We start from the raw sequence: 288358 nt of genomic DNA, 5'->3' as shown, positions 1-288358 counted from the left end.
CCATTACATGAGATTAATCAGGGCTCACACCGAAAAATTTAAGTGCTAGTTTTTCCTGCACGCCGTTCAAAAGTGGAACGGTAGAGAGACAGCTTGAAGATGGTTCATTGAACCCTTTTGTCCTTTTTGTCGTCAAGGCTGTAAACAAAATAGATACCTGGTGTCGTGACCGTTGTGCACTCAGTTTGTACTGTTTACAAGTAATCTTGGGACTTACCCATAAATGTAGTGTTTTCATACAAACCCAGAAAGTGCATAGCAGTGCTTACACTGGGCTAAGCCGATTGTGACCTGAATCAAGTAAGTGTTGGTTCAAAGTCAACACAGTCCTGTGACTCTTGTTGAGTCTGCTACTCCCATCCGTTACAGTGCTGGGTGTCTTCTTGGAGTGCATGAGTCGACCTAGTGTAAAGTGTTGTCTCCTTTTGCCTGGGTCATATGGTTTCAGTCACAGTGATCAAGAGGCAAGTTAGACTGGAGATATTAAGAATGGAGGTATCAAGAATGATTATCAAGGTATGGAAATCTTAGTTGTGTGACTGAGTTTGAGCTGCAGTCTTTTTGAAAACTGGAGAAGACGATACTGGCAAGATACAGATCACATAAAATTCTGGGACATTTATTGGGATCTATACAGATGTAGATCTTATACCTCACATGTAAAAGTATTGTTGTCTCCTACAGTTTACAAGTGGTTGGCTAGCACAGTAGAACTTTCACTGCGGTTTCAACCTCATTCTGTTAATAAAAAATGTAATTTCACATTGTGTACATCACGTATTAATTGTATCTATTACTTGAAACTCTCTGTTCAGTGCCTCACTTAAAAGTTTGTATACCCATTTTTACTGCACACATTCCAGGATACAATTAAATTTGATGTGCTGCCCTTTTTCAGAAGACAACCTGACCTCATCCCTTTGTGGATCTGGGAGGAGGAGCAGTTCTCCAGATATGTTTGCTGATTCAATGGAATATTTAAGTACTTCATTGTCTGAAGGTAAATATGAGGATTAAAGTTACTTTTGTTGGCTGATACTCTATGTTTAGATTATTTGTTCAGTCTTTCTTGTTTTCTGCTGTCTGTTCAGTCTTTTCTTTGCTGTCTCATACTTAATTTAAAATTTAAGAACAACTCTTACTTTTAAAAAAAGTGCCATTAGTTCTAAAGATGTGTGGACAGAATGTCACTAGTTACACTTACCATGAGGTGGAGTATTCTTAGTACCAAACAGAGAGATTAGACTCAGCAAGATCCAGAATGAATCTGATAGTGAACTCGTTTGGACAAGGATAACTTTTGTTAATGGTGTTTTAGATGCTTTTTTTTACCTTTTTAATACATATAAACTGTGCCTCTAGGGTCTGAATGGAAGTATAGTATACACTAAATAAATACTATAATTTTACATTAGCATCAGTCTTTCCTTCTACCCTGTCTGGTAAGCCTCCCCTGCCCCAAGGTTCTGAACAACTTTTCCAAACTCTAGCCCTTTTCTGAAACTTCGCCAGTCCTTTTCCTTCACCCCTCTTCCTTCCCCTTCAATCCTCCTGGGGAGAAGGAGCCACTGGCTCCAAAAGCATGCAAACTGTTATATCTTTTATATGTGTGTTCTTCTGCCACCACATGTTGAGTAGATTTTTTATCTATCCAGCTACAATTATTTTGCTATGTTAGGTACATACTACCACTTAGCATGCCTTGCAAGTGGACTACCCATCGCTGGCACTGGGGAGGTGGAGGGGTCTGCTTTGCAGGAAACCAATTTAATATTTCTATAACCAATGTCTTAAGTACAGTACTCGAAAACTCAAACTTAATCATTTACAGCACTCTCTATATTACATCAAAGACCCATTGTAGGGAGCAGTGGTTGCCAGACCTAGATTAATAACTGAATGTTTCCACCTGTCTTCATGATCAGGCAGGTCAGTCTCGCGATGAAACCTTAAGGCCTTCTTTGATTTTCTTCATACTTTAGAACTCTGAGATACTGGAAAAAAATGAAGCTTTCAAAGATTATTTAAGTCAAAGCAATTGCAGTGTTTAATAATACCACTGGTAGCTTACTGCATGATATTGTAGTTTAGATAAAACAAGGTCTCTGGCAAAATTCTCATTCAGGGTGGATTTTTTTAAACTTTGACTTCAATTAAATATTTGTTATCAAATTGAAATGTTAACTAACAAATATCTTATGTAGTTTTTGATGATAAACTATTCATTTTGAATTACTAATTGTATGAAAAAGCAGGTTTCCAAAATAAATTAAACTTCAGTGCAAAAGTTGGAAATGTCTTATTGTGAAGTGAAATATGTTGTCTGTATATAAATGATACTGTTAAATTATTTTATCGCTTATACTTTTAGCTCTTTAGTTTGAATTCCTAAGTTTGTGTTTGTTAAGTGCTGATTGTGGTTCTCTTTCATATAGTAATTATGAACAGAACACAGGATAAGGAACAGTGGCGGTAATGTGAATTCTGAGAGAACAGATTCTTTTCGAAATTCTCATTTTATCACTAGCTTTCAGGATGGTGTAATGTTTAAACAGTGAAAGTATTATAATTTATTAAGGATGTATAATTTATTAAGGATGTAGAGGCCTATCTCACTAGGGGTAAAATAGATACCGCCTACAGGAAAATTAAAGAGACCTTTGGAGATAAGAGAACGACTTGTATGAATATCAAGAGCTCAGATGGAAACCCAGTTCTAAGCAAAGAAGGGAAAGCAGAAAGGTGGAAGGAGTATATAGAGGGTCTATACAAGGGCAATGTACTTGAGGACAATATTATGGAAATGGAAGAGGATGTAGATGAAGATGAAATGGGAGATATGATACTGCGTGAAGAGTTTGACAGAGCACTGAAAGACCTGAGTCGAAACAAGGCCCCCGGAGTAGACAATATTCCATTGGAACTACTGACGGCTGTGGGAGAGCCAGTCCTGACAAAACTCTACCATCTGGTGAGCAAGATGTATGAAACAGGCGAAATACCCTCAGACTTCAAGAAGAATATAATAATTCCAATCCCAAAGAAAGCAGGTGTTGACAGATGTGAAAATTACCGAACTATCAGCTTAATAAGTCACAGCTGCAAAATACTAACACGAATTCTTTACAGACGAATGGGAAAAACTAGTAGAAGCCAACCTTGGGGAAGATCAGTTTGGATTCCGTAGAAACACTGGAACACGTGAGGCAATACTGACCTTACGACTAATCTTAGAAGAAAGATTAAGGAAAGGCAAACCTACGTTTCTAGCATTTGTAGACTTAGAGAAAGCTTTTGACAATGTTGACTGGAATACTCTCTTTCAAATTCTAAAGGTGGCAGGGGTAAAATACAGGGAGCGAAAGGCTATTTACAATTTGTACAGAAACCAGATGGCAGTTATAAGAGTCGAGGGACATGAAAGGGAAGCAGTGGTTGGGAAGGGAGTAAGACAGGCTTGTAGCCTCTCCCCGATGTTGTTCAATCTGTATATTGAGCAAGCAGTAAAGGAAACAAAAGAAAAATTCGGAGTAGGTATTAAAATTCATGGAGAAGAAATAAAAACTTTGAGGTTCGCCGATGACATTGTAATTCTGTCAGAGACAACAAAGGACTTGGAAGAGCAGTTGAATGGAATGGACAGTGTCTTGAAAGGAGGATATAAGATGAACACCAACAAAAGCAAAACAAGGACAATGGAATGTAGTCTAATTAAGTCGGGTGATGCTGAGGGAATTAGATTAGGAAATGAGGCACTTAAAGTAGTAAAGGAGTTTTGCTATTTGGGGAGCAAAATAACTGATGATGGTCGAAGTAGAGAGGATATAAAATGTAGGCTGGCAATGGCAAGGAAAGCGTTTCTGAAGAAGAGAAATTTGTTAACATCCAGTATTGATTTAAGTGTCAGGAAGTCATTTCTGAAAGTATTCGTATGGAGTGTAGCCATGTATGGAAGTGAAACATGGACGATAAATAGTTTGGACAAGAAGAGAATAGAAGCTTTCGAAATGTGGTGCTACAGAAGAATGCTGAAGATTAGATGGGTAGATCACATAACTAATGAGGAAGTATTGAATAGTATTGGGGAGAAGAGAAGTTTGTGGCACAACTTGACCAGAAGAAGGGATCGGTTGGTAGGACATGTTCTGAGGCATCAAGGGATCACCAATTTAGTATTGGAGGGCAGCGTGGAGGGTAAAAATCGTAGAGGGAGACCAAGAGATGAATACACTAAGCAAATTCAGAAGGATGTAGGTTGCAGTAGGTACTGGGAGATGAAAAAGCTTGCACAGGATAGAGTAGCATGGAGAGCTGCATCAAACCAGTCTCAGGACTGAAGACCACAACAACAACAACATAATGCAGTAAATAAGAATAATGATCATGTCTGACATGAAATCCTTTGACCAGCCAGGTCTCTTGGTTGTAGGGGAAGTTGAAGAAAGTCTTAACAAAATTAGTCAAAACTAGTGTCTAAAAATGCCATTGCTTATTACAAGGAGCTTCTTGCACAAGAATCTTTTTCCACAATTACTGAGGAATTGGTAAGACTGGTGGAAAATCTTTATCAATGTATGTTACAAAATATGGGTAAAAAAAATTGTAACAGATGAAGACTTGTTTATCATTGATGAAATCAATGTCACCTTTGAAGAGGATTCTGATTACGAGCCAGAGGGAAAATATTGTTAAAAACCTGGATAGGATTTCAAGTGATTCTGAAATAAAAGTTGTTAATATTTCAGAGTCTCATCCAAAATGGAGTGAAAACTTTACATAAACAAAGGTGTTTCCACTTAAAACCTATGAAGGATTTGACGAAAAGAGTAAAAAGGTAATGAAAGTGCTGGAGCTGCTCTTGGGAAATACACAGTTATTGGCTTGTGGATGTACAGCTGCTTTATAGAAGGTCGACAAGTGATGACAAGAAACTTGCAAATATGGACCTTAGTTTTTCTAAGTCAGGTTGAAAATTTTGATTTTAAATCTTTGGATTCATGGTTTGAGAACTTCAAACATAACTATTGAATGTGCCAGTGAAAAGTAACAAAATATATATCTGAAAAAGGAAACAACACTGGAAATTTTGGGTTCTGTAGTAAATTTTGGTAGGCATGTGATCTGATATCAATTTTTAATCCCACTTTTGTTATTAATTCACATCTAACTGGTATTGTGTTTAAGTATTGTTTTCCATATTCATTATAGAATATTAAGCAGTGTGAAACTTTCTTTTCCTTTTTTCAGTATATCAATACCATCTACATTCAGTATACGAGGGTGGTTTGAAAAGTTCTCAGAACAGAATAGAAAAAAAGTACTTACATCACTGAAACTTTTTTAAATTTTTTGATGTAGTCTACTTGTAGATTAATGCACTTGGTCCAATAATGTTCCAGCACCTTGATCCCATCTCAGAAATCAGTTTCTTCTAGACCTGCAAAATAGTTGTCAACTCCAGCTATCAATTCTTCGTTTGAAGTGGATCTTCATCCACCAAGAAAAATTTTCAGTTTTGGGAAGAGATGGAAGTCTGACAGACCTATATCGCACTTGATATAGCTCTGTTAGACTTTCATCTCTTCCCAAAACTGAAAATTAACAACTTAGTTCATTTAATTTTGCTTTGGCAATGGCACGTGTGTAGGTGCGCATTGTGTTCAGCCGGCTGGAGTGGCTGAGCAGTTCTAGGCGCTACAGTCTGTGTAGGTGCACATTGTGTTCAGCTGGCCAGAGTGGCCGAGCTGTTCTAGGCACTACAGTCTGGAACCGTGCGAATGCTACGGTCGCAGGTTCGAATCCTGCCTCGGGCATGGATGTGTGTGATGTCCTTCGGTTAGTTAGGTTTAAGTAGTTCTAAGTTCTAGGGGACTGATGACCTCCGCAGTTAAGTCCCATAGTGCTCAGAGCCATTTGAACCATTGTGTTGATGGAAGATGACCTTGCTAAATGTGTTCTTTTTTCATTTATCTTTTGTTACAGTTTGTCCAGGAGGTTAGCATAGTATTCTCCAGTAATTGTTTGCCCAGTAGGGAGATAATCTACAAACAGAATCCCCTTCGCATCCCAGAACACTGATGCCATGACCTTTCCCGCTGAAGGAACTGTCTTTGCTTTCGTTGGTGGCGGAGAATCAGCATGTTTCCACTGGTTTGACTGTTGTTTTGTCTCTGGGGTATAGTAGTGTACCCAAGTTTCATCTGTGGTCGCAGATCGGTGGAAAAATCTTGTTTGTTTCTCCTAAAACCGGCCAAACATTGCTCCAAACAACAAGCCGGAAGTCGAAAACATTTTGAATAATCATTTTTTAAATGTTGTAGAGAAAATAAGATCTAAATGTTCATTAGAAGAAGCAGGGAAGTTAATGGAAGAGGCCTTACCCACACTATTTGATACAATTGAAATTCCACCCACCTCTCCTTCTGAAATTAGCAAGATAATAAACTCCCTTAAGAATAAAAGCACACATGGAATTGATGACATTTCCAGCAGGATAATAAAAGCTTGTTCCCAAGAGATAATTGGGATTCTTAGCCACATATGTAATAGCTCCCTCAAGCAGTGTATTTTCCCAGAGAGACTGAAGTATGACATTGTTAAACCACTGCATAAAAAAGAGGATACGTCTGATGTTAACAACTGCCGCCCAATCTCTCTTCTGACTGCCTTATCCCAAATTCTTGAAAAAGTAATGTATTAAGTTGCTTCACACCTTTGTAAAAATAAAGTTTTAACAAAATGTCAGTTTGGTTTCCAGAAAGGTTTTTCAACAGAAAATGCTAAATATACTTTCACTAATGAAATATTAAATGCTCTGAGTAACCAGAAGTCACCCGTTGGGATTTTTTGTGATCTCTCAAAGGCTTTTGATTGTGTAAATCATGGAATACTTCTAGATAAGCTCAAGTACTATGGTATTAATGGGACAGGGCTCAAATGGTTAAAATCATACCTAACTGGAAGAGTGCAGAAAGATGAAATAAGCAGAGCACATAATATGCAAAAAAACTGGTGATTTCTCAAATTGGGGAACAATCAATAATGGGGTGCCGCAAGGTTCGGTCTTGGGTCCTTTTCTGTTCTTAATATATATTAATGACTTGCCATTCTATATTCACGAAGATGCAAAGCTGGTACTTTTTGCTGATGATACAAGTATAAATATCACACCCAACAGACAAGAATTAACTGGTGAAATTGTAAATGATGTTTTTCAGAAAATCATTAAGTGGTTCTCTGCAAATGGTCTCCCATTAAACTTTGACAAAACGCAGTACATATAGTTCCACACAGTAAATGGAATGACACCATTAATAAATATAGACTTCGATCAGAAATCGGTAGCTAAGGTAGAATATTCAAAATTTGTAGGTGTATGCAATGATGAGGGGTTGAACTGGAAAAACACACTGAAGATCTGCTGAAAAGTTTGAGTTCAGCCACTTATGCTATTAGGGTCATTGCAAATTTTGGTGATATACATCTCAGTAAATTAGCTTACCACACCTATTTGCATTCTCTGCTTTCATGTGGCACCATATTCTGGGGTAACTCATCATTGAGTAAAAGAGTGTTCAGTGCACAAAAGCATGTAATCAGAATAATTGCTGGAGCTCATCCAAGATCAGCCTGCAGGCACTTAATAGCCAGAGATTTTCACTGTAGCCTCATAATATATATATTCACTTATGAAATTTGTTATTAACAATCCGAATGAATTCAAAAGTAATAGCAGTGTATATGGCTACAACACGAGGAGAAAGGATGATCTTCACTACTCAAGATTAAATCTAACTTTGGCTCAGGAGGGGTTAAATTATGCTGCCACAGAAGTCTTTGGTCATTTACCTAATAGCATCAAAAGTCTGACAGATTGCCATATAGCATTTAAAAGGAAATTAGAAGAATTTCTTAATGGCAACTCCTTCTACTCATTAGATGAATTTTTGGATATAGTAAGTGGGTAATTTCCCCAACCAAAACAAAAAAAAATTAAGTGTCATGTAATATTTTGTGTAATGTAATATCTTGTATAGACACCTTTTGTTAACCTGACATGTTCCACATCATTATGAAGTGTCGTATTCATGATCTGTGGAACAAGTACTAATCTAATCTAATCCGATATGTCCATTCTCATGTGTTTCTGATCCAGTGTCAAGAATCGTGGCACCCATCTTGAAGATAATTTTTTCATTTCTAATTATTCAGTTAAATTGTGACATATCCTTTCAGATGACATCTGACAAGAGTGAGAAATTTCACAAACTTTCAATCGGCGATCCTCCATGACCATTTTGTGCACTTTTGCAGTGATTTCTGGAATAGTGACACATCTTGGCAGACCACTATGCGGATCAACTTCTAAGCTCTCCCAACCAAATTTAAAATCATTTGTCCACTTGGCAACAGTTGAATATGAAGAAGCCCTTTCTTTATGAAGTACTTAATCACTGCTCGAATCTAGATTTTTTCCATCTTTGCGAGTCACTACACAGGAACAACAACAGAGCCATGTCACCGCCACAGTTCTGTTCCAAGAGCACTGATGTGGCACTTGTTTGCAGGTAACACATCGAAAAATACAAGAATGATATTCATTCTTAGTCAGAGAAGTTGACAGCTAATTTATATAAAAATTGTTTGATTAAATCCATAAGACCATAAGTGCGAAAAAAAAAATTTCTCTTGCTTGTTGAATCTTGGCAAAGACAAACCAAGCCAGAAACATATCATGAAATTTTGAAATGATAATTATTTGTCAACAAGTACAGTTAATTTTTTTCCTCCTAAATGTAAAGCTTTAGTTCAGTCTTGTGATTTATATTTTTATAAGCAAGTCAAAAATTTTATAACATGGCTTCAAATATGCACATATTTAATCAAATAAATATGTGAAATTAATTCTTGAGAAGATTGTTTTAAAATTTAATCTGTCATGTCACTATCTGCCATATTTTTCTAAATGATTCAACATACATGGTATTTCCAAATGAAATTTTCACTCTGCAGCGGAGTGCGTGCTGGTGTGAAACTTCCTGGCAGATTAAAACTGTGTGCTGGACTGAGACTCGAACTCGGGCCCTTTGTTTTTCACGGGCATGTGCTCTACCGACAGCTGCCCAAGCACAACTCACAACCTATCCCCACAGCTTTACTTCTGCCAGTATCTCATCTTCTACCTTCCAAACTTCACAGAAGCACTCCTGCGAACCTTGCAGAACTAGCACTTCAGGAAGAAAGAATATTGCGGAGACATGGCTTAGCCACAGACTAGGGCATGTATCCAGAATGAAATTTTCACTCTGCAGCAGTGTGTGCGCTGATGTGAAACTTCCTGGCAGATTAAAACTGTGTGCCAGACCAAGGCTCGAACTATTAGTGAGTATCTCCATGATCTCTTCTTTAGTACAACCACGAAATCTTGTCATTTTCTTTGGAGAAGATAATAAGAAAAACACTGTTATGCCAATCTTTATTAACAGTAAGAAGTTAAGCAAAGTCAGATGTGGCAAAATGAGATTACAACAGACGAAGTACCTAAACAAAATTTTGTGGCCAGTATTGTGAAAAGCTATTGACACATGTGGGAGAAATTCTATTGTATACCTAAACTCATCAACTGCACTCACATGCCTTAGAGGAGGCATGTCTATAATTGTGCGTAGCAATCATGCGTCATTTAGGACACCTAAGGTAACTTGTCACTAACACTGAAGGAGGCTGTGCTTAAATTCATCAATTGTACCTAGGAACAACGGAGCACAATGAATTGTCTTGTCAGCAACAGTCAAAGGATTAATAGCTCATGTATAACAGCCCATTTTATCTTCAACTTGAAATTAAGATGGTTTGGCCATGTATAGAGGAAAGGCATTAAACAAGGAGCCAATGAATATACGGAAAAAGAAATAGCTATAAAGAGACTCAAATATAGCTGGACGGAAAAATGTATTGACCATTTAGAAATACTAAGAAACATATGTGTAAACAAGTTTAGAAAAGGCTCAGTCCAGGATAAGAGCCAAGGAAAGTTCTTGCATGATTATAATGACATTAAGAGGCTCTCGTGCATAAAAACTTGTGTTATGTGTGGCCAACTTTAAAAGTGCCAGTATTTGATTAAGTGTGTGCTGTTGTAGATTAAACATGTTTCCATATAACACTCCCTTTCCTGCTGTGTATCAAACTGGAACATATACTATCAAACCTCAGTTATGGGTCAGTCCATACCAAGTGGTCCAAGAAAAAAATAATTGGTTGCTTGACCCTCTCAGAAAAATTTTATATTTACTGGGTGAATTCCTCAATGTTTAGCAGCCACAAAAATATTTAAAAAATTATTGTTTATTATTTTGAAATGGTGGCCATATTTGTTCCATGTCACATGCGTTTTTTTTTGTATTTGCAGGCATCTACATTTTTTACAATTATTCAGTAGTGGATTGTCCAAAGCCTTTCAGATAAAATGCATTTAGTTCAACACGCTCTGGGCTACAAATTAACATTATCACTTAGCTGAATGTATTTTTTAATGTATTTTAATAGTTCAAAGTTATCAGCCACAAATGAAAAAAACTCAGTTTTTGAACAGTAGTTTTCCACAGAAAGATTGATTTCTCAGCTTGAATATTTTTTCTGCTATTACACTGTATAGTAAAGTTACTTTTTATAGAGTATCAATGGAGAGCAGCTTACACTAAAAAAACACTATTTAAAAAATGGATTTTTTTAAATTTTTCCATTTTGTGGCCTGCAATATCTTTGTTGGGGGACCAGATAAAAATCCGAAAATTTCACAGTATAAATTTCAACTTTGAGATTCAATTGGAAGCTATGGAAAAAAAAAAATTACAAACACGGGTCAAAAATTTTTTAACACATGATATCTAGGCTTATGGAATAAAATGTATCTTACAATGTATCATTTAATCATATCTATGATTACTTAATTTTTTTGAAAATAAGCCTACTAATTACATTATATTGTTCTCTTGTTATTTGTTTTTAGTGCATCGCTCATTGAACATTTGAGAAATTTGTTCACTCAGTTTGGGTGTTAGGTTATAAGTTCGCCCAGTCACTGTTGTAAATTCCATGGCAGACAGCTTCCTTAGTACATTTTTAAGTGGCATCCAAGCTTTATCCTACTCAGTCTTTTTAAAAGATGCCCATGGTCCTGGAGTGTGATAAAATACGACATGTACATCTTAGTTTTGACAGTCAATGTTATCGCCTTGCCAATCCACCACTGTTCATCGTAAACACAAGCCACTATGTCTTTATTTTGAAGAACCAGTTGTACAAGTTTCCCACGCTGATGAAAGTTCACTATCAGGTGAAGTTGATGTGATCTTACACTTAAGTAAGTTGTGTACAAAACAATGAAAAGATCGAGTGCCTTTAATCTTCTGACAAGTGTTGTATCTTTCCTTCAAGACACTGTCATAGACTTCTTGAATTTCCTCACATTGTACAAAAACATAGATAATTCCTTTGATATGTTTTTTACAGAATTCAAACATTTGTTGAGGTGTTATGATATGATTGTCATCGGTCCGTTGCAGACTTGCTTTTGTGACAGCTCGCTTTGTTGTATCCCTGACACCATTACAAGCATTCCTCCCATGGCATGAAGCAAAAAAATGTCATTCTACATCAAACCCAAAATCTTCTTTATGAAAGGAGATGATAATATTTTTTTTTTTTTATATCGACTTACTGCCACATTCTAAAAGTACAAGTTTTTTTTTTATGGAAGGATTGTGCTGTTTAATGTAGTTTTTTAATTTTAGTTGAAAAATGTGCACTGCTGTAGTGTTGTGTTCAAGATAGTCACTTATGAAACAAAAGCTGTGGCACATTAGTTTATCTTCATCTTTATAATAGAATACAAATTGATGAATTGTGGCGTGTTTGTGTCCAGTGGTGTCCTTGTACTTCATCTTGAACAACAAAGGAATAATTTTCTGAAAAGTCAGCAAGAACTAACCATTCATCAGCTGCCAAGGTTTGCTTTTTGTCTTTCAAAAATTTCCTTTGAACTTTTGCAATAAAATGACGCATTTTGTGATTTTCAAGGGTAGCCACCAACACTTCAAAAAACTCTTCTTGTGATTTTATGACTGTCACCATTTCCATTCTGTCTTGTGTCATCCATTGTTTGTATTTTATATTGTCAGGCATCAAATCGTCTTCTTCGGATTCTTCAAACATGTAAAGTAAGGCTTGTTTGCCTGGACAATCTGCACATTTTACCATGATCACACAATTGTAACTGTCAATATTGCATACCATAACTTCCAAAAAGTATTTATAGTCAACTCTTGATCTATCATCAAGCAATTTGTTAACATCGAGTATAGATTTAAGTGGCAGGAAGTTGTTTCTGAAAGTATTTGTATGGAGTATAGCCATGTATGGAAGTGAAACATGGACAATAAGTAGTTTGGACAAGAAGAGAATAGAAGCTTTCAAAATGTGGTGCTACAGAAAAATGCTGAAGATTAGATGGGTAGATCACATAACTAATGAGGAGGTATTGAAAAAAATTGGGGAGAAGAGGAGTTTGTGGCACAACTTGACTAGAAGAAGGGATCGGTTGGTAGGACATGTTCTGAGGCATCAAGAGATCACCAATTTAGTATTGGAGGGCAGCGTGGAGGGAGACCAAGAGATGAATACACTAGGGATGTAGGCTGCAGTACGCACTGGGAGGTGAAGCAGCTTGCACAGGATAGAGTAGCATGTAGAGCTGCAGCAAACCAGTCTCGGGACTGAAGACAACAACAACAACATCATCATCATCATCATCATCATCATCATCAACTTTACATTCTGACAATACAAACAAACACAAACATAATGGGTGCCAGATATCCCTGCAACAATACACCATCTTGGTCTCAACTCGCAAAACTTTGATCTTCCAATTTTAATGTCAGGATTGTCTTTTTTAAATTCGGTGAATAGTTCATTTAAATTACACAATATTAACCTTTTTTGTCTTTGAATCTTAGAACCATTTTCTTTCACAGAAAAACAGTCTTTTTTGCCAGACATCAAATGGCTGTTCATTGTCGTAATACTGAATAACTTAATTGATTGCGTTTTCATCTACCAAATTAGATGCACTTTTCTTTTGTAATGCTGGTAAAATTCCCTGTTCTTTTAGTAATTGCCTTCTTAACTTAACAAGACATTCTGACGCATTAAGGTCATCGCTAACTTTTGCTTGACTCCAAGAATTCGGCAGTAAACTGATAACCTTAATTTTATCCTCTTTGTTTGTAGTACTGCATTTAGTTTTTAGTTTTTCTATCAACTCATCATATTCGGTTGGTGAAGTTTTAGGACTTCCATCTGTTTTAGTACAAATTGTATTTTGAAATGAAACTTCCAAATTCTTTTTGACTGTAGCTGCCACTTTCTCAATTTTTGTATTCAAGGCATTTGGTCTTTTATCTTGACTTAGTTTTCTAATTTTACCAGCAGGCGATATACCCAGGATTTCACAAGCTGTTTCTACTTTTTTAATGGTTGCTGGTAAGTCACAAAATTCTGTATCGGAGGTTTCACTGTCCTTTCTCTTGTGAATTACAAATATCTTAGAACATGTTGGACACAATGTTTTTCCTGGTTGGAGATTGACAAAAGGGCTTTTATTTTTTGAATAATGATCAAATGTTATTTCTCGCAGACCTTTTGTTATGGGTTTTTTATGTTTCTCAAAAGGGTCCATGTGAGACTGACCAAAAAGGCGATGAATTTTTTTTTTTTTAAGTATTTCATTTCATGGTACTTGCATGTTGATTTGACTTATGGGTCGACTTGTAAGTGAAACAACACTTTTTCTTCTTCACTGTAATCTTCGATTAAAGTAATGTCTTTAGGATACACTCCATACACACTTTTATGACATGCTTCATTAATAATAACACCAATAGAACACTGAGACACCATTTTCCAACTGCACACTTCAAAAAATTATAGCTAAATAAGTGTGAGTAGACAGTTGTTGGTGTAAGGGGGAAGACAACAGTCAGACTTGTATAGGCTTGTAGATGCAATTGTTAGTATGCTGAAACAATTATCACAGCATTGTTTCAACAAATAATCATTAGCTAATGTAATGTGGTGTGTTACATTATGCAGTTGGTATACTTTATTTGGTTAGCCTACCAGATATCACAGATGTTAAAAAACATATTTTTGACTCGTGTTTATAATCTTTTTTCCATAACTTCCAATTGAATCTCGAAGTTGAAATTTATACTGAAGTTTGGTATCATAAAGGTCTATTAACTGTGAAATTTTCAGGTTTTTATCTGGTCCTCCAACAAAGATATTGCATGTCACAAAATGGAAATATTTAAAAAAAAAATTAAAAAAAAATAGTGTATTTTTTAAAGTGTAAGCTGCTCACCATTGATACTCTATAAAAAGTAACTCTACTATGCAGTGTAATAGCAGAAAAAATATTAAATCTGAGAAATTAATCTTTCTTTGGAAAACTAGTGTTCAAAAACTGTTTTTTTTTTTTTAATTTGTGGCTGATAACTTTGACCTATTAAAATATGTTAAATAATACATTCATCTAAGTGATAATGACATTAATTTGTAGCCCAGAGAGTGTTAAACTAAATGCATTTTATGTGAAAGGCTTAGGACAATCCCCTACTGAATAATTGTAAAAAATGCAGATGCATGCAAATACGAAAAAAAGCATGCGGCCTGGAACAAATATTGCCGCCATTTCAAAATAATAAACAGTAAATTAAAAAAAAAATAATTGTGGCTACTAAACACAAAAAGAAGGTTGTATACATGGAAGATGCCTGGAGATACTGGAAGGTCTCGGATAGATTATATAATGGTAAGACAGAGATTCAGGAACCAGGTTTTAAATTGTAAGACATTTTCAGGGGCAGATGTGGACTCTGACCACAGTCTATTGGTTATGAAATGTAGATTAAAACTGAAGAAACTGCAAAAAGGTGGGAATTTGAGGAGATGGGACCTGGATAAACTGAAAGAACCAGAGGTTGCAGAGAGCTTCAGGGAGAGCATTAGGGAACGATTGACAAGAATGTGGGAAAGAAATACAGTAGAAGAAGATTGGGTAGCTTTGAGAGATGAAATAGTGAAGGTAGCAGAGCAGCAAGTAGGTAAAAAGACGAGGACTAATAGAAATCCTTGTGTAACAGAAGAGATATTGAATTTATTTGATTAAAGGAGAAAATATAAAAATGCAGTAAGTAAAGCAGGCAAAAAGGAATACAAACGTCTCAAGAATGAGGTCGACAGGAAGTGCAAAATGGCTAAGCAGGGATGGCTAGAGGACAAATGTAAGGATGTGGTGGCGCATATTACTAGGGGTAAGATAGATACTGCCTACAGGAAAATTAAAGAGACCTTTGCAGAAAAGAGAACCACTTGCATGAATATCAAGAGCTCAGATGGAAACCCAGTTCTAAGCAAAGGAAATCAGAAAGGTGGAAGGAGTATATAGAGGGTCTATACAAGGGCGATGTTCTTGTGGACAATATTACATAAATGGAAGAGAATGTAGATGAAGATGAAATAGGAAATATGATATTGTGTGAAGAGTTTGACAGAGCACTGAAATACCTGAGTCGAAACAAGGCCCCGGGAGTAGACAACATTCCATTAGAACTACTGACAGCCTTGGGAGAGCCAGGCCTAACAAAACTCTACCATCTAGTGAGCAAGATGTATGAGACAGGCAAAATACCCTCAGACTTCAAGAAGAATATAATAATTCCAATCCCAAAGGAAGCAGGTGTTGACAGATGTGAAAATTACTGAACTATCAGTTTAATAAGCCACGGCTGCAAAATACTAACACGAATTCTTTACAGACGAATGGAAAAACTGGTAGAAGCCAGCCTCGGGGAAGATCAGTTTGGATTCCGTAGAAATGTTGGAACACGTGAGGCAATACTGACCCTACAACTTATCTTAGAAAATAGATTAAGGAAAGGCAAACCCCCGTTTGTAGCATTTGTAGACTTAAAGAAAGCTTTTGAACGTTGACTGGAGTTACTCTCTTTCAAATTCTGAAGGTGGCAGGGCTAAAATACAGGGAGCGAAAGGCTATTTACAATTTGTACAGAAACCAGATGGCAATTATAAGAGTCAAGGGCAGGGTGTATACGACCCGGGACAACCGGGAGATCCGGGAAAAACCCGGAATTTTTTCATCTGGGAGAAAATCGCGATAAACCCGGGAATTTTTCATTGTTTTAGTTTTCAGTTAAATTTTTGTGATTTTGACGGGTAAGAACCAATACTCTAACAAAGGATATTACTGTATCCCGCTTCTGCAGTATAGTACTGCAGCAACAAAACATGAACAGGAGAAAAAAATGAAAATAAAACTTAAGTCGCAAAAGAAATACGCCATATACAACAATAAAACACAGTGCTCATACAAGCATTTGCCAACTGCAAAGTGAGTCAAAGGCTTTGGGAAAACTATGCAATGCTTCTAACAACAAATTGTCTCCGATGAGTGTGACGTCACAACTGTTTACTTTAGATTTGTTTGAGCAGTTGCCGGCCGGCCCTTATGCATGTGCAGTCGAGTCATGTATGAGAAGTACCTTTCCCCGCTTCTCGCTACAGACGTATGGTTGGGCGTTACTATCTAATATTGCCCCGGTTTAGAGATATCGGAGATCCGGGGCTGATTCACAGAGCAGTCTGAGTTCTAGTGGGGAGTCTCCACGTGACCCGTGTTTATGTTTAGTGATTTTGCTGCTTCCTCTTCATTTATTGCTCTCACATTAAACGAAAACAAAACGGATATCTATGGCCGTGAGCTATCAAATGAATTAAAATACGTTCTCATAATTACGGAAGGCTAAAATATGTTATTAGTTTCAGGTTTTATCTCTACCTTTCTGACGATCAGGCATTAATCGCCTTGCAGAACAGTGAAGTTATTTTTGTCGGTTTGCTAAAGAAATTTGGCTTTTATTAATCTTTTCCGCTGGGGCAGTCAATTTATTTGAAACAAAGTGTTTAAATCCATACTGTTGTGTCGGTAGCTGGGCCGACACCGTGAAGTTGATATGGCTGAAAATGAACTCTAGACTAACGCTGTAGCCGATAGGGCACGCACGGCTAAAGCAGACGGGCGTGAAGTCTGGAACATGAGAACTTATAAATGAATAAGAAGAAAAGTATGTAGATGCTTATTACTTATCTTTTTATTAGTCCTTGGAATACATCTCTCTTGAATACTCGTAAGCTATAGGCACTGATACAAATGGCGCCTTGCTAGTTCGTAGCCATTAACTTAGCTGATGGCTATTCTGTCTCTCGGCTAATGAGAGAGAAAGGCTTCGTACATCTGGTCGGTAGCTAGGTTCTCGTACAACTGGGCGGTAGCTAGGTTCTCGTACAACTGGGCGGCAGCTAGGTTCTCGTACAACTGGGCGGTAGCTAGGTTCTCGTACAACTGGGCGGTAGCTAGGTTCTCGTACAACTGGGGCGAGTGCTCTCTCGTATCACGAGACCTGCCTTGGTGGTGGCGCTAGGTCTGCGATTACACAGTGGCGACACGCGGGTCCGACATGTACTAATTGGACCGCGGCCGATTTAAGCTACCACCTAGCAAGTGTGGTGTCTGGCGGTAACACCACACATACTATGGGCTAGTTTCAACTGTTCACTGCATTTCAAAAGTGCATGTTTTCATCTTCTAGCACGTACGGCATTATGCCATAATAAAGAACCAAACATGAGATAATACAGTACCGGTACTCAAGAAAATTTACGTCCGAATCTGGACATACGAATGTGCACTTTAAGCCAAATTACATATTGTGGTATGGTTTACGGAATTCCGATGTTCTTGGAGTATCCTCTGATATCTTGTTTCTTTTATGACACAGTGTAAGATCTTTTAATGTTTTAGACTTATGAACATATGGGCTTCGTGCATCATCGTAGATGTGCAAGCGCGGTGACGCCTGTTTCTGGCACTCTCTGGCAACTACTGAAACGAACCTATTTCTAACAGGTCACGGCAAAATATTTCGAATGGTTGTTTGAAAAGCGTTACTTTCAAAGTAAATTTCCTTTTATGCAAGATGAATTATGTGCGAGAATGTACAATGAAATTCTTAAATCGCAGAGCGTTTGACTCTCATTTAAAAATCGAGTCTTTGAGGATGTACATTTAGAAAAATTTTGAGCTCAGAAGATCATACATTTATGTCTTTATTAAAAATTTTACTGCCGCGTTTGTGTGTTGCACCTTAAAGTGTAACACGCGCAAAAAAATCAACATTGTATGTGAAAGCTTAGCTTCTCTTGCAGCTTAATAATCTCAGAGACCAATATTGTATGTGAAAGCTTTTCTTTTCTTGTAGTAACGCTGTGTATGTTAATTTAAACCATTAACTTTTCTTATTTGTGTGTACGCGTTACTTATCACTGGTATTGCTATTGGCTGACTACATCACGTATCCTACGCTAGAAGATCCGCTGTCATCGGCTGGCGAGATCACGTGATGAGCCAGGACTGGCTACAAAAGCGCATTGCAATCTTGATTTCAATGCTTCGGAAAGTAACATGCGGTGTTTGGTGGAATTTAAATTTACACTTTCATAATATGCAGCGTACATGTTGCTGCACATCAAAGATCTTTCCAAAACGCGTTTTTTACTATAACCAGTCAAAGGATTGATAAATTTTACACTTCCAAGGAAACGTATACTGTCACTTGACAGGGAAAAAGTGTATTTTCACCTGGGAGAAAGTGTAATTTTAACCGGGAAACCCGGGAATTTTTTTTTCTTGTCTGCGTATACACCCTGAAGGGGCATGAAAGGGAAGCAGTGGTTGGGAAGGGAGTGAGACAGGGTTGTAGCCTATCCCCGATGTTATTCAGTCTGTATATTGAGCAAGCAGTAAAGGAAACAAAAGAAAAATTCAGAGTAGGAATTAAAATCCATGGAGAAGAAATAAAAACTTCATGGTTCTCCGATGACATTGTAATTCTGTCAGAGACAGCACAGGACCTGGAAGAGCAGCTGAACGGAATGGACAGAGTCTTGAAAGGAGGATATAAGATGAACATCAACAAAAGCAAAACAAGGATAATGGAATGTAGTCGAATTAAATCTGGTGATGCTGTGGGAATTAGATTAGGAAATGAGACACTTAAAGTAGTAAAGGAGTTTTGCTATTTGGGGAGCAAAATAACTGACGATGGTCGAAGTAGAGAGGATATAAAATGTAGGCTGGCAATGGCAAGGAAAGCGTTTCTGAAGAAGAGAAATTTGTTAACATAGAGTATAGATTTAAGTGTCAGGAAGTCGTTTCTGAAAGTATTTCTATGGAGTGTAGCCATGTATGGAAGTGAAACATGGATGATAAATGGTTTGGACAAGAAGAGAATAGAAGCTTTCGAAATGTGGTGCTACAGAAGAATGCTTAAGATTAGATGGGTAGATCACATAACTAATGAGGGAGGTATTGAATAGAATCGGGGAGAAGAGAAATTTGTGGCACAACTTGATTAGAAGAATGGATCAGTTGGTAGGGCATATTCTGAGGCATCAAGGGATCACCAATTTAGTACTGGAAGGCAGCGTGGAGGGTAAAAATTGTAGAGTGAGACCAAGAGATGAATACACTAAACATATTCAGAAGGATGTAGGTTGCAGTAGGTACTGGGAGATGAAGCTGCTTGCACAGGATAGAGTAGCATGGAGAGCTGCATCAAACCAGTCTCTGGACTCAAGTCCACTACAACTAAACATTGGGGAATTCACCCAGTAAATATAAAATTTTTCTGAGATGGTCAAGCAACCAGTGCTCTACCACCTGGTATGGATTGAACCTTATATTTCATTCTTGTTGTACCACATGACTGATGATGTGTTACACAATATAAATTCACAACGAAAATAATCAATTGTTGATAATATAATATAAACGAATAGGTAGGAAATCTACTCACCAAGGGCAGCAGGGGAAAACACACACACACACACACACACACACACACACACACACACACACACACTCTAAAGGATTTAACTTCTACAAGCTTTCGGAGCCAGTGGCTCCTTCTTCTGGTAGAAGACTTGAAGAGGAAGGAAGAGGGGCGAAAGGAAAAGAACTGGAGGGGTTTAAGGAAAGTGGTAAAGTTCAGAAAAGTCACCCAGAGCCCCGCGTCAGGGGAGACTTATTGGACAGGATGAGAAGGAAAGACTGATTGTTGGGGACTGCACCGGACGAGATTTGAAAACCCGAGAGCTTAAAGGTGGAAGACAGAGATTACTACTAAAACATCGTGCATGAGTTAATAACAGTCATTTTCCTTCACCCCTCTTCCTTCCCCTTCAACTCTTCTGTCAGAAGAAGGAGCCATTGGCTTCGAAAGCTTGTAAACGTTAAATCCTCTTGTGTGTGTGTTCCCCTGCCACCACTTAGTGAGTAGATTTTGTATCTATCCATTTATATTATATTATCAACAATGCAAATTAAGTGAACATTGTCATATTTCCTCAGAATCATAGGGAAATATGCATATGTAAGAGTGACTGATTTCATTTTCTAGATGATGCAAGAACAGGGAAGCAATACAAACCATCAGCTGATAAAAAGGACAAGAAACTTGATGAAAGTTTAAAACAAGACACAAAAGGAGAGTCATGTCCGTGGCGAGGTGTTAGCCTTGAGGATATTAAAAATGGTTATGGTCTGTGGGGATACCCACAGTTGCCTCCAGTTCGGTCATCAAACAGTCATGCTGTGCTATATCAGGTAATACACGTTGACTGTTTTCATGGTGGATGTTGTTTATATGGCTGCCTTAAATTTGGATATCACTTAAAAATTAAATTCATACCCTATAAAAGGAAGGGGCATGAGTGAAAGTACTTACCCATGTTATATAGCAGTTATGCTACAAATACTGTGCAATATTGTACGTGGGCAGGACAAGTGACCAACTTTCTATTCACATGTATGGCCATCGCCAAAGTGTGGCAAACCACAGACTTCACCATCTAATTCACTATCTAATTCCAAACATGTTGCACACCACAATACAAATGACTTCAACAGCTGCTTCTCTACTGGGGCCATTTGGATACTCCCTTCCATCACAAATTAAATACCACTATTTACATAAACATAACACACAAATAGCATTGTAAGTGGCTACATTTGTACAAGCAAGTATGTAATTTGAAATGATTCTTAAATTTAACATCCTTCATGTAAAAGAAATTAAGTATGTCTGTTTTCCTTTTAATTACTTTCCTTTTACAGCATAATTTTTTGTCAAATAACTCCCAATGGGATGTAGTGGTTCCCTTCAGTTTCTCTGAAATAAAAAAAAAGATAAATAACATTATTTAGTGTTTTGTCCATCTTTAGCAACTGTGTTTCAATTTGTTGAAATTATCAGCAACCAGTTGAACAAAAGAAAGACTGTTTGTTTATTGTTATTTTCGGTCTATGTTGTCAGACTAAATGCCCATCTACAGTGGTCCTGCAGAAGGTACACAGTAATACAATACATAATACTACAGTGTATACTGTGGGACTTGGGACATAATCATAGTTTTGCAGTAGATTGCCTAGTACTCATGTGTAATTTATTATTTTGCCTTTATAGAATTTCTGTAGATCTTTTTGGAGACTTGGTTTTAATTTTTAGCTGATTGTCAGCATGTTCTCATAGTGTTGTACAAGAGGCAATGTGCTTTACAGTATCAACGGTGTATTTTGTCGTCAGAGATATTGGTTCATGAGTATTGTTTTATGTGATTTAATAATGTTTCATTAAATTACTTTGTTTTGTTTATTACTAATGAATACATAAAATATAATTAATATAAATTCTGTTGTGTTGAGAGAGTTATATCATCTCTGGATGGGGATAGTTATAAAATTTTTGATAAAATTCTTCTTTCTTAGGTTTGTTTGCTCATTTAGAATTTTGCTTGATCATTTTTTTGTGTGCGTAAAACTATCTATTTCTTTGAGAATGTTGAGGTATCTGCCTTTGTCAGCTGTGTGTACAATTAACAGGCACTGTGATGCATCTGCATTTCATGATTTTATTCTCTGAGATGTGTATGGAATGCTGGTGGATTATTTTTGCAATTATTCTTATGTTCATGGAATCTTGATTTATAATTTCTCCCTGTTTGACCAATAAGTATTTTTTCACAGTCTTCACATTTTAGTTTATAAACTCCCCACCATGAAAGTTTGTGGATTTTCTAGTGAACACAAAAATAAAATAAAATGAAATAAGGCCAGTTCCTGATACCTTACTGACTGTATACAAGTCGCTTTCACACGAGTTGTACCATAGTTAAATTATATAATTTTTTGGTTTTTCTAACTGTTGTTGTTGTTGTTGTTGTTGTGGTGGTCTTCAGTCCTGAGACTGGTTTGATGCAGCTCTCCACGCTACTCTATCCTGTGCAAGCTTCTTCATCTCCCAGTACCTACTGCAACCTACATCCTTCTGAATCTGCTTAGTGTATTGATCTCTTGGTCTCCCTCTACGATTTTTACCCTCCACGCTGCCCTCCAATGCTAAACTTGTGATCCCTTGATGCCTCAAAACATGTCCTACCAACCGATCCCTTCTTCTAGTCAAGTTGTGCCACAAACTTCTCTTCTCCCCAATCCTATTCAATACCTCCTCATTAGTTACGTGATCTACCCACCTTATCTTCAGCATTCTTCTGTAGCACCACATTTCGAAAGCTTCTATTTTCTTGTTGTCCAAACTGGTTATCGTCCATGTTTCACTTCCATACATGGCTACACTCCATAGAAATACTTTCAGAAACGACTTCCTGACACTTAAATCTATACTCTATGTTAACAAATTTCTCTTCTTTAGAAATGATTTCCTTACCATTGCCAGTCTACATTTTATATCCTCTCTACTTCGACCATCATCAGTTATTTTACCCCCTAAATAGCAAAACTCCTTTACTACTTTAAGTGTCTCATTTCCTAATCTAATCCCCTCAGCATCACCAGATTTAATTTGACTACATTCCATTATCCCCGTTTTGCTTTTGTTGATGTTCATCTTATATCCTCCTTTCAAGACACTGTCCATTCCGTTCAACTATTTTATAACTATGTGTTACAATTGCAACTTCATAAAATTGCAGTTTCACGGCTCTGCATTTATTGTGACAGAGGGGCATATGTATGGCTCTGATTAAGGATTGGTTGTAAAAGTCCTAGGGATGAGCCATACACCACCTGTTTAATGCTCTGTTGCTGTATTAGCAAATAATTTATGAAAGGTGGTCCTGCAGTCATCGAGTAATTGAGGGTAGACAAGTTAGGTGACTTATAAATTAATGAACATAAACAATCACGGAAAATTTGTAATAAACATAGGCAACATTGCAGATGTAACTCTTAAGAACAGGTGATTTATTTATTAAGGTCCAAACTCCTACTGAGTTTAGGTTCTACAAGAGTTTTATTTCTAAATAAAGTTAATTATTGAAATATATCAACAGCCCGTGAATTATCTAGTGTGAAGTGGAAGATGACAAAATTTCCTCTTAAGACCAAGCTGCAATTTGTGTACTCAATACATAATTTCCTTCTTCCGCATTGTTAGATGCTTATAACCAAGATCCAATACGTGATCCATAGTATCTATACATAATTAAAATCACATCACTCTGCCATACTCTCCAAGGCCAGAAAACCAGTTTCTCTCTCTCTGTCAGTTTGCTGAACTGTTCTGTTTTCTCCATCCCTCGTGCTCAAAAGAGCATCCATTCCACCACCACCATCATCATGACACTTCAGCCAGCCAGCCCCAATTAAGTTTCACATTACGTATAACACTTTTGCGTATATGCAAATGGACCACAACTCTTACATTAATTATTCCATAACTAAAATATGTATTCCCAATTGATGTATTATATCATGATGCATCTGCTGACACCAACTCTTATCATTTTTATTTACATATCTCATTGACATTGACATATCTGCGCTTTTAGCACACCTTCATTCATATTATAATCAGCATTGATAATACACTCCTGGAAATTGAAATAAGAACACCGTGAATTCATTGTCCCAGGAAGGGGAAACTTTATTGACACATTCCTGGGGTCAGATACATCACATGATCACACTGACAGAACCACAGGCACATAGACACAGGCAACAGAGCATGCACAATGTCGGCACTAGTACAGTGTATATCCACCTTTCGCAGCAATGTAGGCTGCTATTCTCCCATGGAGACGATCGTAGAGATGCTGGATGTAGTCCCGTGGAACGGCTTGCCATGCCATTTCCACCTGGCGCCTCAGTTGGACCAGCGTTCGTGCTGGACGTGCAGACCGCGTGAGACGACGCTTCATCCAGTCCCAAACATGCTCAATGGGGGACAGATCCGGAGATCTTGCTGGCCAGGGTAGTTGACGTACACCTTCTAGAGCACGTTGGGTGGCACGGGATACATGCGGATGTGCATTGTCCTGTTGGAACAGCAAGTTCCCTTGCCGGTCTAGGAATGGTAGAACGATGGGTTCGATGACGGTTTGGATGTACCGTGCTCTATTCAGTGTCCCCTCGACGATCGCCAGTGGTGTACGGCCAGTGTAGGAGATCGCTCCCCACACCATGATGCCGGGTGTTGGCCCTGTGTGCCTCGGTCGTATGCAGTCCTGATTGTGGCGCTCACCTGCACGGCGCCAAACACGCATACGACCATCATTGGCACCAAGGCAGAAGCGACTCTCATCACTGAAGACGTCCCTCCATTCACGCCTGTCGCGACACCACTGGAGGCGGGCTGCACGATGTTGGGGCGTGAGCGGAAGACGGCCTAACGGTGTGCGGGACCGTAGCCCAGCTTCATGGAGACGGTTGCGAATGGTCCTCGCCGATACCCCAGGAGCAACAGTGTCCCTAATTTGCTGGGAAGTGGCGGTGCGGTCCCCTACGGCACTGCGTAGGATCCTACGGTCTTGGCGTGCATCCGTGCGTCGCTGCGGTCCGGTCCCAGGTCGACGGGCACGTGCACCTTCCGCCGACCACTTGCGATAACATCGATGTACTGTGGAGGCCTCACGCCCCACGTGTTGAGCAATTCGGCGGTACGTCCACCTGGCCTCCCGCATGCCCACTATACGCCCTCGCTCAAAGTCCATCAACTGCACATACGGTTCACGTCCACGCTGTCGCGGCATGCTACCAGTGTTAAAGACTGCGATGGAGCTCTGTATGCCACGGGAAACTGGCTGACACTGACGGCGGCGGTGCACAAATGTTGCGCAGCTAGCGCCATTCGACGGCCAACACCGCGGTTCCTGGTGTGTCCGCTGTGCCGTGCGTGTGATCATTGCTTGTACAGCCCTCTCGCAGTGTCCGGAGCAAGTATGGTGGGTCTGACACACCGATGTCAATGTGTTCTTTTTTCCATTTCCAGGAGTGTAGATTAATAAACTGATGCACTGATAACTACATACTGCCTCATTTTATCAGTGTAAGTGTGGAGAATGGTCTGGTTACACACCTGTAGACATATAAACTTAAATTATGGAATACTTACCAACAATGTAATATTCATTGTTACGATGGTGGCTGTTGTGCAATGTCGTTACTGGACATGTGGTGTCCTGTGTATGACAGAACTATTTATCATTCAGAAAGTGTAGACATTTGTGATGGAATTAATGATTTGATTATAAAAATGTTTATGATTGCTGGTTGGTAATATTTTATATGATATATTGCATTCTGTTGATTTTTGACTTTGCTTTTGAATTTACTGTGCTTTTGGATTTTACTGTCATTAGCGAGCCATATTCACTACTTTGGAGATCAATTCCCTGCAGTCCAGCATATCTGACCTGTGGCCACCTGTAAATGCCTTGCTAGTAAAACCCATTCTCTTGCTTGTGCTAATGTTCTCAGTGTCCGTAGGCTCTCTCCGTACCTGCTCAGCTGAAACTATTTCTAACCCCTTAGATTTCTGTTCATATTTACTCGGAATCAAAACCCACTGTAACTGTGGTTGTTCCACTGCAGCCTCATGACTCTCCCAACATTTGTTAAGTTACAGGCTTCTGTTGTAAGCGTGTCATGGTCGTACATACTGAGTGGAAACTATACCTTGATCACTTGGCAAACGTGTTCAGTTCCAGCCAAAGGTTCCTCACGGCTCATTACATTGTACAGTCCTGCACTTCATCTGAGTGGCTGAGCGGTTCTAGGCGCTACAGTCTGGAACCACGCGGCCGCTACGGTCGCAGGTTCAAATCCTGCCTCGAGCATGGATGTGTGTGATGTCCTTAGGTTAGTTAGGTTTTAGTAGTTCTAAGTTCTAGGGGACTGATGACCTCAGATGTTGAGTCCCATAGTGCTCAGAGCCATTTGAACCATTTGAACTTCATCTGAAAGTGTTGATATGAATAAGTCTTCAGTGTCTCTATAGATCAACAAAATTAACATTGTGATAGACATTCCAATAAGTTGAGTGATATGGCTAGCTGCCAGCCAATGGTAATTCTTCCTCTAGTGCCAAGTGCTTGCTGTTTCATCTGTTTCTAAATACAAGCAGCATCTTATCTAATATGGCTGTCTGCAAGTTGTGTCCTGTGCAACTACTATCTTTCAATCACAAAGTTATTTTATCCAAGCCATATCTTACTTATCTTAACACTGTTTGCTTGAGAGAGAGAGAGAGAGAGAGAGAGAGAGAGAGAGAGAGAGAGAGAGAGTTGAGGAGGGGGGGGGGGGGGGGGGGGGGGGAGGGAGAGAAAAGAAATATTCTCCCATCAGCTGTTGTTTTCCTTAGAAATTCTCTGTGGTGTTCCTGTTGAGCTATGTTCGTAATCTATGGATTATATTCATAATGTTTTGCTATGGTGTAGGTCTTACAGGGTGTCTCTCTCTGGTTTTCTTCATACTTACAGGATTTGGCGGTAGAGCTTGGGCGTCAGTTTCCCAAAGTAGTAAGGCACAGTCCTTAAAAGAAAAAAATTCCTTGAAGGTTTCAGAGCACTGTTAAGTATACTGGTAGCTGACATAACTGGATTGTATTCATGAAGTCGGTAGTTGAATCGCGCTAGTATTTTCCTTTTTTTACTTGTTTTTTAAATTGCATGTTTATTAACAAATGGAAACATTAGTAAATATATATTCTATCATATTTTTAAAATAAAATAGTCTTTTTATTTTTAATTATCATTTGCATTAAATATGAGCATTCACAGTAAATTAAAATTTGGTATAAAAATGTGAAACATAAAATATTTAGGTCTGTGTGTGTGTGTGTGTGTGTGTGTGTAAAATTCTGATTTATTTTCTTATGACCAAAATAAAAAATAAATAGATGTTATTTTTATTAAAAATATGATTTGGTATTTGTTGGAATTGTAGTCTTCCGAATGGAAAATAGAACTCAGTAACTGCAGAACTGCTGGCATTACAGGAACTGAGTGAGTGTTTGTGGCATGTCATTTTTATGCTTGTTGGAACAAGGATCTCCATCTGCACCAATACTAGGTGGAAGCAAAATAGTCCATGGTTGACAGCACTTCCTCTGGTGGCAGGTAACACTATTGGCAGAAGTGTTTGATTCACCATTGATGTGTGATGGAAGCAGAAGGTAGTCCCAATTAGCAAGTACCATCTATAGGCAGCTGCTTGGAACTGAGAAGGTGCTTGGCGAGTGATTGCACCTGTGTGGTGGTGGACTCTTTTGGTATTGCTGTGTGCCTTTTGAGTCATGGATACAGCAACTCTCCCCCGTCAGGAAAGCTGATGAAGCCGGGTGGCTTCATTGACTTCCTGCTTTCTTGCTTAGTAGTGTGCGCATTTGGTTGATGCATACATGTTGCTCCTCCTGCAATTTGTCCATGGTATTGTGAGAAACCGATGAAGAACCACACTGAGGTGGTAGTGTGGTCAAGCATTTGCCATTATGTTGTGTATAGGCGAATGTGATGTGCAGTGCTCGCTACTGCTGGTGCATCACTGGTTGGCTACAGTAGGACCCTGCTGCTGGAGGTGCTGGCGGGGGCAGTTGCCAACTGTGTCAGAAGGTTCCCCAGATGGCTGGCTGCATACAAGTCTTCAGATTCTATAAAAGAAAACAGCCTAGGAGTTCTGCCTACATGCATGTGAGTAGGGTGCAGCCTGATTTGATTTTTAAGGTGTTTTGTGACTCCATGTGAACACTGAACTTTGAACATTACATTACCAAGCTGCTCTCCGAGTGTGCTAGGTACCTGTGACTTATTCCCATACTTGTACATTATAATGAGTATGGTATAAGTCAATTTAAAAAAAAAAAATTGTGTTTTGACTGTTGCTGAAGCTCAGGTTGTGGATGCATGAGTCACTTTAAAATTGACATTAATGTGCAATGAAGTCTTCCATGTAGTTTATGAGCTGGATATTGTGCATGATGTGGAGTAGCTCTGTACTGAAAGAGGAACATCAATAAAGCAGTTTCTTTATTGTACTACTAGTCAAGCTGCATCATGAGCGATGTGAAAGTGTGATCGAATCTTTCAGCGAGCCCATTGGCCTCAGTATGAAACGGTAGTCTTGAAGTGTGAAATGCTGTTGCTTTTACAAAATAATTTAAATTCTTAGGAAAAAAAGTGCTGTTGTCAGTCACAATAGATTTTGGCAATTCTTCAATAGGAAGGACCTTTAATAAAGCCTGAATAGTCTTTGTGGAAGATATTGACGATGTCTGTATTACAAATTGATGAGGATGAGCCAGTAACTTCTGAGAAATAGTCCTGTAAAATCAATACACAGACGTGACCAAGGTTTCTGATGCCTGTGGCTACAGAAAATATTGTTGAGACGAAGCTGGCTGGTATGATTGACATAAGTGCCATTTTGCCAGCATCGTTTCAAGGTATTTGTCAATATTGTTGCAGTAGCAAAGCGTTTGGTAGAAACTATGCTCCAGCAGCATTGCTGTGTCATCTGTAGTACCTTAGAATTTAAGCACCACAGGGATAATCACTTGTGTCTTGTCTGATTCTTTAAGCACCACAGGGATAATCACCTGTGTCTTGTCTGATTCTGAATGTAACAGAATGACACCTTTGCACACTGTAAATGCCTGCCTTATATTCCAATAAGATTTAATCTTTGGCTGATTAAGGAACTTCTTATCAGTAGGTCACTGCATTTGAATGTTGTTGTTGTTGAGGTCTTCAGTCTGAAGACTGGTTTGATGCAACTCTCCGTGCTACTCTATCCTGTGCAACCCTCTTCATCTCGAAATAACTACTGCACCCTACATCCTTTTGAATCTGTTTATTGTATTAATCTCTTGGTCTCCCTCTATGATTTTTGCCCCCACAATTCCCTCCTATACTAAACTGGTGATCCCTTGATGTCTCAGAATGTGTTCTACCAACCAGTCCCTCCTTTTAGTCTGGTTGCGCCACAGATTTCTTTTCCCCCTTAGTTCTATTCAGTACCTCCTCATTAGTTGCACGATCTAAACATCAAATCTCAGCATTATTATGTAGCACTATATTTCAAAGGCTTCTATTCTCTTCTTGTCTGACCTGTTTATCTTCCATGCTTCACTTCCGTACATGACTACACTTCATTCAAATGCTTTCTGAAGACACTTCCTAAATTTAAATCTGTATTCAATGTTAACAAATTTCTCTTCTTCAGAAATGCTTTCCTTGTCATTGCCAGTCTAGATTTTATATCCTCTCTTCTTTGGCCATCATAAGTTATTTTGCTGCCCAAATAACAAAACTCGTCTACTTCTTTAAGTGTCTCGTTTGCTAATCTGATTCCCTCAGAGTCATCTGCTTTAATTCAGATACATTCCATCATCCTTGTTTTGCCTTTGTTGATGTTAATCTTATATCCTTTCCATTTTAATATACTGTGTAATCTTAGAAACATCTGTATCTTTTGCACAAGTTTGGTAATTAAATTACAGTTTACTGGGAAATTTATCACAGTGTCTTGACTACTGATATCTGTTGAAAAACAAATATCAGCTTATGAGACAAACTTTTTGTTTTGCTCTGTTGGAATACATGAAATCATAACTGCATGCACATTTGTGCTGTGGACCTGAATATAATTACATTGTCATATTTCGACAGAAGTAGTGCCCAGCACCACAAATGCTGAGCTGTCAAAGTGTGACGACTGCAAATTGCAAAAACTTTCTTCCTGATCTGACTGTAATTTCTTTGTGCCACTGTCAGAGTCCCTGAAGCATACACAGTTGCTCATTCAAAACCATGATATCGATGTGACAGAATGGCAGCTTGCCACAGTCTAAAGCATCAGCAGCAGCTGTGAGCATTTTGTTCTTATCATATGTTGTAAACATTTGGCATCAAGCAAACACTGTTTTAATTTGTTAAATGCGTATTGGCGTTCACTGTTAACAATTCCATCTGATTCCTTTATGTAACAACTTGTGCAGTGGTTCACTGATAGAAGCTGCCTGAGGAAGAAAATTCCTTTAATAATTTATTTGTCTTAATATTGCATGTAATTGCTTTACATCCTTGGGAGCTAGAAGGTCTTTAAGGGTGTCAGTGTTACAGTGTCAGTTTGATGCTGTTTGCTAGCAGCACGTGCCCTAAATATTGCACTTCATGTTGAAAGAGGCACTTATCTTTGTAGCATTTCAAATTTGCCGCTTGTAGAATTTTGAAAATAGATTCCAAATTCTGTAAGAATTCTGCCGGAAGTGTTCCTGAGATACATGTCATTAAAGTAGTACACAGCACCATGGAGCTTTCCAAATTAATTGTTCTAAATACCGCTGGAACAAGTGCAGTGCGCCGGCAATCCCGAAGAGTGACCATTTGTAAAAGTAGAGATTGGATGAACTATTTATCACCATAAATCTCTGTCTCTCTTCGTCCAAAGGGATCAGCAAATTTGCTTCTTCAAGATCCAGTTCGGTAAAGTAAACACTACCAGCTAATTTCTGCATCGGTTCTTCTGGCTTGGGATTGGGTATGAGTCAGTAATATATTGAATATTAACCGTTGCTTTGAAATCTCTGCAGAAGCTTAGTGAGCTGTTCAGTTTCTGTACAATTGTGATTGGCATAGTCCATTGGCTAGGTGGGTGGTTATGGCATTTTTAACCTCATTCTGTGCAAGACATTGACTTTCGCTTTTAATGCAAAAGGTTTGCATAATTTTGGCACCATATTTGACTTCACTACGACATGTGCTCATAACCTTTAATACTGGTTGTTGCTTCAAAAACAATATCATCCTATTTTTCTGATGGTTGATTAACTTTACATTCAGAACACCAGTTTGAACATGATTTACTGCTTCGTGAATGGTGAAGCCATGAGTATTGTAGAGATCGAATCGTAGTAAATTCCTTGGTTTATTTGAATTTACAACTACAAATTTAGTGTGTTTCATTAATTGTTCATACCTAACATTGTTAAAATTTTCCTTTTACTGGAGTACAGTTACAGTAAGTAACTGATCAATGAATTTTTGAAAGTCTGTTAGCTTTGGGAACCCTAATTTTCGCTTTGCCTGTAGGTTAACGACTGAAATTGATGACCCTGCTTCAGTTTGAAAATTGATTGCCACTTTGTTTGTAGAAGTTGTTTATTGCCTCCTTTGCTTTCTTCAAATCTGTCCGAGCACACTACAGTGACACTGGGTTTGCTGACAATAATTGTAGCAATTGGAGCATGGACTTTAGGAGAGTCAATAGTGGTCAGTCCATGTTTGAAAATTATGCTTAGAATGGTTTACAAAATTCACAAAAGTCTTCCTGGAAAGAAAACAGGCTAGTGGTCCCAGAATCCAGTATGCATAGAATAATGCTAAGCCACAGTGTTGGTGCAGAAACCAAAGAAATAAAACACGTACTCAAAAGGATGTATGGAAAATAAGAATGCAACTTCTATTGATTTGCACTGCCTCATTATTTCAGGGTTGGGAACTTGTGAAAATGTCATTAATCTTGATGTTGTCCAATAGCCAACATTAGGTACGGGTCGAAATTTTTCAGCAAATCTATAACCTTTGCCTCGTCACCAGTGTTGATAACTGGCAAAAAATTGTTAACAATTATCACTTTATCTGACCACCAGATTTGGAATACTGATCTTAAATCATTTGCCTCATCACCAGTCATGGTGTTACAGATGTATTTTTTTCTTTTCACCAGCATTAAGCTGTTGTAACTGAATGTTGCTATCAGTTGAGCCCAAACACCCACGGTAGCAGAAAGCTTATTTCCACTATAGTTCTAATTAAGACGATACTATGCACACTAGTAATATCTAATTATACACTTGCTTGACTGGGTAGATTAAAACAGAAAGATGATAACACAATAAGAAATAATCATTAACATTTATTAATGGTGTGGATACACAGTTTTACTTAACTTTGGTAGTAGTTTAATGTGTGGCACTTCAGGTCCCATACCTAATACAGTGAAATTCTAAATAACTTTGTGTCTTTTGCAGCCTTTGTTTTAGTTGTCACTATCACTGAAAGTGTTGTGCAGACACTCATAGTTAACTGTTCCTGTTTCTTTGTAAATAGCGACTGCTCTATTGGAACTGTAGTCTTCTAAATGAACTGTGTAACTGCAGGAACTGCTGGTGTTGCAGAACAGAGTGTGTGTCACTGGCTTGTTGTCTTTTTGCGTGTTGGCAGAAAGATCACCATCTGCACCAGCACTAGCTGGAAGCAGAATAGTCCAAGGTTGACAGGGCTCTCTCTGGCGGCTGGCAACACTATTGGTGGGTCAATTTGATGTGCCAGTGGATGTAGTGTGGAAGCAGAAGGTAGTCCCAATTATTGTCATCTGGAGGTGGCTGCTCAGAACTGGTGGTATTGCTGTGTACCTCTCGAGCCACGTATATACCTAAAACATTACTGGCTGCACATGCAAAGTTACACTGTCTAGCTAAACCTACATATTCTGTTGTCACTGCTGCATGTGAGTGCCCCTGGTTGTTTTATGCATTAGTTAAACTTGAGTGTGGATATAATGTGAGTTTCTTGTCCCAGTGTTTAGACAAAAAGTCACAAACTACAGAAAAAGATAATTTCCTAGGATCATTCCCATGCTCCAGTTTATGACAACCTTATACAATTTGCTATTGAAATTGAGCAAAGCACTTTGCTAATATGAATTGGAAATGTTACTCGTATTGCATTATAACACAAAATAAGATGGGCAAATGTCCCAAGTTTCTTCAGACGCCTTGAAAGCAGTGAAAGGTGGTGGCTATGGAGATGTCACTGTTGCTTGGTGTAGTAGCTGCACCTGTTTCTCGTCTTGCTGTTTGTGCTGCTACAGCTGTGTATCCTTCATCTCCATTTGTTGCTTCCATAACTTCAGAAATAGGGGTCGACATTGTCACTGTTCATACATTGTTAAGTAAGTCTTTTTTTCCCCACAAATATAGTATCTAGTACCACACGCAAGTGGTCAGAAACAGCAGAGTAGTGGCTGCGAGCAGACGAGCAACTGGAGGTGGGAGCAGAACTGGGTTTAATTTGAAACCAGTGCTAAGAACTAGTCATTGTCAGCCAAACATATGTTCAGAGAGCAAGTCCAAACCAAGACAGTGATACATGGTCTGTCCAGAAAGTAATGCATCACTGTTTTTTTTAATTGCTCTTGTAGGTTCAACAACTAAAAATTCTTCAAAGTATGACCCTTCTGCATCAATATATTTTTGCCAGTGCAGTTTCCAAGCACCATAAACTTTCTGGAACTTCTCAGTTCGGATGGGGAAGCCATCAAAGTAGCTTACACATTGTCCATGACTTGAGATGCTTCCCTTTGAAGTCCCTTTTCAACTGAGAAAACAAAAAGAATCCAATGTGACCAGGTCAGGACCGTATGGCAGCTGTGGCAACCCTGTCACATTGATACAGGTCAGGTAGGCTATGACAACAAAGGTGGTGTGAGCCAGTGCATTGTTGTGGTACAGTTCCCACAATGCCCGGGACTTCTTTCGGATGCAGGTGATCCTGTGATTCAGTCTTTGGAGCACTGCTGTGTAAAAGTGGGCACGGTGACCATGTGTGTCATTCTGCACTCTGTCAGATTTGCTTGAGATCTTCACACACTTCCAGACAATGTTGCTTTTGCACGTTGGACAAAAGTCAGGCACAATTTTTGTACAAATCTGCCACATGCCGAACTCTGCAGATACAATTTCATGAACAACCGTTTTCTGTAAGTCCAATATTCCTGATGTCAAGCAAACACTCATTCAACCATTGAATTCAGTAACTGGCGCACATGAGTTGCACGGGTTAGGTTAGGTTAGTGTTGTTTTAACGTCCCGTCGACAACGAGGTCATTAGAGACGGAACGCAAGCTCCGGTTAGGGAAGGATGGGGAAGGAAATCGGCTGTGCCCTTTCAAAGGAACCATCCCGGCATTTGCCTGAAACGATTTAGGGAAATCACAGAAAACCTAAATCAGGATGGCTGGAGACGGGATTGAACCGTCGTCCTCCCGAATGCGAGTCCAGTGAGCTAACCACTGCGCCACCTCGCTCGGTTGTTGCACGGTCGTCTGTTCATGCGGGCCCCATCAGCGACCTACTCCTGACCTCTAAACATTTTGTGCCATCTGTTTGGCTGCGATCCGAAAGGCAATCAACCCCAGAGGCTTCCTTTAGCATTCCAAAAGTTCCAGCGGCACCTTGAGCTTCGTGCAAAACTTTATTACGTAGCAGTCCTCTAAAGGTTTCTCAATCATTAAGTTCGATGCAACCACTACTTAGAGGTTAACAGAAGAAGTTGTACTAATCCTCCAAGAGCATGGAAGCAATTGAGTGACCTACCAATGGAAAGTTGAGGTTTCCTTCCACCCTCCCCAACCAACCCGACTCCTCCGCAGCATATAGTTGTGTCATAAAAAATTGCAATGCATTACATTCTCAACACACCCAGTCTGTAGCTCGATTGGTTTCGACATAGTGAGTGGCATGTGATGTATGGCTTCATAAAATAGTGGAATTTGTCCAAAAGGCAACTGCAATTAGGTACTGAATGGCACTACCATGATACACTACATGATCACATGACCCAGTGTGAATGCTGTTCATGGGAAGGACAGTACATTGTTGACTCAGACATCTTGGATACTCTTTGCATGGCTGTTGAGGACACTTGAATTCATTTACATCATTCATAGACTCTTCTGTGTTGTTCAAAACCAAAAGATTGTGTAAGATATTCTATCATTCATTGACATACCAGAAGAAGCTGGAAAAAATAAAGTTCGCTGTTGGCACTTCTGACGATGTTGCCATTAGTTTCACTTGGATTTGTTAAGTACAAAGATTCACATATTCCAGTAAATTCTTTCATATGCATTTTTATTACATTACTATAAAACTATAGTTGTTGTATTTCTTTTTGAGCAAAAAATAAAATTGTGAATAAAAATAGAGTAAAATAATTTTGCTTTTAGATTTTAATATTTTTCTATTACTTTTTCATAAATGACTAAAATATTTATCCATTCATTTTTCAAGATTTTTCATGAAGTTTTGAAGTTTTTATGTTTAACCTTCATTGGCAATCATAATTTCTGTGATCTAATTAGAAAGCTATCTAAGTATTTTGTGTTGTCTTCTTTGTAAAGCTTCCTGTGGGTAGAGGAGAAAAACCAGCACCTTTGAAGCAGCATTACATTGATAAATGGGATAGTGAATATGTTAGAATGCCTTTTTCACCACAGAATCTTTGTGCTGTTAATAAGGTAAGTAATAGTGCTTTTCGATGTTGCGAATGTAATTTAAATTTCATAGTTTTTGTTGGTTAGAAAATAAAAGAAATGGAGATTTCCTTTCAGTAAGGAAATTATGTTGCACTAGAAACAGTGATATAATATTCAGTACTAAGACTAGTGGTAATATCTCATGAACAGTTAAACCTAATGTATTTGTTTTATATGTGTAGCAAATGAATTGTGACACAATGGGAGAGGACTCATAATATACTGGAGAAGCACAGCATCACAGAACTTTTATAGCTGTTTAGACATTCAGTGTGTGTATGGCAGAAGCAAATTGTGTATTTACACCTTTTACAAAGAATAGAGAGGCAAAGAAACAATCTTGTGATCGCCAAGCCATGATTTGCCTGGTATCTCTGTTGAGCTCTGTTGACGGATGGCAGCAATTCATGTTATTGGCCACAGGTTCATTCCTGTTGTGATAGTATGTAGATAACTATATTAGTTATATACCTGAGTTTTGAAAGATAACACTCACTGTAGTCCATTTTCACTGGTTATTTATCTTCTTTCTCTCTGCTAATTGTTAGTATCTCTCAGTATATCTTCTCACACTCTGTTCACAGTTTCCTTCTTTATTACCTTCACTTGATCTATGTAATAGCTTTTTTTAGAATTTAATGTCTTTGAGAATCATTGCGTCCAGTTTTTTCATGCTATGTGTCTTATTAGTCCATTAAATTTCGGGCATGCAGCCGTGGAAATAAAATTTCCTCCACTAATATTTCGGCTGTGTATTGTCGGGCCATCCTCAGCGTGAGTCACAAGACTGACGACAAGATGCCAGGTGCAGTCTTGAGCTCACATATCTCAAGAGCATTTTTAAATTGAATGGATTTTCTCCACATCAGATTCGAAGAGCATTCAACGAAAAACTTAGAATGCAGGTATGTGATGGGGAAGAAGATAGTAATTCCTTCAGATCTAGTGTGTTTTTGCCCTATGTGGGTGCTCTTTCCTTGAGGATAGGCTGTATTCTTGAGAAACACTGTGTTAAGGTGATCTTCTGGCCCCCCCATGGAGATTGCAGCTTTACTCGGCTGTGTGAAGGACGATTTACAGCTTAGTAAAGCGGGTGTGTATCAGATTCCTTGCGGAAATTGTAAGAAGTTGTACATAGGTCAAACAACACGCACCGTTCATGAGAGCTGTGTGGAGCATCGAAGATACACATGCTTATTACAGCCAGACAAGTCAGCTGTGGCTGAGCATTGTATTTATACAGGGCATTCCATGAATTACAGTGATGTGAAAATTTTAACATCTACCTCTTCCTTTTGGGACTCTGTCTTCAAGGGAACTATAGAGATTAGATTAGCTAATAATTTAAGAAATAGAGATAATGGTTTTAATTTGGACAAAACATGGAATCCGGCTCTTGGGATAATTAAACTGCAGAGAAGTCATCATGGTGTCACCGCCACCAATCATACATCAATAAGCGAATCGAATGTCTGTTCACTTCCGTCACAGGTGGCACATGTGTAAGCGTATTTCTTTGCTGCCGATCAGCATCTGTGACCTGCATGCACTGTACCGCCATGGTGGAGCATATAAGGCCGCACTTGGCATCTTGTCGTCAGTCTTGTGACTCACTCTGAGGATTGCTGGAAGATACGTGGCCGAAATATCAGTGGAGGAAATTTTATTTGCACGGCTGCATGCCTGAAATTTGATGGACTGTTCATTACGCCACAAGAAGTTGAAAATGCACATTATGTATCTTATTTTCTGTGAATGACCTTAATGCTATCTCATGAGTGATGTCATGAACAGTACCATCTTCTTAATGTCTTATGGTATCTTAATTTATGATTCATGGTGAAGTCCAACACTCACAACAGTTAAATCTATGCCATTGTTATTTAAATAGGCTTTTGCTGTCTGGTTTTACTTCTGTGTTGCCCCAGACATTTTCTCTGCCCTCTTTCATCTATCACGTATCTTGGATTTTGATGTGATTCTCCCACTATTTCTTATCACTAATTTATTGATTTATCAGTTTGTGCATCTATAGACTAGGTGCTTCAAAAAGAAAGAACAGATTTCAGTTGTTTATTGCAGACAAACTATAAAAGATGGAAACACATTGTGCATGTCAGTGGCTAGAGGAAGGTTCAGAGTTCTGACAGAGCTGCATTGTTGTTTATTTGTAGCAACATGCAACTGTATCACAAGAGAAATCATTTTGTGCATTGGAATTTGTGCGAAGTCAACTCATTGTTGAAGTGCAGTGTGCATTCCACTATCGATTCAGCAAAAATCCACCCCTGCATAAGCAGATTTATGAATGGCATACAAACTTCTTGGAAGTTGGTTGCAAATGCAATGGCAAGAGCAGTTGTCGGCCATGCATTTCTGATGATGAAAATGTGAAGTTTATCTGAGATAGGATCACATGGAGCCCTCTGAAGTCCACAAAACTGGCAGGCCAGAAACTTCAACTTTCTCTTCCACAAACAACAATATGGCTTGTTCTAAAAAGATGCCTGCATATGAAGCCTTACAAGTTGAAGTTAATGCAGCAATTACATCCCGGTGGTCTTAACCAGAGGTTTTGCATTTATATTCTCCAGGACAAAGTCAAACTGACATTTCATCTCTCGATAAAATGACACTGCCATGACGTAAGAATTTGGGGTTCACAAAATCCTGGTGTCATCATCAAACATGAAAGAGAATCACTGAAACTGAATGTGTTCTGTGCCGTTTCTGTTCACAAAGTTGATGGACCATTCTTTTTTGTGGAGGAAACTATGACAGGAATGTTACACCTGGACACTCTGAAAAATTGGTTGTTTCCTCAACTTCACTAAGATTCCAGTGATTTCATTGCTACGCATAACTGCACCTCGCTTCACTTTCACTTTGAGATGTGGCATTGTCTGTACAGCACAATCCTACACCATTGGATTTTAAGAGATGGACCACAGTATCTTGTTCATTGTGTTTGGCCTCCTGCGGCACCAAACCTCACACCTTGTGATTTTTTTCTGTGTAGGGTACTTGAAAGACAGTCTTGTGCCACATATGGCAACTGCTCTTTGACAGCTGAGAAATCGAATTGGTGAACCTGTTGATTCAAGAAAGAGGGGCCTATTGATTTGTGTGTGGAATGAAATTAACTACCATTTAGATGTTTCTCGAGCAACACATGCTGCTCATGTTGAGTATATGGTGTAGTGTCTGTACGAACAAAAAACTTTTAAATCTTCATCTCTCTGGTGATATACAATTTGTGTCTATCTTTCATGGTTTGTCTATAATAAACATTTGAAAATTGTTCTTTCTTTTTGAATCACCATGTATTTTTCATAGAATTTGACTTCCTTTACCCAACGGTTAAAGATAATAACATTTTCCCAAAGGACTCTTTGAGCAAAGTAACACAGTGGTTAAATCTGAAGGAGTTGAGTTAAAATCTATACCTTATCATACTCATTTTAGTCCTCTATAATTTCCCCAAAGTGAATTTAGGTAATAAAGCCTGGACAGTTCTTAATGATCGACAGTTGGTTCTTCCTCTTCACCTTACTGCAACTGACATTGTGCTTTTTCTCTAAATATTTTCACCAGATGTTAAGTTCTGTCAAATCCTTTATTCCAGAGAAGTTTACAAACAGGTGAATGTCTCTTATTCACTAACCGAAACATTGAATTACGTAATATGCGATTTCCTTGACAGCCTAATAAATCATGAAGTCTGGAGGAAAAGATTGTGTATAAATTCTTTTATCGAGTAGATTAATTACTGTATAAGAATTCATTTTTTACCAGTGTAACTGATCAGTTGCCTGATAGAAAGTGTAGTGGATACCATTACACAAAATTGATTTCTCGTTTACATTTTTATGAATTAAGTTAATCTTGTAACCTACTGCATAAAGGATAATGTAAACCAAAAAGTGTAGGCGGTATTTGACAGTGCTGAAGTTATTTTGTGAAATTGTAAATTTTGTGTAATTAAAGCAGTTCCATATCCCACTGCAATATGTGAAATCCCAAGTGGATCCAGTGGTTCTATGTTCACCTTCATTGCAATTTTCTTTATATCGGGAATGAAATCCACTTACGTGGCCCAGGATTGATTGTGTTGTGCATGGGCACTTATGTTGCTTAAGTTTGCCACAGTATTACTTGTAGAATTTGGGCATGGACCTAGTATTTTTGATTGTCATTTTCTTTGGAATGTTAAGCTCTGCATTTGTGCCCAACTTTTGTAATTATGTCCATTCTTTGTCTTCACGCTTTATGATGTCTTAAGAAAACCAGAATATTTTCCAGCTTTTTAAAATTTCACAGCTTTGTGATCTCTCTATTCCAGATACACACTTGGAACTCAGAATAAATTGTACTACACACAATCCTCTTCAAAACGATGCTTGATTCACTGATATTGCATAATTAGTTCCTGAAATACGATCCTATTTATTGACACTTGTAGACTCTGTAAAATTCAAATTTGTGGGTGATTACTATGTGCATATAGCTTGACATCAGCCTACTGTCAATCTCAAAGCAGTACTGGTACAGCCTTTTGTACTTCTCCTTTAAAATGAAACTGTTTGTAACTTTTAACATGGCTATTCTCATATCCTGAATGAATTGCTGCCTAAATCTCAAATGCACTGACTGTTTGTATTCAGTTCATCTTCACAAATGCCTGTCATCACTTGTAAAATGACACTTCAAATTATTCATAATCCATGTCAACACAGTCACCTTCACAGGAAAATATGGAATGGTAGTTTAATCTTGGTTTTGGACATGATTCACACCCAGAACTTATTTTATGAATTAATTATGTATTTTATTGCAATATTTTGTCTTATACACAGTGCTTTTGTTTGTTTTTCAGAATGATGGAAGTTCAAAAAATTCACCACGCCCTGTCTGGGAGCTTGTAGAAGAATCTTTGCTTAGGAATATAGTATCTTCCCAACAGCTGGAAGCAGCCATACTGTCATATTGTAGTGGATATGGTCGAATCTGGGACTTTACGACTCTGCACTATTTTCTGTCTGATGTAATAATGTTATCTTTCACTATTATCTATTGCAGTTGCATGATACATTAATGTTTGTAACGTGCTTTACACTCTCGATTAAAACTTCTTGCTTTTGACACTTGTCACCTGGTGCTTTAATGTTATCACATTGGTTGCCAGTTATGCGTCAGTTTAGACTTGCACAACAGGTAGGAGGCTGCCAACGAGCTCCAGAGACCGTTAAATTGGGCTACTGGGCAGCCCCGATAACGGTTTATGCTGGTACAACACACTACTCGAGAATTAAAAGTGCAACAATGATTTGTTGTGGTTTTGGCAACAGCACATGGTTTGCAGAGGGAGTGAGTATTCGGTGGGTACAGCACTGCTCTGTTGAAGCACTGAGAAGGCCTTGTTGATATAGAGGGCAAGTGATGCAGTATGAAAGTATGAAAGTTCTAAAAAAAGAAATATAGTGATGTCATCATGGGGAAATCTGCCAAGTTAAGCAACTTTGATAACAGTGATGTTATGATTGCCCAGAATTGAAGTACAAATATCATATTTTTGTCCTACAATCGCTTACGTAGATGTTAATGGATGAAATTGAAACTCGTAATAGAATACAAGAAGAGATGAAGATTAAAGTTTAATGTGCAATTGGTGATGAGGTCATCAGAGAAGGAGCAAACACGTAGAGTAGAAAAGGACAGGGAAGGAACACAGTCAAGCTCTTTTCAAAGCAGCCATCCCAAAAACTGCAAGTTTGTATCCCACGTGTGTCACCAATAGTAGTCATTATATATAAAAACAAAGATGAGGTGACTTACCGAACAAAAGCGCTGGCAGGTCGATAGACACACAAACAAACACAAACATACACACAAAATTCAAGCTTTCGCAACAAACTGTTGCCTCATCAGGAAAGAGGGAAGGAGAGGGTAAGACGAAAGGAAGTGGGTTTTAAGGGAGAGGGTAAGGAGTCATTCCAATCCCGGGAGCGGAAAGACTTACCTTAGGAGGAAAAAAGGACAGGTATACACTCGTACACACGCACATATCCATCCACACATACAGACACAAGCAGACATATTTAAAGACAAAGAGTTTGGGCAGAGATGTCAGTCGAGGCAGAAGTGTAGAGGCAAAGAAGTTGTTGAAAGACAGGTGAGGTATGAGTGGCGGCAACTTGAAATTAGCGGAGATTGAGGCCTGGCGGATGACGAGAAGAGAGGATATACTGAAGGGCAAGTTCCCATCTCCGGAGTTCGGATAGGTTGGTGTTGGTGGGAAGTATCCAGATAACCCGGACGGTGTAACACTGTGCCAAGATGTGCTGGCTGTGCACCAAGGCATGTTTAGCCACAGGGTGATCCTCATTACCAACAAACACTGTCTGCCTGTGTCCATTCATGCGAATGGACAGTTTGTTGCTGGTCATTCCCACATAGAATGCATCACAGTGTAGGCAGGTCAGTTGGTAAATCACGTGGGTGCTTTCACACGTGGCTCTGCCTCTGATCGTGTACACCTTCCGGGTTACAGGACTGGAGTAGGTGGTGGTGGGAGGGTGCATGGGACAGGTTTTGCATCGGGGGCGGTTACAAGGATAGGAGCCAGAGGGTAGGGAAGGTGGTTTGGGGATTTCATAGGGATGAACTAACAGGTTACGAAGGTTAGGTGGACGGCGGAAAGACACTCTTGGCGGAGTGGGGAGGATTTCATGAAGGATGGATCTCATTTCAGGGCAGGATTTGAGGAAGTCGTATCCCTGCTGGAGAGCCACATTCAGAGTCTGGTCCAGTCCCGGAAAGTATCCTGTCACAAGTGGGGCACTTTTGTGGTTCTTCTGTGGGGGATTCTGGGTTTGAGGGGACGAGGAAGTGGCTCTGGTTATTTGCTTCTGTACCAGGTCGGGAGGGTAGTTGCGGGATGCGAAAGCTGTTTTCAGGTTGTTGGTGTAATGATTCAGGGATTCCGCACTGGAGCAGATTCGTTTGCCACGAAGACCTAGGCTGTAGGGAAGGGACCGTTTGATGTGGAATGGGTGGCAGCTGTCATAATGGAGGTACTGTTGCTTGTTGGTGGGTTTGATGTGGACGGACGTGTGAAGTTGGCCATTGGACAGGTGGAGGTCAACGTCAAGGAAAGTGGCATGGGATTTGGAGTAGGACCAGGTGAAACTGATGGAACCAAAGGAGTTGAGGTTGGAGAGGAAATTCAAGAGTTCTTCTTCACTGTGAGTCCAGATCATGAAGATGTCATCAATAAATCTGTACCAAACTTTGGGTTGGCAGACTTGGGTAACCAAGAAGGCTTCCTCTAAGCGACCCATGAATAGGTTGGCGTACGAGGGGGCCATCCTGGTGCCCATGGCTGTTCCCTTTAATTGTTGGTATGTCTGGCCCTCAAAAGTGAAGAAGTTGTGGGTCAGGATGAAGCTGGCTAAGGTGATGAGGAAAGAGGTTTTAGGTAGGGTGGCAGGTGATCGGCGTGAAAGGAAATGCTCCATCGCAGCGAGGCCCTGGACGTGCGGAATATTTGTGTATAAGGACGTGGCATCAATGGTTACAAGGATGGTTTCCGGGGGTAACAGATTGGGTAAGGATTCCAGGCGTTCAAGGAAGTGGTTGGTGTCCTTGATGAAGGATGGGAGACTGCATGTAATGGGTTGAAGGTGTTGATCTACGTAGGCAGAGATACGTTCTGTGGGGGCTTGGTAACCAGCTACAATGGGGCGGCCGGGATGATTGGGTTTGTGGATTTTAGGAAGAAGGTAGAAGGTAGGGGTGCGGGGTGTCGGTGGGGTCAGGAGGTTGATGGAGTCAGGTGAAAGGTTTTGCAGGGGGCCTAAGGTTCTGAGGATTCCTTGAAGCTCCGCCTGGACATCGGGAATGGGGTTACCTTGGCAAACTTCGTATGTGGTGTTGTCTGAAAGCTGACGCAGTCCCTCAGCCACATACTCCCGACGATCAAGTACCACGGTCGTGGAACCCTTGTCCGCCGGAAGAATGACGATGGATCGGTCAGCCTTCAGATCACGGATAGCCTGGGCTTCAGCAGTGGTGATGTTGGGTGTAGGATTAAGGTTTTTTAAGAAGGATTGAGATGCAAGGCTGGAAGTCAGAAATTCCTGGAAGGTTTGGAGAGGGTGATTTTGAGGAAGAGGAGGTGGGTCCCGCTGTGACGGAGGTCGGAAATGTTCCAGGCAGGGTTCAATTTGGATGGTGTCTTGAGGAGTCGGATCATTAGGAGTAGGATTAGGATCATTTTTCTTCGTGGCAAAGTGATACTTCCAGCAGAGAGTACGAGTGTAGGACAGTAAATCTTTGACGAGGGCTGTTTGGTTGAATCTGGGAGTGGGGCTGAAGGTGAGGCCTTTGGATAGGGCAGAGGTTTCGGATTGGGAGAGAGGTTTGGAGGAAAGGTTAACTACTGAATTAGGGTGTTGTGGTTCCAGATTGTGTTGATCGGAATTTTGAGGTTTTGGAGGGAGTGGAGCTGGAAGTGGGAGATTGAGTAGATGGGAGAGACTGGGTTTGTGTGCAATGAGAGGAGGTTGAGGTTTGCTGGAAAGGTTGTGAAGGGTGAGTGAGTTGCCTTTGCGGAGGTGGGAAACCAGGAGATTGGATAGTTTTTTGAGGTGGAGGGTGGCATGCTGTTCTAATTTACGGTTGGCCTGTAGGAGGATGCTCTGAACAGCCGGTGTGGATGTGGGAGAGGAAAGATTAAGGACTTTTATTAAGGATAGGAGTTGACGGGTGTGTTCATTGGCTGAGTTGATGTGTAGGTGAAGGATTAGGTGGGTGAGGGCAATGGATTGTTCAGTTTGGAACTGGTATAGGGACTGATGGAAGGAAGGGTTGCAGCCAGAGATGGGAACTTTGAGTGTGAGGCCTTTGGGGGTAATGCCAAATGTCAGACAAGCCTGAGAAAATAAAATATGCGAGCGTAATCTGGCTAGGGCGAAGGCATGTTTGCGGAGGGAATGTAAATAAAACTTAATGGGGTCATTGTGGGGGTGTTGTGAGGGTGACATGGTATTAGAAGGTGGAAAGTAACATGAGGTGAAATGAAAATGAAAATAAAAATATATGGGGAGAGATAAAGGTGAACTGGAAAGAAACTGGAGATCTGGAATGAAAAAAGGCGAAAAGGTGTTGGTTACAGCTGGGCTATGTAGGACTTGGGTTGGTAGACAACGATGTGCATAAAGGTTAGGTGGTTGTGTTGCCGCCAAAACACGTTAAAGGATGGAGAAATTCGGGAAAATTTCGAAAAAACTGCGTGTAGTATATTAAAAGGAGTGGTATTGTGGTGGCAGATTATGAAAATGAGGCTAACAATTGTCTGACGAAGAAATAATGGCGTTAAAACCTGTGGGAAGCGGCTAAAAATGATCAGTGATGTGGGAAAAACGGAAATGGAAATAAAGCGAAAGTTGTTAGAACTGGCCAAAATGGTTGTTTAAAAGGTGAAAGGAGCTGTTTGTGAACTAGAAACGGTGGATATTATAGCGGCGGTAGTGCTGAAAGCGTCAAAAAAAATATTTTTTTGGTTATGGTTTGGAAGTGGGTTACGTATTATTGAGTATATATATAGGCGGGATAAAATAGTATAGCAGATTACGGTAAAAAGGAGAAGGTGAATACAAAGTGAAACTACTGGCAAAAACAGAAGGAGGAAAATAAGACGACAGAAAAGATTTCGAAATGTAACAGTGACAATAACAAACGTAATTGTTGGATTCAAATTAATGATATCAATATAATGGAAGGAAACATTCCACGTGTGAAAAATTATATATAAAAACAAAGATGAGGTGACTTACCGAACAAAAGCGCTGGCAGGTCGATAGACACACAAACAAACACAAACATACACACAAAATTCAAGCTTTCGCAACAAACTGTTGCCTCATCAGGAAAGAGGGAAGGAGAGGGTAAGACGAAAGGAAGTGGGTTTTAAGGGAGAGGGTAAGGAGTCATTCCAATCCCGGGAGCGGAAAGACTTACCTTAGGGGGAAAAAAGGACAGGTATACACTCGTACACACGCACATATCCATCCACACATACAGACACAAGCAGACATATTTAAAGACAAAGAGTTTGGGCAGAGATGTCAGTCGAGGCAGAAGTGTAGAGGCAAAGAAGTTGTTGAAAGACAGGTGAGGTATGAGTGGCGGCAACTTGAAATTAGCGGAGATTGAGGCCTGGCGGATGACGAGAAGAGAGGATATACTGAAGGGCAAGTTCCCATCTCCAGAGTTCGGATAGGTTGGTGTTGGTGGGAAGTATCCAGATAACCCGGACGGTGTAACACTGTGCCAAGATGTGCTGGCTGTGCACCAAGGCATGTTTCCGCACGTCCAGGGCCTCGCTGCGATGGAGCATTTCCTTTCACGCCGATCACCTGCCACCCTACCTAAAACCTCTTTCCTCATCACCTTAGCCAGCTTCATCCTGACCCACAACTTCTTCACTTTTGAGGGCCAGACATACCAACAATTAAAGGGAACAGCCATGGGCACCAGGATGGCCCCCTCGTACGCCAACCTATTCATGGGTCGCTTAGAGGAAGCCTTCTTGGTTACCCAAGTCTGCCAACCCAAAGTTTGGTACAGATTTATTGATGACATCTTCATGATCTGGACTCACAGTGAAGAAGAACTCTTGAATTTCCTCTCCAACCTCAACTCCTTTGGTTCCATCAGTTTCACCTGGTCCTACTCCAAATCCCATGCCACTTTCCTTGACGTTGACCTCCACCTGTCCAATGGCGAACTTCACACGTCCGTCCACATCAAACCCACCAACAAGCAACAGTACCTCCATTATGACAGCTGCCACCCATTCCACATCAAACGGTCCCTTCCCTACAGCCTAGGTCTTCGTGGCAAACGAATCTGCTCCAGTGCGGAATCCCTGAATCATTACACCAACAACCTGAAAACAGCTTTCGCATCCCGCAACTACCCTCCCGACCTGGTACAGAAGCAAATAACCAGAGCCACTTCCTCGTCCCCTCAAACCCAGAATCCCCCACAGAAGAACCACAAAAGTGCCCCACTTGTGACAGGATACTTTCCGGGACTGGACCAGACTCTGAATGTGGCTCTCCAGCAGGGATACGACTTCCTCAAATCCTGCCCTGAAATGAGATCCATCCTTCATGAAATCCTCCCCACTCCGCCAAGAGTGTCTTTCCGCCGTCCACCTAACCTTCGTAACCTGTTAGTTCATCCCTATGAAATCCCCAAACCACCTTCCCTACCCTCTGGCTCCTATCCTTGTAACCGCCCCCGATGCAAAACCTGTCCCATGCACCCTCCCACCACCACCTACTCCAGTCCTGTAACCCGGAAGGTGTACACGATCAGAGGCAGAGCCACGTGTGAAAGCACCCACGTGATTTACCAACTGACCTGCCTACACTGTGATGCATTCTATGTGGGAATGACCAGCAACAAACTGTCCATTCGCATGAATGGACACAGGCAGACAGTGTTTGTTGGTAATGAGGATCACCCTGTGGCTAAACATGCCTTGGTGCACAGCCAGCACATCTTGGCACAGTGTTACACCGTCCGGGTTATCTGGATACTTCCCACCAACACCAACCTATCCGAACTCCGGAGATGGGAACTTGCCCTTCAGTATATCCTCTCTTCTCGTCATCCGCCAGGCCTCAATCTCCGCTAATTTCAAGTTGCCGCCACTCATACCTCACCTGTCTTTCAACAACTTCTTTGCCTCTACACTTCTGCCTCGACTGACATCTCTGCCCAAACTCTTTGTCTTTAAATATGTCTGCTTGTGTCTGTATGTGTGGATGGATATGTGCGTGTGTACGAGTGTATACCTGTCCTTTTTTCCCCCTAAGGTAAGTCTTTCCGCTCCCGGGATTGGAATGACTCCTTACCCTCTCCCTTAAAACCCACTTCCTTTCGTCTTCCCCTCTCCTTCCCTCTTTCCTGATGAGGCAACAGTTTGTTGCGAAAGCTTGAATTTTGTGTGTATGTTTGTGTTTGTTTGTGTGTCTATCGACCTGCCAGCGCTTTTGTTCGGTAAGTCACCTCATCTTTGTTTTTATATATAATTTTTCCCACGTGGAATGTTTCCTTCCATTATACCAATAGTAGTCAGGTGTTTCAGCACAAGTTTAGACCTTTTGGGAATGGGGGCTGAAGTTTTGTGTAATAACTGGTCGTAACCACATAGAACACATCCTGTAGTGTTGGTAGACAGTTGATGTCAGGAGAATAGAGGAAAAGGGGGTATCATTCTAGAAAGAGCTGCTAATGATTTTTTCATGGACATTTACAAATGGTTTCTATCCAGTTTGCTGACATTAAACTCTGAAAAACTTGATAATTGCAGTTCAGAACTTGCAAGAAGTCTCCACCCAACCAACATATAAAATTCGAGGACATGCAGATAGAAGAGATTCTTGGGGTTAAAACTTTGTTGTAAATTCAATTTGCAAGAAGATACAACACAACTACTGTAATGCGTAAATAAGTATTTGTTTGCGGTGTGAAGGTTATTAAATATGGGTGATATAAAAAATAAAAGCTAGCATACTTTGCTTATGTTCGTACTGTAACGTCAAATGGTATAATAAGTTTGAGTAACTCTTCAAGTCAAGCTTAAGTTTTGTGGGACTAAAAGTGTGTAACATGAATTATTTGTGGTGTAAATTCAGGGAAGTCTTTCAGAAGCCTGCTCACAGAACCAGCTATATTAACTGTTGCTTGTCAGCATATTTATTCCTTAATGAAATTAGTCATAAGTAATGTATCTGTCTTTCAAATCAACTTGTCACAGTTTCAGTGCAGTTATGTGATCGGTGTGTGTATGACTTGAAAACTATTTTTGTTGATGATGAAATGTGGCCACTGTAGTATTGGGTATTGTCTTATGCTCTGAGTAAATTGTAAAAATGTTTTGACATTTCTCATATCCTAGAGTACTACGTCACTTAGAATTTGCAGAAGGAACATCAGCATATCAGTTCTGTTGTAAATATGTATTGTGTGTTTTTGTTTTTCTAACATGTTCCATGTCTTCAAGGACCTCTTCAATATGAGTCTATGGAACATACAGTGTATCTAATCTCTAATGTCATCAAAAGGAGTTTGCTACAAATCTGTTGTATTGTGATAATATGGTTGGTATGTAAGCCCTTCATGATTGTGTTCCATCCAGTAGGTGTAAATCTGTTGCAATTCTTCCTAAACATTGTGTGGTCTGAACACCACATACATCATTCCAGAAAATCACCATCCTGTAACTTATTGCATTTCTTATGTTTGAGAAAATATTACAACAGTAAAACAGTGACAAATCAATCAAATTATTGTCCATTGCAGCAATTGATGTGTGGACAGTGGACATACATAACAGATCAGAAAATTCCAGTAGCTTTAGGGTGAGTTATGGGTCCTTTCTAACTTATAAAGTAATCCCTCTCCCCCCTTTTTTTCTGGAATTTCCAATATCACAAAATATATTTACCTTTTTGTCAGGGAGTTACAGATTTTTTTAAAGCTTTTGACTTGATTTCAATGAGATCTGTACTGACGTGACTTTAGCAACTAGTTATTGTTTCAATGTATCACAACATACTCAAGATTATATATAATTTAATTGGATAGATAAAAATTCTACTCACCAAGCGGCAGCAGAACACACACAAAAAAGACTGTTGTAATTTGCAAGCTTTCGGAGCCAGGTCTCCTCCTTCAGGTAGAAGGGTTGAAGGGGAAGGAAGAAGGGTGAAGGAAAAGGACTAGAGAGGTCTGGAAAAGGGGTAGATTTCAGGAAAGTCACCCATATGACTGCTGTGCTTCCATTATGCTTTTTCAAGATAATCATTAAGTCAGAACTGAAAGATAAGAGAGACAAGGAGATTTCATATCAGTAAAACTGTTCTCAGCTCCCCTAGATGAAGTATAGTTGTCCTAGATGCCAGAAGAAGGAGCCAGTGGCTCTGAAAGCTTGCATAAGTTAAATCATTTCTGTATGTGTTTCCCTGCTGCTGCTTGCTGAGTAGATTTTTTTTTTTTTTTGTCAATCCATTTACATTATATTATCAGTAATTGATTCTTCTCTTTGTTAAAAAAAAACTGAGAATCACTCAATGTCGAGTTGAGAGTGCATGTTGAGAATTCCCAAGATCAGTCTAAAAGAAGATGAGTGGATGACATAAGGAAACAGACAGGAGCAGCACAACTGAAAATGATTATGCATGGAAAAGTGTAGAGAAAGGCTTTACCCAGCAGTCGGTGTCAAATATACAGGGTGTATCATAATTAATAGCGTAGATGCATACAGTTGAAAGTACATGATACTAGAAGCAAAAAAGTCTCAGTAAACATAGGGTCGAAAATGCATACCTTAAGAGCTATGAGCAGTTTTTCATCTTCGATACTGTGAAGCAAATCCCTTCTACTGCTAGCTCTTTGCTTTCCACATTTTGGGAAGTAGTGGTATGGACCAAAACACGAAAAAATGTCCTGTAAACATTTGTTCTGAAATGCATACCTTAAAAGTTATGAGCAAATGTTCTCTAGAAGAGTTGTGTTTCCAAGTACCAAAGATGAGCATGTACTCAAAGCTCTTAAGGTATGCATTTGAGAGCATGTGTTTACTGGACTTTTTTGCTTGTTTTGCTCCGCATTACCATTTCCCAAAATATGGAAAGCAAAGAGCTTTCAGTAGAAGAGATTTGCTTCACAGTATTGAAGAAAAAAAATTTCTCGTAGCTCGTAAGGTATGCATTTTTGCCCTTGTTTACTGAGACTTTTTTGCTTTTAGTATTGTGTACTTTCAACTGTATGCATTTACGCCATTAATTATGATACACCCTCTATAACTAAACTATTTTGCTTCATTTAATATGTTTTCAGACTGAATTGGAAACATTACTCAGACAGACCAGTTGAAAGGAATATTTGTTGTGTTGCATGTTAGTTTGTATCTGACTGTGTTGCTTTAGGCTTTATGATACTGGTACAGATATTTTTAATACAGATAAAATAGTTCACTATTGTGAAGCTCACTTTTAATATGGTTAAGTTAGTCGACTACCATGATACTCATGATTCTTTATGGACTGTAAGTAATATATTTTATGTTATAATGTAGGAAATAAATAAGAATGTGATGAAACAATGTGTAACAATAGGACTAATTATTTTATTCTTTTTAATTCCTAGTGACAGTATGACCATATATACTGCAGCGTGGAGGAATACAGTTTCACTAACAGTAACATCTGAAAGAAAACACTTAGGGGAGTCTCATACACCTGAAAAGTTGAAGGTTCAGTGCGATTGAGCTGTTATTGCTTTTAATTATATCACAGTTTTTCTAATGTTTTGGTGTGTACGAGTATAGACAGTTCACCCATGTAGCACAGTTATGTATTTTACCTCAGACATCCAATTTTGTTAATGTTGTTTTATTGTCCTTTTTTTAGGTACTAGATGAGACAGAAGTGGACTGTTTCTTCTCTCAGCTGTTGCCTAACATGGTTCAGCTAGCTTTGCAGCTACCTTCTCTAATCAGAAGTCCAGTTCCCTTGTTGAAGCAGTTCAGGAACAGCTCTGTTAGTCTGAGTCAGCTCCAGATTGCAAGTCTTTTAAGTAATGCTTTCTTCTGTACATTTCCAAGACGAAATATGCTACAGCGTAATTCAGAATATGCTACATTTCCAGATATTAACTTTAACAGGTAACTTTCCTTAAAGATTGGTAAAATGGCTTTGCTTACAATAATAATCTTCAGGCAGAAACCTGAAGAAGCTTAACAAGATATCATCCTGTTCTGAGGACAGAAGGCCATGCCATAAATAAAACCTTAATACAGTAAAACTTGCTCAAATTGGTACATGTATAATTTGGAAATCTGCCCAAACTGTACAAGTATTTCAGTCCCGACACAGTCAGTGCACTTTTATATGCTGATTTTTTGTATAAAGCGGAATGTGCCTGATGTGAAAATGGAAAGCAAAACTTAGAACATGCTTAATGATTTGTTGTATAATGCGGAAAAGAGCCTATAGAATATTAATGTATTACACTTCATTACTTATTCATGACTCTACAAAGATGTTACTTTTAACACTTCAATTAAGCGGTGCAAAACTGAGGAAAAAAAGGCGAAGAAGACCGGAAATGAAGAAATTAGCGAAATAATGTGGGAATGGTTCGTAAGTGCGTGGGAAAAAAACTTACCTTTATCTGGACCCATGTTGCAGAGTGAGCCTCAGAAAGTCACAAAAAGGCTTGGAATTACAGAGTTTAAGGCATCCACAGGCTAGCTGGACAGTTTCAAAGCTAGGCACAACATTGTGTGGAATGAAGTGTGTAGGGAAGTTAAGGATGTGCAGGAAAGTGTAGCAACAGAATGGAAGACAATACTGTTCAACTTAATTGTGAATTATGACCCAAAAGACTTGTTCACTGCCAATGAAACGGGACAGCTTTATTGTGCGCTGCCTTCAAACCTGCTAGCAATTCAAGGTGGAAAGCGGACCGGTGAAAAATGTCCAAGGAAAGACTCGCTGCACTGCTGCGTGGAAACATGTTAGGTGAAATGGAGAAGCCATTGGTGATCAGAAAGGTGGCAAAACCCCATTGTTTCGAAAACATAGATGTCAGTAAGCTTCCAGTCACAAGCCGAAGCAATAAAAAGGCGTGGATGGTGAGTGGTCTTATGGAAGAATGGCTGGGCTCTTTAAATACCAAAATGAAAAAAGGAAATCGCCAAGTTCTCCTTTTCCTAGACAAAGCAACCTGCCACCCAAAAATAACGTTATCAAATGTAAAATTGACTTGGTTCCCTCCAGTTTCAACCAGCCTCACACAACCCCTGGACCAGGAGGGGTTATTTACACATTCAAGTGTCATTTTAAGCGATTATTGATATAATCTCTTATTCTTAGTGTTGAAGAAGCCGAAAGTGCATTTGCTCTTACACAGTCAGTTTCTGTCCTATATGCAGTAAATTGGATTGGCTTGGCAGTAAAGGAAATGAAGCCGGAAACTGTCACCAAGTACTTCAACAAAGTGGGGTTTGGGGGTCAAGAACAAGACGCTTCTGTGGCCATCGAAGTTCAAGAAAATGCAGCAGCAATTGTTGAATTAATGAAAATGCGAACATTTCCTGTAGTGCAGATGATTACATTCGAAGTGATGACTTTGTCAACTCACTCCACTTTCACTTCAGCATCAGATTTAATAGGAATCCACAATGCAGAGGATGATGATGGAGAAACAAAGGAAGAAGAAGAGGAGCAAAATGATGTACCTAGAAAAATTAATACGTGTGAAGAAGCCATTACATGCATAAACGATGTTATGCAATTTACAGCACACACAGATTCTCCCAACTTGTTGGAACTATTTTGAGCAGAAAATTAAAACAAGTTTTCCCCCCATGATAAGCGGCAAAAAAGTGAAATGTAAAGCAAATAAACGTGGGAATAATATGTATGTACACACAGTAATAAATGAATTTAAAATTCGAATAAAAATATAGAAATGCCGTGTCATTTATCAGTTAGTATAATAGTCCAGTGTTCTATTGTCCAATATACAGTAAATGAACATCTACTGGTATGTAAATACAGTATATGCACAATTAAAAATTTTTACTGTACTTCTGTGCATGATACCTTACAAATTCTACGTAGCCCTCTGAATTGTGTGTAATCTGGGAACTTGTCCAATTTGGAAAATTATTTTAGTTCTAGGCGATTCTGTTTTGAGTAAGTTTTACTGTATGTGTGGTAGATGTTAAATGATCGAAAACAGTATGTTAAGCTTCCGTTGTGATGTGTTATACTTTGCTCACCTCCAGTTATCTGAAATTACATGGAGCTAATCCTTTCAGTTACTGATTTTCTCCAATAGCCCACTTTTCTTCTTTTTTCAAATGCCTATTTGTTTCCTGTCGTTGAAAACTGAATTCAAAAACATTGTATGTCTGTCAGAATTTTAATATTATTTGCTGCCACACAGTTGTATCAGTAAGCAAAGCCATTTAATCAATTTTCAGTACTGTTATGATTTTTTTCCTTTTTCATTTGTAGTACTGGTTAGCCCATCAGTCCCTTATTGAATTTTATAAGATCTTTATATCTTGCATTGATGTAGTAGATGATGTAATAGTGGAAATTAACAATGGACTGGTATGTTTACTTGTGTTATGAAAATTAAGTAAAGTATAAGCAGTTTTTTCACATAATCTTGTAGTAGACCCTGCTGTGTTTTGGTGCACACTATCTCAGGTGGGACATTTTTCGCTACTATAATCCTTAAAAGCTGCAGTGAAAATTATATGTTTCTGAATTATAATATTTACTCCTGCTCACTTTGGTTTCATTTTGACAGGCAGGCAAAGAATATTGAGCTCTGAAACATTTTTAAATTCTTAGTTTTGAAATGTTTGTAATTTATTGGCACCCATATGCCTAACGGAGTAGTTGCCATGTTGTCATCAGTAATATTCAGTGTATTACATAACCATGAAATTGCAGTTATAGATAGCTTTGTGGCATTGTTACTGTCTATATTAACTCATAAGCTCACATGGAACTCTTCATACATATTCCTAATGCTATGTGAACTTCTGTGAGTAACACAAATAGGTTATTTGAGAGTTATACAGTATAATATAGTGATAAAAGCACATGTACATTTTCATGCAATTAAAAATCCTGATGGAAAAAAAAGTAAACTGATGGAGGCATCATTACCAACATAGGGAGAATATTAAATATATTTTACTTCTAAGCAAGGGTTGTAACTTCTCAGTACTTAAATGGCAGATTAGAACCATAAGTCATTAAGAAATGTAGTTGATTTACCTCTAGGTTGCCAAGCAGAATGTTGTTAATCTTCATCCATGAACTCATTGCTTCAGCTTCTTGAACTTATTATGTTCTCCTTATCACCATTGTAAACAAGTGTTTAGCACTTGCAGTCTGTAAGGTATATATCCTTTTTTTATGAGAATACACAATTTAGCATCTCTTTGATCCCATTCTGTAACCACTGGACTTCATATCAGATTGTGTGGTGGCCGGTTCATGTGGGACTCTGTAGACATATTTGATTCTCAGCAGGCATCATTGTTTCATATGATGTTCATTCACTTGTTGTTCAGTTTGTCAATTAGATCTAATTTTTAGCTAAATATTAACATGAGCTCCAAAATTCTGGTCAGCTTGTATCATTTCCTTTCACACCAATGGCCCATGTTATGCTGTGCAACTGCTGAATTGCTTGAATGCTCATCAGATGTAACATGAGTGCTCTTTCCTCTTTCTTCAACTGTCCTTCCTGTACTGCATTATCTTTGTACACAATGTTCTCTCAATTTTCAAAGATCTATATCATTGCAGAAAGTTTAAGAGGTACCAGTTGATTCTGCACAACAACTACGTTTCTACTGGTAATTATACATCAATTATCTCACTACATAAACATACAGTTCATTTTAGAAAATTAAAAATACTTTTACGTGTAATGTAAGAATCTTTAAGATGGGAAAAAACATAATTTATTGTCCCACTAACCAACAACCCTTATTCATAACTACTGAGTGGTTATAATTAAACTTTCCCTATTTAAAATGCTATAACATGGAAACTAATTACCTTATGAGTACCAAACTTGGTAGCATTAGTGTGCAGAGTATGGGATGCATGATTTCCATGCATCACAGCACTAGCTCCGGTTCCAACTAAGGCCACCAGGTGCCGTGATCAGTCATCGTGATTCATGCTCTCACACACCTGACCAGTCGCAGTGACTTGTTGGTATGTCAACAAGAGCTTGGACAAAAGGAGCAGGGCATCACTGGTGGAATTCTATTATCAGAACAACAGTAATGCTGCAGCTGCACTTTGAGAATACCGCCACCTGTAAGGATTATGGAAATGTCCTCTTTATTCACCTGCTGTGCAGAGCATGATGAAGCTCGAGTCAACTGGAGAAGTGGGTATCGCTCTGGGAAGAGGCTGCTGATCAGTTGCACCACAGGTGGTTGAAGAAATCACTGTTACTATGGCAGACAACTCTGCATGCAATTATCGATCATCAGGCTGTGTGCATGCTGTGTCAAGACAATTGAACATCCCGTGCTCCACTGTACGGAATGTGCTTTGAACCGTTCTCAAGTGGTATCTGTACAAGATCCATATCATACGGCAGCCTGCTCCACAGGATGTACAACGACGTGTTGACTCTGCTCTCCACATTTTCACAAGGGTTGAAGTTGACGAGGGCTGTCCATGGACCATCCTATGGACAGACGAAGCTCATTTGTCTGTGATGGGTGAGGTGAACACACATAATTGCCAAGTGTGAGGATCTTCACTTCCAGTCACTGTGCATGAAACTCCTCTGTATGGTGAACATGTCACTGTATGGTGTGGTTTCAAGGCTATATTCATCATTGGCCCATTCTTTTTTGAACAGGTTGGCGCTCAAGGACCAAAGACGTGCAGTGGGCCTGGCCAGCATTAATGCAGTATGCTTCACCTGTATGTCATACTTGCCCTACAGGAGAGAGGTGCATTGAACTCAACAGTTTTTATGCAAGGTGGGAGCCCACTGCACATTGCCCATGAAGTTTACCTGCTTCTCTGAAACAAATTTGGAAATGATCAAATTATCAGCTGATTGTTTCCGGTTGCTTGGTCGGTGTGATCACCTTATCTCACTCCCTGTGAGTCCTGTTTGTGAGGCTGCCTGAAGGACAGGATTTACCAGGGGAACATTAATGCATGTGATAATCTGAAGCAGAGCATATCGAGAGGTAGCCAGTGTACCCATAGACATACTTTGTTCTGCTGTGCAGAATGCAATCCTGCTCTTTCAGACTCTTCTGGTCAATAATGGGCACCATATTGAGCCCTTTTTGTAGCAGTAATGGTACTGGTATGTAACAGTATGATGTACTGAAGCAGCACATTAAAAGTGTTTCAGTTAAACTGATTCCGTATTATTGCTCTTCCCCATGTCCTTGACGTTAATGCTACGAAGTCTGGTACTTGTATGGTAATTAATTTCCATGTTATAACATGTTAAATAGGGAAAGTTTAATTATAACCACCTGGTATATCGCCGTCAGGTGCCAGACCTATTAATGAGTCAGAGAGGTGGCTATGAGATGCAAGGTGCCCCTCTTCTTTGTCAACATTTCAGTGGACTGCATGGAAGAGACATTATTCCCAACAAGATCTACATCCCTAGGCTTGATATAGTTTGATTGGTGATATCTTTGTGATTTGGATTCATGGTGAAGAAAACTCCACTTACAGCAAAAGCATAATTCCTTTTCCCAGCTAAAATTCCCATAGTTCTTCTCCAGATGCAAAATTACCCTATTTGGTGTTGACCTCCATCACACTGAGGCCGTCCGCAGATTGTTGTCTAGTGGCTAGTGTTGCTGCCTCTGGATCAAGGGGGCCTTGATTCGATTCCTGGCTGGGTTGGGGATTTTCTCTGCCCAGGGACTGGGTGTTCATCATCATCATCATCATCATTTGTGACAATGGATAGATTGGCCTGTGTAAAAATTGGGCTGTGTAAGAAATTGGGACTTTGTATGGGCACTGATGACCATGCAGTTGAGTGTCCCACAAACCAATCATCATCATCACATTGAGGCTCACATTCAAACTTCAGTCCATATGAAAAACAGCCAACAAGTAACAATATCAACACGACAGTTGCCACCTCTTTCACATGAAATGTTCCTATACATCCATGGAGAACATTTAATCCAATACTGAATCCCTAAACAACTATACCAGAAATTTTTTCCCTAATTTATCTCTCATGCAGCTACTCAACAGGTCTTGTCCATAAACAATTCTCACAGGCAGCCTCCTCCTCTGACCCTCCACCACTAAACTTGTTGAATGCACAGATGTACAAAGAACTGTCCACATTGGGGACACCCCGTACTCAGTTGCTGAGCACACTCTACAGCATGACCCAAGAGACCTGAATACCTGCTATAGCTCATTGGCCATTTTGATCCTCCCATCCAGAGATGGGAACTTCCTCTGCCGGATACCTTTTGTTTTCTGCTGCTCACCTGGACCTAACCTTTCTCAGCTATTAACAACATCCCCCGTCTTCTTTTCCCAATGACAGATTTTCATTGTATACTCAGTTACTCATTAATTTTTAATTTCGTCTCTCCTCCCGACATCCTATTTTTCATCGCCCGTTCCAATTTCTTCATTGCCATTTTTCATTCCACTTTTTGTTTCTTGCTCCATCTTCACTTTTAACTCTGCCACCAAGTCTGAACTAACACTGGCAAAATGTATACCAGCATATTATTTCACTCTCTTCATCATCTTCTTCTTCTTCTTCTTCATAATCGTTATCATCATCATCATCATTATCATTATTATCTTCACTTTCCTATGCCCTCATCTTAGAACATGTGCATCTCTCTCAACCTGTTGTTTGTGTGTCTGCTATTCGTATCAGAGTTGCTGGAGATGGTGGTCATGTGTGCACGAGATGTGCTTGTTTGTATCTTGTGTTTTCTTTTCTGAAGAAGGCTTTGGCCGAAAGCCAAATCGTAATAGTCTTTTGTTGTGCCTGCCTGCAACTCTACACATCATCTTTATGGTGAGTTGCAATCTATCCTTTGACTTATATTGTTGATATTCTGGATAGCTTCTGCCTCTAATTACAAACAAACAAAGTTCATAGTCATCACCTGACTTATGGTACCATAACAGGCAATAGGCATGTCATAACTTTTGGGATAGGCCAGTAAAGTATTTTCTACTAATTCATCAGCATCTTGTTTATTATAGTCCCCTGCTGTCCATTGTTTATGATTTTCAGACTCTCATTCAAACTGTGAGGGCTATCCATAAAGTAACACACATTCTGAAATAAAAAAATAACAATATGGAGAAACCAAATTTTGTTATATATATATTTGAAAGATGCACCCTTAAGTTATTTTTCTACTTAATTGCCAGCTGAATCGAGGTACTTATCACAATGTGGCACAAGTTTTTCAATACAGTCTTTTTGAAAATTTGCCAGATTCAGTTGCAGTCACTGGTTTAAACCAGAACACAATTCAGCGTCAGTATCAAAGCATTGCGAGTGATGGTAGTCGCTTGGTGCCAAATCCAGGTTGTCTGGTGAATGATGTAACACCTCTCATCCAAAACGCTGTTGGAGCTCTTAGGTATCATTGGTCGTGTATGGACGGGCACTTTCGCAGAAAAACAAAACTGTTGCGCTAAGCCGCTGCCCCCCCCCCCCCCCCCAACCCCAATGCTTCTTTTGTATTCCCCGCATTAACTTTGTCAGTGTCTGAAAATACTTCTCTGAGTTAATTGTTGTGCAATGTTTGTGGATATCAAAGAGAATCACTACTGTAGAGTCTCAAAACACAGTAGCCCTGCTCTGTCTTGCTGACAGTGTTTGCAAACACTTCCTTGGTGTCTTGCGAGAAGTTGTATGCCCGCACTCCATTGACTGTCTTTTTGTTTCACAATTGACATCCTTCATTACCAGTGACAATGACTGCTAACTTTTTTACCACTTTTCTCATAATCTTTGAGAAAGGTCAGTGCTGCAGCTGGTCTCTGTTTTCCGTGGTGTTCTATTAGGATTTTGGAAACCCACCTACCACAAAATTTGTGGTAACCAAGCTTCTCCACCAAAATTTCAGGCATCAAACTCAGAGAAATATGGGAAAAATATTCTGAAAGTTCTGTAATCATGAAAAGATGATTTTCACGAATTTTGTCATTGTTTTTCGTGAGCAGTTTGTCAGTCACAAGGCTAGGCCTACCACAGCAGTCCTCATTGTGAATATTGTTACGGCTCACCATTGCTCACTCGGCTTTCAGTCATTATTCCTTTTACATGCGCATTACAAAGGTCATGATAAATTTCAGTTGGTTTACAATCCCCCCCCCAAATGAAAACGTTATCATAGAACGCACCTCACAAGTGGTGGGATTTTCTATTGCTGCATACATTTAACATGTCACAGGAAGCAAAATAGCAGAGATACAAATCACGTATTACCATCGCTGGATGCGTACTGAGTGTAGGAACATTATGGTACCAGATGGCTTCTGTAGCCCTGTTCAGCACTGCAGTACACCAAAACTTCTATTGCTTTGTGGATAGACCTCATACAAGGAGACAAAGTTCCCAGGTACACATTCAGACCCTCTTTTGTTTTGTGCCATGACATTTACAGACTCTTGAAGCAGCACATGGAAGACTTTTCATCATACTGAGATTATCTAAGTTGGTGATCATCCACAGTTCAGCAATCATAATTATATTGTATACCTCATGGGTTTGTGTAAAGTACACTTTGATCACAGGTATTCTTAAAGAAGCAATTTTCACCTGGGTGGTGTATTTCTGGTATCAGTGACTCTGTGTGATACATATAATCCAATCACACTTTTAAGCATAGTAATTTAATGCTGTATGGAATCAGCAAATTTTAGCACAGCATAGTGACTGAATTTACCACTCACAAGTCTGAAACCTACCCTTGAGTGCTGTTTTGGTAGCTTATTTATGCGGGCATCCAGAAACGATTTATTGCTAGTTTTTTTTTGTTTTATTATTTTTAAAGTTTGATGAATGTCGAGCCTACAAATTGCTTGACACTTTTTTATTTTATTTTACAAGGTACATACTTTTAAATTTTAATGTTAAGATATACAGTGAAACCCCGCTTTTACGCTTTTCAAAGGGCTTCAAAAAATGGTGTAAAATGTGGGAAATAACATTTTGAGCTGTAAGTTACTTGATCTGTAAAAGTTACATATAGGATACCCCTTTGCATTTTTTCACTTTATGTGTAACATATGTACATTATAGGCATCGAAATACTTGTCAGGACTTGTTTATTATCTAATAAATACTGTTGATGTAACTGAAACTTATAACTTCGTGGGAAGTAGAAATGTCTGACTCAACTTCACCCATCACAATCAGTATTTTAGGAAAGCCTGCTGCTGTCATTCATTATTTAAATAATGAAACCCTGCACCAATTACGTATTTTTTCATGTTTAGCACCATGCGTTTCAAGAATTTTTCTCATTGTCAGGTGCAAATATTTACATAAGTATTTTGTGTTTACTGAAGATCTTTGGTCTGGTGCAAGATGAGATCACTGAAGAATAGAGGATCAGACATAATTACGAACTAGATGAAATGTACAATAGACCAGACATTGTAGGACTGATGAGAACCAAGTGCCTTGTATGGGCAGGACATGTCAGTCAGATGACTTAATGCTGATGGCCTTTGAAAGGTAAGGATTATACTCCTTGTGGAAGACGCCCACTAGGACGACCAAAGAAGAGATGGAGGGATGAAATACATGAGGACTTGCTGCAGATCGAAATAGAGAATGATTGGCGCCAGAAGGCACAAAACAGAACCCAGTGGAGGAGGAAACTTGTAGCAGTGCGCAATCATCTGGGCCTGATCGCATAAAGTAAAGTAAAGTAATTTTGTGTGGTGTTTCCACATGTGTTGCACTGAAGTCATCTTTTTGAGATTATCAGGTACTGTGCCTCCTCAGTTATGTAAAAAACCACACACGTGCAAATTATCACCTATTCGTGTTTGTGTAACATCACAAAAAATCATATATAAATACTGCATTTGACAACAAGGATAGGTTCGCGAACAAGGTTTCCTCAATATGACAAAATACGTAATTGAAGCTGTGTTTAAACTGAAGACTTTTGAGCAACACACAGTGAGTGAAGGTGTCAACTAGCGCTACAAGTGGCCAAATGAAGAAACACGCTAAACATGGTTTGACAGAGATGTCATAATGCAATCTCGAAACTGTGCATGCACATTAGAGATAGTTTGGAAATGTTTGTGATTGGTCATGATATTTTTATTTGAACGAATCTAGTTACTCCCATCAGCCATCACCCCCTTTTGAGCTTGGCAGTGGCAGGAGAATTGGTTCAACTTTCACGTGTTTTACTGGTTCAAATCCGTTAAGTAGAGTGCCCTGGTGTCAAGAAACTTCACTACGTAATGTTTGTAAACACTACTCGGTAGCCAATGTCATGTAAGTGTCATTTTTATGTCAGTTTCTTCTCCACAAACATTTTTTCATAAAGTGTAAGTAGTGGGAAAATTATGACTATGTTGATGCAAAGCCAGGTGCAAATTACCATTGTGGGCATAGGAAATTGGACAGGAGATGTAAAAAATGTTGTAAACGGTAGGAAAATGTTGATTCTGGGAACATAAAAGTGGGGTTGTACTGTAATCTGCATAAAAAAGCATGCAAGTATAGACTGATGGTAGGTCTATGAGAGGGCAAAATGCATTATCCAAAACTCGGGCATGAGGAACAGAAAAAAAATAAAAAATACCATATCAGAAATTCCATTTACCTCTGATGTTGAAACGGGCAGATTCCAAAAACTATGAATTTACCCACAGCTCCTTTATGTTGCTCCGATTGCTCACTCAGTAATTTAATTTTATGTGGCTGGTTTCTGTATGTCAAATTACTGTTTTTACATTGTAGTTATCCCTGTAGTTTTAAAGAAGCAACAATATTATCTGAATGCACATGTGGAATCATCATCAGAAGCTAGAGGTTTATATGAAGCAAGCCCATCCAAACCCTGAAAATAAACATCCCCATGTGCTGGACTGCCTGGCTTTTTGTTGGATCTGCTTGGTGAGCAATAAATTAGATTGCTTTGAGCTAAATATGTGCTTTGAATATTTGTAAAAATTTGCATTTATTAAGTATTTTCTTCTAGTGATACACTACTGCGTGACTTGATTATGGTTTTTGATTGAGCACCAAAGGTGTGAGGAAAAGATTGAATATAAGGGCGTGGAGAAAAAAAAAGACATTGATTTTTATTTTAGTTACAACATGATGTAAATAGCTTATACTAGTCTGAAATAGTGGGTCACCCTAATGCAATTTGTACAGGCTTCCCAACAACAGTCAATTGATTTTTCAAAATTTATTTTACTAATTTTTTCACTTCATTAATGTTCTCAGGATGTTATGTTTCTTTAAATAGATGTGATAAGAACTATTTTTGTTATTGAGTGTTCTGTTTGGAAGATATTAAGTGTACATTGACCATTTGTAAGATAATTACAGGATATAAAACGAGAGCCATCTTTATTGGTATTAAAAATTTATTTTCCTTTGTTACTATGTTCTCTGGAATTTTATTTTCAGATATTGAGAAATGATTTTTTTTTTACAACAGGTTATTTCAGGCAAACAAGAAAAAGGCATCTCAGAGAGCAGTGGAAAAACTTAAATGTATCCTTCACTATTTTAGAAGAGTATGTCATAAGGGTAAGCTTTCAAAGATAATTGTGTTGCTTCATTATATGCACTGAAGCACCAAAGAAACTGGTATAGGCATGGATATTCAAATACAGATATATGTAAACAGGCAGAATACGGCACTGTGGTCGGCAATGCTTATATAAGACAACAGTTGGTGCAGTTGTTACATTGGTTACTGCTGCTACGATGGCAGATTAGCAAGATTTAAGTGAGTTTGAACGTGATGTTATAGTCAGTGCATGAGCGATGGGACACAGCATCTCCAAGGTAGCGATAAAGTGGAGATTTTCCTGTACAACTGTTTCATGAGTGTACCATGAATATCAGGATTACGGTAAAACATCAAATCTCCGACATTGCTGCGGCTGGAAAAAGATCCTGCAAGAATAGGACCACGACTGAAGAGAATCACTGAACATGACAGAAGTGCTACCCTTCCACAGATTTCAATGCTGGTCCATCAACAGGTATCAGCATGTGAACCATTCAACAAAACATCATCAATATGGGCTTTCGGAGCCAAAGGCCTCTCGCGTACCCTTGACAACTGCACGACAAAAACTTTACGCATCGCCTGGGCCTGTCAACACTGACATTGGACTGTTGATGACTGGAAACACGTTGCCGGGTTGGACTAGTCTTGTTTCACATTGTTTCGAGTGGATGGACTGTACGAGTATGGAGACAGCCTCATGAATCCATGGACCCTGCATGTCAGCAGGGGACTGTTCAAGCTGGTGGAGGCTATGTAATAGTGTGGGGCATGTGCAGTTGGAGTGATATGGTCCCCTCATATGTCTAGATATAACTCTTGACAGGTGACACGTATGTAAGCATCCTGTCTGATCACCTGCATCCATTCATGTCCATTGTGCATTCTGATGGACTTGGGCAATTCCAGCAGGACAATGAGACACCCCAAATGTCGAGAATTACTACAGAGTGACTCCAGGAACACTGTTCTGTGTTTAAACACTTCTGCTTGCCACCAAACTCCCCAACATGAACATTATTGTACATATCTGGGATCCCTTGCAACATACTGTTCAGAGGAGATCTCCACCCCTCATTCTCTTACAGATATATGGACAACCCTGCAGGATTCATGGTGTCAGTTCCCCCAGCACTACTTCAGACATTAGTCAAGTCCATGCCACATTATGTTGTGGCACTTCTGCATGCTCGCGGGCCCGTACACCATATTATGAGCGTGTACCAGTTTCTTTGGCTCTTCAGTGTGTATTCTGAAAAAACAAAGAATTTATTCTCATTCTTACAAAATATAATTTTTGCATGGGTTTGGTGCATTTATTATGGAATCTAAAAACAAAAAATCATGGACAGGACAGTCATTCCTTTGTGGTTTTAGTATGTACCTAAATTAACTGTTTTACTTAAAAGAAAAAAGAAAGAAAATTACATATTTTCTCTCAATCTGATAAGAATGAAGTTTTTTAATATGGTACTTAACAAGTCAAACAGAGAATTGCTGTTCAAGACTGCTGTTGCATTAGTTTACAGGTTTTTTTGTGACTGTTTAAGTATGGGAAGAATAACTGGAGTGTTTCTCAACAGCTCCAGAGGGTGTAGTAACATTCACCCGAAGATGCATAGCTCCAGAAAACTTACCTCTCTGGGAGACATCGTCAAAGTTATTGAATAAACTACATATAACAAGCTGTGGAACCATAGAAGATGAAGGCAGAGGAATGCTTCAAGTTGATTTTGCTAACAAGTATGTATGTATGCTATTTGTTTCTGTTTTCCTACCTTATTATTTTATGACAAATGAAATTAAATTCTTGAAATTTCCACTTTACCTTGAAGATACAGTTAGTAGTAACATACAGAATGGAGACAAGGCCTTCCACATTGCAGTTGTTTATTTATATTCTAAGTAAAAATAAACATTAAAGGCGGACAAAGTATGTACTTCAATATAGGGTTCTTAGGACTTCCACTGAATCACATTGTATTGATTTCATAATATTTCACGGAGGCAACTCCACTAAGTCTTCTTGAATTTCTGTTGCTGAAAGTTTGCAAATAGCCGAAACTGCTGGTTCAAGTGAAGATGATTTTGCAACACCTCTTATGAACAGAGTCCAGCATAAGTAGGAACTTATTGGTGACTGCCAGTTCACTCAGTGCAGTGGTGAGCAGTCCTTTCTTAGGATTGTGAAGCTCTGCTAAGGCCTTCACAGACAGGCATTCATGCCACACCTAGTCCTCAAATAAATATCCCATGCCATGAAACTTCCTGGCAGATTAAAACTGTGTGCCTGACCGAGACTCGAACTCAGGACCTTTGCCTTTCGCGGGCAAGTGCTCTACCATCTGAGCTACCGAAGCACGACTCACGCCCGGTACTCACAGCTTTACTTCTACCAATACCTCGTCTCCTACCTTCCAAACTTTACAGAAGCTCTCCTGCGAACCAGGTCCCGAGTTCGAGTCTCGGTCGGGCACACAGTTTTAATCTGCCAGGAAGTTTCATATCAGCGCACACTCCGCTGCAGAGTGAAAATCTCATTCTGGAAACATCCTTCAGGCTGTGGCTAAGCCATGTCTCCGCAATATCCTTTCTTTCAGGAGTGCTAGTTCTGCATGGTTCGCAGGAGAGCTTCTGTAAAGTTTGGAAGGTAGGAGACGAGGTACTGGTAGAAGTAAAGCTGTGAGTACCGGGCGTGAGTCGTGCTTCGGTAGCTCAGATGGTTGAGCACTTGCCCGCGAAAGGCAAAGGTCCCGAGTTCGAGTCTCGGTCGGGCACACAGTTTTAATCTGCCAGGAAGTTTCATATCAGCGCACACTCCACTGCAGAGTGAAAATCTCATTCTGGAAACATCCCCCAGGCTGTGGCTAAGCCATGTCTCCGCAATATCCTTTCTTTCAGGAGTGCTAGTTCTGCATGATTCGCAGGAGAGCTTCTGTAAAGTTTGGAAGGTAGGAGACGAGGTACTGGTAGAAGTAAAGCTGTGAGTACCGGGCATGGGTCGTGCTTCGGTAGCTCAGATGGTAGAGCACTTGCCCGCGAAAGGCAAAGGTCCCGAGTTCGAGTCTCGGTCGGGCACACAGTTTTAATCTGCCAGGAAGTTTCATATCAGCGCACACTCCGCTGCAGAGTGAAAATCTCATTCTGGAAACATCCCCCAGGCTGTGGCTAAGCCATGTCTCCGCAAGATCCTTTCTTTCAGGAGTGCTAGTTCTGCATGGTTCGCAGGAGAGCTTCTGTAAAGTTTGGAAGGTAGGAGACGAGGTACTGGTAGAAGTAAAGCTGTGAGTACCGGGCGTGAGTCGTGCTTCGGTAGCTCAGATGGTAGAGCACTTGCCCGCGAAAGGCAAAGGTCCCGAGTTCGAATCTCGGTCGGGCACACAGTTTTAATCTGCCAGGAAGTTTCATATCAGCGCACACTCCGCTGCAGAGTGAAAATCTCATTCTGGATCCCATGCCATCTCCACATCCAAAACCAGCTGAAAATTGGCACTCCCTTCATTGCTCAGTACATTCTTGGCTGGAACATTTTAACCACAACCTTTGTCAGGTCTTTGACTACCTTTCATCATTTCCTGAAATGAGAAACACCATTCCCAAAATCCCTTCCATCTCTCCAAAAGTGGTATTCCTGTGTCCTTACAATCTGTGAAATGCCCTAGTCAGTCCTTATGACATTCTTACAGTCACTCCTTTTCCGCATGGCTCATGTATCTGTGGTAGACACAGTTCCAAGATGTATGCACCCACCAACACATCTTATTCCAGACCCGTCAAAGACATATCCAATCCTGTTAGAAGCAGAGCCATTTCTGTAAACATTCATGTCAGAACAACTTCTCCAAAGCCCTTTATGTGGACATGACCATCGACCAGCTGTGTACCCAAATGAATGGCCATTGCCAAATTATGGCCAAGAGTGAAGATAATCACACAATGGCAGAACATGCTGTGTAACATGACATGCTGAGTTTCAATGGCTGCTTCACAAACAGTGCCATGTCAACACTCCCCACCCCCACCTCTTTCCCTGCATACCAGCTTTCCTGCATTCCATAAATTGCTGGAAATTGTGTGTAAAACATATCCAGCAATTCAGCAAAGAATGTGTATCTCAGCTCCTGAATGCCTCGCCTGTAGTATGAGTGACTGACTACCATTACTTCTCCCATTAAAAGAATGTTAAGTGGATGTTTTAAGTATGAGTGCTGTTAATATGTTCTTTTTTCTGATTGTAGATAGAGCTTAGAGTCATTTTCACCATTCTTCTTCTTCTTCTTTTTCTTTTCCACCTGGCATTTAACTCCTAAAGTTATCCTTGTTATTTATAGGCGATTAGGTGGTGGTGTTCTTCGCTGGGGCTGTGTACAAGAGGAAATTCGTTTTGTAATTTGCCCAGAGCTAATTGTGTCAAGATTATTTACCGAATCCATGGAGCCACTGGAAGCAGTGCACATAATTGGTAAGTGATAATTTTTAACCCTTTCACTGTAACAGATGTGTGTGTCATAGGCCGTGGAGCTCTGTGTTGTTATCACTTGAGCTGACTACCTGAGCCTGAACCCTTCCCAAGACAACGCTTCCTTTCTGTTGAATTGCTTGCACTGGCCTCCTAGTGTTGTACTGAATAATTTGAAGGTAGATTGTGAGATAAACGGTACAATCTGTAGATCCAATTTCTCCAGTTTACCTGTGTCTTGGTGCATGCTAGCACAGTAATTAATTTGCAATGGAAATGAAGTGTTTGCTGGAACCCACTTTTGATATATCGAAATATGTTTGGAGTGCATAAATAAAATTAATTGTTCTCAGGCAAACTTCGGTGGTAGTAGCCCTTTTCTTACATCAAAATAATTTGATCATATCATAAGAATACGAATCTGCATAAATTTTTATTAACTGATACTACTTATGCAGTGTGTTTACTTCATGCATAGAATTGACATTCCTGGATATGACGAATCAGATCAGTCTGTTTCCAGCATACTACCTCATGCAGAGAGAAGTGTTTTACTACATGCTGTATGTATTTTCAATCCTTTTTTACATCCCTAGGCAACTTCCAAGACAAAAATCACAATACCCAAATATAATTGTCTGCATTACATGGGAATAATTGTAGCATACACTAATCGGGTGAATATGTACACTTCTGTTTTACTGGTGCTATGTATGCTGCATAATTACGTAATGTACCAAAGAGCAAGTCTGTTTCTTGCAGTAGACCTCTTCATTTGGAGAAACACTCTAAAGAGAGTAAATTTAATTGTTTGATTACTTTTTACTATACTCAGTGTGTATTTTCAATTCTTCTTTACACCATTAGGCAACTTTCGTGGCCAAAAAATGAGGGTACCCGAATTCAATTATTTATGGCACATTGGAATGTCATCATCTTGTAAAGTGATGAATATGTATAGTTTTTGTTTAACTGACAGAATGAATTTCATGTATTTGTAATACACCAAGTAGATACTGTAGCACTTTCAGTGTACTTTTTTTTTTTAATGTCACTCACAATGAGATCCAGAAAATGCCTCCCTTTAGACTGTTGACGATCCTTTTCATCAGATCACATTCCTATTCCAGATTTTCTCTGTTCTGTTTAATATTTTTCTACACTTTCCCTAACAAGATATAGGTGAAACACTGCAAGTGACATTTTTCTCTCTGTAACCAATCTACAGAGACCATGAGCAGTGAAAATACAAATGCAGACCACGAAAAAAACATTTTTTATACCATTTCACAGTCTTGGGCGCCGATCCTACAGAGTTCAGTAGCACGTCACAGCAGTCAACTGCAAGTCATCTTCGCACTCATTCTCGCACCAACTGAGTATCTCCAGGTTTTTTATCTGTGGAGTCATGATGGTGTGACATTTTTCTTGTAGTACAGAAGAACACAAAGTTAATCGTGGTATAAGCACCAAATGTGAAGTAAAAATCTGCAAGAAGTGATCACAGCAATGAACGTAGATGCACACTTGAATTATGCAGCTGGAACTCTAAACACTTACTGGAAGAACGATATGGAAATTTACTTTGCCTGTTAACCCATCTGGAACAAGCAGATACCTGAGTCTCAGCATGCTTAAATTTGTCTACAGCAGTGAGAAAGTCAGCAGAACTGGTCATCTAAACACTTCAATAGCATTGAAGGAAAACTCACAGGCTATGATTAAACTCATTCAGAGCACAGCACGTGACAAGTTAACTCGTCCACAGCAGTCAGAAGGTTAATGAGCTGTTGTGCAGCGGTTGCCTTTTTATATTGCATGAGAAGGGAGAAATATATTTTGACTCTGATGATGAGTTCAATGAATTGAAAGTAATAGTCTATAAGTTAGTTACACCTGTTATTGAATAATGCAAACATATTTGTTATAATAGTTATACAATTTATTCAGCATTGAATAATCAGTACAGTTCCTACAATAATACAGTTTCTACATCTACATCCATACTCCGCAAGCTACCTAATGGTGTGTGGCAGAGTTTCAGGATGTTGTACTGATTATTTGTCTGAATATGTGAGGTAAGAACATTAAAGTTTACAATTTATGAAATAGAGTTTTGGGTTTAACAATAAATTCTACATTCAGATGCATTTTACGAGGTTGATTTGATAAGTCTGGTAAAAATACTAATGAAAATGTTTGTTTCATAAACAACTCTCCTTACTTCTCAGCTTAGTCTCCTTTGAAGGATATATACTTGGTTCAGTGATCCTCCAGCTTTTTCATCACGTTGGAAAAATAGAAGCTGTCAAACTCTGCAAAATACTCATTGACAGAACTATCACTTCCTCATTTGACGAAAATTTCTTCCCAGCAAGCTAAAGTTTCAAGTCATGCAACAGGAAGAAGTTACTTGAGGGTAAGTCTGGTGAATAGGGTGGATGGGAAACTGATTCAAAATCCAGTTCATGCACTTTTGCCATTGTTATCACTGATGTATGGGATGCTGCATTATCGTGGTATGTGTGCCAATGTTGGTCATTTTTCAGCGAACCCAAATTTCAAATGATTTAGCAAAGAAGCATTATAGGGTCGAGGTATGTTTCCACCTTTTTCCAGTTAATCTATGAGGATTACTGACTGGGAAACCTAAAAAACAATGGCCATCACCTTACCAGCTGACAAAATGGTCTTTTATCTTCTTCAGTGCATTTTCACCAGCCTTTGTCCATTGTTTTGTTTGCCATTTTGACTCTGTTGTGTAAGGGTGGATCCATGTCTCATCAACAGTATCAGTTGGCACTGAATGTCTTGTGGATTGTGATTAAACATTGACAAACATTGTGTTGAAATGTTGTACTGGATCTGCTTTGGGTTGATTTTGAGCACTCGCAATACTCATCTCCCACGTAACTTTTCTGTAGGCAAGTCTCTGTGTAGGATATTATGCACTTGCTCAGTTGAGATGCCTACAGTGTACGCAATTTCACGAATTTTTATTCAGCCATCTTGCATTACCATGTCATGGATTGTGTCAGTGGTTTTGTTTGTGGTGACCTCAGTTAGACTACCGTTCTTCACAAACCACATTTAAATTCATTAACTCAAAAGTAAATGGTCTTCAGTAATGGTGCAGAGTCCACGTGAACTACGTTGAATTCTATTTTGATGTGTGTGGCAATCCAACACATCCAATGAAAAAGTTTGGTAACAGCATGAAACTCAAGTTTCTCAATTTTCATTCACAGTTGACACATTGACCAATTCAGATAGTTGTCAACAAAGAACTGTACATTGTACATTGTTGAAATTCTTTATACAATCCTGGGAAAAATCAAGCTTACCAACCATGATGGCATAAGAAAACAAACAACGCTAGTACATTTGTTAATATATAAGAAACAATATTACAGTTTTTATCATCTTTAAATTGCTTGTGAATTACCTAATTCTGCGAGCCCAAATTACTTTTATTTATAATGTAAGAAAAGACAGACTGCTACTTACTGTAAAGAAGGTATGTCAAGTCGCAGACAGGCACAATTAAAAGACACACAAAGCTTCAGCCTTCAGCAGTGACACACAGGCGCGCGCGCGCGCACACACACACACACACACACACACACACACACACACACACACACACACACACACGACCACCAACTCCAGCATCTCGGATCGGATGAGGGGCGGGGAAGTTCAAGGGATGGTAGCGTAAGGGTGGGAGAGAGGCGAACGCTCTCTGGTGGAGTGTGAAGGGCTAGATTGCCAACAGGCACAGCGTGACGAGATTGTGAGGCAGTGGTGGGGAAAAGAGCAAAAGGAGAACAGCAGGGAAAGAGGGCTCCAAATAAACAGGTGAGAGATGAGAATGGGGAGGGATGATTGTGCAGATGGGTTGGAAACTGTTGGGTGAAGGATGTGGGGACACTGTGTTGACTTAGGTTGAGGCCAGGATAATTATGGGAGTGGAGAATGTATTGTAACTCACATGTGCACAATTCAGAATAGTTGGTGGTGGTGGGAGGGATCCAGATGGCTCATGTAGTGAAGCAGCTATTGAAATCAAGTGTGTTCATGTTCAGGCTGCTTGTTGTGCCACAGGATGGTATACTGTGCTATTGGCCACAGTTTGGCGATGGCCGTTCATTCTGGTAGACAGCTGGTTGGTAGTCATACCAATATAAAAAGCTGTGCAATGATTGTAACAGAGCTGGTAAAGGAGGCTGCTTTCATAGGCCAGTCATGCCACAGGTTTATCCAGCAAAGTAGACCATCCTGTGGCACAACATGCAGCTGAGCATCACACACTTGGCTGTTCACTACCAGAGCCATCTTGATCCTCCCCTCCACTAACAACTTTTCTGAACTGCGCAGATGGGTTTTACCCTTACAACACATTCTCCACTCCCGTAATTATCCCAGCCTCAGCTTACAGTAAACTAGTGTCCCCACACCCTCCGACCAACAGTTTCCACCCCCACTGACCTATTGTCTCCTCCCCGTTCTCATCTCCCACTCTGTTTATTTGCAGCCCTCTGCCAATGCATCCTTTTTTGCTCCTTTGCCCTATCCCCCTGCCCCGCAACTTCCTGACACTGCACATGTTTGCAGTCTAGTCCCCGCACACTCCACCAGACAGCATTCGTCTCTCTCCCCGCCCGTACACTACCATCGTTTCAACTTCGCTGCATTCCACATGATGTTGCATTCTGGCCGAGATGCTGAAATGGGTGGTCATGTGTGCATGAGGTGTGCTTGCTTTTGTGTGTGTGAATTGCGTGCATGTTTCTCTTTCACTGATGAAGGCTTTGGTCAAAAGCTTAGTGTAAGCATCTTTCAATTGCGCCTGTCTGCAACTTGCCATCTTTTCTTTATGATAAGTAGCAATCTATCTTTACCTACGTTGTTGATATTCCTACCTGGAGTTTACATTGTTTGTACTTTTATTTATTTTTCATGAAGACAAAACTCTCATCTAGAAAATAAATTTGATGTTCTGTTAAAATTCTTTTAAGATGGCCTTTTAATTTTGTAGAAGGAGGGACTGTGAGGTTTCTAGGAAGGCCGATGGCAAGCAATAACCCAACATGAAGTGCATTTTTGTCTTATAATGCTGTTCTGTGGTTGTTTGCATGGTATTTTGATTTTTGTTTAGTATTACCCCGATGAATTTTGTTGTGGTATGGTCATCTTATTTCTTGCAAATTGCCTCTTCCGTTTTCTTGTGTATTCTAGCAAACTGAGTTTGCACTAGTTTCTATGGCATACAGCGAGGCACAAGGAAATTTAAGAAAAAATACTTAAATGTCAAGGATGAAAGGTTCATATTCAGACTTTATTATTGTTAAATGTTACATAAACACAAAAAGTCTGTTTCAGCATGTATCTTTTCCAATGTTTTTGGGTGTCCAGATAGGATGTTGACTCCATTTTTGTGTACAATATTTCAAAAAATGACCTAGTTGTCATATAATTATGTGAATGATTGTCTAATGATATCATGAGTAGGTCACTTGTTGAAATAGCATGGAAATAGTGTTGACAGAATGCAAATTGTTAACCTGAATGGACACTTGAAAACTGTATAGGCCTACTCGAATGAGACAGTGGCAGAGTAGAAGTGGACTGTTAAGGGTGAATTAAAGTCATAAAATCCCAAAAAATATTTTTATTTATGTCAGATTTGGGCTATATGGGACTCTCCAGGGAGGATATCAGTTATTCCATGTGCCAATCACATGGGTGACAAGGTTGGGTGGGCAGACATTTAGATAATTTGAAAGAAGTAGTGATAGGATTAAATTTAAATAGTAGAGTAAAGCATAGAGCTGTCTGCCCTGTAGGACACCTCAGACACAAGAGAGGGCGGGGGTGGGGGGTTGGGGGGGGGGGGGCGGGGGGGGAGAGAGAGAGAGAGAGAGAGAGAGAGAGAGAGAGAGAGAGAGAGAGAGAGAGAGAGAGAGATTCAGAAGCATCCCTCTGCAGCGAGACACAGCATACAGTCACATGGCCTTTCTTCCACATTTCCTTATTGTTTATTCAAAGAATGCTGGACAATGCAGCATCTTGGTATGGGCTCGGTGCTGCCCTTGGACTTTTGATCTATCGATTCAGCATGCATATACAAGTAGCAACATGTGTTGTGGCTGAGACAACCAGGTACTGAATGTAAAATCTTAATGAGATAGAAAGATAATAAAAATGATTAATTTCTTGAGGGTGCACAGTCCAACTGACAACTGGGATTGTACAAAGCATACTGTCCCAACACATACTCCAGGAAAACCTCAGAACTTTGAATAAGAATGCCTGGAAAGGAATTTGAATGCCTTATCCAAATCCAAATTTGGTGCCATAAGCACACCCCCATTCATTTAGTCCATTGTTCACAAGCTGCAGAATTTGGAGTACAAGGTGTTCATGAAATGAAGTGGAAGAGCAACTTGTTTCAGGAGAAAAGCTGTCATGAAAACTCTCTCCATCTACATATACACATATTCAATGACTGTCTCTCGTGACATATGTTCATGTTCTGCTTGGCTTCTCTGCATGCCATGTAAGGAGATTTAAACAGTCTGATGATGATCATGAAGATTGAAACCGGTTACCAGTAAAATAGAATATTAAAAAAAAGGTGATCAAGACTGATTATTTCATGTTAATTTCAATATAGATAGCTGTGTTTCCAATATTTTATCAAAAGTCATTTACATACATGAATATCTTTGATAGTTTCATAAGTGATGATGATTATGATTATTATTGAATTTTGCACAGAAATATGCTCTCACATACATTACTGACTTTAGGGTTAATGTTTTGAGTGTTTCGTTTTAAGTTGTCATTTTGTTCTGTGTTAGTCGTGAACTTATTGTGACTCCAACAAATTTGGAAATTCTTGAAAACCACTCCCCAGATTGTATTTCCAGAATTATTTATATGAATGTCACTCACAGTAACACCTGTAAAATGCCTCCCTGTAAATCCTAGAGGATTCTAATCATCATAGTGCCTTCTCTGCCAAATTTTGTCTGTTCTGTTGCATATTTTTCTAAGGTTTCCCTGACAAGAGACAGGTAAAACTCACCAACTGCCATTTTTCACCCTTTAACGATTCTGTGGAGAGCATGAGCATTAAAAATGCACAAGTCCAGAATGTGAAAAAAAAAAAAAAAATCCCATTTCACAGTCTAACGCTGTGATCCTATGGGGTTCAGTAGCATGTCACAACAGTCAACTGTGCCCATACTCATTTTGTAATGTACAATACTTTAATACCCAACTGTTATTTGGATTTCATGGTTCAAATGGCTCTGAGCATTATGGGACTTAACGTCTATGGTCATCAGTCCCCTAGAACTTAGAACTACTTAAACCTAACTAACCTAAGGACATCACACAACACCCAGTCATCACGAGTTAGAGAAAATCCCTGACCCCGCCTGGAATCGAACCCGGGCGCGGGAAGCGAGAACGCTACCGCACGACCATGAACTGCGGACTATTTGGATTTTCCACCTAGCCCGAGCATCAATAGGGAGAACACATCAGAGGTACCCAGGCTCCAGACGACAGCTGCGGCTTGTGCCCACGTAAGGTGCAGCAGCTGCGGCAAGCATATCATGTGGCACCATCCTCTTACGAGTGTTTTCAGCTAAAGACCGCAGCAGTACTAGTAGGCAAACTTAGTTATAGATAGCTGCAATATATTAAAGTACTTATAAGGTCACAGACCAGATCCTCTTAAAATGATTTGGGATCTAATACCAACTATAAGTATAGCAATTGCTTTTCATGAAGGGAGTAGCCAAGTCCTCTCTAAATGTAAAATGCAAATATAATTAACTGTTGATCAGGGAAAGAAAAAGTTGCTCCAAAATCTAGGTGTTGGAGCCATGAGATGCAGGAAGTGAGTAATCACTAACAGTGAAAACAAATCTGAAAGTTAAAGTACAAAAGTGCATTGGTATATCCGGTGCCTACCAAGCATCATGACTCTCACCATATCCGGATTTGGAGTGGCCTCCCTTTCCTCCATAATCTGATCATCTTACCCTTTCTTAATTATTGTACCCTCTCTTAAAAAAGTGAAGAAACAACTTAGAGGACTATAAGAAGCTGTTGGTTTACTCAAAAATCAAACAATGGAAAATCCAGGATGGAATGTAACAATATTATGAGAAGGGAAGTTGCTACTCAGCATCTATGCAATATGGTAACAACTTTCCTTCTCATAATAATGATTCATTCATATTGATAACTGCCCCATTTGATTTTATTTTATGATCTGTGAGTATATTTAAGTAGTTAACTATTTATCATCTTTTGACTTATGTACTAATTTTGATATTTTAAATTCTAAGGATCTTAAACAATTAACTAAATTTTTAAAATGTGTTGGTAATAAAAGTATGAAAATTAGAACAGTCATAAGCCATTCAACATTGATGTACTCATTTTGGCTTTCATTATCTGTGAATTATGACAGAAATTTCATTTCTGCAAACACATGAATTTGAAACATGTTGTGCGTTTTTGTGAGCAACACCTCATTTACAGAGAAACTTTACTTTGCAATAGCATTGTATAAAAATGAAACTGACATTGAGACTGTAAATGTGATCATGACCCAAAGATGTACCCTTTATCACCTGAGCTATCCGCAGCTTGGTTTAAAAGTTCAACCTGCCATTTCCTTTCTCCAGGCTCATGTGCATGTTAGGCACGTATATTCAAGCTCTGTCAGGAAGCTTCATAACAGCATATAATCTGCTGTAAAGTAAAGATTCATTCTAGAAGAAATCCTTAAGCTGTAGCTATCACACTCTCCACTTCACCCTATTTCTAAGGGGTGCTTGTACTGCAAGGTATGCAGGAGTACTTATTTAGTGTTTGGAAAGTAGAGGAGAAGTACTGGCAGATTTAAGACTTGAAGCGAGCTGTTTGTTGTGTTTGATTAAACCAGTTAGTAAGAGCAATTTCCATTAAATACAAGAACCTGAGTTCCAGTTTAACACACAGTTTCAGCGTACTCATTATTCCCTTCTTTATGTGCATTTGTATGAATAAATGAATAGTTGATAATTATTGTTCTTAAGTACAGTTGTTGCCAAGAAGAAAATGTATTAGTACCACTTCTTCCATTATAGATGATTTCTCTTTCCGTTTGCTGATTCACTGCATATTATTTGTGTTCCTATTTACTTTTAATAGTTTGTAGTTCAAGACAGTTACTGATTTTATATTTTATTGTAAATTTGTGATTGTAAAAAGTAGCATTAGTTGAAATCACTATTCTTTAAAAATATCTGTTCTTAGGCTGTGAACGATTTAGCAATTATAAAGGCTATGGTGATAATTTTGAATGGTCTGGTGATCATTGTGATACTACACCACGAGATTCAAGTGGGCGGCGACTTTGCTCCATTACCGCAATAGATGCACTGGCATTTCGAAATCCAAACATGCAGTATACTCCAAGTAACATTACAAGAGAATTAAACAAGGTAAATTGTATAGCTCAGATTTAACCCATGTATGTTCGATGATTCTTATGTTCACTTGGAACTCTTAAAATTCTGTGATTGTTTTTACTGTAGAGACATGTATGTATCTGATAAAACCCCAAGTAGGTTCAAATCCTTTTCCAGCTATGAAATAGGTGAAGCAGACATCAATCTAAAGATTGTTTTGACAACTGCGTTGGTTTATTAGGCATGGTCCTGTTGGAAGTGGCTGCTGTTGCCTGCCTCCGACCTTTCAACTGACTCACCCAGCCATTACAGGACCAACTGCAGTTTAATGTGGGTTCTGAACCATGGTGCAACTTGTCACTTTTCATATCAAGGAACATTGCCAGAGGTGAAAGAAGTGATAAATGACAGATTGGAATCATAGGGCTGACCAGCAATTGAACCTGAGGTCTTCAGATTTTTAGTTTGATGCTTTATGACAGAGACACTTTCCAACTGTACCGATTTTTATTTCTTGAGGTTTTTTTTTTTTTTTTTTTTTGAAAAAAAATTAAAGTCAATCTTGGCATAGTTCTTTTGGTTGTTTTTTGACCATTCTTTCCTGGTCTTTGTTCAATTGAAATACTGCTCTGTTTATAGTGTCTTCAATGCTCAGAGTTGCTAAGTTACGCCCTTCTTTCTGTGAAGTGAAAGTGCATGAGATTGATGGCTGAGAAGAGTTTAAAATGCAGGAGAGCACATTGATGGAATATCTTTGAAAAGTCTTGTCTCATGATTAGAACAACTCATTGACACACCATCCCTAATGACTTTGCAGTCAGTGGCATGTCAACTCTTAATTCTTCTTCTTCTTCTTCTTCTCTTTTTTTTTTTTCACTGTACGCAAAACATTTTAATTTTATTTTAATTTTGCTACAGGGAAGGTGTCAAGCCCAAATTATCTTTCTCATTTGTCAGAGAAGCTATGAAAGTCAACATCAACAGCCCTCAATCTGTAATCCATACATACGCTGCACGTTGACATTTTGAATCTTCTTTACATTTATTAGTAGACACTAGTTTCTAGCCATGTAGAATTGACTTCTGTAGTATATGCAGGACAGCGCTCCTGGATATTTGGCCATCACATTCACGGATGTGCTTCACAGGCCATGTATGGGTCCTGCTTTACTTTGGGAGATTGTTTGTCAACAGAAGATTCACTGGGCTGTTAGCCACCAAGGCACCCGTAGCTGCCACAGCATCTGGGTGCACAAGCCATGCCAATATGTGGGCATCAGGCTGACCATTGCCTTGACTGCTACCCATCAGACATTGCAATCTCATGTATTTGACAGGATTGTCAGCTGCCCTTGTGTTTGGATATGCATCTCGGCAGCCCATGAACTCAGTCTCTTTGTACAGTGCCGCTGATAATCTAGGGAACCTCACGGCCCATCACAACTACTGACTATCGTGGACTTCATCATTGTGGGCATCCGTTACACTTCATCAAGGTGGACGATTCAGTTGTACTCAACTATAGACTTCTGTCCTCTGAATATATACTAAGTTCAGTTCAAGGTTAATAAACAAAGAGTTGCTATAGCAATGTGTGAACTCAGTCACTACTAACCACACCACTCAGTTAAGGATATAACAGTGGCAATGAAGATAATGGTTTCATGATACAGGCCTCTTCTCTACAGTGACATCTAGGCTGATTCTGTCATGTGTAACACTTCTAGTTTGTATGGATTCTCACAACAGTGCCTGCTCCAGATTTGTCCTTTCCAGCACCTGCTCAAGGTTCACTGGCTTCATTGCCAGCTCATGGTCTTGTCCGTCATCTAGCTGCTGTGCTCCTTCTCACTGAGCCTGACACTGCAGTGCTGTGTCACATTTCACCCACAAGGTGCAGCTTGGCTGGCCCTCTGCCTGAGGATGGCATTTTTGGTTTTTGTAACTCTTCGGCTGGTGTGGCTGTCTGGATTTCACTAGGCAGTTGTTTGCAATTAGTATTCCTGTTATCTCAGTAGATGCAAGCCCTTGGCAATTTTCTCTTCTCACCTTAGTTTAGGCGGTCCGTTCATGTGTTGTTCCAGTATACATTCTCTTCATTGACATTGTTGGTCTGTGTGGTTTTCAGTAGTTCCTTGGTGTATTTCTCACCTATCTGTATACCTTGTCTGATCACTCACCAGATCCATTGTTGTCTCAAGTCCTTCCATTATGGGGTCAGGCAATTCCAGGCCTCCTACATAGCATGTCTGTGCTCACTGAGGCTCTGAATTCTTTCCTACAGCGTTCAAGTGGCCGTGATCAGGAACGGCAGTCAGATGGGTTGTTTGGGAGTTTGTGTTTGGCAAGCTGGACCACCTCCTGTCATATTCATTTGCAATGTTGTCGTGCCATGCAACATTCAATTGTTGTTCAGGAAGTTCTCTAACACAAGTCCCTCTTATATGGGCCCAGCCCTTTCATGTGACAACATTGGACACCACTTCTCTTATCGTTGGCCCTGTCTCTGCCAGTCCTTCTGTTCTCACTGGCCTGTCTACGCTGATACCCGTTCTCTCACTGGCCCCACTCGTAGCTGGCCCTCTAGTCATTGCCAGTCTTACTGTGGCTAGCCCTTGCGACACTTTTCCAGGTCGTCACTGCCAGTGGCATCTCCGCAGCCATCCCGGCAGCTGAAGCAAACAGCCAGCACCGGCCTCCTTGTGGCTGATCCTCTCAAAGCCATTCCCAGCCTCCACTGCTACTGCCCCCTCTGAGGGCAGCTCAGCCATCTCTGCTGACACCACCAGTCTTTTTGTGTGTTCTTCCAGACCATGTGTTGTGACTTCTTGGAAACACCGCCACCAGCCTTACCTCTCCCCAGCCTTTCCCATTACCACCTACAGCAGCCAGTTACCGTTCTGCCTCATGAACATAGCATGCTTCTTCCACTGAGCTCAGTTTCTTTGTGTTCATTAACTGATTGTCCTGTTATTTTATTCTAGTCTACTTTGGTGGCTGCTCAGTGCCTCCTCCCTTGGGTGTGCTTCTCTGGGATGGAAAGGGGGGGGGGGGGGGAGTGTACTATACACAGAGCTGGGCCCCTTCATCTTCAGCCACCATCCCCACAGATGTACTTCGTGGGCCAGGTACGGCCCCTGCTTTATGTAGAACAGTTGTTTGTCAACAGAAGACTTTCTGGGCTTTTTACTGCCAAACCTCTTGCAGCTGCTACAATGTCTGGGTGTGAAAGGCATGCTGATATGTGAAGTGCAGGTTGCAGTAATCAGTGCTGCAGTCCCTGGCACCTGTTTGTGTCCAAACAGTCACATTTCCATGAGACACCACACCTGTATTCCTCCACTGATAGGTACTTAGATGGCCACTCAGACCCTCGACAGCCAGTTCCAATTAGGGCTCAAGAGTGATCATCAGTTACTATGTCTTTGCTGTGTAACCTTTATGTGGTAGTATCAGGAAGAAGATAGTTTGCATGGTGCATAACTCAAAGCAATGCTAATTTTGTATTTCCTTAAGGGGAAAAAAGCAACAGTTTTGTAAATAAATGTTACTGTACGTGTATGTTCATTTAAGTCTGCATTTCATTGGCATGAACAAAAGTGAATGGGCAACAGTGGACAAGAATTTGCTGCCACACAACCAGCAGGTGAGTGCAACTGAAAAGAATTCATGTGTGTACATGCTTGGGCTACTGGTTGTCAAGCTTATCAGCAAATCATCAAAGGAAGTTCATGCGCTTTTCCACTTTGGTGCACACTCATTGTTAACAGTACAGAGAGTGAATAGTGCAGAAAGTATTTGTTTTCAAAACTCTTCTTTTCTTCTCTTTTTTTCTAAAAAAGAATTGCCTTGTTGTTAAATATGAGTTGTGTGACAGATGGAGAAGTCAGTATTCATGAGATCTACACCACAAAATGTATAATAGTGATTATGCTTGGTAGGAAGCTGCAGAAGTACTCAAAATTCCAGCTGAGGAAGAATGTAATTTCATTACTTCCTTCCTTCTGACAGAAATAGAGTAGAGAGGAACAAGCTCAGGATTGGATGATATGCGAAACAAGTACTAACTGCCCCCAGTTGTTGGCGTTTAGTCAGATGAAATAGCTACTCGGTAGTTTGTGTTCTGTTTTGGGATTTTTCCCTCAGGTGAAGTGAGTAGCCAGTAGAAATTGTCTTCTGACATACATGTAAAGTTTTCAAACAAGGTAAAGGAATGCCTGAGCTGCAATTCAGTGATAAATACACTATTATCTATATTGCATGAAAGATCAGAATTTGTATTTTTCTTTTCCTGTGCCACCTTGTTTGCTTCTCATCAGCAATGCATATGCCACACAAAATAATTCTGTCTAAATAGCAAAGTTTTGCATTGTAGCTGTAATGAGTGTTGTATCTAATAAAACTGTATCACCATAGAAACAGTAACATAGCATTTGTAGTTTTCATATGCGTTAAAGCTTGTGCTATTCTATTCAGTCCAGTGTAAACACTTCTTAATAAGTGCAGGTGAGTATTGGTGAACACCAATGATTTGTTCTGTGACTTTTTCCATTCACTTGTGTGTAAATGTGGTTTTACAAGTATATTAGTTTTAAATGTTCTAAACTAACTGTGTGAAGAACAATGATTTTGTTAACTACATGGATTTCACTATTCTTTATTGAATTGCAGTACTACTGGCAGTCTTTCAACACACATTATCATTTGCCCTAAACTCAACATGTGGTATTTCAGTCAGCACTGGATGGCTTTATAGCCAATTTGATGTCAGCACTTTCAGCAAACTTAAGTTAAACTTCATGTTTGTAGTGAACCCAACAGATGCTGATTCAGTATACTGTATGTGACTTTCTTGTAAGTTCAGAGTTAGCAGTTTGGTGGAGTTTCACTACGTTGTGCATATTTTTGTAAATCCAACAGTTCACATTTCAAAGTACAGCCCGAGTTTCCCTTCAGTTCTGGATCTTGGTGCATTGGTGTGAGTCAGTGTTGTTGTAGTAGACTGCACTAAATAGTGCAAACATTCCAAATAAGTACTTCAAGTCCAAAGGCGTAAGAGTTGGAATTTTTTGGGATTCCATGTATAATGCAAGGCATGACACTGTAGCACCCGAGGCACAGACACCAATCAAAGGTTTAATACAGCCTAATCATCTGTGATGTTGATAGTACTGGTTTAAGTGAATTGATCATAATGTAGGTTATGTGTATGTACTGCAACTTGTCACTGTCTCAGAATTATTATTTATAATTCTTGTATATAATTACTAAGTCATAAACATTGTGACTGATTTCAGTATAAAACCAGATGTGTCTCCCAACAGCTGTCAGGTGCATTTTCTCAGGAAGTGGAATTTTACATGCCCTTTCAATAGAGTAGTCCCATATTAGCCTTGTGCAATATTCATTTAATTGATATGTATAAGAGGGACAGTAAAACATGAAGAATAACCAGCACACAGGCAGCAACTCACATGCTGCCCTGGCTCGTGCTGACTGCTAGGTCTCTGCTTGAATATTGGTTATTCTTCATGTGTTACTGTCCCTGTTAATATATGTTGATAAAACCAATATTGCATTAGACTATTTAGGGACAACTTTATTGAATGAGCATGTAAAATTCCACTTTAAAAATAATTTTGTTTGTAACATAAAGCAAAACAAACCGACACTCCCTGTTGACGATGGGTGTCGCATGAAACGAGTGATAAGCAATATTTGTGGCTGACACTGTTTACACATTGCAAAGACAAAATTGTGAATGTATGCCAAAGCACCAGAGAAAATACTTGTGACGAATTTTAGTATAGAAACCCTGTATAGATAAACTTTCATTAATACAAGCTATGATGTGGATACTTGTGTGCTTGAAGATGTACTGCATCATCCTGCAGACATAGTTTTTTGATGATACTGTAGTGGAAACATCACAGTATCTAGGGACGTACATGAATTCAGTTTTTTCTGCCAGCCAATTACAGCATTCTGTCCAAGAATTTATTCGTTGACGATTTTTTTAGAGTCATCTCTACCTTAAATTGGAGAATTCTAAGGTTTCTGATTTCACCATGTTGACTTTTAGGATTCCTGCAGTACTGGCACCTTCTGTTGTAGCTAGGCAAATGTTACCCCTGTGTATCCTCAGAAGGTAAATACTATGATACGAAATAGCTTTCCAACAATAAAGGTGTTCTCTATGTTATCCTGATTACTATACACTTCAACTTGGGTCGAAGTTATAATCCTTGGCAGGAGATCTACTAATAAGTATTGTATACCATTGCCATAGACACGAAGCCCACGCCTACTACAGTAGTACAAGTTTGTATGCCAACTTGCTCAACAGATGATGAAGAGATAGAAGAAATTTATGGTGAGATAAAAGAAATTATTCACATAGTGAAGGGAGACGAAAATTTAATAGTCATGGGGGACTGGAATTCGATTGGAAAAGTAGTAGGTGAATGTGGAATGGGGGTAAGGAATGAAAGAGGAAACTGCCTGGTAGAATTTTGCACAGAGCAAAACTTAATCATAGATAACACTTAGTTTAAGAATCATGAAAGAAGATTGTATACGTGGAAGAGGCCTGGAGACACTGGAAGGTTTCAGATAGATTGTATTATGGTAAGGCAGAGATTTCAGAACCAGGCTTTAAATTGTAAAACGTTTCCAGGTTCAGATGTGGACTGTGACCACAATCTATTGGTTATGAACTGTAGATTAAAACTGAAGAAACTGCAAAAAGGTGGGAATTTAAGGAGATGGGACCTGGATAAACTGACTAAACCAGAGGTTGTAGAGAGTTTCAGAGGTAGGATTAGGAAACAATTGACAAGAATGGGGGAAAGAAATACGATATGAGAAGAATGGGTAACTTTGAGAGATGAAATAGTGAAGGCAGCAGAGGATCAAGTAGGTAAAAAGACGAGGGCTAGTAGAAATCCTGGGATAACAGAAGAGATACTGAATTTAATTGATGAAAGAAGAAAATATAAAAATGCGGTAAATAAAGCAGGCAAAAAGGAATACTAAAGTCTCAAAACTGAGATTGATAGGAAGTGCAAAATGACTAAGCAGGGATGGCTACAGGACAGATGTAAGGATGTAGAGGCTTATCTCACTAGGGGTAAGATAGATACTGCCTACAGGAAAATTAAAGAGACCTTTGCAGAAAAGAGAACCACTTGTATGAATATCAAGAGCTCAGATGGAAAACCAATTCTAAGCAAAGAAGGGAAGGCAGAAAGGTGGAAGGAGTATATAGAGGGCGATGTACTTCAGGACAGTATTATGGAAATGAAAGAGGACATAGATGAAGATGAAATGGGAGATATGATACTGCGTGAAGAGCACTGAAAGACCTAAGTTGAAACAAGACCCCTGGAGTAGACAACATTCTATTAGAACTACTGATAGCCTTGGGAGAGCCAGACCTGACAAAACTCTACAATCTGGCGAGCAAGATGTATGAGACAAGTGAAATACCCTCAGAATTCAAGAAGAATATAATAATTCCAATCCCAAAGAAAGCAAGTGTTGACAGGTGTGAAAATTACCGAACTATCAGTGTAATAAGGCATGGCTGCAAAATACTAAGACAAATTCTTTACAGGCAAATGGAAAAACTGATAGAAACCAACCTCTGGGAAGATCAGTTTGGAATCCGTAAAAATGTTGGGACACGTGAGGCAATACTGACCCTGCAGCTTATCTTAGAAGATAGATTAAGGAAAGGCAAACCTACACTTCTAGCATTTATAGACTTAGAGAAATCTTTTGACAATGTTGACTGGAATTCTCTCTTTTAAATTCTGAAACTGGCAGGGGTAAAATACAGGGAGCAAAAGGCTGTGTACAATTTGTACAGAAACCAGTCAGCAGTCATAAGATTCGAGGGGCATGAAAGGGAAGCAGTTGTTGAGAAGGGAGTGAGACAGGGTTGTAGCCTATCTCCAATGTTATTCAATCTGTATATTGAGCAAGTAGTAAAGGAAACAAGAGAAAAATTCAGAGTAGGAATTAAAATCCATGTAGAATAAATAAAAACTTTGAGGTTCGCTGTTGACATTGTAATTCTGTCAGCGACAGGAAAGGACCTGGGAGAGCAGTTGAACGGAATGGACAGTGTCTTGAAAGGAGGATATAAGATGAACATCAACAAAAGCAAAATGAGGATAATGGAATGTAGTCAAATCAACATGCTGAGGGACTTAGATTAGGAAATGAGACACTTAAAGTGGTAGATGAGTTTTGCTATTTGGGGAGCAAAATAACTGATGATGGTTGAAGTAGGGAAGATATAAAATGTAGCCTGGCAATGACAAGGAAAGTGTTTCTGAAGAAGAGAAATTTGTTAATATCGAGTATATATTTAAGTGTCAGGAAGTCTTTTCTGAAAGTACTTGTATGGAGTGTAGCCATGTACGGAAGTGATATATGGACGATAAATAGTTTAGACAAGAAAAGAATAGAAACTTTCAAAATGTGGCGCTACAGAAGAATGCTGAAGATTAGATGAGTAGATCACGTAACTAATGAGGAGTTACTGAATGGAATTGTGTAGAAGAGTAATTTGTGGCACAACTTGACTAGAAGAAGGGATCAGTTGGTTGGACACTTTCTGAGGCATCAAGGGATCATCAATTTAGTATTGGAGGGAAGTGCAGAGGGTAAAAATCATAGTGGAACATCAAGGCACGAATACCCTTAATAGGTTCAGAAGGATGTAGGTTGCAGTAGTTACTCAGAGATGAAGAGTCTTTCACAGGATAGAGTAGCAGGGAGAGCTGCATCAAACCAGTCTCTGTCCTGAATACCACAACAACAGGAACCTTTGGCATGTGTATCAGTTAACCCAATGTGCAATTAACCCACTTTTCTGTTCATTAATTAGACTCTGGACAGATCTACCTGGATATGTGCATGCATTAGCAAACCCCTTGTGGGATCCAGGGAAGTATACAGGGCCCAGGTTGAAACCACCTGGTGGATTAATGATGAGGGCCATTGTGCCGGTCAACCTGGATATTGGTTTTAGGCAGTTTCCCGTATCTGACTAGGTAAATACTGGGCTGATTCCAGTGTCCCACCTTCTCACAAGGTGTGCAAACATTTAGAAAATGTTTGCACACTTTCGCTTGAAATAACCCTAGATCCAAAAGATTGGGGTACACAAATAGCCACTTGGAGGGGGGGGGGGGGGGGCGGCATCTGGCCACTCTCTACTACCAACATTACCAAATTCAGTATTTAACATGACATCCCCCTAAAAATATGGGATAATGGCGAGGAAAAAGAACAGGAAGAAGTATTAAACTTCAGATAGTGCATATTTGAGTGGGTCAGTATTTAGGTAATAAACTATGGATCAAAGGTGGAGGTTTCGATCCCCTGTCACTCCCAGGATTTTTGTCTTTCACTTCTCTCACATCTGGCAATGTTTATTAATGTAAGAAATGCTGAATTGTGCCATAGTTTGGAGTCCACAATTAACTGTAGGTTCCCTTATAAATGAGTGGGTAAATCAGTTCAAAGATCAGAGGAAGACAAAGGCTTACCACCTCCAACATCTGCTGAAGCATTATAGTGGTAAAACCAATCTTCAGATTGAGGACAGCTAGGCAAAAATTATGTTTCTGGTTTCCACTTTTGTTTTGTGGTAGGAAGTCTAGGAGGGTATCTCATTTACTTTTTCATCTTTTCCTCCTTCCTTCCTCTCTCTCTCAAAATTTTTTTCCATATCTTTTTCTACCTTTTAATCCATCTTTACTTCTCATTATCTCTTGCCCAAAGCTGACACAATACTTATCAATGTATGATCTTTGACCTCCTATTGTCTGTGACATCACCCATTTAATATGTCTCTCTTCTCGTCCTCACAACAGGGTGGTGCTCCTCTCACAATAGTTTGGAAAGCTAGGATAGTCCCATGTGCCTTTATACATGTATATCAGCAGTATTAAGTATTTTGCCTCCTGTAGATAATTACTAGTTAGCAGTCCTGTCTCATACTTTAATACTTTTACATTAGATCAAATTAGCCATTGTGTTCTTAGCACTAAATTATCAGGTTTAGAGTTTTGGAAGGACTATGAAATATAAAAAAAAAAAAAAAAAAAAAAAAAAAAAAAAAAATCTTGAAATTGTGAAACAGGCTTAATGTGTGCAATGTTCAAATCTTAACTGGTTTCCTGTTTCTTTATTACGTGGCTCATGTTTTGTGGAATTTCTTTTCTTTGAAATGTTTTGAACCTGTATTACTGTTACTCCAGACTGACAAAAAAAATGTTATTTATGCTTTACAAAAATGTGTAGGGGAACTTCAGTCATTATCCTTGAAGTAACTTACAAAGTATTACATACAGAAAAAAGAAACTAACAACAAATGTTACTTTAAGCCACAAAAATATTTATTGCTAGTCAAGCACTATGACATTTCGGATACTGCCGATCTTTCATTTGGATACTGCAAAATCTAGAGGACAAATTTGTGTCTTTTACACATATTCTTATAACGTTTTTGGATGTTGCTACAAAAGCGATTATTTCCTGCTGTTTCAAAATCTCGCAGTATTTCATATTAACACTGAAAAATTGTGCCCTTTAAATCCTAATGGCAAACTTTCCATAATAATTAATTTACATATCTTTCTAGATGAAATCTAAAATAATAATTTTCATAGGCTTACGTTGGATTCTTCAGTCCCGAAATTCCAGAAGATCAGCGTACACCTGTGGCAACAGGAAACTGGGGATGTGGAGTATACCGTGGCAATGCTAAGCTAAAGTCACTGCTGCAGCTCATGGCAGCTACTGAAGCTGGTCGTCATCTTGCGTACTTCACATTTGGAAATGAAACTTTACGAGACGATGTTTTCCAGATGTACACTTTTTTGATGGAGAATCATGTTACAGTTGGTAATTACATTTTCCTGTCTTTGTTTTGCATAAACAGACAATTTATTTTGTGAAATTAGAATTGCTTTGAAAATGGTATTTTATAATGCTTGCCTTTTATTTATTTTTTTGGAATTATGTAGCAGCACATATAGAATAAAAGAACCTCAAAAATTTACTACTTATTAGATGGTACTTATGAAAAGTTCATTACAATCGCTAATTTTAAATGTCTTCTCCCCATAATTATTCACTGTCTTCTGTGAAGATATTTTTACATGGTTGAATATAACTGATGATCATTTGTCTTTAAACAGTATGATGAGTCGCACTGAAACCAATTGGTGACTGACTGCTTCTGGTTTTAGAATTCATATTCATCACTGGGAATTTAAGTATACTTTACAGGAAATTTAAAAGTACAGTTATTATTCTGCTATATCTGTGCCATGCATCAGTGAAGACCACAAAATCCTAATCAAGGAGTCATAAACTACTTTTTACACACCTTTATTCTCCTTGGTGTTAAAAAGTGAGTGGTAGCTTTTATGTTTTGGACTTGACTTTCAACAAGAGTGAAAAAATAGGAAAAACATAGGGAAGATCAAGGTGTAAAAGTTGTAACAGATAAGGAGCACTCTCTACCAAATGTGGGTTAATGTAGTTGTTGCAGATGGATGGAAAGGAAAATTGAAGATTGTGCAGCAGCATATGAAATTTGAGAGTCTGAAGAAGCCAATGTAGCAGTGCCTAAAAGAAAACTGTTTACATATTGGTTAGGCAGTGAGATGACAAAGATAGTCAAGGAAAAGAAAACTGTGTTTTTAGTAATTTTATTTTGGAGATTTTTGGATCCCAGTAATTTGGGTGAGTGGTTGGGTGGGGGTTGCAAAACAAAAAGAAGGGGAAAACAAAAGAAAAGTTTTTCCTCCCTTATGCAGTTATGAAACATTCGAATGATGTGCTGTTGGCAGGACTGTAGCAATGTGTCCATCACAGTGTTCCATTGATTTTATGTTTAGCTTCCAAGCTACTATTATTGAAGTAGATTGTGTTACATTGATTGTGACAATTTTTGCTGCGTCTCTGATTTATCTGAGCAACTATGCAATGAGAAATTTAGGAAAAAAGATACAGAAACATGTAAAGATTTGAAGGAAGCTTACAAATGATTTCCCAATTCCAAAGCGATTGTTGATCAGTTGAAGATGATCCTCAATCAGAAAAATCTTTAACCTCCACTGGTTGCACTCACATTCATAAAATCAGGTATCTTGTACATGTCGCCCATCATCTAAATATTCAATATTCAAGAACTTGCCATTTTACTGCAAACTTTTTCTTATTTTTGCCAAGACTGAGAAGCAGCTGGAACACTGAGTGTATATTTTACAAGACACTCCTTGAACTAACTAACAGTGACGAAACATTGGCAAAGTCCTTTAGATGAAGTCCGATCATCACAGTGGGTTGCTGAAGGTTCTCTCCTCCCACTAATCCCCTCATCCATCCCACTTCCAAAAAAATATTGCTTTCCAGTCTTAATCCAATGTCAAAGTACTGATCACAATCAGTGGAATTTTACAGCTTAAATTTTTGCCTAAAAGCCAAACACTGAATGGTCAGTGCTGTGAGGGGTTCTGAAATGGTTGCATAAGAAAGTCTGCAACCCAATGAATCTGATCACTCAGGTATGACAAAGCATTAGTTTTGCACCAAACATCGTATGGCTGCCCTACCCCAGCCACCCTACTCTTCAGATTGCTCCCCATGTGAATTTTGTTTTCAAAATTAAAGTCATTGCTTTGTGACACACTTAATGACATTATGGAGAATCTGTATGGGCCTATTCCTAAAGAAGCCTTTCAGGGCTGCATAGAGGATGGGAAACACAGTTGGGATAAGTGATTGATTATAGGAGTTTAATACTTTCGAAAAAAAAAAGATTTAACATCTGTAAATTGATTAAAACTATAATTCTTTGGTTTACATTTTGAACAGGCATCTTAGCTTGTGCAGGGTAGCAGTCAGTCGGGTTTCTGCTGCAGGGCTTATTCTGGAATGGCTGTCATTGCATAATCAGTCTATACTCTGTGCCTCTGCGTATCCACTCTCTTGCAGGTAATTTTGCGGTTGTCTCATTAAAGCAGGAAGATGAAAATTATCTTGCAAGTGAAATGTTTAAGGCAATTTTGGATGTAATGTGCTGGCATTATTTGGTAATGTGATGGTGCATGGACAAATTTCACAAGTACCTATCATCAGGGAACAGACCAACATTAAAAATGGGAACACTTAAAAATTCAACTTTAGGTAGTATTATTACATTATTTGGATGTATATTTTCTGTTTACACAAAACACTAAAAATTGTGATTCCGATGGTAGTGCCTTCTGAACACTTCTTGAGTCAGTCAAATCAAGGTTTTTTATTGTATATCCAGAGCAGAAGGGAAACACTCTTATTTGCATCACTGTAATGAGAATATGTAATATTCTGGTCTGATGATTATTTTCTCATTTAGTTTGGTGTGATTTGAACTTCTCTGTCATCTTGTAATTAATATTTATAAATTTAATACAAACTAAATATTTCTATTATTTTTTAAATTTGAAAAAAAAAACAATGTTTACCAAGAAAGGAATGAAAAAAGAAAGCAAAAATAGACAGAAAAACACTCTGTATGAAGTTTGATTATTGATCTTTCAATTAGGTGTAACTTAGTGTGATTTTCCATAACTACATTTCTCAAAAATAAAGATGTCTCTTCATTCATCTTCTGTTTTTCCCCCTTTGATAAAATGTGTCAGATTGTATATGATTGGATTTTAAAAAAAAAAAAAAAACCACCAGAGTACTATCTATTGAAAAATGTAAACTCGCTGACTAGCATTTAAAAAAAATCAACAAAGACAGCAAAGCCTAATTTTGAATTTTTTTGTGTTATCTAAAATATTACTATGTATTATTACAGATGCATATGTCGAACTATATTGGCTACATTTTTGTATTTTGGCTGGAAAACCAGTGTGTAATTGCACTGCTTATTAACTCTTTTGCTTTTTTATGCTTTAAGTTTAGTGAGAAGTGTTTTATTTTAGTTCATTTTACATGATTGTGTTCTTCATTCAGGGAGACTCTGGCAGTATCTGCAGCAGTATTATGACTATTGTGTGAGAGATGGAAAGGTAACTCTGGACTTGTATGCATACCTATACAAACGAATTTCTGATTCAGAGACATCTGTAAATCCAGCAGGTAAGTTGTTTACTGTAATCTTAATATAAGATAATGAAGACATTTTGAATTTTTTGGTTTATTAAAAATCATTGATTGCCACAATCGAGTGTTATAGGTCCATTACTGTCCACAATATACAGGGTGAATCACCTAAAACTTGCATCACAGATATTGCAGAAATGGAAAGTGCTATTGGTGTGCAGTTCTCACAGAATGGATTGGTAGTCAGGGGCTCTTGTTGTTAACCAATAAACAGATTGTAGTAACACGTTGAAAGTGTGTTTTTTGTGGAAACATACACTTTTTTAAATGGAACAATTCTTATTTGACATTAACAAACTAAAAGAAGGACAAATTAGAATGTGAGTGGTGTTTGTTGTACCTTTCTAGTGTGAATCATTTACATGATATTGTATTTTGAAAAGTTTTCACACTGACAATTGTTTGTGCCACTCAACCTTTGTAGTTGCTGGATATGATGATGTTATGTTTGCTTACAGTGTGCTTTTGTATTTCTTGAGTGCACTGCAACTTGCTAGCAAGTTAAATGCATGTCAGTCCAAGCAGTAGGCTGTGAATGGATGATGGGATTTAAACAATAAAAACTAAACTCTGCCCGAACAGGTCTTGAAGGCCCAACGGTACTGACTGACCGCCATGTCATTCTCAGCCCACATTTATCACTGGATGCAGATATGGAGGGGCATGTGGTCAGCACACCACTCTCCTGGCCGAATGTCGGTTTACAAGATCTCCATGCTTATGGTGTATGGAGAGTGTAAGAAAATACAGTTTGTTTTTTTGCTATTTGTGTGTGCAGTAATATATCCCAACAGACTGTTTTTTTGCTATTTGTGTGTGCAGTAATATATCCCAACAGACATCAAGCATCTCAGCAATTATTTGTCAACCTCTTCAAACAGTTATGTAAAAGTGATAGCATAACACCTAGACAACATAACAGGAAGAAACACATGACAACAGAAGAGGGGGGGAAATTAATAATCATGATTGTTCTGTATTTGATCTGCACATTAGCTCCTGTGCAATCACCCATGGAAGTGGCATGAGTCAGGAAAGTGTCATATGCATTCTCCATAGACATATGTTCAATCTCTCACACATCTCTATCTGTCAAGAGCTGCATGGAAATGATTATGAGAATTGTGTTAACTTCTGTACATGGACATTAAGACAGGATACTCCATATGTTTCATGTATCTTCTTTAGTGACGAAGCAACATTTACCAATCATGGCCAGGTAAACCACCATGTCAGCATCCATGGAGTGTAAATGTATGCTATGGGATAGTGAACTGTCAGCTCATAAGCCTGTGTTTCATAGACAGAACACTGAACATGCAGAAGTATCACAGCCTCCTAACAGACCATCTTCCACAGATGTCAGAAAACATTCCTCCACAGACTAGGAGGAACCTGTGGCACCACCATGATGGTTGTCCCATCCATAGTGCATGATATACTACAGCATGTCTTCATGAGTTGTTTCCAAATCATTGGATGGATGCAGAGGCCCTATACCTTGGCTAACCTTTTCGCCAGCTTTGATGCTTAAAGACTTTTTTTCTGTGGGGAAAGCTAACTGACAATTTCTACATGGACATACCAACTACACCCGATGATATACAATGATGTATTACTGCAGCCTGCTCAGGCATCCCCATTGAAATGCTAGGACGTTTGCAGCAGTTGTTCCATATCAGACTGGAAGTGTATTTTGCCGCTGTCGGTGGTCATTTTGTACACAGTCTGTGATGGTCAGTTGTCAGAATCCGCATAACTAATGATTGCAGTAGTGTTGTTCTTTAGTGTGTGCTACCACAGCTACTGTACAATATTTGGGAGGGGAGGGGGGTACTTTTCAAAATATGAGATCTCGTAAACAACTCATACTAGAATCCTGCAACAAACACCACTGACATTGTAATTTACCCTACTTTTAGTTTATTAGTGTCAATGTACAAGTTTACTTTCCAACTGGCTCCACAGATGTATGATCATATAGAAGAAATTATTCAGGTAGTTAAGGGAGACGAAAGTTTAATAGTGATGGGTGACTGGAATTCGATAGTAGGAAAAGGAAGGGAAGAAAAAATTGATGGTGAATATAGACTAGGCGAAAGGAATGAAAGAGGAAGCTGCCTGGTAGAATTTTGTGCAGAGTACAATTTACTTTTCGCTAACATCCGGTTTAAGAATCATGAAAGAAGGTTGTGTACATGGAAGAGACTTGGAGACACTGGAAGGTTTCAGATTGATTATACAGTGGTAAGACATTTTTAGGAGCCAGATTTTAAATTGCAAGACTTTTCCAGGGGCAGATGTGGACTCTAACCACAATTTATTGGCTGTGAACTGTAGATTAAAACTGAAGAAATTGGAAAAATATAGGAAATTAAGGAGATGAGACCTAGGTAAGTTGAAAGAACCAGAGGTTATTGAGAGTTGCAGAGAGAGGAATGGGCAACAGTTGACAAGAACAGGGGAATTTTTTTTTATTTTTTGTTTTTTTTATTTTTTATTTATTTTATTTTATTTGTTTATTTATTTATTTGGGTGCACAACTACAGTGGTCATTAGTGCCCAAGGAACAGGGGAAAAGAATACAGTAGAAGACAAATGGGTAGCTTTGAGAGTGGAAATAGTGAAGGTAGCAGGGTCAAATATTTAAAAAGACAAGGCCAAATAGAAATCCTTGGATAACACAGGAGACACTGAATTTCATTTGTGAAAAGAGAACATATAAAAATGCAGTAAACAAAGCAGGCAAAAAGGAATACAATTGTCTAAAAAATGACATTGACAGGAAGGGCAAGTTCCCAAGATTTTTAATTATTTTGAGTGTAAATGTGGCTTAACTGAGATGTTTTAGGAGTTCCAAAATGCGTTTTTTTTCCAGTTTAAATTCTCGTAATTATGGACACCTGAAAGTTTTTAAGTTTACATTCCGTTAATTATTTCAACACCACATGTTACACTTATCATTAGATTAGTACTTCTAGATGGGCGGAACTGAATATTTATGTTTTGTTTAAATTGAGAGTGAGACTATTTGCATAAAATCTATCAATGATACTTTTAAGAACATTGTGTACCATTTCTTCTATTGCCGTATGCTTGGACTGATTACAATACTAGTGTCATCCATAAAAAAAACTAACTCTGCTTGTTGCATATTAGACAGAAGATTGTTTACAAATATGAGGAACAATAGTGGACCTAAGATTGAGTCTTCAGGAACCTCATAGATAACTTCTCACCAGTCAGAAGAATCTTCCGATTACATTGGTTGAATTGCTAAGTACAGCTTTCTGCATTCTTTTGGTTAGATATGATATTATCTGCTGATTGGCTGTATCATCAGTTCTATAAAAGCTAAGTTTATGTAGGAGAATATTGTAATTCACAGGGTCATATGCCTTAGCTAGGTTACAGGATATACCAGACAGTGCTGTTTTGTTATTTAATGCTTGTAAAATTTGGTGAGAGAACATGTAAATAGCATCCTCAGTTGTACAGCTCTTCTGAAATCCAAACTTTGATTTCGTTTTAGAGGCTTTACCAGTGGCACATTTCAGTCTCTCTGAAAAAGTACCTTGAGTTAATGATGCATTACATACTTCAGATAAGAAAGGGCTTATTCACATGGGAACAAATCTTTAGTACTCAGTTGGAAACACCATCAAATCCAGATGAGTCTTTACTTTTGAGAGAAAATATAATTTCCTTAATTTCAGAAGAAGAAGAAGAAGAAGAAGAAGTTGGTGATACATTCATATGATAGAATTTTATGAGAATAATTTTTGTTTTCTCAGCATACTGCTGTGATTTTTCTCTTGAATTGTTTGTCCCTATATTTACTACTATATTAAAGAAATGACTGTTAAACATATCTGCCACCTGTGACTGACCATTTATAGACCTTCCATTTTTCAGTAGTGATATTTTCTGTGGCCTGTTTTCCCATCCCACAACATTCCGTGTAGACTTAAGTCAGTTGTCAGAATCACCGATGTGTGACATAATTAGCGTGATCCTTGATTTTTTTAATTACTTTTCTTAGTAATTTCTAGTAGCTTTTGTCATGTTCAACTACTGAAGAATCTTCACTGGTTCTTGCAAACAGGTATCTCTCCCTTTCGCTTTCACATCGTACTTTAATCCCTTTAGGTGCCTATTTAATGTCTCTAATGATTGGCTTATACTGTTATATACCTGTAAACCATAACCCTTATGTAGCTGCACATTGTTGCTGGATCACCATCTGAAAATGCTGATTTAAGATATGTCCTTAAAATGAACAGCCAGCTCTTTTTAAGTTTAAAATTTGGATGTTCACCAATCTTTAATCACATCCTTAAGATCTACTGGTGCCGACCAGGTCTCTACAGTCTCTAATAATGTTGACACTCAAGTAGTCAGTATGGACATAACAGTTCTTCTTTCTTCAAAATGTGAAATTGCACCCAATACAGATTAAGTGATCAATTGTTGCCTCACATGTAATCAAGTAGAAAAAGTCACAGAACTGTTACTATAGGCATACAGATTATTTAAATTACCCAAAACATATGTTTTAATACGAGAGAAGGAAAGTTGCTACTCACCATATAGCGGAGATGCTGAGCCGCGATAGGCACAATAAAAAGATTCACACAATCATAGCTTTCCACCATTAAGGCCTTTGTCACCAGTAGACACACACACACACACACACACACACACACACACACACACACACATACGCACACTCACACAAGCACAACTTGCACACACATCTGCAGTCTCAGAGAGTTCAAACTACACTGCGAGCTGCAGCACCAGTGCATGATGGGAGTAGCGACTGGGTGGGGATAAGGAGTAGGCTGGGGCGGGGAGGGGGAGGGGAAGGGATAGTAGGGTGGGAGTGGTGGACAGTGAAGTGAAGTGTTGCAGTTTAGACAGAGGGTAGGAGAGAAGGTGCAGAGGGGGGAGGGGGTAAGTAGCGGAAAGGAGAGAAATAAAAATAAAAGAAATCAAAAGACTGGGTGTGGCGGTGAAATGATGGCTGTGTAGTGCTGGAATGGGAACAGGGAGGGGGCTGTATGGGTGAGGACAGCGACTAACAAAGGTTGAGGCCAGGAGGGTTATGGGATCGTAGGATGTATTGCAGGGAAAGTTCCCACCTATGCAATTCAGAAAAGCTGATGTTGGTGGTTTGGTGGGAAGGATCCATATGGCACAGGCTGTGAAGCAGTCATTGAGATGAGGGGTATCGTGTTTGGCAATGTGTTCAGCTACAGGGTGGTCCACTTGTTTTTTGGCCACAGTTTGTCGGTGGCTGTTCATGCGGATCAACAGCTTGTTGGTTGCCCTGCCTACATAGAATGTAGCACATTGGTTGCAGCTTAGCTTACAGATCACATAACTGGTTTCACAGGTAGCCCTGCCTTTGATGTGATAGGTAATGTTAGCGACCAGACTGGAGTAGATGGTGGTAGGAGGATTTATGGGACAGGTCTTGCATCTAGGTCTATTACAGGGGTATGAGCCATGAGGTAAGGGATTGGGAGCAGGGGTTGTGTAAGGATGGACGAGTGTATTGTGTAGGTTCGGTGGACTGCGGAATACCATGCTAGGAGGGGTGGGAAGGATAGTGGGTAGGACATTTCTCATTTCAGGGGATGATGAGGGGTAATCAAAACCCTGGCGGAGATTGTAATTCAGTTGCTCCAGTCCCGGATGGTACTGAGTTACAAGGGGAATGCTCCTCTCTGGCCAGACTGTGGGACTTTGGGAGGTGGTGGTAGACTGGAAAGATAAGGCACGGGAGAATTGTTTTTGTACAAGGATGGGAAGATAAATCTGGTCAGTGAAGGCTTCAGTGAGACCCTTGCTATATTTAGACAGGGACTGCTCGTCACTGCAGATGCAACGACCACGGGTGGCTAGGCTGTACGGAAGGGACTTCTTGGTATGAAATTGGTGGCAGCTGTCGAAGTGGAGGTATTGCTGGTGGTTAGTAGGTTTAATATGGACGGAGGTACTGATGTAGCCATATCTGAGGCAGAAGTCAACATCTAGGAAGGTGGCTTGTTGGGTTGAGTAGGACCAGGTGAAGCAAATGGGGGAGAAGTTGTTGAGGTTCTAGGGGAATGTGAATAAGGTGTCCTCACCTTCAATCCAGATAGCAAAGATGTCATCAATGAATCTGAACCAGATGAGGGGTTTAATATTCTTGGTTTTTAGGAAGGATTCCTTTAGATGGCCCATGAATAGGTTAGCGTAGGATGATGCCATGCGGGTGCCCATAGCCGTACCGCGGATTTGTTTGTAGGTAATGCCTTCAAACGAGAAGTAATTGTGAGTGAGGATATAGTTGGTCATGGAGACTAGGAAGGAGGTTGTTGGTTTGGAATCCATAGGGCGTCTGGAAAGGTAGTTTTTGATAGCAGTAAGGCCATGGGCATTAGGAATGTTAGTGTACAGGGAGGTGGCATTAATACTGACGAGCAGGGCACCGTGTGGTAAAGGGAGAGGAACTGTGGAGAGTCGGTCAAGGAAATGGTTGGTATCTTTTATATAGGAGGATAGGTTCTGGGTAATAGGTTGAAGGTGTTGGTCTACGAGAGCAGAGATTCTCTCAGTGGGGGCACATTGTCTCAGTGGGGGCACAGTAGCCAGCCACAATGGGGCATCCTGGTTGGGTTTATGGACTTTAGGAACCATGTAGAAGGTGGGAATGCAGGTAGTGGTAGGGGTAAGTAGTGAGATGGGCTCTGGGGAGAGGTTCTGGGATGGGCCAAAGGATTTGAGTAGTGACTAGAGATCCTGCTGGATTGCTGGAATGGGATCACTGTGGCATGGTTTGTGGGTGGAAGTATCTGACAGCTGACGGAGTCCTTTTTCCACGTAATCCTTGCGGTTCAAAACTACGGCGGTAGAGACTTTTTCTGCAGGTAAGATTATAAGATGGGGATCAGCTTTTAGATGGTGGACTGTGGTTCTTTCTGCAGATGCAAGGCTAGTATGCATGTTGAGGGATTTGGGGAATTATGGTGAGACAAGGTTCAAGGATAAGAAATTCTGGAAAGTTAACGGGGTGGTTTGGAGGCAGTGGGGTGGATCACGGTTGGATGGAGGAGTGAACCGAGTTAGGAAAGGTTCAATGTTGGTCTTTGGTTGAGTCTGATTGGTTGGGTTGGTAGCGAAAAAGTGTTTCCACTATAGGGACCGGGAGAAGGAGAGAAGGTCTTTAACTAGTCCTGCATGGTTGAATTTGTGAGTGGGGCAAAAGGTGAGGCCTTTGGAAAGGACTGATATTTCTGTGGGACTAAGACTTCTGGAGGAAAGGTTCATGACTGTGTTGCGGGTCCGTTTAGGATTCGAGTTCTGTGTGGTGGTGGGAGGGAGTTTCGGAGGGTGGGGTAAGTGTAGTAGGTCTGCGAGGCAAGGTTTGCCAGCTATAAGGGGGTGTGGGGGTGGTTTGGAAGTTGTTGTAGAAGTGGTGGACAGTGGTACTCCGAGGTGGGAGTAGGAAGTGAGCAGGATGGAGAGATTTTTGAGGTGACGTGCATGTTGCTCAAGTACCTGCAGGGCAAGTTTCAATGTGTGTTATGGGTTCCAGAAATCTGGGATTACATAGCAGGAGAATTTTGTGGATGGAAAGAAGGTACTGCAAGGAGGATTGGGCATGGTTGATATGGTTTTGCAGGACTATGTTGGTGAGGGCTAGGGATTGGCGGAATCTGAACAGGTGGAGGTCATTGTGGAAGGAGGGGTGGCAACCAGAGATAGGTAATTTGATGGTAAGGCCATTAGGGGGGATTTCATGAGCCAAGCTACAACGCAGGAACAGTACGTGGGACTGGGATCTGGCTAGGGATAAGGAAACTTTTTTGTATTGACGCAGATGGGAGGAGCAAGGATCCATGGTGGTGGAAAATTGCGAAAAAATACGTAAGTGAAGTCACGAAGGTCAAAGTAGAGAATAACTAATCATTAATAGATGTAAGTATATTACTGTGGGTAGCAGGTTTGATAAGCGTAGAGAACAGGGACGGCAGATGTGACTGAATGAGGTGGATTTAGTGGATGCGAACAGGGATACAACGGAGAAAGTGTGAGGGGTGGGGAGGGATTCATAGTTAGAGATGTAAGATAGTGTGGCACCGAAAAAGTGCGAGAGATAACATGCAAAAATACAGGAACTGACACAGGGAGCATGATCAGTTTGAAGGTATAGGCTTGATTATATCGTCGGGAGTAATGTGCGACTTATGATGCTGGACCAACAATCAGCGTGTTCTTGACACCGTCTGTAGCGCGCAGCCGAGTCCGTTGATACAGCGTGGCTCATAAGTAGTGCGTGCAGTGCAGTTCGTAAGGCAACAAGAGAAACACAGGAAAGAAAAGAAAGAAGGATGGACGTTGAGTATAGCGACACAAAAGAAAGTAGTTGCAAAGAAAAACAGCACAGGGTTAGGATCGAAGAAAAGCCGTCAGGCAAAAATCAAACAATGGAAAATCTAGGATGGAATGTAACAATATGAGAGAAGGAAAGTTACTACTCACCATATAGCGGAGGTGCTGGGCCGTGATAGGCATAGTAAAAAGATTCACACAATCATAGCTTTTGGCCATTAGGCCTTTGTCAGCAGTAGTCACACACACACACACACACACACACACATGCACACACACACTCACGCAAGCGCAACTTGCACACACATCTGCAGTCTCAGAGAGCTGGAACTACACTGCGAGCAGCAGCACCAGTGCATGATGGGAGTGGTGACTGGGTGGGGATAAGGAGTAGGCTGGGGCGGGGAGGGGGAGGGGAAGGGATAGTATGGTGGGAGTGGTGGACAGTGAAGCGTTGCAGTTTAGACAGAGGGTAGGAGAGAAGGTGCAGAGGGGGGATGAGGTAAGTAGCAGAAAGGAGAGAAACAAAAATAAAAGAAATCAAAAGACTGGGTGTGGCGGTGAAATGGCGGCTGTGTAGTGCTGGAATGGGAACAGGGAGGGGGCTGTATGGGTGAGGACAGAGACTAACGAAGGTTGAGGCCAGGAGTGTTACGGGATCCTAGGACGTATTGCAGGGAAAGTTCCCACCTGTGCAATTCAGAAAAGCTGGTGTTGGTGGTTTGGTGGGAAGGATCCATATGGCACAGGCTGTGAAGCAGTCATTGAGATGAGGGGTATCGTGTTTGGCAATGTGTTCAGCTACAGGGTGGTCCACTTGTTTTTTGGCCACAGTTTGTCGGTGGCTGTTCATGCGGATCAACAGCTTGTTGGTTGCCCTGCCTACATAGAATGTAGCACATTGGTTGCAGCTTAGCTTACAGATCACATAACTGGTTACACAGGTAGCCCTGCCTTTGATGTGATAGGTAATGTTAGTGACCAGACTGGAGTAGATGGTGGTAGGAGGATTTATGGGACAGGTCTTGCATCTAGGTCTATTACAGGGGTATATGAGCCATGAGGTAAGGGATTGGGAGCAGGGGTTGTGTAAGGATGGACGAGTATATTGTGTAGGTTTGGTGGACGGCAGAATGCCATGCTAGGAGGGGTGGGAAGGATAGTGGCTAGGACATTTCTTATTTCAGGGCACGACAAGAGGTTATTGAAACAAAACAAAAAAAAAAATGAAAATACACAGTACACTTCCACATGAATACATCAAAGTAACAGTCGGGCTTCTAGAGCTAATAACAGAACAGAACTATTTTCAGTTCAATAATGAATTCTATTTACAAAGTGAAGGATTACCAATGGGATCCTCAGTGTCTGGAACTGTAGCAAACATATTTGTGAACCATGTAGAATAGATTATATTTAACAAAATAGTGCCAGATAGGTACAACATCCTATACTGGATTAGATACACGAATGACATCTTATACCTGACAGATGAACCAAACAATAAAATTGACTAGTTACACACAGACATAAATTCTGTTCATGATAAGATACATTTTACAATAGAGGAAGAGCAAAATACACATTAAAATTTCTTAGACATCACCATAAACTTTCAAAACAACCAACACACATTTGACGTATACCAAAAACCAACAACAACAGACACAGTTGTACACGAAGCATAACAACAACCCTGTTGTCAAAAGCAGGCAGCACTTAGATAAATGCTCCACAGTCTAAACACGGTACCACTGGATACAGCCAGTTACAAAAAAAGAAGTGGATACTATAATACAAACAGCCACGAACAAGAACTTGGTAACAAAGCTGAACAAGAAAATCAAGAAACAGAAAAGGACAAACACCCAGCTGTCACCAACACAAGGGCAAAATCACACACAAACAAATACACAAAATACAAGAATAGAAACAACACAAAGTGCGAAAGAAACAAAAAGTAAAAGATTGTACACAATGACATACAACCAAAAATACACACACAGAATATCCAATATTTTCAAAAAAACAAGGCACGTAAATAGCACACCAAACCAACAACTCAATTCAGAAGTACAGGGTGATTATAATTAAAGTTAAACTTTCAAAACACTGTAGAAATAACACCACTGCTCAGAGTGATGTCAAATTGCAATGGAATATTATAGGAGAAGGGGGAAAACTATGACAAAAGAAATAAATAGTGTGAAAATTGATCAATAGATGGTGCTGTATGTATCAGAATACGTAAATGAAATCACCTGTCATGTGCACAACCCATTGAAGCTGGTATAAACATGATGGGTGCAAGGGTTTTCCTCCTTTCACTTAAGCAATATTACAAGAATGATGACTGTGCAAACGTCGCTCTGCAGAAGTTCCGGACACTGAAGGGTTTGAAAAAAAAGGCGTTGGTCCAATCACTGCTGTGGATCTGGAGAAAATGATTCAGAAATTCGAAAAAATGGGTTCTTTTGGTGTGCAAACTGGTAGAGGGAGGAAACGAATTGATTCGATGTCAGTGGAAGCAGTGGCCACAGCATTGCAGGAGGAGATGAGTGGTGGTGTGCAAGTGTGCTGTGCACAGAGAATTGCCCGAACATTGGACATACCTGTGAGCACGGTGCATAAAATCCTACGAAACATCCTTCTTTGCTATCCATTCAAAATTACCCATGTGCATGAGTTGCTTCCTGTTGACCCACCAGTAAGAGAGACCTTTGCTTTAGAATTTCTTGCTCATATGGAAGTGGACAATGATTGGCTGTGGAAGATATTGTGAACAGACAAAGCCCAGTTGCATCTGACAGAATATGTCAATACACAGAATTGTCGAATATGGGCAACGGACAATCCACACGCAAATCAACCAGTACCACTTCATCCTAAAAAGGTCACTGTTTGGTGCATGTTTATGGCATCATTTATCATAGGACCATATTTTTTCGAAGAGAAAGGTGCTTCCGGTCGTGTTACCTGTACCATTACTGGTAAACACTGTGGTGTCTTTTGTTCAACCACGTCCGTCATTCCAGCTCTCCAGCAGTGTGGATGTGTGACTGGGATCATTTTTATGCAAGTTGGCGCACCTCCACACATTGAAAATCCAGTTAAGAAGCTGTGAAGCGCCATTTTGGAAATGTTGGAATTATCAGCTGCCATTTTCCTACAGCCGGCCGTTCAGATCATCTGATCTTAATCTGTGTGACTTCTGCCTGTGGAGCTTTCTGAAAGATGTTGTGTTCGGTGTTCCGATTGCAAACTTAGCTGCATTGAAGGCACGCACTGCACAACACATTCTGAACGTGACCTCAGAAACATACCGAACACTTGTGGATCGTGCTGTTTCACGATTTCAACTTGTTGGAGAAAACGGTGGACAGCATATTGAACATGTTTCGTGCCAGTCACACGGAAGTTAATAATCCAATTTGATTTTGATTGATACTTTTTTATTCGGCTTTTGGCCCCAGCACAATTAAAAACCAATGTGATTGATGCTTTTTATGTGGTTTATGTGGTTTTAACGATGTGATTGATGCTTTTTATGCATACAAGACAATTTCCCTCTCTCCCTCCCTCCCCCCCCCCCTCCCCCCTCCCTCCCTCCCTCCCTCCCTCCCTCCCACGTACACAGACACACACGAAAGAAAGAAAAAGATTGTTTCACAAGTTGACAACACTCACATCATGAACAAAAACAAATGACCAGACTTAAGCACTGTGGCAGGTAGTATGAGAAGCAGTTTTTAAGAAAGTTAATTGTAAAAACTGCCAGGTGCAGATGTGAAATGAAGCCTTTCGACACCAACCACTGCTAGCAAGGAGGGAAGTAGCATAATATATAAAGAAACACTGTAAGTAAGTTGCAGACCAAGTTTATAAAGAAAACACTTTTTTAACCTAAAACAAGCAAAATGTATAAGCATAAGTATCCAACTTACAGAATAACCACAGAAGATGCTTTATAAATAAAAGTGAAACGTGTCTGGTGTAATTCTTTTTAATTAGATTGCAGTCAGCTCAAGACGGATAACTTATAGTAATAGATGTTAACAGCTGCTGCAGAAGATGGCCACACAAACAAACATATTAAGTATGTTAGTGTCTGTTTCAGTTCATGATACAAGGATTTAACATGTGCAGTTGTGTTATTAATTAAAAAGTGAATAGTTCTTACAATGGGATATTACATGCTCAGTTTTAAATTTGTTTATGGTAAAGTTAGCGTTATGTCAAAGTTAGCGTAAGGAGGGCTATGCGTGAAGCGTTCATTGAATTCGAAAGTAAAATTCTATGTACCGACTTGACAGAAAATCCTAGGAAGTTCTGGTCTTACGTTAAATCAGTAAGTGGCTCGAAACAGCATATCCAGACACTACGGGATGATGATGGCATTGAAACAGAGGATGACACGCGTAAAGCTGAAATACTAAACACCTTTTTCCAAAGCTGTTTCACAGAGGAAGACCGCACTGCAGTTCCTTCTCTAAATCCTCGCACAAACGAAAAAATGGCTGACATCGAAATAAGTGTCCAAGGAATAGAAAAGCAACTGGAATCACTCAATAGAGGAAAGTCCACTGGACCTGACGGGATACCAATTCGATTCTACACAGAGTACGCGAAAGAACTTGCCCCCCTTCTAACAGCCGTGTACCGCAAGTCTCTAGAGGAACGGAGGGTTCCAAATGATTGGAAAAGAGCACAGATAGTCCCAGTCTTCAAGAAGGGTCGTCGAGCAGATGCGCAAAACTATAGACCTATATCTCTTACGTCGATCTCTTGTAGAATTTTAGAACATGTTTTTTGCTCGCGTATCATGTCATTTCTGGAAACCCAGAATCTACTATGTAGGAATCAACATGGATTCCGGAAACAGCGATCGTGTGAGACCCAACTCGCCTTATTTGTTCATGAGACCCAGAAAATATTAGATACAGGCTCCCAGGTAGATGCTATTTTTCTTGACTTCCGGAAGGCGTTCGATACAGTTCCGCACTGTCGCCTGATAAACAAAGTAAGAGCCTACGGAATATCAGACCAGCTGTGTGGCTGGATTGAAGAGTTTTTAGCAAACAGAACACAGCATGTTGTTATCAATGGAGAGACGTCTACAGACGTTAAAGTAACCTCTGGAGTGCCACAGGGGAGTGTTATGGGACCATTGCTTTTCACAATATATATAAATGACCTAGTAGATAGTGTTGGAAGTTCCATGCGGCTTTTCGCGGATGATGCTGTAGTATACAGAGAAGTTGCTGCATTAGAAAATTGTAGCGAAATACAGGAAGATCTGCAGCGGATAGGCACTTGGTGCAGGGAGTGGCAACTGACCCTTAACATAGACAAATGTAATGTATTGCGAATACATAGAAAGAAGGATCCTTTATTGTATGATTATATGATAGCGGGACAAACACTGGTAGCAGTTACTTCTGTAAAATATCTGGGAGTGTGCGTACGGAACGATTTGAAGTGGAATGATCATATAAAATTAATTGTTGGTAAGGCGGGTACCAGGTTGAGATTCATTGGGAGAGTGCTTAGAAAATGTAGTCCATCAACAAAGGAGGTGGCTTACAAAACACTCGTTCGACCTATACTTGAGTATTGCTCATCAGTGTGGGATCCGTACCAGGTCGGGCTGACGGAGGAGATAGAGAAGATCCAAAGAAGAGCGGCGCGTTTTGTCACCGGGTTATTTGGTAACCGTGATAGCGTTACGGAGATGTTTAATAAACTCAAGTGGCAGACTCTGCAAGAGAGGCGCTCTGCATCGCGGTGTAGCTTGCTCGCCAGGTTTCGAGAGGGTGCGTTTCTGGATGAGGTATCGAATATATTGCTTCCCCCTACTTATACCTCCAGAGGAGATCACGAATGTAAAATTAGAGAGATTAGAGCGCGCACGGAGGCTTTCAGACAGTCGTTCTTCCCGCGAACCATACGCGACTGGAACAGGAAAGGGAGGTAATGACAGTGGCACGTAAAGTGCCCTCCGCCACACACCGTTGGGTGGCTTGCGGAGTATCAATGTAGATGTAGATGTAGATGTAGAAACACAAGACAAACTTCATTTTGATTTTTTTGTTTGTTTCTGTTTCATGTAAAAGGCTAAACATTGAAGCACGTGGTGTTTATAAACAGAAATTAACACAGGTTTGATTTTGGTTAAGTATATATAAGTTAATTCAGTCTTAGAAGCCACAACCAGTGGGCCTCATTTGTTAACACTTATTTACAAGTATAAACACAACTGTAACAGATCATTTATATATGAAAATGGGAAGATTAACAATAATGAAAACAATAGGTTGCTACTCACCATAAAGATGACACACTGAGTTGCAGGTATACACAGTGAAAAGACTGTTACATACTAAGCTTTTGGCCAAAGCTTTCTTCAGAAAAAAAAAAAAAACACACAGACACATTTACATAAGCAGGCCCACTCATGCACATGACTGAGGACAGGACAAAGAGAGAAAAGAGTGGTGGGTACATTGGCAGAGAGTGAACACAGTGAGGATGAGGGAACATGAATTGGAAGAAGGTTATAGGACAGAGGGAGCAGAAACTGTTGGGTGGAAGGTGTGGGAGCAACAGGTTATTATAGGTTGAAACCGAGATGATTTTGGGAGTGGAGAATATGTTGTAAGGATATCACGTGTTTGCACATTTGTGGTGGTGGAGGCGAGGATCCAGGTGGCCTGGGTTGTGAAACAGCCATTAAAATCAAATATTTTATGTTCATGTGCATGTTGTGCCACAGGGTAATCGAGTTTGCTCATGGCAACAGCTTGGTGGTGGCTATTAATCATGACGGACAGCTGGTTGGTAGTCATACCAATATAAAAAGCTGTGCAATGATTACAGCAAAGCTGGTATATGATATGGCTGCTTTCACAGGTTGCCTGTGACAGGATGTGTCTTGATGTAATTACTTACAATAGTGCAACCACGTGTGACAAATGCACATATTGACACAGTTTAATTGATAGTTTGGGTCTAATGTCCGGGGATTATGAATTGCAGTTACATTTGGATGATTGCTTCAGCACGAAGAATTCCTAGTGAGGCTCTCCCGTGGATATGTAAGGTATTTACAAAAAAATAAGGAAATCACAGAACAAGAGGTGAAGATTTGTGCCCTTCAAGCACAGATTGAGGCAACAAAAATCGAATTAGAATAGTTGAGGTGGGAAAAGGTAGCAGGAAAGATGCAAAAAGTAATAGTTTAGATAGCTTGTGACAACTGGTCTAAAGAACAGATATACCCTGTTATCCATTGAAGTGAAGGACCTTCATTCAGCTGCAGAAGTAAAGAGGATGCAGCAGACTATTAATAAGTGTTTAAGAGACAGGTCATAAACTAAGTTGAGTGAAGAAAGAAAGGTTTTGCTTCTAGGTAACAGTCAAAGGTGGGTATAGACAAACACTTACAGGAGAAACTGCTATCAGGTTATCAGGTCACAAGTATTTTAAAACCAATTGCTAGTCTTGACCAAGTAATGGAGAGTATTGGGGCACTAACTAGAGATCTGAGTGAAAAGGACCAAGTATTGATAGTAGCAGAATGGGCAATGGTCTAGCCAAGAAGAAGATGGAGAAGTTTGGTGCAGTAACATTACACACAAATTTGGGCATTGGTGAGGTCTGCAGCAACTTGATGAATCCTGTATGAACAAAGCTGTCAAGTGAGTAGGCCTGGAACTGACTAAGCTGCTGCTGACTACAGGTGTGGCTCATATAGATGCTGTGCCACTTTCTGCTATTGGGAGTTAGGGATACAAAAGACAGGGCCTATACTGTAATAGACAGAGGAAAGACAGATTATCTGAAAAAAATATAGAAATACAGGAGGGGGGGGGAGAGGACAGGATGACTCAAGAACATCACCAGTGGTACAATTCCTGTGATTACAGGTTAAATACCTTATTCAGACAGACTGCTTTAAGAGAGGCCCAGATAAATGAAGGGTCACACACAAACTAGTGTGGATAACCTTACCATTATACATCAGAAAGCTAGAGGACTAATAAGCAAAGTTAACAAACAGGTTATCTGTTTCCACTATCTAGAACGTCAAAAAAAAAAAAAAAAAAAAATTAATGTATTATGTCTGAGCACCATCTAAATATGCGAATCCATATGCTGAATGTAGAGGAATACAAATTAGCAGCCCATTTCTGCAGGGAAAAAATATAATCCAGTTAAAGTCTGTTTATGCATGTTCCAGTCATATTAATGCGACTACCTGTCAAAAGCCTGAATAACCACGTTTCACAATGTGGGGTGTGCAGGAAGAGTGTTGGTGAGGTTCTTGAAGTTATCCACGGGGATATGGAGCCATGCAAATCCATTGCCATGGCCAGCTGCGGGAGGTTTCTTGGTTAAGGATCCAGGGCGCAAATAGTGGTCCCACAGAATCTTGATTGGGTTTAAATCCGGGGAGGTTGGTGACCAATGGAGTACGGTATACTCATCCTGGTCTCTTCAAACCATGCACGTACTTTTCGAGCTGCTTAGCACATTGCCTTCTCCTGCTGAAAGACACCATCGTACCGAGGAAAAGCAAATTGCAGGTAGGTGTGGACATCGTCCCCAAGGATAAATGCATTATTGGATTGATCCATTGTGTCTTCTAGAATGTTGAGATCACCCAGGGTATGCCACGAAAACATTCCCCAGTCCTTGACATTCCTCCCTCCGGGCTGGACCCTTTCGACAATTGTTGCAGGATGCAAGACATTTCACGCTGTACGCACCAACAGCCATCTTTCCTATGGAGCATAAAACGTGATTTATCTGAAAAGGCCATATGTTGCCACTCAGTGGACGCCCAGTTGCAGTACTGTAGTGCAAATTCCAGCCTTTTTCGATGATGAACAGCAGTTGGCATGGAAGCATGAGTCAGACACCTACTGTGGAGGCCCATATGCATCAGTGTTCACTGAATGGCCGTTGAGAAGACACTTTTGGTAGCCCCATGGTTCATCTGGGTGGTCAGTTCCTAAACAGTTGCACGTCTATTCATCCGTACACATCTCTGCAGCTGTCAATCATCCTTGCCATCTACAGCCTGTAGTATACTTTAACCACAGTTGGATACAATTACAGTTTACAAACTTAGCCGTTTTGGAAATGCCTCCACATTGGCCTCAAAACCAATGATCACGCCCTTTTGGATGTCAGATAAACCACAGTTTCAGCATTATGGGAATGACAGTACTGTTTTACACATGCCCCTAACACAACTTATGTACCCTCCACTGCTAGTGCTGACACCTGCCATCTGTGAGTGGATACTCCACAATGATTTAAAAAAAAAAAGGGGTGGGGGTGGGGTGGGCGATGTACCAGAAGTTTCTGCTTAGGTCAACAATCCCAAGTCTGCTTATGAATTGCTGCTACTGGAAAGGTCATGTTTAATTGTCACAGTAGATAGATTTCCTCATGGAAAGTATCAAATATTCTTACTAAAATTTGTGTCATAATTATGTCATCTAGCAGTCAAAAGGAGACAAAGTATAGTCTGTGGACACTTTAATATTAATAGTATGAAATATTCAAATAAAATTAATGATTTGGTAATGTTACTTAACACTTGTAACGTGTCCCTTGTTAATTTTCTCACATGCAGCCGTAAGGTAAATAATTAAAACTCACTGTCTGTCTGAAATCATTACTTCAGGTAATAAAATTAAATGTTATGTACAGTACTGTACAGACTATAGTTTGTCTCCTTTAGACTGCTAGATGACATGATTATGACACACATTTTAGTAAGAATATTTGATACTTCAGGTAGACACTTCTCTGAAGTATCTGAGAAGAGTGGCATCTATAGTTCAATGGATAAATCAGCATAATATATGCAAGAAAGAATGCCTTATACATAAAGACAAATTACAGATACTACATGATCTGCCAAAGAAATTAAGAATGTAATAAAGTTCCTCAAAACAAAAAATACTCATGGAGTTAACAATGTCTCAAGTAAAGTACCAAAATTCTTCTCTTCACATATATGCAGTCTTTTTGGTCACACTGCCACAGTATCACTGAGTAATTTCAATAAACCATAACTGTTATCTGATACTTCGAGTGTTGTGTGTGTGTGTATGTGGTTTGAGGTTTTCGGGCGCTAAACAGCATGGTCATCAGCGCCCAAACGCATAGAAACAGGAACACATGCGGTGAAGAGACGAAGACGGACAGCGAACAAGGAGAATGGCTACAAGATACAGGCCTGACGCAGTTCCAAATCCTCACATACAGAGGCAAAACAAGAGGAAAAGAAACGCACTAAAAAAAGGAAAGGAAACACAAGGAAAAGAGAACAGAAATCGAAGTGAAACAAGTAGGTAATCGTGACTGGCAGACCTCTTACCTAAAACCTGGGTGAGCCAGTCACCCAGCAGCACATAAAATCCTCTCCCTAAAATCCGAAGCAACAAATTGGACAGGACACAAAACCGTAAGACCTTAACCACATTCGTTGTGTCGTCTTGCAAAATAGAGGGCAAATCCGGTGGCAAGGAAACCACCGCCCTCTGGTCAGAGAATAAAGGTCAGTCAAGTAAAATGTGGCAGACAGTAATCTGGATGCCACAAGCACTGCAGATTGGGGGGTCCTCCCGCCGGAGTAAAAAACCATGCGTTAAGGGACTGTGCCCGATGCGGAGGCGAGTGAGGAGAACCTCATCCCGCCTGCATGACTGGTAGAACGTACACCATGGCCGCGTGGTGGCCTTGACCAAACGCAGCTTATTTTCACCAACTGCCAGCCACTCCTCTTCTCATTGACACATAACACGAAAGCGCAAAAGGGAGGTAACAGCATGGAGGGGGACAGCACATTCAACAACGTGAGGGAGGAAACATGCATCTTTGGCAGCCACATCTGCCAATTCGTTTCCCCTAATACCCATGTGCCCTGGCACCCAGCAGAAAGAAACCTCCTTCCCCTGCCGTTGCAGGTGGCGTAGGGCATCATGGATGTTCTGGACGACCATATCCACTGGGTACAAGTGTTACATGGTCTGAAGGGCACTCAGGAAGTCAGAACAGATGAGAAACTTAAGACTGGGAACACATCTCATCTGCTCCAATGCCCGCAAGATCGCAAACAAATTCGGCATCAAAGATGGTAAACGCCGCAGGAAGCCGTAACTTGACAACTCGATCAGCGAAAACAACAGCACAACCAACAGAGTCCCCCTGTTTAGAGCCATCCGTAAATACTGGTACATGGTCGGGATGCTGGTTTAAAATATCGTAAAATAAGGAGGTAAAAACAAACGCAGGAGTGCAGCTCCTCCGGTACTCTGACAAGTCTAAAAGGACGCTGGGCCTCTGGAGCAACCAGGGAGGCAGGCGGGTAAAACCCTGGAGTTGGGGTGCCACACGCTCCACACCAAGGGACTCAAGCAAATGCTTGGCACAAATCCCAAATGGTCTCGTTGCCCTTGGACGACTGGAAAAGAGACGTTCCATAGGCGGTCGGGCAACAGTTGGGTACGCAGGGGAGGTAGGACAGGCAAGGAATTGACACACCTGTCGCACCATGAGGAGTTTCCGCCGGATGGCGAGCGGCGGTTCCTCTGCCTGAGCACACAGGCTGGGGATGGGACTGGTACGGAAGGCCCCAGTGGCCAGCCTGATACCCTCATGGTGTACTGTGTCAAGAATCTTCAGATACGAAGGCCTCGCTGACCCATACACGGTGCATCCATAGTCAACACGTGACCAGATGAAAGCCCTATAAGACTGCAGCTCCCCAGGACCGATGGCTCAGACACTTCAAAATATTCAGTGCCTTCAGGGCCCGCACCTTGAGGTCTTTAAGGTGTGGCAACCACGACATCTTGGAATCAAAAGTGAGGCCCAGGAACCTCACACTGTCTCTAAAAGGAAGAATGGTGTCCCTCAGACGCAATTCAGGGGAGATAAAAGCATGTCGAGAACGATTAAAATGAACACACACACATTTGTCTGCAGAAAAGGTAAAACCCGTCTTCGCAGTCCATGCCTCTAATTGCTTTATCGTAAGCTGCAAGACTGGAGGAAGAACAGAAAACAGCAAAATCGTCCACAAACAAGGAGCACTGGGCCAGACTCCTGATAGTGGACGTGATACTGTTAATGGCGATGGCAAAGAGGGTGACACTTAAAATGCTTCCCTGAGGAACACCTTTCTCCTGCACGTACAAATCAGATAGCACATTACCAACCCGATATCGAAAGAGGCGGCGGGAAAGAAAGGACCGAATGAAGATGGGGAGATGGCCACGAAAGCCCCACTGATGGAGTTGATTGAGGATAAGGCGGCGCCAAGTAGTGTCATACGCCTTATTAATGTCAAAGAATACACCTAGACAATGCTGGTTACGTAGGAAGGCCTGCTGGATGGCCACCTCAAGCAGGGTCAGGTTGTCAATAGGTGAACGACATCTGTGAAAGCCACACTGAGAGTGGCTAAGGAGCTGCCTGGTCTCGAGCAGCCAAACTTCGAGTATTAACACAAAAAGCTTTATTCATGCAAAAATATTATTATACACTCTGAAATATATATAATTCAAACAGAAAAATTATATTTTACCAAGTGAGGTGGCGCAGTTGTTAGCACACTGGACTCGCATTCAGAAGAATGATGGTTCAAATCCGCATCCGGCCATCCTGATTTACGTTTTTCATGATTTCTCTAAGTCATTACAGGCAAATGCGAGGACAGCTTCTTTGAAAGGGCATGGTCAACTTCCTTCCTCATCCTTCCCTAATCCGATGACCTCGCTGTTTGGTCCCCTCCCCCGAATCAACCAACCAAAAAATATATTTTACTTTTATCAAAGTATCCTGCCTTTGATTTAATGACTGTCTCACAAATTCGAGGCATGCGATGAGTAACTTTTTGCAAGTTTGCGAGTCTGTATGATTCCACGTGTCCTTAACAATATTCCAGAGATGTTCCTTGCTTGTTATGTGAACTATCCAGAAATGTATTTCAACTTCATCCTACATCATTCCACTAGGATTACAATCAGGGCTTTGGGATGGCCACACCATATATTACAATTTGATTTTTTATTTGATCCAGTGTACTTACAGAACACTGATCGATATTTTGGGGCATTATCGTGTTGTAATATTAACCCTTTCTCTATTAAGCTCAATCTACATGTTACTGTGTGATACTGAAGCATATGATGCTAGTGTTTCTGGTCCCTACACCCTTTATTTTCACAGTGTTACCAACTCTGTGTCCTGCTAAACACCCCGAACTATAATTGAATCCCTACAATGTTCAACAGTAGGTAGAGTGCATCTTCTCCCTCAGATTGGTGAACAAGTGTCCTCCTCCTGGTACCAAAAATCTCAAATTTTGATTTATCTGTGATCTGTGAATAACACTTTCTTCCACTCTTCATATGTCCACTTACTAAGTTTCCGAGTCTCTTGTTTTTATTTATGGGCCTCAGAAGAGGTTTCCTTGTTGCCTCAAGTCCTCTCAAGCTGGCATCAGTCACTCTCCTTTGTAGTGTTGCATCAGATATATTTTACTTGTTCACTTCTACCACATCAGTGCTGTTGTTTTGAAGCTTACTAGTGATCTTGATGAGGTTGTTATCATTTGTCATTTTACGAGGTAGTTCTGGTCATCGTAGGCCCTTATTGCCACCTGTTGTCTTCTGGCAGTGGAGAGTGTATTGCACTCTCTCTATAGACACACCAAATTGGTTTGCAATTTGGAATCCAAGCCATGGTATTCTGTGGTATCTACAGGACATTAGATATCAATTATTATGTTTATTGTCACAATACACTTAAAGTAGCAGATGAGTTTTGCTATTTGGGCAGCAAATAACTGATGATGGCCAAAGTAGAGAGGATATAAAATGTAGACTGGCAATGGCAAGAAAAGCATTTCTGAAGAAGAGAAATTTATTAACATTGAATATAGTGTTAGGATGTCTTTTCTGAAGATGTTTGTCCAGAATGTAGCCATACATGGAAGCAAAACATGGACAATGAAAAGTTTAGGGAAGAAAATAGCAGAAGCTTTTGAAATCAGGTGTTACGTAAGAATGCTGAAGCTTAGATGTGTAGATCATGCAAGTAATGAAGAGGTACATAAGAGAATTGGGGAGACAAGAAATTAGTGGCAATGCTAGACTAAAAGAAAGGATCATTTTGCTAGGACACATTCTGATACATCAAGAGATCACCAGTTTTATACTGCAGGGAAGGTTGGTGGTAAAAATTGTAGAGGGAGAGTAAGATATGAATACAGTAATCAGATTCAGAAGGATGTTGGTTGCAGTAGTTATCCAGAGGTGAAGAGACTTGCACTGGACAGATTAGAAGGGAGAGCTGCTTTAAACTAGTCTTTGGACTGAAGACCATAACAACAACAACAATAGTGTACTTACTTCTCAAAGCCACAGAGAGAAATTCTCTATGCAAGAATCAAAAACATCTCTATCAAAATAAGGTACTTGGTATCAGTTTAGATTTAACAAGTGCCTCTCCACGGTAATGCTGTTTTTTAATTCACAAAACAGATAATATAAAACTTTAATTATAAAATGTTGCCAGCTGGTATTTTCTGTGACTTATCAAAAGCATTTGGTTGTCTAAGGCACAGTATTCTTCTTGATAAAAACAAGTATAATGGTATCAGAGATCTTACTTGTACATGGTTTTCATGTTATCTAACAGAAACAAGAAACTGTGAGAGTGTACACAATGAAACATCATCTTCAGAATGGGGAATAACCACTACAGGAGTATCACAGGAATTGATATTAGGTCCGCTCTTGTTCTCGTTACATCTGATAATCTTCAGTCATGTACCCAGAGACAGAAATAGTCCTCTCTGTTGAGAAGGCAAGTTTGTAACCAAGCCTAATGGAGTAACTACAAGTCCTATAGTTATTCACTAATGTCATATGGAATCATATTTTGGGATAATTCATATTTAAAAGAAAAGTTTTTGTTGCTTAGTAGCATGTAATGAGGATTATATGTGTTGATCACTCTAGAACATCTTGTAGACCGCTGTTAAAACAGTTAGGCATACTGAAAATAGCCTTGCAGTGCATTTACTCTTTTATTAAGTTTTGTTTCCAGTGATCAGTCACAGTTTGAAAGCAGTAACATTCATAAATATAATACTAAAAGAAGAATGATATACACTATCTATCACTCAGCTTTAGTGTGGCACTGAAAGGAGTGAGATATTCAGCCGTAAGTATTGTATTTTGACCAACTACCCAGTGGTCATATTTTCTCCAGAGTGATGTGCTGTAACTGATTTTTTTTCGTATCACAGCAAGAGATTACAGTTATGAGTCATAGAACATGCAAATAACTAACATAGTCTTGAACTAGAATATCTGAAACTGACAATGAGCATATTTTTATATTATGAATAGCAGTAGTTGGTCTTTGAAGATTCTGATGATAGACCTCCAAGTTGATAATATCTCCTCTCGGCACTAAACTTGCTAAGAAGTTATCACATCCTCTCCCAGAACAGTGTCACTTCTCCATAACTAAGAATTTGCATTTTTTGATTTAGGAGGGGATTGTATATATTGCCATTAGAAAAATTGGTGGCCACGTTTGTGTGTTTTTCTTTTGCTTTAGGGGTCATCACTATACAATGTGATTCAAAACCTCATAGAGCACAAGGAATATTATGCCATTGTCTATCTTAGTTTGTGTTTGTCATGTGTGACACAGTGAGGTGGCACATTGGTTAGCACACTGGACTCGCATTCGGGAGAATGACAGTCTCCGGCCATCCTGATTTAGTTTTCTGTGATTTCCTTAAATCATTTAAGGCAAATGTCAGGATGGTTCCTTTGAAAGGGCACAGCTGATTTCCTTCCCCATCCTTCCCTAATCCGAGCTTGTGCTCCATCTCTAATGACCTTGTTGTCGACGGGACGCTAAACACTAATCTCCTCCTTGTCATGTGTCATCCCTAAAGAATTTCTAGTGTAGTTACATGATTTTGTATGTAAGTTTAAGAAAGGGGAGGAGAGAGAGAGGTTGAAAATAGTTAAGTATAAATCACTGTATGCATATAAAAAATAAGAAAGAAGAAGGCTTTGGTCACAAGACCAAAAGCTAAATATGTAATAGTCTCTACATATATTGTAAAACTGACCAGTTCCACATCATAACAAGAGGTTGCCTTATGATCCACGGAACATACAGATAATTAGCAAATGTTATTTATTAGCTGTGGTTGGCAGCAACCAGACTCAAAGCATTGGTGGCATCAAGTCTTCCAACTTCTATGATTCAAATCTACAGAATGGAACACTAATATTAATTGTGAGCATAAGAATAAAGTTGTAAAATTTTATTAGCACTGCAATTAGATTGACAGAAACTGTAAGAGCTTCAGTAACTGAGATTTAATAATCCAGTATTGATCATCTGTCTAGTCCTTGCAACAATCTCACTAACATTTACAAGATTTTAAAGTATATTTCATTCACTATTATTTCTAACAGCATTTAGGCAATTTAAAGGCAAATTAATTGTTTCTTAAATATCTTTGACTTTGATATTTGTGTGTGCTTTTTTAAAAGAAATGTATGTATATACAAGAGCTGTTTGAAAAGGTCTCAGCCTCGCCCAGGACCGCAGCACTACTTGTGTTGTTTCCCTCTTACATTGGTACATGTGTTAGTAGTTGTCACATAAAATTGCAAGTCATTCCAGGTAGCAGTTGAGTGTAGGCAGTCATTTAAAGCAGTTGCGGTGCGTATGCTGTTGAAAGTGGGAAAAAATCGAATATTGTGGAGTAATTAATTTCTTCGTAAAAGAAGGTTTAACATTGATCAAATTGCATGTGAGGCTTGTAAATGTGTGTGGTGGCACTTCACCTTCAGTTTCCACCATGAAGAAATGGGTGGCTGAGTTTAAACATGGCCACGAAAGCATCTAAGATGATCCATGTGAAGGATGGCCAGAAAATGCAAGCACACTGGAAATAATCGACAAAGTGCATGATGTAATTTTGGAAGATCGGCATATAAAGATGCGTGAAATTAGTAATGCTCTAGGGATATCAAAGGAATGTACTGATCACATCTTGCACCAGGAATTGAACACGAGGAAGCTTTGTGCAAGATGGGAACCATGGGTGCCCATTGTGGGTTACAAAAGCATTTGCACACCACTTTCTGAAAGGTGCTTGGTGCATTTTAAGAAAAACAGAAGTGAATTTTTGCATCAATATGTAACAGTGGATGAAATGTGAATTCACCACTATACACATGAATCCAACAGCAGTCTATGTAGTGGTTAGAAGCAGGTAGCAGGTACTTCATGCAGTGGGTAGAAACAGATACTTTAGCCCCAAAGAAGGCAAATATTGTGCCATCAGTGAGAAAGAGCATAGTGTCGGTGTTTCAGGATGGTAAAGAAATTTTGTTGATTGACTACCTTGTACGAAGATAAAACCATAATTGGAGAATACTACTCTCAACTTCTAACAAAACTGGACACAATCATTTGTGAAAATAGACCTAGCTTAAAGAACAAGAAAAATCACCTTCCATCAGAATAATCCACTTTCCCACAAAAATGTCTTGGTAATGGGTAAACTGAGGTATTTGCACTATGAAGTGCTTGAACATTCACCCTATTCCCCAGATTTGACTCCCTCAGATTTCCATCTTGTCTTAAAACTGAAGAAATTCCTCACTGATCAGTGCTTTTCATTCAGTCAAGGAGCCATTGGAGCTGTAGATGGGTACTTAGCAGCATTTCCAGAGGAACACTACAGAGAGTGGTTAATGGCATTGGAGCATCACTGGGTGCAATTTGTTGATCTTAGAGGAGATTATGTGGAAAATAAAACTTCTTTGAAAGCATAAATCATCATTTTCACTACCTGGCCGAGAACTTTTCAGACCGCTCTCGTATGTTGTTATGTTTTATTTTTAATTATTCTTCTTTACCTTGAGTCATAAAGAATGCCCTGTAGCACCATTTATCATCTTTTATTTCACATGTTTACCCTACTAATTTACCTCAAATAAAACCATGCACTCTGTGTGCTAATTTAAAAAAGAAGTTCTGTTATATACTTCGGATGTTAATATATTTAACGCATTTGTCTTACAGTAGCAGTCAACACTAACTTCCATGTTTTTTGAATATGATTTTTTAAAACTATATAGATTAGATTAGATTCAGTTTTCGTTCCTTAGACCCAAAAATGAGATGATTCTTGTGGGTGTGGAACATGTCAGAAAGTATGACATAAAACATTTGAATATAACACTTACTACCCTGATCATTTGTCAGGAGATAGTTGAAATAGGTGAATGCAATGTGGTACACTGGAACAGCTAATATTTACAGAATTAACACGCTGTCAGAATGAAACACTGTTATGCTTCATTAATAAATTTATCATACTCAAATCTTGACTGTTGTGATCAAGTGCTGTCAGAACTGAAATCTAACAGATATTTTTATGTAAGCTGGCTTAACAGTCTCTGTTAAGATATTCATTTATGGAGTAGAAGGAGTTGTCTATCAGAAAGTCTTTCAAACTGTTTAAACCGTGCTTTATCTGAAACCAAGGTTTTAATGGTCGCTGGAAATTTATTGAAAATGTGTAGTCCTGAATATTGGGCCCCTTTTTGGACCAAGGTAAGTGATTGTAGGTCTTTATGTACATAGTTCTTATTCCTAGTATTGATACTATGTATTGAGCTATTGGTTGGAAATAGAGATGTATTACTAACAACAAATTTCATTAACGAATAAATATATTGAGAAGCAGTGGTTAGAATACAAAGTTCCTTGAACAGGTTTCTACATTATGATCTTGAATTTACACTACAAATCATTCTTATCACATTCGTTTGCACCCTATAAACTTTTGCTTAGTTTGATGAGTTGCCCCAGAATATGATCCCGTATGACATAATAGAATGAAAGTAAGCATAGTATGCAAGTTCTTTATATTTATATCTCCTACATCTGACATCATTCCCACGGCAAATACAGACTTGTTTAGGCACTTAAACAATTCACTTGTATGCCCTTCCAAATTGAATTTATTATCGAGTTGTAATCCCAGAAATTTAACACTGTCAACCTCTTCGATCTGCATGTCTTCATATATTATTGCTACTTATTGCAATCTTTGTATCATCTGCATACAAAACGAACTTAGTATCTGGCAATGTAAGAGATGAGAGGTCATTAATATACACAAGAAAAACCAATGGACCCAAGATGGAACCTTGAGGAGCACAACATGTAATTAATTTACAGTCTTTTGTCATTCTGCTTTGATTTTTACACATTGTTTTTATTTGCAGGAAATGTTCGGTTTGTGGAGCCAGGCAAATTTGCTTCCAAAAATAACTCCACCTGGAATAATAAAGTTGAAGAATGGAGTATCTCAACTGGCAGTAGTAGAAGTAAATTACAAAAAAGCTTAGAAAGAAGAGATGGAAACAAAGAATCTTCAGTTTCAAGCTCCGTTAAAGACATTGGACAGAACTCTGCAAAAGTAGCATCTGAAAGTTCAGCCATGCATCATAAAAAGAACAGTGATACAGTGACTGAGGAAAACTTAGAAGCAGTTATGATGGAAGTTGATAGTGTAGATAATGAGGTCTCTGTTCCAGACAAATTGTGTGACTCCTCCGCAGCAAAACCAGGAAGTTCAAGTTCAAAAACTAGTCTGTTAGATCAACTGGATAAGTTTGAAAACACAGAACTTCCAAAATCAACAAACACCCCAAAGAGAAAGATATCTGATTATTTTAATGCAGTTCAAAAATAATGTTTTTTAGCTGTTACATTCTTAAATTTCTGCAAATAAGAATCACATTGTTATTTATTTACAGCTTAGATCACAGTGCATAAATAAATGTAAATACATTGAAAATTGTATAATGGAATCTTATATTAAACTACTGTACAATTTAAAGCAACAATTTTAAGAAATATTTTTTATATTGTGTCATTAAACACATCTGGTTAACAGCAAATAAATATTTTATATGTGGTTTAATTTCATTTTTCATTTTACAATAAAAAACTTGACAATGCAGATTATATAAAGTGTGAAAGCTAAGAAGGAATGTAGCAGTTATTGATAGTGTGTTTACATGGCAGGAATTCACATTCTTTAACATCTTCACTGCCACTCCCTGGAGAAACAGTTTTGTAGTTGCAGTTGGGTTTGACCAAAGCAAGGTTTTCAGAAGAGCCTACATGTCCACAACATTAGATCATGAGGGCTAGACATGGTGTGATGTAACATGCCAGTTTGGTAAAGTTGTGTGTTACTCAGTGTCTGCCAAAACAATGACTGATAATCACGACATTTGAAACCAATTTTTTTAGTTAACACTTTGGAGACCAGCCACTTGAAGAATATCAGGCCTAGGAAGCCGGTCATTTATGCCACATTTAAAACATTACAGGCATATAGGTAACTGATGTATCATCAAGAGTAACACATATTAAATGAGGACCATGCCTCAAGATTTTTTTCTTCATATTTTAATTGTGAACATTTTAGGTTAGGCTTTACTGTGACTGTTATTGACCTCAAATGAAACAACAAGTTTACTGTTACCAGTCACTATTTATTTATCTCCATGGCCCATTTCAAAGGTTTAAATATCCATCATCAGGTGAATTTCCATTTGTTAGTATGTGTGTGGTGTGTTACGATTTCAGAGGTGAGCGACCACCAGAGACAATGTCACTAGTTCCTCCAAAAATCATAACACAGCACACACACGTCATAGTAATAAATGTAAATCTACCTGATGATGGAGGTTTAAATCTTTGAAACACATTGTGGAGATAAATAGTCACTGTTAACAATAACTTGTTGTTTATTCTTCATATTTACTTCAGTTCTTAGATGGATTACAAGTTTTAGAGTACTGATGGAGCAGAAAGTATAATTATCCCCCCAAGAAAAAAATGTGAGGTAAGTTTCTGAGCAATTTCTTCCTCTTGAACCTCCAAGATTTCTTGGTCACTCAACAAACATGCCATATTTGTAGCAAAATTACAGCAAACTGCGAAACCTAATGAGTACATGCATGAAAGGTACGTCAATGCAATCATATTGGCTCAGCCATTCATGACAGCAGCTGTTGTGTTGACTAATGTTTGTTTTGTAACAACAGAAGGCAGCACCAATCAAGGGACAGGTAGCAACATGTCCGTACATTATTCTCATATGAAACGAGGCCCGTTTTTGAGTGCTACTCGGGATATGATGTTTTTAACATAAGGTTGTGGCTCGAGCTGTGTTCAGGCATTGTCTCCAAAGTGTTAAGTAATTTAGGATTTCAAACTGTTTAGAAGATTTTGTCATTATTTGTTCATGTACAAGGTTATTAATGGGTGCTGTGCATCTTCAAGATGTAACAGCAGTTGCAGCTTTACGACAACTTGTAGTATACGTTGGGCATTCACTTATTCTGTGCTGTGGTGTCGTGGCTTGGAGATGCTGGGCATGCCATAGATAAGAGTGCTGTGACAATAATGATGATGTATCACTGCCAAAAGAACATAGCTTGACAGAACTTGGACCAAGCATATAAAGAGCTGTTATAGTATACTACAGAAGGTACCTGATAGAAATACACATGAGGTGAACAGAAATTGTCTTTTTTTCCCATTCCTTCAACTGACATGTGAAGCCCAACTGTGTGCATACATTACTTTATCTACCTGTCCTTAAGTTTTGTAGGGCAGTGTGATTATAATAAAGTTTTGCAGTGCAATGTAATAACCAGCATATTAAATTTAAAAAAAGAAAAGATTTGTGATTTTAAATTGAAGATCTACTGCAAAATAGTCACTGTTGACATTCACAAAGCAATCAAAATCAAAATGATAAGATGAAGTACATGAGTAATTACAAGCACCATAAGTGAAGAAGTTTAAGAAGAAATAATTTGGTGATAAGTAATAAAAATGAACAACAATTACTTCACAGAAGATTTTAATGAGTGCACATGGTGTATGGTCATAGACTACAGCTTCAAAGGCTACTACTGTTTCATCTGCCCCATAAATATGATGTAACAACTAGCAAGATCAAGGTTAACTGCTCAACTACCAACAGTAGTGCCGTTTCACCAAGTTGCAGTGAGAGGTATCCAGTGACATCATGATGTGGCAAGCTGCTTTACTAAGCTTGGTGAGCTTTGCAGAAACCAATTTGATTTTTTTTATTGTGGTGTTGGTGTATTTTGTGGATAGTTAAAGTGTTTTTCTGTTCAGAACACTTTTTTATCTAAATATAATTACTTTAGTGCAACAACTAGCAGGATGAAAAGTTTAATTTTAACTTACTACTCTTTTAACTCCTCCTCAGGGGACACCACATTAACATATCACTGTCTGTGAAGGTGAGGAGGTTTGCGTGCTCTGGATCCGGAGGGCTGTGTTGGCAGTGGCGTAGCTACGAGCAGGCTCACCCATGCTGGACAGGCCGAAGGCGAGTAGTCAGACCAAGTGTTTCCCACGACGACCTATCGAAAACCTGTCTCCTATCCTTTTCCTATCTGTAGTCCATCTTTTTCTTTTCCTTCCAATTTTCCCCCACTTAACCGATGCTGGTGGTTAGACCACGTATAGGGGTGCGGAGGAAATGCCAAGCCCATATGCCGAACATCTGTCAAATCGTCAGTGCCTGGGCGATAAGGTGGCAGCCCCACCAAGCCAATTGGAAGCGGTGTTCCAATCACCCGCCCTTCTTAAATAACCCGATTACTGAAACCGAGACGAGAATAAACTGGTAACTCTTTTAACTGCATGCTAATAGTAATCATAAACATGCATGAAGGCAATTATGAAGTAACTTTGCAAGCCCTTTGGGATTTATAACTATGATATGGGACAATTAGTACAAAGCTATGCTGAGGCAGAGTGGAAATTAAATATGATAAATGTGACATTAGATACTCTAGAAAGGATTTGGAAAACACAAACAATGTGGTGCTAGCTGCAAAGAACCGTTTACTGGATTACCAGTAATGACAAAATATATCGTTAAAAACAAATTGTTAGATGAATATATTGAAGAATCCTGTCAGGGAAACGAAGAAATAAGTAAAAAAAATTGTCAGGAGTTACATTTTGATGTATCTGGGCAAACTGATTGTGTTATAGGACCAGTAAATGCATGTGCTATTGAATTAAACAGCAAGTTAACCCAAACTTGATACACAAGTATCAGTCTGAATATTTTAGTACCAGGTACAGATTTAAGTAAGGTAGATGCTTTCCATTCCACTTTGTCAACTTCGGCAGAATGTAGTATGCTTCATTTGAAACAAAGTGTCAGCTACAAGTTTATTTAATTATTAACACACCACCTTTGCCAGATGTAGTACATAATCAGGTGGTTTGGGAAAGATAAATTAGTTTTAATGCACACTTGCAGTTAAAATTGGCAGAATATGTATGTGACAGATTTATCGAAAAATTCTGAAATGATTGCATAGACTCCAAGTAATTATTAGCTTTTGGTGTTCATTTACATGATGTTTATGTGAGGTTTTTGCAAGTGGTGTGAGGTGTACTTTTAGCAAAGTGATTACTTATGAAGAGGACATGTGAGATTTTGACTATACATTTACTGCTTAACTTTTACGTGCTGTCAGATAGCGACTAAATATTTTGGGGAAATTAAAAAGAGACAGAAAAGGTGGTGTGATCAGAATGCAGACCCCCGTCAAGTCTATCTTAAGCTAAGTGAAAGATGTGGGTCAATTGGCATACCTGGAAATACATATTAGGGTACACTTCTCAATGCCACAGGCACATAGAGGTTGTGGTGTGGAGGTTGCTCCATAGTGCTTCATATTTTCATAAATATGTACCTACCTTTTATCGATACCATGATGACTTCTTTAAGTTGTATTTTCGTACACTAACCTAACTAAAATGCTCAAATAATGAAACTTATAAGAACAACAGAAATTCCTGGACGGAATAATACGTAAAATAAAGGAAAGACAACCACTCACACATAACTGACTGGCGTGTGGCGCATAGAAACATGCAACAGAACAACTATTTATACAAGCTTTTGCAAAAGTTCAAAAATTAGTCAAAATAAAAATCTAGTACTGTGGGATGTGGATTTTTGCAATGTCACATAGATGAGGGGAAGAAGAGTAGGGCTATAAAGTACTAACATAGATGAAGTTGCATGCTGTGCTAACAGAGCCCTAAAAAGATCATTAAGATCTGTAGTGGCATGAATTGGTCACTTCAATGGATTTCTTAAAGGAGAGAGAAAAAGAAACTAAGGCAATTGGGTATGGATTCATAATAAATTAGGAGTAAGTTTACCTTAAATTACCAGAGTATAGGGGATGGAAGTGAGGTATGTGACTATAAACAGGAGGAACTATGTCTTGAGCAAGGAAAAAGAGAAAATATGTAAGAACAACAACATTGTGTGAAAGGTTATGTTATGTGTAAAATGTACTGAGTAAGGAGGTGAGATTGGTAGTTTCTACAGAGGTAGAATACTAAAATTTTGAGGGTTACTGCAAAGTTGAAAATTACAGAAACCTACCTGATCTGCAGTGGTTTGCTTGGTATATTGAAGTAGAAATTAATTTAAAATGAGACAAGTGTCTTTTAGTATCCTGTCCCAAGGAAGGTTATAATTTAAAAGTAATATGGTAGGTTATAAGTTGCTTTAAAGATGTAACTACTCCTGTCTGATAACAGTAGCAGAAAGGTCATTAAAGTACCATAAAATATGTTCTGTTATAAAGAATGGATGATGATTGTGAAATATAGCCGGAGATAATAATGATTGCTTCCATCCAGAGATTTACTTCAGGAATGTGCACTGTCCAAACATGTCTTAGTATATTCGTAAGAAATTTGTGTATCTAATTTATGAAATGGTAAAAATCTGATAAGGGTTTGTACAATTTTCTCATGCGTGGCAATAACAAAAATTTCTATGAGTTTTGTAAAAAGGTGTTTTATACAAGAGCGCGCATGTAATCAGTCAGACTGCGTATAATGCTTACCAATACAACGATAAACCTGTAAACAGCGATAATTTTATATGAGCCTGGCTGATTTGCTATATGCATTATGTTAATCACCACTCATTACAACGACAAAGTAAATTTAGCAACACCCTTTTATAAAAAGACAAAATTTCGCTGAATTAACTATTTCCTACTTTCTAAGAAACTCACTATAGCGGTAGGTATTACACTTTTGGTACTTTATTTCCAGAGGATTTGTTACATACTACAGAACTGTATTTATTCTAGTGGTAAAGAGAATAGCATACAGCCACGGGCGCGCTGTGCTGAGAGGCAAACGTCAAAGAGCTCCTATGTTTGAACGAGTGTTTGGTTTGTCCATTGTTGAGCATGAGTTGCAGACAAGTGTTTTGTTGGGCTCATATGCAGTTTATCTCCATGATTTTTGCAATCTGTGAATGTTTTTAGTTGTTGTAAATACTTTGGACTTCGCTAAAATTTGGACAATGTCCTGAACCTGGAAATAAATAAGGTTGCAGACAAAAATGGAGGTTTTCAAAGACAATGATAATGGAATGAAACAAGTAGACACGGCGAGGAAGTTTGGACTTGCACAATCAGTGTTAGTTATATTCCTTAAAAAACGAAAATAAATTGAAGAAAGTTTTGTAGGTGGCAAATTTAACCTTTCAAGAAAAAGAATGAAGATGGCTGCTGCTGCTGATATGGACAATGCTACACTGCAGTGGTTTAATGAGATGTGTGTGCAGAATGTACCAATTAATGGTCCATTGATATGACACAAACCCTTAGATTTCCGTAAGTTGCTTGCGATTCTAATTTTAAGGCAAATAACGGTTGGTTGCAAAGTCTTAAGGACAGGCATGGGATTATTTTTAAATTGATTCCAGGAGAAGAAAAATCAGAACCTTCAGGTGATGCAGAATTTTGGAGGAAAAACACCAAGTGTAAACTGTTAGAAATATACAGTTCTGAAAACTTGTACAACACAGATGAGACGGGATTGTTTTATCAACTGATGCCAAAGAAGACGATGGCCTTTACAGGAGAAAAGTATAAGGAGGAAAGCAGTATAAAGTATGCCTGACTGTTCTTTGCAGCAATATGTCAGGGACACACAAATTGACACCACCAGTGATCAATCAGCAAACCCACAGGCCTTCAAAAATGTATGAAGCTTACCAGGTAACAGGGTACATATATTTCATTTTACCTTTCTTTAATTTATAAATTAATTCAGTACAGTATAGCTTCAGCTGTAATGTTTTGCTACAGTCATATTGTAAATGTGATTTCTTTTACTGCAGTTAATTACAAGGCAAATTGAAAAGCATGGATGATGTCTACTCTTTTTAGTGAGTGGTTGCTTTCGCTTCATGAAGAGATGTCAATGAAGAACAAGAAAATCGCATTACTAGTGGATAATTGTAGTGCACATAAAACTTGCTAGCATTATAGAACATTGAACACTGCTGCTTCCCCCTGAACTATACTTCGATTCTTCAGCCACTAGATGTGGGGATAATTAAGAACTTCAAGACAAAATAAATACTGTTCACTTTTAGTTAAACACGTGATCGCAAACATTGAAAGAAAGGTGTACAATCCTTGCAGTTTCAGTGTGAAGAAGGCTAGTTCCTGGAACAGTGTACAGCCAAATGTGATTGTGAACTGCTGGAAAAATGCAAGAATTTCTGAAAGTGAAGCTGTTTGTGAGAATGTTGTGGTGGATGAAATAATGCAGGATGGTATTCAAAGTGATCTAGAGATTTATTCAGCTGTTACTGGTAAAACCATAGATGATAGTTGCATACTTGTTAGTGGATGATGAGTCGTTGGTGTTTGAAGCGTGTACCGTCGAATCTATCATCGAGGAGTTAAAGGGTAATTCACCTGTTGAAGATTCTGATGATGACAGTGATGTGATAAGTGTGAATCCCTTCTTGTGATGGAACTAATAGGTTAGTTGGAAACCATTTGCGAGGTGCCGGGATGGAGAAGAGTTTGTACCTCTTTAATTCTGGCAAATTTTACATGAGAACTGGACACGCACTCGACCCCCTCCTTACCTACCACCTAATTGATTATGTGCGTAATGATAACGAAAGGAATTGATGGTGGACCAAGCCAGTTGGTAAAATAAGGAGTGCACACTCACAATAATTTAATAAAAATCATTATCTACTCAGTAAAGAAAAAGCTAAATTTTGTCATAATAAATGACAGGAAACGGGATTCTGCATCTATCTATGAAATGATATGCGGATAAAATATTACAGTGTGATTTATTATAAATCAGAACATAAAGGTACTTGATTGTCAATACGAACAGTAGGCTATAGGGTAGGTTATACAGAACTGTTATGAGAATAAGAGTTCACTTGAGAACAATGGGCTCCTACTCTCTGTGATGCAATAGATTGACGATAATGACTGGAGGTCCTAATAAATCAAATACTACTCCCCAGATATAATGCAGTATTGCGATTAGTAGTTAGAGCTCAAATGGGATCACATGGAGAAGCAAGCAAGGTGGACTTGTAGCAAAGCGAGTGCGGGTGCTGCTGAGGGATGCAGTATAAAAATTATAAATCCTACAACAATGTCAAAGCCACAAAATACTGTACCAGTCCTGAAATCTGCAGCATATCATCGGTAGGCAGCATTCTGATGATGTAAGCGCCGACTTCTGCTGTGCAGCAACTCTGTTTCAGCCCCTTGTTTCGAAGGCTGTTTGAGAATTATAAGTTCTGCCAAAAAAGTGTGACTAAGTCGCAAGACCATCCGACGAAGATCAGATCCCTAATCCACTGCGCCCGTGCAATGCAAGAGCAAAGCCAACATTGCTCAACTCCCTACTATCCTTGAAAACCGCCAATGAGTATTCAGTGCTGATTCCAAAATTCCTCCACACTGTCTCAGAACATCATTCGCACTAATAGCGACCATTCCCTCCTATTTCAAGCGGGGATTTATGACCTCTACTAGCCTCAGTTTAAGTTGACCAATCATGCCTCTGCTATTCAGTTGAGGGCACTGAACTTGCCGTTTGGACGGCTACGAAAACAACATGCCTAGACCACTGGCTATCTGGTGCCAGACAGTCACGCTCAGCGGGGCACGGTCCACAAGTATTCTCAGAATCATGCAGTTGTCGCCAGCAGTCTTTATTCCAGACGTGCCAGAATGGTAAACATATAAACTGCAGTGACACTCGGACACCTCGCAGATCGTTTCGCCATGCGTACAATAGGCGAAACTCGACCAACGTCAGTTGTTCCACCAGGCGCTGAAGCCCATTGATGTATGACCCTCTCGGTATTTGCAGAAGTGCAGCCCCCCAACCGGAAACACAGTGGCAACACAAGCCACCCAGGGAACTAACCCAACATGCATAAGAATCAAGTGAAAAGTATTTTGAGCTCTCAGTACAAATACTCTCAATACAATAACCTTATTCGGCCTGTTACCACTGTGCAGTGACATAAAACATTAATCAAATTGATGAAAATGAGAGGCAACATGCACAAGAGGGCATGGAACCTCTCACATTCAGCAAGAACCATCTTCAATCCCCAGTGTTTCAGTGCAGCAATTGATTGTGTTAGAGGAGATAAAGACAATGTTCACTAGAGAATCTTGAAAAAACAAAAGAAAGAAAGGAAAATAAGTGAGCTTTCCTGTACATGAAAGTAAGATATTCTACAGGTACAATATTAATATATGAAGTGAACAAAATTTGTTTCATTAGTTGTCTTTTAATGTTATTTTTCATAGAAAAGTACTACAGTAACGTGCTTCTCAGCCACGAAAACATGACTCCTTGCTCCGAGCATGATAACTAAACCAGACTATAACAATAACCCTGGTACAACTATTTAATTTTCATGGTCCCACAAAATTTGTTATATTGAGGTTTGATCAGTAGTACTATACCATGCCTGTCCTTAAATCTTTGCAACCATCCATTTCTTGCCTTAAAATTAGAATCACCAAGCAACTTAGTAAAATCTATGGCTTTTTGACATATTAATGGACCATTAATTGGTACACTATGCACACGCATCGCATTAAACCATCGCAGTGTAGCACTGTCTACATCGTGAGCAGCAGCCGTCTTAATTCTTTTTCATGAAAGGTTAAATTTGCCACCTAAAAAACTTTCTACAATTTCTTTTCGTATTTTAAGGAATGTAGCTAATGTTGATTGTGCAAGTCCATACTTCCTGGCTGTGTATGAGCCCAACAAAACACTTCTGTCTGCTACTGACGCTCAACAATGGACAAACTAAACACTCATTCAAACAAGGGAGCTCTTTGATGTTTGCCCCTCAGCACAGATCTCCTGTGATGTACGCTATTCTCTTTACCGCTAGAATCAATACAGTACTGTAATATGTAGCAAAGCTACTGGAAATTAAGTGCCAAAAGTCTAACAGCTAAATAAACAATACCTACCACTATAGTGAGCTTCTTAGAAATAGGAAATAGTAAATTCTTCGAAATTTTGTCTTTGTTATAACAGGGTGTTGCTAAATTTACTTCATCATTGTAACGAGAAGTAATTAACATAGTGCATCTAGGACATCAGCCGAGTCCATATAAAATTATCTCTGTACTTGGGTTTATTGTTGTAATGGTAATCATTTTACGGAGGTTTGCCTGAATTTGCAATCTACCTAATGACTGAGCCATGATGCACCTTTTCTGCACACCAGCTCTATGGCACGGCACTATCAATTACCCAGCTGTACTAGGCTCTTTGCCCCTTGTGAGCTCGTGGGTGTTTCGCACTTGTGGCAGTTGGTGATGGACTTGCTAGGGGGTGCAAGGACGTGGACAAAAGAGGAAAACACGCATGCTTGGCCACAGTGGCACAGTGGGTCTACCTTGTAAGAAAGTTGTGAGTTTCTGGTGGACCTGCCTGATGTCAACTCCAGGCGCTGTTCATCATATTGCCTTGGTGCCTGTTTTCTCAGAGAGACCCATCCATGAAACTTCCTGACAGATTAAAGCTGTGTGCTGGACCGAGACTCGAACTTGGGACCTTTGCCTTTTGTGGGCAAGTGCTCTACCAACTGAGCTACCCAAGCATGTCTCACGCCCCGTACTCACAGCTTTACTTCTGTCAGTACCTCGTCTCCTACCTTCCAAACTTTACGGAAGCTCTCTTGGAAGTCTTGAAGGTAGGAGACGAGGTACTGGCAGAAGTAAAGCTATGAGTACGGGGCATGAGTCGTGCTTCGGTAGCTCAGTTGGTAGAGCACTTGCCGACGAAAGGCAAAGGTCCCGAGTTCGAGTCTCGGTCCGGCACACAGTTTTAATCTGCCAGGAAGTTTCATATCAGCACACACTCCGCTACAGAGTGAAAATCTCATTCATCTCAAACAGTGCTCTCCATCAAAGGTGTAAGTGATTTTGGTGCCTTCTTTTCGTTGAACTATTTGCGTTGCGGTGAGTGTATGTGTTGCTTTGTTGCCCTAATGTACGCGTTGTGGAAGTAAGAGCAGCCAACAAAGTGTGTGACCGCATGGAGACCAGCAATTACTACTTCCTTTTAAAAATCAGCTGGTTGGATTATTATTAGGAAGCTGATTAGCATGAAGGTGTGTGTGATATATTTTGGGTTTTTGGGATAGTATTCAGAAGTTTATGTATTGTCTGTATGAGATTTTCAGTGTATTTTTATTGCCATCAAATCGACGTCCCTTGTATATTGCTGTAAAATTTGGGTTGCTTATAAACATCCATTTATTTGAAAACACTCACTCAGTCTCGAACTGTCCATGGGTGTACTGTCGGTCCATAGTGTCCAACAGGCACAATATTTTGGCGATCAGACATGTCTCTATCATCAGGTGCACTGATGAACAGTTTGTCAGCTCACCTGACGATGGCAACATGTCTGATCACCGAAATATTGTGCCCGTTGGAACCTATGGACCGGCAGTACACCCGTGGACTGTTCAAGTAAGAAATACACTGGGAGAAACTGAAGAATCACACTCACTCTCTCATTTGTAAAGACTCGTATTCTGTAAAGCTAGTCATTTATACGTAGTTCCTTTATATACATGCATTTATTTGAATGCACTCACTCAGTATTAGTAAAAGAGCAATTGCTTCTTCATTTATATTGTTATTTATTGATTTCTTAACTTATATTAATTGATGTTTGGTTGGTGTTTGCTGTGTCTTCTGTGGTTTGTTTGTGTTCCAGTTTTCTGCAATTTGGGATGTTTGGGAGTGGCACCACGTTTCGCTTCAATGCACAGGAGCCGTGTTATGACGTCTAATGGGAAGTGACTCCCAGTTGGGCCCCGGCATTTAGGTGTTGTTTTGGACGGCTGGTCTGCTGCTTCTGGCATTTTAAATTAAGTCAACTTTTGCCCAGGGTAGCCTGGTGTCACTGCCTGTTTGGTAAACATTTAATGAGTTTCTTGTATATTTAAAAAAAAAAAAGGTTTTTTTAGATATGTTTGGGAATGAATTGTATTAATTTGTAACTCGTTCCGCTGCTTGTGTTAGTTGGGTTCTTATGAACTGGTGTCCGTTCCATTAATCACTTTCATATTGCAAATTATTGCTCTTTAAAAAAAAAAGAAATTATCTGTGTCACACTTCTTTAAATCACCTCCAGATTGTAATTTATTGTTCCTTAAGAATTGAAATCTTTGTGGCTCATCTCTTTAAGCCAATTTTGGTATTTTGGTATTGTCTTAAAGATGGCCACGTGTTGATTGTCTCTTAGATGTTTTATAAATATTGTCTTGAATAAATTGTTAATTTATTAACTTGGTAGTTGTTGTGTTTGAGGAGTGACATTATAGGGCATTGATCTTCCATGCTAAGTGTACCCCTCATCCTGACTTCCTTTGTCACAATGATATGGTTGGGTTCATACCTTTTGATAAAGGAGATTAGTACTAAAGTATTTTAACTCATATTTCAACATGATAGGTGCCTGAAAAAGTTAGTACTAAATAAAATGACAATAATTTCTCTTTTTATTGTAGGTAACATTAAATTCATACAATGAAATATCCAAGAACGGCATCAGGAGTATTCCACAAAATTCCTGGTCCACATCATTAATGTCGATATGCAGCAGGATTTTGGAACATTTATTGTGTTCAAACATTATGAATTTTCTCAAGGAGAACGGTCTATTGACACACAGTCAACACGGATTTAGAAACTATTGTTCTTGTGAAACATGACTAACTCTTTACTCACATAAAGTGTTGAGTGTTATTGACAAGTGATTTCCAATTGATTCCATATTTCTGGACTTTCAGAAGGCCTTTGACACTGAACCTCAGAAGTGTTGTTGTTGTTGTGGTCTTCAGTCCCTATTGATGCAGCTCTCCATGCTACTCTATCCTGTGCAAGCTTCTTCATCTCCCCTACATCCTTCTGAATCTGCTTAGTGTATTCATCTCTTGGTCTCCCTCTACGATTTTTACCCTCCACGCTGCCCTCCAATGCTAAATTTGTGATCCCTTGATGCCTCAGAACATGTCCTACCAACCGGTCCCTTCTTCTTGTCAAGTTGTGCCACAAACTCCTCTTTTCCCCTATTCTATTCAGTACCTCCTACCCATCTAATCTTCAGCATTCTTCTGTAGCACCACATTTCGAAAGCTTCTATTCTCTTCTTGTCCAAACCATTTATCATCCATGTTTCACTTCCATACATGGCTACACTCCGTACAAATACTTTCAGAAATGACTTCCTGACACATAAATCTACACTCGATCTTAACAAATTTCTCTTCTTCAGAAACGCTTTCCTTGCCATTGCCAGTCTACATTTTATATCCTCTCTATTTCGACCATCATCAGTTATTTTGCTCCCCAAATAGCAAAACTCCTTTACTCATTTCCTAATCTAATTCCCTCAGCATCACCCGACTTAATTCGACTACATTCCATTATCCTCGTTTTGCTTTTGTTGATGTTCATCTTATATACTCCTTTCAAGACACTGTCCATTCCGTTCAACTGCTCTTCCAAGTCCTTTGCTGTCTCTGACAGAATTACAATGTCATCGGCGAACCTCAAAGTTTTTATTTCTTCTCCATGGATTTTAATAACTACTCCAAATTTTTCTTTTGTTTCCTTTACTGCTTGCTCAATATACAGATTGAATAACATCGGGGAGAGGTTACAACCCTGTCTCACTCCCTTCCCAACCACTGCTTCCCTTTCATGCCCCTCTACTCTTATAACTGCCATCTGGTTTCTGTACAAATTGTAAATAGCCTTTGCTCCCTATATTTTACCCCTGCCACCTTCAGAATTTGAAAGAGAATATTCCAGTCAACACTGTCAAAAGCTTTCTCTAAGTCTACAAATGCTAGAAACATAGCTTTGATTTCCTTAATCTTTCTTCTAAGATAAGTCATAAGGTCAGTATTGCCTCACGTGTTCCAACATTTCTACGGAATCCAAACTGATCTTCCGCGAGGTCAGCTTCTACCAGTTTTTCCATTCGTCTGTAAAGAATTCGCTTTAGTATTTTGCAGCTGTGACTTATTAAACTGATAGTTCAGTTTTTTTCACATCTGTCAACACCTGCTTTCTTTGGGATTGGAATTATTATATTCTTCTTGAAGTCTGAGGGTATTTCGCCTGTCTCATACATCTTGCTCACCAGATGGTAGAGTTTTGTCAGGACTGGCTCTCCCAAGGCCGTCAGTAGTTCTAATGGAATGTTGTATACTCCCGGGGCCTTGTTTCAACTTAGGTCTTTCAGTGTTCTGTCAATCTCTTCACACAGTATCATATTTCCCATTTCATCTTCATCTACATCCTCTTCCATTTCCATAATATTGTCCTCAAGTAGATCACCCTTGTATAGACCCTCTATATACTCCTTCCACCTTTCTGCTTTCCCTTCTTTGCTTAGAACTGGGTTTCCACCTGAGCTCTTGATATTCATACAAGTGGCTCTCTTTTCTCCAAAGGTTTCTTTAATTTTCCTATAGGCAGTATCTATCTTACCCCTAGTGAGACAAGCCTCTACATCCTTATATTTATCCTCTAGCCATCCCTGCTTTGCCATTTTGCATTTCCTGTCGATCTCATTTTTGAGATATTTGTATTCCTTTTTGCCTGCTTCATTTACTGCATTTTTATATTTTCTCCTTTCATCAATTAAATTCAATATTTCTTCTGTTACCCAAGGATTTCTACTAGCCCTCATCTTTTTACCTACTTGATCCTCTGGTGCCTTCACTACTTCATCCTTCAAAGCTACCCATTCTTCTTCTGCTGTATTTCTTTCCCCCATTCCTGTCAATTGTTCCCTTATGCTCTCCCTGAAACTCTGTACAACCTCTGGTTTAGTCAATTTATCCAGATCCCATCTCCTTAAATTCCCACCTTTTTGCAGTTTATTCAGTTTTAATCTACAGATCATAACCAATAGATTGTGATCAGAGTCCACATCTGCCCCTGGAAATGTCTTACAATTTAAAACCTGGTTCCTAAATCTCTGTCTTACCATTATATAATCTATCTGATACCTTCTAGTATCTCCGGGATTCTTCCATGTATACAATCTTCTTTTATGATTCTTGAACCAAGTATTATCTATGATTAAGTTACGCTCTGTGCAAAATTGTACCAGGCGGCTTCCTCTTTCGTTTCTTACCCCCAATCCGTATTCACCTACTATGTTTCCTTCTCTCCCTTTTCCTACTCTCGAATTCCAGTCACCCATGACTATTAAATTTTCATCTCCCTTCACTACCTGAATATTTTCTTTTATTTCATCATACATTTCATCAATTTCTTCATCATCTGCAGAGCTAGTTGGCATATAAACTTGTACTACTGTAGTAGGCATTGGCTTTGTGTCTATCTTGGCCACAATAATGCGTTTACTATGTTGTTTGTAGTAGCTTACCCGCACTCCTATTTTTTTTCATTTTTTTTTATTCATTATTAAACCTACTCCAGCATTACCCTTATTTGATTTTGTATTTATAACCCTGTATTCACCTGACCAAAAGTGGTGTTCCTCCTGCCACCGAACTTCACTAATTCCCACTATATCTAACTTTAACCTATCCGTTTCCCTTTTAAAATTTTCTAACCTACCTGCTCGATTAAGGGATCTGACTTTCCATGCTCCGATCCATAGAACACCAGTTTTCTTTCTCCTGATAACGACGTCCTCCCCGCCCGGAGATCCGAATGGGGGACTATTTTACCTCTGGAATATTTTACCCAAGAGGACGCTATCATCGTTTAACCATACAGTAAAGCTGCATGCCCTCGGAAAAAATTATAGCTATAGTTTCCCCTTGCTTTCAGCCATTCGCAGTACCAGCACAGCAAGGCCGTTTTGGTTAGTGTTACAAGGCCAGATCAGTCAATCGTCCAGACTGTTGTCCCTGCAACTACTGAAAAGGCTGCTGCCCCTCTTCATGAACCATACGTTTGTCTGGGCTCTCAACAGATACCCCTCCATTGTGGTTGCCCCTACGGTACGGCCAATTGTATTGCTGAGGCATGCAAGCCTCCCCACCAACGACAAGGTCCATGTTCATGGCGGGGAGGACCTCAGAAGTAGCTTGTAATAAAATTGTGTGCTTATGGAATATCAACTCAGTTATGTGACTGGATTCACAGTTTTTAGTAATTGATGGAAAGTCATAGAGTCATAAGTGATTTCTGGAGATTCCCAATATCCTCTGCTGCTTCTTACTGTATAAATTATTTAGGAAACAATCTGAACAGCCATCTTAGGTTGTTTGCAGATAATGCTGTCATTTATTGGATAGTAGAGTCATCAGAAGATCAAAACAAATTGCAAAATGATTTAGAAGAGATATCTGTATGGGATGAAAATTAGTGATTGATCATAAATAATGAAAAATGTGAGGATATCCACATGAGTGCTAAAAGGAATCTGTGAAACTCTGCTTACACAGTAGATCAATCAAATCTAAAGACTGTAAATTCAACTAAATACCTAGGAATTACAATTACAAACAACTCAAATTGGAAAGAATACATAGGAAATGTTGTAGGGAAGGTGAACCAAAGATTGAGGTTAATTGGCAGCATGCTTAGAAGATTTAACAGATCTACTAAAGAGACTGCCTATACTATGTTTGTCTGTCCTCTATTGGAGTACTTTTACTTGGCATGGGGGCCTTACCAGATGGGATTAATGGAGTACATCAAGAAAGGTCAAAGAAGAGCAGCACATTTTGTATTATTGAGAAATAGGGGAGAGAATGTCACAGACATTGTACAGGATGTGGGGTGGACATCATTAAAACAAAGACATTTCTCGTTGCGGTGGGATCTTCTCACGAAATTTCAATCACCAGCTTTCTCCTCCAAGTTCGAAAATATTTTGTTGATGCCAACCTACATAGGGCTAAACAATCAACATAATAAAACAAGAGAAATCAGAGCTTGCACAGAAAGATATAGGTGTTTGTTTTTTCTGTGTGCTGTTTAAGAGTGGGATAACAGAGAATTACTGTGAAAGGGTTCAGTGAACCCTCTGCCAGGCACTTAAGTGTGATTTGCATAATATCCATGTAGATGTATATGTAGGTGCAGGTATGAAGTCATAATACTTGCCGAGCAGTTCTAGGTGCTACAGTCTGGAACCACATGACCGCTACGGTCGCGGGTTCAAATCCTGCCTTGGGCATGGATGCGTGTGATGTCCTTAGTCCCATAGTGCTCAGAGCCATTTGAACCATTTTTTATTATAATACTTAATTGACTCCTATTTGGAAGAAATGAACAATGTTTCCTTGTCCTGATTTAACTGAAGAATGTAAAAATAAGCTCCCTTGTTCTGGTTTGTCCCAAGATTTTGACGAAGTAAAATATAAAATTTTGGGATAAGTTATGCACAGGTGTTGCCCCTAGTAATTCCATCTTATCAATGTTTTATGTGCATTACATTTATAAAGTTTAAGTGTGTATGTATATGCAGTTTACGATCTCTCATTTTTTTACTGTTACATCACAGCGTCACCTCTTGAGGTGATTCTGTATTAGGCTTCAGTACTAGCACACGACGCTGTGGCGCATTATGCTTACTATCTGAGCCCCCATCTTACTTTGTTACTCGCTCCTATGAACGGGAACGCATTATGCAGATCTTGGTTCCTCTTGCATCCATCTAGAAAAGGTAATGATTTTACTATTTTATATTTCTAGTTTTTACTGAGCGTAACGAAGACGATGTTGGCCTGATATATTTGACAATGCCGTTAGGCTGCACTGACTAAAGGATTCTTCTAAGAAACACCAAATTAAGGTATTTGCTCTTTCAATAGGTGATCTGTTTATACATGCTTACAGGTTATCCAAGTCTGCACAACGCGATCACGATTCTTAAATAGATGTATTTGTTCTCTGTTTTCTATGTAGATAACCTTAAGATGCCTAAATAAGGCAAAACGTGTTGTTGAAAAATAAAAAACTAAAATTGCAACTAAGACTGTTATTAACCAATACTGTTAAGCACTGGTTTGCTGTATGCCACATATGGACTGGAAGAATTTCTCTTCTCCATCAATCCTGATGAGCTGCTGAATAAATTCCAAGTTGATATATTGAGCCGACAAACACTATACTGCATTTATCTGTTAGTCACTAATATTAATCAACTAACGTTATTCGTATTGTTATTTCTTTATTCAACACTTTTGGAGTGTCACCTTGAAAACTGATCAGTACATCTGACTTTCCAGGAATTTCATAAATATTAACAAAACAAAATGCAACAGGACTGAATGAGTGAGGAGTTCCACTTTCTACATCTTACTCTCACATCCAAAGCATCAAGACTGTACAGTGTTAGTAGAAGCCTTTATTTTTTAAAAGAAAAATTACAGTGCACATGATTTTGTGTAAATGAAAATAAAAAATGTTTGTTTCTCAAATTCCAAAATGGTAACAAGATAGATTACTTGCCAGTGGTAGATGAAAGACTAGCAAATGTCTACATGTGTATTAATTATTGCCTCCTATGACATGCTGTGGTGTTGACATTAGTTTTGGTGTTAACATACAGGGTGATTATAATTAAAGTTAAGCTTTCAAAACACTGTATAAATAACACCACTGGTCAGAATGACATCAAATTGCAATGGAATATTAACAGAGAGGGTGAAAACGTATGGCAAAAGAAAAAAAAATAGAGTGGACACTGAACAATAGATATGTCAGAATACGGAAATGAAAACACCCATCATGTGCACAATCCACAGAAGTTGGTAAAAACGCACCAGGTACACGGCTTTTCCTACTTTCGCATCTGTGACGTTTGCCAGTACGCTCTCAATGCAGGATTGAGCTCTGCTTGTAAAGCTGTATTACAAGAATGATGACTATGAAAAAGTCACTCTGCAGAAGTTCCGGACACTGAAGGGTTTGAAAAAAAACATTGGTCCGATGACTGCCATGGATCTGGAGAAAATTATTTGTAAAATCGAAAAAAACAGGTCCTTTTGGTGTGCAATCTGGTAGAGGGAGGAAATGAATTGATTCGATGTCAGTGGAAGCAGTGGCCACAGCATTGCAGGAGGAGACGAGTGGTGGTGTGCAAACATGTAGTGCACGGAGAATTGCCCGAACGTTGGACATACCCGTAAGGAAGTGCATAAAATCCTACAAAACATCCTTCGTTGCTATCCATTCAAAATTACACATGTGCATGAGTTGCTTCCTGTTGACCTGACAGCAAGAGAGACCTTTGCTTTAGAATTCTTTGCTCGTACGGAAGTGGACAATGATTAGCTGTGGACAGACAAAGCCCACTTCCATCTGACAGGATGTGTCAATACACAGAATTGTCGAAAATGGGCAATGGAAAATCCACACACAAATCAATCAGTACCACTTCATCCTAAAAAGGTCACTGTTTGGTGCAGGTTTATGGCATCATTTGTCATAGGGCCATATTTTTTCAAAGAGAAAGGTGCTTCCGGTCCTGTTACCTATAACGTTACTGGTTAGCGCTGTGAGTGTCTTTTGTGCAGCGACGTCATTCTAGCTCTCCAACAATGTGGATGTGTGGATGGAATCATTTTTATGCAAGTTGGCACACCTCCGCACATTGCAAATCCAGTTAAGCAGCTGCGAAGTGCCATTTCAGAAATGCTAGAATTATCAGCCGACATTTTCCTACAGCCTGACCATCCAGGTCTTCTGATCTTCATCCGTGTGACTATCTGAAAAATGTGTTCTGATTGCAAACTTAGATGCATTGAAGGCACGCATTGTGCAACATTCTGAATGTGACCCTGGAAACATTTCGATCAGTTGTGGAACATGCTGTATCTCGATTTCAACTTGTTGCAGAAAACGATGGACAGCATATTGAACATGTTTTGTGCCAGTCAGATGGAAATTAATAATCTGATTTGATTTTGATTGATGCTTTTTATGCAGTTTTTGGCCTCAGGAGAATTAAAAACTGATGTGATGGAGGCTTTTTTATGCAGTTTTTGGCCTCAGGACAATTAAAAACCAATGTGATTGATGCTTTAATGTGAGTTTTTTCCCATCCAATGTGATATGACCTTGCTGTGGTGGTTGGGCTTACGTAACTAACAGTATCGCACCTGTACACCCATGCACAATGAGTAGTACAGTTAGTTTAGTGTTAAATTTACACCTTAGTCATTGTTGTATGATTCATTTGTCATCTGTAGTTGACCACTAATAAATTATGATGCTTACAGCACCATCAATAGCTACATTTTGTAACTATTTATTTTTCTTCTGTCATACATTTTCCCCCTTCTCCAATAATATTCTGTTGCAATTTGATGTCATTCTGACCAGTGGTTTTATTTCTACAGTGGTTTGAAAGTTTAACTTTAATTATAATCACCCTGTATAGATAGCCAGTAAACTTGACATAAACATTGTATATGAAAAATATTATTAATAATATAAATTTCAGATGTATTCTTTTGTGATTTGTAGTTTTTTTCTGCATTTTGACCTCATTTTCTTATGATGTTACATTATGTGACAGAGCTATGTCACTTAAAAGGACAATTGTCATATTGTTTTCATTAATATTTGTGTTGTTGTTGTGGAGATGCAGCTCTCCATGTTAGTCTACACTGTAAAAGCCTCATCATCTCTAAATAACTGCTAAAATCACTTCCATTTGGGCATGCTTGGTATAGTGAAGCCTTGGTCACCTTCTCCATCCTCTAACCCCCCCCCCCACACACACACACACATTCCTCCATTATCAAATTGATGAGTAATCCACACCTCGTAGTCAAGTTGTGCCAAAAATTTAGTTTCCCCCAATTTGATTCAGTACTTATTCATCAGTTACCAGGTCTACCTGTCTAATCTTCAGCATTCTTCTATAGCAGCTCATTTCAAAAGCATCTACTTTCTTCTGGTCTGAAATGTCTACACAAAACATGTAAAGACGTTACCGTGTAAAATCAAAACTAAATGACGGAGGTCATCGTATGTTAACAGAAATTGTGTCAAAAAAACACAAAATTGCAGTGGCTGAAGTGACTGCAGAGATCAATAGCCATCTTCGAGACCCCGTATATATTGACACTGTCCGCCGAGAAATCTATAAAGCAAATATTCATGGATGAGCTGCTATACCGAATCCATTAGTGAGGACAATCAATGCAAAGAAGCACAAAACATGGTGTCAGGAGCATAAATCCTGGATGGCTGATCAGTGGAAACATGTCATATGATCCTTCGAGTCAATATTTTCTTTATTTCCAACATTGGGCCAGATTAACATCTGGAGAACGCCAAAAGAAACCTACAATCCTGATTGCTTGGTTGGAAATGTGATGGTGTGGGCAGGCATATTATGGTATTCTGCTGGTCCCATCATTACTCTCAAAGACCATGTTACAACCAATGATTATGTGAACATTTTAGGTGACCAGGTTCAAATGTTGTCCCCCAACAATGATGCTGTATTTCTGGACAATAATGCACTTATTCACACCCAGGACAGTACAATCTTGTTCTGAGGAACAGGCAGCTGAACTGCAGCATCTTCCCCAGCCTGCATGTTTCCCAGACTTGATCATTATCAAACCCTTGTGGGCAGTAGTGGAGTGCAGACTCTGAAGCAGATTTCCCTCCCTTATCACTAGAGGATTTAGAAGAGGTTCTGACGGAAGAGTGGCACAACATTCCACTGGAGATTATTCAATCATTATATGCCAGTATTCCAAGAAGAATGGCAGCTATATTATGGGCAAAAGGGGGCCCAACCCTCATTAATAAACCATTCTCCAGTAAGTACAGGTGTTCACATTGTTTTGCCTACCCACTGTATATATGTGTGCACGTGTAACAGAAAGTGAAAAGGAACCACTTATCAAAGAAGTAAAATTTTCATTAGAAACAAAAATGTTCGATAACATCAAAATATCTACTTTTTTCTTTTTGTATATTGCGGTAATATACTTCATTCTATACATGCTCATACTGATTTGAAAGTTGTTTCAACCAAACTGGAGTTAACAATATCATTAAAAGCAATTGATATCTGTCTTCTGGAAGAGGACTTCTTGTTGTTATGGGGAACTAACATCAGCCCAACAAGAGGCCCCTTTTCTAAATCTTGCAGTTATGTATGCAATGCTTCTCAAACTAGTATCTCCTAAATTTGAAAGGCATTTTATGGGTTTCAGACTAGCTTTGTGTAAGAATATTTTCTGAATGCAATAATGCCAAACAAGTGGTCCCGTCTTATGTGTAAGTTATAAATGCCTACAAATGTTACCAATTTGCAGTTGACAGCTCTAAAATGCCAGCAACAAAACCCTACACCTACAACATGTTTACCCCACTGCTGCTGCCAGAAATCAAAAAGGTGAAGTGCTGTGAATACATATGACTAGCTAAATTTCTTGAAGCACAGTAATGCTGACAAAGTGCTTCATGTAACTAAATATTGTTAGCTACAAATGGAGTGAACACTGCAAAATGAACACTGATGAAAATGAATTTGTGTACCGCATCTTTCCCTATTACAAAGAGGGATAAAAAAACATTCTCAGGGTTGCCACAAGTTTCCCCAGGTGATATTCCCTGATATTTCCTTGTTTCCAGACATTTAGCATTTTTCCCTAACAAATTTTGAGATCTCAATTGTAAGTTAAGATGTAAACTGACACTGTGCTTCATTAAGATCCCTGATGTTTTTTTATTTCAATAAAATGAAACACATTTGGTGACAAAAATATGCACTTCCTTGGAGTCACAAGACGGATTTAAAATACCTACACTCATTTCAGAAATAACCTCTGAAAATATAAGCCTCTTGAAAGAAGTGTATCAGGCGGGGAAGAATTGTGTAAACCAAAAGTGTAGGTGACTGTCAATAACATGTTGGTTCTACTATGTTAGTTATTGTTGGTTATTACCCACTGTGTTATATATATTATTTTACAGGTATTGTGTGATTTTTCTTTCAAGAAATATATGAGTACATACCGTACAAACCGCCAATGAATGACACATTTTATTCTTCTTATCGTCCATACTTTCTAACATATAAATGACTTTTGAAGTGCCAAAATGTAAGAGAAAAAATAGAATGTCTATGAAACGCCACACTGTACGACATGCTTGTGGTGAGACAGTCGCAATTCCTGAAATTCATCGTCTATGGTCTCTTCTTTGCTGAGGAGCACCACAGTCCTGGATCCATGGATAAACCTTGAAAAACCGCTGCATTATGCCACACACTAACAGACCCGGCCTGCGGGCAGATCGGTGAGACTAGTTCTGACAGGCAGGGCCTGCACATTAGTGGGAATCGAATGGCTTCAAATTGGCAGGCCCGATCCATTATAGAGATCTGCAGAAACAGCCTGTGGTTTTGGCTCATCGTGGAAATGCACTCGTGTGTCCAGCTATTCACAAGCCACAGACAGCATGTAGATGAAATGAGACCACGGGGATCAATCCGTGCAACAGATAACTTGTACAAATACTCTGAGAATCAATAATAATGAGGATAGGTAGCAATGCACTGTAAATATGATTTCTGAGCTGCAGACAGGCACATAGAAAAGACAATCATACTCTCACACCTAAATTTTCAGCCATAGCTTTTGTCAGAAAACGAGAGTGCACAACACATTCACACAATCACTCAGACACAACTCGTGCACACATGATTCCCATCTCTGGCTGCTGCATCTACAGTCTCTCCGAATCAGATCCAAACAAAACACTAATGCCTCACTGCTTCTCGATTGCAAACTGAGGGGAGTGGTAGGAAGTTGTAATGAAGGAGTAGGGAAGCAATGAACGTAGTCAGCTGCACCCAGCCAACAGCGATGCATGACAACTCAGTAAACAAACCATTTCATCTACTGAGATAAAAACAAGATTTTTCCAGTGTTTTCTCAAATTTCCCTGATTTCCCTGACATGTTTGAAATTCCCTGTTTTCCAGAACCTGTGGAAATCCTGATTCTGTGTTCTGAAGCAGAACCAAAGCCTCAAGTCAGTGACAATGAGGATTCTGAGGCAGAATCTCACCAGCCAGTTATTCTAGAACCAAAGAAGAAGAAGAAGAAGAAGAGGAAGTGAAAATGCTGTTTGTGAATGACCTTGAGCCTCTTCAGAAAAGTACTTTAGAAACAGAAAACCAAATCCTTTGGCCACTATAAAACATGGGATCTACGTAATCTATTTTTGGTTGTTTCATGATTTCAAAATTGTAGGTAGTTTTGGACCCATTAATGACTTCAAAACCAAAATTTGCTCTAAAAATTACTTAGCACAGAGTAAGAAATGCATATTTTTAGAAGAAAGCTGTGCGGGGTATGCTAATTTTTCTCAATTCGGGACCAATTTATTTGGTTTTAAATTTTTGTGCATTGTAAAATGCTATAGGCCTGAAGGAGTTAACCACTTAATGTGTAATGTTAACTTAGTAAAGTCTGTACCATTTGACAGAGGGCATTTTAAAGATAATATATATGCACAATTTGTTTCTTAAATATGACAGAATACACAATGGTAGTGAAGTGAAACTTTAAAGCACATTATCTAAAAACATCTATTTTCCATCACCAATATTCAACCTGTCATAACTCACTGAAATTTAGAGATATAAATCTGCTGAACATAAAAATTACAATGGAACAAAATCCAAAATTTTCAACAAGAGGTCCCTTTTTGCATTCCATCTCACACCTATGCTTTTAATTCAACAAACTTTAAAGGTAGAAGCAGAACCAGTCTACAGTATTAACTCATTGTGGTGTCATTGTCTGAAAAGCTAATTTCAGAACTGGCTATATACTACAGATCCTCCATTAAATTTTGGCCATGAAGCAGTGCAAATACCATTTCTTCAGCTGATATTTTGGTTGCCGCAGTGAAGTATATAAAGCTTTGCTTGGCACCTTGTTGTCAGTCTCAACTCAGTCTGTGGATGGCTTGATAATAGTGCCAAAATATCAGTTGAAGTAATAGTATTTGCATGGCTGCATGCCCAAAATTTAATGGATTATTCATTATACTGCAAGTTAAAAATGCACATTATAGATCATGATTGTTCATCCATCTGTTCTATGAATGTGTGTATGTTAGGTCCAGCCTGCCACTGCAATTGTAGAGAAGTCTTCTAGTATAATCCACATATCAGAATGAGAATTCCATTTGTTGATACAAAATACTAATGACAACACACAATATTTTGATATGACTTCCTGTGTAGGAAGGGCACATTATGATTTTCATTAAAAGCTGTTTCCAGCCGTGGAGACAGTTGTAATTTATAAATAAGGGTAGTCCAAAGTTGCAACTCAAAATTTTAATTGGTTATGAGACACAAAACACTGATGTTATTGTCAATTCAAGCGAATTACTAATACTTGTGAGTAACTGATGAACAGTTAATGACTGTCTCTGAGCACTGTACAACACATATATGTAACATAAAAGTTACATTACTTTATTTGTGTTTTATTTGGTTTATCTAGTTCAATGCCATGAGACAAACATCTGTGTTTTATTTGGTATGGTTAACTTAAGAACAAGGGACCATTTAATGCCCAAGTTTACAATGCACAAAAACAATGCAGTGCAGGAGTGACTTGTAAGTGGTACTCAGCATAAATAAATAATGGATGGCATACATGACTGAACATGTGTCTGTTAATTTGATTTATACTGTAAGGTGCAATAACAACGTAAGTTACATTAAATTGCACAACTTTAAATAAGGAAGAAAACACATTTAAAATACTGTTATATTTTATAATACATATAAATTCCTGTGTGTTACAATAAGTCATGATCTAAATGAGTATTTTCTAATCAATTAAGAGAAAGAGGTATTTTTATACAAAAAATAATCCGAGACACCTAATTGCGAATCTCAAGATTTCTGTGTCAATGTATTTATCAAGATGAATTAAAAAATATTTCTCAGAAGCAATCAAATGCTTCATAACAGTATTCACCTTCTCCAAATTTAAGGAACATTCATCTCAAATTATCATTTATTTATTAAATATTTTTATAACAAAACAACAATATATAGTTACAGGGTACAATAATACTTCTGAAGTCATGGTGTAAATTTTGTCACATCCATTTACTGGAATACAGCAATGTCATGGATGACATGAAATCAAATAAAGTTTCAGTGTGGATCTCTTTATGTATAACATAAAGAAACTAGACTTCACAGAAATTCCTCTCCTACTAATACTTTAAAAGTGAAAATAATGACATTTCCATTTACATATTTCATTTCTAAATCATCAAGCATTTATTTCTTGCATCTACAGTATATATTCCAATGGTATTCTACACAAATAATTTGTGGAAGTTCTAATAAGTCTGCAGCATGGCTGATTTGTACTAGTAATAGTTAAAAATGACTAGTTAAACTTCTTCGTAAGAATGTAACCTGTTGCCTGTTCAGCTTATCAATTGTATTTGGTCAATTCGTATCTTTCTGACATGGTATGGCACTTAAGAATTTGACAAAAAGCTAAAATTACAAAAATATAAATATATAAAAATTCACTTAAAGGTAATACATAAAAAAATACAAAAATGAATCATTTGTCCTTTCCCAAAACATGATGAACTGTTCAGGACAATATTGTAACAACAGTAATGCAGTAAATACATATCTGTGCTTAATTTCCTCTTATCATTCAAAGTATTCATCATACAATAGCTGCAAATCTTCAATGAAATAAATGTATTTGTAATGAAGTTGCCTGTGTTCATATATTACGAAACAAGGAACAGTAAAAATCACAAATTAACCACATGAGAGATTAACTACCTGTCATACAATTCTCATTAATATTCAGTTGAAAAATTAAGAGCTTTCCTATAAGACTGATGCCTTACACATCACTTTTTGCTTAGTTTAATCATGTTCTTCACAGAATCTTTGTTGTATTCATTCAAATACATCTTAGTAGAAAGAAAGTTCTGTTTAAAAAATGTACTTCTTTCACATATAAAGAGACAGACAGTAGTCAAAATGTCAAATATGACATAAAAATTTTGTTAGTAAATATATTTATTTTAACAGCTGGAGTGACAGTCTTTGTGTCCATTAACTACTTGAATCAATAAAAATCCATAAACAAAATGATAACAAAATGTATTAATTAAATTCAGCAACTGGCAACTGGATTACTATTTTTCAAAGATAATTTTCCTACTGCTCTTAAACTTTTTCAATAAGTTCAACAAACATTACTGTTTATAGAGAGATGCCAGTTAAAAGAATAACAACATTACTGACAATTTCAACAGTGACATACAAATATATAAAAATCTATAGCAATAAACTCCACCTTATTTTATTAATAACAATAAATCTTCTAAATGGACTGGATTTCAAGTAATGTTAAAAATGAAAGTGAGTGCAGATAATATAATATGAGTAAAAAAGTGAAAAGATAATTCAAACTGTACGAACATAAGCAATTCTTGTTTGTTTTGAAAGTTGTAAAACCCAAAAAGTTCACACAAGAAAGCCCATTTAAACACAAATCACAATTTTTTTGACTCTAAGATTCATTTGCCAGGAACTGAAGCCAAGTTAGCAGAAAAGGAAGGCCAAGGTAATGGTAAAAATAATACTTTTATGATTTTTTTTAATGGGAAAATTAGAGTTTAATTGTTTGTTGACATCAGGGATGAAGTACAGTCAGACACGATGTAGAGATAAAATGGCTTTGGTATTATCCCCTTCTGACTTATTTTATCATATGCAATGCTCTTTCTTGGTCCCTATCTCATGCTTTCTTCTGCTTTGCTCTTTATCTTTGTGCATGTCTACTCTTTTCTGTTGACAGGATTCAGATTTGTGTCTCTTGATGTTTTCGCAGTGCAATAACTGATCCATTAAATTTTGGGAGTGCAGCTGCATAAACTCTGTTTCTTCTTCTAATATTTTGGCCAGAAACCTCTTGGCCATTTTCAGAGTGAGCTGACTGATTGAGATTACAATAACTCATTTCATTGTTGTAAACCACAAACACATAAGCACCAGAGACACTGATGAGCAGCAAAGAGAACACATAAACTGAATCTGTGCCTAAATGTTTGCACCATTCTGGGTTATCAATGCTGCACTGTAAGAACATCTTTATGAAGAATTTAATTAAAAGATATGGGAGTTACAACCTGGAAAAATCATGAATCAGGTCATTTCTTTAATAAACTCACAAAGATGTTTTTGCTTAAAAGAACAGAATGAATCGTGCAGCTTCAGTCCATTGGCTTACTCTGAAAAAGGCTGGAAGCTATACAGCTTAAAAGAAGAAATAAGAGTTTATGAAGCTGCACTCCTGAAATTTAATGAATTGTAATTCCATTTTGTTTCTATCTTTTCCAGTTTAATTTGTGTCACTTCTGTTCTACCTGTTTTCTCATTTTAGTGAATCATCATTTTTTAAAATTTGTTTTCATTTCTTCCTCAATTTTGCTTCTCAATTGTGACTTCTGTTTGGTCAATAGACTACTATTAGCATCAATCATAACTCTGTGTTCTGTTTGTTTTCTATTTTCTCCTAGTTTGTTTTAAGCTCCCATAGGAGAGTTAAGTTTAGGAAAAAATAAGCGCCATGTTCTTTGGAGTTTTGACAGGTTACGGTCAATGTCTTCCATCCATCAGGACCTAGTTTTAATTGTCATAATGACAAACAAATTATGGTTAATATCTGACCTGTATGTCTAATGAGCATGGTTTTATTCACAGTCTGCACTTTTTCCCTGTGCCACTGAGTGCAATTTTCTATATCCCTTACACTTATGGAATACATTCACATAGCTGGTGACTACTTCTTTGACAGGATAGACGAAACTTTACAAATACACGCTGTATATACCAACAGTGATTGTTTCATTTAATTTGCAATGCAAGCAATTTTTCCACAACTGATAATACAAGAAGTCTCATGATCATCTTTTCAATACTGTCACAAGCTTGATGACCTTTTTTTAAATTAAAGTTGCAAAGTAAATTCAAAAGATATAAAACTATAATGCAAAAGTGTCAAAATTTAAAAAGTACATATGCTAATTCAATACTGTTACCATTAGAACTACCTAATTAAAAACTAGTCTGCTAGGAACAAGAGAAATATTTGTGTCCTGCAAACAGTTTCATTTAACAGCTCCAACATTCCTTTGAAGATGACAAAAAAAGAAGTCTTGTCAGAATGCCTGCTTGTAAAAGTCAGAGCTATAACATACTGATAAAAAATAAAGCCAATGATTTATGAGAACTTTCTCCAAATTCCAAACATGAAATACATCACACAAAGGAGAGTTACTTAATTCTTTGTGATGTGCTAATTATATTTCATTTTTAATTATTGTCAATCACATATATCTTCCTCCAAAATTACATCTTTACACACTCTACAATTAAAGCAATTCATTACTTTTGTCAATATCTTACAGCTGCTTGCAAATAAAAGTAAAATACTTTTTCTCTCAAACAAAATATGAGGTATATTCATGAGGCATAACACCTCTACGTGGATAGAAGGTGTGCTTCACAGAATAATTGAGCAAGTTTGTAATGTTGGAAGTATATATGTCTGCAAAGCGAAACAAGCGCCTTGAGAAATATGTAGGGTTGTGATAAGTTCGAAAAACACTGCCAAATTGTTCGTTGAACACATTCTTGATCCTGTGCCTGCAAGTAGAAACGAAAAATGTCAACCTATAAACGCAGCCAATAAATACAGCTGTTAAATTACATACAGCAAAACAAATTTCTTTTTCTTCAAACATAATACAAGCATAAACAACACTAAACAAGGTACAAATAATGATCTCACAGTTTAGAAATTATTGATCCAAACACCAGTGGATTCATATTATTTCTTGTTGCTCAGCCTCTTAGCACTGTTGCATGTACTCTCTTCCCTTGTACAATAAACTATAAATTTTGGAGTGTAATATTGTATTGGATAGTATTACAATTTGTATAAAAAGTTAAGTAAACTTGTATAAATATGCTTGTATTATATTTATACAAAAAAAAAAAAAAAAAAAATGCTTGGCCACAAAATGTGAAAGAAGAAATGGAAGAACTCTTTTTCTTTGTTCAAAATTGCATCTTGGAGAAACAACAGTGTTACCCATTTCATGGTCACTTTTCCTTCATTTTTTTAAAAATTTCATCTATGGCAGAATCATGTATATGTCAGTAACTTTCCAAAGAAGATCAAGGACTATCTAGTAAAAATGAAATATTATTTAATTGATAATCTAATAAATTAAATCTCTGAATAGCATTCTGTATTTTCATCAGCATTAGAAAGCCTATTCAAAATTGTTGCTGTTCAATAAATTTACAATACTGAATGTTTTGAATTCTTGCTCTGTTGTTTATAACAAGTACTATATAATACTACAAGATCAAGTAAAACACAACTGACACTGTCAGTTGTCAGTTTATTTATTACGGCAAATATATCTTCCTCTCGGCTGTGCCATTTTTTTCTATTTAAAATTACATTGCAATTTATTTTGGAATTATCAGATTTCGCCCTGTGCCCGTTCATGCGCTCAGCCAGTTTAGTTGTCGTCATACCGATGTAAAAGGCTGTGCAGTGCAGGCATGTCAGCTGATAAATGACGTGTTGTTTCACATGTGGCCCTGCCTCGAATTGTGTATGTTTTACCAGTAGCGGGGCTGGAGTAGGTGGTTGTGGGCGGATGCATGGGGGAGGTTTTGCAGCGGGGTCGGTTACAGGGGTAGGAACCGCTGGGTAGAGAAGGCGGTCTGGGAATATTGTAGGGTTTGACAAGGAATGTAAATTTTCTGTTCTGTTTTGTGTTATCTATCGGCTGTACTGAGCTGAGGTAAGTACTGGCCAGCCCCTCTATCTCTTTGTTAGTATTTGTTTCACGTCTTTATATGAGATTTTCCATTAATCATTGAGAATGATTTTTAGGCAGATTTAAAAAGCTTTTGCTCACTTTCAAATGAATAACGCTACACACAGACAGTTGGGGTGCACATATTTCATCCTGGGTGATAACAGTGTGGCTATAGGATGGGCATCCACCCAACCCTTAAATTAACCTTGCCAAATCTGTTAATAACCATGCCAACCATGCACCCAAGTGGGACAAAGGCACAAGAAATTAGAAGATCCTAAGGCAACTGCAAGAGATGCTCTGAGTAATTCAAATTCTGCCAGTTGATGTTCTCGTTTGCATTTTCAATCAATGATGTAAGACAATATTTGTGGTCAAAGTTGCATGAAGGAGGTCACTTGAGTGGCCAGCATGAAAGTAGAGTCTTCAAGGTCACGGCCACTGCCTGCCGCCAGCAAGGGTTGCAGGCTGTGATTCGGCCCGCCTCTTGGCTTTGTTGCCATGAAGGTACCATTAGTGGTGCGGTAAGTCAGATCAGCTGAAAGCTCAGTGTTACCACAGTTTATGTTAGACTGTGGTGTTACCCTGCCATATCGAGTGTTCACGTCTGATCTCAGTGTCTTACTGTCTTTGGAAAGGTTCTATGTGTGTTCGGTGTTGAACAACAATGCAGGAGCAGCGGCATACTTGTAGTACTCCTCCGGTCATTGTGCATAAAGGGCGGAGAGACATTCATAAACAATCTAAAATTATCATATTGAATGTACTCAAGTTTTTTACTGATCTGGCCGACAATGAAGAAGCCAGGAATAACTTAAATTTTGTGCAAATTCATAAATTTACTGCTAAAGCATGTCGTGTCTCCAAGTCAACTGTAGGCCATATTAGCAAATCTGCGTCATTGGCAGAATCTCTAGACATGAATTAGTGTTTCGATTCTCCAATAAAGGGATATGAACATGAATGGAAATCAACCAACTTTGACGATTTTTACAAAGAGCTCGTGCGTAGAACTGTACTTGGATATTACGACAGAGGCGAGTATCCAACAGCTAAAAAAAATACATGCTGACCTCCGTGAAAAAATTTACTCGGGCTCAGAGACCTCTGTTCTTCATCTTCTCTGCTCCCTTGGTTTCCGATTCAAGAAGTGTAATGACGGACGGAAATTCTTAATGGAACGCAGAGACATTGCAGCAGCAAGAGCGAAGTTTTGGTGTACAATCCACTTCTTGCATGTACTTGGATGAAACTTGTATTTCACAGAACCACACCCATGGCATGGCTCCCAAGGAAACGGCGCCTTGAAAGTGCCTACTGCCTGCCGATTAATCACTGCCCACGCTGGTTCATTAACCACAGGCTTCATACCAGAGGCCAAACTTGATTTTCGTGGTGGGAAAAGTACTTGCCAGTCCGATTACCATTCAGAAATCAATGGAGAAGTTTTTAAGAATTGGTTTATTCTACTGTTGTCTGCGCTGGAAGAAGGGTCAATTATCGTGATGGAAAACGCCAGCTACCACTCCATTCAGATAGAAAAGCTGCCACATTCAAATTGGCACGAGGCAGATATTATGGAGTGGTTAAAGAGAACGAATGTTTCATTTTCAGTATGAAATGAAGGCTGCGAATTAGATCAACTGGCATATGAAATGGGACACCAAGTGGTACGTCTACCACCATATCACTGCCAGTATAATCCCATTGGATTGATATGGGCCCGAGTAAAGTGAGAAGTAGGGAAAAGGAATACTACTTTCAGACTTGCTGATGTCGAGAAGCTAACAAACGAAGCTCATGACATAGTTACTCAGCAGGACTGGGAGAGGTGCATAAAACACACAGAAGCATTGCAAGAAACTGATTTTTTGAACCAGGGTTTAAGAGACACCATAATAGAATCTGTGATGATACACATGGCTGAAACAAACGACAGTGAATCTGAAGACACAGAGCCAGAAAATCCTTCTATTTAGGTAAGTGCTGTCTATGTCAAAACCTGACTTGATTTAAATGTTTGGCTATTCATTTCAGTTACAGAGGACATACTGTGAATTTTTTTCCCTTACAGTAGATGTCTGATAAATTTATCACAGGTAGTGGCAATTAGTTTACTCGACAGTAACTGTCAGTTAAAATAAGATTGTCAACTCTGCATTAATTAACAACAGTTTTTTGTAAAAACCTGTATTGAATGTCTTTACATTCAGATATAATCTTGCTGCATTCGGTTTACTTGTACATTCGAAATTTAACTCCTTCTTTTCATAGGATTTACTGGCTGTTTTGTATTAAGGATAATGCAGTTCATAAAATGACAAAACATTGTGGCCCTTCTGTATCGACTGTATATATAAAAAGTGCAGTAACATCAGAACAGTCCCAGCACCTATTCTGATTCTCTGAGAAATGCATAGAAATCTATAATATTTGATGACTTTTACAAAAAACTAGAACATAGAATTGTATTACTTTAGTAAGACAGAGGATAGTATCCGATGGCTAGAGAAATAGAGGGTAATGTCTGAGATAAAATTGATTATTCTGGCCAGTCACTTCAATGTACTGTCTTCTCTGCCCACTTGGTTTTTATTTCAGAAACTATAATGATGGACAAAATTTGTAACACAAGACAGGAACATTGCAGTAGTAAGAACGAGGTTTTTGTGTACTAAGCACGTATTGCGTGCTCAGAGTAATAGGCTTACAGCAAATTTAGATAAAATTTGCATTTCACAAAACCTTTGAAACAAATATTTTTCTCAACTTCAGTGAAAATATTGGCTTCAAAATAACTACAGTTACTTTTGTATAGTACATATTGTCGTTTTGATTGATGGATGCATGTATTAGCTGCCAGTAAAATATTTTCGAGAAGTAGGGAATATTCTCGGTCATATTAAAGTGAGCCGTCCGAACAAAACTCTTGGCAACGGCCTACAATGACTCGCACGCTGCTACGCACGGAATATCGCGGAAGTAATTTGCCTCTGTATGTGATACGACACAATAATGACGTCTGATATCTTACCAAAAATAGTTTTGTAATTTTCTGAACAACTTTCTCATGGGAAGTTTCTTCACAGTCCTACAGAATGAAAATTCTTCAACGACTACATTTTTTGCTACTCAGTCGGCACAGTTTCACACCTCTTATAATATTTTATTTTTTATCTAAATACTTTTATGTTCCCAAAATAAAAGAAGCAGTGTGTGCATTTGTAAACTTTGAGGATGTTCATTTTTTTTTTCAGTCCAATTACATTAGTGATTTTTCTACTACCAATGGTAAAAAATTATTTTCCTCCCTAATTTCTCATAACATTAGTTTTCATTTTTTTCCCTAGCAGTTAGTAATAATTTTCTTTTGGAAAATACTCCATCATATTCTAGACTAAAAATAGAGTTGCCCAATATTTTTTTTAAATTTTATGAACATTTAAAATTATCACTAAAAAAAAAAAAAATACCACAGCTGTGAGGAAAACCTATTTGCTACAATAGACTTTACGTTTAGGGAATTTGTTCAGAAGTTGCTGTTAAAGATATAAAAAGTGTAATTGAAAAAGTACAACACTTTCAAATTGCATTCATAAAAAAAATTCAGTTCACGTACAAATACTGCTACTATGTTCACAGTTGAAGTAGAATTGTGATCAGCAGACTTGAAAGCAAGCTGTAAACAACAAAAGTCATTTTTTTGCAACCATGACCTACTAAATTGCCCCCTAGTCTGGGGGCATTTTTGCCTATCTTGTGTATCATGCATACCATCTGAAATGGTTTTACCATGGCACACTTTTCCCAAGATCTCAATAATTCTAAAGGAATTTCATCTGCTGCAGGGGCCTTGTTCCCAAGTCTTTCAGTGCTCTGTCAAATTCTTCTCATCATTTCATGTCCCCCATGCCATCTTCATTTAATTCCTTTCTCCTTTCTATAATTTTAGTTTCAAGTTCAATTAATTTTGCATTCTCATTATACATATTCTTTCCACTTTTCAGCTTTTGCCCTTCTTTGCCATCTGAGCTCCTGATATTCATACAGCTTATTCTTTTTCCTTCTAGTTTTTCTATAGGCAAAGTCTATCTTCCCCCTAGTCGTATATGCTTCTGGAGACTTGCATTTGTCATCTAGCCATACTTGCTTTGCCATTTTGCAGTTTCTATCAATTTAATTTGTTAGATGCATTGTCTGCATTTATGTATTTTTCATCAATTAAATTCAATATCCCAAGTGCTATTCAAGGATTTCTATTGGGTCTTGTCTTTTTACCTATTTTATCCTCTACTACTTTCACTATTTCATCTCTCAAAGGTACCCACCATTCCTCTTGTGTTTTATGCCTGTTTTTGTTAATCATTGCCTAATGTTCCTTTTGAAACTATTAGCTTCCTCTGGTTCCTTCGATTTATCCAGGTCTCATCTCTTTAATTTAACCTTTCTGTAATTTATTCATTGGCAATCTACAGTTCAGAATGAATAAATTATTGTCAGCATTCACATCTGCCCCTGGAAACATTTTTCAGTTTAAAATATAGTTTTTAAATCTCTGTCTTACTATTATATAATCTACCTGAAAACTTTTGCTGGTGTCTCCAGGTCTCTTCCATAGATACAACACTCTTATGATTCTTAAACTAAGTATCAACAAAGGTTAAATTTTCTCTGGGCAAAATTTCTCCAAATGGCATCACATTTGATTTCTTCCCTACTATTATTTTTTCTGCTTTTCCTTGTACTACTACTGAATGCCAGTCTCCTGTCACAATTAAAATTTTGTCTCTCTCCCTCCTTCCACAATAACTGCCACCTTTTCAGATTACACTAGTCCTTAGCTGCAAAAGCATATCAACCAAGCCCAAAGCTCCCCGCAGTATCTTCTCTCCATCTGAAAAATTCTCCTGCTATGCAATCCCTAATTCCTGGAACCCATATCACACATTGAAACTCTTGCCCTCCAGGAACTAGAGCAACATGCACAATGCCACTTCAGAAAGCTCTCCACCCTGCTCACTTCCAACTCCCACCTTGGAGTACCACTCTCCACCCCCTCTACAACAACCTCCAAACCTCCTCCACATCCCCTCACAGCTGACAAACCCAGTCTCACAGAACTACTACATTTACCCTACCCTCTAAAACTCCCTTCCACCATCCACAGAATCCAGAATGCAAACAGAACCGAAACAAAGTAATGAACCTGTGCTCGAGAAGCCTTAGCCTCACAGAAATATCAGTCCATTTCAAAGGCCTCACCTTTTGCCCCACTCCCAAATTCAGTCATGTGGACTTGTTGAAGACCTTCTCTCCTTCTCCCAGTCCCTACAGTGGAAACAGTTTTTCACCACCAACCGTACCAACCAGACTCAACAAAAGACCAATGTTGAACCCTGCCTAATTCGGTTCACTCCTCCATCCAACTGTGATCCACCCCCACTGGCCTCAAATCAAACCCTGTTAACTTTACAGTGTTTCTTAACCTCGCACCTTGCCTCATCATCATTCCCCAAATGCCTCAACATGCAAACTAACCTTAGTTCCGTGGAAAGAAATGCAGTCCACCTTCTAAAAGCTGATCCCGACCTTATAATCCGACCTGCAGATAAAGGCTCCACCACTGTTGTTTCGAACCACAAGGATTAGCTGGCAGAAGAAATCCACAGCTGTCAGATACATCCACCTACAAACCTATTCACATGGCCCCATTCCAGAAATCCAGGAGGATCTCATCACTCCTCAAATCCTTAGCCCCATCCCAGAACCTCTCCCCAGAGTCCAATTCTCTGCTCACCCTTACCACTCTCTGCACTCCTACCTTCTACATGCTTCCTAAAGTCCATAAACCAAACCACCCAGGATGCTCCATTGTGACTGGTTACTGTGCCCTTACTGAGAGAATCTCTGCTCTCAAAGATCAACACCCTCAACCTATTACCTGGAACATACCCTCCTATATGAAAAATACCAACCATTTCCTCCAACGACTCTCCACATTTCCTGTCCGTTTACCACATGGTGCCCTGCTGGTCACTATTGATACCACCTCCCTTTACATTAACATCCCTAATGCCCATGTCCTTACTGCTGTTGAACACTACCTTTCCCAATGCCTAACAGATTCCAAACCAACAACCTCCTTCCTAGTCGCCATGACCAACTATATCTTCATCCACAATTAGTTCTCATTTGAAGGCATCCTAAAAACAAATCCAGGGTATGGCTATGGGCACCAAATGGCACCAACCTATTTATATGGCATCTAGAGGAATCCTTCCTAAGCACCCAGAATCCTAAACCCCTCACCAGTTTCAGATTCACAGATGACATCTTTGCGATCCGGATCGAGGGTGAGGACACCTTATTCACATTCCTCCAGAACCTCAACAACTTCTTCCCCATTTGCTTCACCTGGTCCTACTCAACCCAACAAGCCACCTTCCTAGATGTTGACCTCTACCTCAAAGATGGCTACATCAGTACCTCCATCCATATCAGACCTACTAACCACCAGCAATACCTCCACTTTGACAGTTGCCACTTGTTCCATACCAAGAAGTCCCTTCCATACATCATAGCCACCCATGGTTGTCGCATCTGCGGTGACGAGTGGTCCCACTCGAAATATACCAAGGGTCTCACTGAAGCATTCACAAACCGTAATTATCCTCCCAACCTTGCACAAAAACAAATCTCCTGTGCCTTATCTTTCCAGTCTCCCACCACCTCCCAAAGCCCTACCATGCGGCCACAGAGGAGCAGTCCCCTCGTAACTCAGTACCACCCAGGACTGGAGAAACTGGATTACATTCTCCGTCAGGGTTTTGACTACCTCTCGTTGTGCCCTGAAATGAGTATTGTCCTGCCTACTATCCTTCCCACCCCTCCCACAGTGATATTCCACCATCTACCAAACCTACATACTACACAAGCCCTGCTCCCAACCCCTTACCTCCTGTCTCATATACCTGTAATAGACTTAGATGGAAGAACTATCCTATACATCCTCCCACCACCACCTACTCCAGTCTGGTCACAAACATCACCTATCCCATCAAAGGCAGGGCTACCTGTGAAATCAGTCATATGATCTACAAGCTAACCTGCAAGAACTGTGCTGCATTCTATGTGGGCATGACAACCAACAACCTGTCTGTCTGCAAAATGGCCACCGACAAACTGTGGTCAAGAAACAAGTGAACGACCCTGTTGCTGAGCACGCTGCCGAACATGACATCCTTCATTTCAGTGACTGCTTCACAGCCTGTGCCATATGGATCCTTCCCACCATCACCAGCTTTTCTGACTTGGGTGGGAACTTTCCCTGCAATAAATCCTACCAACCCATAATCCTCCTAGCCTCAACCTTCGTTAGTCATTGACCTCTTCCATTCAGCCCCCTTCTCTGTTCCCATTCCAGCACTACACAGCCCTCATTCCTCCATCACACTCAGTCTTTTTACTTCTCTACTTTTGCACTACCGTCCCCCCCTCTTCACTGCCCACCACCTAACCTCCCAACTCCACACAGCTGCCCTACCCTCTTTCCACGTTGTCCCTCTGTGCTCCCCAACAGCAAGTCACTGTCCGCCACCCCTACCCTGCTATCCCTCCCTATATATATATATATATATATATATATATATATATATATATATATATATATATATATATATATATATATATATATATATATATATATATATATATATATATATATATATATATATAACGAAAGCGTGTAATGTGACTCACCGAACGAAAGCGCTGGCAGGTCGATAGACACACAAACATACACACAAAATTCTAGCTTTCGCAACAAACGGTTGCTTTGTCAGGAAAGAGGGAAAGACGAAAGGAAGTGGGTTTTAAGGGAGAGGGTAAGGAGTCATTCCAATCCCGGGAGCGGAAAGACTTACCTTAGGGGGAAAAAAGGACGGGTATACACTCGCACACACACACATATCCATCCACACATATATATATGACCGGTTCCGTCAGATCACTCAAGGTAAGCACTGTTGGGCTGGGCTAGCACTTGGATGGGTGAGCACCTGGTCTGCCAAGCACTGTGGGCTGAGGAAGACACGGCGGCCGGTCAGTATCGATGGGCCTTCCAAGGCCTGTTTGGATGGAGTTCTGAGTTTAAGAACAATTTAGCTGTAGTAACAAGAATCAACAATGTGTTGCCATGCATGTAAACAACTGTTAATGAGTTTATTTGTCAATAATATCACATGTTGTAACTGGTTTGCATCTGTGCATTGCTAAATATGAATCAAGCAATACTTCAATACATTTCCAGCATACCAATTTAAAGCTACAATGAATCACTGAATATATGTACATCATCATAAATATCTGGTAGGTCAAAAATGAGATATGTTAATTTGTTTGTACAATTACTTAATTGGATAGATAAAAAATCTACTCACCAAGCCATGGCAGCATTCACAGATAAAAGACTGTTGTGATTGGCAAGCTTTCAGAGGCAGTGGCTCCTTCTTCAGGCGGAATGGTTGAAGGGGAAGGAAGAAGGTTGAAGGAAAAGGACTGGAGAGGTCTAGGAAAAGGGATAGATTTTGGGTAAGTCACCCAGAACCGCCGGTCAGGGGAGACTTACCGTACGGGATGAGAAGGAAAGACATTGTTGGAGACTGCATCAAATGAGAATGAACAAATTCGATCACTAAAGTTCATCTAAAGCCAAGGCTGTACCTGTTTAATATGACAGTGTAGTAATATCTTGTGTCGATATGATAAATAGCTATGACATGACTTTAAGTACTATGGCTCTTGTAGGAGACCACCAAACAGCCAAAGGGTTTTTTCAAACATCATGCGACAGATAGACGAAAAGTTTTCAGACATGGAATGGCATTGTCATTAGGATACAGAAACAATGGTAGATCAGATGAATAACAATTTTACCCAGTTATATCCAAGGTTAAACAAATGGATATCAGATTACAACAGATGAGATTAAATATGAATAATGTAGAAATGACAGACTGGAAACTAGACTTGACCTAGGGTTCAAACACAAAAGAGAAATAGACGTATAGTAGGAATTATTAGAGGGTACGTTACAAACACACATTCCATTAAGACAACCCAAGACATGATAATTAAATGGCTCCAAAGAGTAGAAACTGCATTACTAGAGTCTAAAATGAATGTTGCAAAAATTAATGAAGAGAGATATACAGACAAAATCATTCTTAATTAATGTAATTGACAATCATTTATAAACATTGGAATGCTGTAATGAGCATAAAGAAATTACATTACATTCTCAGTTGAATAATACCTCAAACACATAAGACGTCCTGTTTTCACATGTTAGTCAGACCAGCTGACATGAAGATTAAGAGTAATGAACGAAGTACTGTGTGTGTGTGTGTGTGTGTGTGTGTGTGTGTGTATATATATATGTCTGCTTGTGTCTGTATATGTGTGGATGGATATGTGTGTGTGTGCGAGTGTATACCCGTCCTTTTTTCCCCATAAGGTAAGTCTTTCCGCTCCCGGGATTGGAATGACTCCTTACCCTCTCCCTTAAAACCCACATCCTTTCGTCTTTCCCTCTCCTTCCCTCTTTCCTGATGAGGCAACAGTTTGTCGCGAAAGCTTGAATTTTGTGTGTATGTTTGTGTGTCTATCGACTTGCCAGCTCTTTCGTTTGGTAAGTTATATATATATATATATATATATATATATATATATATATATATATATATATATATATATATATATATATATATATATATATATAAAAAAAAAAAAACAAAGACGATGTGACTTACCATACGAAAGTGCTGGCAGGTCGATAGAAACACAAACAAACACATACATACACACAAAATTCTAGCTTTTGCAACCAATGGTTGCTACGTCAGGAAAGAGGGAAGGAGAGGGAAAGACGAAAGGATGTGGGTTTTGAGGGAGAGGGTAAGGAGTCATTCCAATCCCGGGAGTGGAAAGACTTGGTGTCTGTATATGTGTGGATGGATATGTGTGTGTGTGTGCGAGTGTATACCCGTCCTTTTTTCCCCCTAAGGTAAGTCTTTCCGCTCCCGGGATTGGAATGACTCCTTACCCTCTCCCTTAAAACCCACATCCTTTCGTCTTTCCCTCTCCTTCCTTCTTTCCTGATGAGGCAACAGTTTGTTGCGAAAGCTTGAATTTTGTGTGTATGTTTGTGTTTGTTTGTGTGTCTGTCGACCTTCCAGCACTTTCATTTGGTAAGTCACATCATCTTTGTTTTTAGATATAAGATTTTATAGCAATACTCAGTACAGGAATCAACCACAATTTTTTAAATTTACTCCAGGTGGAGATATACATCCTGTGTTATTCCTCAGGGAATTTCAAGACATATTACCTAGTATATGGTCAGGCAGCAACAAAATTAGATTCATGGTCAGTCATTTAAAAATGGAATGCAGCACAACTGGACATGCCAATGGTAGATGATTTCAAGTCTTTTATTGATTCTGAAAGAGAATTCACAGCTAAACAGTGATGTGAGGGAGCACAAAAGAAACTTCACTTGAAATTATTAGGATCAAAACCATATAGCAACAGTAAAGGGATAGGATATGGAGATTTTGTTGAGTCTCAACTAAATATAGCCAAATACTTTGATGATATGATTCATGAGCGGCACTTATTGGAAGTTATTATCAGCACTTACTTTGGAGAGTACGAGATAAGTTATTAGGGAAAGACTGGGGAAAAGTTAACAGCCTTTTAGAATATTTGGAACAGCTGGATACAATAGAAAGGCAGTCAGAACATTGGGACAATAATCATACAAAGACGATTAGGGGCAGTAGACAAGTCCAAGCTAACAGTCAGTTTATGGGAAAAAGAGACAAAGAAATGAATATAATGACCAACATAACAGTAGATCGATATGTAGATGGAGAGATGGTAATCAAACTACTTCTGCAGAAGTCAGAACACTCACGAATTTCATAACAACACTCAGAGGGAAAACTGATAAGCTTTGGAAGAGAGGCTCGATTTTCTGAAGCTGTTCCAATCAAGCCAGTATCACTGGAATCCCTTATGATTAGGTATGATAAAGGTAATATGATGATGATTGGTTTATTAGATGAAACTCAATGTATGACTGAAAATTACATCCAACAAAAGTTACATGACACGTGGTGAGGTAGCAGTAGATATAATTATGGATTCGGACTGTGAAATTTGTGTTGTGGCCCAGAATTTTGTAATGACCTACAATTTGATGCATGTATTTCCAATGCTGCTGGTCATTGTAGTGAAGCTGATGGGAACTACAGAAAAAAACTGTAAATTGGTGCAGGCAGAAATATTAATTCATTTTTCTATTGGCACATTTAAGTTTAGTTACCTGTTGCCCTTGTGTCTGATGTGAACTTGCCTGTCCTTCTGGGAACGAACTGTCTATTAGATTCAGAGTTATTTTATATTGTTGTATGGGATATGTAACTTTTCCATATTGTGACAATCAGCAACTAGTATCATTGCCATTCAGTCTCACAAATGAAATACTCACAATATAAACTGAAATACATCAAATGGAGATACAAATGGCCAATGAATATATGGAAACAGTATCAGTGGAAGATATTGTAGCTAATATTGATAAATCATTAGGACATAATACAAATGAGAAAATAGACATTATTCAGTTGTTTACCAGTCATAAAGAGGTACTTTCACTGAAACCAGGAATGATTAAAGACTTCCCATGCACACTAAAGATAAAACCTCCTGACCTGTTTTATGTGAAGCCATACAAGGTATTAGTAGCATTAAAGGACATGGTAAAGCATGAAATTAGTAGGCTGATAGATTGGGATGTAATAGGAATATACAGCATGTATCAAAAAGAGCCATCCAATTTAACCATGATGTTATGTGAGATATGTGCATGAACAATGTGCTATTGGAAAGAGCAAACTCTCAGTTTTTAAATGGTTCCCACTAGACAGCAGCAGTGTGCCACCAGGCCACTTCAGTTCTAGTAAAAATAGTGTTGGGAAAACAGGAAGCATTTTGTGTTCTACGTTTTGTGCAGTGCGGGTCAGTTATGTGTGACTTTCACACTAGGTATGATGTGGATCCCCCTACAGCACAGAGCATTAGACGATGGCATAAACAATTCCTAGAAACAGGTCGTTTGTGTAAAGGCAAATTGCTGGGCCATCCCCAAGTGTCTGATACAGACACCAGATGCATACGCCATAGTTTCACAAGAAGTCCACAGAAATCCATTCACCGTGCAGTTCAACAACTCAACTTGCCCCTGAGGTCTGTCTGGCAAATGTTATGTCCACATTTGTACATGAAACCAAACAAAATTCAGCTACTGCAAGCTCTTCATGAAGGTGAGAAACAACAATGTGTGGAGTTCTGTAATTTGGCAAGATGGAGGATGACAGTTTTCTTCCATACTTAGAAATGTTAAGAGACGGGGTAACATACCATTTAAATGGAATGGTGAACCATCATAATGTGAGAGTATGGGGTACGAAACAACCACATGAAGTTGTAAAACATGAAAGGGACTCTCCAAAATTTAATGTTTTTTCTGCTGTTTCATGGGAAAAGGTGCATGGTCCATTTTTCTTTACTGAGAACACTGTTACAGGAATCCCATATCTTGATATGCTTGAGAACTTTCTTTTCCTACAGTCAAAGACTGATTCAAATGACTTCATTTACCACCAGGATGGGGCACCGCCACACTGGCATCTGAAAGTGCGCGAATTTTTAAATCAAAATACTGAATGATGAATCGGTTGCACTGGACCAAATGATTCAGCCCTACCTTATTGGCTTCCGAGGTCATCGGACCTGACTGTATTTGATTATTTCTTGTGGGGGTTTATAAAAGACTCTGTTTATGTGCCTCCATTACCAAAAACACTGAATGAACTGAGACACCGCATAACAGCAGCTGTGGAATCTGTAACTCATGACATGCTCACTGCAGTGTGGGAACAATTTGAATACAGCATTGACATATGCTGTGCATCTCAAGGAGGGCATTTTGAACACTTATGGAAAAATCACTATATAAGTTTATCAGTTTCAGAAATATAGATTTGCCAAATCAAATGATTCTTTTTGATACACCCTGTATAATAGTTGTTATAATAACCCACTAGCTGTTGTTAAGAAACCAGATGGAGCAGTCAGGCCATTGCTTGATGCAAAAATGCTAAATAGGATAACGGAAGCAGAGAGAGAGTTTGACCGCTCATAATGGATGAGTTGTTGACAAGATTTTTCAGGGGTGAAATACATTTATACTATGGATTTAACATATGGATATTTGCAAATTAAATTACATAAGACATCACGTGAATATACAGCATTTCTGTTTGAGGGTAAAGCTTATCAATTCAGGTACTATCGTTTGGATTGAATGTCTCAGTGTCAATCTTCATAACAGCTATTGATAAGGCAACTGCAGATGATCTGAAACACAAGAGTTTAGTATACGAAGACAACATAGTAATTATATCAAAAACTTGGGAGGATCACATATACACATTGGACTAATTAATATCTCGACTATATTTGCAGGGATATACCCTGAAACCATCTAAATCTCAATTTGATAGGACTGAAGTTAAATTTTTAGGACATGTGATAAATACGGAAGGAATAAGGCCAGAGTCACATAAGTTAGACACAATTAGTAAATGTCTGCAACAATCAAACAAAAAACAACTATGATCATATTTAGGGATTAGAATTTAATGATATTCAGTATGGTGAGTGACACAAGAATGCACAGCCAAGTTCTTAGCTATCAGGCACAGTTTCATGTGAGCACTTTGATTGGTGCATCTTGATTTCAGCCACCCATTTCATCTCACAGCACATGCCTTGGATTATGGCCTCGGAGACCATCTGTACCAAGAAACACGATTGTGTTTAATAGTTGAACACAAACCTACAGCATTTGCAATGCCTTATGCTCACACATACTGAAATAAATCATGGCATAACAGAAAAAGAGGCATTAGCATGTGGCAATGCAAGGGGTACCAAATTTGTTATAAAAGTCAGTATGTTACTCAATGGAAAGTATTTTTCAGTACATGTATTTCGTTCATTCCAAGCAAGTGTTGATTCATGATGTCATTGTCCAGACACGAGTTGCCTGTAATCCGAATCTGTTTTAGCAAACTAATAATTTCCCTCAGGTGATAAAATTTTATTGATTATGAAATACAAGTTCTTGAAGTTTATTCAAAATCAGAAATGTTTAATTAGTAATTACATGCCATAATATATTTGTTTAATATAAAGGTGTTTTGAACTTTGTATGCATAAAAAAAAAAATTGGAATTTATGTGCAGTTTTTACTCTGAGACGAGTTATCACTTAGAGTGATAAAAGTGCATGTGTACAGTTTGCTGACCTATGTGGTGAATTTTATTTTGTGATCTCGACCCGAATGGAGAGTAAATCCAGTTTCATTTAAACTTTATGTGAGATAGAAACATCACGTTATTAGAAAAGAGTCATTTAGCCCATTACGGAAAACTGAAACCTGCACGTTCGATTTGAAATATGTTTCATGCCAGTGCATGATTGGGCTGCCCAGTAAATCACATACAATAGTTACAAATGTGTTTAGACCTAATGTACGAAGTTGGAAATTAATTTTGAGACAAGTGCTGATTTTGAAAAAAAAGGAAAAAAAATAAGAAAAAAGAGAGAGAGAGAGAGAGAGAGAGAGAGAACCAAAAGTTTATTCAAAATATAGAGGTCCAGTTTTAATTGAGACACATATCACCTTGTTGATTACATTGCCTGGCAACACTCTAAAGCAGCTTCATTAATTCATTAGAATGATTTGCAACCTAGTAAGGCCCATTACACACACAAAATGTTACACGAAGTTTGCTGACCACAAGAGAGTGTTTTTCTTTCCATAAATCACAATAAACCAGCAGTTTCAAAAGTTAAATTATTTTTCTTATTTTTGTATTTTTCCATATCCCAACTGATTGAGATAGGAGGTTTTGTTGGGTTGTTTGGGGGAAGAGACCAAACACTGAGGTCATTGGTCTCTCTGGATTAGGGAAGAATGGGGAATGAAGTCGGCCGTGCCCTTTCAAAGGAACTTACATATAATACAAAGAAAAAGTGAATAAACAAGCAAGAATAAAACTTTTAAGAACAAAAAATAAGAAATTTTAAAATTAGTCAAATTAAGAAAAAATGAAAGATTCAAATATTTAAAGAAAAAAAAAGAAAAAAATCACAAAAAAAAGAAACACACCCCCGTATGACTACAACAACTTCTCTATTATATATAAATAAAGATTAATATGGAACATGTATATCAATAAATGTATTATATTCTTTCTTATTTAATCTTTCTTTTCACTAATAATAATGAAAGATTAAATAATATAATAAATATATTTTATACAATTATGTAAATTAATGTAATATGTTATTAATATAAAATTAACTTTATATTAAGTTAACTTAAATATATAATAGTTAAATAATCTAATTATAGATAATTGTGATTTGATAGTGATATAATTATTATTTCAATCATTTCAGGGGTTAGTTTATTTAAAACATCAGTTTTGGGGACCGATGATGGAAGCTTTTCCACCTCTGAAGTTTTAAAAACGGGGCTAGACTTATTTCTGGTTTACAAGACTGGTGTTTTTTTTAAACTATTAAAACTAATGTTTATATTCTCTGTTTTTACTTCTTGTTGGTTTATTTTTCTGGTGTTTATGTTTTTTCTTCTAAACGTAAACATTTATTGATGGTTCTTCTGAGATTAGAGTATATTGTTCTTTCTTTGTTTATATTAATTATTGTTTTTCTTATTGAGTTTGATTATGATTATATTTGCTGGAGCAATTTAGGGAAATCACGGAAAACCTAAATCCGGATGGCCGGACGCGTGATTGACCCGTCATCCTCCCGAATGCCAGTCCAGTGTGCTAACCACTGCACCACCTTGCTCGGTAAATTATTAACTGTTGTGTAACTTCATCAATTTTCCTACACCACTACGGAACATGTGACATCGTGTCTCTTCACAAGAGATCTCAAGAAGCCGGGATAAATAAGAAGAAAGGCAAGAATTTTGACCCACTGGAACGGATAAGTACTCACAGCTAACATGAGATACTTGCAGGTATGAGTAGGATAGACATAGTATAAGAGAACAGTTCTACAGCTGGTGAAAGTATATTTTGAGTTGATATTGATATTTTAACTGTGCATAAAGATATTAGGAAAAATGTACACCTGAACAAGGAGAGCACGAGATAATGCAACCCAGAGTTTGGAAGTGACAGGTGAGGGGATTGAAAGTGGATATAATCCTCATGAGGAGGTAACTAGGGAACCAATTATGGACGAGCAATCGCATAATTTGAGTGAGGAAAATCTTGGTGAAAGAGTCCCAAATGTAATAAATGTAGGACAGCAATCACATAATTTAAGTGATAGTAATATCATTGATGTGGAGGTGACAGTAGAAACAGACCCAAGTAAAAGTAGAAATAGTAATATACAGGAGTCTATAAATACAAAAGTTACACAAGAAAGTGTTAATCTTACATCAAATGTTACAGAGCTTAAAGATGACGTTGTTATTAAATTCATGGCGAGCATGCAATGGGTTTACTCAATGAAAAATTTGACAACAAGTTTGAGTCACTTAAAGATGATAATAGGCAATTAAATGAGAAATTCAATAACTTAAAAGTAGAGTGGGAAGAATGATTAAATACAAAATTTAGTGAGTTGGAAATAAAAGTTTCCATGGATATAACTAACCTACACACCAAATTTATGCGTAAAATTAATGAGGTGGAAAATAAATGTGAAACCATTTCAAAGGGGTAGTGATTTGTCAGATAAAATCTGTAACTGTGAAAGTAGTTACTTGAAGGCTAATGTGCAAATTGAGGATCTGTCTAAAAAGCTGTCATAATTTGAAATAAACACTTGCAAGGGCATAGATAAATATTTAAAGGACCAAACTAAAAAATTAGACGATGATCGTTCTTGAGTGGATAGAAGTTAATAATAAGGAAATCGAAGAGAAAGTCAATACCACTCTCAAGTTGAAACAAGCTGAGGTAGTTAAGGGAAAACAGGTGGCAAATGGTGAACTTATCAAGTTATTTAGTAGTAAGTTTCAGGCTATTAAAGATAAAGTAACTGAAGAATTACCTACATGGCAAAGTGAAACAAATTGTAAATTGTCAGAATTAGAATAATACTCTTCACAAAATGTATTGACTAAAGACAACTATTCCGAAGACAGGTTTAGGAGTAATAAACCCTGTAGTGAAGTAAAATGTAACTGTTGTGGGAATACACCCGATAAATTTTGTGACTGTTATGGAAATGAAAATGACACTTTTGTCCAAAGGGGATACTTGTCGTCTTTAAAGACTGAGACAAGCATATTCAAAAGCAGACAGTTTCCTACCTTTTTGGCTGAAGAAGATGGCATCCATCCAAAAATTTTCATCAACAATTTTTCCTCACAGTTGGTCTGAACATGATAGAATTCAATTTATTGTGTCCAAGATCACAGGTGAAGCAGCACTGTGGGCTGCAGAAGTGAGTGAGAATTGTAATACACGCGCAAAGTTTGAACAACTTTTCTTAGTGAAATACTGGTAGAGTAGCAAACAAGAGAGGCTACAAAAGGAGGTGTATCAATAAGAATTTTATAATAGTAAACGAGGTTCATTAGGACAGTATTTTGTGAAATACATTAATAAAACGAGGTACTGGAGTGATCCTATTTCCCTTAGGGAAGTGATACTTATTTTGAAAGGAAGATTACCTATTCATATACGTGAGGAACTTATAAATGTCCCTGACTATGATGTGGAACCATTCCTGTCTGTGGTTGATTCAATCGACATGATACTAGAAGATGCCCGAGTATGGAATAATAATAAAACGTCTACCTCACAATGTAATAATAATAATAATAATAATAATAATAATAATAATAATAATAATAATAATAATAATACTAATAATAATAATAAACCCGAGGGGGAACCTGTTCCCCTACCGGGCGCGTCCCCAGGTGGCGGATAGGGGAAAGCTCTACAGATATGTAGGGTAGGTGGGAAATAAAATACCACCCGTGGACCAACACAGGACCAGAAATCCAAAGGCGACTGTCTCACATTGGGCGGTCTTTGGTCAGCGTCTGTTCCCCAGGTTAGGGGCGGCTGGGAAAAACCTCCAGGGCTAACAACCGTGGTTGTAAATTTGTGGCTCGAAGAGTCACCCCTTACATAATACTATCAATCATGGAAGAGAGTAATGTGAAACAAATTACCCCAGGTGGACAATCCACCGCACCAAGGTGCGCAAGCAGACTATCGGATTCTGGGGAGTCTGCAGCATTGCACAGAGATGAATCGGGACATGATAAGACATCAAGCAAATTGAAATGTAAAAAAACAAGTTACATAGCTACTTTCAATGTAAACACTCTTTTAAAAACAGGAATATTAAAACATCTTACAGATACCCTCAAACATCATAGAATACTCATAACATCACTACAAGAAACTCGATACATAGATGAAAACAATTTTGATTCCGGAGGTTTCAGAATATACAAAGGAAAGGTAGGCAAAAGAATAATGAAAAACACACCCCACCTCGGAACGGGCTTTATAATAGATAAAAGTATTTTAGACTCCATTATCAGCTTTCAATCACAATCGGAAAGACTCTCCACACTCACTTTTAAATCTGCTAATAGAGTATACACAATTGTGAATGCACATGCCCCCATAAATGAAGACAATAGGAAAAATAAGGAAAAGGTGGAACGTTTTTGGGAACAACTAGATGACGTGGTGCAAAAGATCCCAGACAAACACAACATCATACTTATGGGGGACTTCAATGCTCAAGTAGGAAAAGAGAAGAAATACAAAAATATTGTTGGAAACTACCCAGCGCACAATAGAACTAACCAAAATGGAGTCAGATTAGTAGAACTCTGCCAAGCGCATGGCTTAATCCTGAAATCCACAGCCTTTAAGAGACTACCCAGAAAACAGAAGACATGGACCTCACCAAACCCACACTTGGGTGAATTTCAACTTGATCATGTGGCGATAAAATGGAAACACCATACAGAAATACAAAATGTCAAAGTACTCAGAGGAGCAAACTTGGATTCTGATCACTATCTTTCTAAAATAAAACTCAAAATTATCCCCAAAAGGAAAGATAGAAACAGTAAACCCAAAAGCAGAAGATACGATCCAGAAAAGATAATGAATTCGAAGGAGTTTCCCCTCGCGACTCAAGATATAAGGAACCAAAATTGGGATCAAATGAAGGAAAGCCTACTAACCAAAGCTGAACAAATAGCACCTATAACCAAAATCAAAAAACACGCATGGTGGACAGAGGAATGTGACAAACTTATTGAGCAAAGAAAGAAAGCATGGCAACAGATGCAATCTCAGAAAAATGAATATAATAGGCAAAATTTCCTGAGTGTAAGAAAACTAGTGAGTAAAAACCTCAAAAGAATTAAAAAAAGCACAAGAAGATCAACTCCTTTTGCAGATCAACGAAGACTTCAACAAAAACAAGACTAGGAGCTTTTACAGAACTTTTAAACAAAAAATAACCAAGTACAGCCCACCGACACTCCAATTACAAGATAAAAATGGTAATATTGCACACAACAACAGGGATAATTGCAAAATTTTGAGGGAATATTTCAGAAACCTTCTCAACTGTAAAGAACCAATTGAAAAAATGGATTTCAGCAACTCAACTTCAACAAGTCCTAACTCAGAACCACCCACCGTCGAGGAACTACAATCAATCATTTTGAATCTCAAAAACTATAAGGCTTCGGGAGAGAACCAAATTACAGCTGAACTGTGGAAAAATGTCAATAGAAATGCCATAGAATCTCTCCAAAACATATTTGAAGAAATATGGAAAACAGAAAGAATTCCGGATGAATGGAAGATGGCCCTCATTCACCCAATTCATAAGAGGGGATCCAGAACAGACCCCAACAATTACAGAGGGATTTCGCTCCTTGACGTAACATACAAAATACTGTCTAAAGTCCTTTTGAACAGAGCAGAACCCCAGCTAGATTGTCAACTTGGAGAATACCAGGCAGGCTTCAGGAAGGGAAGATCCTGCCCAGAACAAATTCTAAACCTCAAAAATCTTATGGCCTACCAAAAATCGAGAGCAAAAGCGTATGTCATCACATTCATTGACTTTCAAAAGGCGTACGACTCCATAGACAGGGAATCTCTAATCTCCATATTAAAAGAATTGAACCTAGACAATAAAACTACAAACCTAATTAGAGAAATCATCACCAACACATACTCCAAAATTAAATTTATGGGAGAACTCTCAGACCTATTTGAGATAAAAACTGGAGTACGACAAGGTGATGGACTCTCTCCATTGTTATTTAACTGTGCCCTAGAAAAAATAGTAAGAGAATGGAACAAGAAAATCAATAGTGGAATCCGACTAGGAACAAAAAACAAAGGCATCAAGGTTAATTGCCTAGCATTTGCAGATGATATGGCTCTACTAGCTGAAACATGGGAAGAAGCCAAAGAACAGATCCTCGAATTACAGAAACAAGCAGAGAAAATAGGCCTTAAAATTTCTTTTGAAAAAACCAAAATAATCACAAATATAAAAAAGCCAATGAAATATCTTAAAGTAAGAGACCAAAAGATCGAAATTGTTAAAGAATTCAAATATCTTGGTGAATGGATTAGCTGGAACGCCCTTGAGAAAAAAGCAATAGAATTAAGAAGAAACAAAGTTGAACTAGCCTTTCAGCTTACTAAAAATACTTATAATAAAAAGTCCCTCTCATGGAATTCAAAAATAAAACATTACAACACTGTCATTAAACCAGAAGCACTATATGCAGCTGAGACATTATCTATCACTAACCATGGCCCAATTGAAAGGCTAGAGATCAAAGAAAGAAAAATATTGAGAAAAATTTTAGGCCCCAAATTTCATAACGACAAACTAATTCATACCAAAAATGAAACACTCTACAAAACCACAGAAAAACTTTCGGATACAATGAGGAAAAGAAGAATTGAGTTTTATGGGCACATTCTCAGAATGAACCCAAATAGACTTACAAAAAGAATGTTTGACTACTTCAGGAATAAAAAATCCAAACCAAATTGGTTTATCCAAACAGAGAAAGACTTAAGAGAACTACACATCACAGAAAAAATGCTCACAGACAGGACCGCAAAAATGATAAGCAAAGACAGAAAAGAGGGATTCCAGCTCCAAAATAGAAAGAAAAGAACGATTGTCATCTCTGATGAGGAAAGAAAAGCAAGATCAGAAAGAATGAAGCAGTACTGGGCGAAAAGAAAGGCACAGAACACACAGAAGTGATTGATTCAACGTACCCCAAAGTTGGGTGAAACGAAGAAGAAGAAGAATAATAATAATAAAGGTGACGAAAAGAACAAACCACTAATAGGGCTAACCCCCCTTTTAGTGTGATTACTTGGTTCAGGACAGAACTAAAGAAGCCTCGGACAAGTGCCGTCATGGTCGGGGATGACGCTTGAACCCTATGCCCGCCCACAATGGTAACGACACTGCTAGCCAACTGGAAAATGATTTAAATCCAAATAGAGGTGTTTTGCAGGATATGCTTCCTGCAACCACCCTAGAAGGAAAACAAAGACAGAGGATGAGATGGTCAGATGAAGTTAATCGACACCTCATGTTCTGTTATTACCAAGCAACAAACCTAGGAACCAACACAACTGGATACAGATCACAAGTATACACAACATTTATTACGAGATACCCAGAATTAAAATTTTTAACAGAACAACGACTAGCTGATCAGATCCGTGTAATAATCAAAAATAACAGGATACCCCAGTCAGAGTTAGAAAACATCAAACAACAAGTACAACAAATACTGGAACAAAATAATGTGCAATCAGAACAAGAAGAAAATACAGTAATGGACTCAAACATCCCAGAGCAAACAAACAAAGACCAACACACATCAATTAAACAATCAGAGGAAAACGAAATCTCAAGACAGCCACCAGAACAAGCACAAATAGAACACGAAGAGACACACGTGTTAGATATAGAAGAGAAATTTCAGCTGACATATATAGAATACAAAGACACAAATACAGACATCAGACCATTCTTGCATAGACCGCCAAATAACCCACAAATCGAAACAACAATAAAAACTATCAACACAATCATACACAACAAAATAAACGAAAATACAACTATGGAAGAGTTACAACTACTGGTTTATATAGGAGCACTCACTACACTAAATATACACACTAGGCAGAGATCAGAACAAACCAACACACAGAAGAAACCCACAAAACCAGCATGGCAACACAGGCTACAGATAAGAATAGAAAAACTGAGAAAAGACATCGGACAGCTAACACAATTTATAAGAAATGAAATATCAGACAAAAAACGAAAAAGGTTAGGTAAAATCTCACAACAAGAAGCAATAGAGCAATTAGATGAAAAGAAGCAGAAATTACAAGCATTGGCCACACGACTTAGAAGATACAAAAAAAGTGAAAATAGAAGGAAACAAAACCAAACATTCAACACAAACCAAAAGAGATTTTACCAAACAATAGATAACACACACATTTAAATAGACAATCCACCAAACATAACAGACATGGAACACTTCTGGAGCAACATGTGGTCAAACCCGGTACAACATAACAGGCATGCACGGTGGATACAAGCAGAAACAGACACATACAAGATGATACCACAAATGCCTGAAGTGATAATTTTGCAACATGAAGTCACCCGAGCAATTAATTCTACACACAATTGGAAAGCCCCTGGAAATGATAAAATAGCAAATTACTGGCTAGAGAAGTTCACCTCAACACATTCACATCTAACTAAATTATTTAACAGTTACATTGCAGACCCATACACATTCCCTGATACACTTGCACATGGAATAACCTATCTGAAACCTAAAGATCAAGCAGACACAGCAAACCCAGCTAAATATCGCCCCATAACATGCCTACCAACAATCTACAAAATATTAACTTCAGTCATTACACAGAAATTAATGACACATACAACACAGAACAAAATTATAAATGAAGAACAAAAAGGCTGCTGCAAAGGAGCACGAGGATGTAAAGAGCAACTGATAATAGATACAGAGGTGACATATCAAGCTAAAACTAAACAAAGGTTGCTACACTACGCATACATTGATTACCAAAAAGCCTTTGATAGTGTACCCCACACATGGTTACTACAGATATTGGAAATATACAAAGTAGATCCTAAATTGATACAGTTTCTAAACATAGTAATGAAAAACTGGAAAACCACACTTAATATCCAAACAAATTCAGATAACATCACATCACAGCCAATACAGATTAAGCGTGGAATATACCAAGGAGACTCATTAAGTCCTTTCTGGTTCTGTCTTGCTCTGAACCCACTATCCAACATGCTAAAGAATACAAATTATGGATATAATATTACTGGAACATACCCACACAAAATCACACATTTGCTATACATGGATGATCTAAAACTACTGGCAGCAACCAATCAACAACTCAACCAATTACTAAAGATAACAGAAGTATTCAGCAATGATATAAATATGGCTTTTGGAACAGACAAATGTAAGAAAAATAGCATAGTCAAGGGAAAACACACTAAACAAGAAGATTACATATTCAATAACCACAGTGACTCCATAGAAGCGATGGAAAAAACAGATGTCTATAAATATCTAGGATACAGACAAAAAATAGGAATAGATAAACAAATATTAAAGAAGAACTAAAAGAAAAATATAGACAAAGGCTAACAAAAATACTGAAAACAGAATTGACAGCAAGAAACAAGACAAAAGCTATAAATACTTATGCTATACCAATATTGACCTACTCATTTGGAGTAGTGAAATGGAGTAACACAGACCTAGAAGCACTCAATACACTTACACGTTCACAATGCCACACATATAGAATACATCACATACATTCAGCAACAGAAAGATTCACATTAAGCAGAAAGGAAGGAGGAAGGGGATTCATCGACATAAAAAACCTACATTATGGACAGGTAGACAATTTAAGAAAATTCTTTCTAGAACGAGCAGAAACTAGCAAAATACACAAAGCAATCACTCATATAAATACATCGGCTACACCACTGCAATTTCATAACCACCTCTACAACCCTTTAGATCACGTAACATCAACAGATACGAAGAAAGTAAATTGGAAAAAGAAACACTACATGGCAAGCACCCGTATCATCTAACACAGCCACACATCGATCAAGACGCATCCAACACATGGCTAAGAAAAGGCAATATATACAGTGAGACGGAAGGATTCATGATTGCAATACAGGATCAAACAATAAACACCAGATATTACAGCAAGCATATTATTAAAGATCCCAATACCACAACAGATAAATGCAGGCTTTGCAAACAACAAATAGAAACAGTAGATCACATCACAAGTGGATGTACAATACTAGCAAATACAGAATACCCCAGAAGACATGACAATGTAGCAAAAATAATACATCAACAGCTTGGCTTACAACATAAACTTATAAAGCAACACGTTCCCACATACAAGTATGCACCACAAAATGTACTGGAGAATGATGAATACAAATTATATTGGAACAGAACCATTACAACAGATAAAACAACACCACATAACAAACCTGACATCATACTCACCAATAAAAAGAAGAAATTAACACAACTAATCGAAATATCCGTACTCAATACAACAAATATACAAAAGAGAACAGGAGAAAAATACATCCAACTGGCTGTGGAAGTCAAGGACATGTGGCATCAGAATAAAGTTGACATTATACCAATTATACTATCAACTACAGGAGTCATACCACACAATATCCACACCAGTACATCAATACAATACAGCTACATCCAAACTTATATATACAATTACAGAAATCCGTAATTATTGATACATGTTCAATTACCCGAAAGTTCCTAAATGCAATATAACATATACCGTACAGTTAAAAGGAAGTGACGCTTGATCAAGGTCCGCGTCACGTCCCATTTTTAACCAGACTTAACGTCTGAGAAAGTAAAGAAATAATAATAATAATAATAACAAACCCCATGGAGGCCCGGGAAAAGAAGAGGCCTCCGGTATGTTCTTCCAGTCGTAAAAGGCGATGAAAAGAACAAACCACTAATAGGGCTAACCCCCCTTTTAGTCTGATTGGTTGGTTCAGGACTGAACTAATGAAGCCTCGGACAAGCGCTGTCATGGTCGGGGACGATGCTTGAACCCTATGCCCGTCCACAATGGTAACGACACTGCTAGCCACACAGAAAATGATTTAAATCCAGACAGAGGTGTTTTGCAGGATATGCTTCCAGAGGTGTTTTGCAGGATATGCTTCCTGCAACCACTCTAGAAGGAAAACAAAGACTGATGATGAGATGGTCAGATGAAGTTAACCAACACCTCATGTTCTGTTATTACCAAGCAACAAACTTAGGAACCAACACAACTGGTTACAGATCACAAGTATACACAACATTTATTACCAGATACCCAGAATTAAAATTTTTAATAGAACAACGACTAGCTGATCAGATCCGTGTAATAATCAAAAATAACAGGATACCCCAGTCAGAATTAGAAAACATCAAACAACAAGTACAACAAATACTGGAACAAAATAGTGTGCAGTCAGAAGAAGAAGAAAATACAGTAATGGACTCAAACATCCCAGAGCAAACAAACAAAGAACAACACACATCAATTAAACAATCAGAGGAAAACGAAATCTTAAGACAGCCACCAGAACAAGCACAAATAGAACATGAAGTGACACACATGTTAGATATAGAAGAAAAAATACAGCTGACATATATAGAATACAAAGACACAAATACAGACATTAGACCATTCTTGCATAGACCCCCAAATAACCCACAAGTCGAAACAACAATAACAACTATCAACACAATCATACACGACAAAATAAATGAAAATACAACTATGGAAGAGTTATAACTACTGGTTTATATAGGAGCACTCACTACACCAAATATACACACTAGGCAGAGATCAGAACCAACCAACACACAGAAGAAACCCACAAAACCAGCATGGCAACACAGGCTACAGATCAGAATAGAAAAACTGAGAAAAGACATTGGTCAGCTAACACAATTTATAAGAAATGAAATATCAGACAAAAAACAAAAAAGATTAGGTAAAATCTCACAACAAGAAGCAATAGAGCAATTAGATGAAAAGAAGCAGAAATTACAAGCATTGGCCACACGACTTAGAAGATACAAAAAAAGTGAAAATAGAAGGAAACAAAACCAAACATTCAACACAAACCAAAAGAGATTTTACCAAACAATAAATAACACACACATTAAAATAGACAATCCACCAAACATAACAGACATGGAACACTTCTGGAGCAACATATGGTCAAACCCGGTGCAACATAACAGGCATGCACGGTGGATACAAGCAGAAACAGACACATACAAGATGATACCACAAATGCCTGAAGTGATAATTTTGCAACATGAAGTCACCCAAGCAATTAATTCTACACACAATTGGAAAGCCCCTGGAAAAGATAGAATAGCAAATTTCTGGCTAAAGAAGTTCACCTCAACACATTCACATCTAACTAAATTATTTAACAGTTACATTGCAGACCCATACACAGCCCCTGATACATTTACACATGGAATAACTTATCTGAAACCTAAAGATCAAGCAGACACAGCAAACCCAGCAAAATATCGCCCCATAACATGCCTACCAACAATATACAAAATATTAACTTCAGTCATTACACAGAAATTAATGACACATACAACACAGAACAAAATTATAAATGAAGAACAAAAAGGCTGCTGCAAAGGAGCACGAGGATGTAAAGAGCAACTGATAATAGATGCAGAGGTGACATATCAAGCTAAAGCTAAACAAAGGTCGCTACACTACGCATACATTAATTACCAAAAAGCTTTTGATAGTGTACCCCACTCATGGTTACTACAGATATTGGAACTATACAAAGTAGATCCTAAATTGATACAGTTCCTAAATACAGTAATGAAAAATTGGAAAACCACACTTAATATCCACACAAATTCAAATAATATCACATCACAGCCAATACAGATTAAGCGTGGAATATACCAAGGAGACTCATTAAGTCATTTCTAGTTCTGCCTTGCTCTGAACCCGCTATCCAACATGCTAAATAATACAAATTATGGATATAATATTACTGGAACATACCGACACAAAATCACACATTTGCTATACATGGATGATCCAAAACTACTGGCAGCAACAAATCAACCAATTACTAAAGATAACAGAAGTATTCAGCAATAATATAAATATGGCTTTCGGAACAGACAAATGTGAGAAAAATAGCATAGTCAAGGGAAAACACACTAAACAAGAAGATTACTTATTGGATAACCACAGCGACTGCATAGAAGCGATGGAAAAAAACAGATGCGTATAAATATCTAGGATACAGGCAAAAAATAGGAATAGATAATACAAATATTAAAGAAGAACTAAAAGAAAAATATAGACAAAGACTAACACAAATACTGAAAACATAATTGACAGCAAGAAACAAGACAAAATCTATAAATACTTATGCTATATCCATATTGATATCACAGATTATTTGGAGTAGTGAAATGGAGTAACACAGAACTAGAAGCACTCAATACACTTACATGATCACAATGCCACAAATATAGAATACATCACATACATTCAGCAACTGAAAGATTCACATTAAGCAGAAAGGAAGGAGGAAGGGGATTTACTGACTTAAAAAACCTACATTATGGACAGGTGACAATTTAAGAAAATTCTTTATAGAACGAGCAGAAACTAGCAAAATACACAAAACAATCACTCATATAAATACATTGGCTACACCATTGCAATTTCATAACCACTTCTACAACACTTTAGATCACATAACATCAACAAATACAAAGAAAGTAAATTGGAAAAAGAAAACACTATATGGCAAGCACCCGTATCATCTAACACAGCCACACATCGATCAAGACGCATCCAACACATGGCTAAGAAAAGGCAATATATACAGTGAGATGGATGGATTCATGATTGCAATACAGGATCAAACAATATACACCAGGTATTACAGCAAGCATATTATTAAAGATCCCAATACCACAACAGATAAATGCAGACTTTGCAAACAACATATAGAAACAATAGATCACATCACAAGCGGATGTACAACACTAGCAAATACAGAATACACCAGAACACATGACAATGTAGCAAAAATAATACATCAACAAATTGCCATACAACATAAACTAATAAAACAACACATTCCCACATACAAATATGCACCACAAAATGTACTGGAGAATGATGAATACAAATTATACTGGAACAGAACCATTATAACAGATAAAACAACACCACATAACAAACCTGACATCATACTCACCAATAAAAGGAAGAAATTAACACAACTAATTGAAATATCCATACCCAATACAACAAATATACAGAAGAAAACAGGAGAAAAAATTGAAAAATACATCCAACTGGCTGAGGAAGTCAAGGACATGTGGCATCAGGATAAAGTTGACATTATACCAATTATACTATCAACTACAGGAGTCATACCACACAATATCCACCAGTACATCAACACAATACAGCTACATCCAAACGTATATATACAACTACAGAAATCTGTAATTATTGAAACATGTTCAATTACCCCAAAGTTCCTAAATGCAATGTAACATATACTGTACAGTTAAAAGGAAGTCACACTTGATCAAGGTCCGCGTCACTTTCCATTTTAACGAGACATAACGTCTGAGAAAGGAAAGAAATAATAACAATAATGACAACCGAGATATAAATACTAAACCTATACTACATGTAGGAGAACAAGCAACATCTTATGGCTATAGTAAATCCAATAATAATAATCAATATAAACGTAACACCTATCATACTAAAGAAACATATGGAAATAATAATAATCAGCTGAATCAGATTGGTACAGGAAAACCAAATCGCAAACACAGACAGAATGATTCGAATAATCAATATGGTAATTCACACAGATGTGGTATATACCCAGAAGACAATCCTGATAGTATACAACCTTGGAAAGACCCTTCGACGCCTTAAGTTTGATGGGTAGATGCAAATGTAACTCAACAAGCACAACAACCACAAGGACCAATACCACTTGGTAACGGAGCAATAAAAAAGTGGCGAAGGGAACAACTACCAAACTCCGACCATATGGTACGTATTGTTGAAGTACATGAACCACTGAATATGACATCTATCGAAAGATTAAATTAGAACTGGTCACTGAAAGCCTTCCTAGGATGACTGGAGAGGTTGAGGAGGGTAGGCACCATTTTAAAGTGAATGTACAGAGGTATGATGATGATTTGGATCTAAGGGAGGAACTGACTGAAGAAACACCTTACATTTCCAATAAGTGTGGATGAATTTTGCAAGCAGCAGTTCAAGCAGTAGTTCAAGCAGTATTAAATGGTATTGATGTTGAAGTTTTGACTGATACTGGAGCAACTATAAGTGTAATGATGCAAGATTGTTTTAAACAAACTAGTTGAGGAGCATAAGTGCTTACCTTTCCTGTTATTGGATGTACTGTATCTGAAGCATTCAGTGCAAAAGTGCAAAAGGTCTCAAAGCAGGCACGAGTCAACTTCATAATGCGGGGGGCTTCAACAGAAAGTACCTTCTTGATTGTTCCAAGAATGACCATACCATGTGTTTGGGGTCTAGATTTTTTTGTGTAATGCTTAAGCAGTCATCAATTTAAAAGAAGGAACATATAAATTGGACTTTGAAGGCAACATTTTGACAGTCTGTATCATAAACGGCAAAATAGTCCTGGATCAGTATTGCATTAAGTTAATGGTTAGCTATATTGGTACTGACTGTAATTTAGTTGGCGATATTTTCTATATTGAATAAGAAATAAGTCAAGTTACACTTCAGGAGAAAATCTCCGAATCCGAATACCTATCTGCAAGTCAACGAGAAGATTTGTGTTGCTTGTTAAGTAATTATCTGTCCATATTTAGCAAACGTCCTGGAATAATCAAAGGTTTTGAATACGACATTGCCCCCCCCCCCCCCGCGGTAGCTGAATGGTTAGCGTGACAGATTGTCAATCCTCTGGGCCCGGGTTCAGTTCCTGGCTGGGGTGCTATGCTGTCCTCATCATCCTCCTCATTGACTGCGGGTCGCCGAAGTGGCATCAAATTGAAAGACTGGCACCCAGCAAACGGTTTGCCCGACAAGGGGCCCTAGTCATATGATTAAATAAATAAAAAATACGACATTAAGATCTATCCACATGAATCTTTTTGTCGCACTTCCTATTCCTATTCTGTTCCTATTCTGGTCAAAGAGAAAGGCAGTCAAGAAAGAAATTAACAAAACGATAAGAGTGGGGAATTACAGAGGTCTCTCATTCTAAATATTGTAGCCCTCTTTTGGTGGTCCTCAAAGTGAATGGTGACATCAGATTAGTTCTAGATGCCAGGGAAATAAACAAGCTAATCATACCAGTGGTACAGACAAGACCTGAGAATTTGGATGAGTTAATTCAGAAATTCTGTGGTGCCCGCTTCTTGACATCCCTTGATATGAGAAGTTCATACTGGCAAACGAAAATCTCTATTGAATCTTGAAAGCATACTGCTTTTATTTTTATGGGCAGAAGTTACCGATTCACTGTTACGCCATTTGGACTAAATATTAGAGGAGGCGTATTTATATTGGTGCTAGACACTGTACTTGGATGAGATTTGCTCAATAGAATTACCTTGTATGTGGATGACTTAATTGGTCGCTACCGAAACACGGGAGGAGCATCTCGATCTGCTTGAAAAAGTATTTGCAAAATTCTTAGAGTATGGAGTAACAGTAAATTTAATGAAATCTAGATTGTCCTGAAGTTCCTAGGACATAAAATTATGCTGAATGGTACTATGCCGAATCCTAAGAAAATTAGTGCTATCAAAGAGTGTCCCTATCCTAAAAATAAAAAGGAATTAAAATCTTTCATGGGATTAGCCTCATTTTTCTGCCAATTTTCGCCTAATCAATTAAGCAGCCAAGAATGTTTATTACAGTTATTGCGAAAGAACATCATGTGGAAATGGATTCCTGAGTGTAGTCAAGCATTTGACAGAATCCGAGATGCTTTAGTTAATGCCCTGTTTTTACATCATCGAAAACTTGAACATGATTTTTGCATTGCCACTGATGCTTCTGAAACGGGCCTAGGCACCACACTTTTGCAAATGGATGATCCACAAGATATGAATATCATTAAGATTATAGGATTTGCAAGTAGAACACTCTCTAAATGTGAAAGGCCATACTGTACCACAGAGTTAGAGGTACTAGTTGTGGTATGGGCATTTAAAAAGTTTTGATATTTTGTCTATGAGAAACGAATAACCATTTTTTGTGACCATAAAGCTTTGTCTTATATTTTAACGGGAAAAATGTTTCACTCGAGGTTAACCAGATGGGCCTTGTTACTTCAAGAATATAACATTTCAGTGCAATATATAAAAGTGAAGGACAACGTTGCAGCAGATGCTCTATCTCATTTGCCTAGAAGACAGAATAATTAAGAATTTGAGGAATGCACTTTAGATTTCAAAGTAGCGAATCTGTCTACTGCATTCTGTGAGAAACAAATTTCAAAGTTGTGTCACAATATGCCACAGTTGCAAGAACAAGATCCTTATTGGATATCTGTTCGAGATGTATTCAGCCAAGGAGCTACAAATTATTCTGGTAGTCTACATACTTTACAATCTAATATATTATTTAGAAGAAAAACTCATGATGAACCATGGAAAGTATGCGTTCCAAAGGAACTTCTGGAATCTGTGGTACACACATCTGAAGTGAGGACACTTTGGATATTTAAAATGCAAAGCCAAGTTAGACCAATGTTGCTACCACCCAAACTTAGAACACTTGGCTAGTGATATTATAAAGAATTGTAAGATTTGCCAGAAAACTAAATCCATCAACTATTCCCAAAAAACTGAATTACATCCAATCATACCACACCAACCTTTGATACTGATATCTTGTGATGCATGTGGACCATGTCCTACTACTTGTGGATTTTAGTATATTCTGGCATTCTACAATATTTTTTTGAAGTATATGAAATTTTATCCTTTGAGGAACCTACACGTGCATCCTCTGTTAAAGAAATTTGTCAGTGATTTCAGAACAGAGATTGGAAAACCGAAGATGATATTGACAGACAATGCTGCCTATTACACCAGCAGAATCTGGAGAGAGACTACGATATATATATCATCAGGAAAGAGGGAAAGACAAAAGGATGTGAGTTTTAAGGGAGAGGGTAAGGACTCATTCCAATCCCGGGAGCAGAAAGACTTACCTTAGGGGGAAAAAGGGACAGGTATACACTCGCGCACACACACACATATACAGACACAAGCAGACATATGTAAAGGCAAAGAGTTTGGGCAGAGATGTCAGTCTGTACTTCCGCCTCGACTGACATCTCTGCCCAAACTCTTTACCTTTACATATGTCTGCTTGTGTCTGTATATGTGCGGATGGATATGTGTGTGTGTGCGCGAGTGTATACCTGACCCTTTTTCCCCCTAAGATAAGTCTTTCTGCTCCCGGGATTGGAATGACTCCTTACCCTCTGCCTTAAAACCCACATCCTTTTGTCTTTTCCTCTCCTTCCCTCTTTCCTGATGAAGCAACTGTGGGTTGTGAAAGCTAGAAATTTGTGTGTGTGTGTTTGTGTTTGTTATTGTCTCTATCAACGTACCAATGCTATATATAATGTTTTTATCCTTGTGCAAATCTAATCGAAAGATTGTTCCACAAATTACATCAACTTCTATGTACCTATACCACACACCAACATTACAAATGGATCGAGTGGTTATAAGAATTTGAAAGGATTTATAATGACTTGCCTCATACTTCTACAGTATTTTTGCCCAACCAAGTGATGTATGGCAAGGATGATTCTCAAGACTGGCTAAAGGGATGGCCACAAATTGAAGGAGATAATCTCACTAAGGAGGACATCTCAAAGAAAGTTTACTTAAAGAAAGTTTACTTAAATCTGCAACATCAAGCTCAATTATGAAAAGCAAAATTTGATAAAAATGTGAAGAAGGTAATAACCTATGTTGCTGGAGAAGAAATATTGACGAGAAACCATCCAAAGACCTCGATAAAGAAAAATTTATATATTGGATCATAAAGAATAACGCAAATTCCCCATGAAGGAAGTTATATACTTGCTGACTGTAATTCTGATGTGATAAAAGGTTAATTCCACCACACAGAGACAATGAAATATTATCAATGAGAAGGTATGTACCATTTATGAAGAGAAAATGAAGGAAAAGAGAATGAGAAGAGTATTTACTAACAGGACACCGAATTAGACTTGAACAGGATGAGCTATAAGATGTATAATTTTGTTCATTATTTTATATATAGTTAAGAGGATTATTTTATTCAGTTATTATTAAATACAATGTATGTGTTATGGTAAACATACCACAATAATATAATTTAAGAAGATTAAAATGAAAAAGTTTGCAGAAAAGATAATTTCTGAAAAGAGAAAGAATCAGTTAATAGATTGAAGAACAAGAGAAAGCAAGATTAACTGACTCCAAGATTGTTAGTTAAGTTTAAAAGAATGCTACCATAGAGGCGTAAGTATTTTATGTTTATGAATTGTTGAAGGAATTTTATATGTATTAATGGTAGAAAGTATATTTCATGTATGTGTAACGGGCACGATCAAAGCTAAATGAAATAAGAGAAAGGAATGAAAAAGAACCTGATGTGTAACTGCCTAATCGACATTACAATCTGGAAAACATAATAAGAAGAAAACCATGTGTTGAAGACAATGAAAGTATGATACAAAACATATGGAAATAATTATTTGAATTTCGTGATGAACTGATAACCATTATGGTAAGGAAAATGAATACAATCTCATGAAGGTACGATGGTAGGAAGATGGAAGGACTATTGTGTAATATAAACTGAGGACAATTATGTGACAGAAAAAACTTCAATATTGGATGACAACGTATACGGAAAAAAAAGTACACCAAAAGAAGCACAGGTGAACAATACTCACAGTATTTACGATGAAAATGCAAATCTGCATAATAAGGGAGAAACACATAAGCAAATCTGTAGCACGCTTCTATAACAATAAACCAGCACTTGACGGTTAATGAATGAAAACCTTTTAAACACAGAAGTATATCACGATACACACATCAACGAGAATATTCCCAACCTGCAGTAAGCAACTTCAAGCCATGAAACAGACAAAAAATGCTGTATCCAAATTTCAAGGAAATAATCTTTATTAAACAAATTATGAAACACATTCACCAAATAACTGGAAGAATTGCACATTCACTTCATTTTTCTGTTAACACAGCAATATCAGGCAAAGACACAACACTTTCTCCAGAGAGAATTGCAAAACACACAGTGGAGAAGCAGAGATGATGTTACCAGCTGATATGTCATTTGACCCGACACTGTACACAACTCATTTGAAAAGCCTTAAAGCAAGAAAGAAGAAGATGACTGAGCTGACTATAGCTGCATACGGCTCAGTGGACGTCACAGTTCTATCCATTTTCTATGGAACTGGCTGCAATCCCTGCCTTATGCAGCTAGTTGAAAGGGCCTCTCACCAAATAGTGAAGTGTTGTGTGTGTGTTGTGTAGTGAGTGTGAAGTGCATCATGTCAGAAAGTGAAATTCGAACAAATTCATTGACTTTTGGAGATTCATTTAAACGGGCAATTTCTGTTAGGCCCTCATTTGCAATTATTCACATAAAATTTGATGTAAAGGGTATGAATCTTGGGATGGCTGAACTAAGTACACAACCCTAGCACACTCCAGTGAATCCTCTAACATCTTCAATCTTATCGTGACATTACAGATTGGGGGAGGGGGTGGGGGCAGTGTAGTGATGCAGGGGGTACTAAATTTGTTATAAAAGTCAGTAAATTACTCAATGGACAGTATTTTTCAGTACAGGTATTTCATTCATTCCAAGCAAGTGTTGATTCATGATGTCATCGTCCAGACATGAGTTGACTGTAATCTGAATCCATTTTAGCAAACTAATTATTTCTCTCAAGCAATAAAATTTTATTGATTATGCATAAAAAAAGTGAATTTATGTGCAGCTTTTACTCTGAGACGAGTTATCACTCAGAGTTCTAAAAGTTTGCATGTACAGTTCGCAGACCTATGTGGTGAGTTTTATTTTGTGATCTTGACCCCAATGGAGAGTAAATCCAGTTTCATTTAAACTTTACATGAGATAGACACATCACAAAATGAGGACAAGATAAATATAATGGTAAAAAAAACACCATGATCTCAAAACACAAAATGGACAAAAAGAAAAAAAATTACAACATTGCACTACACCAACAAAATCTGCAGGAATCGGACACTTCCCTTGACCTAAATAGGTCAACCACAGGTGATGATACCAAAACACCAACACCTACAAAAATGGGAATCAGTCATTTCCGGTGACCTATATATGTCAACCACAACTTTTGATACCAAAAAACCAACACCTACAATTACGAAAAATAAAAGCAAAACCACAACCTCAAAAATCCACAAATCAAACGTCCCTACATAAATTAAAACACATTTAATAGCCCCTAAATACATAAAACATCACAACTCGAGGGGGAAAAAAAAAACAATTACTTACTACCAGCAAATTCTGACACTGAAAACTAGATCAGCCAGCTCAACCCCCCACCCAACCCCTCCAACACACACACACATTAAACATCTTACCACACTGCAAACAACAAACCAAAAATACCTAACAAAAACACCAAACACATAAACAAAAAAATTGATAACCCATTGCAAAAACTTCCAAACCTTACGTTTGGAATTACAAACACTGCTGCCAACAATTTCACACATCCGACACCAAGTCTCAAATAAATCCAATACAACACATTACAATCACCATATACACACACACCTCAACAGAGGGCACCATGAAACAAGATATCTACAAACACAACCAAAACAAACACCGTGCCATTATGATGTCACACACCACAACTCCCTTATGTCACAGGACAAAGCAGACAGGTGAAATCGGACATATCCATTGACCCGATGATGTCATGCGTCAAAGCAGATGGTTGGACTTGGACACTTCTGTAATCCCACATCATGTTATTACAAAAGAGTCATTTAGCCCATTAGGGAAAACTGAAACCTGCGCGCTCCATTTGAAATACATTACATGCCATTGCATGATCGAGCTGTCCAGTAAATCACATACAATAGTTACAAATGGGTTGAACTTAATGCACAAAGTTGGAAATTAATTGAGGCACATATCACCTAGTTGGTTACATTGCCTAGCAACACTGTAAAGCAGCTTAATGTTTGCTGACCATGTGAGAGTGTTTTTATTTCCATAAAGGCCAATAAAGTGGCAGTTTCAAAACTGTTTTGAAACTTCATTGGTTGTCTTACACCACTACGGAACTTATTATATTGTGTCTCTTCACAAGAGATCTCAAGAAGCTGGGATAAATAAAAAGAAGAAAAAGACTAAAGGAGAGGCATCAGATAAGCAGTAGTATGGACTTTTAAAGAGTGTTAACACCTATTAGTAGGACGTGAGACCATCATCCACAGGGATCACACATCATTAATACTACTCTCAAAAAATAGTTGCTACACAGTAGTCTCACTAAGTACATGTTGTTCTTGCAGGAATTCAGTTTTTCTTTAAGTTATGTCAAAGGCAATGAAGATATAGTACTGGGTGCATTTTCCAGCTTCCAATAGATTTACGGCCACAATAAGACATCAGAGAACATGGCACTTTTGCAATATATTTTTTAAAAACAAACAGTTTAGATAGGGGTCTTATAAATTTTTGCAATGCAGAGGTCAAACACTACTTAAACATTTTCAATGGATAGAAAGTGCGAGTGATGAGTTAAAATACCACATTGAAGTTTACAGAGGGATACTGTATCGTAAAATTCACATGTCAAGTGACTGGTTGATCTGTATTCCCTACAACCATATAGAATTCATAACATGGTACATAGATCTTGGGTATGGCCACTTTGGCACTAAGAAATATACCATCACATTAGAGAGTATTATTACTTTGAAAATAAGCACCGAAGGGATAAAAAAATTTTGCAACAGTGTGAGACACGTCAGAAGGTGAAAAAACAGATGACAAAACTGCACACCTTATTTCATCCCATAATACCCAACGAGTTTGAGATTTAGTAGCAGTGGACTTCTATGATCCACTACCTCTGCAATGGGGTGGTATGGCGTCCATTTTTGTCATTTTGGAATGCTGGTCAAAATTAATTGAATTGTACCCCTTGAGAAAAGCTATGACTCATAATGTCATGCCAAAGCTGAGAGATCATTATATAAAACAAGTAGGGAGATGAAAACATTTATTGTCAGATAGTGGTACACAATTTATGGCATGAGTTCCTAACATGGGAAAAAATCAATCATGTCCTCATACCGCAGTACCACACACAAGCTAACCCCACCAAATGTGTGATGCAGGAATTAGGACGCTTATGCTGAACATACTGTGCTGGTATTTTGAAGGAATTATGAACTAACTCACCCATTTGTTTACCATGGTAGCACCCAAAGAGATTTTAGGCAAGCAAAGTGAAGGTGAACCTTTTTTAAAATATATCAACTGGCCTGAAGCAGTATCACAATCAAATATCAAAGAGACAGTAATTAAAACGGGTAACAAGAGAGAAAAATATGGGAAGAGAGCGCCCCAATAGTGTACAAATTAGGGGACATGACATTAGTAAAGAAGCATAGTAGAAGTTCATAGACTGAAGGACTAACATCCAAGTTTCAATGTCTCTACAAAGGACCATAAGCAGTAACATGTATACCTCATCTGAAAGCAACTGTGCTAACTGCCTGATTACAAGGAAAGAAAAAGGGATGTTTAACAGGCAAGATTTTAATCCCTTGTAGTCAGCCAGGAATAAATTCTTCACTGTATTATGTTCAAATTTAAGGCAAAGTGGGATTCAATGAAACCTCACAACAATTTTTCAGGTTAGTGAGTATGATATCAAAGGCAAGGGAGCACTCAACACTAGTCTGTATGTAAAGCAGTGAAGAAATAAATTACAAAAATTAAATAGCAATCAATTGATGAACAGAATGTGCGTTGAATGGAAAGGCAACTATGAAAGTGACAGTTAATATCAATTTGCGAGGAACTTGTTAAAGAAGAATTAAGTATTAACATTACAGTTACTATTAAAAATAGTTATTAAGTGTCCAGTATGGTGTTCTTTTAAGATTTGAAATGTCTACATTTCTTTTTTTTTCACCTTTTGCATGGACAGGATATATTAATTAAGATTGCATTGTCTATTCAATCAATTTAGATCAAAAATACATGGTACTGTTGTTAAATACAACACGTGAAGGAATTTTTAGTAGATAAGGAGATGTAATCCAAATCAGCCCATCAGAAATGATTTCTCATCGTTTCTACCTGAAGTTTGGCACAGTTCAAACTTGATGGACATAACATTTTTGATTAGAATAATAATGGTGACAGATGTGGTTAACATAAGGGACCCATCAGATGCGTGATATAGGTATGACAGTACGTGGATGTGTACTACAACAGAGAGAATGCTATGAAGTAACTGTGTATCTAAGAACCAGGATTTTAATACATGAACAGTTGAGGACTTGAAAAGCAATAAGATTATAGTGGCTATGCTATATGAGCAGTGGTTTTATGAACAGATAGTTTCTCTCAGTAGTACAGTAAGATTTTATTGGTGTAATAAGATATAGGGGAATAAGCGTATGTTGTGAATAAATGAGTAGTAATTAAGCAAGTTACAGGATATCCTCTGTTATCATCACCATGTATGCAAGCTGATACGATCACGCATCCTTGAGTGGCAGCAGATGTAAGGGTACAAATGCAGTGGTCCATGGCAGTTGGTGATATGCACTCTTATCGCTGATTTGAAATTGCGAGATTGTAAGAATTGGTGTTCATAAAAATATATACAAGGCTGAGAACTGAATTGCAAAAGACTAGTTTGAAGTTCTAATAGTTACAAGTAAAAGGATATTAGGTTCTGTTTGGATTGGTGTGGTGATTTATGTTGGAGATCCCCGGGGCACCAGGCAGATGCTTGTGATGTCAGAGCAGGCAGGGACTCAAAGTTTGCAAAGCAATGCAGTGGGCCATGGATCTCCATCTATGGCAAAGTTCTGTCATTATGGGACTTGGTAACTAGGGAGATCTATATATGACACAGAACTAAATTTGACTCGAAACCATAATGAAAGTGTGTTCACCTGTAAGAAATTATTGTCAATCTGAAATTAAAATGATTTGTAATTGGGATACTAAACTCTGTTTGTTAACCTACGAGCACCTGTTACTACGTAATGGTAGTCATTTCACAGGAAAAATCTAATGGAAGGTGGATCCCTCTGAAACAAGTGAGAAGATCACTTCAAGATGGAGAGAACCATTGCAGAACGATAAACTGATCAAGAAAATAACTACATGTGTGGAAAGTAAACACCAAACATTGCTGTTATGGAAGCATTATCTCCTTTCTGAGGAGTAGGAATCTGGAAGTTACTGAAATATGGTGAGCATCTAAACACATAGGTACAAAGTAGATCAAGAAGTAATGCCTCCTGTGCCATAAGAAATGTAATAATGAACACAGAGCAGTGGAATTACTAAACATCATAGCCTGAGCTGTCCTCTGCACAACAGTACCATTCAACATAGTTACCATGCATTTGTTTACATTTGTACCATCACTGAACCCAGGTATCAAAAGCAGTTAATTTTAAAGCTGTTTTAGAGTCTTCCATAAAGAAAGTCTACAGGGAGGTTTTAATGGACGTCAGCAATGTGCAGCACTGGGTGAAGATGTTTCATAACGGGAAAAAGACATTACAGATTAACTGCACAGCAGCCAGCTGATAATGTATGTCACAGGTGCCAATGGAGGACATGCTGATGAAGTCATTCAAGAAGACAATTAGCATTCACAATCAACAGCAAAATCTTTGTAACCACACTTAAGAATCTTAAGGGGGCAATATGAAAGAAGAGATTACCAAACAACTTTCATGCCAGCAAGCTCCATCTTGATAATGCAGCCCCCCCCCCCCCCCTCCACACACACACACACAATCACACATCCTTTTTCACAACCCAAGTGATTGCAAAAATGGGCTGGTCAGTGGTGCCTCATGCATGGACCTATGAAAGACAACCTGTGTGGTTACAGGCTGAATGCTTTGGTCAAGATTAAAACATCTTTAAAATCATGGGTCAAGGAGCAAAACCCTGAATTTCTGCCAAACTGGTTTTGATACCTGGTTTAAATGATATAAATGTGTACAAATGCATGGTGACTATGTTCAATCATAGTACTGTGCAGTGGGCAGTTCAGGCTATGATATGTACTAATTGTGCTATTGTATGTGAACTATTAAGTTTTTCATGACATGGGGCATTACTTTTTGATCCATCCTCATATTAAAACACTTAATTACAATAACTCTCCTAATATGCTGTAACTTACCAAACGAGAAAGTGCTGGTAGATAGACACAATAAAAAACACACAAACACATACACAAATTTCAAGCTTTCGCAACCCAAGGTTGCTTCATCAGGAAAGAGGGAAGGAGAGGGAAAGACGAAAGGATATGGGTTTTAAGGGAGAGGGTAAGGAGTCATTCCAATCCCAAGACTTACCTTAGGGGGAAAAAAGGACACACACACACACACACACACACACACACACACACACACACATCCATCCGCACATACACAGACACAGCCAGACAAATGTAAAGGCAAAGAGGTTGGGCAGAGATGTCAGTCGAGGCGGAAGTACAGAGGCAAAGATGTTGTTGAATGACAAGTGATGTACGAGGTGCGGCAACTTGAAATTAGCGGAGGTTGAGGCCTGGTGGGTAATGGGAAGTTGCCGCTCCTCGTACATCACTTGTCATTCAACAACATCTTTGCCTCTGTACTTCTGCCTTGACTGACATCTCTGCCCAACTACTTTACCTTTACATATGTCTGCCTGTGTCTGTATATGTGCGGATGGATCTGTGTGTGTATGTGTGCGAGTGTATACCTGTCCTTTCTTCCCCCTAAGGTAAATCTTGGGATTGGAATGACTTCTTACCATATCCCTTAAAACCCATATCCTTTCGTCTTTCCCTCTCCTTCCCTCTTACCTGATGAAGCAACCGGGTTGCAAAAGCTTGAAATTTGTGTGTGTGTTTGTGTGTTTTTTATTGTGACTATGTACCAGCACTATCTCGTTTGGTAAGTCGCAGCATCTTTGTTGTTTATATATATTTTCCCCATGTGGAATGTTTCTTTTTTTAAAAATGTGAATCAAAAAGAATGAGCCAAATGACAAAGGTGCTGCTTATTTGCATCCTGTGATTGTAAGGACACCAATAATCAGAAGGCAGCAATGTATAGAGATTTTATCTTCATCCATTCAAGGCATTTCAATCTACTGTTCTGACTAAAATATGAATCCTACAGTATAAATGTATGTGTTATTTCACTATGTGAATTTACCACTCACCAAATATGCACTAATTTCCTGTTACTCATAAGGCCACAACTGCAGAATACACTGTTAGGTGAAGTCTGCTTGAATCCAAGGTAAAACATTAACACTAGTCAGCAGAATCAAATTTGTTTGGTAGTGCTGTTGTCTACAATTCTACTTCTGATAAAATCAGTAAGAGAGTACAACAGTACAATGAGCTGCATAATTTTAAAAAGGTTTAAAGTCAATGAATATATTCAAGATATCTTTCCTAATTGAGCATGATTACAAAATGCTATCAAATTTAGAAGAGGTCAAATATTTTAACTAACTGTTTCTTCACATTTGTTTAGCCCTGTTATACAGGGGTGTGGACAGTAGAAGGTTTTAGCTTTCGTCATGCAAGATACTGTGGCTGCACAGGAACGTGGACAGAGAAGCCTGCACCTAGCATACAGACTGAGAAGGTGAGGGGCGAGGTAATAAGTGCCACCAAACCCCTGCAATGCTGGCAACCTACCTGCAAAATGATGGCCATTGATTTACATTTGTTCTACGGTGGTGAAGAAAGAGGTTAAATATTTTTGTATCAAGGAAACCTAAGAATAATCTAACACAATACAGTGAAATGACAGTAACATTCAGTAATAAAAATAGTTACTGCACTGTCTTTTTGTACACAAGTTGGCAATCCCAAAGCATGTACATTATTTGCCCAATGACTTCTGGTGATTCTGAATTAGAGAGCCCAGAACTAAAGATACTGTTAACAAATAGTAAGCCTTGCTCTGGCTGGCAGTACTTTGTAATGATGACAGAGAACACAGGTGATGCAAGGAAAATAGTGACAGAAATTCACAATAGTGATCATCTTTGTAAGGAAAGGAGTGTTTCTGTGCCTCAGTGGTAGTGGTGCAAACAGTAGTTAATGACTGTTTCTTATAAAAGCGATTTTTCATTGGACACTGATTTTGCTTGCAGAATGAAACTGAAGCAAGAGTGAAAATGGCACTACATCATATTGCAAAAGCTCAACCAATGTGCACTTCACGATATTTATAATACTGTCAATAAAGGAAATAAATTCCACAATTCTGTGAACATGTTTGGATTCTGTATTCCAATTTCCATCTAGATTGCACCTTTAATTTATTTAATTCCAGTTATGTATCATGATTTTGTACACACTCATCATCAGAAACAAATTGAAGATAGTGTCCAATACCTAGTCTCAACTCACTTGTTTCTGACACAGACCGTACTTATTTTGACTTGAGACTGTTTGTAAAACTGCCACAGGTGCTGAGAAGTGCTGTTAACAAAACAGTCTTCCCAGTGATGTGCTTTGAATATTATGAGCCTGTGAAAATGAAGGGAGAGGTTACAACACCATAAAGATGATGGTCAAATGCTCATTCCTTTTCATAGATGACATGGTGTGCCAATTACACCACTGCAAAATAAATATTGGATGGTACAAGCAAGTTTATTTTGCCAGTTTTTGCTAGTGTTTTCCAATAATGAAAAGATCACTGTTCTAAAACATAACCAGGTCAAGGTGTTGTGTTTCCCATGCACTGGGCTGGGATTTTTTGCACTGAGAATGAGTTTGAATGTTCAACAAAATTCAGTGAAGCTACATTCAATGAAGATGAAGATGTTCTTATTTGTTTATAATTACAAATAATGCAGTTTCCATAAACATAAATGTGTGTAAGTATATGCAGATGCTCATGGACATTACAATGAGAAAATGAAGAATGATTTAAAAGAAATAGGTTTAAAAACAAACTGTTATAAATTTTTGACATGCTCTGCATTCTTGATTTTGATATCCAATATTTTCAGCAAATGCTACTGGAAATAACAGATCTACTAGGATGTAGCAGCAAAGAAATACTTTCGCCATATTTCTTGAACTAAGATGAAGAGTATATTACCATTTAACAAATGGCTCTGAGCACTATGGGACTTAACTGCTGTGGTCATCAGTCCCGTAGAACTTAGAACTACTTAAACCGAACTAACCTAAGGACATCACACACATCCACGCCCGAGTCAGGATTCGAACCTGCGACTGTAGCGGTCACGCGCTTCCAGACTGTAGCACCTAGAACCGCACGGCCACTCCGGCCGGCCAACCATTTAACATATCATGTTACAATACACTTCACTTCATAAATTTAAAGTATCTTTTTTACGTATGTAAAAGCCTTCAAATGAAGATGTGAGCTAAAACTTTAATGGTATGTATAATGCCAATACTGGGAACTTACTATAAAAGCAGATTACCTTCTGAAAACAACAGTTTACAATATCTAAAAGTAGACATTCCCAGGCAAAGAAGCTTTGATAAGTCCTGTTGTTTTTGTGTGTCACATCCTGTCATCTCTGACAAAATGATTGCCCATAAAATCTCATCACTCATAAGTACAGCTGTTATTCATCAAATTTTTATAAAACAAGGGGCACAGATGGTACACATACATCCCACTGACTAACCGTATTGTTTTCCAAGTTTGCTATTTTCAACATAATGTCACATTTTCTACTTCACCAAATACAGATGTGCAAACATAACATTTAACTGATTTATTTTTTCTTCTTATGTATTCTTGAAATCATGATGCATGCGTAGTAGGTGCACATCAACAGAAATATTTTACAAAAAAAGGAAAATTGTGAAACTCTATGCCACAGTTAGTTACAACAGTTATCTTGTGCAACAGAACTGGATTGTTTCTCCACTTATCACAGCATATAATAATTCAGAATTTTACATAATGTTTCTATATATCCAGCAAAACCAATACAAATATGCATGCACCAGCTGTTGCAGAACTCTTAAAGATACAAGAACCTTTCTACAAGTCAACTGTCTTTTTAAAAAAAGGATACATCACTTCTACAGTGAAGCTAAATTTTGTGTCCAAACATTTTTTTTTAATAATTTTCCATGCATTTAAAAAGAAATAACTTACCAATTGAAAGAAATATCCATAGAAATTGTACAAAAGAGGGGAAAAGAGCCATTTAACATTACATGTACACACCAAATGTTTCATAATTAGCTCAGCTAACAATAACTTTAGGGTAGCTTTCAATAAGAGAAAAGGTACTGTCTGTTATAATGTATTTTCATTAGTGCTAAAAAAAATGTATATTTGGAAAGAAATGGATTGAACAAATTTTGTTGCAAAACAATGCTACTGAGTTAGTCTACAACAATGTAGCAGTATCAGAAACTGGAACATACAAACAGTGTTAATGATCTGTACAAAAAGCTTAATTTACTCTAAACTACAAATATAATATAATTAGCTTGCAAATTATAGTCAGCAGTATTTGTTAGGCTGCAGCAGGAATTATTTCAAAATGATGTATAAGTGAGACAGTGTGACTTCATTTGAATAAAAGTTTAGATGAAACATGGAAAATAGAATATTCTGAAATGACTGTTACATAATTGTTTCAAAATGAACATAAAAAATACAGAGGTCACACTTCTATGATTTATTTCCTGCACTTTATTAATCTAATCTAAGATTCTTCAGAAACTCAAATGTTACATGTAGTATGTCTTACAAGGAACTACATCACAACGTATCTACAACAATTGACAATACTGACTGAAAAGTGTATATCCATTCAGCCACTCCCCAATCAATTGGGAAAAAGTAAGAAAGATTGTAATACTGTCAAACACTTGACTGTTTTATTTCTGAGACCTATGCTATAAAAATATATTGTAAATAAAATGCAACCTGAACAACCACCAGTCGACTACAGATAAAACTGTCATGAATGAAAAGAATACTTTAAAAGTGCTGATGGCTTACATACTTTAACTTTCAATTAACTAAATGTTTGAGGAATGCTCCAAGGCTGCATATTAACATATGAAGAAATGGAAATGAAGATGAGTGTGAATAATTTGAAGATGATGCAGGGATGAAGGAGAACGATCAAATGAAAAATAGAAGTAAGCTAATTAAGGTGACATCAGTTACTTGTATTAAATCAAAAAACACTATCTGGATCACTTTTTTCTTTTACCTATGGTGCATGGTTTAATTCTGTCTGCCGATTCCCTTCGGTGTCATTCATACCACTGTTGACAAACAGCACATTGTGGTGCCAGATCTAAATATGATCTGCAGGGCAGATCCAAACCAGTAAGGAAGGCACTGGTCTAGGGTAGTCCGTGCAACTGTGGTAGCCACAATGCTATGGTGGTGTAGTGGTTAGCACAACTGCCTATCAAGAAGAAGACTCCAATTTCCTGACTGCAATTCAGAATTTTTGAGCAATGCTGTGTCACAAGTCATTGTTAATGGTAGATCAAAGGAGAAAATTCCCATCAACAGATTGGTCAGACAAGGTTGTCTGTTACTACAGTGTTCTACACAATAGCTTGAAATCCTCTCCTCCACATCATATGTTGTGATTGACAAGGACTTTCAATAGGAAATAAAAGGCTCACTTCCAGAGCTTATGGTGATGACTTGGGTGTTTTCAATAAAAGTTCACAAGATGTTGACATCTTACATAACATCCTCTGATGGTATAAAAAAGCTACTGGTGCTATTGTTAACACTAAAAAGAATGTGATGTTGCAAACTGCAAATAATAAATGGAATATACAGCAGAATTGATTTACTGCCAAAAATTAACACTATATGTTAGTTGTCATTACAGCAAATACCCACAAAGAATGGAGGCTCTCAATTGGTGCACAACACTACATAAAATAAGAGTGATAGTAAAAATCCAGGCAGGTAAAAATTTAACAATGACAGAAAAAATCAAGCTGAGCAATCCACAAATACTCACAAAATACAAGAGAACAGTGAGAGAGAAACTGAAAAGCACCAAGGGTGCACAGTTCTCATATAAAATATGCTTTTTTGCAAGGAATGCTTTGTGTCTAAACACAGAATTGTTCTAAAACATTACTCAGTATGACATTTGGAGATAGAAGTATGCAAAGTCAGCAACTGATTATGGACTCAGGTTCTCCCAACACCCAAAAAGGTAGAGAGAGCTATACAGCAAGCGATATACTGGTTTATATGGAGGGGGTGGACTGGGACTAACAGACTGGCACACAAAATGTGCAGCACTACTCGTCACCAGAACTAAGTGTGTGATAGAAAAGGGGTCACACTTGCCAATTGCTGTACTGTCTCACAATATTGTCAATATCCCATGTTCATGACACTTTGTCCAATATTGTTCTGTCACTGAATGCTACATACCAACAGGTGTCCTGAGAAAAGGAAAAGTTTGTAACATGGCCATAGCTCTCAACGGAAAACCAATTCCTAATAAATGAGAGCTGCAACTACCGCAGCACAACTGGAAAATCTTGTGGGAAAATTTAGTGTTCAAAATAATACCAGAAGCTACCAGATCAACTTGGTATAAAGTGATAAACTAGACAATAGTGACCAACTCCAAGCTTTACTCCAACAGGCGTGTGAGTCAGAGACAGATTGAATCTGTGCAGTAATTTAACAACCATGGGCTGTGGTGTCACTGCCAGACACCACACTTGCTAGGTGGTAGCCTTTAAATCGGCTGCGGTCCGGTAGTATACGTCGGACCCGCGTGTCGCCACTATCAGTGATTGCAGACCGAGCGCCGCCACACGGCAGGTCTAGAGACACTTCCTAGCACTCGCCCCAGTTGTACAGCTGACTTTGCTAGCGATGGTTCACTGACAAATTACGCTCTCATTTGCCGAGACGATAGTTAGCATAGCCTTCAGCTACGTCATTTGCTACGACCTAGCAAGGCGCCATTATCAATTGCTATTTATCTTGTGATGCATGTACCGTCAGACCGATGTTCACCAATTATGGATTAAAGTTAAGTATTCCAACAGATACGTAATATTTTTGCTAGTCTCAAATCCTTTAACTGTTCCAGACCTCACGCCAGCCTGCGTGAGCTTAAACACGTGCCTTTCGGCTTCACCTCCTAGTGGCTTGGCTGTCTTGCCAAGTCACAACATGGGCTGGTACACCAGCCGGCCTGAGTGTGGTTTTCCGGCAGATTTTAATGCCTGTTTAGGAAAATGCTTAGCTGGTCCACAAATTCCACCTCAGAGGATATGATACACAAACTGTTAAAATATGATACCATGCGAAACAAAGTTTATGTGATTCACTGACATGACACACATGATTTCCCTCCCTTAAGTTACCCTGATGATTGTGGCATCAAGAATAGTGTATTTCTGCAAAATTACATATAAACAGTACAATGAAGTCTGCTATATCCTGAAAAAGGAAACTATTCTAGACACAAGAAGATTGAGAGTCATAAAAGTGTGAAGCAGTCCATCTCCAAAGTCATGAAGGCACTGGGCATTCCAAGATGATGTTACTGAGGTACAATACCACATATACCAATATTGAAGTGTAAATTAGCATCAAACACTGGTGACTTATGGGGCTTCAAAATTTAAGAAATGGACCTTGTATCTGTCACATGTTATTTGGCAACTGTTGCCATAATGGAACGTACTTCTTTTCACTTCCTGTAGTAATAGCGATATGTTGAACTTCAAACTGCCCAGGACAAGACTTTCTCCCTAGTTCTATCAGGGTATCTTGAATGATGCAATAATTGTGTTTATGAATGTGGTGCAGTCATAATACTGGAACCTGAGGACCAAAGATTCAAAAACAATAAACCAATTCTTGAAGTACCAACTGTTAAAGTTTTTGTGGCTTTGCTATGTGAGACATCTATAAATGACCTTTGTGGGGCTGTTCATTGCATTACAATTTTCATAATTGGAAAATGGTCAGTAGGCAATGGTGATGAGATGTGTAAGCCGATTTCACAAGTCTAATTCCACACCTACACATAATGGGTTTTCGGCTGACGGCATAAGATTCTGTTTATGGTGAACTGTCCATCACAAAAGAATATTAAACATGGTGGTTCCACTGAGGCTTTTCAAAAAAAGGCAATATTTTAGATAATGGCATTCTTTGTCTTCTCCTCCCAATTTTATCATCAACTATGCAAATGAAACACTGCAGTTTACAAAACAAAATCATCTGCACTAAACAATAACAAGATACAGCACTTGTATGTAGCACAGAAGATCCCAATATGCAAGACTTAAGAAAATGTTCAGATTCAGATGACTGAACAACTTCTATGAATACGTTGGTCAACAATTCCGAATCAGTAGCTGCTATACTTTCCTTCTACATTTAATGCAAATGTCCAACAAAATTATTACTGAACTATCCAAGCACGTTATGCATGTATGCCATTTATGTTATTCCAAATAGTAATTTGATGTTTTGCTTTACCATTTTTAATGTGACTGTGCATGTGTTGTCACTATCAAAAGAAAATGATCTTTTCGATAACAGCTGATGAAGCATCAGTTAATAAACTATGCTACAACTTGCCTGAGCTCATCTCTTTCAGCCATCCATTTTTGGAGTTCCTGTAAAGATTCAGGTTCATCTCTATCTTGATGATCTTCTATCAGTTGTGTCAACATTTGCAGCCAATTACATTGTTGCTTGAACTCAGGGTTATTAAGAGTTTCAATTTCATGCTGGAAATACAAGAGAACAGTGAGAGAGAAACTGAAAACCACCAAGGATGCGCAGTTCTTATGTAAAATATAAGGAATGCTTTGTGTCTGAACACAGAATTGATCTGAAATAATACTCTATGACAGTTGGAGATAGAAGTATGCAAAGGCAGCAACTGATTACGAACTCAGTAAGGGCAAATATGAAATATGGAGAGTCACATAGTTTCTTACAGGAATTCCAGATTTTGGTCCACATAAATGAGCTTCCAGAGGCTTTATAAAGAACTGATGCAAAACTGTAATATAAGTTAATGCATAAAACATATCAGTCGAATATGAATCATCTGCAGACAAACAATGTATGGCTCGAAACAATTAAAATAACTTCATCAATAGACATGATAGCTCATGCAATCAATGAAATACTGTGAGTAAAACTTCTTGGTATCAGCCAGATAATAAGTTAAAATGAAGATAACATCTAAATAAACTAACAAGATGCTCAGCTTGATACATCTTCTGCTTGTATGTAATCCTCTTTGTCAGTGAGGGAAATGCATTGCAGATGTAATTCTGTGGCTATGTCAGCTTACAGTGCACCTTAATTATTTCACACCAATTAATAGACTGTGTTTTGGCATACAACAATCATCAGATATGGTAAGAAATCAAAAAACTACAAAATAAAAAGGAAGAAAATAACTGTTACTACTAACATATAAATGGAGTGGCTCATAGCAAACTGAAGACAACTCTCAATATGTAGTTTCAAGTAAAAGCAGTGCCATCTGGGTCACAAATTAGAGATAACAAGAATAAAGAACCCACAGTAAGAAAGTAAACAAGATGGCCATTATGTGGCATCAGTCTAGTGGCTACATGTCCACTCTACAATCTTCACTTTATCAGTGGTGTGGTACAAAATAACAACATGAAATACAATACTTTGAAATTAATTCACAATGGTGAATTCCTTGAGTTAGTTGGTTAGTTATGTGTTCCATTGATCGATAGCACGAAAAACCGTTATGATGTGGAACGTGTCAAATGCACAAGAAATGTGCACAGGAAACAAGTTTTGCTTTCTTTCCTTTTTTTTCTTTTTGTTTACATTATAGTGTTATACCTAAATATTTCTATTACTGCTGTCTATCAGACATTTTATTTCATCTGGTGATTTGTCAAAAAGTTTTATAGCAGCATATTTTACCTCTTTCTGTGCCAAACATAGATTAAGAAAAGGATAGTGTAGGTCTTTCTTTTTTTCTGGTATTGTAATCATGAATGTCGCTGTTGATTTTAAACTGGTCCATGTTGTTGAGAAAAAATTTCATTACTGAATAAATGTACTGCAAAGCAGTTGTAAGAATTCCTAACCTTTTAAACAGATGCCTACAAGATGTGTGACTATGAACCCAACACATTATTCTAACTACTTTCTTTTGAGCAGTGAATACCTTTTGCCTAAGTGTTGAGTTGCCCCAGAATATTATTCCATATGACATCAGAGAGTGGAAGTATGCAAAGTATACTAATTTCTACATCCTCAAAATTGACAATTATTCTGATTGCAAAAGTTGCTGAACCTAGTCGCTTTAGGAGATCCAAAATATGAAATTTCCAATTAAGATTCTCAAAAATTTAGTATGTTCTACCCTGGCTACTGACTTCTTTTGATGTGTTATGTTTATTGAAGGAATTATACTTTTTGCAGCAGAAAATTGGATGTACTGTGTTTTTTCAAAGTTCAGAGCAAGCCCATTTGCTGAAAACCAATTAATAACTTTTCCAAAGACCTTATTTGTATCATTTTCTATCGGACTTTCTTTTACTGGATTAATAATTATGCTTGTATCATCAGCAAACAGTGTCAATTCAGCATCTTGTTTCACATAAGAAGGGAGGTCATTCACACATATCAAGAACAGGAGGGGACCCATGATTGAACCTTGTGGTACACCTAATGTAATTTCGCCCCAGTTAGATAAAGTGGCAAACTCCTTTGAACCACTTGAAGCATATAAAGAGACTTTTTACTTCCTGTCTTGTAGATATGACTTAAACCACTCATATGCTGTTCCATTTATACCACAGAATTGTAATTTCTCTAACATAATGTCATGGTTCACACAGTCAAATGCTTTGGATAAGTTACAGAATATTCCTACTGGTGACATTTTACTATTTAAAGACTCTATTATGTGGACAGTGAAATTGTATATTGCTGTCTCATTGGAACAGCATTTCTGATATCCGAACTGTGATTTACTAAGTATTCCATTACTATTGAGGTGGCTAACCACTCTCGAGTACATTACTTTCTCAAAGATTTTTGAAAATGCTGTAAGCAAGGATACTGGCCAGTAATTATTGACATCTGTGGTTTCCCCCTTTTTGTGGAGAAGCCTGACAATGGCATATTTTAACCTGCCTGGAAAAATACCCTGAGTCAGTGATGCATTACATATGTGACTCAAAACATCAGCTGTAATCACTCCACATTGTTTTAATAACTTGTTAGAGAGGTCATCTACTCCAACAGAACATTTATTTTTTCAAAGATTTAATAATTTTCCTCATTTCACAAGAGGTTGTTAGATGAAACTTAATGTGACTAAAATTTTTCAAAACTGTCTCTTCCATGTACTGCCTGGCTTTTTCTTTTGAACTATTCTCACCTGTTTTTTCTCCTACACTTAAGAAGTGATTGTTAAATACATTGGTTACCTGTGTACTGTTGGTTAAGATGGTCTCATTCTCTTTAACAGTAATACTACTTACCCCAGTGGTTACTACCGAGTGATGTGGCACAGTGGTTAGCACACTGGACTCGCATTCGGGAGGATAACAGTTCAATCCTGCGTCCGGCCATCCTGATTTAGGTTTTCCGTGATTTCCCCAAATCGCTCCAGGCAAATGCCAGGATGGTTCCTTTGAAAGGGCATGGCTGACTTCCTTCCCCGTCCTTCCCAAATCCATTGAGACCGATGACCTCGCTGTTTGGTCTCTTCTCCCAAAGAACCCAACCCAACCCAGTGGTTACTTTTCCTGTCTCCCTTCTAACAACATTTCATATTGATTTGATTTTATTGCTGGAGTTGTTAATTTCTTCTCTAACATACATATTTCTTGATATCCTTACAACTTTTCTCAGTATGTTACAATAATTTTTATAGTGTAAAACTACTTCTGGATCTTTACTAGTTCTTGCTGTCTCATACAGTTTTCTTTTTCTTTCTGAAGACACTTTAATACCTGTAGTAATCCAAGGTTTCTTTGAAAAGTTTGTGGTGTTACATTTAGTAATTTTCTTTGGAAAACAATGTTCAAAAAGGGATATAAATTTACCAAGAAATATGCTGCTCTTATCATTAGCATTTGGCTCATTATATACATCTTCGCAGTTTACATTTCCTGAACTTTCACTGAAGTGATCTATAGATACCGGGTTGAGCACCCTCACACTTTTACTTAATGGTTTCTGAAGTGTATACTCTGTTAGGTTTTGTAAGTTAATCAGCTGTCATCATGGTCGGATAATCCATTTACCACAGGGAAAGCATGTGTTTGTTCTACATCCGGTACAAATACATTATCTACAGTACTAATGTCCTGCTGGCCGGAATGACCGAGCGGTTCTAGGCGTTACAGTCTGGAAATGCGTGACCGCTACGGTCGCAGGTTCAAAACCTGCCTTGGGCATGGATGTGTGTGATGTCCTTAGGTTTAAGTAGTCCTAAGTTCTAGGGGACTGATGACCACAGCAGTTAAGTCCCATAGTGCTCAGAGCCATCTGAACCATTTTTACTAATGTCCTGAGCTATACGTGTAGGGAAACTGATCACTGATTCTAAGTGATATGTTGTTGACAACACTTCTAGTTCATTTTCCCTATCAGAATTGCTTAGAAAGTTAACATTGAAATCACCACTGATTAATAACTTCTTTTTGTCTGATAGACAGCATAATAGGGAGTCAAACTTTTTTTATGAATAGCTCCCAATCTCCTAGTGGAGACCTGTACACTGTTGCTAATATCAACACAACATTATCTAGCTGAAGTTCACATGCACAAACCTCAAAGTGCTGATCAACACAGAATTTGCTTAATTCTAAATGATTAATGGAAAATCTCATATAAAGATGTAAAACAAATACTAACAAAGAGATAGAGGGGCTGGCCAGTACTTACCTCAGCTCAGTACAGCCGATAGAAACACAAAAAACAGAATCGAAAATTTACGTTCCTAGCTTTCGGAACAAATGTTCCTTCATCAGGAAGGAGAGAGGGGAAAGAAAGCGAAGAAGGGAAAGTGGATTCAGTTACCCACAACCCAGTTTATGAAGCAACAGGGAAAGGAAAACAGGGAGGGTAGCAAGGATGGAGGCATGGTTGTCAGAGGGAAGCCAAAGATATTCTACTGTTAAGTACTGTGCCAGCTTCAAACCAAAGAGGATGCATACAGAAGTAAAGAGGTATATAGTATAAAGATAAACACAACTATGTAGGATGAAAATATGTGTGAATGGCTAAGAGGAAAGGGAAAGAGGAGAAGACTGAAGAGTAAATGGGAGCGAGGTTGTTTAACGTAGGTTCAGTCCAGGGGGATGGCGGGATGAAAGGATGTGTTGGAGGCAAGTTCCCATCTCCGCAGTTCAGAGGGACTGGTGTTGGGTGGGAGAAGCCAAATGGCACATACGCCATAGCCGGTTCCTAGGTCCCTAGAATTATGCTGGAGGGCATGCTCCGCTACTGGGTATTGGACATCTCCTAGGCGGACAGTTCGTCTGTGTCCGTTCATGCGCTCAGCCAGTTTAGTTGTTGTCATACCGATTTAAAACGCTGTGCAGTGCAGGCATGTCAGCTGATAAATGACATGTGTAGTTTCACACGTGGCCCTGCCTTGAATTGTGTATGTTTTACCAGTAGCGGTGCTGGAGTAGGTGGTTGTGGGGGGATGCATGGGGCAGGTTTTGCAGCGGGGTCAGTTACAGGGGTAGGAACCGCTGGGCAGAGAAGGTAGTCTGGGGATATTGTAGGGTTTAACAAGGATGTTACGGAGGTTAGGGGGGCAATGAAAGGCAACTCTGGGTGGTGTGGGGAGAATTTTGTCAAGGGATGATCTCATTTCAGGGGTTGACTTGAGAAAGTCATATCCCTGGCGGAGTAATTTGTTGATGTATTCGAGGCCAGGATAATATTGGGTGACAAGGGGGATGCTTCTGTGTGGTCTGGGGGTAGGAACATTGTTGTTGGATGGGGAGGAATATATTGCTCGGGAGATCTGTTTGAGGACAAAGTCTGCAGGATAGTTGCGGGAGAGGAAAGCACTGGTCAGGTTATTGGTGTAATTGTTGAGGGATTCGTCACTGGAGCAGATACGTTTGCCATGAATACCTAGGCTGTAGGGAAGGGAGCGTTTGATGTGGAATGGATGGCAGCTATCAAAGTGAAGGTACTATTGTTTGTTTGTGGGTTTGATATGGACAGAGGTGTGGATGTGAGCTTCAACAAAATGAAGGTCAACACCCAGGAAGGTGGCTTGGGTTTTGGAGAAGGACCAGGTGAAATTCAGATTCGAAAATGAATTGAGATTATGGAGGAAATTAAGGAGTGTTTCTTCACCATGAGTCCAGACCACAAAGATGTCATCTATAAACCTATACCAGGCCAGGGGAAGCAGCTGTTGGGTCTTTAGGAAAGCCTCCTCCATGCGGCCATGAAAAGGTTGGCATAGGACGGAGCCATCCTGGTTCCCATGGCTGTTCCCCTGATTTGTTTGTAGGTCTGGCCTTCAAAAGTGAAGTAATTATGGGTGAGGATGAAGTTGGTAAGTGTGATAAGCAACGAGGTTTTTGGAAGATCTTCAGGTGGGCATTCGGAGAGGTAGTGCTCAAGGGCAGAGAGACCATGGGTATGTGGGGTGTTTGTGTAAAGAGGTGTAGCATCTATGGTGACAAGAAAGGTTTCAGGTGGGAGAGGAGTGGGAATGGATTTGAGGCATTCTAGGAAATGGTTTGTGTCTTTGATGTAGGATGGGAGTCTGCGGGTGATGGGTTGGAGGTGTTGGTCTACCAGAGCTGAGATACGTTCTGTTGGGGCTTTGAAGCCTGCTACAATGGGACGGCCAGGATGGTTCTCTTTGTAGATTTTGGGTAATAGGTAGAAGGTAGGGGTACGTGGCTCAGGTGGAGTGAGTAAGTCTATGGAAGCCGTTGTGAGGCCTTGTGAGGGACCTTGGATTTTTAGGATTTTCTGCAGCTCAGTCTGGATGGAGGGAATGGGATCCTGGGTAACAGCTTTGTAGGTTGAGGTGTTGGAGAGTTGATGCAGTCCTTCTGCCACATACTCCACACGGTCAAGTACCACAGTTGTGGAGCCTTTATCCGCTGGAAGGATGACAATAGAGCGGTCTGTTTTCAGCTCCTTAATGGCATGGGATTCAGCTGGGGTGATGTTGGGGGTTGTCGGGATGTTCTTCAAGAAGGACTGGGAGGCAACACTGGATGTGAGGAATTCCTGAAATGTCTGCAAGGGATGGTTTTGGGGGAGGGGAGGAGGATCCTTTTGAGAAGGCAGTCGGAACTGTTATAGACAGGATTCAACACTGGGTCTAGTATTTGGGGGCTGTGTTTGGGTAGTGAAGTGATATTTCCAGTTGAGGTTCCGGGTGAATGAGAGGAGATCTTTAACCAGGGCAGTGTGGTTGAATTTAGGCGTGGGGCTAAAGGTTAAGCCTTTTGATAGAACAGATGTCTCTGGAGGAGAGAGGGATCTGGATGAGAGGTTTAGAACTGAATTGGGACTGGTGATATGTGGCATTTGACTGTGGTTATACTTGAAATTTGGTCTGTGTGGGGTATGTGCTGGGATGGGGAGATTGAGTAGGGTGGCTAGGCTAGGTTTGTTGGCTATGAGGGGGTTTGTTGAAGGTTCTGTTGTGGTTCATGCATCTTTTCATCCTACATAGTTGTGTTTATCTTTATACTATATACATCTTTACTTCTGTATGCATCCTCTTTGGTTTGAACCTGGCACAGTACTTACAGTAGAATATCTTTGGCTTCCCTCTGACAACCATACCTCCATCCTTGCTACCCTCCCTGTTTTCCTTTCCCTGTTGCTTCATAACCTGGGTTGTGAGTAACTGAATCCACTTTCCCTTCTTCCCTTTCTTTCCCCCCTCTCCTCCCTGATGAAGGAACATTTGTTCCGAAAGCTAGGAACGTAAATTTTCGGTTCTGTTTTTTGTGCATCTATCAGCTGTACTGAGCTGAGTTAATTTGCTTAATTCAACAGTTCTGTATATATACCCTTGTTTTATGAAAATGGCAACTCCTTTATCCATACTAGATCTACAAGTGTAAGATGCTAAATCAGCTTAATACAGCTGATTTAGCATCTTACACTTGTAGATCTACTACCCAATCTATACCTAACACAGCTGACATCAAGGAAAAGTATTTCATACGTCTGTAGATCTCAACAGTGTCTGTTCTTTCAGACATGATTGTATGAAATACAATTTTCAAAAAAAAGACATTAAAATAGTTCTGTCTATATCTTTACACAACCTAAAATAACACATTATTGACAACTGTATTGTATACTGATGAAAAAAAGAAATGAAAACATGAAACTTAGACTTATTCACTTATAACATCTTTTGTGATTATAATCAAGATTAGGTCTAGTTCTTTGCTGATCTCATATTCAACAAGTGGAACTTTTAGGCTCCTGAGGACTGTATATATAAAACACTCCTAATAATGTTTTCTTGAAGAGCATGAATCAGTGTTTATAATTACATCTGTATTAGAAGGCATTCTGGAAACACTTATTTTACCATTCCCATTTCTTTGTCTGCCAACTACATATTGGTAAGGTTCACAACTCCATCTGAGAAATAATGCACTAGTCTAGTGACTCCATGTGTATTCTATGCAAGTATTTTCTTTATTAATAATAACAACTGTTTACTTGATGACAAGGGCAATATTCACTTTCACTCCCTGTTGTCTTTTGGATTCATGTTCTGGAGCAAACAACTAAAGTAAATAAAATATTTATTCAAAGCAAGAAATACAAAAATCACATGAAGTCTATAAACACAAATCTAAAGAAGTCTTTTAAAATAATTTGGAATTCAGTAGACTTATGTACTGTAATTCTTTAACACATCAACTGACATGAGGCTGCCGTGGACACAGCAGAGTCCCATGTCTGATGCCTTGTGTCCCCTGAAGGCCACAAACTATACTCTGTTTAGTACAGTATATCTTCAGATGGTGTGGTGATCTTGGATTGGAGAGGTATTATCAGTTTAGTCTTGGTTGCAATTGTGGCTTTTTACAGCTGCTACAGTTTTCTTGGACTCCAGTGCCAGTACCAATACAATGGTTGTGATCATCATTGATATTGTTATTAATTGTGTCCACAAATTCGTATTCTTTGGTAGAAAACTCTGATAATGCTGAATCACTGACATCAAAATCACATTCTTCCAATATTCTCAGTGATTCTTTCTCAATGAAACCAGTCATTTATTGACATTTACAGTGTTGTGCCATCCAATCCCACAGGATGACAGCAGGGGATCCATTTTACCTATAACCATTTATGCTTGTTTTATATGATAAAGCAAAACTCAATGTTCATACCAAAATTAGCTGTCATCTTTACAATGGAAATAGAGTGACAATGAAATTTTGTAAGAATTAGCATAGAAAATTCTGTTCATAGTATAGTTGGAAGAAAACAAAGTTCAAAACATTCAACAAGATGATGTACCTAATTTCCTGTACACCACCACCAATCAATCAAGGACTACAAATTAATGCATGCATCATATAGAGGACTAAACCCAGTGGAGCCTGTGGCTACTGTGGGCAGACAGTGTCAGGTGTGGCACTTTGCCGTCTCTACCAGTGGCCTTGTGGCAGTTGACATGTTAATGGCCACTGCGATTAATAGTTAGAATCAGCTGCAAGTGAACTGCTATTTCTACAACTGTAGATACAATCACAACATTCAACTACAATTTTTGAATTTTATTATGATAAAATGTCATAATTTTTACCTATTTGAATGTAAACATTCTGTGCTTGTTGTTTAGATGTTTTGTGAAAAGAACATAAATTTACAATTAAAATGAAGCCAGCAGAATTTATGTACTGCAGAAGGAAAAGCACTTACAATTATTATCACTCAGGGACATGTCAGACTACATTCATGCTTAGTTAGTCTGTAACATGAGACAATCCTCATGTCTATAGTGGAAATGAAGCCAATATTTCAGCTCACAGACTTCTATTGAACCAAAAAAAAAAATAGTATTGGAGTGAAGAACAGAATTTTTGAGGTACCTGCATCTATGTCCAGGCAGAGTATGGCTGCCTGGTACACGATGCTTGCATAATGAGTATAAACACCTAGGGGCACTAAGCAAGCTAGGAGAAGGTGCCACAGACTGTGCAATAGAGTCTGTCAGGAACACCTGATTCAGCACCATGATTTCACTGCAAAGGAGGCATAACAATATTCTGTTAACTGGGCAATATGGAATAACTACTGCTAAAGACTACTCAGGAATGTCTTTCAGTCTTGCATAAAAGAATACTCTGAAGCTCTGAAACTAAACATTAACCTAGCAGAGAACACTGACAGGTTCAAAAAACTGGAGCATATTCAGCCACCTATATGGAGGAATCATGTCATTGACCACTTTTTAACCCTCCTCTTCTTTCCACTCACTGCTCAGAGTCTGGTCTTTCCATCTACATCACTGATATCAACAGAAGGCCAGCTCTGTTAGCTGCAGGAAGACCTGTTGACAAACAATGAACTGTTGTCGACTGATGCCTTTTTAGAGTCTATTTCTACAAGTCTGCAGCCATCTCTCTATCTCTCTCTCTCTCTCTCTCTCTCTGTGTGTGTGTGTGTGTGTGTGTGTGTGTGTGTGTGTGTGTGTGAGAGAGAGAGAGAGAGAGAGAGAGAGAGAGAGAGAGAGAGGGAGAGAGAGAGCGGGAGGGGGGGGGGGGGGGGCAGGAACTTCTATTCTGGGCGCTGCCATCCAGCCAATCACAGCCATGACTGACTGAAGATGAAGACCAAGCAGATCTTCCACATATAAAGAACTAATCTATACAATTGCAAGCTGTTCACCTTGAGAGCAGGGTGCCTGGTGCCATCACTCCTTGGCAGTGTGTGTATCACCTTACCAGCTAATGCTAGGACCACCCCTTGGGCTGACGTCTGTGTAGCTGGTAGGACTTCTTCCTTCTCGCCATCATGACAATTGCCATAAGGGGTTTCTCGCCATTATGACAACTACCATAAGGGGCCTGCAGATCCTAAGTGCAACTATTCTCAATGAGAGCACTAGGGCTTCATTGGCTGTCCACAGTCATGCTAAGCTGCGGAGACACACCAGCCACTGCTCCACCCAGCATTAGGCCAAGGAACTAACTGCAGACAGCACCAGAGACTATGACTGCAGATTCCATCATGGGCTCTGACACGACACCTAGAGCATTCTTGCTGCAAGGGTCCTACCAGGCCAAGCTGAGAAGGAGACTGAATCACTGTAAAAATCTCAGCAATAAATGGATATTAATTTAATTCTGTCTCTTTAACACCTTGGAAGTATCACAGGTCCTCACCAATGTCTCTCCACTTGACCATCCTGAACCCTCGTCAGGGGTCACATCCAGTCAACCCCTAAGCTACAATTGGTTATTCCAGTTACGCTACAATTGGTTATGCCATTAAGTGCATAAAATGAATGAAATTTTATCCAACATTGTTCTTTCATTTTGAGGTATGATTACTTTGTTGTATATAGGAGATATGTCCAGTAATTGACAATGCATATAGGTTTCAGACGTAGCATGAGATCTCTCGGTTTACAAATCTCATTACCTATGTGGATTCATTTCAGAAGCAGTGTGATAGTACAATGGTGGAGAAAGAGAAGCACAAGATTTGTTTGATACTGTTGTCTTCAAAAGTGGCATCAACAACTTCAAGTTGGAAAGACAGCTGAAATAAGGCCCAATAGTCTCCAGGTACTATTATAAATCACTATGAACTGCTCAGTGGCCATTTTTGTCACTAATATAGGAATATGTCCTTTCTGTCGCAGCATCATTGTATTCAGTGAATAGACACCAAATCTGAATCTGACTTCTTGGATGTAACTGGAATTGTCCCTTAGATTTAAGTGTAGTAAAATTAAATGGCAACAGCTTCATACCCAAGACAATTACAGCAGAGTGTTTCCTTATAGTTTTAACTCTTTATCATACACAAAGACCACATGACAAACAATCTGAAACAAAAGGAGTGCAACAAGTCATACTGAGATATACTGTTTACTGACAACAGAAACTTTAAATGAAATTATACAAACAGGTGTTAGCATAACTGACTCCAAATTTATACTGTGAAAATTTTGTTCATAAACAATTTGAAATACTTAGAAAAAACACATTCAGGGTGAACCAGAACTCCAACAATAATTTTTCATGGGTGATAGTATGGGCCAAAACAAGAAAAAACATTTAGTAAACACGGACTCTAAAATGCATATCTTAAGAGCTATGAGCACTTATTCACCTTCACTACTTTGAAAAACATCTGTTCTACTGAACAAGTGGTCATAGATCTTAAGGTATAAATTTAGAGCCATGTTTACCAGACCTCTTTTTCTTGTTTTAGTTCATACTATCATGTCTGAAAGTTTATCGGTGGAGTTTTGGTTCACTCTGTACATACAAACTTCACTGAGTTAGAAGTTATTTGCTCTTTCACAAAATTCTGTCATTAGTCAGTAAATACTGAATAATAAGTAGCTTTAATGTATTTTGGAGCTAATACTCCATATTCAGATTCCAGAATTTTTAATTGGTGAACTCAAAATCATTACAGGAAATTATTCAACCCTGTACAGCAGGAATGGGCAACTGTTTTGGCTCAGGGGCCCTTTGTGGAAGTGAAGCTTAGTGGAGGGCCACAACTTTTAAAATGATTGCATTCGGTAGTTAACTTGGCATTTCAACAAAGGTATAAAGTATACCACAAAAATCAATAAAAGTAAATAAAATAAAACAGTGGCAGTCTTATTCAGTTTATTTTTGTGCTAATTTCATACAACCTACAGCTGCATGTACATTGACTTTTATAATCAGTTTAATGAGACAAATTTACTGTAATGCCCCTTTCTAAAAAAAAATTTGAAATCATGAGCGATATTGCTTGTTGGATTCTCATCACAGCCTGTAAGTTAACGTCTCTCAAAGAACATCTATATTTACTCTTGTTGGTCTCCAAGTAAGAAAAACTTTGCTCACAAATACACACATCAGAAAAAGTTTTGCATCACCACAGTTCCCAGAACTCCTGAAGACAAACGTTGACTGTGGGTATTGTATCACAGATACAGTCCCTTTGACTGTTCAGAGATGTCACTGAACCCACCCAAAGATGTAAACAACCGTGCATGAGCAGTGCCTATTAGACATCGTCCGACAGCCGATCAGTTCCAGTCATTCCATTAGGTAGGAGGTACACAGATCATGTTGTCTGTAGTTCAGCCATGCCTAGATGGTCAATACTGCAGTTCAATCGTGTGTGCATTTTTACTTTGTGCCAGGAAGGTCTCTCAATAAGGGAAGTGTCCAGGCATCATGGAGTGAACCAAAGCGATGTTTTTCAGACATGGAGGACACACAGAAAGACAGGAACTGTCGATGACATGCATTGCTCAGGCTGCCCAAGGGCTACTACTGCAGTGGATGACTGCTATCTATAGATTATGGCTCAGGGGAACCCTGACAGCAATGCCACCATGTTGAATAACGCTTTTCGTGCAACCAGAGGACATCCTGTTATGACTCAAACTGTGCGAGATCCATTTTTGCAACCACGACACCATGCAGCATGGTACAGGTTGGCCCAGACACATGCCGAATGGACCACTCAGGACTGGAATCATGTTCTCTTCACTGGTGAGTGTCGCATATTCCTTCACCCAGACACTCATCAGAGACATGTTTGGAATCAACCCGGTCAGGCTGAACTCCTTAGACACACTGTCCAGTGAGTGCGCAAGATGGAGGTTCCCTGCTGTTTTGGGGTGGAATTATGTGGTGCTGATGTATGCAGCTGGCTGTCATGGAAGGCGCCATAACGGCTGTACGATACTTGAATGCCATCCTCCAACCGATAGTGCAACCATATCGGTAGCATATTGGTGAGGCATTTGTCTTCATGGACGACAATTCGCGCCCCCATCGTGCACATCTTGTAAATGACTTCCTTCAGGATAATGACATCGCTCTGCGAGAGTGGCCAGCATGTCCTCCAGACATGAACCCTTTCAAACATGCCTGGGATAGACTGAAAACAGCTGTTTATGGATGACGTGACCCACCAATCACTCTGAGGAATCTATGCCAAATCGCCATTGAGGAGTAGGACAGTCTGGACCAGCAGTGCCTTGATGAACTTGTGGATAGTATGCTATGACAAATAAAGGCATGCATCAATGCAAGAGGACGTGCTGCAGGGTTTTAGAGGTAGTGGTGCACACAGCAATCTGGACCACTACCTCTGAAGGTCTCGCTGTGTAATGGTACAACATGAAATGTATGGTTTTCAAGAGCAATAAAAATAGTGGAAATGATGTTTATGTTGATCTCTATTCCAGTTTTCTGATCAGGTTCCAAACTCTTGGAACCAACGTGATGCAAAACTTTTTTTGATGTGTGTATAAGTAGACCCGAATAGAAGGAACATTTTCCAAGTAATTTCTATCATATATGGAATTTTTTCACCAAACAAAGTTTTTCAAAAGGCTCAGAATTGAATACTTCTTTCACAAAGTGACCTGATTGCATGTCAGTAGTTTCAAGTTGCACCTATTTAGGTGCTCTGCCAGTATAGCAGTGATGGAATAAGAGAGAGAACTGGCCTGAGGCTCAGTTTTCTTAAAGTCCTGAAGCCTCAAAACTCTGCAAATGATCCCTCATCTTAGCAGAAGTACTTTCAGGCACTTCATTTTTTCTTGTTGTTGTTGTTGTGGTCTTCAGTCCTGAGACTGGTTTGATGCAGCTCTCCATGCTACTCTATCCTGTGCAAGCTTTTTCATCTCCCAGTACCTACTGCAACCTACATCCTTCTGAATCTGCTTAGTGTATTCATCTCTTGGTCTCCCTCTACGATTTTTACCCTCCACGCTGCCCTCCAATACTAAATTGGTGATCCCTTGATGCCTCAGAACATGCCCTACCAACCGACCCCTTCTTCTGGTCAAGTTGTGCCACAAACTTCTCTTCTCCCCAATCCTATTCAATACTTCCTCATTAGTTATGTGATCTACCCATCTAATCTTCAGCATTCTTCTGTAGCACCACTTTTCGAAAGCTTCTATTCTCTTCTTGTCCAAACTATTTATCGTCCATGTTTCACTTCCATACATGGCTACACTCCATACAAATACTTTCAGAAATGACTTCCTGACACTTAAATCTATACTCGATGTTAACAAATTTCTCTTCTTCAGAAACGCTTTCCTTGCCACTGCCAGTCTACATTTTATATCCTCTCTACTTCGACCATCATCAGTTATTTTGCTCCCCAAATAGCAAAACTCCTTTATTACTTTAAGTGTCTCATTTCCTAATCTAATTCCCTCAGCATCACCCGACTTAGACTACATTCCATTATCCTTGTTTTGCTTTTGTTGATGTTCATCTTATATCCTCCTTTCAAGACACTGTCCATTCCATTCAACTGCTCTTCCAAGTCCTTTGCTGTCTCTGACAGAATTACAATGTCATCAGTGAACCTCAAAGTTTTTATTTCTTCTCCATGAATTTTAATACCTACTCCAAATTTTTCTTTTGTTTCCTTTACTGCTTGCTCAATATACAGATTGAACAACATCAGGGAGAGGCTACAACCCTGTCTTACTCCCTTCCCAACCACTGCTTCCCTTTCATGTCCCTCGACTCTTATAACTGCCATCTGGTTTCTGTACAAATTGTAAATAGCCTTTCGCTCCCTGTATTTTACCCCTGCCACCTTTAGAATTTGAAAGAGAGTATTCCAGTCAACATTGTCAAAAGCTTTCTCTAAGTCTACAAATGCTAGAAACGTAGGTTTGCCTTTCCTTAATCTTTCTTCTAAGATTAGTCGTAAGGTGAGTATTGCCTCACATGTTCCAGAGTTTCTACAGAATCCAAACTGATCTTCCCCGAGTTCGGCTTCTACTAGTTTTTCCATTCGTCTGTAAAGAATTCGTGTTAGTATTTTGCAGCTGTGACTTATTAAACTGATAGTTCGGTAATTTTCACATCTGTCAACACCTGATTTCTTTGGGATTGGAATTATTATATTCTTCTTGAAGTCTGAGGGTATTTTGCCTGTTTCATACATCTTGCTCACCAGATGGTAGAGTTTTGTCAGGACTGGCTCTCCAAAGACCGTCAGTAGTTCCAGTGGAATGTTGTCTACTCCGGGGGCCTTGTTTCGACTCAGGTCTTTCAGTGCTCTGTCAAACTCTTCACGCAGTATCATATCTCCCATTTCATCTTCATCTACATCCTCTTCCATTTCCATAATATTGTCCTCAAGTACATCGCCCTTGTATAGACCCTCTATATACTCCTTCCACCTTTCTGCTTTCCCTTCTTTGCTTAGAACTGGGTTTCCATCTGAGCTCTTGATATTCATACAAGTTGTTCTCTTATCTCCAAAGGTGTCTTTAATTTTCCTGTAGGCAGTATCTATCTTACCCCTAGTGAGATAAGCCTCTACATCCTTACATTTGTCCTCTAGCCATCCCTGCTTAGCTGTTTTGCACTTCCTGTCGATCTCATTTTTGAGACGTTTGTATTCCTTTTTGCCTGCTTCATTTACTGCATTTTTATATTTTCTCCTTTCATCAATTAAATTCAATATTTCTTCTGTTACCCAAGGATTTCTACTAGCCCTCGTCTTTTTACCTACTTGATCCTCTGCTGCCTTCGCTACTTCATCCCTCAAAGCTACCCATTCTTCTTCTACTGTATTTCTTTCCCCCATTCCTGTCAGGTGTTCCCTTATGCTCTCCCTGACACTCTGTACAACCTCTGGTTCTTTCAGTTTATCCAGGTCCCATTTCCTTAAATTCCCACCTTTTTGCAGTTTCTTCAGTTTTAATCTACAGGTCATAACCAATAGATTGTGGTCAGAGTCCACATCTGCCCCTGGAAATGTCTTACAATTTAAAACCTGGTTCCTAAATCTCTGTATTACCATTATATAATCTATCTGATACCTTTTAGTGTGGTGTCACCGCCAGACACCACACTTGTTAGGTGGTAGCTTAAATCGGCCGCGGTCTATTTAGTACATGTCGGACCCACGTGTCGCCACTGTGTGATCGCAGACCGCGCGCCACCACAAGGCAGGTCTCGAGATACGATATAGCACTCGCCCCAGTTGTACGACGACTTTGCTAGCGACTACACTGACGAAGCCTTCTCTCATTTGCCGAGAGACAGTTAGAATAGCCTTCAGCTAAGTCAATGGCTACGACCTAGCAAGGCGCCATTAACCGTATCTGAAGATAGTCTTATTTGTATTATCAAGAGCGATGTACCACAATGATCGAATAAAGTTAAGTATTCGAGGAGCTGCATACTTTTCTTGCTAGAATTCAATACTTATCCTGTTCCAGAATTCACGCCCGTCTGCGTTAGATAGCTTCCATTTCGGCCTCCTCTATCTACAAGGTGTTGGCACATTTACCAACACATCATTTAGTATCTCCAGGGTTCTTCCATGTATACAACTTTCTTTCATGATTCTTAAACCAAGTGTTAGTTATGATTATGTTGTGCTCTGTGCAAAATTCTACCAGGCGGCTTCCTCTTTCATTTCTTAGCCCCAATCCATATTCACCTATGTTTCCTTCTCTCCCTTTTCCTACACTCGAATTCCAGTCACCCATGACTATTAAATTTTTGTCTCCCTTCACAATCTGAATAATTTCTTTTATCTCATCATACATTTCTTTAATTTCTTCGTCATCTGCAGAGCTAGTTGGCATATAAACTTGTACTACTGTAGTAGGTGTGGGCTTCGTATCTATCTTGGCCACAATAATGCGTTCACTATGTTGTTTGTAGTAGCTTACCCGCATTCCTATTTTCCTATTCATTATTAAACCTACTCCTGCGTTACCCCTATTTGATTTTGTGTTTATAACCCTGTAGTCACCTGACCAGAAGTCTTGTTCCTCCTGCCACCGAACTTCACTAATTCCCACTATATCTAACTTCAACCTATCAATTTCCCTTTTTAAATTTTCTAACCTACCTGCCCGATTAAGGGATCTGACATTCCACGCTCCGATCTGTAGAACGCCAGTTTTCTTTCTCCTGCTAACGACATCCTCTTGAGTAGTCCCTGCCCGGAGATCCGAATGGGGGACTATTTTACCTCCGGAATATTTTACCCAAGAGGATGCCATCATCATTGAATCATACAGTAAAGCTGCATGCCCTCGGGAAAAATTACGGCTGTACTTTCCCCTTGCTTTCAGCCGTTCGCAGTACCAGCACAGCAAGGCCGTTTTGGTTATTGTTACAAGGCCAGATCAGTCAATCATCCAGACTGTTGCCCTTGCAACTACTGAAAAGGCTGCTGCCCCTCTTCAGGAACCACACGTTTGTCTGGCCTCTCAACAGATACCCCTCCGTTGTGGTTGCACCTACAGTACGGCTATCTGTATCGCTGAAGCACGCAAGCCTCCCCACCAACGGCAAGGTCCATGGTTCATGGGGGGGCATTTTTTCTTAACACAGGAAAATGTCAATAATTATCTTTACTGCTTTGCCTTACAAACTGATCAAGTTTTGCTTTGAAAGATTTTACACATTTCATGGGCAAACAACTTCTTTCTGTGCAATGTCACACTCATTTCATTCAGTTTCTCAAACAAATCAGGTGCAGACACAAATTCATATCTCCATTCTCACATCATATTTTTGTAACACAATCATGAGATATCTCCTTCATGCCCAGAAATAAAGAGGATTTTATTCTGCAATGCCCATTCTTTTCAACAGTTTTCCCAGACTCAGCCACCTCACACTGTTGTGGCAAATTATGTTTTCTTGCTATGTCTCCACATTCTCAAGAAAAGTATTGCTAGAAGCTAAGCAGACTATAATTTGACTTTTAGAACCTGCATGTACTCGATATGACAGAACCAGGCTACACAAAACTCCCTCAAACAATTAACAGTAGTTTTATTGATCACAGCTACAAGAGGCAGCAAAAAACACGTCTTGTTCAACCATTCTGAGCTTGCGCTTCAAAATCATAACATGCAGGGAACAGATTATCAATTATCTCACAACTATGCACAAACTAATTACCTGCATGGAAGATACAAAATATACAAAAAGCATAATCAAAGTATAACAAAACAAAAACACACTCACCCAAAACACAGTGCCTCTGGTGTCTGGTGCAAAATATTTGATGGTGTGTTGTTTGTAAACAAACAAACAAACACACACACACACACACACACACACACACACACACACACAGTCACATGGTATTTGTAAACAAACACACACACACACACACACACACACACACACGGTCACATGGTATGTGTGACACAATACCATGTAACTGCACTATGTTGGCACATCAGCCCCCTTGGTGAAAGCCAAGTGTTATTCAAACGAGCGGTCTGGAAAGTGGACGCAGCGACCAGATCTTGAGGTACACGTTAGCAAGTGAATATGATGTGTGAACAGGCATTCAAGTCTTGATGCACAAAGGTGGTAGCTGTACTGTGTCTGTGAAGCTGGTGTGGACACATTCAGGCCACGTGCTCTTGCAATCAACATAAGAATTTCTGTTGATCCTCCCTTGGTTATGATGGAGCGTTTGTTTCCATGAATTCTCCTGGAAGCCTCAACATCTTGCCATACACCAGTTACGCCAAAGAAGTGTCTAGATCTGGTTTGAAAGTTTTTCTGAGGCTGAGTAATACCATGGGAAGGGCCTTGGTCCATTCAGAATTGTGGCACATCACTGCTGTCTGATGTTAGTGGTGCCATTTCTCAATCATCCTATTACTGACCCCATGGCAGCATGTTGTTTTATGATGAGCTGTGCTACAAAACTTCATGATTTGGTCAAACAGGTTGGATTCAATTTGTCATCCTCTGTCTGTTATGACGTGTAGTGGACATCTCAAGCACAACAGCCAATACGGCCTGAAAATGAAAGCGAGGGTTTTTGCTGTAATGTTGTCCACCGGTGCAACTTCCAGCCAGCAGGTGTAACAACCTAATTGTAAGTGTGTAGCACTTGCTGTCAGATAATGGCAATGGACTGATGACATCAATGTGTAGCATACTGAAGATATCCCCACTGTGAGAAATAGATAGGAACAGCCATGGTTTTGATGTAGTTATGTCACGGTGTAGCTTGACATAATTGCCTGGAATTTGGAAAAGTTGGACATTCAGACAATCAATCAGCCATCACTTTGTCAATGCCAGAGATGTGCCAGACATCATGCTGAACCACGAGATGAACATTAGCTGATTGTGTTGCCTAGGTGGAAGATTCGTATTGTTCTGGCAAAAATCATACGATGCCAGTTTGTGGTCATTGTAGATAATGAAGTCTCTAGCTTCTAGGTAATGCCTGAGTATTTGACAAACTCATAAATAGCCAGAAGTTCTCTGTCATATGTGCTCCACAGATTTTGTGAGAGTGATAATTTGTGCAAGAAGAACGCGAATGGTTGCCATGCGTCACTACACCGTCAATGCAATACTGCATGAGTCACCATCTGGCTAGTGTCAATTACTGGTGCCAAGGTGCAGTAGGCTCAGGATGAGGCAGTAGTTTGGTGTCTGTGAACCTCTTTTTGGCTACTTCAAGCACCACACATATACATAGTTCATGGTATAGCCAAGTTACTCTTGTTCTTCTGGCCAGTGAGCACTGCCATTAACAGCTCCTGTAATTCAGCAGGCTGTGGTAAGTGACAGCAATAAAAATTTACCATGCTGATAAATCAATGCAATTCCTTGCCCGTATTTGGTTGTGAAATACTCTCTTGCAATGGTAGTGATCCTGCCGATGTCCTTGGAAATTCACTTGGGGCTGGTGAAAGACACATTTAGCAGTGTTTAGATGACACCACAGTGTTCCAGCAACTTAAATACTTCTGTTAAATGATGCTGATGATGCTCTGCCAATGATTGAAAAAACGAAAGAAAAAGTTAGGCCCTGTAGCGCTGAGTCAATGAAGTGATGCCATGTTTGAGCAGTGTTCTCGAGTCCAAAAGTCATAAATTTGCTCTCAAATGCACCAAAAGGAGTGATGATTGCTGTCTTAAGAACTAGCTCCATACTTAACAATCATATACAACCGTTCGCTCGACAAAAGATCCGTACCCAAAGACTGGAAAGTTGCACAGGTCACACCAATATTCAAGAAAGGTAGTATGAGTAATCCACTAAATTACAGGCCCATATCGTTAAAGTCGATATGTAGCAGGATTTTAGAACATATGTTGTGTTTGAACATTATGAATTACTTCGAAGAAAACAGTCTATTGACACACAGTCAACATGGGTTTAGAAAACATCATTCCTGTGAAACACAACTAGCTCTTTATTCATGTGAAGTGTTGAGTGCTATTGACAAGGGATTTCAGATCAATTCCATATCTCAGGATTTCTGGAAGGCTTTTGACACTGTACCACACAAGTAACTCATATTGAAATTGCGTGCTTATGGAATATTGTCTTAGGTATGTGACTGGATTTGTGATTTCCTGCCAGAGAGGTCACAGTTCATAGTAACTGATGGAAAGTCATCGAGTAAAACAGAAGTGATTTCTGGCGTTTCCCAAGGTAGTGTTATAGGCCCTTTTCTGTTCCTTATCTATATACGAGGGCAGTTCAATAAGTAATGCAACACATTTTTTTTCTGAAACAGGGGTTGTTTTATTCAGCATTGAAATACACCAGGTTATTCCCCAATCTTTTAGCTACACAACACTATTTTTCAACGTAATCTCCATTCAATGCTACGGCCTTACGCCACCTTGAAATGAGGGCCTGTATGCCTGCACGGTACCATTCCACTGGTCAATGTCGGAGCCAACATCATACTGCATCAATAATTTCTTCATCATCCGCGTAGTGCGTCCCACGGATTGCGTCCTTCATTGGGCCAAACATATGGAAATCCGACGGTGCGAGATCGGGGCTGTAGGGTGCATGAGGAAGAACAGTCCACTGAAGTTTTGTGAGCTCCTCTCGGGTGCGAAGACTTGTGTGAGGTCTTGCATTGTCATGAAGAAGGAGAAGTTCGTTCTGATTTTTGTGCCTACGAACACGCTGAAGTCTTTTCTTCAATTTCTGAAGAGTAGCACAATACACTTCAGAGTTGATCGTTTGACCATGGGGAAGGACATCGAACAGAATAACCCCATCAGCGTCCCAGAAGACTGTAACCATGACTTTACCGGCTGAGGGTATGGCTTTAAACTTTTTCTTGGTAGGGGAGTGGGTGTGGCGCCACTCCATTGATTGCCGTTTTGTTTCAGGTTCGAAGTGATGAACCCATGTTTCATCGCCTGTAACAATCTTTGACAAGAAATTGTCACCCTCAGCCACATGACGAGCAAGCAATTCCGCACAGATGGTTCTCCTTTGCTCTTTATGGTGTTCGGTTAGACAACGAGGGACCCAGCGGGAACAAACCTTTGAATATCCCAACTGGTGAACAATTGTGACAGCACTACCAACAGAGATGTCAAGTTGAGCACTGAGTTGTTTGATGGTGATCCATTGATCATCTCAAACGAGTGTGTTTGCACGCTCCGCCATTGCAGGAGTCACAGCTGTGCACGGCCGGCCCGCACGCGGGAGATCAGACAGTCTTGCTTGACCTTGCGGCGATGATGACACACGCTTTGCCCAACGACTCACCGTGCTTTTGTCCACTGCCAGATCACCATAGACATTCTGCAAGTGCCTATGAATATCTGAGATGCCCTGGTTTTCCGCCAAAAGAAACTCAATCACTGCCCGTTGTTTGCAATGCACATCCGTTACAGACGCCATTTTAACAGCTCCGTACAGCGCTGCCACCTGTCGGAAGTCAATGAAACTATACGAGATGAAGCGGGAATGTTTGAAAATATTCCACAAGAAATTTCCGGTTTTTTCAACCAAAATTGGCCGAGAAAAAAAATGTGTTGCATTACTTATTGAACTCCCCTCGTAAATAATTTGGAAGACAATCTGAGCAGCCGTCTTTGGTTGTTTGCAGATGATGCTGTCGTTTATTGACTAATAAAGTCATCAGAAGATCAAAACAAACTGCAAAACGATTTACAAAAAATATCTGAATTGTGCGAAAAGTGGTAGTTGACCCTAAATAACGAAAAGTTTGAGGTCATCCACATGAGTGCTAAAAGAAACTCGTTAAACTTTGGTTACACGATAAATCAGTCTAACCTAAAAGCCGTAAATTCAACTAAATACCTAGGTATTACAATTATGAACAACTTAAATTGGAAGGAACACACAGAAAATGTTGTGGGGAAGGCTAACCAAAGACTGCGTTTTATTGGCAGGACACTTAGAAAATGTAACAGACCTACTAAGGAGACTTCTACACTACGCTTGTCCATCCTCTTTTAGAATACTGCTGCGCGGTGTGGGATCCTTACCAGATAGGACTGACAGAGTATACCAAAAAAGTTCAAAGAAAGGCAGCATATTTTGTATTATCGTGAAATATGAGAGAGAGTGTCACAGAAATGATACAGGATTTGGGGTTGGAAATCGTTGAAAGAAAGGCATTTTTCATTGCGACGGAATCTTCTCACAAAATTCCAATCACCAACTTTCTCCTCTGAATGCAAAAATATTTTGTTGACACCAACCTCCATAGGGAGGAACGATCACCATGATAAAATAAGGGAAATCAGAGCTCGTATGGAAAGATATAGGTGTTCATTCTTTCTGCGCGCTAAGCGAGATTGGGATGATAGAGAATTGTGAAGGTCTGCCAGGCAATTAAATGTGATTTTCAGAGTATCCATGTAGATGTAGATGTGGATGTAGATGCCCCTATGTGCTCACAGGCAGTATGGCCCACAGAATGCTAAAGCAAGACTCTATCCACCTTTATTTCCCTGAGTGAGCATATTGTTCACAAGTGTGTACGCAACTTAATATTCCTATCTGAACATTACTTCTTGTCATCGACATATTTTGTGACAAAATATTAGAAACAAATACTTTTCATTTCTGCTCTTTCACTAGAGATTTTTTCCATGAAGTGTATTACACTCTTGGATTTACTTTTCTGCAGTCCCTTATATAAGGTTTGTACCACCTGCACAGAAGCTCACTTATTTGTGGATACAGCCTCATATTTTTTGTGTAATCATGTGCTATAGAACAATGAAAATTGTAAATATTCTTACAAAATAATTACCGTGAGCTCACTGATGATAGCCCCAGTGCGCCATCCATGTTCAAGAGTAACATCAGCCAGGTCACTGTATGGGTGATCACCAAAATATAAAACCTGTTGTCCAAACCATCCAGTCATCTCCTGTAACTGTTTAACAGTTCCCTGAAAACAAGAGATGGACAATTAATGACAAGTGCAATGGAATATGAGAAGTCGATAACAAACAGCAGCAATCTTCAGTAAGTTTTAAGTGTTTGAAACAAATAACAACTAAGCCTTTCTATGGTGATTTTCATAGAAGACTGTCAAAAACATTCACTCATAAATTATTTTATATGATCACACTAGATAGTGTTCCTACTGGATTTAATTAACATTGGATTTATCAATGACTAAATTTATTGGAATATATACTTTTCTACATAGTTCAGGCTTTTGTGACCTGTTGCTGTCATATTGCCTGTTCCCTTCTGTCTCATGTTTGTTTGATGATTTTTCAGATGTATCACCAACACAAGTGGCTGGTATTATCAAAGCTTCATCCTCCACTGCTAGTGGTGGATTGGAGTCAACTCACGGCCAGAGATTATATGCACCTGTCATGTCAATGTCTGTCAGCTTTTCCATGATCATCACCACTGTGGTTCTACTCTGGCCATCACCAACAGTCATTTGCTGCAATATGGGAATTCCATTCGTCTTGAGGCTTTCCTAGCTTCAGCAAGAAAGAAGGAAGCATTATGGTGAACAGATCCTACATTCCCATATTTCAGTAAATGACCATTCTAAGTAGCAAGAAGAGAAGCACAGTGGTAATAATCAGGGAAACCCCTCGGATGTTGGTGCAACAGGTACATGTAATCTCCAGCTATGAGCTCAACTCAACTCCACCAGCAGCAATGGAGGGTGAAGCTCTGAAAATGCCAGCCACTTGTGTTGGCGATACATCAGAAAAATCAGCAAACAAACATCGGCCATAGAAACCAAGACAGAATCCAACAGGCAATACATCCACATACTTTTCTGTTTGTAAGTCATGTCAGAAGTGAGTTAATTTACAGTAAGATGAAGAAAGGTCCACACTTTTCTATAAGATTGGGTACAAATTATTTATATAGTTTATGTAATTAAAAAGCACTACAAAACTTCAGCCTACCTCACAATAGATTTTTCCTTTCTCAAGATTCAAAACACGGTCCCATACATGAATTTCATTATCTATATCATACAGTCTCAGAGGTCGCGATTCATCTGTGAAAAAGCGTGGTTTTCGTGCTTGGACAATTATAACATCAAAGAAGTCTCTCCAGTCTTGTCCAACCAACAATTCCATTCCCTTGTTACTGAAAACAAGCATATCTAATCTTTACTATTATACTGTTGCTTTCAGAACTGAACTTGGAATTTTTTCACATGAAAATGTTGCAAAAAATAAATTACCTTAGGAAGAAGCATTACTGTTTGCATTCAATGAAAAAGACAAGTCTACAGTAAACAATATTGAAATCAAATCATTGCTTGTGCTGCAGATTAAGATAAATGCTGACAACTTGCCTAAAAAATCAGAATAGTTATTACAATATCTTCTTAGAGTAAGAATCAAATGTTGCAGTGAGGTCTCCTGACCACATAAGAAAATTCCAATTGTGACTATCAAACAAGAGGACAAACGCATATGATTACTATTTTCTGAATGTAAAGGTGACAAATATATGTGATTACTACTTTCCAACTGTAAAGGCCTATTTTCTGTGTTATCTGCAATGTATAAGATGTTGACAGCTCATTCTGCAACAGCCATTTAGCTCCTCTTATACCTGTATTTTCACTATAGGAGCCACTACTTACTTATTTCTACACACATCAAAAAAAAAGTTTTTCATCACCTCGGTTCTGAGAGTTCCGGAACCTGTACAAAAAAGTGTAATAGAGATCAACATAAATATCATTTCCACCCTTTTTATTGCTCATGAAAACCACGCATTGCATGTTGTACCACCATACAGTGAGACCTTCAGTGATGGTGGTACAGATTGCTGTACACACTGGTAACTCTGGTACCCAGTAGCACATCATCTTGCATTGATGCATGCCTATATTCATCGTGGCATACTACCGACAAATTCATCAAGGCACTGTTGGTCCAGATAGTCCCACCCATCAATGGCGATTCGGCATAGATAGCTCAGAGTGGTTGATGAGTCACGTCATCCATAAACAGCCCTTTACAATCTATGTTCAATGTCTGGAGAACATGCTGGCCACTCTAGCCGAGCAATGTTGTTATCCTGAAGGAAGTGATTCACAACATGTGCACAATGGGGGCATGAATTGTCATCCATGAAGACAAATGCCTCGCTAATATGCTGCCGATATGGTTGCATTATCAGTCAGAAGATGGCATTCATGTATCATATAGCCATTAAGGTGCCTTCCATGACAGCCAGCTGCATACGTCAGACCCACATAATGCCACCCCAAAACAGCAGGGAACCTCCACTTTGCCGCACTCACTGGACAGTGTGTCTAAGGTGTTCAGCCTGACCGGGTTGCTTCCAAACACAACTCTGATGACTGCCTGGGTGAAGGAATATGCGACACTCACCAGTGAAGAGAACGTGATGCCAATTCTGAGTGGTCCATTCGGCATGTTTTTGGGCCAATCTGAACCGTGTTGCATGGTGTCGTTGTTGCAAAGATGGACCGCGCGATGTACATCAGGAGTGAAGTTGTGCATCATGCAGGGTATTGTGTATAGTTTGAGTCATAACAGGACATCCTGTGGCTGCATAAAAAGCATTATTCAACATGGTGGCGTGGCCGTCAGGGTTACTCCAAGCCATAATCTGTAGGTAGCAGTCATCCACTGCAGTGGTAGCCCTTGGGCAGCCTAAGTGAGGCATGTCATTGGCAGTTCCTGTCTTTCTGTGTCTCCTCCATGTCTGAACAACATCGCTTTGTTTCACTCTGTGATGCCTTGACACTTCCCTTGTTGAGAGCCCTTCCTGGCACAAAGTAACAGTGCACAGACGATCAAACCACAGTATTGACCATCTAGGCATGGCTGATCTACAGACAACACTAGCCGTGTACCTCCTACCTAGTGGAATGACTGGAACTGATTGGCTGTCGGACCCCCTCTGTCTAATAGGTGCTGCTCATGTATGGTTGTTTACGTCTTTGGGCAGGTTTAGTGACATCTCTGAACAGTCAAAGGGTCTGAGTCTGTGATACAATACCCACAGTCAACGTCTATCTTCAGGAGTTCTGGGAACCAGCGTGAAGCAAAACTTTTTTATGCATGTATTTAAACAGTGCAGGAGAAATTTTATGATGAGTAAGAAAGCTTTTTGTGCCTCAATTATATTGCTTACAAAATTTAATTTTAACAACTCAATCACAAACTAATACATAAACCAATTTCTTGCCAAGTCACTTAATGGTGTGAGCAAGATAAACTAAAAACTTACATAACATCTGCTAAGTAAACTCACAGAAGAGTTACTTGTGGGAGACAAGAGTTTACTGCATTGACCATTATCACTATTACTGGAGAGTTCCTCTGTCTATTAATTTCTAGTGTTACCAGTGAAAGATGTCCCTGCCAACATTTTTATGGGCCATCTAGAGACCTTCTTAGCTTCTCAAAACACCAAACCCCTAATCTGGTTCAGATTCATTGATGATGTTTCCATGATCTGGACTCAGGGCCAAGACACCCAACTTTCGTTCCTTCACAACATTAACACCTTCACTCCCACCCGCTTCACATGGTCCTCCTCAACCTAGCATCCCACCTTCCTAGATGTTGACCTTCTCCTCTTTGATGGCACCATCCTAACCTTTGTCCACATTAAAGCCACCAACCACCAACAGTACCTGCATTTTAACAGCTGTCACCCCTTTCACACCAAAAAATTCCTCACATACAGCCTGGCCAACCTGGGGGCGGAGTGTCTGCAGTACCAAGAACTCCCCTGCTCAGTATGTTGAGGGTCTCACCAAAGCTTCCACAGACAAGCACCATCCCCCAGACCTCCCATGCCATTTCCCCTCACACTCCCAATCCTCCTACCACCCCAAGAACCAGCCACAAAGGAGTGTCCTCTTCATCACGCAGCACCACCCCAGACTGGAAGAACTGAACTTCACCATTCGCCAGGGCTTTCATTACCTACCATCGTGTCCTGAAATGAGGGACATCCTACCCTAGATACTTCCACCCCTCCTAAAGTGGTGTTCCATCACCCACTCAACCTCCACATCCCAGTCCTTCCCTATGTGTCCGCAACTTGTGGTCTAGCAGCTAGTGTTGCTACCTCTGGATTACGGGGTCCTGGGTTCAATTCCTGGTTGCATTCAGGATTTTCTCTGCCCAGGAACTGGGTATTGTCGTCATCCTCGTCATCCTCCTCCTCCTCCTAATCATCATCATCATCATCATTCGTGACAGTGGCTGGATTTGGCTGTGTAAAAATTGGCCTGTGTAAAAATTTGGACTTTGTACGGGTGCTGATGACCACACAGTTGAGAGCCACACAAACCAAACATCATCATCCTTCCCTATGCAGCTCCCAATCACAACCGATAGCCACATGGATCATACTCCTGTGGAAAACCCAGGTGCAAGACCTGCCCAATCCACCCATACAGCACTTTCTACTCCAGTCCTGTCACAGTTGACACATTGCTCCCAACTCCATTTCCACTTCCAGAGCAGTCTCGGAACGCCTATTGCTAGATCGCGTGAAGTGACATCTGTGGATTTTCTTTTATCTCATCTATCATAGCAAAAGTGACATCTGTGGATTTTCTTTTATCTCATCTATCATAGCAAAACTTTGTCCTTTCGATGGTTTTTTTTAAATCTTGGAAATTAAAAAAAAAAGGTCAACAAGTCTGGAGAGTACGAAGTGATTTCATTTCTTGTGCAATAGTTACACACCAACAGGGATGAATGTGTGGGTGCATTATCATGATGCAAGAGCCATGAATTCTCTCACAACATTTAAGGCCATTTCCTTCTCACATTTTCTCACAGGCATCACAGCACACTCTGATAGTACCATTGATTAACAGTTTGTCCCTGCAGCAGAAATGCATGAGGAACTAATCCTTCAAAGTCAAAGAAAACTATCACTATGGCTTTGACATTTGACCTGACCTGATGAGCTTTTTTTTATTCTTGGAGAACATTTCCCAGCCCACTGTGAAGATTGAACTTTGGTCTCAATATCATAACCAATGGCCCACGTCTCATCACCACGTATGATTCTCTTAAGAAATATCTCATTCCCATTGACACAATCCAAAAGATCTTCACAGACTGCAAAGTGAAGGTCTTTCTGGTCTTGACTCACGAGCTTTGATTAGATTAGATTAGATTAGTTTTTCGTTCCATAGATCCTACTAATAGTATTAATATATACAATACATCATTTTTTGTGGTATGAATGTGGCAGACACATGATGCACTCCAAGATCCTGTGTCAAGATTTCACAATGTGACACAACTGAAATGTTACATTCTTCTGCAATCTCCCTGACAGTCAGTCTTTGATTGGCATGCACAGTTTTGTTGTTATTTCTGACATGAGCATTGTCGGTAGACATTGAAGGTCATCCTGAATGAGGGTCATCTTTCAACTTGAGTTTCATGCAAAATTCAATGCAGATGCATTGCACCTCTAACTCTGCCATCTCAAAATTTGGAAACTGTGTGACACAGTACAGCACTGAACAGTAACTACCAGACATACAACAATGAAACTTCCGACAGTTACACATTAAACATAGGCATGTGCAGTTCTGCCAACTGCATTTCGCCCCAACATACCACTGGAAGAGAATTACGAATGATCAGGAATTTTCTGAACAGACCTTATACTTAAGCAACATTCTAGGATGTGTTGCACAAGTGTTTTGTAAGCAATCTCTTTTGTAGACTGAATGTGTTTTCCCAGTATCCTATCAATGAACCGAAAGGTCACAGGTAAATTGTGACTGACTGTACGCGATCATTCCTTTTCATTTCTCAACAAACTGTTCACTCAAAAAAGCACAGTGATGAGACATTTGACTGCCTAAAGAGGACAGATAAATGATGATGCATCTGGCTACCATAAAAGACCACGCAAATGACAAGTCATTTGGTTACCTACCTTAAGGGTAAGGGGAAATAATGAGTCATTTGACTACTTTAAGAGATAATCCCACACATTTGGATAAGTGCACTGAGAGATCACAGGCAGTTGGCAACCTGAAGAGAAAAGAATATTAGAAAAGGAAAGTTGCTACTCACCATATAGTGGAGACAAAAAGATTTGCACAATTATAGCTTTCGGCCACACTGTTTCAGTTATCTGAGACCGCAAACATGTGTTTGCTTAAGAGTGTGTGTGTGTGTGTGTGTGTGTGGGTGGGTGTGGGCGCGCACATGCGCGCGTGTGTGAATATGTGTCTATTGCTGACAAAGGCCTTAATGGCCAGAAGCTATAATTGTATGAATCTTTTTGTTGTGCCTATCGCGACTCAGCATCTCTACTACACAGTGAGTAGCAACTTTCCTTCTCTGATATTGTTACATTCCATTCTGAATTTTCCATTGTTTGAAGAGAAAAGAAAAATGGTGAGGCATTTGTATACCTTAAGAGAACAGTTAAATGATGAGGCATTGGTCTACCTTAAGAGAACAGCTGACAACCAAGCATTTGGCTGCCTTAAGAGAACAGAAAAATGACAAGGCATGTGGCTGCCTTAAGAAAATAACTACTAGCAACCATTTGGCTACTTTACGAGAACTGAAAAATGACATGGCATTTGGACTGATCTAAACTAGAATTATTTATCACCTGCATGGCACATTTTGGTAATGATTTTGTTTCTCGAGTGACTTTTTCGTTTTATATGTGGCATTTTTCATTGTGTCAAGTGCTTGCAATATTACATTAATTCCTAGTTGTATTTAGGAAAGCAGTCATTTTTGAGTTCTGCTCAAATGTTTGGGCAAAAACTGATTACACTTGTTATGCAAAAATACAACTGGTATTATCAGAAAGTAAGTGCACTCAAAATGATTGGTAAATAATAATAAGCAATGGAGCTCTAAGCTTACCACTACTTACAAAGGTGTTTGAGCAATCGGAAACCACCCTTGCCCAACTTGACAAGAATTGTCCATAATGAAAGAGTTTCACAACAGTCCACCTTATCCAAGTGCATAGGAAATGTAAGATGGAAAAGTGACACTTGAAGTCACAGTATTATTGAAGCACTATAAAATTTTTATTATTCATTTCATTTTCTTCTTCAGAGAGAACTATCATAGGTAATAAGATTTGGCAATATCTTGTAGGAACCAACATGAGGACATGTATTGCACAATTACAAGTATAATTACTGGTATTGTCACTGTGCAGCTCATTAGAAACAGTGATCGCAGTTTACCATGTTACACATAAGCAAAACACAAATTTAATGATTCCATCACAGTTGTTAGAGGTTGTTCACTGTCATACAGAAATCATAGGAACCCACCAATTTCAATATTAAAGGAAAATAATGAAGGAATAGTAAGCTGTTGGACAGCTGCCCCCTTGCAATGTAATGATTTTAATAATCGCTCATTACTGGAAATATCCTCGGAAACTAGAGATACATGAAATAAAAAGTATTACAGTTCTATATTAGATTTCAAATGTGATTCATTGAGATGGTAACGCCCTGGTAGGCCCACTGCTACCAACTGACCACCATGTCACCTTCTGCCAATATCATTTTAGGATGTGATATGGAAGTATGTGGGGTCAGCACACTGCTCTCTTGGCCAATGGCCTCGAGCCCCTATCATTCAGTCAAGTAGCTCCTCAATCAGCAAGACTGAGTACACCACACCCCAGTCTTTCCTCCAACTAAAAATCCCTGACAGTACCAGGAATCGAACCTCAGTCCTTCGCATGGCAGTCAGCCACATTTGACCATTCAGCTATGGAGATCAATGAATTGAGATCCTAGTTATATGATACTATGCTTTTGCATTTTGTGAAGTGTATAGTTTTACATTGCTGAACATTTAAAACAAGTAGGCATTTTTGGTATTGAGATCTTAGTCAATATTTGAGTGAGCAGTTTTTTGAGACTTTTTCCATAACAGATAACTGCATTATCTGCAAAACATCTTAGGTTACTGTTAATAATTAGCTATTTTACAAGTAAATGACATTGTTAGTGTCTTTGCTTGTTATCAGAGTTTGTAAAAAACATGATGGTAATGTAGAATCAGAGTGTTCAATGTATAAGAGCAAATGGTGACACACTTTTATCTCTGAGTATTCATAATTGTGACTAGAAAAACATTCAACACAGTGATACATTTACCAATACAATATTTTTTGCTACATGAAAAACTGTAAGCCTTCAAAACAACTAGGTTACAGTCACTGACACCAAGGAATTCAAAGCATTAACAGTTGATTAACAGTTCATTCTTTAAACACGATGCAGCCATCTGATAATGACTAAAATGTTTGAACTGGTAACGACAAGAAATAATAAAAAGTGATAAAGATAAATGTTATCACATTGGTTGTTGGTAGCTATTTTTAAAACACATCCAATACTATTAACACTGCCTGCCAGGGCTATAAGACATGCACAGCATGGGTCTTGGCAGACTTCCCTTGGGTACATCTGTCAATGATTCTCCATCCAAGATAACATGCCACTTTCTCCCTATCACAAAATTCTAAATAAAGTAATAAATTTTGTTAATAAGTTTTGGTGTAGTACTGAGCCAAATGCTTTCTGGAAATCAAGAAATACTGACTCTGTCTGATTATCTTGATCTGTGGTTTTTAAGATGCAAATTGAGGAAAGCATGAGCTGGGTTTTGCATGATTGATGTTTTCACAATCCATACTGGTTGTCATGGAGATCATTATGCTCAAGATAACTCATTATGTTTGAGTTGAGAATATGTTCTAGGACTGCACTTGGAAGATGGAATGGCAGGTCATGGTCTTCAGCGATGAAAGCATGTTCTGCCTGCATGCAACTAATTGTTGTTTGTGCATATGATATAAACCTGGTGAGCATTGTCTCGTAGGTGCATTTATCCAAGACACAAGACACACTGGAGCCACCTCAGATCTTGTAGTCTGTGGTGCAATAATCTACAACTCTCATTCACCTTTAATGTTTTTGGAAGGGATGTTAATCAAGCTTGGTACATGCAGAAAGTTGTTAGACCTGTTCTTTTGCCATTCTTGTAATAGGAAGTTGATGTGTTGTTCCAACAAAAAGCTCATCCACATACTGTCCGTGAAACTCAACATGGTCTACAAGACGTGCAGCAACTTTCTTGGCCAGCATGATCTCCAGAATTGACTCCAATTGAGCACATTTAGGATAAGATGGGATGAGAAGTGAGTGTGCAACTCATTAACCAACTACTCTTACAGAATTACATGAACAGGTTGAACAGACATGGCATAACATGTCCCAGGACAGTATTCACCATCTGTATGATCGACCATCTGTGACTGACCATCTGTACAATCAACTGGATGCCAGAATCAGTACCTGCATTGCTACATGTAAAGACTACACCACGTACTAATATGGGTGTTTCAGCATAGGTCGATACCTGGTACCTAAGAACTGCTTGTGCTATTGATCAGTAAATGTAATCATTTCATGTGCAATGTTGCAACAATAAATCTTGACTGAATTGGAAACATCTGTATGAGTATACAAATTATTTTCTGGTTATGTAGCTAATAGCAATTAGTTCTTCACATTTAATTCTGCATTTTAACTTCTGTCCTTTACATAATTTTTCTTCTCCCCACCTTGGAGCGAATATCAGTTCACAAATCTGGAGATTATTCTGATATTCATGTATGTCTGCAAGAACTACTTCACATTTATTTCGGTGAACAGATACATTTTATCTGCTCTGTACAGTTTGCAACTACTTATTCTCCCTACAGGTTTCTGTTCCTACTTCTTTGTGTATGTTCACCACGGACAAAATTATTGAGAATACTTATACCCATAAAGGACAAAATAGGACATATATTTCCATTGTTTTACAAACAAGATATAATTCTTGCACGGAAAAGCCTTCATAATTTATACAACTTTAGAGAATCTGCTAAATAAGCATATAAGAATAATTATATGATACATGAGACTTTCTGTTAGAAATAAAGAATGTAACAACTTTGGTTAAAAAGAGAATGCGAACAGCATCTCTTTTGAAGCAAATAAATTTGTTGATATACAGCTGAGCAACAAAAAACTCAGACAACAAATGTGCATCCATAGTGATCTGTTTTCAGGCATCAATACCACATTGCCCAATAGAACTTAAATCAACAACAGAAGAGTGACTAAAGTTGCCTGCCATAAAGTGACTACTAAACAGTTTCAAAACAGAAGATGAGTACTTACACAAAGCGATAAGGACTGTTTGTTACAAGGAATAGATTTTTGTTTGCAGCAGCCAGTCTTTCAAAAAATTTCCTTATACAACTGTTTTCTTCTATGTATTCAGACACATTTTTTTCAACAATTCCATGCATGATAGGGTGGCAGCTTCTTATAGAATTCTGTAAGTAGACATGAATTAAATGGGTAATTTTTGATCTCATTATTTAATTATCAATATAAGTATTTAATCAGAGAATATTTTCTTAAAATCTGGAATTACAAGATTATGCAAATGTGTATCATGCATTAGTACACATGAAGATGCATGCTCACTGGTCCTTTCTTTCCTATCACAGAGAAGAGTTTTAGAAATTTTCAAATAACTTGTTTCATATGCTTTTGTACACTCAGTATCTTGTGATGAAGCATTACCCTGATTTTCCTTCTGACACAGCTTAACAAAAATGCTCTCATTTCTTCATTATGCTTAACTTTTGCAAAATAGTGTACATCACACATACTACAACTGATAGTATCCAATTACAAGATACAAGTGCTAAAATTTAATGGATTCTGTCATGTCATTTAAACATTGTGTGTATAACAGTGAAGCAATGTAAACTGGAAATCTGTAGTGAGCAAAGGGATTGAAAGACTTCTATCTTTTGAGAGCATTCTTGGAAACTGTGATACATTAGTAAAGGAAACCACTTACAACACATTAGTGTGAACTGTTCTAGAGCACTGCTCCAGTGTTTGGATTCCTTGTCGAGTAGGTTTGACAGGAGGCGTTGAAGGAATTCAGAGATATACTGCTAAAATGATAACTGGTCTGTATACCCATGTGAAATTGTAACAGAGATGTTCAGGTATCTTAAATTCAAAACTGTTGGAAAAAAATTGAGAGAAATAGTATTTAAGGAGGGCTGTGAAACAAATTTGCTGCCTCGATCAAAGATGTGTGTAGGGAAAATGAGAATAAGATAAGAGAGTTTTAGGTACTTACAAGGGCATAAAGATAGTAATTCTTCATCATTCTATGCACAAATGATTAGGTCCTGGTAACAGGGCAAAACTGGACAATCATTGGCATGACGTATCTTCTGCCTTGCACTATGCTGTAGTTTGCAAGTTCACATCTACATGTAGCAATGCGGATATCAATATGAACATTATTTATGTAGTATTTTACTCAACCAAACATATAAGGATAGTTCAGAAAGTAAATTCCATTTCAATTTTTCTCTGTGGCACTGCTACGATCGCAGTTCCACTAATGCACAGTAGTGTCTCTGGTTCAAGAAGAACAAAATGATCATTTTGAGCTCACTCTGTGTCACGTGTTATTCACAATGATTGTACGAAATGGCAATGTTGATCAAAAATCCTGCTGCATGTGAACTGAGATCTGTGATCCATTTCTGAATGATAAGAACATTAAACCAAGTGACATTCATCGACAACTCTGCAAAGTTTACTGGGAAAATGTAATGAATACTTCAATGGTGAGATGAGTCTGACAATTTAAGGTAGAGTGTGATCAAGTGCATGACAAAGAATAAAGTGGTCATCCATCTTTGGTTTCTGATGAACTTGTGCAGTTTTTGGCCAGCCTCCATCCAGTCCCAACCTCACACCCAGCGATTTTCATCTCTTTCAGCATCTGAAATCATTCCTTGGCAATAAGTGCTTCAACAAAAATGAAGAGGTGAAATAACATGTTATCACATGGTTGGCAACACAGGCAGCAACATTCCATGATGAAGGAATACATAAAATTATGCCACAACTGAGAAATGGCTGGAAAATTATGGGGGCTATGTTGAAAAGCAGTGTAAATGTTATAGATTTTTGTGAAATAAACTGCTTTCTTTATCTGTACTTGATTCCTTTTTTATTACCAAACAGAACTTACTTTCTGAACTATTCTTGCTTATGTCTCTCCCTTTTCTGTTTACCTATTCTAATTTACAACATTCATTCCATCAGTGATTACCTTGATTAAAAGCTAACTGCTGAAAAACACATTATTTTTGGATATTTCTGAAGATATTCAATCCTGCAGCTGTGGATTACTGTAATTTTCTGTGTCTCATGATGTGCACAATGGCTCTGCTGACGTATGCATGTTCTGGTACAATGAATCTCCAGTGATGTAAACTACTTAATATGAACTTTTCCTGCTTAAAAGAATGAATCCTTATTTATTGTTCCTTTCAGTTCTTAAATTATTCCAACTATATGTTCAATTTCAAATTTTGACCTTGATGCTTTTATCTGGCTGTTGTTGAAAATTGTGCTTACAAATATTCTAGAACATTCTAGAAGCTTTATTACGGTCCACACTGAGGCATTTGTAAATTTATATACACAAGTATTACATGCTGGTCAGACAGAATTTCAGAAATCAGATATTAGATTTTAAAGCATACCCAGAGGCATGTATAGACCCATACCGCAATTTAGTAATGATGAAGAGTATGCTAAAGTTTAATAGAATCATCCAGAAGATTCAATGTAGAAAGAAATGGGCTACTGAAGTACTGAGGAATGATGGGGTGCATTTGATGTTCTCTAAGGCTTTAGATACTATGATACAGAATTCCACAACTGGCAGTTCACTTGAAGAGGAATGACATCTATAAAAAAAGGGCAGTTGCAGGTGTTGTACTTACAAACAAAGGTTTGAGGAAGGTAACTGGGAAGACGTTTTGGGTAACAGAAGAAGTACTTTGACTGATCGACGAACAGAGGAGGTACAAAAATTTCAAGAAAAAGACAGGTATACAGTGATGAAAGTACTAAAGAATGAAATAAATAGCAAGAGCACTTAAGCCAAGGTGAAATGGTTGCAGGAAAAATATGAAGAAATCAAAAAAGAAACCATCATCAGGAGGATACATGCAGTATACAGAAAAGTCAAAACAACCTTTAGGGAAATAAATAGCAACAGTATCATCATTAAAAGAGTAGGTGTAATGTGTAATACCATCGCTAAACACAGAGTAAAGAGCAGACAGGTGGAAAGAATATGCTGAAGGGTTCTGCAAGAGGAAGGAACTGTCTGCTGATGTGATAGGAACAGAAATGGAAGTAAATTTGGAAAAGTTAGGGAATTCAGTATTACCGTCAAGAGCTTAACAGAGCTTTGGAAGACTTACAATCAAATAAGGCAGATAGCATAGTTAACATTCCTTTAGAATTTCTAAAATAATTAGGGGAAATGGCAACCAGAGAGTTATTCAAGTTCTTGTATAGAATCTATAAGGCTAGAGACATAACATCAGACTTTCAGAAAAAAATATCATTTACACAATTTTGAAGATAGCAAGGGCAGATGAGTGTAAGAATTATCACGCAGTCATCGTAACAGCTCATGCATCCAAGCTGCTGACAAAAAAATATATGTATATACATAATGGGAAATAAAACTGAGTATCTGTTAGATTATGACTAGTTTAGCTTTTGGAAAGATTTTGTGCTTGATGTGATGATGGAAGCAAGATGCCAGAAAAATCAAGATATATTCATAGCCTTTGTCAACAAAGCAAAAGCATTTGATGATGTAAAAGGGTGCAAGATGTTCAAAACTCCCAGGAAACCAGACTTAAGTTTAGGGAAAGACTGGTAATACACAGTATGTGTTGGAACTGAGAAGAAACTATAAGAATGGACGACCAGAATGAAATGCTTGGATTAAAAAGCATGTAAGAAAAAAATTCAATTTCAGAAAATAAAAGAAAGGTTCATGGATGAAATTGGAATTCAGGATGAAAAATATCAATGATAATACTTTCTGATGACACTGCTATCCTCAGCGAAAGCAAAGCAGGATTACAGTATACACTGAATGAGATGGACAGCCTACTGAGCACAGAATACCATCTGAGAGTATACCAAAGAAAAATGAAAGTAATGAAAAGCATCAGAAAAGAGATTAATGGGAAATGTAACATCAAAATTGGGGACCACACAATGGATGAAGTGAAGAAATTCTGCTACTTTGGAAGCAAAATATTATATGACAGATGAAGCAAGAATGACATTAAAAGTACACTAGCATAGGCAAAGAGTGCATTCTTGGCCAAAAGAAGTCTATTAGTATTAAGCATTGGCCTTTCTGGGAATGTACGTCTGGAGTTCAGCATTGTATGGAAGCGAACTGTGGACTGTGGGAAAAGCGGAATAGGAGAGGCCTGAAGCATTTGAGATGTGGAGTTATACAAGGATGTTAAAAATTGCGTAGACTGATAAAGAGACCTGGAGGTTCTCTACACATTATAATTTTTGCAGTTTTATTTCCTGTAAGTAGCGTTAGTTTGTTTCAAACAATGCCAGAGTTGTCTCCTCTCTTAATACCAATGGTCTGTCATATGTGCAACTCATAATTGAAGGCTCTGAGGAGGAGCAGCTCAAAAATATATATTAAAATATATTTATCAATAATGGATCAGGATTTAAATTATCAGGGCATATTTAGAATATTTCACACGTGGATTTAAATAATGATAGTGAATGATTTGGAACTGTTCATACTGAGCGACATTTTTCAAACAGGTAGTAACTTGTTAAGACTGCACCTTGACATGCCAGTTAGCTCCAAGTAGCAGAGGTTTGGGCACATGGCTTCTATGAAGTACAGATCCTATGGGCCTTCCAAAGGCTCAGTTCATTCGGCCAACGGGAGTTCCACAAATCTTCACAGGATTTTCACATTCTGTTGTTTATAATGAAAGGGAATCAACAGAGTGACTGAACCTTCATTATTGAATTCCTGTCTCTGTATGTCATTACTATGCTTTGATGCATCATTAATCGATGATTAATATTAATCTTTTGATAGAATTGAGGATAGTTTTTTTTGTTCTTGTTTCTGGCACTGTCAGTTCTATCCACAGTAAGAAAGGCATGCTAAGTTTTTAATGTCTTAATAAAGTGCACTAGAATATGGTACTGTAAGTGCCACCACCCAGTGAGAGTTTCACACATGATTAAAGGAAATAAGTGAGAGAAACATGTTCTTTAATCTTTAGTTGCTAAGCATTTTCTCACAAGCTGACAGCTTTGGCAGGCTAAAGTGTGTTATTACCAAGTTTTTTAAGTGAATTGTGCTTGAGTTCTTGTGAATTTTACTTTCTTGTGAAACTGTAGCTTAATATGAGTCAGAAACAGCACCATATCAATTCAATGTAATTTATTAGGTGACGCCTTGGAACATGTGCTTCAGGTGCAAGTGAGTGATTTGGTGTGCTCAGATGTTGTCTAAACATCAATCACGAACAAAACCAATGCCAATCCAAGCATGGGTATATACATAATTTCAATGGAGGAAATTAAGGACTGTCTCCGTACCTAAATGGTTTGTGTTGCTGCATTCAATGCGGATGGAACCGGGTTCAATTACCAGTATTGAATCAGATATTTCAGAGCTAGGGACATACTGATGTCCCACAATCACAGGTTGGTCCTCATATTGCCATGTAGGCAGCAGTCAGCCAGTCGAAACAGGCCTACGACCTAATCCTTTAATGTTGTTTACATTTACATTATGTTTAAGCACTGTAAGGTGTCATGAATGATATCAGTAAGCTGATATTTGCAGTCTATCAAGCACTTTATTTATTTGCCAACCACAGAACAAATATAACAAAAAAGTTTAGAAGAAGTAGTATCTTAGGCATAAGCATTAACAGTCATAGTCATAAGTGTCTTTAACTATATAATTTCCAATGTCCTACCAATCTTGGTCAACCTCCAGGGGTGTGACCAGCTGAACCAGACATGCTATCTGCTACCTGTCTTATGTACGCAGTATTATCATCCTTATTTTATTCCCTCTTTCTTGTACACATCTTCCTGTTCTCCATTTCCTCCAGACAAGTTGTGGGCATCAGTCCTCTTTAATCAAAAGCAGGTCACCTGGTTGGAAGTCTATACCTCTTGCAGATGTGCATTCAACTTCGTGAAGTCCTCAGCTCCGTAATATATTACTTGGTCTATCTTTTCCAGAAGTCATCTGCTAGTTTCTGCCATAGTTTAAATTCTATGGTCAAATTCTGTGTGATGGTACGTTCTGGTCTAGTGGGCACTTTTAAAAGCCTTTCACCAGCCAGAAGTGCCAGCATCAGTTGTTCTGTGTTATCTCCTGGAGAGAGAGGCCTTGCATTTACTGAAGCTTCAATACAGACTAAGTTGGTGTACAGTTGTTCTGCATTTAGTCTTGATGATCCCAACACTTTCTGTAGGCACTGCTTGATGGTGCCCACCAATCTCCCTACCAAACACCATGTTGCAATGCAGCTCCTAACGATTCCCTTTTTAATGAGGAAGTGATGGGTCTCTGAGGTAGTCAATAAGTTCTACAGTCCCAGTAATTCTTTATTGATGGCTTGAAAGGTCTTCACATTTTTGCTGTAGAAGGTGTGAAGCAATCTGTGTCTACTAGCAAATCTCTGTAAAACCATCAAGAATGTGTCGGTATTCATACTGGAGATGTATATGTACTGCACATGTTGTTGCACAGGTGAACACTGTTATATTGAACTTGTCCCCACTCATGCCTATCTCGAGGTGGAGAGAACCTACCAAATCTGCACCTGATCTTGCATGGTAAACATATATTCAGGACTTTTTTAATGGTTTGAAGACCTTTAAGCATCCAAATTTTTTTTTCGAAGTTCAGATAATATAATCTGAATACCACAAAGATGAAGATTAATATGTGTTTGAAAGATGAGGAGTCTCATGAAGCAATGAGATCAATCAAGGAGTATTGGGCATCATTGCTCATTGGCAAGGTCTGCAAACAGTAATCTGCCTCCCAGAAAAGGAGTCCATCTTCAATGAATGGACGAAAGCATCAAATTTTGGAGTCTTGCAAGCCATTTGCCATTCTGGAGTGCATGGATTCCCTACATGAAACTGAACTATTTTGATCGATTAAGTGCATACATTTGTAAGCTCAACTGCTGCCAACTCTCCAGCAAAGTTTATCTTTGTGATGAATCTTATGTGTGAAGTGCAGGATCCAGCTTGTTGTACAAATCAATCTCCAGTAGGAACTAAATTCGGAAATGTCTATGAGAGGGGGGGGTGTAGTAAGTGCTGCAACATGTTTTACATTCTTCCTCTCTCCTGGGAGGTCATAATGCACATCTGGAGTACAAGCTGGCCAAATTCTTCTGGGTGTGCAAGCCGTGGTGGTCCTTCTCACCAGTATGCTGGGATTTCATTTGATTGCCAAGAAGTCCCCGTGTCAAGTGACCTGCTGGGTTACCATGTTCAGGACAGTGTTTCCACTGACTAGGTGTTGTATATGTATGAATTTCTGTCTCTGTTACAGAAGAAAGTCTTCCATTGATTAGCATCTCTGTGCATCCAGCCAAAGGTCACTGTAGTGCCAGTTCACAAGATGGTGTAGATAATGTTGTACTCTGTGGCTGTGCAGTAATATTTTAGTAATCATGCTCCTACAAGTACACCTAGAAGTTCTAGGCATGGCATTGTTATCTTTTTGATGGGTGCAAGTCTATTCTTGCTACAGATTAAGTGAATCATTGTGTTGCTATGTAAACCCTGTGAACATACAGAGCTGCCACATATGATCATTCTGAAGCACCACAAAATATGTGAATCTGAACATCGTGATTTTTAGTAGTTGATATCCACTGTGGGATATGAATGCATGACAGTAAATATAAAGTGGACACCTAAGTATTCCACTATTTTGCCAGATCATTGGGGGAACAATTCATTCCAGTCAATTTCTCTACACCACATTTCTTGGAATAATAGTTTTGCATTGATTAACACAGGAAAGAATAGTCCTAGTGTGTCATAAAATTAGGCTACAGTTTGTAATAGTTTCTTTTGATAGTAGGTCCATCAGATAACTTTTCTGTGACATCATTCACATTAATGTAGAAGCTGTCGATTTCCACCTTCCAATATATGTCTAAACTTTAGTATCTGTAGTAAACTCTCATACTGTAGTTCTCCAAATGTCTTGTAAATAGTTTTAAGTAGTGGCCAATTTTGTTAATTAGTTCATAATAAATAGCAATAGTTTCCTTGTCATCACCTGCACCAAACACGAAGTCATCCATAAAAATGTTGTTGGCTTGTATATATGGGGGAATGGGAAATGCAATTTCATGTCTAGAAGTGGGTTCTCTCAGCATTGCTAAAAGCTAGAATGGACTGCTGAATGGAAGTCTAATTAAAAGATTAGTTGTTACTTAGTTCCTGGTGTTGTGGTTTCCGTAACTGTCTTAAAAACTGCTGTGCCATAGAAATCCTGTCACATCTTTGTCATCTTCATGCAAGACAAGTTGCAGGTATGCTTGCATGATATCACTAATAATATCTGCTCGATGTATTCAAACCATAAGAGAACGGCAAGTATTTCTTGCACAACATTTGATCCTGCCTCTGATGTGCTGTTGAGAGAGGGTGCATTGATCTTGTGAGAAGGTGATCAATAACAATCCTGTGCTTTATTTTACCAAGTTTCTCCTTCTTAATTGCCTGATCAGAAGGTAAAACATTGTGTTACTTTGTTTATCAGGAGAAGTGAGTTCTACATCTTTCTTTGTAATGCAGTCCAGCATATGAGAATGGTAAGTGTTCCTTAAGGAAACTTTGCTAAGAAGACTTTCATGCAAACTGTGAAATCTACTTCCTGTGTTCAGTCAGTTAGTATAATGTAGAATAATATTTTGTTTCTTAGGTACATGAACAACTCTTCAGTGATCATGAACAAGATAAGATGCCTTGAAGGAGGAGAGAATCTTTATTGGTCTTTACTGTATCATGATGCATAGTTACACCAATTGTCTCTAGACTCCAGAATGGCCTCCATTGGTCGATTGGTCGTCAGTGTGCATGTGAGCCTGAAGTACAAAGCTAACAAGAGCTAAATTCCACACAGACAGCAAACTGCCCCGCCCCCCCCCCCCCATTTCCCCCTCCCCCACTGAGGATCCCAATGTATATGCTGTAAAACAGAACAATGGGCTTACAAACGTAGATCACTAGACTATTGGTAACAATCATTCATTAATGATCACTACCAATTAAAAGCTTTGATGGGCATATCTTCTTGGGACTCTATCTGTGGATCAGCTAACTGCAGAGTGTGGGCATGTGTCATGTTCTTAATATCTTGTGCAACCCTAGGCATTGAAGCAGTGGTCACTTTCACAGATGCTGATATACGAGGGTGGTTTGAAAAGTTCTTGGAATGGAATAGGAAAAAAGTACTTACATCACTGAAACTTTTTTTTTATTTTTCAATGTAGTCTCCCTGTAGATTAATGCACTTGGTCCAATGGTGTTCCAGTGCCTTGATACCATCTCAAAAATGAGTTTCCTCCAGGCCTGCAATAATTGTCAACACCAGCTATCAATTCTTTATTTGAAGTGAATCTTCATCCACCAAGAAAAATTTTCAGTTTTGGTAAGAGATGGAAGTCTGATGGAGCCATATCAGGTGAATAAGGTGGGTGTGGCATCAATTCATACCCTAGTTCGTGTAATTTTGCCATGGTGACAGCACGTGTGCGGATACGCATTATCTTAATGGAAGATGACTTTCTGCCTCGCTAAACCTGGCCTTTTTTCGCGTATCTTTAGTTGCAATTTGTCCAGGAGGTTAGCATAGTATTTTCCAGTAATTGTTTGCCCAGTAGGGAGATAATCTACAAATAGAATCCCTTTCACATCCCAGAACACTGTTGCCATGTCCTTTTGCCACCGAAGGAATTCTCTTTGCTTTCTTTGGTGGCAGAAAATCAGCATGTTTCCACTGCTTTGACTGTTGTTTTGTCTCTGGGGTACAGTAGTGCACCCAAGTTTCATCAGTGATCACAAACCAGTGCAAATAATCTTGTTCATTTCTCCTAAAATGGGCCAAACATTGTTCCAACATGTCCATTTTCATGCATTTTTTATTCAGCATCAAGAGTCGTGGCACAAATCTTCAAGATAATTTTTTCATTTCTAATTCTTCAGTTAAAAAGTGATATATCCTTTCAGATGCCATCTGGCAAGCATGAAAAATTTCATGCACTTTCAATTGGTGATCCTCCATGACCATTTGGTGCACTTTTGCCATGATTTCTGGAGCAGTGACACATCTTGGCCAACCACTGCGTGGATCATCATCTAAGCTCTCCCAAGCAAATTTAAATTCATTTGTCCACTTGGCAACAGTTGAATATGAAGGAGCAGAGTCCCCCAGTGTATTCTAGATATTGGCATGAATATCCTTTGCTTTCATATCTTTCTTTACAAAGTACTTAATCACTGCTTGAATCTCGATTTTTTCCATCTTCGCAAATCACTATGCGGGAACAACAACAGAGCCATGTCACCGCCACAGCTCTGTTCCAAGAGCACTGACGTGCCATGTGTTTACAGGCAACAGTCCAATGAATATTACATGAACAACTCATTGTGCTAGTGCTGACCTCTCTTGGTGATTCTGAGAACTTTTCAAACCACCCTCGTACATTGTAGAATTACTCAAACTTCTCTAATTTCAAAGCTGACAAGACAATACAGTGGTGAGGAGTTAACGTGAGATTCGAACATGCAAACACTAAGCTACCATTGGCCAATGGCAGGCAGTTTCAAATCTTCTCCCCCTCAGTACCTCCCCCTCCCCCTCTTCCTCTCCCCCCCTCTCTTAAGGATGCTTAGCCTTCATTGTCTAGCACATATTGAGTAAGTTTTCTTAGTCCTGTTAGTCCTAAGAGATGCACCTGAGCTGTTTGACAGAATGTGAAGGTTGGCATAGTCGCATCTATTTTACTAACAGATGTGACGTTGCTCTGAGCTGCTGAGGTCTTACACATTGTACGTTCGATGCATATGAGCTTGTAATGCAGCTTTTTACAATTAGCGCAAAATGCCCTACTCTTATTAGTGCAAAATGCCCTACCATTCTTCCCACAATTTGACAGTTTTATCCTCTGTTTAGGCATAAAAAACATCTGTTAGTACTTTTCAGTTTCTGTTTCCATTCAGGAATGTAAACAGTTTGAGTACATTCTTGAGCCCAATGGTCTCGTTCATCACAGAAAATGCAAAATTGATCATAATTTTTCTTGCCCTTTGGTAATGTTGGTTTCTAATTAGCACAGACTTGAAGGACTGCAGCTGTGGGGTGTAAGGCAATGGTTTTTTGTCACAGCAGATCTTCTGTGAAGCTAGTGATGCATCAATCTCCATTCCTATACAAACCATCAACTGAAGTATGGCACCCTCTGGAAGACTGGTTTGCTAGACATGAATAAGCCAGGACTGGCAGATGTCATCAAGGGTAATTTCTGAGAATTATCATAAGCATTTACACCTTTGCAGAGCACACATAAAGTGGCAGCTGCAGTCTATAAATGCAGAATTAAGTGATTCTGGATTCAGAAAGTGTATAGGTTTAACAGATTGCAAACAATCCAAGTGAGCTTGCATAATTTATTTTTATCACCATAGCATGCTGTGAGGATTCTCTTAGTTTCTTCATATGTGTCAGAGGTCACAGTGATACCATTGACAAAATACTTTGGCTTCCCTTCTAAGCAGCCATGCATAAATATTTGTTTATGACAGGTGGATATCATGGAATCAAGATCAACCGATTGCTGTAATCATTCCCAAAAATGAGCTTAAGTCACAAAATTTCCAGAAAAGTCTCAATTTTCATTGTGTGCAGTCTGATATTAGATGGTGGAACAACTGGAATGATGGTCATGGCTGGTTGTTTATCACTTATGATAATTTGAGCCACAGAATTCACATTTCCCTTCTATGCCCCATGACATGCTTAAAAAAATGCACTTGGCTGCAAGTTACATATTCATCACATTTGAATGCATCAGCATCACTGAGAATATCATGTATTTTGTTATCAAGGACTGTTAGTGTTAACAATAGCTCCTGTACTCGAATTTTAGAATATTCATAGTCTACAATGGGAGTTGCTTCATTAAAGTTGTGTCCTTCATTCAAAATATGTATAGCATTAGCTCTTTGTCGTGCCCATACTCTTTTTCAGGCACTGTAACTGACTGTTGCTATCAGTATTCTCTGTGTCAGGCATCATGAGGTGCTAAGGCAGTATGCAGCTTGAACAACAGATGGCAGTACCAGTCACAAACAATCTACAGGCATATTGTAAGGTCTGATAATCTGTTACAGTACCAACCATGCAACTACAGTAGCAGCATAGAGCACAATAATGGAGTCAAAAGGATTTACAAATGGCACTATAAAATGTATGGTGTGAAATTCAGTTAAACTTAGCCTTATGTGTGGGGTCATAAAAAAAAAGCAAGTGGGGAGGCCCCACAAGAAGCAGTTCAATCTAGGATGAGGGGCCAATGGTGACGGTAAGAGTGCCACCCCAGCCCCAGTGTCAGTACGGTTGTGCTAATTTGAAGAAGTATCTGCATGGTTAAGATTTTGAAGAGTTCAGTCAAAGGAGGAAATAATTCCATAATTGTGGAAGAAGTTTTGAGTAATGTTTAATGAAATGTGACAAGAGCCTGAAAAGAGGTGTAGATGTACTAGTACACATATAACAACTCCAAAACATTGCATTGATAATGGCTAGTTACAAGCCTGAATTTTTGATCTGCTCTAATAAAGTTAGAATGGAAATGACAACCGATTGTTGCTCTTTACCATTCCCAAAATTATATCACAGTCAAGGAGTGCATCCCCCTTTCCTAATGGAAGGTAATTTGACTAATTTTTATGTTGCAAATGACATTAGTAGGCAGTGATTTGCAGTCTAACACAACACTTTATTTACCTGTCATGGAACATACATCAAAAAAAGAGTTCACAATAAGACAAACAGCCTCACCACAGTGGTAAAATCAGTTTCTGTCTGAGCATTGAAGTTTAAATGATGTCAGGCTTAGCTATCACTTGTATTGGTGACTAACTGGGTTTGCCAAGTGCTGTTGGCAAGCAGAGTGCACTAGCCCTTGTGAGGGCAATTGAGGACCTACTTGATTAAGAAGTAACAGCCTCAGTCATGAAAACAGATAACGGTCGGGAGAGTGGTGTGCTGACCATATGCCTCTCCATACTCACTTCCAGTGACACCTATCAGCTGAGGATGACATGCCAGTCAGTCAGTACAATTGGGCTCTCCAAGGCTTTTTTCAGATGGAGTTTAGTTCAGTTTACAAGAAGTCATATCTTGAGAATCAGCATTATCAGTTACAGATGTAGATGTCACTGACTATATCAGTTTTCAAGATACAGTAATGAGTTTAGCCACTGACATCATATTTATTGACACTTCAGCACAACAAACCATACTAAAAATGACACACTTCAGGAGTATCTTCAAAGTGGTATATCACTTCAACACTATAGTTTCATAACAATTGAGTATAAATACAAAATACAACAAATATGGCTTGTTAGTTTTGCAAACACTAAGATCAGCATGGGAGGTGCTCAGTTTGATTCTGACAGCCAATCGTAGCAAAGATCCATGATAGCATGGAATCACATTGTATCATCAAACAAACTCATAAATGCAACAGATTGAATACATATGAAAATCATTAAGCATCTCAAGCACTTAGCGACCATTAAGCATGCACTGAAGCTACATACACTACACTAAATATCTCTCTAAAACATGTCATTTTCAGTATGGTTTGTGTTGGGGAATGTGACACTGATGCCTAAATATATTACCTATAGATCTTATTTTGGAGTTTGCTTTTGGTGTTATTTAGTAGTTGATTTAAGAGGATAGGAGATCAAGTCCACAAATGTTTTAGAAAGCCTTGGCACCATGGTTCAATCGACAAATGTCATAGCCTTACCCAGAACGGAAACCATAACCATTCCTAGTCTGTTATAGCACTTAAAACTCAGCTGCTGCTTATTTCTGTTTATGTAATCTTCTATCATGTTGTCCTGGACTGGTAAATTTCTCACTTTATCTCTTTTACATATTTAAGTAAATGTAGTATTTGCACCTTCCCTAATGACTTCATTTCCTTCTGTGTGGATTTCAGTTATCTCCTTTGCTCCTACCATTAACATCTATGTCTGTACATTTGTGTTCAATTAACATGGTAAGAGTACCACTGTTGATACCCTTACTAAGTAATTGATTATAAACAACTACTTCCAGTGGAAATCATATCGCTGGCCTTCTGGAAGGTACCAGATGTAAGGGCTCACACCAACAGATCAGGAAACCCTCCATTAGTTAGGACACACTTAGGCAGATGTGGCAAAAGCAGTTCAGTCTGAAATGAGCAGCCAATGATACCACCAAAGTGCACTCCAGTGTCAGAACAGTTTTGCTAATGTGAAGAAATATCTGCATAATTAACATTTTGAAGAGTTCAATGAATGGATGAAGTAATTTCATAATTGTGGAAGAAGATTTGTCAGTATGTTTTCTAGAAGTGGAAGTGACATCTTTGAGTGTTGCCACCATTAATAACAAATGGATGTTTCAACATTCACAAATTGACCACTGATATTATCAGATCTTGGAAGAAGTTATATTGTGTGTCAGTAATCAGATTAACTGATCAAACTGTACTTTTCAAGTTAAATTTTATGGTGCTGCTAGACGGAGTGTGTGCTGTGAATTTATGTATGAGTCAAATTAGGGGCCATTTATTTATCTTAAGAATCAATAAACTGTGTTTCCGTAAAGTGACTTTCACCATTTCAAAATATCATTACATATAGATCCCTATAATCTTAGGAAGCAGTGCATAGTTTGGTTTCAGGCACATGGTAGAATTCAGCAACTGCCTATGCATCTGGGTTTAATGACCAACCGTATTTCTCTGAATTGTGTGATAGCCTAGAGGACTATTAAATAACAAAGGGGATGGTTCCATATGTTGATGTGTGATGGGATAGAATTAATGCAGTTTCCAGATAAAGTGGTGGACTATTGAAGGGACTGGTTTTGACGAAGAAACTGTACGTGTTGCAGTGTGAAAGAAACTTTGGATACAAGTGAAATTAAACATTCATCAAAATTTAATGAAATCAAAGTAGTGCCACATTTTACAAAAGAATTTTAATGGATCAGATTGCACCAGACTGAACAGTGATAATAATTTACTAGCAAGTGGACAACACATATTGTGTGAAAATTTGTGGAGCAGAGATAATAGTGGATATTTAATAGAGACAGTACGTCACAAAAGAGATTTCAGAACAATAGATAGAATCAGTAATTGGGCATATGTGGGAAGTGTTTTTATTGCAGTTGGATTATGCATGAAAAAAGAGAGTAGAATGAATGCATTATGACACATTGCTTCTGCAGTATTTCATTACAATGGCCACATCATCACCACAGACAGACAAAAGTAAGTGTCATGTATAACTGAGGAAAGGGCATAGTACTGCATGGCACTACATTACTGTTTGGCATTATTAACTATATAAATAGTGTGTTGCAAACAACATAAGTATTTGTATAGGATAATTTATTATGCTGTGTGTGGATCCACGTTATGTTGCATAGCAATAAATTCATGTTCTGGAGAGCATAGTAGAACTGAAGATAGTATTGATACAAGCAGAAAACTCTAAAGTCTATGCATAAAAATACCTCCACCCTGCTGGCAAAGACTAACCAATAGGAAGTAGACGTCGACAATCCAGAGACTGAAGATCTTTCTAATATGAAGCAGTTATTTTTGTGGAATATGAAGCTCTTATAGAAAAAAGTCTAAAAACCCTTGAGCAAAATCAAGCTAATCTTGCTAATGGAAATGAAAAATGTGAGGCTAATCTTGCTAAAGATTTTGCTGTTAGAATTGGAGAAATCTAAAATGTACAAATATACAATTGAAAGAAATGCAGAGTAATATAGCTAAGCAGTTCAAAGAAGAGAGACAAATTTTTGTTCACTATCGCAAAGAGGTAATTAATAAATTACAGCAAGAGATGTTACACATTCAAAACTTAATGTTGATCAAGTTAGGCAAGATCTTGCACATTTTAGAGAAAAACAAGGTAACAAACACACTGAGTTATCTACAGAAGTAAGCAAAACAAGACAGGAGCCTGAGAGTAGTATTAATAATGTTGAAAGTATTGAGGAAGAACAGGGCACTAAGATCATGAATCTTGATATGAAGATGCAGGAAGTGGCTACAGACAGCTAACAAACAGGCAACTCAAATTACAGATCCTGTGAACACAAGCAATCACAGTGTGATCTTGGAAGGAAGTCGCATGCCAGTCCCAAATATTTGGACTCGAATGCAACTTGAAATGGGCCAAAACATTGCTCCGGAACCAACTGATGTTTTCATTTTTATGTGTGTGCAGCAGCAATGCAAGTGATGCTGAGAGATGACATGCATGTTTTCCACAGAGTATGCAGTTAAAGAGATTCAAATCTAAGGGAGATGTACATTCTGTCACTTCCATTAGGAGTTTTAGGAGTTTTTTTGCAATGGAGCAATGAATTTTCTAGAACATATGAAGTGTTGCCACATGTTGGTAAGTGGTATCACATGATCCTGGAATTGGGTTTCTTGAATAAGCATTACACAAAAGTTGATCTTTTGCAGCACACTGCCGAATTGAGTGGAACATTGTTACAACTGAGAGAGACTGCTGCAAGTGATATGCTGGTGCAAGGTTCTCCTAGTATAAAGTGGAACTGTTTACAATAGGTATGCACAACCATTATGGCTCAGTTTGCATGACAAAATGGCAAAAAGTATGGATAAACTACTCTGGTTACATTTAGGTACTGACCTACGGAGTGATATTTTTTATGTTATACAGCCATAGAAACATAATGACGACTTTGATGTGTCACTTGTTTTATACACAGAAGCTAGGCACACATGCAGAAAGTGAATGGAGAACACATGGTTCCAGTTTGTGTGGATAATTTGACACCGACAAAGGGGTTGTTGGTAACTAATTTGGACAACTGGATGAAGATGATTTAGATGGGTCAAGTGTGGTCCTTTGCCATTAGCCAATCACCAATGCATCTGCATTACATGAAAAAGTACAGCATCTGATAGGAAAAGGTAGAGTAGTCATGGAAACATTACTTAAATAGTTCTGGCATTTGATCAATCCCAGTGGACTGTTGCCAGTGACATCCATGATGTGATGCATCACAGGATCCCAAGGGGGGACAATTCTCATGTCTGTGAGAAGTCATACAGAATATCTCAGCACCTGCAACCAATAATAGAGGCATTAATCAATCAACAGTTGAGGGTGGCATTAATGAAGAAAGTGATAGCCACTTAGGAGCCCCCACTGTCACTGTGCCCAAACAAATCAGACAGGACAAGGAAATACATGCTCTGTTGTGACTAGCGTTACTTAAATGCCAGAACTGCAACAGAGGCATATCTGTTACTAAATATTATGGAAAAGCTGCACATCTAGATCAATATAAGTATTTTTCAATAATGGGTCTGAAAACTAGTAACCACCAATTAGCAGTAGTGCTGGACTACCGATTGATGACTTATTTATCATTGTAGGAGGGCTTTACTAATATACAGGGATGCTTTTGAGAATGCACCAGACACATTCAGCGATTATTGGACAGAGCATTGAGGGGATCAAAAAAACACTTGTGCATGGTCTACTTATATGATATTGTCATTCTTTTCTACAGACCTGAAAGAGTACAAGCAGTGGCTGGAAGAAGTGTTTAAGAGGTTGTATTCAACATACTTAATATTAAGTATTGAAAAATGTCACTCTGCATTGGCAAAAGTGATTCATTTAGTCCATGTAATTTGCGATGATGGCATGAAGACAGAGATGAAAAGCCCATAATTTCTCATCACGACAAACTGTGGAGCACCTGCAGTCATTTTTAGGGTTATGTAATTATTATATGAAATTCATCAAAGGGTTTGATGCCATTGCTAGTCCATTTTGAAGAAGGGTGAGAAATTTCAGTGGACAGCTGACTGTGAATCTGCATTTGAGGGACTGTAAAATACATTAACAACTAGTCCTGTGCTAGTATTTTCAAATTATGAAAAATAGTTTATCTTGTCCTATGACATAAGCAACCAGGTAATGGTATAAGTTCTGAGTAGATGGTAATGAGCACCTGGTAGCATATGCATCAAGGCAATCAAATAAAACGGAATGGAATGACTCATCTAATGAGAAGATGTTGAGCTTAATCTACAGTGTCACTTACTTTCATTGTTACCTATATGGCAGGAAATTTAAACCTATAACAGTCCACACACCATTAAAATGGCTATTAGGACTGAAAGATCCATCAAGCAGACAGACTCGATGGGCATTAAAATTAAATGAATTTGATACTGAAGTAGTGCACAAACCCAGCAGGAAGCATGACAAGACGAATGAGTTGAGTAGGAAAATCAGTGTCATAAATGTGTCTGGTCAAAGCCTTGCTGAGTGGTATAAGGTGCAGACCACTGACATGGACTGTCAGGTATTCAATATGCAACCACAGTTCATAATGCATGATGAGCTATTGTGTGAGATTATGAAGTTCAGGTCAAGCTTCATGGTACCTCCTGCACTGAGGGAAGGAGTATTAAAAGAGGCTCACAACCAAATGTTAGAAGGGCATGGACAGTAAAGGACAAGGAAGATGAATGGTTTAGGTGCAGAACCGGAAAACTGAACATGTTCAACATACACCATAAAATGTTAATTTATTATGTGAATAGTCAACACAATGACTGGGACATTTATCTATTGTATGTCATAGCCACATACAATTCAAAGGTGCACAACAGTGTTGAGCTTTTGCCATTTGAAGTTGCAAACAGTGGAAAAATGTTTTGTGCCTTTCAAATTTATTAAACCTACGATTGGGAAAATGGAGAATCAATATAAAATTTAGCAAAAATGCTAAAGGAAGTTTGGAAGTGGGTGAAGAAGGAAAATACTAAAGTCATCAAGAAGCAGGAGAGAATTTAACAATGTAATGTTAAGAAACCTGAACATAAGATTGGCCAACGGCTCAGGATACCAAGTCCATACACACCAAACAGCAAAAAGAAAAAATTTCTTGTACACTACAAGGGGCCGTACCAAGTCATACAGATATCACCACAGTGAATGTGAAGTTGCAATTACTGACGCAAACTTCCATTGTCCACTTAGGATGCATTAAACTTTTTAAAAGTACCCTGGACATGTTACCTCAACTGTCAGTGCTATTACCCATGAAGAAAGTGTAAGGTAAGAAGAGAAGGAAGGAAACAAAAGATAGTGTGCTGGATGTATACGAAGTGCTGTATGCTCTCCTGTTGCACCAGTGAGTAATGAGTTTTATGATGTATACAGAACAGTTTTGTTGTGAAATGTGTTGTCCTAGATTAATGGAATCATCATAATTTGTTAGTAAAGAGTGATTTATTTTACATGTGTTCTAACTATTTCTCATAATTGGATTCACAGACACAAAAGTGAATAATTTGAATAGTGGTATGTTATGGTAACAGGGTCCACTGCGTGATTATGAACCATGTACATCAAATCCTTGAAGAAAGGGAAGGGAGACTGAAACAGTTACCTTTCCTGCCCAGGTACCACCAAGGACGACAATGACATTCACAGTAATTCTGATGGCACTAACACATCTTCAGGTGAGAATTAATGGAGACCCCATGGAATCAAAGCTCAAAGGAGGAGTGCTGTTGTCCAGGCAGCAGAATGTCATGTTAACCAGCCACTGAGGAATGAAGTATGGATGCTGTGGAAGACATTCACTAGATTGTATCTTGAAGCCACAGACAGAAAGGAATATCGCAGGACATCTAAGGGGAACCCTGAGGATTATAGGTTTCATATGAGCGTTTACAGGAACAGTTACACCAAGCGATGACCTTAGTACTACACACATAATTGCCTCAGAAGATACGATAGCTAAATTCAGGTGGGAGTCTACTGAAGACAGTATTCAGAACAGTTGATACTGATGATCTCAGGGAACTAAACAGCACAATGGGACAAGTACAAGAGAGAGCCAACAGCAAATAGGCGACTATGGAGCGGCATACCACACAACTGGCAAATCTAGAGCAAGGTGTACCGAACAATACTCTGACATTACAGGAATTAACTACTGAGTTACGAGGATATATTACGTCAGCCACAGGAAAAGTCAACCAAGATTTAGATACAACAGAAACCTGACCAATGTGAGAATTGGCATGGTAGGAGTTCTCCAATCACTAGGAGATAGTATAGAGCATGCCCATCCACACATATAGCCCTGCAAAATACGTCAATACAGCAGGCCAATACTACCACCACAACATACTTATCATGCCAAGCAGCCTGCACATCAGGGGCTATAAAACATTTTTGCCCCTAACGTGTAGGCTGCCCTGCAAAGCAGATCGATTCCCACATAATACACCTGTCCTGCAAGACAGCCTAAATGCCAGGGGCTGAAAAACACGTGTTTGTCCATATTTCCACTCCTATTGGAAATAGGAGGTTAGAAACCCCACAGTGTTGATACCTGTGAAATTTTTGCTGTTTGTGTGCCAAATTTGGATGAAATCAATACATACATACTTACAGTCTGCTTTATATGTTATTTACAAATTTCCAGCATGCTGAAGCAGCTGCAGTTCACTAACTTCTGATAATCAGTACAATGAAAAACTACTCAAAAGTTGCAAATTTTACTTTTTTTATTCAATCAATGAGTAATTTTCAATCCAAAATGCATTCTGAAATCATCATATCATGGTAAAAAATGGTATTTCTGATTATGTGAAAACCATGTCAAACACACCCAGTGAACAGTTACAGTGCATACAGATGTATGTGTCTCATTGTACTTATGTGTTATTGTTGGTGTAGTGTTACTAATATGGAAATTCTGTTCATCTCTGCAGAGAATTTACATGGCGCCAAAAGCCAACATTAAGAGCAACTCATCTTGAAAATTCAGAAATCATGATGAAACAATAGTAGAAGGAGAAGACAATAGGCAATCCTCCAGTAAATGTAAGGGGCAAGATGCAAGATAACTGTTCAGTGATGGCATTAAGGAGAGGAACTCAATGTAATTTGTCAACGCCATAGCTAACGATTTGAATCTTTTCCTATAATTTTCATGTGTTACATGCTTCCTACTCTCTACGAGAGAAAAGAAAACATTTAAAAAAAGCCTCTGCAGTTAAGAGACAGAGAAAGAAAAGCAAATACCTTGACATCCCTGAAGAGAATTTCAGGGTGATAATCAATATGATGTTTCTCAAAATATTCTGCAACATCACATAGTAGTCCCATTTCTGGCACAGAAAATAAGTCAGCTAGCTGAACCATTTTTGTTTTAATATCAGCCTGAAAAATACAAAATGTATTAATTCCTTACATTTTTTGTTAATTTGAAATTTATCTAGCATGACCTGTACTGTGGATGACATGTAAAAGTGTAAATAAAAACCTTATAACAAATAATGTCAAAAAGTAGCTCTAACAATAAGTTATAAGCCAAGGATCTAAAAATAAGATTAAAGTACCTGATAGTTCCTTGGTTCTACATAGGCTAAAGGAATAATTCGATTTTTATATAATTTCAGAACTTCATCATCTGACACAGGAGATAAGCCACGATACACACTGCCTAGTTGTATCTGGAGGAATGAGTCAATCTTCAGCAGTAGACCTTTTTCTATATCATAATGTAGCCCCCGTACTGCAAATCCTGGCTTATATTCAAGTAACTTTATACTGTTTGGATACTGAAAAGAATAATACACAACATTACAGACAAATACAAGTAATGAATAGATTTATTTATTGTGAGAGGATTAAGTTTCATCTGTCCAGATAATTCTTCATCTTTCTCCTGTTTGATTGTTGCTGACAGTGTACTGGTGTCTCACAGGAATCAGTTTTAGCCATGTTCACCATAATGATTAATAGTATATAGTCTATGAAGTGAAGCTCAGACATTCCTTTAACATGTCTTAAGGGGAAAAAAAATGCAAATAGTGCACTGCATGATAGACGGAAGGTCATAAGAATAAATCTACATGGAATAGTGTTATGCCTGATAATTACATGAGCAAGACCTTTTTCTCCCACAAGCAACAAAATGTGTTTAATGATGAATGAATGAATAAATTGCAGTTTTATTTCTTTGGTCACTTACAGATATATCTCTGATTTATTCAAGGCTTTCTCAAACTTCATTTTCAAGAGAATGAATTATGTATTCTGTTTTGACTATAAAACATGTTCTTGTATGTGACAGGTATAAACCAGTTCAGTTCTCAGCTCAGCTGCCAAATTAGTCTATGTTGAACAAATAAGACAAAAGTAATGGGAATGGAATTAATTTTGGTTATGTCTCAGCCCTGTCTTTATGTTATATCTGGTAATATTGTATTAACACTGGTGAAAGTTTTTAAATTTTTAGATTGCAGGACATGGGAAAAGACCATCCACCAAAAACTGCAGAATGTTCAAATTGATAATGTTATGTTCTAAAGATTTTCAATGAAATTTCAGAAGAAAAACACACTTTATAACTATTTCACTAATATTTATTATTTTTTCAAGCTAGGTTTCAGGGATGAGCCAACCATCTAGCATTATTGGCAAAGATGTTATTGTGTGTACTGGTACAAACAAAGGAAACAAGAGAAAAACTTGTGACTAATGTCATTTTGTAGCAAATCTCAGACAGGACACCCTCTCATTAATCGCATAATGAAATGTAGGCCAGACACCAAAAAATTTAACTATTTCTCTGGAAATAAATTACAGCCAATAATCATGAAAGCTCTTGAATGTTGGACCTCGTATGAAAATGAAATACAGAAGTACAATGTCTTATAAGAATTTGTAGCCCCATTCAACTTCTGAGAAGAACATACACTACTATTTAATAACATGTACTGTACAAGGATTCTCCGAATTTGAAGAATGAAATCAACATTTCATTCAATACTATTTTCCTGAATTCAATGAAGACTTATACAGATGGATAGAAGAACATCGACAGTGACATGAAGTGCAATACACAACTGTGCACAAAATTATCAAGCCCTATATTCTCTAGCTAAGAGAGAACAATCTATTATGTGGAAGCCATCACAGTTTGAAAAGCAGTAAAATTCGGCAGATCTTGCAGACAAAGAAGTACAGCAATATTAACAGATTCTCTAAGTGTAATAAAGAGCCTTAAAAAACCAGAATGAAACATAGGTGTGTTGCCTATAATTATAGACACTATTCAAGAATTTGTTACAAATAAGCAAGCAGAAACAGTAATAAATTTCTTGTGGATTCCAAGGAACAGTGGCATATTTCATAAGAAGATAGTAGACAGCTTAGAAAAGCAAGCAATGAACTTAAGTGAAATCCAAAAGATAGACTTCCTTACCAGGATGATCCATAAAATTTTTGGCATGCAGCCGCATAAATTTGACTTCTTCTTCTAATATTTTGGCTGGATGGTTCAGCCGAAACATTAGAAGAAGAAGTCAAATTTACGCAGCTGCACTCCTGAAATTTTATGGATCAGTATTTGTGCCGTGAAAATATGAAGACGCATTTCCTTATCATGATGTTTGTCATTGTGGTCTACAGCGCACAGACTGATTTGATGCAGCTCTCCATGCTACTTTACCCTGTGTGAGCCTCTTCATCTCCAAATAACTACTTAAACCAACATCCTTTTGAATCTGCTTACTGTATTTATTTCTTGGTCTCCCTCTACAATTTGTACCCCCCCCCCCCCCCCCCCACTTCCCTCCAAGGGTAAATTGGTGATCTCTTGACGTTTCAGTATGTGTCCTATCAATCAACTCCTCTTGTGCCACAAATTTCTTGTCTCATCCTCATTAATTATGAGAGTTTACCTATCTAATCTTCAACATTCTTAGCACCATATTTTGAAAGCTTCTATGCTCTTTCCATGTAAACTATTTATTGTCCATGTTTAAGTGCTGTACATGGCTACACACTACACATATACCTTCATAAAAGATGTCCTAACACTTAAATCTATATTCAAAGTTAACAAAGTTCTCTTCTTCAGAAATGTTTTTCTTGCCATTGCCAGTCCACATTTTATATCCTCTATAATTCAACAATCATCAGTCATTTTGCTGCACAAATAGCAAAACTCATCTACTACTAGAAGTGTCTTGTTTCTTAACCTAATTCACTTAGCATCACCTGATTTAATTTGACTACATTCCATTATCCTTGTTTTGCTTTTGTTGATGTTCATCATATATCCTCCCTTTCAAGACAATATCCATTCTGTTCAACTGCTCTTTCAAATCCTTTGTTGTCTCTGACAGAATTACAATATCATTGGCAGATTTCAAAGTTTTTATTTCTTTTCTCTGAACTTTAATTCCTACTCCAAAGTTTCTTTGATTTCCTTTAATGCTTGTTGAGTGTACAAACTGAACAACATCTGGGATAGGCTACAACCCTGTCTCACTCCTTTCTCAACCACTGCTTCCTTTTCATGCCCCTCAACTCTTACAATTGCTGTCTGGTTTCTATAGAAGTCATAAATAGCCTTTCACCCCCCGTTTTTTACCCCCACTACCTTTAGAATTTTGAAGAGAGTATTCCAGTCAACATTGTCAAAAGCTTTCTCTAAGTCTACAAATACTACAAACATTGGTTTGCCTTTCCTTCACCTGTCTTCTAAGATACGTTGTAGGGTCAGTACTTGCTTGAGGGTTAATTGCAGTGTGCCGGCCGGTGTGGCCGAGCGGTTCTAGGCACTACAGTCTGTAACCATGTGACTGCTACGGTCGCAGGTTCGAATCCTGCCTCAGGCATGGATGTGGGTGATGTCCTTAGGTTAGTTAAGTTTAAGGAGTTCTAAGTTCTAGGGGACTGATGACCTCCGAAGTTAAGTCCCATAGTGCTCAGAGCCATTTGAATCATTTAATTGCAGTGTTACAGTATTCTCTTCATCAATAGGTAAGTTACCAACTGTGTTGGCTTTAAGATTCAGGTATCGAGGCATCACCAATTTGATGACTCACACTTATCATGTGGTCTAAAAAGCACTGACTGCCATCTCTGTCCAAAAAAGATAGCTATCAGTGCCATGTCGATGTTGATCATTCACTTTGGTGACTTATATTCCAAGAATACCCACTGAGTATAATATGTGACAACAGAATGAATATGGTAGTGACCTGCATAGATTCCTCACCTGAGATTTGGGCATGCAGTTGTAAGGTGCACCACAGGAGTCAGCATATGGTAGAACCATCAGGGGCCACCACTAATGGATGTGCATGTAGGCCGTTCCTCCATGCACTCTTCTGGCCAGCTAAAAGCTTATAGAGTCGAGCCTAACCTGTCTTGCACCCAGTTACATGTTTACATTTTGACTACGATTATCAGACTAGTAGTGTAGCCGCCCCATGGGAAGTATCTTCTTGTAACAAGTTGTGGCCATCATTGTCTGCGTGTTATTGAGGTTAGAACACATTGGTGACATGTAGGGTGGTATTTGCATGTGTTTTCCATTGTGCAGTTGCTTGTCATATTTATCATGACATGGAGTCTCTGCTTCAAACATTGGTGCAACAAAAGAAGGGTCTCACCACAGTCATGCAACAGGCTTTGCCAGCATTGATCTCTCAACCTGTGTCTGCAGCTCTGTTTCCTCCTCTGTTCCTGCTGTTTGCTGAGGCAGTGGAAGATTGGGAAGCAACGTTTCCATGCCTTCCAAGTTACAGATGCAGATGTATGTTTGGCATGATTTTCGTTATGGATTTCTATCACCTTGTATTAGGGACCGCAGCCCATGATCTTGCGGTAGTGTTCTCGCTTCCCGCGCATGGGGTCCTGGGTTCGATTCCCGGCAGGGCCAGGGATTTTCTCTGCCTCGTGATGACTGGGTGTTGTGTGTCTTTCATCACCATTTCATCCCCATCGACACGCAAGTCGCCGAAGTGGCATCAACTCGAAAGACTTGCACCAGGCGAACGGTCTACCCGACGGGAGGCTCTAGCCACACGGCATTTCCATTTACCTTGTATTAAGCGTTGCAGCAGTTGTCCCAGTTGCGACAACCTTCCTCATTGCCATTCAACAACATATGTTCATTGTGTATTCCTATTATCACCACTGCATGCACATCATGGTAGCTAGAGTCAAATTCTACCAATGCAAGAAGCAGCACTATCAGTATTATCAAGCATAGAAAAAACCAACACCTATATCTTACTGTGCGAGCTCTGATTTCCTTTATTTTATTGTGATGATCGTTTCTCCCTTTATAGATCAGTGTCAACAAAATATTTTCACATTTGGAGGAGAAGGTCGGTGAATGAAACTTTGTGAGAATAAACCACCGAAAAGAAAAACGCCTTCATTTTAATGATGTCCACCCCAAATCCTGTATCATTTCAATGGCACTCACTCCCCTATTTCCCAATAATACAAAATGTGCTGCCCTTCTTTCAACTTTATCAATGCACTCCGTCAATCATATCTGGTAAGAATCCCACACTGCTCAGCAATATTCTAAAAGAGGACAGACAAGCATAGAGTTGGCAGTCCCTTTAGTAGATCTGTTACATTTTCTAGGTGTCCTGCCAATAAAGCTCGGTCTTTGGTTAGCCTTTCCCACATTTTCAATCTGTTCTTTCCACTTTAAGTTATTCATAATAGTAAACCCTAGGTATTTAGTTGAATTTACCGACTTTAGATTTGGCTGATTTATTGTGTAGCCAAAGTTTGACAGATTCCTTTTAGCACCCACATGGGTGCCCTCATACGTTACATTACTTATGGTCAATCGCCAATTTTTGCACCATACAGATATCTTTTCTAAATTGTTATGCAATTTGTTTTGACCTTCTGATGATTTTACTAATCGATAAATGACAGCATCATCTGCAAACAACCTAAGATAGCTGCTCAGATTGTCTCCTAAATTGTTTACACACATAAGAAACAGCAATGGGCCTATAACACTACCTTGGTGAACGTCAGAAATCACTTTTTTTTACTCAATGATTTTCCATCAATTACAACGAACTGTAACCTCTCTGACAGGAAATCATGAATTCAGTCACATAACTGAGATGATATTCCATATGCACAAAACTTCACTACAAGCCGTTTGTGTGGTACAGTGTCAAAAGCCTTCTGGAAATCTAGAAATATGGAATCAATTTGAAATCCCTTGTGAATAGCACTAAAAACTTCATGTGAGTAGAGAGCTAGATAATTTGTAATGTTCGAACACAATAAGTGTTCCAAAACCTTACTGCACATTGACATTAATGATCTGGACCTATAATTTAGTGGATTCCTCCTGCTACCTTTCTTGAATATTGGTGTGATCTGTGCAACTTTCCTGTCTTTGGATACGGATCTTTCTTTGAGTGAATGGTTGTATATGATTGTTAAGTATAGAGCTATTGTATCAGCATATTCTAAAAGGAACCTAACCAGTATACAGGCTGGACCGGAACATTTGCTTTTGTTAAGTGATTTAAGTTGTTTCACTACTCTGAGGACATCTATTTCTATGTTACTCATGTTGGCAGCTGTTCTTGATTTGAATTCTGGGATATTTCCTTCATCTTCTTTGGTGAAGCAATTTCTGAAGGCTGTGTTTAGCAACTCTGCTTTGACAGCACTGTCATCGATAGTATTTCCATTGTTATTACACAGAGAAGGCACTTCCCACTAGCATACTTTACATACGACCAAAATCTGTCTGGATTTTCTGGCAGGTTAGAGACAAAGTTTCATTCTGGAAGCAGTTATAAGCATGTCACAATGAAGTCTGCCTTAAATTTCAAGCTTCTGTAAAAGATTGCCAATCTTAGAGATTTTGCACCCACTTAAATTTGGCATGCTTTTTTCATTGTTTCTGCAACAGTGTTCTGATCCGTTTTGTGTACCATGGAGGATCAGTTTCATCATTTGTTATTTTATTTGGTGTAAATCTCTCAACTACTGCCTATGCTATTTCTTTGAAATCAAGCCACATCTGGTCTACACTTACATTGTTCATTTCAAGGCATGGAGATTGTCTCTCAGGAAGGCATGCAGTGAATTTTTATCTGCTTTTTTGAGTAGGTATATTTTTCCTTTATTTTTCTAGGTTTTGGGGGCTACAATATTGAATCTCACTATGACAACCCAGCGTTCACTAATCCCTGTATCCATTTTTATGTTTGTTATTAGCTCAGGATTATTTATCGCTAAGAGGTCAAGTGTGTTTTCACAACCGCTAACTATTTGCATGGCCTCAAGAACTAATTGCTCAAAATAATTTTCAGAGAATACATTTGGCACAATTTTGGATGATGTTTTATGTGTACCTCTAGATTTAAAGATGTATTTTCACCAACATACTGAGGGTAAATTAAAGTCACCACCAACTATAATTGTATGAGTTGGGTACATGTTTGAAATAAAACTCAAGTTCTCTTTGAATCTTTCAGTAACTGTAACATCTGAATTGGAAGTTTGGTAAAAGGGTCCAGTTATTATTTTATTCCAGTTGCCAAGAATGACCTCTGTCCATATCAACCCAGAGGAAAAATCTACTTCAGTTTTGCAACAAGATAAACTACTCCTAATAGCAACAAACACACCACCGTCAACTGTTTTTAGCCTATCCTTTCGGAACACCATTATGTTCTTCACAAAAAATTCGGCTGAACTTATCTCTGGCTTTAGCCAGCATTCATGCCTATAATGATTTGAACATCAGTGCTCTCTATTAGCACTTGGAGGTTTGGTGCTTCCCAACACAGCTACGGCAATTTACAGCTGGTATACTGAAGGTTCCTGTACCTATGTTTCTCCTGTGTTCAGTCTGTATCCTCTGAGACTGAAACCCTTTTTGTGTTTTCCCCCAAGACTCTCTAACCTAAAAAACTGCCCAGTCTATGCCACAGAGCCCCTGCTACCTGTGTAGCCACCTCCTATGTGTAGTGGACTCCTGACATATTCAGTGGAACCTGAAACCCAACCATCCTATGGCGCAAGTTGAGAAAACTGCAGCCTAGATTGTCTGAGTCTCTGGTTCAGAACTTCCACTCGGCTCTGTACCAGACACCCACAAACGGTCCTGTTGACTATGCTGCATTTGGTCGTGAGCTCTGCTTTCATCTCACAAGCAAGACTGGCAGCTTTTACCACTTCTGTGAACTGCTTGAAACCAGAGAGAAACTCTTCTGATCCAAAGCGACACAAATCAATAGTACCGACGTGAGCCACCACATGCAGTTGGTTGCGCCCAGTGCTCTTAATGGCGTCCGGAAGGACCCTTTCCACGTCTGGAATGGCTCCACCCAGTATGCACACGGAGTGCACACTGGGTTTCTTCCCCTTCTTGGCAGCTATGTCCCTAAGGAGCCCCCATAACGCACCTAACATTGGAGCTCCCAATTACCAATAATCCTACCCTTTGTGACTGCCTGGATCTTGCAGGCTGAGAGGCTTCCGCTGAAACTGGACAGACATCTGCATCTGGCTGAGGTTTGCAATGTTATCATCTTCTCCACCCTGGATAAGGAATTCCAGTCCAGCAATGGGTCCTCCAATCAGAGAACCCTCCCTCTTGAAGAGATTTTTCCAACTGCCCAATCATATGACATCTCACACACCACTGGTCGGCAGCTGGATGCCTGGTGTGATATCAGAGCGGTACAGGGTGGCCCAGCTGCATCCACTGCATCTGGGGAGGATGACGTAGCAAAGGTGCAAGGCAGCTGACCTGATGGCTTCCATACGGTGCGTAAATGCTGTTCAAGTTGCTGCTCCCTGCTGCTGTTGTTGGACCACCTGTCATCAGTGATTAAAAAAAAAAAAAAAAGGGCCACATTGTGATGGTCTGCCACTCAACTGCACAGAACACAACAACAGAGAACATGGATATGGATATCCAGGAAGTGTTCTCATCAGGGCCTGTTCCTGATAAGGATTCCAACAAGCTTTTTACCAAGGTTTTGGTTCTCTTGCAAAAACTGCGCCTGCAGGTAGAAACCGGTATGGCAGTTTCCTTGCTTAGTGCCCAAACAGATTCGGACCTCGGCTCTCCACCACTGTCACCAATAAACAGGCACCTCCATAGTTACTGTAAACAGCAAGTCCCTTTGCTTGGCCAGTTCACAGCTGAAGTTGCCTATAAATCAGTAACGGCCTATTATCTTTACTGTCTTCCATGAAGCTAGACCAGCAAAACTTTTTATGGAGAGATGCCTTTCTGACCTTTGGCTTTTCAGTCATGTACTCCATGCAGTTGCTACCAGCCAAAGTCGTCTGTCAGTCATAGGAATCTCTGTGCTAGTGAATGGGCCACACTCCTTGTCCTCACGAAGAAGTCATCTAGTAAATTCCAACTTCACAGCTATTTTAAGGTCATCACGAATTCATGGTCTGTCATTGGCATGTACCCATTGCCAAATCTGAATGAACTGTTCACGCATCTCGCAGGGGGTCAATTCTTCTCCAAACTTGATCATTCTGAAGCACATCACTAATTACCCCTGGATGACAAGTTTAAGAGTATCATAGTTCCTAATACACGTTTTGGCCTGTATCAATAGCAATGGTTGATGTTTGGGATGGCAAGTGCCCCTTAAATTTTCAACGCTATCTGGAACAGGTCACGTCCACTATTCCACCCAGTTTCAACTGCAAGGATTACACTGTCATTACCGGATGTATTATGAGCAACCACCTGCATGATCTCCAAGCCCTTTTTCAAAAACTCCAGGCTGAAAGTCTGCATTGCAATCTGCAAAAGTCTAAATTTTTCCAACCATCTCTCAAGTATGTGGGCCACCCCATCTCATGGCAGAGTGTCAGGCCTATGGAAAGTCTTGTGAGGGCCATTACAGACCTGCTGCATCCCTCATAGCTGCAAAAACTGCAATTCTTCCTAGTTAAAATTGCCTACTACCACCAGTTCATTTCCAAGGTGTCCATCATTATGGACCCTCTCTACCTCCTCCTCCACTAGTCTGCTTCTTCGATCTAGTCTCCTGCATGCAACCATGCTTTCACTATGCTCAAGGAACACCTTTAGCTAATTTTGATTCTGGCAAACCAATTTTTTTTAATTTTATTTTTTATACAGACACCTTGCAATACAGTACAGCGGCAATTCTCACCCACGGGAATGCAGTTGGCTTGGAGCAGCCACATCTACATGTACATCTACATCTACATGATTACTCTGCAATTCACATATAAGTGCTTGGCAGAGGGTTCATCGAACCACAATCATACTATCTCTCTACTATTCCACTCTCAAACAGCGTGCGGGAAAAACGAACAACTAAACCTTTCTCTTCGAGCTCTGATTTCTCTTATTTTATTTTGATGATCATTCCTACCTATGTAGGTTGGGGTCAACAAAATATTTTCGCATTCGGAAGAGAAAATTGGTGACTGAAATTTAGTAAATAGATCTCGCAGCAACAAAAACGTCTTTGCTTTAATGACTTCCATCCAAACTCGCGTATCGTATCTGCCACTCTCTCTCCCCTATTACGTGATATGCAAAACGAGCTGCCCTTTTTTGCACCCTTTTGATGTCCTCCATCGATCCCACCTGGTAAGGATCCCACATCGCACAGCAATATTCTAACAGAGGACGAACAAGTGTAGTGTAAGCTGTCTCTTTAGTGGACTTGTTGCATCTTCTAAGTGTCCTGCCAATGAAACACAACCTTTGGCTCACCTTCCCCACAATATTATCTATGTGGTCTTTCCAACTGAAGTTGTTCGTAATTTTAACACCCAGGTACTTACTTGAATTGACAGCCTTAAGAATTGTACTATTTATCGAGTAATCAAATTCCAACGGATTTCTTTTGGAACTCATGTGGATCACCTCACAATTTTCGTTATTTAGCGTCAACTGCCACCTGCCACCTGCCACACCATGCAACAATCTTTTCTAAATCGCTTTGCAACTGATACTGGTCTTCGGATGACCTTACTAGACGGTAAATTACAGCATCATCTGCGAACAACCTAAGAGAACTGCTCAGATTGTCACCCAGGTCATTTATATAGATCAGGAACAGCAGAGGTCCCAGGACGCTTCCCTGAGGAACACCTGATATCACTTCAGTTTTACTCGATGATTTGCCGTCTATTACTACGAACTGCGACCTTCCTGACAGGTGTTTGCAATCAAAACACTCATCCCAGCACAGGTCCACTATTCTCAGATCGGGCAGGAGGCTTTTACCACTATGTATGTGGCCACCAAATTTCACATTTTATTGTATGTCACCAAATTCCAACTAATTAGGGGCCACAACCAATTAATTTGGTTATTTAGTATGTCTTCCCTGGTCCCCGATAAGGCAGCCCACAGATTGCAGCAGTGAGCCTTGTTCCCTTTCAAAAACAACTACATCATTCATTTCCACCTCACTGGGTGCTCGTTGGCCCAGACCCTGACTTTGATTTAGAGTAGCTTGTGTGTTTTTACTTTGGTATCTCCTCCCACCAAGAGGTGGTAGACGGGTTTCCAATCACTAGCACCCGAGCTGTCAAGGCAACAGCGTCTGACCTCACCCTCATGCAGGTCATCCATATCATCGAGAAGGGATGGTCTTCTTGTCCTCTGGGCCATGCTTCCAATCCGCTTCATAACTACTTTGTCTTGTGCCATTGTCCCTCAGTCTTAGATGAGTCATTCTCATCCCCTCGGACGACGCAGTTTCCAAAGTGGTTATTCCTGGGATTTGGGGTGGGAAGTTTTACAGCTTGGTTGCTGTGTGTTCCAGCGTGCTAGTCTCAGGTGGCTCCACAAGCTCATTCTCCCCATGGCCTCCAGCACCACAGCCCTGGGAAGGTATCCACGTCGATTTTGCAGGTCCATTTCTGAATATGTTTTGAGTGTTTGTCATCCTTGTTTTCTATATGCCAGCCACTACCGAAGTCTCTGTTCAGCTTCTCTTAAAATTTTTTTTCTATGGACAGTCTCCCGGTTACTCTTGACCCTGTCTCAAGCATTTCACTATTTCTATGTGCAATCAGGCATCCACCATGTTTGCTTGCTTCCCTTTCACTGATAGTTTAATGGGGAAACTAAGCATGTGGTTCACACTTTTAAGACTCAAATGAAAAAATATCTGCAGGACTTCCCCGCTGAGGAGGACTTAAAGCTTTTTCTGATGGCCTATCGGATATGTCCTATTGGTTCCTGCAGCCCTGCAAAGCTTCTCTATGGGTGCCAGCAAAGAATGCTCCTCCCCTTCCTCCATCCGGGATCTCATCCACCATCATATTACATTGTACTGGGTTTTCCGACACAGACAGCAGTCATGGTGTGTGGTTTTGGTCTGTGTCCCTATTGGTTACCAGTAGTCACTGTGTGTCAGAACAGCTCCTGTGTCTGCATCCTCTGGGTAGGAGACTGGGAGGTCCCACACCATGGAAATCCACTCTGCATCTGGTAGGCACCTGTGCCCCAGTCACTGGGTGCTGTCTATCTACCGGAGTTCCAGCCTCCTCTTCCATCTGCATCAGCACCTCCACCTGATGAGCCTAGGACTTTGCAGCCTCCAGCAGCAGCTCCAGTTACCCTCCAGCTGGTGGACATGCCCGTCATCTACATCTACATACATACTCCGGAATCCACCATACGGTGCGTGGCGGAGGGTACCTCATACCACAACTAGCATCTTCTCTCCCTGTTCCATTCCCAAACAGAATGAGGGAAAAATGACACTATATGCCTCTGTACGAGCCCTAATCTCTCTTATCTTATCTTTGTGATCTTTCCGCGAAATGTAAGTTGGCGGCAGTACAATTATACTGCAGTCAGCCTCAAATGCTGGTTCTCTAAATTTCCTCCGTAGCGATTCACAAAAAGAATGCCTCCTTTCCTCTAGAGACTCCCACCCGAGTTCCTGAAGCATTTCCGCAACACTTGTGTGATGATCAAACCTACCAGTAACAAATCTAGCAGCCTGCCTCTGAACTACTTCTAAGTCCTCCCTCAATCTGACCTGATAGGGATCCCAAATGCTCGAGCAGTACTCATGAATAGGTCATATTAGTGTTTTATAAGCGGTCTCCTTTACAGATGAACCACATCTTCCCAAAATTCTACCAATCAGCATTACAGGATTCTTTTTCCTATTCATCTGAATTAATTTACATTTATCTATATTTAGAGTTAGCTGCCATTCTTTACACCAATCACAAATCCTGTCCAAGTCATCTTGTATCCTCCTACAGTCACTCAACGACGACACCTTCCTGTACACCACAGCATCATCAGCAAACAGCCACACATGGCTATCCACCCTTTCCAAAAGATCATTTATGTAGATAGAAAACAACAGCGGACCTACCACACTTCCCTGGGGCACTCCAGATGATACCCTCACCTCCGATGAACACTCACCATTGAGGACAACGTACTGGGTTCTATTACTTAAGAATTACAGTACAATGACTCTTGTGTGGCCTCAGCCTATGGCAGAGTTGCCTCCATCTTCCACACCATCTCCAGACATCACCAGGGACCTGTCTTGGATTGGCCATCATCGATCCATACATCTCATGCTCCGACATGGCGGGAGGAAGGGGGGCACATCACAGCCGACCACATCTTGCCTCAGGAATGTGACACCCTACACTCAAGGGGAGGGGTGTACTGATCTGCGTAGATTCCACACCTGAGAGTCCTGGGCATGCAACAGTAAGGCACACCAAAGAAGTTGGCAGATGCTAGAAGTATCAGTAGCCACCAGTATTGCATGCGCGCACAGCCATTCCTTCGTATACTCCACCATTTGGTCAACAGCTTATACATATAGACCCAGCCAGCCTCACCCTCAGTTACATGTTGACATTCTGACTATGGTCACTGGACTAGTAGTTCAGCCACTCTGTGGCAAGTGTCTTCTTGTAACAACTTTTTTCTAAACGTAATAGTGTTGCATCTGTCATTGTCTGCGTGTTTTTGTACTTAGAACAAATATCAATAGTGAAGATGAATGTGTTGTATTTCCAGTTCATCTCAGTACAAAGGGGAATGTACAGGGGGGGAGAGAGAGAGAGAGAGAGAGAGAGAGAGAGAGAGAGAGAGAGAGAGAGAGAGAGAGAGAGAGCAGCCTTCCTTAGGAAGACAGATGGAGTACACTATTACTTACTAAGGCTCCATTCAACTACATATTGAAATAAATACCTAAGCTGCAACATTTGCCACTTCTGACTGTGACTACTACTCATGGAGGTTGAAGCCTCCAAAGTAATGTTTGTTACAAGATTTTGAAAGCACCTTTTCTTAAGGGACACTAATATGATATAGAATTATAACACATGGGGCATAAAACTAATCTCATTATTCTGCAAAATGGGATCCATCTTATAAGAGAGATCTACTTTTTTCTTCTACTTTGCCTCCCACAGAATGAGGGAAGGATTTCAAGATGTTTGGGTTGTTCTTGCATAATCAACATCTGTTCCAGCACCCTAACTCATATGCTGTCTGAGAATACCAGTATGCTTCTGTCATATAGTTTACTATCTATTTCTTTGGCATACTTTGTATAGCTTTTACGTTCTACAGTATGTTTATGATAATGTTGTCATACCATTTATCAAGTTGGTCAGCTGATGATTCATCAGAAAACGTATGCTATTTTTATCTGATACCATATAAGAGACTTTCACCTTTTTACATTTTAAGGTAAGCATCTACTGGCATCAGATGTTTCTGTTAGTTTAGAGATGCATAATTTATGGATGATTTTTTCTTTAATAGAAGAAAATATGAATGGTTGTAAGGTCTTAATGGTTTCATTTTTTTCTTAATATGTTCTCTGCTTCAAGACTTTTAACTTCCTTCGTGCAAATCAAAACTGGCAGTTTCTATTGCACACTGAATGGTTTTCACAGGAATTGATGCAAACTTGTGTTCCATCAACACATCTACATCACATAAATGCTACAGATGAATGTACAGGGCTACTATACTGGCATTTACAGCGTCACACAGGATGCTTAGTGCATGAGAATAGTTTTACAATGGAGAAATCCTGCCTTGTTATTCATTCATTCATTCATTCATTCATTTTGTTACCAAGTAAAATTTTAACAGATCTGGCACTCTGAATGTTGGTGTAAAATCAGTTGTTCTTTCCTTGTCCTTATCCACTATCCTTGTTATTTTTCTTATTTTCACAATCCCAAACCTTTTTCAATCATTAACATGTATCTATCAATTTACTGATATAAATCATCATGATGTTTCATCAAACAAAAGTCTTGGTGAAACTAAGGACACTAAGTACCTCAGATGTTATGAGTATTCCAAGTAATGTTTCACCGAGATTTGTGGCCTGAGGAACAGTCACTGCTTCAATATATAAGAGTGTTTTTCTGGCATTTTTCCACTGTTTCCAATGTTACTACTATTTCCTCATATTCCAACTGAATATATCACATGTGAAATTCTCCTATCTTAGGGAAAGTGAATTCACTGCCCACCCATTCCATGATGCAAAAACTGATGCAACAAGCCCTGTTTGGACAAACAGCTACAGTTAACTGTGGAAGTCCTATGCCTCAATTTCAAGAGTTATTTCTATTTAGTGATGAGGACTGAGGTCCACGGTGTCTTGCATGTTCCAAAGTATTCAACTCTGATAAACAACAATGTTAAGTGCCATTATATATGCCTTCATGCAGAGCATAGTCACCACCACTCCAGTTGGACATTGTAGATTTGCAGAATTCAACATTATTGAAAAAGAAATACTACAACATGCTGACCTTTTTGTCATGATGATATCATTCATTAGAACAAAAAACATTCCCCAAGCTGCACAAAAATGCCACACAGATCATGTGCATGTCTGGACTTACATACTGCTGTAAGCAGCTTTTTAGCCATGGAAAGAATAAAAGCTAAAGAATTGTCGACTACTTATAAATTCTGGTCTAAGTGCCAAAAATAAAAATAAAAATGTTTTATCATCATAATATGGGATATCAGTAAAAACAGGGCTATCTAGTAATCAGTGTGGAAGTGGTTTAAAACATGGCCACAAGAATGCGCCAGGTGCTAAGTGCCACCTGTTTTGAAACAAAATCCGGGCTATGTGCTCGTGCTGTTGTTTTTAGTCTGAGGTTCGATAGTGTTCAAGTTGCAGTGATTAGTCCTGTATGTTGTGTTTACTATTGTGGTTTATGTGATGGATGAAACAAGATGAAACAAGAAAACGTCGAAAAAGGGGTGAAGGTAGTGTCTCCCAAATGAATAAGAAGCTAAGAGCCAAGGGAAAACCATATGAGAACATTAAGAAGGTTACTGTACCTCTAAAACAACCTCCACCTGATGAGTTAAGTGTATACGATAACTTTAATGCCTTAGGACTAAGGCTTTTTTGAAGAACTTAACTTGATTATGATTTTTCTGTGGCATTTTAAGCTAGCCTTTGTTTACATTATGCAGACCACTTTACGTTATGTTTGGCTTGATTCCTGGGCTATAGTAGACCTACTAACTATGCAGAGTAGCAAACAAACAGGTTATTTGTGGCAGTCACAAGTTATTTAATGCCTCTAATTCCCATATTTGTTTGTTGCAGGTTTCATGCTGGTGCAGTTATCAATGTAGATACATTGCATTGGAACACAAATTAAACATATTCAATCAGTTCTAAGAACCAGGTGATAATGTAAAGCAAAACTCTTATTTGATGGGAAACATAAGTGTATGCAATGTTAGAAGAAGAAATCGTGGTTCTTAAGAAGGACCCAAGGAGAGTCGCAGACAGGCTAGTGTTTTTTATACAGTTCCTGATGACGAAGCTGGACATTTTCAAGTATGCAAAAAAACCTTGCTGGAAATACACAAAATTACCAGGTGAAGAGTGGAAACCTTGGTAAAAGCAAAAAAAGAGTGGTGATGTTACCTACATTGAACATAGGGGAAATAAAAACAAAGAGAGGAAATATATAACCGTTGGCGTAGAACGCATTGTTGAACACATCAAAAGTTTCCCCACGGGCGAAAGCCATTACACAAGCCAAGCATTGTTGAACACATCAAAAGTTTCCCCAATGACGAAAGCCATTACATAAGCCAACATTTAAATTACAGCGAATGTATGAGGCTTTTTTATGCTTTATCCAAACACAAACATTAGATATTTGTACTACAAAACAGTATTGAAAGAACACTTTCCCAAACTGAGATTTCACCGTCCAAGGAGGGATACCTGTAACACATGTGATCTGCTTAAAAGTAAAATGTTGAATGACTCAACCAAAAGAGCTGTACATTGTACTTCTCTAAAATTTCATCATAGATGTGCTGAAAAAGCTAGAGAAGAGATGAAGCGTAATCATGTACATTCTACCACTCCTACAAGTGATACATGCACAGTATCCATAGGTTTACAACAGATTTTCTCTTTGCCAGCATTGTAACACTGCCAAATGTCTTATTTATGTCAATTTGGGATTGCATATGGCAGGTAATGATAAAGGTTTTATGTTTCTTTGTCACAAGGGCATGAGTGGCAAGGGAGGCAACAAAATAGTGAGCTGTATGTTAAGGGGGATTAAAAGTAAAATTACCCAGAAAAAAAGGTTAATAGTGTGGTTTGACAACAGCTGTGGCCAAAGCAAAAATCAAATGGTATTCTTCCTATGGATATACTTGGTCTGTAATGATTTCTTTAATGAAGTTCACCACAAGTATGTTGTCTCTAGACACTCATACTTAACATGTGACCAAGACTTTGCTCTAATGAAAAAAGAGAAACAGTAGAAAAATGTGAAGTTTCTTTGATCTTGTGAGAGTTTTGTGTAATGCCAATAGCAAAACTCCTTTTCTAACCACTATGATGAATGATGATGATTTTTATGACTTCTCCAAAGTAGCTAAAGAACACCTTATCACAAAAAAGTTAGAAATTTCCAAGGCCATTTGGCTCAAAGTTTCTAAAACAAGCCCAGAAAAGTGTTTACAAAAAAAAAACATTCAATGAAGTTGAAATGTGGACACAAACAAATATATTCAAAAAAGGTGTGAAGATGGAAACCATAAAAGGCTTAGGTCTATCCCGCTTGAACTAACAGCCAGATTGAAAACTGAGAGGGAGGATGACTTAAAAAAAGATGATACCTTATCTCAAACAAGAAAACAAACTGTTTTCCCAAAATCTGACTGAGTAAACACAGCAGCAGTTTACAGACTGTAACATTGTGATATTTTGCTTATAAAATAGTGGTAAATTAATACAAAATGTTACAAAAACTTTGTAAAAGGCATTTATTTTGATATAAAACTTGCAAGAACCAGTAAGATGCTTGGTTTTGTCTTTGTTCTTTAACTAGTTTGTTTGCAAACACAGCACTTTCTGTAGGCCTACCTGACTTTTCATAATAATATAGTTATTATAGAAAAACTGTAAACAGTAGTTTCCAGATTTTTATAATAGTAAAATTATTATTATTGTCCTTCCCACACTCCTTTATTTACTAATATAAGTGGTAGACTTGCCCAGTTTAAGAAAGGTTGCACATAGCCCTGTTCTTGTTTTGTTCCATCAACAATTTTTTGTTGTTGTTATCAAATGTTTTACAGTAACTTTACTCTAAAAAATGTTTGTAGATTAACTGTCTTCATTTGTTTAGGCTATAAAAAAGAATATCAAAAAGGAACGCTTTCTGGAAGTTTTTTGCGATTTCCTCAAAACAGCAGTTGTGGCAGTTACCACGGATTTTATGATTAGCCGACAATTGTCTTTTCTTTAGGAAGTGACAATGAAGAGCATCCTCCACACTACTGCTGTGAACACACAGATTCTTGATGTTGCTGCTCTGGTTCTGAAATGAAAATGTCAAATTTTGGGAGTCGGAATAAACAAACTCAATACCTTTTAACAGTTCTTATTTATTTCCTTGATTACTTATTTCTTCATGATAGCATGTCACTAAAATGAGGTCAGTGATCATGTAAGGCATGGCTGGCAGTTCACAAGGCTACTCCATGACAGCCCGTTTGATTGTTCACAACGAGCAAGAATTCTCAACAGCACAGAGAGTGCAGGAAGAATGATTGCTCGAATACCTCCGTGCTCGCTGTGATTAGTACAATCTTGTGTTTCCTGCCCCCTACAGAAACTATACATAGTGGCTTGCAGTACACTGCTAGACATTTCACTTACTTCTGGTTCTTGAAACTTCATGAATAGGTTTTTGTTGGATAGTTAGCAACTATCTTCAGCCATCTGTAAGTTCACATTTTTCAGAATTTCTGACCTTCCATGGTGCAATTCTTTGTGTTCAAATCATCTTGAGCAATATTGTAGGATTGGTCACCCAATTTTTTGCAAACACTTTCCTTTGTATAGAGATTGCATCTCCCCAGAATCTTGCCAGTGAACCAAAGTTGGCCACCTGCTTTACCTACAACAGAATCTATGTGATCACACCATTATTCATATCCATACAAATTATTACAATCAGGTATCTGTATGAGTTACAGATTACAATTGTGTTCGCAGTAAACCGTCTGCGTTTTGCAAAATGCACAATTTTTTATTTCTTAACATTTAAAGCAAGTTGACAGTTTTTGCACCACTTTGAAATCTCGTGAAGATATGCCTGAATGTTCACATATATTTCTTTCTGGTAATGCTTCATTACAGACAACTGCCTGTTCTGAAAAATGTTTGAGGTTCCTATTAATATTGCCCAACAGGTCATTACCAAACACATCTGATGTTACTTCTATATCTGTTGATAATGTCCCATCTAAGATAATATGCTGCATCATTCCCACTGAAAAATCTTCAGTCCAGTTACAAATTCCAAAAATGGCTCTGAGCACTACGGGACTTAACTTCTGAGGTCATCACTCCCCTAGAACTTAGAACTACTTAAACTTAACTAACCTAAGGACATCACACACATCCATGCCCGAGGCAGGATTCGAACCTGCGACCGTACCAGTCGCGCGGTTCCAGACTGTAGGCCTAGAACCGCTCGGCCAACCCGGCCGGCTACAAATTCCATTTGATACCTTACATGGTCATATTTTTGTTAGTAACAATTGGTGTGATAGTCAAGAAATATTTAGCCACCTGACTGCCTTGATTCATAACTTTTAGGGCGTCAACTCGAAAAAACTTGAGTTGGGTTCGCAATGGTTAAGTGCTGTCGCGGCTTGTCTAGCACTTGGATGAGTCACCGTTCAGGTCTGCAGAGTGCTGTTGGCAAGCGGAGTGCACTCAGCCCTTGTGAGGCCAATTGAGGCAGTAACTGCTTGACTGAGAAGTAGTGACACTAGTCACAAAAACTGACAACGGCTGGGAGAGTGGTGCGCTGACCACATGCCATTCCGTATCCGCATGTGGTGATGCCTATGGGCTGAGGATGATACGGCGGCCGGTCAGTACCATTGGGCCTTCAAGGCCTGTTCGGACAATGTTTGTTTATTTGTTTGGTCTTGCGATGACTGATGTTTTCAGAATCCATCATGGTTAGCATGAAGGAGATTACTTTGTTTGCAGTATCTCATTATATTTGAGCTCAGAATATGCTATTGAATTTTACAAAAGATATGTGTCAATAATACTACATGGTAGATTTGTGGATCACTTTGCTACCCTACTTGTAGATTGGTGTGATCTGTGTTTTCTTTCAACCAGTAGATACAGTTTGAGAGAGCCACAGTATATTATGATTAAGAGTGGGGGCTAGCTATTTTGCGAATTCTGTACATAATCTGACAGGGATTCCAATGGGCCATGGGGCCTTGTTCAACTTCAGTCATTTCAATTGTTTCTCAACACAATTATGGCATTAATCTCTGTAGCAGACAAGAATTCAACTTGGGCAGCACTTCTATATCTTCAATGTAAAGGTACATTTGAAAATGAAGTTCAGTATATCTGTTTTCAATTTCTTGCCCTTCATTTTGCTTCTTGCTACTACCTGCTTTAACACATGACCACAATTTCCTCGCATTTCAGTTAGCTTCTCACTATCTATGGCCCTATGATTGGTTCTGCACCGATTGTGCAATAGTCACTTCTACTTTATAAGTTGCTTTATAAAGACCGTGTAGTAAGGAATCTTCCTCTTATCATGAACTATTCTACAAAGTACATATCTACGCATACCTTAGTCAATTATTCTTCTAAACTTGAGATACTGTTTCCCTAAATGCTTCTACGCAGAGCTAAATGTACAATTAATTGCCTCATGATCACAAACATGAGTTTCAATATAGATATCCTAATTTATCGACACTAGATGTTATACAGTTCCATCATGAGAGGGCTTCAAAACTGTGTGTTTTAAGCAGTTTTCAGAAAAAGCATTTAGCATTATTTCACCTGATGTTTGACAATCGTCAACACTTATGGAACTGTAATTACCCCAATCAATTCTTGGATGATTGAAGTATCCTCCAGTGATGACAGCATGACTGGTTAATTCTATAATCACCTTTGATACTCATCTTTACCCAAAAAAAATCTAACACCAGTTTCAATTTCTATCACAGTGGGTTTGAGTTTTTTGTCCATTGCAATAATTACATCATTTCCATTTCCCATTAATCCAACCTTGTAATGTACATGTAGATTTCCCCAAAAAATTTTACTTCTATAAATTTTAGTATTGCATGTGAGAGCTTCACATACTCTGAGTTTTTGTTGTGAATGGCTGTAGCTATCATTATCTAGACTGAATAGAGTGCTGACTAATATAAAAACTTGTGTGCACCCTACACAGTCATCTGCCTGAGAAGCAGGCTCTGATCTCTGATGCCCCCCCCCCCCCTTTTTTTTAGGGGGGGGGGGCAATGCTGTACAACATAACAACTGAAATTCCATGAGCAAGGCCGGCCTTGTTGGCCTTCTCCTCCAGTTACTGAAATGATTCAAGTGTGGCCTTTGAGTCAAATGACAAGCACTGTTTGTTCCAATGAGCGGTAGCTGCTTTTAATTTAGAAGTTAATTTACAGAGACTGTATGTTACGGACAGTCCTGCCCATCATGAACTATTGTACATGGTATGTATCTACCCTTCTATAGGGTGAGTAGCCAAGGTGCTCCTTCCTATCCTTTCCTTAAAGGGCACTATTATTCACTGCACATTCAAACTGCCAATGAGTAACGTACCCCTAGCCTTTGGGCATCTTCATGTTTTTGCAATGTAAAGATTGTTGCATAGAATTTCAGGCATGTTACACACCCAAAATTTTATGGATCACCATAGCCTTTTGCCCATAATTTATCTAATGTAGGACACAGCAACAGGGTAAGTCTGTTGCATCAATAATCAATAGGAGATAGCAACTCATGTTTCAGAGATAGGGAAATGTATGAACTATGTTGAATGTTCTACGGGCCTGCTTCCCCTGTACAGAGCCCCCAGACCTACCAACTACTCATCATTCACAATCATCACAACTCATGTCAACGAGTAGTAATAACTTCTGAGAGAGAGAGAGTTTTTTTGGTACATGTGTCTCAGTAGATTGCCCAACAACTATTCGCAGCAAATTCTAACTGCTTGACAGCAGTCATGCAATTTCTAGCTGCTTATTAACAGCAACTGACTTATCTCGTGTCCATCAATAGCTTTCACAATTGGTTTGCACTGTGGCTGATGCAATGTTTTTCTGAACAGTAAACAAATAACTTTCTGTTTACCTTACTGAGATATGCTCGTGCCACAATTACAAACTGTTCAAAGAGTAGAAAATTGAAATATCACACTAATCATATAAGTACTTACACTTTAATTTAGGGGAATGATTTTCCAAAAGATATAGGTGGCAAATATTTGTAGGAAACATAAGAATAAACAACTGTAGCTCATATGCAAGAAAGTAACAGCAGAAAGACAAGTTGTGCATTAAATATAAAAAGAATCATTAAACCAAAGAGAAAGACTGAAAATGGATGTACAGTCAGTCATTGAAATGGGTTGTGAGAGTAGTGAGGTACAAGGAAGGAAGTATCATATGACGTCACACACTAGTAAGGACTGGACAATATGGTGAACGAAATCTGCCCTGAGCTATTCAGGGGCATAATTTGCATACGGGTAGAAAGTAGCAGCAGGGGATGGAGGTGAGGGTGGGGTGGGGGAAGGGAGAGAGAGTGAGGTAGTGGGAAGCGGGAGGGAGGGAGGGGGAGAGAGGGGGGGAGGGAGAATATACATCTGGAGGACCTAATTAGGATTTCAGCCCCTTTGGCTGCTCCAATCTTCTTCGTTTTTTTGTGCACAACTCATTCTGTTGCTTTTCTTGGCACTATTTCTTCCATTGTCTACACAATTTCTCTTCCTTCTCTTTCAGTTTTACCTAGTTTGCTCTTATGCTTTTCCATGACCGATTTTTCCTTACAAGTACTTCTTCCACAAGTTTCTGTTTCCCTTTCTATCCTGTAAAAACTCACATTTTTACTATATTTCGTACATGTCTGTGGTGCAACTATAATGTAATTAATATAACTTGTTAGTTGACATATGTTCCACTTTAGTGTTTTCATTGTATCTATTAGTTAGTACTCAATTTAGGCTTGATCAAACATTGTACGGGCTTCCGGTACATGAGAAAGCTGTGTTCCAGGTATTAAATGACACCTCTTTATGGGCATCACCCATTGGCCAGGTGTGCAATGTCATCTAACAAGTAATTTTAATCCAATTTTATTGCCTGGTAACAAAGTAAATAGAATCTATGATGTAGATTCACATTCAGTTTATTAAAAAGTGTCATCTTTTCTGAGTTTTTAGTCCACCACTTAGCTGATACAGCAAATTTATTTCAGAGAATTTTTTATATATAATAATAAGTTTTAGAATGTTGTCCAAAATTTAGTCATTTCCAATAGTAGACGAATTACAACCACCAACCTTGTATCTGTTGACGAGTGTTTCTTTCCCAAGATTATATAATAAGTAATCCATGGAAGGCTTATAACATGCAATTGTGTAGTCATAATCAAAGCCGTAAACTTTCACTTCCTTCAGATCAAGTTCATTACATGCAAAAACCCCTTTTGGGTTTACATCAGGGGGCAGCTTCTTAGCTGAAAAGTAATATGTACTATTTACATATTTCATAACAGTAAAGGTCTTAATTTGCCTGTAACAAATTCCAATATTTTCTCTTGTGTATTTTCTTATAGTTATGGGTGAAATAATAACTATATACACATACAAATTAAAATTTTAATGAACAAATAAGTATGAAAAGGTCCAAAAGGTATTATTGGCTGGCCATTCAAAGTAACATAATAATTGGATGGTGAGTTGTGCAAAAAATTGAGTCTAATGTTTAAGTGTGTAGGATACAGAATAAAACAGAAAATTATAGAACAGAATATATTTTATTTGACTTTGAACATAACATGCAATCGACATTGAAAAGCTAAGTTTATTTTACATCTTTCATTTTACCACTTACGTAATTCATTGTCAGAAGTTATTTACAAAGCTAAATTATTTCTAAAATGCACATTTTGTCATTTGTAATACACAAGAAGTAAATGCATCACACAGTTTTACATGCTTTTCACAATGTACTGACATGATACAGTGCTCTGTCTTGTAGTGCTTAGCCGCAAATATTGGGCAACATTAAAACTGAATTTCATGCACATTTTGATACCAAAATTATATTTCATTTAGCTTTTAATGGTGTATGGAGTACATAACAATGACTGTATTAACTTTTTCATGCTGAAACACAATTTAGAACTTTTATTGGAATTCCATGTGATTTATTATAGGACTACAATTCTGAAATTTTTGTACTATGTCATGTACTATGTTATACTTATTTGTTTACAATTATTTTGAATGTATCCATAAACACTGTGTAGGCACTTTTAAAGAGTTTGCACAAGTAGCCCAGTTCAAATACTTACAGCCATCTTTGTTGGTATAGTGTACAGTATATCACTTATATATCCATTCCCTGTGTAGTGCTCATTTCAGATATCCTCAGATAATAATTAATTATGTTTTCTTTAATATAAGATAGGCAATTAAACACATTATATACAGATTGTCATAACACTATTCTCTCTGAAGAACAGTATACACTATTCTTGTGAAGTGTGTTCTGTGATGCTTCTAATACCCATGACTTCAATTTTAAACTACTTTTTTTAAAAAATTCATCTAATGGAGCTACCTCACAGAAGAGAGCTTTAAGTAGCAAATTTCTCTACATATGTGACATGTCAATCACACCAAAAAGTCTGGAAGATAATTTATTAAAAAAAGAAGTCAGGGTTGTCTTGGGCAACATTAATCAGACTCTAACTGAGGTAGACTTCCAAACAAAGCTGTGAAAGTATTCAATACAACAGAATGAGTGTGCACAAAAAATTCTAAAAACATCATAGTCATCAGAAGACAGAACATGTACAATGATGTGAGAGCTGTTTTGAGATAATACGTAGTTTTCTTTTGGTTACTAACAGAAAATGTGGATATGATAAACATTTTCATATTGGTTTTGAACTGAGTGGAAGATCAAAAGGACAGACTTCTGTGACATCATGGGTTATAACATTTGAGCTCAGCTCATGGTACTGGGGGCAGCAAAGCTCTTTTATAAGTGGCTCAGGGAGTGCACTGCACACAAGAGGTAGATACTAGCAATGGACTATCCCAGAAGTTCTGGTGGCATCTCATGATCTTTATTTTGCAATTGATAAACATAGTAAGGCACATCATTCCTGAAAACAATTACTACCTCCAAAGGTAATATCAACAAGGTACATTCAGAAGGTAGAAGTTCCAATTGTATCCAGAGATGACATGACTAGTTGGACATGAATGTGCATGCACAGGAGTAGGGAGGAGGTATGTGGGAATACTGCAGTGCAGTTTCAGTCTTGTGATGGCAGTGGTTACTGCACAGGCTAAGATAAAATGGCTGCATTGATTTTGCACCTTCAAAAGCAATATTCACCAGAGATCCACTGCCAGTTGTTCACATGTATGGACAGAACATTACAAGTGACAGTATGGTCAGATGATGAGCAGGCACTTCACTAAACAATGAACCAAAATTCATGACATGGACCATAGTATCCAACCATCTCTGGTGACACCAGAAGTGATGGAAACTGTGCAGCAAGCATTTTGCAGAATCAGCACTTCACAATTTCAGAACTTTCTCATCAGTTCTAGATGTGTTATTCGGTGTTGTATAAAACGGTCTCCAGTGGCTTGGTTTTCATAAAGTGCGTGCAAGATGGGTTCCAAGGCAACTGACAAATGGACACAAAACTGAATGCCAGGCTGCAGCACTGACAATTCAGTGAGTTATATGTGCACCTCAAAGCTGCTGGAGGTTGAAATGATGTCAGTGAAATAGATCTATATATTTTTTTCTATGAACTGAAATAAACATAAGCTGTGATGTTTCCTACTAAATTAGGTGTGAAGATACGCTGCCATATTTACAGACTATAAAATTGTAAAATACTTCTAAGAAATTATTTATGAAATTACATAAAAAAATTGTGTTTATTTATTTGTCAGTAGCCTCCACAATTAAACACAAACTTTGGGATCTGAACAACCATTAGTTTCAATGAGAAAAAGCTACTAAGGGAAGTAACACGAAAACATAATAAGAGTATGATCAGGAACCAGAAAAGTAGTAGTATTATAATATTACAAGCGATCTCCATGAACTATTTGGTAAAAAAGTTACATAGTAAATCATCCAAGAATTTTTTGTAGTTTATGTAAAATATATGTTCATAACATGCATCAAAGTACTCGACAGTGACTTGTCCATTATCTAATACCATAATAATGATGAGACTGCTTACTCTATATGCTTCAATGCACACACAAAAATAAAACAAAGTCATCAGCAGACATAATAGAATATATAAAAGATTTTGATCTATGAAATTGTGACTGATTCCTGTACCTGAAGTTGAACTGCTTATACAGTGCAGTCCATTGTGAACATTTCTTTTTCAGCTTCAACAGTCATTTTTTATTTGTGCTGTTGTGCAACTAAATTTTGTGGCGAAGTACCAAGTAATGTGAGAAGAGTGAGGGGGCAAGGCATGAAACAAAGTTTTGGAAGTACATTGCTACTATTTGTCACATATTGCAGGCAGCTATACATGATAGTTGGGACTAAATTAATTTGGGTGCTCATAATCTTTTTCCATCACCTTATTTTACTGTCACAGTATCCAGGCCTAAGCAGAATGATTATTAATGAACGAAATGGGAATGACAAAGAAGAATTTGGTTTTCATATTCCACTAAGTTTTGAAAGTATTTAGAGTTTCATTTATCAGTATGTAACATCCCATGGGAAACATAAATTAATATGCCCAGTTTGCGGTCCAAATTATGTGCATGTAACTGGTATACCATTTAATTCAATGAGACGTAACTTCAGTCTCTTTCAAATCCAAAATGTTGATAAAAATATCGGTTTAATGAAAGACAGTATGTTAAATCAAAGCTAAATAATACGATATCCTCAACTTGGTCGGGGAATGGTCTTCATTAATCATTCCCTGATTCACTCACTGTACGATGCCTCAGCTGTAAGCTTACTAGTAATATGAAATGCATGGTAATCATTATGCAAAACTGAAATATTTAGGGAAATGAGAAAGGCTGCTCAACTTCATGAAAGTGCCAAAGTACAATGGTAAACTTCACTAAATCACTTCGTACTTTCAATTACTTGGAACACAACAGAAACCTTAAATATTATTTCACTTAAAACAAATCAAAATATAAAATATCCTTTATGTAGCAGGGTATCATCTCAGCTTCACGACTCCTAACCTACATTATCATCGAAAACGACCGCGGCCAAGAGCGTAGGGGCTTGATGACAAACATTTACAGTGCAATATTTGGTCGGTGGCATCACAAGGTTTAAGACACTTTCCGGGTATCAAACAATATTTTTCGAAGGGTTTCGCTATTCGAGACATAACACTGCCAGTTTAGCAAAACAAGTACATGATCCCTGCGCACCACTGATCTTTATCTGCAAGTGACAAGTGGTAGGGGAACAAGTAAACCAATATGGGTTTTAATTGGCTCGGGTTGGGTTACGACCTTGGGTACTTACATTCACATAACTGCTTTGTTTTTATGTAAGCATCGCGTAGTGGTATCCGACTGCTTCTGTACCGTTTCTGCGGAATTCCCAACACTCGCCGAAATAAAATGATAGTAGCATCATTAGCTGTTAACGTCCTACCGGTACATAATACTCTACCATGCAACATCACGTTTGCCGGCAATCACTCGCCCCTCAGGCTTCGCTATTAGTGTACACTTGCATGTGGGCTGCGCGCAGAAGCCCGCTTATTTTAAATCACATGCGGCACGCGTACAACCCGCTGCGTAATGTGACTAGCGCAACTAGTCTAATTAAGTCTTCACATATCTTGCACTCAAGCTGAGTACGATCTCACAAGCAATAAATTTGAAGTTGTAAGCGCAACTAGCGTCTCGGTGATCACCGCTGTTCTAGGTAATCAACAGTCTTCCGTTTCGCATTAGGAGATGGTAACTATTTGTTGCTTTCCACCCTACTCTATCCTGTGCAAGCCTCTTCATCTCCGAGTAACTACTGCAACCTACATCCTTCTGAATCTGCTCACTGTATTCATCTCTTGTTCTCCCCTCTACAATCCCCCCCCCCCCCCAAACACACACACACACGACTGTCTATATGCCTCCATAGCCCTAATTTCTCGTATCTTATCTTCGTGATCCTTACGCACAATGTATGTTGGCGGCAGTAGAATCGTTCGGCAGTCAACTTCAGATGCCGGGTCTCTAAATTTTCTCAATAGCGTTGCTCGAAAAGAACGCCGCCTTCCCTCCAGTGATTCCCATTTAAGTTCCCGAAGCATTCCCGTAACACTTAAGTGTTGTTTGAACTCAGCCCGTGTTCACCTACGTTTTTTCGTGTCTTCCTTTTCCTGTTACCAAACTTTTAATATGCTATGGCTACCATGTAAACTTTTACTACTGTGGTAGGCGTGGGCTTCGTGTCTATCCTTGCTGCAATAATGCATTCACTATGCTGTTCATAGTAGCTTACCCACATTACTCTTTTCTTATTCGTTATTAAACCTACTACTGCATTACTCGTATTTGGTTTTGTATTTATAACCCCGTACTCACCTGACCAGAAGTTCTGTTCTTCCAGCACCGAAATTCACTAATTATTACTATCTATAATTTTAACCTATCCACTTTCCTTTTTAAATTTTCTAACCTACCTGCCCGATTAAGAGATAAACACTGCACGCCCCGATTCATAGAACGCCAGTTTTGTTTTTCCCGATGACGTCATCCGCCCGAGTAGTTGCCTCCGCAATATTTTGGCCAAGAAGATGCCATCAGCATTTAATCTTACAGCAGAGCTTTATCACCTCGGAAAAAATTACGGCCGCAGTTTCCACTTGCTTTCAGCCGTTCGCAGTCCCAGCACAGCAAGAATGATTTGGTTGATGTTACATGGCCAAACTGCTGCCCCTGCAACTTACTGAAAAGGCTACAGCCCCTCTTCAGGAACCACACTCAACAGATACACAGCCGTTGTGGTTGCACCTACGGCACGGCTATCTGTATTGCTGAGACACGCTAGCCACCCCACCGACAGCAAGTCCATGATCCATGGGCGGTGGTGGGAGTAGGAGGGGTGCAGGGGGTGTAACCGTTTATACTCGAAATAAATTCCTATAAAACTCACTATGGGGTTGGTGAGTTAAGCAGTGAATAAAATAAATAAATAAATAAATAAAAACAAAGATCCAATGAGATGGGTCTCATCCCTGCTAGTCGTCCTTCCATCATTAGGCCTACCTTTGTAATTTATTAGTAAACGCCCGATACAGTAAAGAATTGATCTCTCATGCGTAAAACAGCTTCAGACTTCCGATCACTAATTGCAACTGAGTTAATATGTTAACCATGAAAGTGAGAAAAAGTTTAGAAGAAAGTTTTGAAATTACGTTTAAAGTTCGTTGGAAGACGCTAGTATGGGTAATTTGTGCTTCTTTTTAATAAAGAAGTACTCAATTAAAACGACGTACCCGATGCGGCAGTTTTACTGCATGAACAGCGAAAATGTAATAAGAGCAAGATTTTTTCCTTTCCTCATTTTGTGGAGGGTTTTAGCAAGAAAAAGTTTCGCAAAGGTTTGAAATTATGTCTAACGTCTGTTGCAAATCAGTAATTGCTCTCATTCTCAAACATTGGATGAATGAAAGCTGGGTATCTGCGCGCGATGAATTACGCTATCTCAAGGCATATACAGTTTCTAACTGGAATACTTGTTTTATTGTGTTAAATCTTCCAAATGGTTCAAATGGCTCGGAGCACTATGGGACTCAACGTCTGAGGTCATCAGACCCCTAGAACTTAGAACTACTTAAACCTAACTAACCTAAGGACATCACAAACATCCATGCCCGAGGCAGGATTCGAACCTGCAACCGTAGCGGTCGCGCGGTTCGAGACTGAAGCGACTAGAACCGCTCGGCCACAACGGCCGGCTGTTAATCTTTAACATAAGATAATACCGTTTAATGAGTATATTACGACCATTTTAAATTTTTAAATGCAGTCAATTACTTTACTTTGCGCGATCGGGCCCAGAGGCCCCTCTTCCACTGGATTCTGTTTGTGCCTTCTGTGGGCAGTCATTCCCTATGCCGATGTGCAGCAAGTCCTCATGGATTCCATCTTTTCAGCTATCCTTTGAGCTCCCCAGTGGTAATTTTCGGCAGGGAGTAAAATCCACGGATTTCAAAGGCCATCGGTGTTCATCCAACAGAGCGACATGTCGTGTCCGTATACGCCGCTTGCTTCTCATCAGGCCTACAATTTTCGGTCTATTTTAGATTACATCCGCCTCACAATTACGCCGGAACCTCGATTCTCCAGTCATTACTTATTGTACTGGTGCATAGATCTTCCTTAACACTTTTCGCTCAAAAAAGAGTAAGATTATTTAAGTCTGTTTTCCGGACACTCCATGTTTCGCAACTATACAGCCCAACGGGCTGGGTCAGTGTCTTGGAAAGCTAGAGTTTGTAATTCCTCGAGAAATTGTGTGATTTAAAAAGCTGACTCCGACTGAAGTACGATCGGTTTGCAGCTTGGATCCTCGCTTTGATATCTGCCTCACATGATGCGTCCTTTGTACATTCACTCCTGGAAATTGAAATAAGAACACCGTGAATTCATTGTCGCAGGAAGGGGAAACTTTATTGACACATTCCTGGGGTCAGATACATCACATGATCACACTGACAGAACCACAGGCACATAGACACAGGCAACAGAGCATGCACAATGTCGGCACTAGTACAGTGTATATCCACCTTTCGAAGCAATACAGGCTGCTATTCTCCCATGGAGACGATCGTAGAGATGCTGGATGTAGTCCTGTGGAACGGCTTGCCATGCCATTTCCACCTGGCGCCTCAGTTGGACCAGCGTTCGTGCTGGACGTGCAGACCGCGTGAGACGACGCTTCATTCAGTCCCAAACATGCTCAATGGGGGACAGATCCGGAGATCTTGCTGGCCAGGGTAGTTGACTTACACCTTCTAGAACACGTTGGGTGGCACGGGATACATGCGGACGTGCATTGTCCTGTTGGAACAGCAAGTTCCCTTGCCGGTCTAGGAATGGTAGAACGATGGGTTCGATGACGGTTTGGATGTACCGTGCACTATTCAGTGTCCCCTCGACGATCACCAGTGGTGTACGGCCAGTGTAGGAGATCGCTCCCCACACCATGATGCCGGGTGTTGGCCCTGTGTGCCTCGGTCGTATGCAGTCCTGATTGTGGCGCTCACCTGCACGGCGCCAAACACGCATACGACCATCATTGGCACCAAGGCAGAAGCGACTCTCATCGCTGAAGACGACACGTCTCCATTCGTCCCTCCATTCACGCCTGTCGCGACACCACTGGAGGCGGGCTGCACGATGTTGGAGCGTGAGCGGAAGACGGCCTAACGGTGTGCGGGACCGTAGCCCAGCTTCATGGAGACGGTTGCGAATGGTCCTCGCCGATACCCCAGGAGCAACAGTGTCCCTAATTTGCTGGGAAGTGGCGGTGCGGTCCCCTACGGCACTGCGTAGGATCCTACGGTCTTGGCGTGCATCCGTGCGTCGCTGCGGTCCGGTCCCAGGTCGACGGGCACGTGCACCTTCCGCCGACCACTGGCGACAACATCGATGTACTGTGGAGACCTCACGCCCCACGTGTTGAGCAATTCGGCGGTACGTCCACCCGGCCTCCCGCATGCCCACTATACGCCCTCGCTCAAAGTCCGTCAACTGCACATACGGTTCACGTCCACGCTGTCGCGGCATGCTACCAGTGTTAAAGACTGCGATGGAGCTCCGTATGCCACGGCAAACTGGCTGACACTGACGGCGGCGGTGCACAAATGCTGCGCAGCTAGCGCCATTCGACGGCCAACACCGCGGTTCCTGGTGTGTCCGCTGTGCCGTGCGTGTGATCATTGCTTGTACAGCCCTCTCGCAGTGTCCGGAGCAAGTATGGTGGGTCTGACACACCGGTGTCAATGTGTTCTTTTTTCCATTTCCAGGAGTGTATTATCCCTAGACATTTAAAATTATGGACCCTACTGTGTGATAGGGTTCCGATTACCCGAGGCTAGAGTGGGTCCCTTGAATAGGCATCAGTCCTGCTCATCACCAGATACTCGATCTTCGATTCATTCACAAGGAGAACGATTCTACTCGCTGCCGCCTCCACGCCGTCGCTCATCTGCATCAGTTCACCCTTAAATTTGGACAAAAGGGCCACATCGTCAGCAAATGCGAGATGTGTCATTTTCTCAACCTCTAACTCGATCCCCTCGATGCCCTTATGGAAAGCTTCTGGCATTATCTTTTCAAGCGCCAAGTTGATCAAATATCGGCGACACACCATCTACTTGTCTCAACACTGTGTTTATGGTTTATGTAGAAGCTCTCCGTGACTTGGTTCTCGAGCTTCACTTTGGCATCTCCTGGTCTTTTGTTCTTCTTCAGCATCATTATCTGATTCTTTATTTCCTGCAGAATAGGTGGCGGATAATCTAAATCTACAATGTCATTATACTGAAATTCGAACAGATTTTTGGTTCATCACAGTTGAAGAACTGTCTGCAATATTGTTCCATCTCTCAGTAATGTTGAACACATTGGTGAGTGTGGTCCTATTATCGTCCTTGACGAATTTTTGGCGGTTCTGATCCTCCTTCTTAAAGAAGTTAACTTTACAGTACCGGTACATCTTTTGCGACTCTTTTCCCAAGAAATCTTACTGAGCCTCCTCTATAATTCCTTTGACGTACATTCTCTTTGCACTCCTAACTGTTGGTTGGAGAGTTCTCTGTTCTTCTTAGAACTGTGCTTTGCTTTGTGCAAAATATGCGTCTTATAGCTATCTCTCCTTCACTTTCTTCTCTTGGCTAAAACCAAACGATCTTGCCCATGATCCGCTCCTTGATGACGGGATTGAGTGCATTTGCAACCTCATTTACTGCACCCTTATCATCTTTCCTCACTTCTGGGTTCTTTTGTGAATCCTCTTCCTGCGGAATTTCAAAGTGGCTGCTGAGCTGGAGGTGAAATTCTTCTTTCTTTGTAGTATCTTTGAGCGCATCTACGTGGTAGCCTACTACTTTCATAAGATTGTTTCAAACTCTGGCTATGGGATGTACTTTTAGCCAGCTTTTTAC

At 38.9% G+C, this 288358-nt stretch overlaps 2 protein-coding genes across 5 annotated transcripts in view; one reads left to right on the top strand and one right to left on the bottom strand.

Annotated features, from left to right (window-relative positions):
* The window catches only part of LOC126475053 (poly(ADP-ribose) glycohydrolase-like), a 134160-nt gene extending 14461 nt beyond the window's left edge, over positions 1-119699 (top strand). The window contains exons 3-14 of the mRNA XM_050102606.1: positions 899-1000; positions 20601-20806; positions 35678-35794; positions 40689-40856; positions 51301-51554; positions 63123-63214; positions 64784-64943; positions 67532-67662; positions 76981-77168; positions 87821-88055; positions 91167-91292; positions 119060-119699. Of these exons, the coding sequence (XP_049958563.1) occupies positions 899-1000; positions 20601-20806; positions 35678-35794; positions 40689-40856; positions 51301-51554; positions 63123-63214; positions 64784-64943; positions 67532-67662; positions 76981-77168; positions 87821-88055; positions 91167-91292; positions 119060-119529 (2249 nt within the window). The 3' untranslated portion in view covers positions 119530-119699. The remainder of the gene's footprint in view (positions 1-898; positions 1001-20600; positions 20807-35677; positions 35795-40688; positions 40857-51300; positions 51555-63122; positions 63215-64783; positions 64944-67531; positions 67663-76980; positions 77169-87820; positions 88056-91166; positions 91293-119059) is intronic.
* A 25318-nt stretch (positions 119700-145017) lies between these two features.
* Positions 145018-282911, bottom strand: LOC126475027 (5'-nucleotidase domain-containing protein 3). Of its 4 annotated transcripts, none has more exons than XM_050102571.1 (9): positions 282703-282911; positions 278481-278656; positions 255119-255340; positions 254802-254939; positions 233613-233770; positions 224317-224503; positions 223182-223322; positions 199502-199653; positions 145018-148960 (listed from the first exon to the last, which is right to left on the bottom strand). In XM_050102571.1, the coding sequence occupies exons 1-9, from the start codon at positions 282860-282862 to the stop codon at positions 148756-148758; spliced, it is 1539 nt and encodes a 512-aa protein (XP_049958528.1). In that variant the 5' UTR covers positions 282863-282911; the 3' UTR covers positions 145018-148755. The 4 variants fall into 4 exon arrangements, with proteins under 4 accessions (XP_049958528.1, XP_049958544.1, XP_049958536.1 ...); XM_050102587.1 differs by lacking the exon at positions 282703-282911 and adding an exon at positions 281527-282657; XM_050102579.1 differs by lacking the exon at positions 199502-199653.
* Between the last annotated feature and the right edge of the window lie 5447 nt (positions 282912-288358).

This window comes from Schistocerca serialis, chromosome 1 (genome assembly GCF_023864345.2).
Source record: "Schistocerca serialis cubense isolate TAMUIC-IGC-003099 chromosome 1, iqSchSeri2.2, whole genome shotgun sequence".
NCBI lineage: Eukaryota > Metazoa > Arthropoda > Insecta > Orthoptera > Acrididae > Schistocerca > Schistocerca serialis.
This window is presented reverse-complemented; position numbering and strand designations above follow the sequence as displayed.

Bases quoted from the DNA above. Each gene is read 5' to 3' on its own strand.
- LOC126475027 (XM_050102571.1), bottom strand. From the start codon at position 282,862: ATGTTGCATGGTAGAGTATTATGTACCGGTAGGACGTTAACAGCTAAT. The intron at 223,323-224,316 runs GTAGGCTGAAGT...TCTTGTTTTCAG, and splicing joins AAGGAAAAATCTATTGTGAG to GGAACTGTTAAACAGTTACA. The intron at 199,654-223,181 runs GTAATTATTTTG...TTGTATTTCCAG, and splicing joins CTATCATCAGTGAGCTCACG to CATGAAATTGAAACTCTTAA.